Below are 280333 nucleotides of genomic sequence, written 5' to 3' on the forward strand. Positions count from 1 at the left end.
TTATACTTCTACTCCACTACATTTCAGAGTGAAATATTGTACTTTTTAATCTGTTTACTTGACAGATTAGGATTTTTCATTAAAATACATGTGAATAACTGTTCATTCGTTATTTCACAAAAAAGGCAGAAAAGTCCAAAAATTACTGTAAATTTGTGTAACAGAATTCCCCCCCCCCCTTTCTTTCCTCACAATCTCCCAGATTTATCTTGTGACCTTTGAGAGGGGGCTGGACCCCTATGTTGGGGACCACTGGACTAAACTGAACTACCTAACTGTTGAGTTAAAAGCTCCACGTTGACCAGCTACAGCATTGAAATGCTACTTACTCTCTGTATTAATAATCTAATGATGTCATATATAATAATGTATTAGTCACAGGGGCCATTTTTCTACAGAACAAGTAAAAATATATTTTTACTATATTTGGCTGGTAATACTTGAGTGTTTTGTTTTAATGTACTGTTATTTACTCAATTAAAGGAATACTTCTTCCACCACTAGTTTTGGAAAGTTTTATGTCATGTCTTATGGTCAATAAAGCGGTATTTGAAGGATTTACAATATTGCAGCTTTAGCTCTCTCGAAATGATAATAGAGGTATTACTGAGGAGGAGCATGGAAAGAATCTTATTTTTGTTGACTAATGTCCTTCTCAGGTGCTGCCATAAGTACTGATTTAGGGATCCAGTAAAGTATAGAGGGAACATGTATTTATTGCAAAGCTATATAAAGATGTTTGTCAGTGAGTCTGTTGCTTTATCACTGACCAGAGTTGCTCTCAGAACATGGGAACAAAACAGACTCACATCCACACAGGTAAGCTGCAGGGCTTTTTATTACAAATGGACATATTCACAACTTAACAGTGAATCTTTTCATTTTAAAGACAGTTTGCACTTTAGGATGCAGATCAGTTTTATTAAATTTCATGAGGTAAAACTGTAGATTCTGATGTTTCTGGGTTTATAATGTGTTGCCTTTTTAGGATTGTTAAGTAAACACTATTGTGAGAAGTTTCACTACAGCTTTAAGACCTACAGAGCTGAATTAAAGCAATTAAATCATTTGAACTCTCAGGCTGCCTTTTACATGCAGCAACACTGTAGAGTTTTGGTAGTGATCCATTAATTATCACTGCACGACACCTCATTTATCTTTTTACACTCATTTCCTCATTAGGGCTTAAGTTGTTTGATGCTTTCTTTTCTCTCTGAAATTTAGCAACCAGCTAGAAGATTAATGACCAGGACTGTTGCTCTTAGACAGTTTTCCTTTTCAGCATAGCCTTCTCAAATGAGTTTTTTTTTTACAGAGGTCCATAAGAAAACTGTTCAGCAACTCAATTGTCGCAATAAATATAATGTTATTAACATTTTTATAGTAGACAGATACAGTCTCGTTTAATTTACAATTCATTTAAAGGAATACATTATCAAATTCATTCTAGAGGGGCTGAAATGTTTCATTTCGTGCTGTTATGTAGCTAAAATGATATGTTTTGGACTTGGCCGATGTTTTCAAAGGAAGATACAGACAATGTAGCAATCACAAAGATGATCCTGTCACCCTGTGTAAAATGGTAACTACACAACCATTAGGATCACACAACTGTTATATTCAAATCAGCCAAACTATACAGAGCGCCATTTTTTTGTTGTTTCAACTTGTTGGTTGGTCAGAAAGTTTGACTATACTGTGATGTTCCTGTCCCTGTAGTTCAGCAGGCCAGCTTCATGCTGAGAGCCATGCTGCTCTCTCTTCTGCTGTGTGGAGTTGCATCAGACTCAGATGAGGCGGTCCTGACTGAATGGGATATCTGGAAGAACAGTCATGGCATAGCCTATGATGAAATGGTGAGACATGTCTCAAATGCAAACAGTAAGTGCACATGTACCCCGATTCATGTGAATTTTCCTTTGATGTGCTCTGTGTTGTCGTGTAGGACGATATTCAAAGGAGGGCCATCTGGGAGGAGAACAAGCGGGAGATTGAAGACAATAATCAGGGGTTTTTAATGGGGATGAGGCCATTTACTATGGCCATGAACAAATATGGAGACCTGGTAAGTTGTGTTTTAAGGGTTTTTTAAGTCAATATCAAGCTTTCAGTGGAATTAACAAACTGATCATAAGTTATAAAATCAAATATTGAGTAAATAACCCAACATGACGGAATTATTGATGATTGCAAACAGTAGAAACGTATAATCTAAATTTGTGATTATTACAGCATTATTACATTACATTAGGCCTATATTCTTTTGGTTGACACTTTTTTTCAAAGTGATTTTTTTTTCATAAAATGAAATACTCATATATTGGGAGCAGTATGGGGTTCAGTGTCATAGGAGGAGGAGATAGGAGGAGCTCAGGGATCAAACTACAAACTCTACTATTAATGGCCCACAAGCTCTTCCACCAGAGAGACCCCTGCACTCATAGAGACAATTATTTTTTTTGGTAGTTACATATTTAATTTTTAAAACAATACAGATTGTCACAATTATTCAAACAAACAGACATTGCTCATACTACTTCTGTTGTTCAGTGATTGTTCATTATGAATTACTTCATTAAGCAGATAAAGGTTTAAAATAAGGATGCTGGTGAGGTCTTAACTTCTTAAACTTCTGATCATATGAAGCTACAATCAGCTGCCAGTTAGCTTAGCTTAGCATAAAGACTAGAAACTGAGCAAAAGAGTAACAAAATCACCAAGCAAACAAGATATAACATGTTTATTAGAGAGCTTTATGTTCTGGTAGGTCAATTTTGTTGACTATGGACAGAACCAGGCTAATGGTGTTCATGCTAAGCCAAGCTAACTGCTTGCTAGTTGTAACCGCATATTTACAGACATGAGAGTCGTATTGATCTTCTTATCTAACTCTTGGTAACAAAGCGAATAAACATATGCAAACTTTTTCTTTAAATCCCATCAAAGATATAGGTAACATTAATTATTGTATAACAATGTGCTTTATGTTCTCCATATGTAGACAAGACAAGAATACCAAGTTTTGCAAGGTGCCCTGATAGATGCCCAGTTCGTGAGGAGGGGGAAGGCTGTCTCAGCCCGAAAGTTGCGTAATAACGCTAAGAAGTTTGATTCTTGGTTTGTCGACTACAGGAACATGGGTTACGTCACTGAGGTGAAAGATCAGGTAAGACACTCCAAAATTCACTTTTTGTTGGTTTTAAACAAACTGAATCACAAACACTTTCAAACGTATGTTAAAATGTCCTTCTCAGGGTTACTGTGGCTCATGCTGGGCCTTCAGCACAACAGGAGCTATAGAGGGACAAATATACAAGAGGACAGGTCAGCTTCTATCCTTGAGTGAGCAAAACCTGGTGGACTGCTCCAGATCTTACGGTACCTTCGGCTGCAACGGTGCCTGGATGGCCAACGCCTATGACTATGTGATCGGCAATGGGCTGCAGTCGACAAGCACCTACCCATACACCTCAATGGTGAGGCTCAATCTGCTGGCTCCACCTCCGTCAGAACAGTTAAAACTATTAAATATTCTGTATCTAGTCTGCTGTTAACATTCAGCTCTGTATTTCTCTCTACAGGATACCCAGCCCTGTTACTACGACAGCAGACTTGCGGTTGCCCATATCAAAGACTACAGGTTCATACCCAAAGCAGATGAGCAGGCTCTGGCTGATGCTGTGGCAACTATTGGGCCAATTACAGTAGCCATTGATGCAGATCATTCAAGCTTCCTGTTCTACAGTTCAGGTTAATTATCCTAAAATACCCACTCTATACAATTGTTATGTCAGCAATGAAATGAAGACGATGCTTTAAATTAAAATGCCATCAAGTGGCCAAAAAATCAGTTAATGCAGGTTTCAAATTTCTCTTACAGGAATATACGATGAGCCCAGCTGCAACCCCAACAATCTGAGTCACGCGGTGCTGCTGGTTGGCTACGGCTCTGAAGGAGGCCAAGACTACTGGATCATCAAAAACAGGTCAGAACAACTAAATATGAGTTCACAATATACAATATACAATACAAATATGGGTTTATAAATTAATCCATTTTCTATTATATATCACCTGTACAAGTGTTTTTTGTTTTAACACAAATTTCTTTTTTTTCTTTCTAGTTGGGGTACGAGCTGGGGTGAAGGCGGCTACATGCGAATGGTCCGGGATGGCAGAAACACTTGTGGCATTGCAAGCTATGCCTTGTACCCTATTCTGTGATTCTGACAAGATGCTTCAGAGTCGAGTGTTAATGCTATGCTTTTCCACCGCACTGCGAATGGGGCTCCAGAAAACAACATCAGTCATTGCTCACACAACCCATGACACTGTGGATAATGTTTTGAGCTAATACTCAAATCAGCCTTTTAACGTGAACACATTGCTGCTCTCAGGGATGTAGTTTACACACAAGAATCTGTGGGTAGAGATTAATTTAATCTTCAAAATGTTTTTTTGATTGTTCAAACTCACCCAATATAGAAAACTTCACCTTTAGTCAAATTTAGGCTATGTAACCTTGTACAGAGTTAATAACATATTCATCCACTTACACTTACATAAAAAGTCAGATTCATTAGCAATAAAATGCATTGTTGCATTATTTACTAGCAACACTAGTTTTGCTACTACAGCCTGTCATGTTCTGTTAGGACCAGTAGCTTATGTTGGCTAATGTTAGCTAATTTTATTAAACTTTACATAAGTATTGCTGTGTGACAGACATTACTGTCAATAAAGTCAGTTCACTGACTTTATTATTTTTCTCCAGTTGTGTTACTGCTACTACAGTAGCTTAGCATTTCAGCTGAATGCTAAACAGTAAGGGAGACTGGAGGCAATTGTAACAATTTTTGGTTTTGATGTCATTACTCAAAAACCTCTTCAACTATTTGGATACAGTTTTTACGTAGGTAACTTGTATCTTTGTACTACTTGTTAACAGACATCAAATGTTTTTACAAGCAATGTTAGAGTCACAATATTGACTGAAACACTAGAAGTCAAATGTTACATCTGCCCCCATGTGCAGGGGCAATTGTAACAACTTTGACAAGTACGAGACATCAGTTTGTCCTTTGGCAGGCAGAGAGGGATGATCACAGACCATGTGCTTAATGAGTTTCATGGTTCTGTCTCATTTCTGATTGGTGCAATTTGAGATGTTACAATTGCCTGCAGTCTCCCCTAGTTTTACTGTCACCTGTAGCCACAGTAACCACTGTTCAACAAATGTTACAGTCTACCTTTAACAAATGAGTAATATTTATTATGATATCATTCATTTACATTATGCAACCCCACTGATTGTAGAGACTATACTAAATACAGTAAATCGGGTTCCCAGCATGTACATTTTTAACAAATAACTGACTGTTAAAGGATACTGAGTGACTCAATTAGCAATGTTAGCCACTGTTTGTTTTAACTCTTCTGTTGTGATATCTTCTGACTGCAAAACTTAAATATTTTTGTTACAGTAGCACTTGTTTTACACATTAAAATATGATCCTGGTGGCCACAGTGTTTCAGGCCTTGAATCTGTTTGAGATAGAACAAATAAAATTGAACTTTGTATTTCCAATTATATAAATGTTTGTGGTATGTTGTGTGGTATTCTTGCATGTTTTTTCAACCATTCTAAAAACATTTCATCAGTTATTTTCCTCAAACTGTATTTACCCCATCGTTTGTGCATAGCATTATGTAAAGACAGTTCAAAGTTTGGATTTACGTGCTTCACTGCTTAATGTCTCAGACCACACCTCAGCGTACTTTGAACCAAACTGCAAACTAACCTACAGCTTTCTCTCACATCAAAAGCTCCAAGGTTCACTTGCTCCAGATTTTAGCTGGGAGAAGCAGCTCTCCGGACTACGGCCACTGCTTAACTCACAGGGCTCACTGAATAGCTTAAAATGCAGCGGAGTAAATTTTTGTTTTGCGGCATAGTTTGGTTGTTTTTGCTCTGCTTTGCTTCAGTTTGTCCCTCTACTCACAAACATCAGATCCATCAGATACAACACAGCAAGAAAAAGTTCTGTGATCCTTCCTTCGGCCACCAGATTGCAGGTGTTATCGGTCAGGTAATGCACCTCTTTGTGCGGTTTCCTTTCACATATTGTGGTTTTTGTATACAGTCTTTGTTTACCACCTTTTGTCAGTGAGGACTTTATGTTGCAGGCTGTGGTGCTAAACTGGGTCAAGCAAACAGATAGAGACTACTTGAAATGGTTCTCACCTTTTACCTGACCTCTTACAAAAAGTTATCTTTATTCTGATACAAGTAATAAAGTTATGTCACTATCAGGAATGACTTTCTTCTTGTCTCAGGTATAAAAAATCTTTTTATGGCATCATAAGCTGAAACATAGATACTCAAGAGTACAGTATGTATGTCCAATGGCACATGTCTTAGTATAGTATACGGCCCTTTTCAACATGCACTCTCTTCGATGCGTATATCACCATGTGTGTTTCTCTCTCTTTGTGCCACACCTTGATTTACAACTCAGACCAGCAGAGTCTATTTTATGTGTGAACAATGCAATCAGTTAATGTGCAAGCTGCACATTAACTGATTGCATTGTAATAATGGATTCCTCCTAATCAGGTCAGTGGTGGTGGAGTACTTGCTTGTGTTTACTGTGCCACAGTCGTATGTTCAGCTCTGCTATCTGTGTCCACACACACAGAAATGCGGCTCAGGCTTCTACAGACAGTGGACTGGATCAGACAGGGGTCAGTGCGTGCCATGCAGCTGCAATGGACTCTCTAATGAGTGTGATGAGCACACAGGGATCTGTGTGGTTGGTGTTCACACACATACATACACACACACACACACACGCACACACGCACGCATGCACACACACACACACACACACACACACACACATATGGCATTTCTGAGCACATTGCAAAACCAGACACCAAAAAATTTTTGTGTTTCATCTAAATTACTCTCAGAACTGTCAGCTTGGCACCACCGGGGACCACTGTGAACGATGTAAAGAGGGTTACTATGGAAACGCATTCAACAGGGGCTGTCAAGCCTGTCCATGCCCTTCTGTATGGAACAAGTCAGTCTGTTTATTACCTACTCTGCCTCTACAGAACAGTTTTAGCTCAACCAAGTTCAACAGATTTTTTATCCTGCATCAATATGAATTTTTTCTTTCCTAGTTTTGCGTTGGCCTGTATGGACATCGGCTCAGGAGCGATTGAATGTTTGTGCAAACCAAATTATAGCGGAACCAGATGTGAGAGGTCTGTTTACTATTCAAGAAGTGACACCTAACAGTGTCATCAGTGCACCAAATCCCTACTGTCCAGTGCTCAATGCAAGGCTCATGAATTATATTAGTATGTAGGTCTGTCGTTAAAAGTGTAAAAACCTTCCTCTCTATTTCAGATGTGCATCTGGTTACTACGGCAATCCACTGGTGTATGGAGGCAACTGCAAGCCCTGCAACTGCTGGGATGGCACCTTGAACATTTGTGATTCTCTGACCGGAGGTAAATATTAATTTTCACACACATACAGGGAAATAAAGGTTCAGGTAAATATAAAAACATATCAAATCTGTTTTCCTAACATACTGAATGTCTTTATCAGTCAGTTTCCTTAAAGGTGCAGTGTGTAGAATTTAGTGGCATCTGGTGGAACAGACTTGGCAGAAATGGAATATAATATTCTTAAGTATGTTTTAATTAGTGTATGATCCCTTGAAAATAAAAATCGTTGTGTTTTTGTTATCTTAGAATGAGTCCTATATAGTGTCCTGTTCCATGTAGCCTTGCATGCTGCACTACCATTTTCTATAGTAGCCCAGAATGGACAAACCAAACACTGGCTCTAGAGAGGGCCTTTTGCGTTATCGGCATAACCGCCACTGTAGTTTCTCGTACATGTGTGGAAGGGGAGGGGGAGATGGTGGTGTATTCAGTCGGTTGCAATTTGCAACCTCACCACTAGATGCCACTAAATGCTACACACTGGTCCTTAACGTCACTAGTATTTAATATCCTTTCCCTTAAACAGAGTGCATCACATACTAGTATTTAAAATCCTTTCCCTTAAACAGAGTGCATCACATCTGGCGACAGTAGCTGTGGTGATCACGGCTATGGTGAGTTTCTGTTGAAAATTATTCTTACATTAATATATCACATGAAGAGTAACCTGTGGTTCACACTGAGAACTAACTAGATCTTGTATTTAATCTTCTTCTTGTATTTACTGACAGAATGTGACAGCTGCACTCATGCTTTACTGGTCGACTTGGAGAGGATGAACGATGTCCTGGCTCGGCTGAAGAGGCAGCTGCAGAACATTAATCATGGCTCTGACTCACTATTGAAGCTAAATAATCTGGAGGCAAACATCTCTAAAACCAAGGTACAGTTCATGAATGTATCAGTGCCACCAAGTTGTCACATTTTCTGTTACTTGCCACAATGAACTAAACTTGAAGAAATGTTTAAAAGCTATTTGTCTAAAAAAAATGATCGCAAAACCTGTTATGTCTGTAATATATCATTTCTCTATGCTCAGAGAACTTCTCAATTTCTGCTGTTTTGCAGATTTTGGTTGGGACATACAGCACTGCTGTGAAACATCTGGATCCAAAGCTTGTACAGCTGGAAGCAGATGTGAATGCTGTCGGAGTTGACTTGAGTCAACTGATTAACGAGGTACCTGGAGAAAATTTTCCTCAGTTAATCAACCTGAAACTATATCAGGAGTTTAGGAGGATAATTGCAATTGTTGATAAACAGATTTGTGAGTATAAATTATTGTTTGAATACTGCAGGTGGCATTTTTATAAAATGCTATGATACTGTATGTCAGAAAGTGACAAACCGTAAAACTCATAGCTCACAATGTCATCTAAGCCCTGCTGCTGAGTTTTATTTACAGAGACTGATTTGGACACACATGACAAGCCTTGACAATGTTTTCAAAATTATGATCAACTTTCTAGACACTTAAAACTTCATCAGATCTGGAGATTGTTGTGCAGAGTGTGAATGCAAGAAACCTGAAAGCAGAGGATCTTCTCTCTGAAGTGGAAGCTCTTCTTACAACAATACAAGGTATATCAGTTAAACAGGAATACATGCGTTTACATCGGCGTGATGTAACACCACTGTTCTGCAGGTTGGCTTTGAGATTTTCTTCAAATTTTATGGAAAGCTGTGTGAAATATCAATCTCACATGAACAGAATTAATAAAAAAACAGCTAACATTTTTGGCCAGTAGATCTTTTCTGCCTCTCGTGTCCAAGACCTTGTGAAACTTGTTCAGGAAAGTCACTTTGGTTATGTCAAAGTGAGCCTCAGCACCGGTGTTCCTGTTATTGTGTTTTGTCAGATTTGATAAAGAAGCAAACTACGGTGAAACCTGGAGATTCCGTGTCTGAAAATGACAAAGTCCGGAGGATGGAGAAGGCTCAACGCATCGTAAGGGAAATGAGAGAGAGAGGCTGCGCTGCTCAGAGAGACAAAGCTGGCAGCGAGCAAGAGGAGGCACACAAATGTGAGAGATTTTTACATAATTATTTATTGGTTGCTCTCTGGCAAAGATATTATGTTCCGAATACATATAGAATAATCAGAAATTCTTGTATTGAAGAAAAAACACACAGATGTAACACTGTTTTACAGCTAATTTGGAAGCAACCAATTTTGTACCGTCTCACGAAGGCAGGCAAATAAAAACAAAAAATCTCTTTGATTTTGAACTCCCAAACCAGGAGCTATCTATGCACTAAATTTCATCCACATTTCATTTTTAATAATCATTATCAAAATATAGATGGGAGAAAACAAACCCCCCTTATTTTCTTTGGACGAGTTTCTGAAAGCTTTTATCGATACACATTTTAAAAGTGACAAGTTGTCATAAGTTTTTCTTTAACAAATTCATGGGAAAATTTTTTTAAGGGAATAGTTCAACTTTTGTCAAATATGCTTGGTTGCTTTCTTGCAGAGTGTCCTGTGTCTGTGTACTAATTATGTAGTTACAGTCAGGAGACGGTTAGCTTAGCTTAGCATCAAGACTGGAAAAAGAAGGAAACAGTTAGGCTGGCTCAAAGTTAGAAGACTCTACCAGCACCTGTTTTTTTTAAATTAGTTTAATTTAACTCTTTTTTTCGTGAGGAGTGGACCAGCAGAGTAGGAATTTCATTGTATGGTGTAACTGCTCCTGTTTACTGTGCACACAATAATAAACTTCTTGAATCTTGAATCACCTTAAACGCCTAATAACTAACATGTTATATAAGTTATATCAGACTTGTCTAACCTGAACAAAAAAACTGTAAAAACGACATGTTGCAGTGTTACGGCAGGTTTATCTGCCTGATTTTATCTTGGCTGGGAGCAGTGACTTCCGTATGTCTCGTCTCATTGTGACTTGCCAAATAGCCAGCAGAGATTACAGTAAGCGAACAAGATATATTGTATTTATTATTGAGCTTTATAGGTGCTGGTAGGAGGATTTCATCACTTTTGGACAGAGCCAGGTTAGTTGTTTCCTTGTTTCCATTCTTTATGCTAAGCTAAGCTAACCAGGAGCTGGCTACAGCCAAGGTTCAGGAACCTTGATCATATCAGAGATAGATGGCACTGATTGGCTGATATCCAATAAATACCATATACAACACTAATATAAACATTAGTGTAACAGAGTAAATTGTCTCAACATGTGAAATCCTGAATCTGTGTGTTCTCCTCAGTACTGGACTTAATAATCATGACCATTCATATGGCAACCAACCAGGCAGCACTGAATCAGACTGCAGCCTCTCTGATGGCTTCAGACTCCTCTCTGAGGGATCTGGCTGAGCTGATGTCACACGCAGAGGATGCAGTCAACAGGACACAGGACCTTAACCTGAAGAGTGGTACTACCCTTCAACATCTGCAGGTAATGTCAAACGCGACTGTCACTGGTGGTATCATACATTTCTGATATACAAAAGAACACTTGTAGGGTCTTACTGATGGTTTCACCTCTCAATATTAATCATTTGCCAGCATCTTCAAGCTCAGGTGGAAAAAGAAAATAGCACGCTCCTTCCTGTGACTGAAATGACGAGAGACCTGCTAAAGAATATAACCGACATCTTCTTAATGCTCGAGGAAATTAAATTAGTAAGCATGCATCTTTTTCCACAATGATTCCTCCAAGTTTTGGACTGTGGAAATTGAGTTTAATGTATGTAAATTGCAGGAATTTGAAAATCATGCAGCTCAGCTAGATGGTGCCAAGCCGAAGCTCTTTAACAAGTTAAACCACATCTTCCAAATTACGACAAAGGTGGACATAACCAAGGTTGAGGAGCATGCAGAGGAGCTCAACAGACTGGCAACAGAATTTCAACAGTGAGTAACATTTCCTCATGTACTTTACTTGAGTATTTCTATTTTGTGCTACTTTCTACTTCTACTCCACTACATTTAAGAAAGAAATATTGCATTTTTTACTCTGTTACATTTATTTGATAGCTATAGTTACTGGTTACTTCTCAGATTAAGAGTTTACATAAAACATGATGATGATGAAATAAAATTCATAGTTCATGATTAAACTAGTGATTCACAACTTTTAAGAAGAAAGGTTAAAGGAAAACAGAAAATAGTGTCTATTTGAGCAGATATCTGAGTTGTTTTGTGCATAGTTCAACCAGAGGACATTTACCCTCTGGACTTCCCAGATTGTTTCATTTAAATAACAGTTCAAGCAACAAAGAGGTAAATGTATCAATTACAACAATAAATAAAAGCAAATATTAGAGAAAGGTCCAAAAAAAGAATACAAATTTATGAAGTAGTATTATGACCGCACAGATTTACCTTGTGGTCTTTGAGGGGGCCCAGCCCGTAGGTTGGGAACCACTGGACTAAAATACCTAACTTTATATAAAGTAGCTCAACCAGCTGCAACAGTGAAATGCTACTTATGTATTGATTCATCAGTATCAACACTAACAATGTCATATATAACAATACATCAGCTACAGGGGAGACTTCATACTTTCAGTACATTTCGCTGATTAGTATTTTTACTTAAGTTGGATTTTGAACGCAGGACTTTTACTTCTAATTCTTGTTTTTACATTAATATATTGGTATATCAAACAGAGTACAACAGGAAAAGATCTGAATACTTCTTCCAACAATGATGTGAAGTAGAAGAAATTTAAAAAGTGGATAGACACAGACTATATGTTGACATTAATACACCATGCTGTGTTATTACAGAGTGCTTCATAATGCCACCAACAGTACTGACCTGCACAGTGTCCTGCGTATAGGTGCTTACAACAGCATCATAAATGCCTTGGAAAAGGCAGAGATGGCAGCAAATCAGTCCAGCGAGGCTTCGGAGCAAGCCTTAAAGGTAACTCAGATACTAAAATTAATGCTGGATGAAAAAAACATAATGTTTAGTAACAGTAATGTTTATCAAAATATTAATATGATTCTGTTACTATAATTTAGGATGTGAAAGGGGGAGGTCTGGTCAACAGGGCAGAAGGACTCAAAGATAATTCGTCCCATTTACAAACAGAAGCCAACGAGACTCAGACTGACCTTAAAAGTGTGTAAAAAGCATCATTTGTAACAATTTAGATACATTATATTAAGTTTGAATGCTCAAAAATTAAGATTTTCCACTTTTTGTCTTTGAAACAGTGCTTTCACATACAGTGAATGCCCACAAAGTCCGTGTGAATAAGCAAAAGGAAAAGGGAGAATCACTGAGAATGGACATCTCAACAATCAGTGATGACCTCAAAAAGATCAAAAGAAGTTGGTGGTTAACTTGACATTTCAGATTACGCACTTTACCTGCATCACAGTAGATAATATTGTTCGTTTGATTTCAGATGACTCCGAAGTCCTTATAGAATCTGCAAAAACAGCTGCCTCTGCTTCTAACTACACTGTCAGTAATGTAACAGAAAGACTGAAGAATATCAGCCAGGAACTGGAGAGAATAACTTTCCACAATGTCAGTTTGAATGTAGATGACATATTAAATGATTCAGACCTGGCATGTAAGTATTTTAAGGTGAAAAACACCCATCGTCATAAAATAAAACACCATCTTATTCTATTATTTCTACTGATTCATTGAAAAGAACAATTTTATCATTTAATTTGTTCATTTTCTGCTTTTGTTTCAGTGGAGAGCTTAAACGCATCCTTCTCCGTGTTGAGTGACAACATCACACAAGTTGAGGCTTTCAGTAGGGAATTGTCACCTGGTGCCAACATGACAGAAACCATCAGACAAATTAAGGATTTGATAGAGGAGACAAGAACTTTTGTTAATAGGGTAAAGTATTTCATTTTAATTTGTTTCTTGCCTGCCAGCTTTGATTAAATCAAAAATTATCAAATGACTACTTGTATATTTTGCTGGTGGTGACAAACCCATGGAGACTTATCACCTGATTGCAGTTCCCCTTAGCTCTGTGGAGCCTTTTATCATCTTTTAGCTCATTGTTTTGATTATTCATCCTGCACTTTTACTGTTTTGGTTCTGCTCTCATAGGAGCAGGCATCTGTTTTTAGTGAAAAAAATCTCTGATAATCCACTGTATGTTACCTGCTCTGCAACAAACAGCAGACAGACAACTTTAGCATCTAGCTGGTGATGCATTTAGCTACTAAAGGGCCAGACATTTTCCCCCCAGGAGCTGGTTGAGACCAAAAACAGAGCTAAAAGGAGAGTGAATATTGTACTTACATTCACCTGGTGCCCCAAATAACACACTGAGAGCTAATGACTGCTAATGCTAATGATTACCCAAATGTTTGCTAACAATTCACCTTAATCAACTAGTAGTATTGTGTTCACATCTTGTTTCTGCTGCCACCCAGTATAGCATTTTTAATAGTTTTTTTTTTTCAAATCCATCTTTACAAATATACTTCGACCCTGACTGATCTTCACACAGCTCCCCTTAGCAACCACTTTCAATGGAAAGGGTCACATTGAGCTTCATCCTCCAAGAAAACCTGAAGACATAAAAGCTTTTACAGCTGTTGATCTGCTTCTCAATCTTCATCAAAACAATCATTCCAAGGCTAACCGCAGGCGAAGGCGACGCCAGGGCAAACACAAAGATGCCAACTTCTTTGTTTTCTACCTGGGCAACAAGAAAGTGAGTGACTCCTACCAAAATCATGAAAGATCTGTCTTTTAAGTAGAGAAATACAGCTGGCATACATACCTGTCAAGCACTATCAGCAGGAAGTTATTTTGAGTGACAGAATCTTTTTAAATATTTATCATTTTATCATTTATTATCTGTCATGCTTCTCTCTCATTTTTAGGCTTCTGGAGACTACATTGGGATGGCTATCAAACGCAATGTGCTGATTTGTGTCTACAAGTTGGGTGGAGTTGTCCATGAGGTGGAAACCAGTCAAATAACAACAACTACCAATGTGAAATCCTTCGACTTTGACAGGGTTATGTTTTACAGGTACTTCATACACATGATGTTGAAGTTTAAACAATGAACATGGATTTTCTACCTGAAAGTCTCTCTGGAGAAAGTACCTCACTTACCATTTCCTCCTCTGTTAAGTGTTAATTATCTCTGTGTGTCAACAATTCCTGCAGAGTTTACCAAGATGCTGAGGTTAACATTACGCAGAACTTCACATCAGAGAAGCGTGTCAGCCTCCCTCTGAAACGTAACCTTCCAAACACGATGACTGGCATTCTTGACCTGGATCCAAACAACTTAGTTTTCTACGTTGGCGGCTACCCTGAAGACTTTACTGTAACTAGTCACTGGCTATTATTTCATTATGCCTGCATATTTTCAATTTCCACACTGGTTGAAACAGAGAAAAGTGGTTTAAAGGGGCATCAAGGAAACCAAGACTTTTATCAAACAAGGCTTTATCAATCTGTATTGATAACTTGTGGGAATTGCTTGTTTTTGTGCAAACACTAAACTTGTAAACAAGCCCCCCTCTCCTTGAAAGACAATGTCATTACTGTGGAAGCCCACGTACACTAAGAAAAGAAAAAAAAGTATGAAAGGTTAGACATGATGACAAATAAAAAAATAATCATGATAAATCAAGATTTTGACTTGAGATTGGTGTTACTAAATGGTGAGATAGTAAGTCAAAATGTGGACTCAGTAAGTCACTAATTTGAGTTGGGATGGTACAATTTTGCCTTAGTATCTCAAAATTTAGTATATAATAATTATGTATTGTAATTATGTGTATTATGTTAAAATTCTAATTTTCTATGTGATAATTCTGACTCAGCTTCTTGTAATCTTGACTTAACTTCTCTTTTTACTTGATTACATAATTTTGAGTTAGCAATTCAGAATTCATTAGCTCATTATTTTGACTTAGTAAATCATAGTTTTGATTTTTATTATTTATCATGCCTAGCTTTTCATGTTCTTTTTATGGTATTAATGGGCTTCCATACGGAAGTACTCTAGTACTGTAGTTTTAACAATCAGAAAAGAACAAGAACTTTGAGAAATCATTGTACTATGGTAGAAGAACTCATCTCTGGTCTATTCTGTCCCTCATTTAGCCTCCGGCGGAGCTGCGTTACCCCAAGTACAGGGGAGCCATGAAACTCTCCTACATCAATGACAATCCTGTTTGCCTGTTCAACTACAAGCGTGCCATCAATGTGAATACAACACAGTGTGCTGTGACGTAAGCATTCAAAAAGTTGTCAATGTTGACAGAGTACTGTTATTACAATGACTAGCAATGGTCAAATAATTCTTTATCTGTTTAGGATTCCCCGGTTAAAGGTGACTGATTATTATGAGGGAACTGGTTACCGCAAGGTGTTCATGAAGATGACAGACAAGAGCATACTGTTGAAATTCCACACAAACAGCCGAGAAACAAACGCCTTGTTATTCTACATCGAAAATGAAGTATGTTTTTGAGTTAAACAAATCTGCAGAAGCATCAGTCAAAGACTTAGTGATTACAACTGATTCATTTACAAACAGATTAAAAAAAATATTATCAGCAAAAACAAAAGAGAGCTACACTGTGTGTGTCTTTGGTACTGACTGATACTGTACATGACTGATACTGTGTTTTATCTGTTACAGGAGTCTTTTTTCTATGTGTTTGTGGAGCAAGGCTTCCTGAAACTTCAAGGACAACAAGCAGGTCAAGAGCTCAGAGCTCAGAGTGCTGAAAAAGTGTCTCTATTTGTAAGATGATCTTAAAATAGTTAATTTTCCATAAGGAACATGTAGCAGTGCAAGCTGTTGGTCCGTTTAACTCAAAGTATGTTTCCTTTCTCAGGACAAAAAATTTGTAATTTATATTGCAGACAACTTTACTGTGCAATATCAACATGAGCAAAATATCCGCACAGAGCACATTCGATCAAACTATAGTAGTTTTTACATTGGGGGTCTACCAGCACAGCTCAGACAGAGGTAAACACAACAGATACATGCAGCATTCACAGCTTTGACTCATCAGATTAGTCTTTGAATGTTCTATTTATGCTTTTGGATTTCAGACATAACATCACAGCTCCACCACTGAGAGGATGTGTGGATGAAGTGAAATTAAATGGGGATATCATTAAGTACAACAGGACGATTGGTGTCAGTGATAGATGTCCACACACACTACTGGTAAACTACCAAAAAAAAAAAGATCACCAAGATGCATGGCTGCTCTCACTGCCTCAAGACATCTGTCACATTCATTAGGAAAATGTTTAAAGTAAGTTATTGAGAGAATAGCGTTTAGATGTAGGTATTTAATACTAGTGTGTTTCTGGCTCCTGTAGGGTGTTCGTGCAGCTACATTATATTCAGCTCTGTCTGTTGATTCTCTGTTTGTCCGGAACAAACAGCCGATCTCTCTGGGCTTCAGGAGCAAAGACAGACATGGTGCTATTCTCAGGAGCAGGTCTCAGGTAAACCCAGCATGTGTCAGATCCAGCTTTGAAAGAGAATCAAAAGCTAAAGATGATTCTATTATTATTCTCTGATTTTCCACAGGGCTCCACCTCTGTCAACAACTTTCAGCTGTCCCTGTCTGATGGCTATGTAGTATTTAGTAGTGATAATCATACCTTGAAGTCAGATAAAAGGTACAATGATGGGAGCTGGCACTACTTGTCTGCAGCGACGAGGCCAACAGGGTAAGATGTGTCCTCCTATTGTTGATATTTGGACCTTTTACTTGATTACAATGTGCTGGTAATTGTTGTTGTAACAAGGCTCACACTCCCATAATGTGCAATATTTTCTTCCAAACATACAACACACTACTAAACCTGTCATGATTTCTCAGGTTGGAGCTCAGCATTGATAATGTAAATGTGACTCAGGAACAATCTCCCCATATCAGACTGATGGATCATAACTTGAACGGAAAAACATTTGAAGGCTGCATCGCTAACCTTTATTCAAGGTTTGGACTCATTCGAAATCTGTTTACATCTTTTTAATGGCACAGCTGTTCTAATATTGACGATATTCGTCCTTTTATCCTACAATAACGTTAATTTATGTTTTGTAAAAATCTCTAATCTGACACAGGTCTCAGCAGGGAATTATACCTGCTGATCTAAGCTTGTCCCAAATGGGAAATGAGATCCTTGGCCTGTGCAGTCTCAATTCTCCACCACAAACTGGACATTCACCAGCACCTATGCTATTCAAACACAAACATGTAAGCACAACAAGCCATTATTTCTACAGCATCACAATAATTCACCTATTGCTTTTATAATTAAATAGTAACACAGGTAATATCTCTGCTGTGTGTCAGACTCAGGACCCAGCAGGCACCCAGTGTAGACCCCAGCAACCACACCGTGGTGGATACCAGCTCTCTGAGGCAAACAGCTGGCTCAATTACACCGTTCCACAAGAGGACCTTAATTACAGGTAATGGTAGTTATGTATAAACACTAAAATACCATACTCTCTCCTGAGGAAAGGGAACATTTATTAGTAAGCACAGTGAAATATGCCAGAAGTTTAGTGAGAATTCCTATAGAAGCCCATACTAATGTTAAGTATTGTTTTGACCTATCATTAGGCCTTGCGGTGGGTATCAGGCAGTGCTATCATAAATCCACAGAGCCCTCTGATGTATAACCCAAAACTTACGTATTAAAATGCCTTTGAGTCCTACCCACACCTTAAGCAAAGAGAAGATCCTTGGAGGCTTGACGAGGCCTCATATCTATACATTGTATCTGCCTTGGCTGACCTACAATGGCTAGCCCAAATAGCTTGACTGGCAGTTTCAGCCGAATGCCATGACCCGCTCAGTTTTCCAGCCATCATCCCTGCTTATCTAGTCCCACCAGTCTTCCAAATAGCCACTAATTGCCTTCTCTGGTATCAAAAACTTTTCCCCACAAAAATGAGGAGTGTAAAAGTAGGAGTGCAGACAAGTCTACAGGGTCATCAGATTGGGACCCTCTTTGTATTCTTAACTTGTGTTGGGCCAACACCCAGAAAGACATAGCTAAGAAAACTAACTAATATGGCCCAGCTAACGAGCCAAGCTAAGTCAACCAAAATGCTTAACACGCCAAACCAACCAACGAAGCCAACTGTTGTCATTTCTTACTATTAAACTGCCTTATTTATACTTTTTGCTTTGGTTTGCCCCTTCGCTATTGTGTCCTATAAAAACCTATTCCAAAGAAGAAAAAAATCAATTCCCGCACACACACATCACCTCTGCATTGATTTATTTTTAAAAAGTGTCAATGTTTTGGACACAAGGACCTTTCTCAAGACATGTCTGGACATGCAGGAATTGACTTTTTTCTTCTTTGGAATTGAATCTTTGAGGATTTTGATTCCCTGCACCACATGAGAGACTAAACGAGTGGTGTGTTGCCTCCTAGTCTTATAAAAACCTCCCTTCATTCTTATGTAAGTAAGTCATCCATCCATCCATCCATCCACCCATCTATTCATTCATTCATAAATAGTAAAAGAGAAAACTCACTGTTGTACTCTTGTGTGTCTCAGGCCTCACTTCTCTCTACAAGTCAAGACCAAGTCGTCCAAAGGGCTGATCCTCCACTTGTCAGGGAGAGGAGTCATCCCCCTGCTGGTTCTATACATGGCTAATGGCAAGGTCAAGATGTTCCTCGGGCAAGAGAGAATCATCTTCCACAAACAGAAGAGCAATGATGGGGAATGGCACCAAGTAATTTACCATTTGCCGCCACATTTCTGTGCCCACAACACGTACAATTGTATTGTTTCAGTCTTCTGAAGATCACAGTGATAACGACCTAAAATCTGTTTGGCTAAAGTCTTTAGGCGGAAGACTTGTGTTGACAGTTTGCTTGTGTGTGTGCAGATTGAGTTCAGTGTGGAGAGCAGTACTTTTCATCTGCTGGTTGATGGAATCCGTGTGACTGATGGTGTTTTGCCCAACAATGAGGGATCAGCTTTAGATCTGCACAACCCTGTGTATCTGGGAGGTGATCCGCTAAGGAAAATCTCACACGTCTGTATCAAACCTCATCATTGTATGACTTTTTATTTAACATCTATGTCACATCGTTTAAATTGACCATTTTCTCTTCTCCTCGTTTTCACTCAGATATATGACATTCCCACGGACAGTATTATTGGCTGTATACGGAATTTCAAAATAAATGAGGAAGCTATTGTGAAACCTAAGGCAAGCCACAAAGCTTTACCCTGCCTCGATGAGCACAATGTGACGGGGACATACTTTGGCGGCGGTCACATCATCTTAGGTTTGATGTTATATTGCATGGCTCCTGGTGTATTGTTTTATTTCCCTGTTGTCAATATATCAATTCAAGTTACAACAAGCACTGACCCCAAATCTAATGACGCATATTTCCTCTTCTAGATAATTACTTTACTGCTGGCTCTGACTTTGTGTTGGCCTTCGAGCTGCGTCCTCAACGCCTGACAGGTCTTCTTTTCCACGTTCAAAGTCACAAGGCTAGCCTTAATGTGTTCTTAATGGAGAAGAACAAGGTAACCTTTCACTCTTAGATGTTATGCATGATGCCAGCTGATCAGGCAGTGATTCAAAAGAAAAACAGCATGAAATGACCACGACAACATGCTTTGTGACTCTTCAATCTTTTACCAGGTGGGTGTCGAAGTGAATGATGGTAATAGAGCTGTTAGTGTTGAAGTGACTCCTCCTCAAAACCTCTGTGATGGAAAATTTCACATGGTTTCAGGTATGCATGCTGACATTATACAAACTTAATCATACATGAGTGGTGTGTACCTCTGAATCTTAAATTCCAGCGCTGTTGTCCCTCATCCCTCAGTGTCAAAAAAACATGAAGTTATCAAACTAACGGTGGACTCCGTGTCTGACCAGAGAAATGGCCCCTCTAAGTTGCACTCAACCAAGGGTTCACTTTACATTGGAGGTAAAGCATCAAACACTTCAAAGAATATCTTTCAAAAAAACATCAGCATTTATGAAACAACCCTAATGTGAGTCTTCTTTTTCTGCTCTCTGCTTTTCCTTGTTTGTTTCAGGGATAGCAAAGCAAAATGGAAGCCCTGTGTCCTCACCATTTGTTGGCTGCTTGCAAAATGTGAAGATTGATGATAGGCCTGTTGCATTTGAGACAGGATCCAGGGTGGTTGGCCTTGTGAGCATCAATAAATGCCCTGTAGACTGAGGACATGTAATGAATGAGTGGCTCCACAGGGTCCCTTTGGCATCATTACAAAGTCATACAGTGCAGGCAAGCCTTGTTGAAAATCACTGAACGTTTGTTAGTTTGAAATTCTTCAAGTTTCTAAAGATACCAAAAAATGTCAGAATGAATTGATGTTTACTAAGCCCTGTCTAGCTTTTCATTCTCGTATGGCACATACATGTAGTTTACTGTGATAACAATGGTAGATTTATCACTCAACATTCTAAGTAATGCTAATTTTAGCCTACACTTTGATATATTAGCATCAGTGATGAAATACTACACAGTGGATGTACTAGTTGTGAACAGGGCTTTTTAAACTTAACCTGTAACCCCACAAAACAATCTTGCATGAAATGCTGCCAGACTTGATCACACAGTGTTATCCATTCTTTATACTTTTACTCTTGTATTTTGGAGACGGTTAAAAACCGCCATCCGAACTCATAAAATACAGAATATCGCTATTATTAAAGCCCCATGGACATCTCTTCAGCATGTGGAGAAATTCACAGCTTGACAAGCCTGCCATGCCTAGTTACGGAGGCTGAACTATGATTGGACAATTTCTTTTTGGGGGAGGGGTTTAGCAAATGGTCAATTACAGAGAAATGTGCATAAAATTCTGTGCAAGACACCCAAATTTCCATTTGATGCAATGATGCAGCCATAAAACATAGACATTAGCAATATATGTTGTTAAAATGTTGAAAAATGTTTTACACACTTGGGGAATTTAGGGGAAATACTGGGGACATTAGGATTCAAGCAGTAACTAACATCTCTAAAGCGCTTTTCTAACACTGTCCAGACCTAAATTACATGAAAAACACAGAGTAAAAAAGCTTTTGATTGACCTTGTGTTAAAAATGCATATATAACGTTAGATGTTACCATAAACATGTTTGTGCCTGAGGCAGAATTTCTATTTGGCAATTATCTGATAACTTTTTAAAATGTAATTTTAAAATAAATACATTTTACTATTATCAGTCTTACATTTGAATATTATTTGATCTTACATGATGTGTTTTATTCTGCAATATTTTTTGCAAAGGACAGCATGAAAATTGTCACAAAGTCATTTTTAAGTATTCTGTGATCAACAATATAATTAAGTTACTTAGGTAATCCAGTTAAACATACTGTACACACTGACATATTACATGTGTCTGTATGACATGTTCACACAGGAAAGCTGCCTGGTAACATCTCTTCAATTATGGGACCTCAGCAGCCGAGACTGAATTATTCAAGGCCTTCTGACATCTATCATTTCTTCATACTACTGTGTATCTGCTGCATACCTGCTCTTTTCACTGACCAAACCATGCAGAGCAGAATGAAATGCAGTAAAAATACACCTGGTTTATTTTTACTTCCACCTTTGTTAATACCAAACAACAAGGCTCTTGTCTTTTAGAGACATGGGAGCCTGTAGTTTCTTCTTAATCAACAATTATCATAATCAATTTAAATCGTGGAAGAACAAAATTACTTTTCAGTTGCTCCATCACCAAATTAAAAAACACAGTTTATCACAGATTATAGGCTAAGGATGATGAGTCATATAATCGGTAACTTCTAGATGTCCCCAAAATAGAATCAAAATGGAGGCCAGTTATTGTTTCATTAATTGTAATGGGTCTTATGATGCACAGATTCTGTATATCCTTTAAATTACTGCATACAAAATAAAAATGTATTTAATTGTCATAAAAATTTAGGTAACATGACATAAAATCTGTTTGATGGGTTTGGATTTAAGATGTCCAAAAAATAACTTTAAAACAACATGCCGAGGCCTGAAGGTATTTATTAGCATCATGTGACAAATAACTATTACTATAAATAACAATTTATTTTTTAGCACAATATTAAATAGACAGTTTTCATCCCACTGCTTAACATACACAGATACATACTGTATGCATGCACACACCTACCTCATCGTACCAGCCTTACAACAGCATCAGAGCATGACATGCTCACAGTTACAACTCTTTTAATAGGAATAATATTCAATCTGCTGTTCTACTTCTGACCAAGAGATGGAGTGCTTAACCTGATGAAATGTGTTCAGTCTGTCCTACTCTACTGCCAGCGTTTTTCTCTCTGTATGTGGTAGCAGAGGAAGCTCTTATCTCTGGTGTGGCAACAATGTTGGGTTTACGTGTCACTTGACAGTAAGCCTGCATAGATTGCACAAATGTCTGTCATCTCCCTTAGAGTCATATCAGCATCTCATCATAAAGCTGCACATCATCTGTGATGGCACACAGATAATATACCTGTGACCAGGTGAAATATGATCCAAGAAGGCTGGTTTGAGTTATGGATCCTTGAGTTTGAAGGTATATGAGACACCAAACCACTGCAAAATGGTTTATAATATTAGATTTTACAACTCTGGAAATTTATCACAGCAACAATCCTCTTTCAATGCGACAATTGTAAAGTCAACTATAGAAATATGGCGTAAACATGACAAAGTAATCGACCTGGAATGTGTTCTTGCACATATTAGAGTTGCCAGTGCAGCGCCTTGACAGATGATGTAGCATTGCGTTGTGGCAAAAGTATAGCCAGGTTTAACTTTTATACCCTGTGTTTTTTTTTTACAGCCCCCTGAGTCGGGGCTCCACAGGTGAGAGTCCATCTATGTTTGCTCTGCGATATACTGATGACCTTCCCAGGTGTATCTTTCCTTGTTGAATGCGTAATGGTGAAGGCTCCAGTCTTCTGTGACCCTGAACACAATAATGAATAAAACATACACACAAGGCAACTACAATGGTTAGTCATATTAACTTGAATTATAATTAGTCTTGTCTGTCAGCTAAAAGACGTCTGACTACTTTATCATATATTACCAAGCATTTAAAGGAGAGCAACAATCAGATCAGTCTTCTGTTCAGTGAAATTGCCCTGCACTCAGCCCACCCTTTCTGCACTAAGAAAGTAATCAATAAATATTGAGCAGAGAGTGATCACAAACTGTAAGCAGCCTGAGAGAGTGATGCTGTGGGTTGTAGTCTGGTGGGGTAATATTACTCACCAGGGTGATGGCACACACCAGAACTGGTTTCAGATTTCTAATTTTCCACCTCAGGTGACTATTTTACTAACTGCAAAGGAAAAAAAAAATTAGAAATACCACCAGCACAATATGTGGTGTATGTTCAACCTGGTAAAACATCTCATTGAGATTAAAATCTCTTTTTCAAGAGAGCAGCATGAACATTGTTACAACAATAAATATACACAACATAAACATAGTAAGACAACACACTTCAAATGAGTGAACACAACATCCAGTTAATATTCAATACAAGATTATGAACAAAATCCAGTTAAGATGCATAAACAGGTATGTCTGTTAAATAATTTATAGTTTGGTCACACATTTGATGATAACAAAAATAAATGTTGTTCTGTTGTGCTTTTCTACACTGTGCGAGCTGTGTGCAGGCCAGGCTAGTAGCCAGCACAGGCTCACACCTGGTAAACACGTCATTGTTCCAGGCAGCTTAGTTTCAGTACACAGGAGATGAATATTAAACATCTTAAATCATAAATATTATACATTATGTTAGTTCAATGACAACAATCCCCTTTAACTTGTCTTATTAACTAACAACTTGTGTCCATTGCTCTACAGTATGTTTACCTTACTCATTATCTGGTCATATTAGCGTGTAACGTTAGCTAAACCTTCTATTTTTCACCATATAACAGCAAAACTGCATTTACAAAGTGTTAAAAAAAAGGAGGGGTGGGGATGTGTCTCTAATTATTTTGCCTCACAACTAGTCCCATTTGAATTTTCAACCCTTTTCATATGTCTTTCTTGTCCTTTTTGTCTAATGGATAACTGAATGTGATATATTTTATTTCCATTCTCCTCATTTGCCTTAGAAAAACCAAACAGAGTACAGAAATACTCTAATACTCTGTCTCTCTGTTCCTTTGGGTTTTCATATTTCTCTCAGACACTGAAAATGCTAACATTTCACCACAGTTTCACATTTAACTCTGGCTATTGTCCCCTGATCAGAGATTACAGCCTCCTTCAAATACATTGCTTCTAACTGCACAAGAAAGCATGAAAGATTTGAAGTAATTTACTAGCGTTACAAATCATTGGTACACATATGAAGGGTCATCTCTTAGGTGCTATATTTTGGGAAAAGAACTTATGTTTTACATGCAAAGTCAGCAATCAGGACCTTTTTTATACATTGTTTTGAAGAGCTTTGCTGCAATAACGCAACTTTAAAATCCATATTTTATAAGTGGGAGGAAAAAAGGGAATCCACTGGTTCACACTCATCTTTCTAGCCTCCAGATTGTGAGCCGGATCACGTCGTTACACAAACTATTAGCTCACATTACATTTTATTTTCAGGTTCCTCTGAAATTCTTGCATCTCTGGCATGCTTCACAGACATGGTAAAAACATACATGAATACACTTAAGTGTTTTATTTAGGTTTACAATAAAATACTTCCAATGCTTTATATGAAGACAAAACACTTTAAAATGCAATAATTTCTACATCATGTGACCTTATTACTCCCAATCAACTTGGTTAAGCTGTCTGACAGGTTGTATAATACAGTTTTGTTTTTTTGTTTTTTTTCAGATTTCCAGCAAAAATATTATCAAACCTTTTTAGAGTTCAACAGACACGATTCAGTAGATGATAAAAACATCAAATCTAGTGCTTGTCAGTTCTTAAAGTAATAAGTAAGTATAATGTTAATATAGAAAATATACTGTATGTTTTGTAAGCCTCACTTTTCAATAGGCAAAATACATGAGGAGAAATGACTGACATCCACAACAACTTCATATTAACTGAGTGCCTGTGGTTGTTGTGAGTTTAACTTGTTCAAAACGAGCAGGAGTCCAGAGGAAATGTGAATGACATGATGAGGTCACTGACGGTTGAGAGTGTAAAGTATATATACAGATATACATTTAGAGTCAAAACACTATTATGAACATTTAAAACAAGACAGACGGACACTAAAACCACCAACCCCTGTTTTATGCATCTCTCCACTGGGCTTAAAGTCCATTATGAACAGAAACAATCTGGTCTCAATGCTTTCAATATTTCAAAGCATTGTCAAACAACTTTACATTTCATAACTTTTAAATATTGATTGTTTGCTTGATGCACAGTTTTACCATCATGAAGGAGATTAAGGCCACATAGTTTAAGTAGACTGTTTGCATATTGCTTGTAGATTTTGTAGCTGTTCCATAAAAAACAAAACGCAGCTTCTCTGACAGGGAAACTGTACGGAGCAAATTTCTCTGAGCAGGAAATGTCCGTTAGTAAATGTCAGGCAGGTGGCTGTATTTCCTGTCCCAGTATCCACCAGAAAAGAGCCAGTCCTGGGAGCTGGTGTGGGGGTTTGGCCCCTGCTGAAACCACCTAAAAACACAGCAAAGACACGTCGCCAATCAGCAGGAACTCCCATCAAACCAGGATGACACGAGCAGCAAATCATAACTCATACAATTAAGGAAGGTCAGGCATGCTATATGAGGAGGTTATTGGGTAATTTGCATGGTAGTTGACAATTTTGGTTGTTTGCTTTTAATTTAAATGAACTTTGTATTGTGTTATGTTTACTGCATAAAAGCAGGGAAGGAAATTATTTGGGGAGAGGACTCTTGTGGTGTTTGTATTATTCCATCAAGTGCCACCAAGTGGAGCTGCCATGCTGGTGAAAGGGAGAGCAGATTCATGATTAATCACATCGTCTCCAAACTGTGATTCTGTGATTCGTCTATGATTCTGCTTAACAGAGGCAGGGACACAGTCAAAGATAAGATTTCATTGTAGAAAAAAAAGATGGGTTTGGGAACACAGAGAGTACATGGTCACATGATCAAATCACACATTTCAGGCACATCAGTCAGCTCTAACCTTGGGCCAAGGGCAGGACTCCTTAACATCAAAGCGAGGATGCAACGGAAAAAAAAGACAAGTACAGAGAAAATGGAGATTAAGCTTTAGTGTTTTAGAGCAACAAAGTATGAACCTGTATGGAAAGAGATGAGAAACCTGCAGCAGCGAAGACTGAAAGTAGATTTTGCCACAGTTATTGTTTCCCTGTTTCCAGTCTTTGTGCTAAGCTAAGCTAAATGTCTCCTGGTTCTAGCTATATATTTGGCATACAGACATGAGAGTGGTATCAACCTTTTCATCTAACTCTTAGCAAAAAAGCAAATAGGCGTATTTCCCAAAATGTTAAACTATTCCTTTACAGACAGAAACTGGATTAAGCCTCAATGAAAACTCCATATAAAGTAAATGTGAGTTACATGAATGCCTGTTGATGTCAGCAGATTAAACAGAGGATAATCTGAATTGACAATGTTCAATACCAAATATCAGTTATTGCTTTGTTTTACACAATAATGAAGGCTGTTGTCTTTGTATTGCCTGGCATTGGTTGGCTCTTTCAGTAAAAATAAAATCACAATTTCATTTAGTTCAATTAAAACTTCCAAATTGCATACATTGGTTGATTGCATGAAGGCCTGTTGAATAAAGCAGTTTAGAGAGGAGGACACTATGAGTCGTCCACTCTCACTAACGACCTCACCTCGTCTTCCACTCCTCATCGGATTTGGAGCGGCTTTTGCGAGAAGCTCTCTGTTTTTCCTCAAGTCTTTTTTTCTCCTCACTGGCGATGTCTATTTGAATCAGAATAAGAAGTTTTAGACTGCAGTGAGAGGTTTTTTTTTCATTTTCAGTATGTTACTAACAGTCTTTACCGATGTCACCGTTCTCCATGGCTCGTATGTCTGGTCTCAGCCTGCAGTCTGTCTGAGGAATGATTCCCTCCATCTCCTTATGCAGCTCGTTCAGCTGCATTGCAAATGATGTAAAGCTGTACATCTGCAATGAGGTGAAGATAACGTTACATTTTCAAGTATAACACAACACAGAAAACATCCTGATTTTGAAACTATGCTCTAATGAAAGCGTACAGTGTACATCAAACAGTCTGACCTGGGTAGAGTTGGCTGGTCTGGGTGCGATTCTCCACAGCAGCTGGCTGCCAGGAATCATCTCGACGGTGTCTGCAGCTGGAGAGGGAACATCCTCCTCACTGCAACCCTGAACATCAGCCGGAGTGACAAACAGACAAGTATACTTATTAATCATTATTACAGTCCATTATATTGAGTTTGTTGATGTGAAAAGTAACTAAGCACATCCTTTCAGAGGGAAATATTGTACTTTTTACTCCACTACATTTATTTGACAGCCATAGTTAGTCGTTACATTTCAATTATATTTCAAAAAGGATGATATTTTCTATCAACTCAGTCATCATGCTGCATTATTCACATCATGAATCATCATATCCCCTGATCCCCTGTCGTTTAGTATGTGATGGTTCATACCGGTTTGCTGCCTTTTTTCTCTTCTGCCCCTTTCTTGTCATTTTTTTTATGCGCCTCGAGGGCAGCAGAATCGACTACATACAGGCACTCTGTCCACTTCCCATAGAGAGCACACAGCTTCTTTTTGCTGTGGAAAAAACAAAACACATGTGCGCGCATGCGCACACACACACACACACACACACACACACACACACACACACACACACACACACACACACACACACACAAATGTCCTCAGGCACAAATGCTCAATAATGTTTTCAGTCAGTTTTAGCTACAGAGCTTTAACAGATAAAAACCTCCTGGTGCATCAGTAAAGATGGCTAACAAAAGCTGCAAAAATCAAAATAAGCACATATGACTTCACATAAATTAAACATTCTCAGTAAGAAAAAAAAAAAAAGTTTTGCAAGACTCACAGTCGCAACATCAGACCCCACACAGAGTTAACAAACAGGATTTTCTAATCTCTCTGTTTGTTATCAGCATTTTTTGTTGCTACATAGCTTCTCTTTGTCATTTTTGTGTGTTGTATATCTAAATACTGTATCTCCCTGTGTGGGGGTTAGGGTTAGGGTTATCATGTGTTGTTGCATATGTAGTGTTATTCATGTGTTCATACACACTACTTGTAGACTTGTCGAGTCATTTATGTCAAGTCACCGGCAATGTTGTGTTGTGAAACTGTTTGTCCTCCATCTCTGATGTAACTATCTGCTCTTTGTTTATTTTTCTTACTTCATCTGCCTCAGTGACATGTTTGCTGCTTTTCCTCTGTGTTGTGTGTTTTAAATATCATTTTGCACCAAAGCCACGTCCCTCAAGAGCTGGTTTTGTTAGCAATGAATTAGCAACTGGGTGAAATCTTAATTAATAATTTGCATAATGATTTGATGTTGTAATCAATTCTGCTGTCACACTTAAAGTTAGTAATGTGCTCCCAATCACCCCGGCTAACCTGTAGGTCTGATTTATAAATAAAGTATATTAAGACAACAGCTTAGTCAATCATATTTCCTCTTAAATATGGGAGAATTAAGGATGATTATGTTGAAAAAAAAGTTAAATTTGGCATCAGCCAGATAAATTAACTATATGTTGTGAAGTCTGTCATCCCAATTTACACTAAGGAAAACATATATATTCTGACACTGATGGCTTCCTAATGGTATGTTGCAATATGCAGAAAGTATTAACAGTGATGAATGATCCAGTGTTTGATATGTGAATAAATGTTGGCAGGACAGAAGTAACTTTAGTTGTTATCCAATGTCACCATAACTATTTCCTTCAGCTTTAAAGACTAAAACAGTGATTGTACCAAAGACTACTTGTTATTTATAGGAATATCAGTGGTTTGACATGTTGGGATATACACTTATATTTGCTTTCTTGCCAAGATGCAAAGAGTAAGATGAGAAAACCAATACAACTCTTGCAGACTAACCACTTATATCTGTCAGTTGTAAGCGGTTAACCGCCAGTAGTTTGTTGGCTTAGCTGTCTAGCTGCTGGCAGTAGCCTTGTAATTAATGGGCAGATATGAGAGTGATATCAATCCTTTCATCTAACTCTCAACAAGAGAGCAAACTACTCTTTTTAATAATTTCTGAACATTATGCATTGGTGTAAATTGTACCTTTTATCCAGAATATACCCTTCAACCTTGTGTAGTTCTTTGCCGAAAAGGCCACATGGTTTGAAATTCAGGCAGCACCTCTCACCAGTTCTGGGCAAAACAGGAAAAAACAGCATAACATCCTCTCACTCTCTGTTTGCTGAATCATACAAAACTTCCTCATTCAGTCTATCCATTTTCCTCTATTTGACATTTAACTTCCTCAAAGCATTTCAACATTGTCAGACTTGTTCTATTTGATTAACATGCAATGCTTTAATCTATGATCTTTATATATGTGCATTCAAACATTTTACTCACAGACTATTAAATCTATAATTAGTTGTCTTACCTGTGGTTGAATATCTCCACATTTCCATACTGTTCAATCCACAGCTGGCCCACAATTATGTTGTGAACACAACATGTAGGATTTGTCCATGTGTAGGCTTCATTGTACCTGGAGAGCAAAACAGTGACTTAAGGAGAATATAAAATGGTAATGTCTGACAAAAGTCTATAGAGCACTCATGAAGAGGATAAAAGAAGAAGGTCTTACTTGGGCAGCTCCAGCGTGATGATGCCTTTCGGCTCAGCTTCCACACTCTTGCCCCAGAACTTGAGTTTGGGGTAGATGGATCCATGAAACACGAAGTCTTGCTCCAGGCCCTCAGCATGAAAGGCGCTGACTGGAGGGTGGTGGCTCACCTGCTCTGATATGAGCCTGAAGCCCAGATCCTCTCTGGGACAACGGAGGAGACAGCAAGAATCAAAGTGGGATTGTTAGAGACAGAAAAGCACACAGTTTTGATGTATGTTTAGTCAATTCAAGTCATTATTTGAGTATATTATCAGTGTTGAACATGTGCTGTCTAAACCCACTTACCTAACCAGTTCATAGGTTTCTCCCAGAAGAGGGTTGAAGGGTTTACCTGTCCGCTCCCACTGGGAGGCCACAGCAGACACCGCAAACGCAGCCACACACTGCCAACAGCAGATAAACACACACTCCAAATCATACTCAATAAACTCAAACACAATGGCATAATCCAGATAAAATGTTACAGAGTGCAGTACCTTCATCCTGTCAATAGAGTCTGAGGAGGTGTTAGCCTGGTGGATGAGGTACGTGTGCTCCATGTACTCGGTCAGACGCTGCAAAAAGCTGAGCGGCTCATTGAAAATCACTGGCATTGTAATCTTGGAGAGTTCCTGAAAGCCAAAAGAAACAAAGAAAATATAATCTTCAAATATAAGATTAATGACTAGAAAGCTCTTGACATTCCACATAAGGATTATGGTGCTTTGAACTCTTTCATAACCTAATCTGGAAATACAGAATAGTTGAGGCTGTGCTGAGGCAAAACTGTGCTTTGAGTTAAATGACAATGTCAGCATGCTAACATGCTCACGTATGATCATGTGCGTGAACCATGTCCACTGCCTTACTATAGTATATTAGTATGCTAGCATTTGCTAATTAGCAGCTAAACACAAAGTAAGCTGAGGCTGATGAGAATGTCATTAATTTTGCAGGTGTATATAATAAAATATTGACCTGATCACAGTGTTAGATGACAAGCTAAGAGTTCACCAAAGTTATTACAATTCACCCTTGGCAGACATGAAAGTCAAATTTCATGGAAACCCATCCAATACTTGTCAAGACATTTTACTCAAAACATCAAATTTCAACTTCAGGTGGCGCTAGAGGATAAGAAAGACAAGGATTTTGACAAGGATCACAAGGATTTTGGGCTCTATGAAAATTTGTTCCCAATTTAATGGCAATCCAAGAACAATTGTTGTGACACTTAAGTTGCTAGAGTCAGGGGGTCTCCAAGATATTTAAGATTCTTAGGATCTTCTGGGGACCATGAATGTCTGTACAAAATTTCATAATCCACCTAGTAGTTGTTGACCAAAGTCAGTCTGGACCAAAGTGGTAAAACGACTCAATGATATTGCGACTCTAGAGCCAAAGTTTTTTATTAGCCGCTAATGTGGCTAATAAAAACTACATATGACCATCATTCTCACCATCCCAATGCAGTTCCTCAGGATACTCCAAATACTGAAGTCATTTCTTGAAAACATTGGTGCAGGTAAGCTGGTCCTAAAATAACACACATATTGATACAGTTATATTACCTCTAAAGGGTTTGTATGATGCACTGATTGATTGATTGATTTAATTTATTTGATGATTAAAAATGAATCTGTACAACAGTAGTTACATTCATTGAGGATTCGATGATTGACTTTGTGCTTGTGCTCTAAAAATAGTCACATTTCATTAGAATAAATATACCAGATGTATAATAGCAGCAGGCATCATCTTATTCAAGTGATTATAGTCAACAAAGCCTGTAATGTACTATGTGACATACTGGAACAAAGCCCAGAGAGACAATCAACACCAGTGTCAAAGGTAGTCTGCAGCCTCAGAATAATCCATCAGCAGCACTTATTTCTTGTAAGTCTTATAGATATGAAGGACCAGTCAGGTCAAACTATCTTTATGAGTTTTACAGAGAGGAGTTTGGATAATGTATCTTAAATCACAAGAAAATAGCATATAAGCCATGTAAAAAATAATGAGTTAATATAAAAATTACATTCATAATCCATCCAAATAGTCTGAACAGCACTTCAAAGGCTGCCTGGAGAAATTAGTCAACATTGGATCATACTGCAGACTGATTATTGCATTGCATTGTGACCTTATCAATATTTAACAACTCCAACACAGAGCTCAGTCCTTTCAATACAACTCTTTCTCTTCCCTTTACCAAGCTGGCCTTGACTCTAAATTATTCACACTGTGAAGTGTAAAGAGCTGATGGGAGCATAAAAATTAAAACAAAGATCTTTAAGAACACAGACAACTCTCAGAGCAGGTTGGGGAATATCACAGATGGATACTAGTATCAAGGATATATTACAGCAGGAAAAGAAAAGCAACAATAACAGTTGGATATAAGGAGACGGGCTCTTTGTTGGATTTGTTCATCTTTTGATGAGAGGTGGATAAAAGCACTGGGGTTCAGCGGCCCATTGAGGAAACCGTGGGGGCATACAGCACCGCTGACCTATGCTTTGTGATCCCATTGGGTTGAGTCACGTCTTTGTCGCCATGGTGATCCTCCTCCAACATGCTGGCGGGGCTGCTGCAATGGCTGCTTAACATGACAGAGCCTTCCTCGTCCTCCTCAAAGGAATGGCTGGCCACCGTCTCAAAGCCGCTCACGGAGAGCTCTGAGTCCGATTCTGATGGAGACGGACACATAGAAATGATTTTTTCAAATGTTTTCAAAGATTTATTCAAAATAAAAAGGTGAACACACCTCAGTATACTTTTTAAATTGGTAGTAGAAGAAAGGGGTAAAAATCAACTGTTAAAGTCAAATTGTGTTTATACAAAGAGGAATATAATAAAACTAACTTTACCAGTACTTGTGGATATCTTTTATAGTCTGATAGTAAAGTGTGTCAACACATGCATTGGTGCCAGACCCACAAATCAGCTGGGGTGATTTGTAACAAGAAATTGAAGAACCGAAGAATTGAAGAACAGAAATGTCAAACTAGGTTTGATAAATTAGAATTTGAAGAGCACTGACAGGTTTATTTTTCAACTGTAAAATGTCCAATTAAAAAAAAAGTACTCAAATAAAATAAAACAAATTTAAGAAATTCTTATCAAAAACGTTTGTGTATGTTATGGTTATGTAAAAAAAAAGGTTATCTGATTTTTTTAACTCTCAATTATCAATATCAGCCTCATTAATCCAGTCTCAATCAGGCTCTAATAACAATACAATAACAGCTCAGTAACTGAACAATCATTATCATATTCATGATGTGTTTCATATTCATTAAAGAAGAACAAAAAGAATATTACACTTCTGCTTTTTTAGAATTACATTAAAATGTTATTTGATTTTATTTATATGAAGTATCCTAAATAAGATTTCATAAATACTTTCTTCTTTTTTTAGTTATGTTCTGATTGACGAAAAAACATTCACAATCATGCTCAGCAACAATGAATGCAGATGTCCCATCCAGTTTCCATTTATTCAGCCCTGACAGGTTAACTTCTTTTCATCAAAGGTGCAAAGACATAAGCATCAAATTAGATAAAAGGTTTTGTTGCTACCAATAAGGTTTAAATATAAAGAGATAAAAATAAGCACAAATTCCTGCAAAGTTTTCTGTTTTGTAGCCTTTTTTGATCATCCAGGCCCATTTTTAATGTCACTACACCATGCAGGTCTTTCACACCAAAAACACTCAATCACGTTGAAAAGGCTTCAAGTTATTTCAGCACAACCAGGCAACACTTGAGCTTACGTCACGCTTGAGGAGCGGCAAAAACATACCAAAGACATTCACCAGCGGGAAAAAGTATTCCAGCGTCCTAGAGGTGAATGACAGAGCACCGAGTGTGAGTGGGAGCTTGTCACAGAATCTCCTGCAATCTCCTGTGCGTGTTTGATAACTTGTCAACTCACCAGACACGGCGTCGTGGAACTCATCCTCGCTGAGGGCACTTCGCGGTGAAGATCCTTTGACGACGGATTGCTCAAGTTCGTGGTGCTCCGTGGCGAGAGTCTGCAGTGCTTCGGAGAGGATCTTATTCTTCTCTACCTCCAGCTCCAATTTCAGACTGCGCACCTGAGCTCGCCACACATAAACACAAACACACACACACACAAACACACACACACACACACACACACACACACACACACACACACACAAAAACAGACTAATCACTCATAGAAACATACAAACCAACATGAATTCTATCTTAAACATTTGATAACCACTAACTGAAGACAAATATGTGAACTCATGATTAAAATTTTATTCCAACTCTGACTGTAAACAGTAGAAAACTGTGCGTGACTATCAGACCAGCTGTGATGGCAGTGGGTCTGCAAATAAGAAGCATGTTGACTGACTGATCCTCCCCTCTGCACTGTCCTCTCATTATCTGACCCACAGAGAGAGAGGGAGAGAGAGAGCTGGAGCTGAGAGGTATGAGCCATGTTTATCTGTAATGGAGGACAGCTGCCTTGACGCTGCCGTCTCAAATGACCTGCTGGAGAACTTGATTCCCGAGGAGGTGAGGCGATCAAATGACGGTAATGCACACAGATATAAACCATTAGCCAAACCTCCCTTTTAGACAAGACATTAGTGTTGATAATATAAGGATGTGCTCATTTTTCAGCTGCACCTTTCCGAAAAATCTTACTCCACCGTTTCCATTGATAGTCAGACTAGCGTGATGATGTGTAAACACAAAGTTAGAGCCCACAAAGGACACAGTGTTTTACTTTTAACTGTCAAAGAAACAAGATAGGGAGAATTGATGGTAAATTATCATCCATAAGATGGTAACCAGGACCTGAGCAGGCAAGGTGAAGAGAGGAGAAAGTGCTGTATAATGACACACTACGTATCACTCACCATCACAGCACTATACTGAACTTGACAGAGGAAATTCCTGCTGCTTGACCCCTCCACAGGTGGTGCAAAAGTGCAAAGCAGTGCTGCAGGAGCTGCAAGTGATTGAGTATCTTTCCTTTGCAGGAAAATGAACACAGGCCCCGCTGCTTCATTCAGAGATACTGTGCGTATGTTCCAGTTATTCCTATTGAGTTCAGGCCTATTCATGGGGAGCTCTGAGATTCTGTGCAGCCTTTTATCGCATGCTGAGCGTTCAAGGCCCAAGACAGGTGTAAACCCTGAAAGCGCTGGACTGCCTGTTAAACTGAGAACATTCAAATGGTTTCCGGCAGCCTCTGGGCGCACCAGCAGCGCTGTCTCTTCTAAAGATCACAGAGAAATTCAACTCTTGTGTTTATGAGATGGAGCGTGTGTTAGTGAGCGGGAGTGGGAGGAAAAAACAAGACAGCATGACTGAGACTGATACTTTTTGCCAACAGCAACTGATTTTTTTATCATTCTGGTTAAGGCTTCGGGCTCTTACTATTCACTGGACGTCCATGTTAGTATGCAGATCTGTTGTTTTAGATGCAGGAAATGACAGACGTCGGGCAGAATGGCATGTATGAAAAGAATTAATCTGTGCATTATCATGTGAAGGTGAACACACCTAGATTTACATGTTCAACAACTCAAGTGTGCATTCAAACACCGTGGTTCATCAAAAGCAGCAGCACTGCTACGCATCAATTTAAACAATCAGCAGGGAGTAGACTGACTATCTGTTTCAGCAAGTGAAGCAAATTAATAATTTTTTGGCCATTATGCTTAATAAAAATTTTAAAGGGCACTCTTACTCTTAGATCTTTAGTGTTGGTATGCTAAATTTCACGTCATAGCCTTCAAAATTGAGATTATAATTATGATAATGATGAAAATCAGATATGCCCTCTTTGATATAACCAGTCAATTTCATGCATCATCAGTGCATGTTGCTCTAAATTTAGCTGCAGCAAACACAGACTTATTCAGACAATTGTTAGTTTATCAGCCTGTCAAGGATTTGATGTAGAGCTGGTTAAACCAAAGTGAGGAACTTGTCAGGGGACCGGAAAGTCTTACGCAGGAACATTTATTGAAGCTCGATCGAGGAGAACAGAGTTACAGTATGAGTGAAACACTGTGCAATGCCACTTAATACTGCAGTCTACTTCTAGACAAGAGTATTTAAACCCCTCACCAAATCCTTCCCCTTACTACCTCCAAATAAAGTTATTTTTCACACATCTATGCCTTTATTGGTTATTGAACTATAAACAAGACACTATGCTGACTAACGTTAACTGAAGTCACATAGTCTGTACATAGGTCACTTGCTATTGATTCTATGAGGAGACCAGTCTGTGCAAAGCACAGCATATCTCCACCTGACCTTGGTTGCCATAGGATACAGCCAGCCTTATTAAGACAGCTGCTTACTCCAGCCATCCTCAGTAGACAGAGAGATGAACCGCTCTGAAATAGACAGGTCATGATCTACTGCTCCCAGGATAGAAAATGACCAGAAAACGACCTGGGGAACACAAATATTTCCCCCACACAGGCCTTCACACAAACCATCTCCCTACATTTCCTGTTCCCTGTTGAATGTCTCCAACTCTGGGTTTCCTTCAATCCCACTGTGCTTACACACAAAGAACGAATCCACATACAGTATGTACGGATAATTCAGCACTAGAACTGTAATGATTAGTTGATCGACAGAATTAATCAGCAACAATTTTGATAATTGGATAATCATTTTAGCCATTTTTAAGAAAAAATGTTAAATATTCGGTGGTTGTGGCTTCTCAAATGTGAGAATCTGAAACTTTTCTGTGTCGTACATAGTAAACTGAATATCTTTGGATTTTGGACTGTAGATCAGACAATACAAGACATTTGAAGACATCACCTTGAGTTTTAAGAAATTATAATGGCATTAATTAATAATAATAAATAAAAATATTTGTTAGTTTCAGCCCTAAAAAGCAGTGGCAAACAATATATACCATGAGACGATATACATCTGTCTACTATCAAGAGATTTTTCCATACTGTTCACACCGTGATAGCTATTGAGTGCATTCCAGGGTCAGTATCCATCTGAAATACTACAATCTTTAGGTTTAAAAGCCATTCATGAGTTTACACACAGTGACAAGCAACACATTCTCAGGTAGGCACAAGCTTCATCATTGAACTCTGGAAACAGACTTCATTATGTGAAGCCCCTCAAGTGAATCGCCATGTAAACACTGTGTTTGGTTAAGTGCTATATAAATAAAGTTTTATATTATTACAGCATTGCTGTACAAGGTTGGCACTTATTGTGAACTATCAGTGGTGCCATCATTTTTTTACCCTGGAGGGATGTAATCTGTCTACTGAATCCTGCTATTATAATCAAATCCATTGAATCACATACAAAGAAAACCCATCTGACAGCTTGTAATCACTGCACTCAACTGAGCTGCTCTCATAAGGAGGTGTGAATAGTGTTGACATTTTCTTATGAAATGTGTTTTGTTTTTACATATCAATCTAAAAAAACCCCACCACTATATATCTGAAGGGTCACAGACAGTAAAGATCCTGTTGATTACGGTATTTCTTGTCTGCATTTTTAGAAGAGGTTAGTTCATCCAAATCACAAAAGAACCAATCTTCTTACTTGGTCCTTGTCGTAGCTACAGAGGCCACGCAGGCAGTTACACTAGAAAAACTCAACATTAATGTGTCTCAGCAGAAACAAAGTCCTCTAGAGCTTTTAAAATGTTGTTGAAATCCCAATAAAATCCCATTCATCTCTATTGTTTTGGGTTGGCAGCAGAAGTTTCAGAGGTGAATCTCTCCAAATAATACCAAAACATACGTTTTTATGATTTAGGTGAACTGACATATCAATCTATGAAACTATAATATACGTAACTATAATATATATTCTGATAATCAATAGCAGAACAGACAAAAACCTGACACAGAGCTGCCAATTGGCGTTCAAACAGACACAAATGTGTCCAGGGGAAGATGACACTTACCCCTTCCTGTCTGGACAAGAGGCTCAGACAGACACTGAGGCTGGAACTGGTCTTGCTGGACAAGTCACCGATTTCCTGCATTTTCTCCAGTATGGTGGACGGAAACCCTGGAGGAACAGACATATTAACAGGAGACCATTTGCTCGAAACAGTGAGTGACATGAAAAAGTCAAATGAGCTGATTAAGAAGCAGAAGGGACATATTGAAGCTAATGCAAAATTCATGTTGTTGTGTTTTTCTCCTCTGTGCTCTCAGAAAAGCTACAAGCACAGCAAACCTCAGATGACAGAAACAGATGGTGCAGACTCTTAATTAGGAGGATTTTTAATCTGCTTGATGATGCTTGTAATTTTAATCATGAGATTTACATTTCCACTCTTGAATGGTTTATATTAGGTATATTACAATATAAAATAAAATGTAATGCTTTTACTTTCTGATAGCCCGTCATTTTTCAGCATGGACAGGAAAGCTGCCACCTCCTTCTCCAGTTTCTTCTGGCTGGCCTCTGCTGCCTGGTTTCAGAGAGATAAGAGGAGACCGCTGATAAACAAAAACAACACAGGGTGGGAGGACCGGGGGATTCCAAATCCAGTGATAACACTAAAGATCATTATGCTGAAATGCTAATTATGGATTTCTTTGTTTAAAGCCACCTGTAGTGAATCTGTTAGTTCCCCTAGTGACATCACTTCCTCTTCCTCCTCCTCCTCGCTGCCCTGCTCTTGGGAGCAGTAGTGTGTGCTGTAGGCTGAGTGCTCCTCCAGTGCGTCCAGCCATGCCTGGAAGACAATAACAGATTTTTCTTTAGTTCATGATGAAAACCAAACGTGTTACTGATTTGTTTACCAGATCATGACCTTGGAATTCTAAGGTTTATCTACGATTTGACTGATTTTGACATATTGAGGTTTAAAGTTTTCACATCCTCAACAGAAATTAGCTATCAACTAAATCATAACCAAAAGCAATTATCTTGTAAAAATTTGACTATTAAGTCTTTCTTTGTTTTAAAACATAAAATTGATGTATTCATTATTATGACTTCTGATAAAAGACTTGGGAACAGACAACAATTTAGCTAACATGTTTTAAATGTAGACGTGAAAGCATTAAGATTAACATCACAGATTTTCAGAGACAGATTTGAACTGACAATATGCTTCATACATTTTTACCAACATACTAACAATGCAATTCAAAACATTGAAAAACCCCAAAACAGTTTTGCTTCTAATGTGCTGATATTTTTCCTTGCAACTCACAGCTAGAAACCTGATGTTATCTCAGATTACGACATATTAAAATTTGGCCTTTATTGCTTCTCTAAAGTACTTGTGGTAAATAGAGTCACTGCTGAACAAACGTTGTCTAATTAACCTTAGCAAGCTAGCTGTGTAGCATGTAAGCTAATGGGAAAAATCAGCTTTTCACTAAGTTCACACAACTTTAGACTGAGCAAAATTTCATGATCTTCTGAGCTCCCTTTTTTTTGGGCACTGATTTGTGTTTTGCAGGTGAAACCTTACAGAATGAAACCCAAAAGTAGAGAGAAAATAGAGATACAACATTTACTTTTCAAAATATTGAGGGCCATTAATGCTTTCAGTAGTTAATAATTTTCCAAAGAATAGCGTCAGATGAATAAAAAAAGGCAGACAGAAAAGTCAGCTCTAAGGTCACAAGATAACAAATTGATCTTTTAGAAGAGTTTCTGAGACTACATTTAGAGGAGAAATTACATACTTGTCTCGTTGTCTCTGGGTCATTTTTAGGTGATACTTTGAAGTGATGCACACTGTCATCGAAGCACTTTAGGGTAAAAAAGCAGTTATCTTTGGCTCGGATCTGGAAATGAGAACATAAAAAACATTCCCTTGTGCAAAAGTTGTACTCACACAAATTCAACAAAGAAGTTAAAAAACAGATGGACAGTAATTCTTAAATCTTGGCTTACCAAACAGTGAGCGTGTGTGAGGGACTTACAGCCTTGCCTACTGACATTGGCAGCTGCATCAGACCTTCATATGAGAGATAAAGATAGGTGATAGTTTCCTGAGGTTTTTTCTTTTGATGGCTGAAAGCTTATTCTTGAAGACAGATGACACATTTTCAGTACAGTATATCCTTAGAAATAGAAGAGTCCTTCTTCTATTCTTAACTCGTTTATCTGTCACCTCCAGCACCTTAGGGCGCAGTACTTCCATTTATCTGTTGCTAAGATTTTGACATTTCTGATTCAATGAGCACAGCCAAAGATAGAGGTGCCACCTACTGTTTTGAGTACCAGGACAAAACCCCGTCTTGAAGGACGACCCAGTAGGAGCGCCAGCCAAAGAATCTGGAGCTCTGTGGGATGATGTGCAAGAGAAGAATCAGCTGTCTGATTTTCAGTGATTTCTATTATTGTTCAGTCTTTTCTGATTTTTATGGAGGCTGAGAGAAAGCACGGAAACTTGAGAAAACACAGCAAATTGGAAACATATTCACCAATTTGACAACTCTTGTGCTGCATTTAGAGACACATTGCAAAAATAGAAAAGCTGCAAATGACACACGGGAGCGGAGCTATGTGTGGGTTTGACTGACTGGCTCAGCAGGTAGTAAAAATGAAGTCAATTTTTAGGGTGTCCCAATGCTGTAATCATATCAAATGGAAGCTGCCATAAGCTGCAAGTCTCTGACTTTTAAATAGCACACATATCAATATCCAAGTGGCAATTATATCTGGGAGTTTCATATTTTTCTGAAATCTCAGATATTCGACTTGATCTAAGTAATACAGGAACGTCTGAATTGCAAAGGCATTACATCAGCCAAAGTCTCTCTCTCATTCAAGGTAATTCACTCCTAATTTAATGCTAATTTCATGCACAAAAACTGCATCACTACATCATACAACCATAGGTCATTCAGTGTAGAAATGACATTTGTTGTTAAAAACAATAGTTATCACCAGCTTTAGCTAGCCAGTAGTATGAATGTCAACAAATCCAAATCCGACTCAGAAGCAAATGTAGCTATATTCCTCTTTCTTTGTGCAGACATTTTGACATGAGCACTGGTGTAACTAATAACATTAATGAAACTTATTAGTTACAACAACTGTTCTCACTATGACAAGTCAAATGTGTGCTATGACAAAACACCACAGATCACTAAAGAATAATCTGTACAAACGGTTCAGTATGTTTAACAGTTTGTACAAATTATTCTTCACTCTTGACTTTTTGCACAATAGCCCTCCTGCAGTATCTCAGTGAAGCCTGTAGTAACATGCGTTGTTGATGTGACATCCTCATTGTGCTGCCTGAGATCATGTTGCAGGTCACTGACACATCATTGTCCCAATGTTTATTGAATAATTAAACTTAATAATTAAATTACCTAATGAACAAGGCCTGAGACAAACAACAAAAAGAAAGTAATTAAGCTAACATGCAATATTAAATGTGATAACAAATGTCCTAATTAAACATGGAAAGGCCCTCAAAATTAGCCATACTGTACAATAACAACAAATTCATTCATTCATTCCATTTATTGTATCCCATTCTTTAAAGGACATGGCTGGCAATTTTCTATATTTCTACAAATCTCATATGCAGACCCAAATGAAAAATAAATTGATCCTATGAGTATTGTATGTGTATCCAAAGACCTCCATTATTGTCCAAAAACTTCTATGTTATTCCTTTGTGCCAAGACCTCTGTTGTCTAAAAACTATTAAAAACACGTCAGTGAGCCACAGCGCCGCACTGGGTAACATGTTCTTCCTCCACAAACATTACGGCCATGTAGTTTTGATTAGAAACGGCTCTAAAGATGAATAACAGCGACCACGTTCTCAGTCTTGAGTAGTTCCTTGTAAGGCAGACAGTGCTGACACTGCTTTCCTACCTTGTTGTGCACAATTTCTTGACTTTCTTCTGAAGTTCTTTGAGAAATTTACAATACAAGATGTTGTTGAAGCACAACAAGATAGCAAAGCACAGCTCTGTTTACGAGCTTTGCTAGCTTGTTGTGCTACATATCACAACATCACAACCTCTTGACTTACGGCTCATTGACGTGTTTTTATCAACTTTTGAGAATCAAAGAAAATTGCCAGTCATATCCTTTAATGTAACATACAATACAATACGCAGCCTCAATAATTATTTACTTTAAATGTTAAAGTTTTATGGCTTTAAATTAATCAATTAGTCAATTGACAGAAAAATAATCTGCAACTATTTTTAATCGACCAACTAAACAACCATTTTGCTTATTTTAGCCGGCAGAACACACCGCTGATCGACAGCCAATGCTATAACCACACTATATGCTGTTGAATGTATTGCAGTGTGTTTGAGTTTGTTTGAGTTTTCTGTATTTGCAGCAGACTTTCTAAATCCAATATATGAGTTGTTAAATTGTTGAGTATAATTTCTCCATTTGCTCGTATTTTCTCAATTTATGATGAATTGGGCTCTGTCAGCCACCATAGATAATGATTCCCAGACTTTACCTTCCAGAGTAATCCCTCATACTTCTTGACATGGCGGGTCATACCCTGCAAAGGACACAGATGAGGAACATGGAGAAAGTAAAGAAACAAATCATAGAACAAATCAAGATAACTTTAGGAAGCCGACTCTCAGCTGGGCACTCACTCGATGAACGTTGCTTTCGAGCGCCTGCTTCATTGCTGTATCACTGGCCAGGTCAAACACTGTCTGGCCTGTGAGTTACAAGACACACAAGACAAGAGGAGCTTTAGCACAACAGAATACACATATATAGGACAGAAATACTGCTTGAATGAAGGTTTTTTAAAGGCTAATGACAACTGTTATAAATATCAAAGTTTACGTCTGAGCCAGCCCCATCTTGTGCCTCTCATGTAATCATTGTTTTTAATTACATTTGAGTCCAAGAAATAACCAGGAAAAAATAATCAGAAGTTAAACTTTGTAAATTGCTGCAGAAATGCAGCATTACTCATTTATTTGCTATTTTTATTTGGGCGAAGGAATGGAGACGGACATTGTGAAGTGTGTTAAAATTGTCTTTAACTCGTCACCAGAGGGAATATAGTTTGGTACCAGCAGCAAGACTTGAGAATGGTGGAAATGTATGGTTTGTTAAGGAATGTGTTATTCTACGTCTTTCTTGCTGATCATCCTATTAAAAAACCTAAAACCAAGGATGTGTCTCTTAATACTTTCAAACTTCCCTACCCCAAACCTGTTTGTTCCTACTGAAGACGCAAATCTTCAAAACTAGGTCACAAATGTGTACTTTAATATTTAAAATTGGCACATTATTTTCACAAAACAGATGGCAATGGTAGTTTTTCGAAACATTACTCAAAGGAGGAGGAGTAAATAGTGTATTTATTGGGCACTATTTTCATACACTAATTTACTGAGTATTCTCTGTATGCGGGATTGACTATCATTGGGAATATGCTTTAAAGACTGGAGTCATTCATGACTGCCAGCTCTGGCTGTCAGGTCTTACCATTCTTGTTCTTGATGTTGGGGCTGGCTCCGCTCTTGATCAGCTTCAGGGCAGACTGCCTCTGGCCTCGATAGGCTGCGCAGTGCAGCGGGGTGTTACCCAGCAGATCTGTGCAGTTTATATCTGGAGGCTTCTTCCTGCTGAGCTACAGCAGACACACAGGACAAAGAACAGATGGGTTGGCTGGGCCCCAAATGTTCTGCAGGTCTTTCTTATACTGTGAACAACTGAAGCAAAACTCTTTGATTTCTCACTCTTTGTAAAAGATCTGGAGTAGTTAAGGCTGCAATGACCTTCCAAAACTTTACTGCCAGTGTTTATTTTGTATGTTTGAAGACTGTTTTTTCAGAGCTTTTCCAAATGACATTTGTTGTCACTGAGATTCAATAGGTGTGGTCTACTGTAGACTTGTCTGGACTTGTGAATATGTGAAGATAATTGAGAGTATAACTGTGAGTTCAGGTACAAATAAACTGAATGTAACACTCAAACACTTATTTTCCCCAGCACAGTCATTCTACATTATTATTGGTCAAAATGTGACATTAAAGTACATGTTTGACAACATAACTCCATATGTTTGGAGCATTAAAGATAGATATCAGTGTCTGGCACTAACCAGCTGAGTTAGAGTTGAAAGGTCTCCTTCTCGTGCAGCTTCCAGAAGCTGCTCCTCCAGCTTCCTCTCCTCTGTTCTCTCAGCCGCTGGTTTCAGTGAGAGGATGGGATTTTATGCGAAAAAATGTTGGACGATTTTAAAATGTATACATTATACATAAAACTTGTATGAATAAATATTAAAATGGAGACAAATATGTGTTTGCATGATATTTCTTAGATGACAACATGGCTTTCTCACCTTCTAACATGCTTCTGATCTCTGCATTTTGAGTGACATCTTTGGGAATCTGTGCTGTCCCATTGATGACAGTAGCACATGCATCATAGTGCAGCAGCAGCATGACAACCTCCTGATCAATACGTGATTGATTGATTGATTGATTGATTTATTGATTGACTGAATGGATGAATAAATACATGCACAAAATCATACTATCAACAAAAAGAAGAGAAGAGTAGAAGGAAACAGAGTCTGAATGGAAAATTCATGACGCATTGAGGTACCTTTCTTCCTGTGAAGGCCGCTTTGTGCAGCGGTGTATCTCCGATGTTATTGGGCAAGTTGACATCTGCCCCTGCCTGGAGGTGTGTAACAAAACACAAATACGTTCCACATGCATCCTACAGTGTGACTGGATTTAAAAATCTTCATGTTTTCAAGAAAAGAAACCTTACCTTAAGCAATTCCTCCACTACGTCTTTGTGTCCAAAATAACAGGCCAAGTGAAGAGGCGTCCATCCCAGGTTAGACTTACTCTTACCTGAGAAAACAATACATATTGCATTACACAGAGACAATATGACTGATAATATTCCCATGTGTTAATCACCTACCTTTGCAGTTGATGTTAATTTGCATCTCTTCCCTGATCTTGGACATGAGGAGCCTCTGAATCCCCGGCAGATCTCCATTCCTGGCACAGTGCAGGAACTGCTCCTCTGGCTCCAGCTCCTCCATGGACCCCTGTAGATGAGCACAATACAGAAAGAAGCTTTTTATCTCTGTCTTTCAAATGTAATCAAAAAGCTTTCAAAGGGATGTGTGCAATTAATCTCTGAAAAGAAACCTGAGCGCATTTGTTGTTCTCAACAGGCAACATTTGAGTTCTTTGTAAGAAAACCTTGCAAGCAAAACACTGATGCAGAAGCAAAAACATGTATCCCAGTTAAAGTCGCGTTCCAGTGATGTTTGTTTATCAGTCCCATAAAGTGAGGGCACTCACTTAATGACATCACTATGACATCATCAGGGTTATTTTCTCCTCCGGAGCCACAGAGGACATTATACCGTACAGCTCGTCACAGAGTAAACTGAACTTTATGTGTAAAATCAGTGGTGTGGCCCTTTAATGTGACTCATTGAACCTTTATAGGCTCATATTGCTGAATCACGACATCATCTCTCATTGTTTGGGACACATGTGGAAAAAGTCACAAGTTTCCTTTGTCACATAGTAAATCAAAACAACTGTCAAAGGGAAGAAGGAGGAAATTAGAATTATTACAAAAGACAGCAGTCACCAGACCAGCCTTACAGGAAGGACACAAGTCCTCCCTTTCCCCTTTATACAGCCTGAGCCCACATGACGTTCTATGTTTGCAATCAAAACGTTGGTATGTGGAGGCAAAAAAAGAGAAAGCGTGCTTTATGCAACGCTCTGGAATGTCACATGGCTATAGGAAGGATTAATGAACCACATCGACAAGAGAGGACAAATCTGACGCTGCCACTTTGACGTCTGCGAGGCGTTGAGAAGAAAGACTTTACTGACACTCAAACAGGTTTTACTTGGGAGTGAAAAGCATGTGACAATAACGGTTACTCAGCCTGTCTTTGTACTACTGCACAGTATGTGTCAATCTCAGTTAAACACTTCCAAAAAATCCCTCTGCATACTGTAACTATACTGTATGTTGTAACAGAAAAAACAGGATACACGCAGCTTTCTTTTATGTTTCCATAATGAATATTGAAAATCCCTTTTTAATTTGTATTTTATTCATTTATTATGATGTTCAATCTGATATCTTGCCTTAATGTTTCTCTCTGTTACTGTATTTTTAGAGCTAGACAGATTAATCATAGAGGCAAATGTAGTGGTTGATATTGACGTATTGCTTAAATATTGATATTGGCATATCTGTCAGCCAATAAGCCAAATATATGATTGTTTTTCATTCAGAAACAGTGTGTTTGTTACATAGTTTGTCCACCAAAGAGCTCTGACGTGTTTATTTTTCAACTGTAAAACATCTCGCTCAGTACATACAGTATGATGGTCACAATTCTTTATTAGCCAAATTTAAGGGATTCTATATAAGTTGTTTGTCAACATCTACTGTATACACTATTCTTGAGTATATTCCTTTTTAGAGCTGAAACAATTAGTAGCTTAATCATTTAATTAATTATTCTATTGTTCAATTGTCAGGAAATGAATCAGCAACTGCTTTGATAATAACCATTTAAGGAATTATTCAAGCCAAACTAAAAAAACATTCTCTTGTTTCAGTTTCTCTATTGTAAGGATGTGCTCGTTTGCCTCGTCATGTGATAGAAAATTGATGGTCTGATAAAACAAGCTGATTGAAGAAGTCACGTTGGGCCTCAGGAAGTTGTAACGTGCGTTTTTCATTGTTTCCTGACATTCTATAGACTGAACGATTAATGGACCAGTCAAGAAAACAATTGGCAGAGACGTTCCACCTCTAAACTTCCAAAATGGTTTCAATGAAATAACAGTTTGACATCATTTTCAAAAAAGCAAAGATTGGAGAAAAGTCAAAAAAGAATGAATACAAATTAGTGTGGCAGAACTGTTTCTTCTTCTTCTCTATCCCATTACTCATTTCATGACCCCTCAGATTGGTCTGGTCACCCTTAGAAGGGGGCCCGACCCCTAGGTTGGGAACCACTGAACTAAACCACCTAACAGTATATGAATTAGATTTAATTCAACTTAGGTCCACCTCGACCAACGAAAACAGTAAATCCTGTTTACGCATCGATCCATCAGTATTAACACTAATAATGTAACATCATACAGAAGCTGTATTTTTACTTCTGATAGCACTTCTGTACGTCTATTTCAGTGCAATTTTGAATATAATAGAGTACTTTTACATTGATGTATTGGTACTTTTGCTTTAGTGAAGCTGTCCTGTAACTTTTAAACAATTGTAAACATGATAAACATGATGATGAATGTTCCCATAACAGTGTGGAAACATGAATTAATTAAACACAACTAACATGATGTGCTGTCAAGCCCAAACTGTTCACAGTTGTAGGTTAAATCTGTGATACCAGGTTCCTGCCTGGAGCAGCTGTGACCAGGTGACATTACACAGGCTGATGTGCCATTAGAATAATAGAGCAGCAGCAGCAGCTAATGATCAGCACACAGTGACAAACAGTTACACTTACTGCTTCAACAGACCAGTCCTGAGAGGTCAGACCCCGCAGCAGCAGCAGCAGCAGCAGCAATAGTGTGTAGAGCTGCTCTCACACAGGCCCTCTGTGAAGCTGCATGTGATGTTTTAAGCCCCTCTGAGCCGTTTCCTGCTGCTCTGCTGCAGCACAGACACCGCGGCGCATCAACCGACACATCAAACCGTCACACACGCACGCACACACTTACTTACACTCTCACACACATACACATACACACCCGATATATAGTCCTCCATCTACGTTACGTTGATCGATGGCGAAATACAGCTGTGTCTGTGACACCCTCTCTCTCACACACACCTCTGTTTTTTGTTTACACTGACGTCAGCTGATCGCACACAGCGGAACTCGTCAGAGTGGTTCCTTTCAAAATAAAAGCTCAACCCGTTATCTTAAACGAGGAATTTAAAAAAAAAATCCAATCTACTACTACTACTACTACTACTACTACTACTACTATTACTACTACTACTACTACTACTACTACTACTACTACTACTAATAATAATAATAATAGGCTAATAATAATAATAATAATTTTAATTTATAGACCACTTTTCTAATCCCACATGCGTTACAAAGTGCTTCACACAAGGCGATCGCAAAACAAGCAGATCATAAAAAACGATTATATTTCATATATGTAATATGTATTATATATTACACATTATCTGCAATCGCAGCACACAGATATGGATATATATTGCTTATAGTTTCTTTATGCTTCTATCAGCGCTTTAGTTGAATGAAAACCGGAAACCACGCGCACCCAGCTACTTTGCCCTGGAAGCAGTTTACACATCCACACTTACAGGCTGCTTGTTCACTTGCAGTTCAAGTGCTACAAGTCTTATGAGCTCTCTGACTAACTGTCATATTTTCAATAGCTCACACCTGACGTTGAGATGAATACATGGCCGACATCATAAATCCGGAATATGGAGGAGATCTGCAGTGTCAAGTAAGCTGTCTTTAATTTCACAGTCATATACAGTCAAGACAACCTGGCAAGTTGTGCCAAGTGTCTGTTTTGCTGTAGTATATTGATGTGGCCTGCAGAGAGCGTATAAGCATAATAGAAACTGTTGACAGAAGCACCAGAGGTCCAACAGTAGACAGTCTAACGATGGTTTAATATTGAGCTCAGATGTCACTGAGAATAAATACTGGCAGGCTGAGAAATCCCACAGCACCAGCGTTTCAACAAAACATGTTTTTTCTGTAACTGTTGAAAAACACAAGGGAGGGATGATTAAAATGCACATGAAAGAGCAACATGCAATTGTGCACAGATCATACAATAAAGATGAACACACACACACACACACACACACACACACACACATACGAACACTACAGGTTGCTCCCAAGGTGTCTGGATTCATTAACACCTCGGCTATGCATGTGATGTTTGAAGCTCAGCAGGTGCTGCACAGTGCACAGAGGCCACACATTAACATACTGTGCCACCAAAACAGCATGCATATAAGACTAAAGGTTGACACAAATTAACACCGTCACAAGCAAACATAATTAATCTTGTAGTTTTATGTTCTGACGCTGATCTTAATTTTTACTCAGTTTTGTGCGTCTCATGTATTTACATGACACTCCAGTCACAGAGCCAATGCTGTCACATCTCTTGTGATTACAAGTTTCTGAATTGTGGCGTTCACGTCTACGTCAAATTCGTAGTTACACTTGATAAACAAGAATTTTTCTGAAAGCTCAGATATATCCAGCTTGGTACTATAAAAGTGCCTGAAAAGTAACTCATGTCAGTCAAAGATCTTCATTTAATTTAATTAATTCCAAACTTAATGGATTTGGTGTTTGGTCAATGCACAGTATTTTAATTTTCATACAACCCTTTTGATGACATGAACACTCACAAGTTGTTAACATTGGATCTTTCCCAGCTCTACCACCAATCCCATTAGTGTCAGATTCTCTGAAAAAAGTATAACTGATGATATTTAAAAAGTGTCAAAATCAAAATGTACCACTGTTCTGAAGGTATTTCAATAATCCTCAAAGAGTTTTCTAACCATCTAGATGAAAAACATGCCCTCTGTTGGTTTAAAAAAAAAAAAAAAAAAGATTTTTTAACTAATTTCACAAGTTGCAACTATATTTCCTAATCTAAGTAGCTGGAAATGACATATTTCCTTGCTTTTGTATGACATGTATGAAAATATAAACAAGTTAAGCTACGAAAATATAAAATAATACAATGAAACTTCTCTTGACAAACAGGCAAGAATCTGATTTGTTATGCATTTTTTCATCCATTCTGGGAATACCTGTCAGGGGAGTTATAAGTTAAAGACATTTTGGGAAATACACGTATTCACTTTCTTGCCGAGAATTAAATGAGGAGATTGATACTACTCTCGTGTCTGTACAGTAAATATGAAGCAGCCAGTTAGCTTAGTTTAGCACAAAGACTGTCCAAAGATAACAATATTCGCCTATCAGCGCTTCCAGAGCTCACTAATTAACATGTCATATCTCATTTGTTTGTCAATAAGCATATTTCCTACAATTTTAAATAATGATAATTTTTAATATTATTTTAAACAATCCTTTTGGGTTTTTCAAAGATCACCAGGTATTTATTTTTCAGAATATCAAATGCTTACCTCTGTGGTTCAAATGTAATGGCAACACATGGGAGGCACAAACTGGGGCTAGTTGTAGTTCAATATTGTTTGCTTTTGATGTGTCTGTGCAGTTGGATTTTGACTACATAATTTAAAAAGACATTAGGTTAGAGTTTGAAGTCTTCAGTACATCAGTGGTGTAAATGCTGAATATGATTGATGTTTTTTGCTTTGTTATTGTGTCCTCTCATTTAGATTGAAGAGGTGGAGGCTCTGTCTTCCATATATGGTGATGAATGGTGTGTTATCGATGAAGCATCTAGAATATTTTGCATCAAAATATCAAACGACATGGAGGAACCAAAGCTGACGGCATGTTTGCAGGTAGAGAAAATACACCTTATATATGATTCACACGTTTCTGCCTTTGCAGTTTGTTTATAATTCAGTTCATGATTTTTCTGTATTGATCAGATAATTCTCCCACTTGATTATCCAAGCACAGCCCCTCCAATCTACCAGATCAAGTAAGTCTATTTGCCTTTCAAATTTAATCTTGAGGCGATCTGCTGAGTTGATAAAACAACATCCCACTCAAAAGCCCACTCCCCGTCCTACTCAGTAACCCTCTGTTTGTTCTCGCCTTTTGTAGTGCAGCCTGGTTGCGAGGCCCCGAGAGGGCCAGATTGGCAAACAGCCTGGAAGACCTCTATGTGTGAGTGCCTCTCATAATTTCTGACTTAACGAGGTGGTGCTGTAGAGTGATATTGGTCACAACAAAAGCTTTTCACAATTGTTTCCAGGAACAGTGCAATCTTTCTGTAGATCTGTGTCTGTTGGAGAATCCACTCTCATACAGAAATGTTTCAATCTTAACAGGGAGCATGCAGGGGAGAGCATCCTCTACCTGTGGGTGGAAAAAATTAGAGAATTCCTCGTGGAGAAATCCCAGAGCTCAGAAACAGGTGAGGTGTGAAAAATGAAATTCAGCCTTGAGGGCCACACTTCAATTTGCTATTCATAATGACCTGAAATGACACTTGATAAGACAGAAGAGCTAACTTTATAGCACGCCAAGAGCATGCATTTTCATTCTTTCTGTTGACCATTTCATCCTTCTTAATGAGAAGGATGAAACCTGTCTTAAGCTGACTTTTTAATGTTTCCATATGATTCATTTTAAAACAAAAAGACTGTAAAAGAATTTGGGGCACATAATGGCTACATGTATGATGTAATGCCGAAAGACTGAGGCTAAAGCTACATATCGCAGATAAAAGGTCAGCATCCTCACCAGCTGAGGACCCATGTAGAGTAGAAACGAAGATGCCACATTGTTTGTGTGTTGCAGGGTAGAGCTATAGGGCTCTAGCTATAGTAGTATAGTACAGTAAATAAAAATGCAATGAATAACTTATTAGTTTGGCAAACAACACTATTTAAGGCAGGTTTGTCTGGAGTGTAAACTTCCCTAACCCAATAAAGAGCAGGAGCTGTTTTCATTACTCTAATATAGTAGTGTCTTGGTTCCCACAGGGTGGATGTTCTGGTCCTGAACAGGTATTTTTCAAATGTATGCTGTAACCTCACAAAATACATTATTAACTAATGACATGCCCCTTGCCTTTGGAAATAACACCATGTAGCTAGTTAGCCGGGCATGCTAACGTTCGCAGCTTAGGTTCAAGCCGATACTGTAAACACACGGTTTAATCCACTCTTCCCACTTTTGTTCTTGTCTTTAAAGGCCTAGTGTCGCTCTTGTTAGAACCAAATGCACACCGCTTCAACATGTGAGGAAATCCAAAGCTTGACAGGTCTGCTGTGCCTAGTAACGGTTGCTAAGCTATGATTGCACAATCTCTGTCCGTGGGCAGGGTTTTAGCAAATGGTCATTCCCGCACTTTCTAAGAAGCTCGAGTGCATGATAACATCCATGCACATTAAAACCTCGGCTCTGATAAAGCCCACATTTAGATTAATTAGATTAGTTAGATATTTTTAATATAAATAAATAGGTCCAGGTGAATCTACTTCCCTTTTTGAAGTCTCATCTAATGGTGTCTTCTTTCTAAACTCTTGCTAAGATGCTCCTCCATTAGTAATACAACTATCTGTTGTGGCCTCAAGCTGCGATAAGATGAGCACAAAGGCCTGTAGCGGCATTAAAAAAACCCTTCTGTGTCTGCATTGAATGAAGATGGATATCTATGTAATGCCTTCTGTTACCTTGGCAGATTCTTTTGAAGTGTAGAAAGAGTAAAAGAAACCTAAATGAAAGATTTCCAACAAGTGTCACCCTGAATCCGGTTTTCTGGGGAGTCTGGTCTGCCTTGTTTATCTGTGGCCGAGTCCAGCAGTATCTATTATCGAGGCAGATGGTCTCTTTTCAGCAACAAGCTAGAAAAATATTAAGGGTCTGCCCCATTATTGTGTGGCATAAGTCGCCCTCTCTCTGTGATTCATGTGGTAATAAGTATAACTGCACTTTAGCCCAGAGAAGCATGATTGATGGCTTATTCCCCATCATTCAAATGGCAGGAACATGGTGGAGAGAGAAAGAGACTGTGTGTGTGTGTGTGTGTGTGGGAGGAGGGGGGTGATAAGGCCGAAGATGCACATTTCACAGAAAAGGAAATGAAAACGGAGTGAATATGACAGAGAGGATGTGAAAAGTAAAGACAAATAATGGGCCTGATGATGAAGTTTGGTTGAATGAAACCAGGCAGAAAGCAAAAGATGAAAAAATATCAGAGACCAAATGGTTTTTTCACCTACTGTAAATATGAAGTCCCATTTTTCTTGCTTTTAATGAATTTTGGCAGCATATGTGGCTCTATTTGTGTGTGTCTGTATGCATGCATAGAATAAACACATTGTCACAGCATGCTTGTTAGATTTCCTGTTTTTATCGTGGTCATATAAGATTTAGCAGGGTCTTTTTTTCTTACATATGAAGAACATTCAAAGATAAAACTGGCAGTAATCTGTATTTTTCTCATTGTCAAAGAATATCATTAAAAACCCAAACCAACAATGAATTAATCCTACTAACAAGTATTGCCTCTATATCAAGAATACCTCTGTCATAACGCTCCATTGTTGTCCAAAACAGTTAAAAACACATCAGTGAGCCACACTGTTGCCCTGGGTGACACGTTCCTTTATCACAGTTAACACTTTATTTTAACTCCCACATACACCCTCCTGCTGCTCTAAATACTCACTAAAAGCACCAAATTCACGACTGAAAGTTGTCCTCAATAAATGCAATTTCCCCCTGTCTGATTGAAGTTTGACAAAAACTACAGTGCCCAGCTGTTTTAGGGAATTATTCAGCCTTTCTATAAGAGTAAAAGTACAAAATAAAGATTTATGTCTTCAGTAGGAATGAATGCATTTGGGAGCTACAGAGCTTTCTTACTCTATATTTCTACATACTGGCTTTCCACAATGATATTTGTACATATGTTGACCAATGAGCAACAAAACTATTACAATCATCCTGCAGGAATATACATGAGGTCACCATCACATGGTTTGTCCAGCTGTCAGTCCACTTTATACCACAAGGTTCATGATACATACATAGAATATCAGATGACTTTTCAGCAGTTCAGAAGTTGTGCAATTCCTCTTTCACTGCTGAGTCTGTCTAGAGTGTGCTTGGTTGTAAAGAACTTTAAATTTTTTTAAAAAAAGGGCCACACACATAAACTAAATACACAACAATAATACTACAACACATTCTTATAAATGCCAGTAAGCATTCATTTGGTGATTTGGAGTTCAAAAGACATCCAAAACAACGTGGAACTGAGCAACAGATTTGTTGGGATTAACTGGCAGAGTAAAAAAAAACCAAATTAATGTCACTCAGCTCTTCTTTGAAAATTCAAACCTTTCTCAATAATTAATGACACTGTACCAAGTCAAATTTGCAGGATTCTTGTTAAAAATGATATCAGCTTCTTCATAAGTCCCAAAAATCCAGCATCAGTCAGGCTCTAGTAATTGGTGTCATCCATTATGAATAGTCTGTCTTGGTTTGTTAGGTTATGAAACCATTTCAGTGTCAGTGTCATGAAAGGGTAATTTAGTAATAAGTGGCTCAATAGGTGTCATTTTAATGACAAGCTGCCCAGCCTGCAGACAACACAATGAAGACCTTTACAGGTGGCAGGAATGGGTTGGGAAAAAAAACAACAAGCTTTTCTTTAACAAGACACTGTTTCTTACATGACCTGCCTCAGTGGATCAACCAGAAAAGGTGAACATCACTGCTGAGGAGGAAGTGGATGATGATGAAGACATGCAAGACTTCAGGAATCTCAAACTGAACACAGAGAACGCACATCTCTTCATGGATCATGCAAATGGTACAGCCGACTCAATTAGCCACACACTCTGGAGTGATCAAAATTAAACATGGTCATTATAAATTTGATCTTGCCGATGAAGTGATGTGTACTGTAACATTTTGTCTTGTAGATGAAGAGATGCCTCCAATAAAACATGGAAATACCATCACAGACCGACGCAGTACCTTCCAGCCTCACTTAGCACCTGTGGTGACTCCAAGACAGGTACAGCACATGTTTTTCATAATTTCTTCACATTACTGCACAACACAAAAAACAAACTATTGTTCATATTTATGACATTTTCTATTGAAAAATTAAACATTGCCTTATTTGTCAAAGACAAACAAATGAAATGAGTTTCAGTAGAAAATTCTTGAAGAGGATATAAATGTGTTAATTCATGCAGCAACATCACAGACTGAAACATCATGTGACTGGCATGATGGCTTTCTGGTAACAGACCAGTTAGTCTTAAACGCGTCCACCCGCTGTGAAGTGCTATTTGGACAAAAATATTTACAAATGCTGCCATCCTCCAGAAAGCAGATGCAGTGACACCCGTATAGTATTTACATATTTTCTTGGAATGGTCTGGAAGTGTTCTTTTATTTATTTTATTTATTTATTTATGACAGCTTTATTGAAACAAGTATACAACAAGTTTACAGCACCTTGTGTATACAGTCCGTAATCACAAACATACCAGGGGGACTCAAAAAAAAGAAATAGTTCAATAAATATCTTGTAAATCGTACAGTGGTTAGAGCGGCGAAAAATGAGAAATACTCTCTCAGTGTTTGATTTGTCCGTTCTTGGCTACTGAAGAAACATGGCGGTGCAACATGGTGGGCTCTGTGGAAGAGGACCCACTCCCTATGTAGATATAAAGGGCTCATTCTAAGATAACGAAAACACAACCATTCTTATTTGCAGGTGATTATACACTAATTGAAACACACTTATGGATATTAATTCCGTTTCTGCCAAGTTCAGTCTACTAGATGCCACCAAATTCTACACACTGTACCTTTAACAATTCGGATTTGTGCAAATTAATCAAATCGAACTGTGAGTGGAGACTCCTGTCATATTCAGTGAATCCAAACAATACAATTTTCCAAAGTAAAAAAACTGAGAGTAGATCTGCAATGAATTGTGACAATTTACTCTACAGTTTGGGAAGCTGTGGCTCAGGAGGTAGAGCGGGTTGTTCACTAATCAGAAGATTGGCGGTTCAATCCCCAGCTCCTCCAGTCCACATGTCAAAGTGTCTTTGGGCAAGATACTGAACCCCAAATTGCTCCTGAAGGGTGGGTGTGTGTGTGTGTGTGTGTGTGTGTGTGTGTGTGTGTGTGTGTGTGTGTGTGTGTGTGTGTGTGTGTGTGTGTGTGTGTGTGTGTGTGTGTGTGTGTGTGTATGTGTGTGTGTGTGTGAGAATGTCCTGATGAGCAGGTTGGCATCTTGCATGGCAGCCTCTGCCATCAGTGTATGAATGTGTGTGAATGGGTGAATGTCTGCATGTAGTGTAAAGTGCTTTGAGTAGTCAGGAGACTAGAAAGGTGCTATATAAATGCAGTTCATTTACCATTTTGTTTTGTATGGGAGCAAGACCAAAATAAATGTAGCAGCACTTCTCTGAGCTCCCCACAAAAGGTAGAGCTTACATCAATGTCTTTCTTGAGATTCTGTAAATAATGATTAGTTGGATAAAAAAGGATATTTCTTTGATTTTGTTAATTAAAAAAACTTAAGCGGCAACAGCCAAAATCTTTCCTAACAAATATCTCCAACAAATTTGGACCAATATGATAAGGCAGAGGGTACCTATGATGTCTTGTTGAAAAGGTTGATGGATTGCCTCATTTTTATTCTTAGTTTCTTTAAAATCAGTGGTAACTGTGTATTAAACAGTTCAGATCATTCAATTTGACATTCCATAATAATCCAAGTTAACAACCCAGCCTAACTAGTTAGCTGACAAGCTAGGTAGCATGTGCAGCCTAGGTGAAGTTTGTTACTGTCTGACATTAACAGTAAACTATTGCTGTAATGTGCATTACTCAGACAGCATAATTTTCAACCTAACTTGGTTTTGACTCCCTTTTCTTACACAGACAGGATTTTCAGTACAAATGCAGTTTATATATAACGCTGTGCTGAAGCACCTAGAGCACAGGGTAAAATCCTTGTCTCAGCAGTTTTCATAAACAATAGAGCAGATGTATGACATGCAAGGTGAAGTGAGGAATATGTCATGATAATCATTGTTCTGCCTGTTGTGTGTTGCAGGTTAAAATGGTCCTGGAGAAGCTGTACGAAAACAAGAAGATTGCTAGTGCCACACATAACATTTATGCATACAGGTCGGTGATATCAGCTATATACTGTGTGCATGTAGTGTCACAGTGCATACAGTGTATACTATAAATATAAATATATATATATATATATATATATAAGCTATGAAAAAGGGCACAATAAAGCAAAAAACTGAAGGCTTTCTAACAGTATAGTGTATAATATAACACAGTATTGTGTATGTGTTTGCTGACACGTGCTTGCCTGTGTGTGCAGTTTTGTTTTTTTTTGCGTGGTTTAATGAAGTCAATGTTGAGCTGCTGATACACTGCCTGGGTGATCATTACTCACAGGGAGGAGATGTTGACATTTAAACCACATAAAAAAAAAAAAAAACTTTTATGTTGAAGAGGCTGCCATAGTCACAATATCATTCTCTGACAAAACTGTTTTAATCCTCTTCCACCTAATGCCAAGCTGTTGTGATTCTGTCTGTTGCAGAATTTATTGTGAGGACAAGCACAGCTTCCTACAGGACTGTGAAGACGATGGCGAGACAGCAGCAGGGGGAAGATTACTCCATTTACTGCAGGTTATCATTTCACTCAGAAAATACTGACCTTGACTCATGAGTCTTTCAGCTGCATACCAAGCAGTATGTCGTACTTGTTAAAAATGCAAAAGGAGCTGATAAAGTAGTCAGTAGAGTGTTCAGAATTGATATTATAACCACATTATCACATTTTCTTGTTTTATCCAACTTTCTTTTGGCTTCTGCCAATTGTTGTCTGCTCTAAGCTGCCTTGTTCAGTTTCACAGTCTGCACAATTTGGTATCTGGTGTGTAATTGTTTGAGTAAGGAGCTTTCCACAGACTCCCACAGTACACTACTTAAAATGTTTTGTGTGGTAGTTCAGTATCCTGTATACCTTATATAATAATAATAAGTATTTCATGATATGTTCCCTATAAACAACACAAAGTATATGTGTGTGATATGTGAAAAATACAAGTTTACTGGCCCTCAAAAAGATGTAAGTAACTCTTAATGAAGATGCCAGATGGTTTGAAAATGGACAGGCTACTGCACCATCAGTTCTGAGAAAAGCTACAGTATTACACCATCAAGGCTCAATAGTCTCTGTTTCAGTAGACATGGGAACATTTAATAAAAGGTGTGAATATTGTATTATATACATAATTTATTTGTAGGACATCATGATGTAGGGCTGCAACAAGCAATTATTTTCATTGTTGACTGAGCTAAATTCATTTTCTGATTCAATTTATGAATTGTTTATCCTATAAAATTACAGAAATTTGAGTGAATGAAAGTGAATAAGCCTAAATACCTATGCTATAGCCATGCTGTGTGACAATGTATAGCACTTAGGTACAGCAATGCTTAGAAATGAATACTAAGATCAGAAAATGCTAACGTGCGGATGTTTAGCAGATATAATGCTTACTATGTTCACCATCTTAGTTTAGCGCATGCTAACATTGGCTAATCAGTGCACAACACAAAGTACAGCTGAGGCTGATGGGAAAATGAATTCCTCCTGAGGGGAACATGAATGTTTGTACCAAATTTCATGGCAAACCATGACAGTCCATTTCAAACCACTAATGTCAACCTCATAGAGGAGAAGAGAAAAAGTCAGGACATCACCAAAGTCAGTAGGATACATCGTCTGGGGACCATCAATGTACAAAATGATGTGCCAATGCACTCAATTGATGTTAACATATTTCAGTCTGAACCAAACTGATGGGCCATCTGCTAGACTGAGATTGCCATTCATAGCCAAACCACTAGCGTTGCTAAAAAAAATGTCATGTCATGATGTAGGGGTATAATCCTTGATTATTTTAGTAGTTTGTTAAACTGGCAAATTTCCTAGATCCTGAGATGACATCTTCAAATAGAATTCAAGCAGGTTTAAGGATTTGAGGAGTGTGACTGGATTGTATCGATGTCCGCTCCAAATAAACCTTTGAGAAAAAAGAAATGAATGAAAATAATATCATTATATCATGAAAACACCACCAGAAATCAAAACAGTTCATGGTTTGATGTTGATTTTAACACTTCATGTTTAATAATTATCAGAACTATTAGTACTTCATTAGACAGGTTATTTTATTCATTTATTTTAGCTTATTAGGGATGATTATATTGTCTATTATATCTCATGAATCAGTACCACAATGTGAATATTGCTCTGCCTGCAATCAGAGCCTTTTAGACATTTACTGTATTTTGGTAAGTGTACTTGAGAAAATTATAACTACACAGAGATGAAGCCTGCACGGTTCTACAAGGGGAAATGGCAGCATTAATAAGACCCACACTGCTAGTATTTACATAATTTATAAATTTCCACCCAGTCCCTCTCCAGGGAAATTTGGTCCCATGACAGTAATTTCACACAAGTATTAATCTTTTCATTTCTCATATCAACAAGGCACTTGTCACTGCGCGTGTTGTCAGATGGCACTATGATTCACACATACACACCCACATCACGCTAAAATGTGCAATTGTCCACACACTTTTTGTTTCCCCGTAATATTGAATGAAGGCCAGTGACAAGACAAAAAGTTTCTTCTGATTAGAGCTCAGTGTTGACTTATGGTAGTTCTGTCATACTCATTACCAGGGAGCACTGAGTTGTGTCAAGCTTTTCCAGATGAGATCCATGACTCTTGTCAAAGTTCATACTCATTTATAAGATGACAGCAGCCATCTATGCCAGTGTGACATTTAGAGAAATAAATCAGTGTGAAGTAGTGCATTGGATTATTGGTGTGTATGTCAGAAACTGTGACCCTCTGCACATGATTCAAATGAATCAAGCTGTCTTTGACTAGCAGAGTTCCCTCTGAAAACCATATAAAAAACATATCACTCAGCTCAGACAGTTTTGGCTTCAATTTTCTTAGCTTATCTTTTAGGTATTCGAAAAAAAGGCAAAAAAAATTTACATTATATGTTTTTTTTCTGGGAACCTCAGCTCCCTAAAACAATTCCTTGCCATTCCATTTGCATATTTCACTACAAGTCTTCACATTAAAGCTGCTCTAATCAATATTCTTATATTAAAAATGAGTCAAATGACTTATGTGTAATGTTAAAGGAGTTGCTTGTAGTGATGAACCCACAGAGAGTAACTCAACCCTGCAGTTCCCCACAGCTCTACTGAGCAATTTAGTGTCATTCAGCTCATTGTTTTGGTTTTATGGATGGCAACTTTACTGATTTGATTCACTCTCACAGCTCTCATCAGTGTCTTTTACACATGCAGGCCAGTATTTTCAGCTAAAAAAAACCCAACAACCTAAAGACCCATTGTACACTGCCAGCCCAGCAACAAATGGCAGAAAGCAACGTCAGCAACTACCTAATTAGCCAGAAATATCTGGCAGCTAAAGAGCCTGATATTTCCCTCATGAGTTGGTTGAGACCAAAGACAGAGCTAAAAGGGAGGTGAATATTGGACTTTCATTAGTAGGGTGATGAGAAATACTACTCCAAAGGAATGCTAATGTTGCTCTACGTTTAAATAGCCAACTGTTTGCTAACACGTTTGCCATATCATCTTAGAAGGTGATAATTTGTCATTTCTACAGCTTGTTTCCGCTGCCCCTGTGTGCCCAAAAAATCAATTATCGGAGGTTTAAGTTACTTTTTATCAGTTTCGGACCATATGAAAATCTCTGCTTCCTAAGACAACCAGTAAACAAAGTCATTAGTTAAAACAGGGAAATGTAAACTCATCAACTTCCTTTCATATGTGCCTTTCTTAACTCACATGGACAGATTCAAAGATGCACTATCAGGTCACTTCCAGCAGCTGACTGACCTTCTGTAACTGGAGGGATGGCATCAGGTCCTCTGTCCCTCTGTTCATCCTTTTGAGCTACTGATTAATCTTCTGCTTGTAACATTCTCAGCATACTGAGCAATTTACATGAAGAGCTTTCTCCTTAATCTATTCTTCTCTAATCTCATTTTGCTCCACAACCCTTTCTTCCCACTTCCTCATTTAGATTTGTGCTTTCTGCCAGTGAAGATGGAAGTGTGAGATGATGAATAAAAGAAGGATTTGACTGATAGTGTCAACTGCCAGATGTGGAGGGATCCCCTCAAATGACAGACTGCACTGTTTGTGTGTGTTGCGGTGCAGAGCCAAATTCTCCTCTTCATATCAAAATGACAGTCTGCCATTTCGGGGAATTTGCTTATTTGCTATACATTTGGAGAATAGTGTCAATTTAATCTCTCTTCAGTAGAGGTTGGTGGAGGACATGTTAGCTTAGCTTAGCACAGTGAAGACAGGCAATACAACTACCCATTGTTAAAAGTAAAAATCCGTTCCAATAAATCTAAATTCAGTGCACATTATGTCTTGTTACCTCGCAAACCAGTCAACAGCTCATCAAAATCACCTGGATTTTGCTTTGAGGACAGGAATTCTGAGCAATCACTGTTGTTGCTCAAGAAATAGCTTCAAAGCTTAAGATAAGGACTTGTTAAACAACATTGTTTTACATGTGTTGAATACACACATACATGTTTTAACCATAAACACATCACTGGGCATGATCTTTTAAGTTGATATGGTGAACAGTTTCTTATTTACATATCCAGCAGATATGGAGCAACAATTCAGCCACTAGATCTAGCACTATAGCACCGACATCTCAGACCAAAACAAATGTGTGTCATTTACTCAATAAAGTTGGAAAAAAAAGAAAGCCGACAATTCATGAAACTCACATCAAACTGTCAAACTAGGCAGTGCTGATCATATATGGATCAAGATTCATTCACTGCTCAGATCACCATTACTCCACTATATCTTTACATAGCAAGTAATTGCTTGCTGTAATCCAGTGAGGCTCAGTGTCATTTATTGGACTTTTAATGGTTTTATGGTTCCCCTTTTTTAACAGATTTTTTTTATTGCTATGGGAATATAGTTTTATATTTATTTGAGTTTATATTTATGGTTTTATTTTATGTTATTTTGTGGGTATTTATATCTTTTGTAAACAATGTTGGCTGACTATGATTTGAGCACGGTGATTTCCGAGATTTTACAAATTAATAAATTGAACCTTGAACCTTTAGTTTATGTGCTAACCATAGCTAAACAGGTCCCGGAGCTACATATTGAACTCACAAAGATGAAAGTGAAATTAATCTTCTCATCTATTTGACAGCAGATAGTCAAATGTCCACACATTTTGGACTGACACCTGATGCCAAAATACAGCTAATGGAGATTAATTCACTGTGTCACTGGTGTGAAACATTTGTCTGCCAGAGAGGGGTGTTTGTGTCACAGTTTTCAACCTGTATGTCTAACAGTAATTCCTCTGACTTCATCCTGTCTCTCTCTTTGTATGTGCAATATGTTTTTCTGTATTTGTCTCATGCCCCTCTATCTCTGATTCACACTCACTTCACAAATACCCTGTGTTTTTCTCTCACTACAGATTCTGGATGTGCGTAATGTCATGGTGGTCGTGTCTCGATGGTATGGTGGTATTTTATTGGGTCCTGACCGCTTCAAACACATCAACAACTGTGCTAGAAACATCCTGGTGGAGGAAGGATACACTGCCACGGTGAGATGCTTGCTTGGCATTTCTCAGATATCTCTGTCATCTTCCACTGACACATCAGTCAATTTTGACTTTGCTGTCAGTTTTCTGATGCTGGAAACCACCTGATATCTTGTAGTTTAATTGACGTTACACCCTGATGTTCCTCCAATTATCTGAAAACAAATAGACAGAATTTTTTTGGAAACAGAGACCCCTTTCAACACTGTGATGCAATATACTATATAGTTGCAGGTTATAATGAGACATAGATTTATTATAATAATATAGAGTGTCTGTTCACCTTGCTTTGTGTTTCCACAGTAACTCCTTTATAGCTGTCACATTAGGCATATTGGTTCATTTGAAGTGTTTGGTTGCCACATGTTCTGGAGATCAAACACTTTCTCCTCGCTTTCGCCTGCCTGAAGTTAAGTCCAGTCTGCTTTGAAGTTGTCTTTGTGTTCAGCAAAGTTATTCAATTGATGACATGATTTATGTTTGAGCTGTCTCCATACATAGATTAAAGGTACGGCGAACCAACTCTTACAAGTATCCTTCTTCAAAACCCCAACAACTCACTGTAAAAAATGCACTGCACTTGATTTCTTCCCTATCCTCACAGCAAAGCCTCCATTTCGCCTATACTTCAAGCCTGGACTCTGTGACAACTAATTAGAGGACACTACCCGTGGATGTAGGATTTAAAACCTTTCATGTTCATAAAGTGCTTTAGATATTAACAATAACAGTTTAAAATCTATTCTAAAATGAACAGCTTAGTTTTAGTTGGCTTGGGCCATCTGAAGCCTGTCTAAATCTTTTTGACAGATCAAAAGAGGATTGCAATAATCCAGACCTGATATATATCTACAGTAAATGTGATAAATGAAAGCATGTAGGTTAGTTACATTGTCATTAAGGCAGACTAAATCTCTGTTTTTTGTTACCATTGAATATTTGAATTATCTGAATATAGACCAGAATGGGCAGTAACTGTTGCATGATGTACTGAGGGCCAATATTTGGTCAGAGTTTACCTGTAGGACCAGGCAGTCCTGCAGAGCCCGTAGTCAGTAAGCATTATCTGAGGGCATAAGTGGGTGTTTTGGTGTCTGATAAGCCTTCAAATTCATGGATCTATTACTCAAACTGGACTTCCAGGACTGCATTTCATGTGTCACCGGTACCTGAAGCAACACCGCCCACCAACAGAGCCCCTTGCACTGTTTTAATGCTGCTCTAATGTCAGCATGCTCACAACAACAATGCATACTGATGTTTAGCAGGTATAATGTTTATCAGCTGAGGGTGATGGGAATGTCATTAGGTCTGTGGGTATTTACTGTAGTCATAAACCAAAGTACTGCAAATTTTGGCATGCTGGTGGCGCCTGATGAAAAAGATCACAGAAGTTACTTCAGTTCTTCCTGAAGGAAATATGCATGTCTGAACCAAATTTCTTTGCAATCTATCCAATAGTTTACAAATTCACAAAGATTTTAAACAAATATCCACCAGCTGATGGCGCTAAAGGAAGCGTCAAGATTTCATCCTCTAGGGACCATGAATGTCAACAAAATTTGTAAAAAGTAATTTGTTTTGGCAATGTATATGCCTTTATTGGACAGCTGACAGTGGCGAGATGACAGAAAATGAAGGGAGAGAGGGGGGGGGAAGCATTTCAGGCTCGACAAAAGTGGTGGACCAAACAACCCACATAGCCATTCCTAGAGTAATGCCTTATGAAGTATGGCTTATGAAATGACAATAGCGGCTAATAACACTGCCAAGACTCTTGGCAAGAGAAAGCAATTACACAGAAATAAAACAGGACCCAGAATTGACCTTTGAGGTACACCAATTTAATATTCATCTGTGAAGAAACACAGAACTTTCTGTTGTCTATATAATAAACAAAAAACTTCAGGTCCTTCAGGTCAGTTCTAGAAATGTCACAGTTCCTCAGCCTGTCAATCAATATGTGATGGTTGGTTGTATTAAAAGCTGTGCATTGCTTATCAACAATTTCTTCCAGTATTTTTTAGGTGAAGAGTAAATTGGAAATAACTGAAGGAGAACAGAGAGAGAACAATTTTGCCATAGGTTAATCCAAAATTAGATAAATCCTCTGACTACTTGGATTGGGTTTAAGAGGAAAATAGACTACAGCAAAGAAAACAGGAGCTGAGCCACTAGTTTTACACCTCAGGACCTCACAAAAGGAAAGGTTGCTGCCACTTACTATACGGCATGCGAGTTCCTTATTAAAAACAGTAACAAGCTACTTCTTGTTACCTCAAACTGCTGAGAAACTCCAATCTGAAAAGGGGAGGCAAAACTTTTATGGCGATAGTGAGTACAAACAAAGAAGATAATCGGAGAGTGACTGGCTTACAGCCCCAATACAAACACCGTATGAGGTTATGAAGAGGCTGCGTGAATCCACATTTTCTTTGAACATTTGTCACTGTGCTGTATGTAACAGCATCATCATTCATGCTTGCTTTTTGTTCAGACAAGCTGTTAAAATGTCGGGAGATCTACACGTTGGCAGCCTGGATTGTCAGAGCAATAATTAGTTCAGGATGTTTTATAAGAGTACTTAAGAATACAATGTTTGGTTTGATGCAATTGTTGGAACACATTAAAATAGTATGGTGTTTGCCAATCAGTACAGTGTACATTTTGCACATTTCACTAAGGCAGGGAAACAGCAGGAGTCCAGACAAAAGTGTCTGTCAAAAATTGAGTAATGATCCGGCAAACAGCACTCAAATATTGAGCTTGGAGAAAGCTTTGGCACCGTTAAGTGGAGTGCTAATGTAAGGTAATCATTAGTCTGTTCATTCTCTAATCTGTCCCTCTTATTTCACAGGATGAGGCCACCAAACCAGGAGGGAAGACCAAAAAGCCAAAAAGCAAGAAGACAAAATGAATTTCAAAAGAAAACTTTTATTTTTTTAAACATGTTTTCACATCTTTGCTGCTGAATTCAGTGAAAATGACATTTGTAGATGATTCAGATGAATGGAGGGAGTCAAGCAGGGGTTGTTTCAATTAAAAATAATTTATTGAAAATAACTAGTATTAAAATGTCTTTTAGAAATTTTGAATTGTTATTTTAGCTGATCACTTTAACTCTGCAATTTATATTTTTGACTGATAAGCCTTGAAATGAAATGTTCAGAGTTTTCATTAAAGCAATCAAACCATGGGATTTGTTCGGAAAATATGATTCTGACATCAGCAAAAACTCATACCAGGATAATTGACCCATTTTATTAGAAAGCAACATAATCATTACACATTTGAAATGATGATTTTGTTCACGAGAAACCAAAAGCATGACCATATTTTTTCACTGTTCATTTTAAATTATAATGCTCCATTTGGTCTTGATGTGGACACACTCCTTTTAAGTGTTAATTCAGCTCTCAGCAAAATCTGAATGAAGTTCATACACAATTTATTCAGCATTTCCAAGAATTATGATCAGACATGACTGCTCAACAAAAGGAAGTTCACCGAGTTTCACTGATGCAAACACTCTCACATACAATTCATGTCTGTTTTCCCCAATGCAATGGGTGCATTTGACATCCACTTAAAGCCTGCTAAATATTCAACTTCTTGCAGCTGCGTGTTCTCTCAGAGCACATTGGTTCCTGAGGGGTTTTTCCCCCACCTCTCCGTTTTGGTGTCACTTGATCCCTGGGAAGACACGGTCTGGATATTAACCACTCTTGGGGCTGGCATTAAGCAGCGGAGGACTGCTTTCTAAAAATATCCCGGGCTCATCTGTGCGCTTGGGAGTTTGGTTTTCACTGGCTCATCCCAACTACTGTGAGGTAAAAAAAAAAAAAAAGTTGACTTTTATCTGTGTTCAGTATCTTGTGTCAATGGAATGAAACTGATAACCTGATCCAAGAAGGACATTTCATTTAAATGGTAACTGGCTCACAATATGCTGAGATTCCTGAAATTTCCTCTCTGCCCGTGTACAAAGCTGCCTGTTCATTTCAGCCATTGAGAATAATTACAACTAATTCACTTAGCTGAGCAATTTTTCTCCCTGAAAAGCTGTCATCATGCTGAACTCATCATCTCAGCCCTTAATCATATTTTTAGAGGCTTGTGAAGAGCTCATGGAGCTAAATTCATACCCATGGCTGAGGAGGATGATTAACCTACTTGAGAAATTTCAAATTTCGTCCCTGCACTTGTTCCTGCTGTTAATGTGACAACACACCTTGGGAGAACTTTGATGTAGCCTTGATCAAATTTGATTGCTATTTCATGGTTGGCAGCAATAATCCTATAATAATGAATAAAAATATCCTTTCAATGCCTGCTCAAAGTGTTCAGTATATAAAAAATAAAAGAGTAAGAGGTAATTGAATAAAAACATGAAGTGTGAAATATGATATTAATGAACCAATCAATTGTAAAATAATTTAAAGATCCCCTACAGACACATGTAAGGTATATTAAAATACTCTGATTTGAGTCACAATTTGAGTCTAATATGGCTTTAATCACAAAAAAAGCTAATTGACCTAATTAGCATAATTAAAATGACATCTACTCATTCTCCTTAATGTAATGTAAGTATTGTTCATTTCAAAAGTTTAACTGCTGGACACAAGGTGTCTAGTTCTAATTCATTGCACTGGAGGTTTCAAGTTTCTACCTCACCCTTGTTTAAATTGCATGCGAGACAACGATTGGCTCAAAACTAGTTGTGATGTCACGAATCATGCTCGTAAGTACACGCCTCAAGCACTTTAAGGTAAACAGAGAGAAACTTTCCACTTTCAGCAGATGAATATGGGAACAGACTTCAGTGTCAAACTCTGCACTTACATCATTCTACACAGTGAAGCTCAAACATTCAACTGATCGGATGGAGGAGTCAGGTCAGTGTCAACAGCAGCAGCTAAATGCTTAATTAAGTTACCTCAGCAGCACTTTAATGCTGGGAGGCAGGGGGCAAGTGTTTGGGGAAAAGACCATTATGAAATCAAAACATAATTTAGCATTAGGGCATTTTGAAGTGAATATTCCTATGATGAAATAAAAAAGGAACTCTAATAAAACTGTTAGATAAAATACCATTTCATAATGAGTTGAGTTTTAATATAACTTAATACGATATAATAATGACTTACTTATTTAATGTTGAACAGCTTTGGGCTCCATGTATTATCACCCTTGACATTTCATTTTTCAAACAGAACTCTGTGTTCATCAGGATCAGGACACTGACAGCCTCGCAGCTTTTCTAAAATTAAACTAACTTTCCATATTGTAACAGGAAAAGAAGATGGTATTTCTTTTTCCATGTCTTCAGGCTTTATCGAGTGGATTTATCAGGACTTTGACCTCTGAATCACTAACTGAATCACTGGTGTATTAATAAATATCTATCTGAATCACTGAACTGGATGTGCTGTAGTTGTAAACATCTATCTGAATCACTGAACTGGATGTGGTGTAGATGTAAACACCTGTCTGCTAGTGAAAGCCTCCTTGCAGACATCCTGCTGCCAGCCGCTCAGTTCACTCCATCTCAGTCTGCTTCATGCGTCTGGACCACTTCAGCTTTTGATTGCAGAGTTCAGCCTTTGATCAGGTGCTGGTTGGACAAAGAAGCTCAACGTCAAGAGAACAGATATCACCCGAGAAAGATCGGAAGTTGTATTGCCTTCAAAATAAAAGCGTAAGCGACGCTTTGTCTCCCGGAAAACAAACACACACTCAGGACATTTTAAACTGATTTAGTATATTTTGGGTGGTTTTGATCTGATGAACAACTGACCCACTGAAGAGAGATTTGCACAAGCTTGTAGCATTTCAGCTGTCTTTTGTATTATAGCTGCCTTTAAGTCAGCATGCCAGCTTTAAGTACCAGATGTTCCATGATGTTATATGTTGAGAAAACACTGCATTTCAATACCCAACTATTGCTTCTTGAATGCGTACTTGTCATTTTTTGTAACCTTGGTTACTCTCAAAAATGTTGCAATAAGACGTTTATGTTGAAAATATGACCGGATGTTGTGCCTTTTGTCTATTCTGGTGGTCTTGACAGCTATGGCAAAAGCATCTGTGCGCTCGCGGTAGGCACAGATCCAGCAGCCAGAGGAGAGAGTACCCAGAGGACCTACAATTATTGTTATTAAAAATTAAGCTTTAATTGAAATTCATGTCCCTCCAGATCACTGAACTATTCTAAGGGGGGAAAATGGAAGATCTGGGGAAAGTGTTTTCATTTAATCACAGGTCTTCAGTCATGTTTGACACCTTGGTAAAGTGGAGCGGATCGTTTGGGCGCGCAATTGGACTTGTTCGGGGTTTCTGTGCGTGACATGAGAAAGGTCTACAATGATTTTGGCATTAAATTAACTATGGGGGCACATATCCTGGAGTCCAACTCCAGCGGCAACTTGACTCCTGCTGTGTCTGAGGCTGGGACTGTCCTCCCGGGCTACCTGGTGGTGATCTTATCAGTGCTCATGGTGACTCTGGTGGTCGTGGTGGTGGCTGGAAACGCGCTGGTCATTATGGCTTTCATTGTGGATAAAACCCTGAGAAACCAAAGCAACTACTTCTTTCTGAACCTGGCTATATCTGATTTTCTCGTGGGTGAGTTGGTGCCTCTCTTCGTCTTCTCCTTGGTCCCCCCCCCCCCCCCCCCGTCAGTTCGCTCCAATGTGTCTCTTCAAGTCTTTTGTTCCTCCCCATGAATGAGTGTGTCATATTGGCGAGTTCAGGGTGATCTCATCGTCCTTTTTGGTTCATTCATGCGTTATATTTACCATGGAGTAGCCTGTTGTATATTTTTTTGTATATTTTTGTATTTGTTGCATCCCTTTAAAACAGATAACAGGTTGCAATTCATTTTTGTGAGGCATTCACAGCCCTTTTATTGTGCTGCTCTTATCTGCAGCATTAGATAAATTACACTCTTCTCTTAAATGAAACAATCACTTCTCTTATTTCTAAAATGTCTTTCATTTAACCCTGACCCACTGCAGAGGGTTGGAGTTTTTTTTTCCCATCACAATTAACCAAGTGGTCTCACATCTCCACTGAGATGTGGAGAGGTGTGAATGTTAATCCTGTAGTATTGGATGGGGGTTGAATTATCATGCAGTGTGTGTGTGTGTGTGCCTGTTCCAGGTGCCTTCTGCATCCCAGTGTACATCCCGTACAACCTGACAGGCCGCTGGATGCTTGGTAAGGGTCTCTGCAAGGTGTGGCTGGTCGTGGACTACCTGCTCTGCACTGCCTCAGTCTTCAACATTGTCCTCATTAGTTATGACCGTTTCCTGTCAGTCACAAGAGCAGTAAGTACGGGCTGTAGAGGTGCTCATTACCACACACACACACACACATAACTGACCCTACCAGAGTCAATACTAAAAGGTGTCACTCCTTGGAGCAGCTTGCTCTGCAGAGAAAAGTAATTTACATTCACAGCTTTATTCCCCTACAAGGGTGTCTGGCTTTAATCTATAATTTTGTCCAAACAGTTTCAACGCAGAGCTTGAAACATCGGGTCACTCCACTGATTTCACACGTAAAGGTCATGTACCCTAACTGTGACAACAGCAGTGCGTTGTACAACAGTTGTACGATGTCTTTGTGACTCTGGAGGAACTTTTTAAAGTTTGAATAAAATAACCCCTGATGATGTCGTCATCATTTTGACAGTAAACCTGCATTACAAACTGGAGGTGTAGGGTTTGGGAAGAAGTGGGTGTTCAGGAGGCATGGAGAGTCTAATGAAGGATGCTATTGTGTTGCATTATGGGAATTGTAGGACCCAGCGTTTTTTGGAGCTTGACTCAGAGCAGAGACTAAAATCACAAATATCTCGGCCTCTGCTGCTTCGATTGGATCATTCTTTTTAAAATTCTGTCTCTAGCAAGTCTGTCAACTTTGGATGTGAAATACTAAACTGCTGGAGGAGCCCTTTAAACCATAACAAAAACAACCAAGATATTTATTGCCCCTATTAGCTTCATCAGTGTAAAACCAGATATTTTCTTCATGGTTAGTCATCAGTTATAAAAAATCTCCCAGACAACATTCTTGCTTGATAGGCATAAAACTGAGATGTTTCCATGTGAATGTTTTTTATGATGCAGCAGCCTGTGTTATTTTTAATTTACTAAATTTGTGAGACGCCGCTTTTGCAGAAAATGAATTTGATTTAGCTGCTTACTAAACAGTGTATGCTAATAGGTCACAACTCTTTGCTTGTGGCTGTTTTTATCTTGTTTCGTAACAATTGTTACATCCTAGTGGCTTAGTTTAAAACCTAATTTATTTATTTGATTTCTACCTACAGAAAGCACGATTTCTATAATTTACAATTTAATTTACCTTTGCTTTTGTGATGAGCACTTGAGATTGAGGAATGAATCAATTATTACCACCGTGAAGTGGCTCTATTTCATTATTTATTGACTCAGAAAAGGGGATTTTTAAATTCGCTCTTTAACCAGAGTCACATTAGCAGCATCAGTGTCTCACAGCTGTCACAACTGCAGAGAGACATTAGATGGTTTGAGGCAAAGAAAAAGAGGAAAAAACAACAACAAAAAGGGATTGTGATAAATGGAGGAGTTCTGCTGAATGAAAGAGTTTAGACTGAGAAGAGGTGATGTGAAAATGGAGCGAGCGCGAAGGGAATGAGCGATGGGTGCTGATGAGGGAGGAGTGGATCTGGAGAAACCAGATGTCTCTTTCACACTCTTGTATTGCATCAGTGAATGTGGCTCTCAGCCTTACATTCCCCCTCTCTCTTTGGCTTCAGTGACACACTGTGGAATAAGAGCCTGATGAGTAGGTTTTATTTACAGTGTCACTCTGCTGCTCTGTGGCAGCACAATACAAACAGGGGCTCATTAGAACAAACCACTCAGAGCAGAAGCAAGTGCGTTTGTCAGCCAGTTAATATGCAAGCAGCTGTTGCTGTTTGAAATGTAACAAATTGTGTTATTTTATGGCAGAATTTGTTTCCTTTTTAACTGTGCATAGTGCTTTGTTCATAGTGCCTCTCTTTTGACACAGGTGAAATACAGAGCGCAGAGAAACATGACCCGCCAGGCTGTGTTCAAGATGGTGGCAGTGTGGGCGTTGGCCTTCCTCCTCTATGGCCCCGCCATCATCTTCTGGGAGACGATTGTTGGTGTGAGTGTTGTCCCGGCCCACGAGTGCTATGCCGAGTTTTATTTCACCTGGTACTTCCTGCTCAGTGCTTCTACCTTTGAGTTCTTCACTCCGTTTGTGTCTGTGGCCTTCTTCAACCTCAGCATCTACCTGAACATCCATCGGAGGAACAAGAGCGGGAACACCGGTGCCGAGGACAATGCCAAGATGCAGAGGAACAGTAAGATGTACAGAGAAGGAGGAGGAGGTGGCTGGTCTGTGTTTTTTGTCAAGACTCGGAAGGTGTCGTCCAGCGAGCCTACTGCTATCTCTGCAGTTATCGAGGATGATGACGACATCCTGTCCCCGTCTTCCAGCGGGGACCCTAACAACAGTCACATATTCACGCAGAGGGAGAAGTTTTCTCCCAGCAGAAACAACTCCAGGCTGTTTCAGCCCACGGCCTCCTGCATGGCACCTGGCCGCAGAACACAGGGGTCTCGTCTTTCCCGAGACAAAAAGATTGCCAAATCTTTGGCCATTATTGTCTGCATTTTTGGGATTTGCTGGGCCCCTTACACTCTACTAATGATTATCCGTGCTGCCTGCAGCGGTAAATGTGTGGCGAACTACTGGTACGAGATGACATTCTGGCTTCTGTGGTTGAACTCTGCCATCAACCCGTTCTTGTACCCACTCTGCCACAGCAGCTTTCGAAGGGCTTTCTCAAAGATATTGTGTCCTAAAAGACAATCAATCCAGCCTCAGATTGAGGCTCAGTCTTGTTAGATGAACTCAGTATCACTTCCACGCTTGATGAATGCAGAAACTGTTGTGGGTCAAACACTATTAAAATTCATTTACTGTTCTTCCATATAAAATAAGAGAAATGCTTACATTAGTGTGAGTTCTGTGAGGATTGTCACTACATATTTGACAGCAATACAACAGTGTTACAAAGTCATGAACAGTGTGCAAGAAAGGAAACTGTATTCTTAATGACAGGGTAAAGCAGTAGACTCTTAAAGCACCTTTACAATACAATTGCCCTTGATTAAAGCACCCCCAAGAGCCAATGTCAGATTTTTCAAATGATGTACATCTTAATTTCAAAATGTAAGCTAACCTTCACAGACAATCTTTCTAAGTAGGACAGGAAGGAGTGACGCGGCTCCAGGCTTTCTCACCACTGAGTTCTTTATGTGCGGAAAGCTGTGAAATGATGACAGATAGAAGGTGATTACCATAATTTAGTCTAAGATATTATATGAGAACTACAGCACACCAAGTTGTTAAATTATGGCCTGTGTGGATGAAAGCACAGCGGAGGGAGACAACAACTTCAGGTTCTTCACAGGGCTGTTGTGATGGGAAAACCTTTCAACTCCTATTTAGTTCAAATTGATGTGAACGAAGGATTTCATGGTCTTTTACAGTTTTATAAAGTTTCATAATCTCATTTTTGCATAAAACCCTTTCACCTCAGAGTTTCACATAGCTGTTCATTTTTAAAAGAAAGTAAGGCCTTTTATTGGAAATTCTCGATTAGGAATAACCCCTTGAGATGTTCCATCTCTCCTTTTGCATGTCTTCAAAATGATACTTTTCAAGCTTTTCATCATGCAGCAATAGGTTGTGATGTCCTCAAAGTTAAAAGCACCTGAAAAGAAGAGAATGACCTGCATTTGTTTACTGACTACTGAGTGTACTTTTATCACAGTAATGTTTTATATCATTTTATCTGAAAAGTGGTGTAAAGGTAGGGGAAATCAGCTGTAACCTGCCAACACTGAATCTGCACTACACTTTAAAGACGTGTTTTTGTTGATGCTCCAAATGTACAACACTATGAAATGAGGACAAACTTTTGTACAATAATATCTATGCCAACTAGATTGTTGTGTTCTTAAAATGCAGTATTTATTCAAAGACTTGACTGGTTTCTACCACCCAAACTACTACTTGACTACTTTGTATCTTGGCTATGAATGTGTGTTGGTGTGAAGTAGCCAAAGAAAGAATAAAAAGAAGACTGACTACAATTATGTAAGCTTTGCAATCGTACATGTTATTGGTAAAATGTGGACCAGTTCAATATTTTGGGAAATATATCTATTCACTTCCTTGCCAAGAGTTAGATGAGGAGGTTGATGTATCCACGCAAATTGAATGTTTAAACTTGAGCAGGCTTTGTGAATCTACCAGCTCCATAAACGCACAGAGACGAAAGCAAAAGGAAAAGGAAAGTAAAGAACTAGAGTCATAGGCTCACTCCCATACACTCACTTGTGTCTGTTTTTACTTGCCAGTGTTACAGTTGGTACACTGGCTGTTGGTGAATTTCATTTCTGTCTGAACACATCTTACAGCTAATTCATCAACACGTTATATCTTATTTGTTTGTGCCTCTAGAAAGTCACATTGCTGGGCCTGTCATCTGGCACATAATACCCTGTAAAACTACAAATTGTCATTTTTACACTTGTTAGGATGAAACAAATACAATATACACACAATATACTTCTAATATACTATCAATTATTGAGCTTTAAAGGGGCGGGTAGATGGATTTTGTTTCTTTTGGATAGAGCCGTCCTAGCTGATCCACCTTTTGTCCAGTCTTTACGCTGAGTCAAGCTAACTGGCTGTTAGCTGTAGCTTCATATTTAGCATAAAATCATGAGTGGTATGAAGCTTCTCATCCAACACAAGAAAGCAAATAAGCATATATGCCTAAATGTCAAACTATTGCTGTGAGTGTTTTGTGAGAGGTTAAAGGTTTGTAATACTTTCTGGTCTCTGTGATAAGACAGGACAAGATAAGGCTGACATGAGCCAGCTCAGGCATGAGTGGGTGGAGAGGAATCTTGTTGTGCGTGTGAACGGAAGCTGTGGTGTGTTTATGATGCACACACCTAACAAATTTCTGATGAGCTCAGAAATACTCACATAAAAATATAAAAAAAGTTCCTTAGCTCAGTTCCCTACAGCTCAGATCATCACAAAAGACTTAACACTGCAGTGAAAGTGAGGAGTTCTTATTTTGAAGAATGCTGTCAAGCTTTTATTATATGATAACAAGCACATGATAAGTGACAGAACTTTAGGGCTTTGACCTTTGTTACATATTTCCTGCACAGACGAACAGAAACAAAATATATCAGAATGCATCCTTAGGGATTGAAGACTGCCAGGAAACAACAGTATCACTCTGTCCTGTGGGACTTATGGGACATTTTACTTGAGAGAAAAAACAGACCCTTTGGAGATTGTCGAACCATGGGACACACATACTGTGGCAACCAATTCATGGTGTTGAAAAGAAAGTCTAACTTGATGATGCTCAGCACCATAATGTAACCGTGCCCCCCCCGTGGCTATCCTTGAGTGGGCCCTTGATAAAAATATTTTGATTTTTTTAAGGCCGGGGGGGGGGGGGGGGGGGCGTTGAGGCACAAATTAACACAGCAGAGCGAGTAAAGGTGCTGAGCCTGCGTCTGTTAAGATACAGGACCTGTCCATGGTCTTGCACATTTGACTCCTCCCCATTACACATTGTTGCGGAGTGCAGGATTTAATAATCAAATACTCAATACTACTTACAGAACTGTACTGTGAGGAAAGAACAAGCTTTTCCTACGTCACGGTAAAAAAAAAAAAAAACATAGTTGTTTTACAGGCAGGGGCTGCGGGGGTATACTTTACGGCCCAAATGATGCTGGCTTCTACTTTGCCGTCTTCCAGTCAACAAACTCAACAACATGTCTTGAGTGTCATGTATTCCAATAAATACTCCTACAGAAACAGCGATGGAGCATGCAGTGTGTGTAAACTGTTTAGATGGTGAGTTCATAGGTCCAGGACTGTGCCATTTTTAATACAGGAACGGATGCGGAAGATCAGTATCTTTCAACGCATTTAGTGATTTCTTTCAGCAGACGACAACTTTGGAAAGATTTTCCATTTTTACTCCTGACTGTGGATACAACAAACCACATTAAGTGGTTTTTGTTTTAAGAAAGTTAGCTGTCCCTTCTCTTCTAACACCATCCAGAATTCTTTTTGTCTCGTCTTGAGGATAAATACATGTAGATTTATGTGGTCTATGCAGTGGTGTTGTTCTCCCACTGACCTCATTTAATAATAGTGTTTTTATGCGTCGGTTACTGTAAGTGTTGATACACATTTTCTGCCTGTAAAACCGCAGCTGAGAGGTGAAAATGCTTTTTCCTAAACAGATCCAAAGATCTGAGACACATGAGACATGACCGTCATGTGTGCCTCTCAAATCTATCTCAACTGAAATAGACTTCTGGGTGGAGGAGTGCAAGTGGCTTCTCCCCCCCCCCAAAAAAAAAACGGTGACAAAGTCAATTTGGAGACATTTCTTAAAAGGTCAGCAGAGGATGAGTTGAATAGACTGTAGTTTAGGTAACCTGTGCAGAGACACAGGTGGACTTACAAATAGAAAACAAATTGCTCAGCGCCAGGATTGGCATTGTCTCTGTGCGCTGTGGGAGACCTAAGAACCAATATCTACAGCCTTTCAAAAAGAAAATTGGAAGCAGTTCACATCCATCTGGTTCATGTTTGAATGGCTTTGGGATACAAATATGGTGACAGTAATATAATTGTTATTGAACCAAATATCTTGTGAGCACAGAACACAGATGAGATCTCCAGCTCAGGACTGGAGGGTGAAAACACAGAACTCTGGCTTTTTTTGAGCAGATTGATTGTTCGAGAGATGGACAACATGTGTTTGATAAGCTACAGGAAAACACAAGTCATTTGTAAAAACAAAAGAAAAAGAACACTGTATATTTTGCTGGAAATGCTTTTGAAAGTAGTGTGCTACATTGCTCGCTTTCTTTACTTTACTCCGATATGGAACAATATTCACAGTCACAATAGATGAGCTATTTTGGAAAGAACTGGCAATGCAATCCAGCTGAGAGTAAGATTAATGCTCAGACTGTTCAAGGTTTGTCCAAGAAAAAATCCAAATCCAAAAAAAATCATTGCAATCAGGGTATGAACAATGCAAGGAGTTGATTTTCCATTTATTTCCTACTGTACACTCTACCAAACCAGAGACAGCAGGAGTTATGAACAAAGACGCAACCTGGCAGCTGCTGATGATGCTGTTATCAACTCTTTAACAAGGATCCACACAGCAGGGAATAATGCTTTCTATAGTGATGTAGTTTCTAAAGACTCAGAAATCTGATGAAAAACAGTGAATAAACAGCATCCTGCAGTTCACTGAGGTCAATGTGAAACAGGCTCCACGCACAGACCCAAAACATCACAGACTGCTCTGCCAGAGTTCTCAATTGAACTGTGCCCTAAACATGATAATTGCCTACAGAGAAACACTCCACAAAATCCTCTTCCCACGAGGTCAATCAAACATGACTTTTTCCTTCATTAATTTCCGAATTGCGCCGTATATGTTTCCGTTTAATTTGTCATTTACTGCAAACTAATTATCCAATTTGGGCCAGCAATGTCTTGAATTCTAATGAGTTAAATAATAGTTCATAACTTTCAACTACGTACTGACAGATACTGTTATGTAAAAGTCTTCCAGCCATGTGCTCCTCTGCTTATCAGTGAAGTGGTGTCAGGGTGAGTGACAGCCAATGAACTGACACAGACAGGAAATGTCCTACTTTACTGAGTTTATGTCACTGGTTTGCAGTTTCTAGGAAACAGTTGTTACAGATCATGAACCTCACTTGTCATTGTTAAGACTAAGGTTGTTTTGAACCCAAAAGCAGACACGGAAACAGAAAGGAATGGATAAGATGGGATGGTTTTAATGAGTAAATTGGATGTGAAGGGAAGAAGGGGGGGGGGCTGGCGATGGCAAGGGGCAGACAGGCTGTAGGGGAGTTGTATGGTGGAGCTTGGCTGGTGGCTGGGTGAATATGGTGTGGTGTGGCTGAAGAGTGGGCAGTGTAGAAAGCGATGACGCAGTGGACGAGCTGGCACTGGAGACCTGGACACAGGAGAAGTTGGATTAGTAAGTTGCACAAGGAGATCACGAGAAAATAACGTAAGTAGTAAGAATACTGAGCGGCCCAGAGAGAGAGTAGCTACCACTGAGCTGACTGGACAATCCGGTGATGAGTGGAAGGGGAGATGGAGTACTTGAGCTGTGAGTACATGAGCTGATTGCAGACAGGTGTGGAGGTGAACCAGGTGCCCAGTCAGGGAAGCCATTCCCAAGACATACACACACACACACACACACACACAAACAGACAGGGGAGACACAGGGGCCCTGACAGTCATTATATGACCACTGACAACAAATAATGAATAATGTTGTCATTATTTTAAAACAATGCCAACAGTCTACAGCCATGGTAGCGGCCCTGTGAGGCTGTACCCAGGCACAACGGTGCTTTGAGCTAAATGCTTACATCAACATGCTAACAAAATAATCCAAGATGGTGAACGTGTTAAACATTATACCAACTCAGCATTGGCATGTTAGCACGCTGAGGAACAAAGTACAGCTGAGACTGCTGGGAATGTCATTAAAGGAGTTGGCTGGTGAAATGATCTGCAAACATGTATTGTGTGCATATCCAAAGCCAGATATATCTTACCTCTCTGCGCTGCAGACCTTCGTTGTTGTCCAAAAACTGTTAAAAACACATCAATGAGACAAACTGTTGTCCCAGAGATTATGGTCACGTTAGTTTGTTTAAAAATTGTTCCAAAGACTAATAACAGCAATCAGGTTTTCACCGTTAAGTGAGTAGTTCTGTGTGCGGCAGACACCACTTCATTTAAAGTGCTACACATCAAGACCTGCGACTAGGTGTGACTCATTGACATGTTTTGAATTGTTTTTTTGGACAACAACAGAAGTCTACGACACAAAGGAATAAGATATATCAGGCTTTGGATACAAACACAAAACTTAAGTTGATCAATTCATTGTTGGTTTGGCTCTGCGCATGAGATTTGTTGACAATAAGAAAAATATAGAAAATAACCAGCCTTAACCTTTAGGTATTTAGTCATAAAGTATTGGACAAAATTAGATTTTGACGAGATGATGGTGCTAGCTGAAAGTTAAGGGATCACCAAAGTGGTTATAATTCATCCTGTGGAGGACACAAATGCATGTCCATCCAATAACTGTTGAGATATTTCACTCAAAGCCACAAATATCAATCTCACAGTGGATCTAGAGGTGAATCAGGGGATCACCAAAGATTAGGATTTATCCTCTGGGAATCATTAATGTCAAATTTCATGGTGATCCTTCAAATAGTTCTTGAGAAACGGTATGTCAGTCTGGACCAAAGTGGTGGACCAACAGACCAACTGCCATGGCCATCCATAGAGCCAGGCCGCTAGCATGGCTAAAAATAAGAAACAATACCAACGACTGTGAACTGTAACATAGGTATTTTCTAGCTTAAAGTTATGCTAGTTCATGCCGATCCAATGTTTCCCCTTTAACTATTTAATATATTGTTTTTATATTTCCAGTCAGATGACCTTTTCTGGTTATTAATTTCTTTTTGTATTGGAGAAGCCTGTCTGTAGTAAGATAAAGTTATCTGGAGAAAAGTCAGACTGATGCAAAATAATTGCATTAAGGCTTTCAGTGTGCCAGGATAGACGAGTACTAGATGTTCCTGACAAGAAATCTTTTTAATTTAAATGAATGAAAGTTGAGAATCCTTGAAAGATGCAAGACAAAGTGATTGAAGGGTGAGCTGAGATAACAAATACCTGGAGTGATTTTTTTTTTTTTTTTTAATTACGTGTATTTATCCACAAAATGTCATGTTCCCTTTTGGCAGCATCCAGATTATACAGTTTGACACATTCTCACCTTTAGGAGTTGCAGTGCTTCAGTGAGGGGAGGAGAGTTTTTTTTTTTTTTTTTTTTTTTTTTAGCCAAACAATTTAAAATGCCTCCTGGCTGCTGCATCAGGAACTACTACATGTTGCTTAACAAAGAGGTTTTCTAAAGTGCTACAGAGCAAAGGGTCTAAACTTCACAAGTTATTAAGGTGTACCTCAATTCACCGAGCCGGTACCATCTCCAGAAACATTACTAAGTCCAAAAAATTAGTCTTTCCACCTCTGTCATCTCAGATTGTCAGAGTTTGCAACACCTGAGATTTTTTACTTCATTGAAAGTCATTTTTCCAGGGGATAAGGTTCAATGCACATAACGCTCTCTGTTCTCTGTTTCACCGAGATCCTATTCCCAAACTCCCGAACTGTCCAGGGCCACAGATACATGAATAATAAAATAATGAGCATGATCAGGTTGCCAAGCAGTGGATTTGACAAACAAAGCCTGAAGCTATAATATCACTTGTGATTTCTATGGCATTAATAATGCATTTCCTTCCAGTTGTCCCGTTCAAGACCGAAGATAATGTGTAGAGCTTTGGCACAAAGTCTGCTGTATCCAGCCAAAAACATAGAGTTGACATCTTGATCTGACAACCTGTTATTTTTTTTAATCGTGCAGATTGTGTCTATAAACCGTCAGCCTTCTGTTCCACTTGATTACAATCTGAGCCATACTGTATGTTTGCTGCTCCCCAGGGTGCCACCAATTACACTCAGTAGATACTGCAAATACTCTCAGTTTGTAGTTTAACATTTATACAAGCAATACAGATTTTCTGATCTATCATTTTATCATTTTTAAGGTCATATTTAAGACAGGTGATCTGTGTGCAGTTTCAGAATGACCAGAAGGGACGTGAAGATCAGTGATATTGAAATACCAGACATGAATTGATTTTATTATCTTGAATTGTTGTTTATCTTAAATAGCCTACTTTTCAAATAGGTCTATAGCAGTTATTTTGTTTTCATCCATCATGCTGTTGCTGCTAACCTTTGTCCTCCCTTTTTATCACTCTGTAGTATATTTTGACTCTGTAAATATCATATAAGTGCAATAAAGTTTGTTATTATTATGACAATCACGGCTAATTAAAGTCAAAGGTCAACTGAAAAGTAAACCTGGATCCAACAGAAGCTATGACAACCATTACAGTTAGATATCACTACCAGTGTTGGAATACATATATTGTGTGTTGTGAATATGTATCATAAGTTGATCTATTGTATGTATTATCTATAAATAAAAAAACCTCTCAGTGCAGTGCAGTGAGTGTGATGAATTGCGTCACACAGAGCGTCTTCAAAGCCTTTAACAACTTTCCTCTACAGATATGAAGAGAGGATTCAGGAAACTTCGGAAGCAGCGTGATGTTTCTGTGCCCTACATTAACTTATCACGTCTGCCATTCAGGTGTCACTTCTCGTTCACTGACTCACTGTCACTTGTCACTCACTGACTCACTGATGCAACCTGATTACTTTTGACCTCGTTTTGTATATTAATTCAGCACTCTGAGGGGAGCAGCCAGAAAAAGAAAAAAAGAAAAAAACGCACACAGCTCATCTGGATGAGTATACAGAAAAACGAATTTGCCCGGCATACATACACAAATGCCATTTAGGGTGATGACGCACCTATTTCCCCCCAACCTGGCATCTGTCCTGGGAAGCCATACACCTGCTCTGACAGTGGAGCATGTCATGTTCACACACATCAGGAGCACAGCAGTCTTCTGATTGTCAGGTTTCATATTTAGATTTCATGCTCATCTGAACACGAACAACACACATTTTCATTTTGCACAGCACGGTATTTTTTTGTTTTGTTGATTTATTATCTTGATGGTCTGCCATGTGTTTCTAAATTAGCAATTAAGTTGGCTTATGACCATTTCTAGATGAATACAGCCATTTAGATCAGACTTAAAGGCACAATTTTAGTTATTCAAGTTATTGGGCTTTTTTGTCCAATTTATTTAATCAAAGGGTCTATTATCAATATTTTTATATAAACAACAGATTGCATGACTGCTTACCTTATTACTTATATGACAGTTTGTTTGTAGTGATGAACCCACTGAAATGTATTACTTTTTCTCTCGCCTCTACAGAGTAAAACTCGCCGTTTTACTCATTGTATTGGTTTTCTGGCCTGCAGCTTTTCTGTTTTGGTTCACTCTCACCGCTGTTGTAGAACCATTCTCAGACGCAGCACGTAGCTGTTTTCATGCTACTATAAACCCTATGAAGCTTCTTGCTCAGCACCAAACAGCAGACAGACACAGTTAGTGAGGGGACTGCCCATTAGTCCGAAGGCCCATTATTCCGAAACTCCAGTAGTTTGAAAAATGTCCCATTGGACCAAAAGCCCATTAGTCCAATTGTCCGTTATCTCAAAAACAAACACTCGTTGCTCCAAAAATACACACTCTAGAGTTGTTGGAGTTCAGGGACTGCTGGCCCTGTCCACTGGCCCTGTCCACTACCCCCCCCCCCCCCCTTACGACAGCGGACGCACGCCACTGTGTGTTTACGGTTGGGTTTAGGGTTTGGGTTTGCACGTCAAAACACACTAAGATATTAAGGGCAAAAAACTCCAAGGAGAATGTGTGTTTTTGGAGCAATGGGCCTTCAGAGCAGTGGGCTTTTGTTTTTGGGATAACGGGCCATCGGACTAATGGGCTTTCAGTGCCAATGCCATGGCACCATTAGCAACTAGCTGGTGAACAAAGTGGAGCCTTCAGCAACCAAAGAGCAAGATATTTTCTTTAGGAGTTGGTGGAAACCAGAGAAGAGCTAAAGAAAGAGGGAACATTGTTGAACATATTCAAATATTCAAATATTCAGCAATAAAAGGGGAAGGATCATTTTTCATTTCATATATATAGATATATTTTTTTATACGGTCCTGAGTTCCAGATGAGTCACCAAACAAATGAAAATGTTTTACAGGAAGAGAAAAAACAAGGATTTTGACATAAAAAATACTCAAAAATGATTTTAGGACACATATTTGGCATATAGAAACAACACAGGGACAAAGGATTAGAATTGGAAAAATGTCTTTAAACAAAAAAAAAGAAGACACATTTGCTGTCCTTCAGTCGGCTGAGAGACTCTTAGCCTGAAGTGTTCTTTTTCAGCTTGTTTTGAATCATTATAAACTGAGGACTAGGCCTAGACCTTATTGACTGCTGTGTGAGTGTCTGCCACTAAAAAACAAAACCCTTTCGCTGACATCGGCCATTATGAAGCTGCAGTCTCTTCACATCAGCCAGGCATTGACAATATTTAGCCTAGATATTCAGAACAAAGTCATGTTTGGCTTCAGGTTACATAGATACAGAAAGATTCTTTCAAAGCAGCTAAATATGATGGACACATAGGTAGTTTCAACCCTTCTCCTGTCCTCTGTGAAATACTGATAGATGTATATTCTGTGCACGTTGCTCAATATTGCAGCAGTCTTTACCTCAGCCTGCAGAAATCCCATATCCCCAGAACACACAAGCACCTATACTTTCACACATGTGCTCATTTCACACACAATCTGCAGGGACTTCATTTCTGGTAGAATTTAATAATGTTTAAAATGACCAACAGTGGTTGGCTGCTGACAGCCACTGCCAGCCTCGACACAAGAAACATCCTTTGCTCTCTCAGTGCCACCTGTGTTAAAAAAAAAAACAACAACAGAAAAGCATCTAGTCTTGTACAACACCCAAAGGAGTGTTACACATATCTTAAATACAAGCACCTCTGAAGTTTTCCTGCTTTTCCCACACACACGACTCGCTGTGACTTCAGCATTTCGTCTTGTCTCTTGGTATGAGGTGTCACATCAAGTGCAATGCGTTTAACACACAGCGGGGCCTGTAGAGAGCTAGTAAATTTCTGCTCAGAGTTATGTGTTGTAACTGAAATGAAGGAACCAGCTGAGCAAGCAGATGCTTCCGCTGACACAACATCTGCCATAAACTGGAATGTGGGAGTCCCAACGCAAGTAGTCTTCAAAAGACTAAAATGTCAAAAAACAACAGAATAGCATGAAGAAAAAAACCATAATCCCTCAAGGGGTTGTATTGATTTCAGAGCCAGCCAGGTGAAGCATATCTGCGCTTCTATGTGTGCAAACATTTTATCAGTAAAGAGCATACTGCGATATCGATGGGTGTTTATCCCCCACATCCTGGCACAAACATCATCAAGCCGAGAATTTGAAACGACTGCAGTATGTGTCTCATTTCCCATGATTTACGTTGGCTTGACTGTGTATTAAATCAGTGTTATTTATTGTCCAGGCCAGGGAATCTATTACAATATCAGTTTGACCTTTTCCTATTTTCAGAAGATTCTGCTGTGATAATGTCAACATTGTCCAGCTCACAGAGAAGCAGATTTTTTACATTCTGGTTTTGAAGGTCTGTATCTCAGTCTGCCATTCACAATTCTTAGCCTGGGGTGTCCATAGTATGATATGAATTGCACAGTGTTACTGGGAATAACCATCTGTAGGCGCCGTAAGACCACAAACATACAGGATATCCCAAATGCAAATGAGGCTAATATACAAAAGATTGAAAATATTAACAAATTGTTGAGAGAGCCATGTTCATAAATCCTTACATAATCGGCTTACACACACTTTATTTTAATTTCACTGTCAGATCAAATCAGAGGAATCCAAGGTTCAACACAGCTCTGATATTGCAGCATCCATAGCCGACAGAAACCTCTCTCCATCTTGCTTCGTAACAAATCTTTCAACACATCTTCATGCGGTGTAGGAGAGGAAGATATCTTTTCTCTTCATATTATTTGGTAAATATTTATTTCAAGCTTTGAGGAATAACTGAACAAAATCAGAAATCATTTCACTTTCTGTGATGTGTATTACAAGCCAGCAGCTATAAACCTTTTCAGTGACTCCATGTGTGTTGGATAAGCTGCCAGGAGGAGAGACATCCACCTTTTCTTTAACTGTGACACATTCAATTTCTGCAAATGCTTTGTGGATCCATCCATCTCCACCTTAACTTGTAATCCGGCGTGCAGTGGTTTTCCTAGACAGCGCAGACATTCATAAGGTTAATGCTGTCTGTGCAAGACAAAGTGCTACTGTTACACAAAGAAAAGTGGCTGTGACATAACTAAATCACTCAGGAGAAACATCAGACATGAAGATTTGCTTGGTGGCACAAAAAAAACCTGATGCACACAATATATCAGAATTCTCTGACATTTCATAGACTAAACAATTTATCAAAAAATGATTGGCAGATTAATCGATAATGAAAATAATAGTAACAATAAGCCCTCAATATTTTTTTTAATATAAATAGAAAAACATGTTTTGAAACTCTTTTTATATAATGCATTTGGAGTTTCCTCTAAGCTCTTGTGAAGAAAATACAAAGTCATATTCACACTCACTTGACATCTAATTGCAAGGCTCATGTGAATTTTGTCACCCATAAAACTTGTCAAGAAAAGGTTGAGAAACTGTTCAAAAGAGACACAATCACCAGCAGATTATTCACACACAACTACACCATCTCTTGGGCTCAGTATCAAAGGAGTCAGCTATTGTGAGCGTTTTGTATTATGTAACAAAGGGAAAACTCTGCTTCCTGAAGTTGCAGAAACAACAATTCAAAACTGAAATTCATTATGTAAAACACCAAACTCAAATGCAAGTCTCCACAGAGGTACCCACTCACATTAATCAGCACACAACCCATCAGCACACATAGTACAACTATGAGTGTCAGACATGAGAGCTTAATTACCTCTGCTCAAGAGAGGTGCCTGCCTCGAGGACTACTCAGCAGATTTCACTGACATTTCCTGGAAGATTAGGCCAGAGACCAAGAACTAAATAGTTGTTGGGGTGGACAGCGCCACCTTGTGGGCATTAATGAAGCACTTTATGTTATTGCTGACCTTGTTCTTTTTTGGAAACTCTTGCCAGAAGTTCCATCCAAGCGTCACCAAATTTGGTATCTGAATGACCCCATTTGTTTTGTTTTCTCCATACATTTTTCTGTGACTGCTTGTCAAATTCATGTGGCCTCTTTGGCATATGACGCCCATAATTCTTGAATGCACAATTATTACCACCTTAAGTAGACGTGTACAAACACATTCCTTATAATCCTGTATAATGTAAGCATGATTCATCTATGGGTGGCACTACAGCAAGATAATTTTAAATGGCTATAATTTAGTGGTCATGACACTAACTATTCATCCCTGTACAAAGCAGGGATTAAACAGGGTTAGGTTAAAACCAACGTCATGTAAAGTATATTTGACACAGATCCAGATGCACATTAAAAACATCTAGGCATTGTCTTAATTGAAATAACAAATTTAGAGGTCTTTGCAGCCTTGTTGAAAACATTAAATCTCTAAGGGCTTTTAGTTTAATGATAAGCAGCACATTAGCTTTTACCTTTGAAACATCTATATTCTAATTTCTTGCTTCTTTTCTTGTGTCGCCCACATTCTGCTTGGCCATCAGAAGTGAAATACTGGTGACCCATATTAACAGAGCACATTCAGTCAGGATTTGAGACGTTATATAATTTGGCAGGAGTACCTGAAAAATATAACACACAAGAAAACAACTGGTGCTTCGCTCTATAGTGGTAAGGTTTTTCAGCAGACTCAGCCCCATTTTCTATTCCCAAGAAGATCCTATAAAGAGTCTCTAATAACATGGCTATTATCCAGCTCCAGTGACTTTCTCTATATACCGTACAGCCCTATAAGCCCTCACACATGCAGAAATTTTACTGTACGAATTGTGCCCTGTTAGGAAGCACTGAGCAACCAGCACTTCTCAGAACAGAAACTGTATCTGAGAAGTGTTGATTAAACTTTATGATTGTTTGTGTTGGTTTTGTTTTGTGTTGGTGTTACTACTATATGTACATACATTAAGTGACATGAATTTTAGACATTCATTTTAATATAATGCAGTCCAAAGCAACACCACCACAAAGAACACTCAAAATATTGATTTAACACACCTAAAGTAGTCTAAACAAAAACAAAACATTTTGAATAATGTTTTATCCCATTCTGCATGAACAGATGTAAAATAAAGTGAACTTTCCCTGCATGCATGGTTTGGTTTGTTGAGTTGACATGTTATATCTGCAGGTTACATATAACAGGATGAACGCTCCCTTTTGCTGGAAGGTTAATCGAGCACCTTTTTTTTCCTGGCCACTGGCAATGACATGAATCATATCCACCATAAATCCTTCAGCAGAAGGATATAACACATATAATGCTTTATACACCTCACAAAGCACCAGGGACAAAAAGTAATGTTAGACAGTGTATGAAAAAAGGTTCAAAGCACTTTATCTGAGAAAAAAAAACATTATGGTTATGACCACTGAAACTCTTCCAGTTTGACCACTTGTATTTATTGCATGGCTAGTGAACAGCTAGTGAAATACATTGTCCAGGTGTTTCTGTACATCTGATTCATGGCAGACATCTTTATTTGTGAAACACAGGTGTAATAACGTTACCTATTGCTGCGTTCCATTTAAGGTGATGCACTATCAGGTCCCTGGTTGTGTACATGCTGGCACCTAAATGGGACAGTCATCATTAATGTCAATGATTACATCTGTGCTTTTCCACCATATGAACGTCCATTGTGAGCAAGGTCAACTTTTTTATGTATGTATTTTTATGTATGTATGTGTGCTTAGAAGAGTGTTGAGTAAGACTGATGAAAGTATTTTTCTTTATACAACCACATGGACAGTTGGCATACACTGCAAACCCCTTCATTTCATTTATGCATATAACAGTTTTTGAAATCTACTCACTGTGCTCCAGATGTTAACACCCCATTGGCGACAATACACACACCAGCATACCAAAGAAGATTAGCTGTAGATGTTAATATCTATGAAGAGTGTGGGGTGGCAAGGTGGAGTGATTAATTGGGCTTTTACCTTCGCTGTTGGGCCTTATGATGTGTTTTTGAAAAGAGGGGACTTGGGAAGTTTCCCACTGCGGAGCAGCAAAATAAATTTTAACACCACTCAAACATTACTAGTCAGAAACTCCAACAGTGTCATGAATAAAAAAGATCCTGTGCCTTGGCTCATTGCCACTCCTGCAGTCTGAATTTGCAAAAGCCTCTGTCTTTGTGAGATTAAAGTAGGTAAATAAAATACAAAATGCTTGAGGAGACTGGATGCCATGTGGAGACACTGTTATTATTCTGAATTTATGTTACATAAAGATAACAAGAATCACCTGTCCATTGCGGCATGTTATCTGTTGAAATTTCCATCCCATTATGGATAATGGTGAGAATGCCTGATCCCCTGCATCCTAAACAATTTGTGTCTCACCATTTAGTCTCATAAATTTGGTAAGGGTTGGGATGACTTAGTATTTTCCATAATATTGGACAGTTCCTTGAAGTTAATGTATCTAAGGGTACAGTTCCCTTAAATTGTGTCCACGTTTTCCTCACTTGCATCTTAAGTCCCTCCCACTAAAGATGCAAGGAAAAGATGCAAGGAGGGAGGAAACGAGGAAATACGTTTTTAGAGAAATGAGACGTCCTTTCCTCTGAAGTGTCATGCTGTCAGTTGGCTTTAACAGCTGTAGCAACTTTTGATGGAGTTTTGTCTGTACACAAGTGTGCTGTCCTAATAGTAATAAAGGCTCACAGTTATCACTGCCGGAGCAGCTGTTTTCTCTCTGCACCTGCTACCTGTTTGATAAACACCTGCACATGAATAAAAACCTGCATTCTGTATTTATACTGTCCTACTCAGATGCACATGAACCATTTTTACTGGCAGAAGGAGTTTATATTATTTATTCATTTTAATTTAGTCCGACTGTGAATTCATTATTTAGAAAAATATGATTAGGGTTTCTTTTGAACACAGGAAATTAGGCTGAATGTTTCAGGGAAAATTATGTAACTCATATCAAACCCAACACTCAGGAATTTTCATGCCTCACATGTGACTGAATGGAAATGATGATAAATAATGTAAAATATAAATGTATTCAAAAAGTGCTTTTTGCTGACAGACAGACTCTCCCTGACTTTAATTTTATCCATAATAAAAGTTAATGGGAAAAATTACAGATCATGAAAAGAAAAATATTTCTAATAAATGAAGAAAGTTGTTTGTGGTTCTTTTGTTGATCAGACTGACAATTAACAGATTTTTAACTAGAGTAGATGATGAATCAGAAAAATAAAATATAGGGAGTGGTACACTTGTGTTGAATCTGTAATCTGTTTCCACCAAGTGGGTAGGTCGGGTTCTGGAAAGTGAATCCAATGTGGAAATGACTTAAACCTGCATTCTCTCTAATGGCCATCAGGGGGCGACTCCACTGGCTCGAAAAAGAAGTCTGATTGTATGGAAGTTTATGAGAAAATTACCCTACCTGTCACTTGATTTATTACCCGAGTAAGCATTTTCCTAATGAGTTTATGGTCTCAATCGCCAGTTTCAAGTCTTCAATACAGTATGATGTTCATTTTGTAAATTATGGTCCCATTTAGAATGAAATAGATAATAAAGCAGGGTATGCTTTAGAGCGTGGCTACGTTTTGATTGACAAGTCACCACCATAGCAACAATGTTGGTTAGGTAACGTAACCGTGGTATAACCTCAGATTCACAGAGTATAGGTATACTCGTAGCCGTTGCTATTTCAGTGTGTTTTCAGTTCATGAAAGTTAACTGTAACATTTTGGTCACCTAAAAAGTCTTGTTCAGCATTTGGTTGTACTCAAAGACCCTCTAAGGAGTCAGAGTTTTGTCCAGTAAGTACATTTTGTTTTAATGGTTTTAGGCCTGTTTTTCGCTAGTGAAAATTAGCATTAGCATTATCACAGATAACCATAGACTGTAAATGCACTGTGCTAACCAAACTAGCAGCGAGCAGCTAGCATAAGGCCCTATTCAGACCAAATCAGGCGGTGCAGTGAAAATGCCAGTCCTTCCATTCATTTGAAAGGGGGTAGGTGCGTTTAGCCTTTGGCCACAGCGGCGGCCTATGGTGAGAAAATTGATCCAGAGTCAACTTTTGGAGAACCACAACCCAACGTAACGGTGATCACAGCCGGCGATCAGACTGATCAGAGCTACACAACCCCGCCATGAGGGAGTAAAAAGACGTATCTAGGAGGCGCAGAGGACATTTATCTTGGTTTGATAATGTTAAAAGTAATTTTAGGCTTTGCTGTCTGCTTCCCGACTCATTTTTAAAGAAGACAAGAGAAAGGGAAAAAGAGGGAGAGCAGCTGTGGTTGAGCAAGCTAGAGAGTGAATGAAGAGAGTTGTGGCCAAACGTGTAATTACGTCACATGATGTTATTGGGCCCAAAAAGACTTCCCCCATAGACTTACATGTAGAAAGCAAATCTGTTAATCAGCGAATACATTTTTTTGAGCGTCACAGCCCCCATGAAATGACTTGTTTCACAATCAGAATTTGATCCACTCGGGCCCATCACACGTTGAAAGGTCTAGAAGAGCTGCACAATTGAATCGTTTTATCCCCATTCATGTTAGCTGGAGGGTTAAACTGGAAGTTAGCAGTCTTGGCCGGTGTAAGTCTCTAGTGAACATGTTCTAAGGGCACATTGGGCCCATAGAGCGTGTGCAGTATGTTTTCATCTGGGTAATTTCTCCACAATGGGAAGTGGCTTTTTGGCAACTTTCATAGGAATGAATGGGCCCTGCCTCCAATGCTGTATCCAGTTCTCTTTATACATCCATGCTTCAAAACGGGAGTCCACAAACCAGTGGGTGACATCATGGTGGCTATGTCCATTATTTTTTTACAGTCTATGGTTTTCACTCAGCGATGTTGTGATGTGTCAGATCAGTCTGATCAGCTGCAACATCCACTGATATTCAATAAGGGGGCATTTTGGCGACTGAAAGACTTCAGGAAGGCTATTCTCGTGTATCCTCGCTCCTCAGAGCAGAAATAAGAACTTTGAGACGGCCTTCAAGATGGCCAACCGGAACGATTTCTGGGTCAAGCGAGGATCAAGGAGCGAGGACTGATCAAATAAGGGAATTGGGATGCACCTTAAGTATTATGAAAATGCGCTGTACCTCTGTATCACTGTATCACTGCACTGTATTTGTACCTTAATCAATGTCATGTAAGCTCAAAAATCCAACTCTTTTTTGGGCTGTTTTAATGATGTTAGATGAGTGGGAAATAGGAAAATCTGAGTTTGAATTTCCTCAGTTCCCATATATCATGAATGCAGCATGAGATTCCTTTTGTCAGCCATGTGTTTCAAATGAAAAAGTCATCCAGTAAAAAACATTAACATTAACTTTACAGTATTACCTTATCTTCTACACTTTCAACACACAAATTATAGGAAGGGTTTTAAAAGACAGCAGACAGCCAAAACAAAACATGTCCACCTGACAGCTGTGACAACAGCTAAACTGCCGTCAAGCATACAGAGGCACTCTTATTAGCCAATTAAAACAGGAGCTAAGGAGCTAACTTGATATGACTATGGGTGCATCTCAATTCCCTTATTAGGTCAATCTCTGCTCCTTGGTCCTCGCTTGACCCGGAAGCCGTTCCAGCCCAGCATCATTAAGGCCGTCCCAAAGCTCTTATTTCTGTTCTGAAGAGCCATGAGCGAGGATACATGAGAGCAGCCTTCCTGAAGTCTTTTACCGGCTGACACATCCCCTTATTGGCTATCGGTTATTGATTGGACGCTGCAGCTGATTGCTCATCACAACATCACTGCATTTTTTACCGGAGTGGACATACAGATTCAACTCAAGTGTATTATCCCAGATTTTATATTTTATTTGTTTTCTGATTCACCATCTAGTTAAAAACAGGATATGTGTTAATTATGACCAACAAAAGAACCATAAACAACTTTCTTCATTTATTAGATTTTTTCTTTTCGCAATCTTTTATTTCCTCATTAACCTTCATCATGGATAAAGTTATATTCAGACAGAGGAGGAGATTGTGTCTGTCAGCAAGAAACACTTTCTAAACATTTATATTTGACTTTGCCATAATTTATGGTAAATCGGGTTGAAAATCCCTGAGCGTTGGGTTTGTTGTGAGTTATATAATTTCTACTTTAAACATTTCGCTAATAAATAATTTCCAGTGTTTATAAGTTAATAAATAAATAATAAATAATTAATTTACAATCAAATATCAATAAATACAGACACAAATAATTAATAAATATAAACTCATTCTGTCAGTAGAAATGGTTTATATGCATCTGAGCAGGTCACATTACACAGTATAAATACAGAATGCAGGTTTTTATTCATGTGCAGGTGTTTATCAAACAGGTAACTGGCTGCAGAGAGAAAACAGCTGCTCTGGCAATGATAACTGTGAGCCTTTATTAGTATAAGGACAGTGTATATATGTGGTTACAAACTCCATCAAAAGTCTCTACAATGTTAAAGCTGACTGACAGCTATCCAGCTCCATCCACTTTACTATATGACACACCCACTTTACTACAAAACACACTCCCTAACCCCCTAAACATCTCACTGCTCCTGCCTAAACCCAACTAAGCGGGTGTGTCATGTAGTAAAGTGGGTGCGAGTCCACAGATAGACATACTTGCTCATTTCTCTAAAAACGTTCTCCTTGTTTCCTCTCTCCTCGCATCTTTTCCTTGCATCTTTATTGGGAGGGACTAAAGATGCAAAGAAAAGATGCAAGTTAGAGAAACGTGGACGCAATTAAGGGAATTGAGAGGGAATTGAAATCCCACTAACAAAAGCTTGCTACACAAGAACTGGCTGTGTTTTTACTTTTAGATAAACTTGAAGTTTATGCAAGGTAAGTATAGACTGGACGTAGCCAAAATATATCCCAGCTGTAAAGTTACATTACACAAATAACCAACACTACTACTGCTCAGATAGATTAAGTTCACCAACTAACTTTAATACTCACAACACTTCACTTACCCTGAGGCAGATATGATAATTTTCCTATTGGTAAAGGTGGTTCTTCAGCTCCATAGGGCTTTCACCCACTTTGCTCACCATTTGCGTCTTCTCTGGTGGCTCACTATGCTTGGCATCCAGTAAAATAATATCTCATCCCTTGTCCCAGAGCCTTTTGAACACCCTACCACCACACAAACCTTTTTTACAAAATATTTTAACTGCTGGAGGCTCTTATCTCTGTGGTATCCAACTGACTGGATACCAACATCAGAAACAAACTGTAGAGATGCCAGATTATATCAATAAGTCACCAGACTCCAGGATACGTGTATCAGTTGTGTTTTATTGATGCAGAGCATTTACAGCATTTTTTACATATTTAAATAAAATATTTTGTACTGTCAGCACATGGCAATGTAAACAAAATAAATATATAGCATTTATAAATACAAATCATAATTTCAATATAACTTCACAAAAGCACACATCTTGCATTAAAGCTGCCACACTGTCCAACATCTGCAGTTACTGTGGGACTCAGGAATAGGAATCACTGCACCCTACACACCAGTATACTGTACAGCCTTGTCATAAAATTCTCCAAATTAAACTATAAAGGAATTTATTGCAAACTAATACTGGTTTTCATAAAATACAAAAAGTTCTGTCCATTCTGAGGTAAAGACTTACAAATCCTGTATTTTTCCTAGATGTTTGATGATTAGTTTTCTCTCTGTGGTGATTAGTCATTTCGAAATTTTCATGTAAAATAAAGCTGCACTGCAGTGTCATAACTTTGTATATATAAATACTAGTTCCACATATAAATTATATGGAAAAAGACAGAAATTCTGTCTGTGTCTATATGGAGGAAATGACTCTCAACATTCAGAGTCAAAGTTCCTTTGTTTTTGAATCACTGTAGAGCACCGTTGCTATTTTTCTGTATAGTGATGTCGGTCACACCATGCACCTGTGTGAGCTGCTTGCAGTCCAGTGAAGCCAGTAATTTCCTCGGCCCAGGCAGGGTGGGGACAAAGTGCTCAGTCAGAGACACGGAGGCACGGCTGCCAATATCTCTGAGGGTAGGACAGGAAATGACAATGGCCGTTACAAAAGAGAAAGATAGACAAGGGAGTTTAAAAAAAAACTACCACAATATAAACTATTTTTCTCCTCACCCATAATTAATCTTTCGAGCAGTTAGAAGGCCCAGTCCTTCCACGTGGAACATCACTGCTTTCAGCACCTGTGGTAGTGGGTTAGTGAATGTAATCTCTACTGCCATCTTCTCCCCAACCACAGCCTTCCCGATGGGCTGTGTGAGAGAAAAAGAAAGAAGAAAGAAAACATTGTTAGATCTGAAATGATATTTTAATCTTCTTACCACTAACATTTTCCCTGTGAGCTGTTTGGCTTACTTTTATGATGAGGTCTGGGGTCCTGAGTCGGAAACTGAACTGAGTGGCCAAGACCTGCTGTGTTTCTTTGACCCTGCCTGACAGTGTCAGCATCAGGGCAGCCTGGTCCACCAGTTCGTCTTTGTAGTCTTTGTACTCCAGGGTCCACTCCAAAATATTTACTGTAGATAGGAGATGGCAAATAAGTATATTAAAAGCAACAATACAAACTAAAAACATGTCTGATAGCAACAGTACTCCTTTCCTCAGCAAACCCCATAGTATATTGTGTTAGATAGTGAGCTTTGATGAGCTGGCTATGTGTGCCTTTTGAAAAAAAGATTCTTCATCTTTACTGTAAATTTTAAGTATTTTCTGATATTAAGGTTGTGTGCTGATTCATAGAGTCACAGACTTCAAAATTTAGGATATATACAGCTTCATAGTATTGTGTTTAAATGGAAAACAGGCAACAATTTTTTTGTCATTTGCACATTTTAGCTTCAAAGGAAATACAATCACAGCTTGTGAGAAAAACATGTTCATGCTGCTAAAAGAATAAAAGTCTTTCTGTTAACACCTGTATAATGAAAAAAACAAGAAAGTCTACAGTTATGCTAGTGTCTCTGTGAGGCTGTATTTAGGAAAAGCTGAGCTTTGAGCCAAATGCTAAAGTATCATGTTTACTATGTTAACCATCTTAATTTAGGGTTAACATGCTAACAATTTGCCAATTGCCACTACACACAAAATACTAAGGCAGATGGGAATGCTGGGATGGGAATGATGGGAATGATATCTGCACCTAATTTCATAGCACTCCATCCAATAGTTGTTGAGATGTTTCAGTCTGGATGAAAGAGGTGGACATTCCAACTACCCAACAGACCGATATTGTTATCCATAAAGCCAAGTGTAGCCAAAAACAACCCAACACATACATGTTCTCCCTGAAATTCCACCATAAAAGCTCCACTCACCCTCATTGGGCAGCAAGTCCACATCTGTCTTGTCCCTAATAACAGTGGCCTTGTGGACACCGGTGTAGTACATGACCGCTGCTTGGCTGTGCAACATGACTTTACGATTCTCTGAGCTGCTGTTTCGCAATGTGATGGTCAGCTCTGCATCTCTTCCCATTTTAGGACCTTCACCATCCATGGTCACTTCTACAGAGACATCCTCTGCTATGGGAGAGGAATAGGCATCTGACTTGGAGCCATAGCGACATGCTGTTTCCACAGCAATGCGTTCCTCCTCTGTGCCTGAAAATCACAAGAAATGTGGAGCTAATTAAGCATACCCTGAAAGCCTGTGATGTCCTTTAAGTGAGCATGTCAGTGTCTGCACTTAGTTTGATGATACCTTCAGGGTATTTGTAAAGGTGTGTGATATCACTGCGCTCATCAGAGCCAACAGCTTTGGTGCTGATGGAGTAGCCCACAGCCTTTTTCTCACTGAAGATTTGAGTGAAGGTCCCATCCAGGTTCCTCTGCCAGTAGATTTTGTCACTGTTCACCTGAAGATGCACAGAGGGAAAGGGTGAGAAAGGGAGTTAAAAAATGAAGCTCTGATCAGATGGGAGACGTCGCGCATCTTTTGATGTGTGCCATATGGCTCATTATTAGTACACAGTGCATGCATAATCTTTCAACACTAAACAACTAGAGGCTCAGTTGGTCACTCTTGTGGGTCACAAATGTGAGGAAAGTGTATTTTAGCGAGTTTTGTTTGTTGCATAGGTCTTGGGATTCACACAGCTTCATGGAAGTGTAATACTGCATTGCTGCAGTGCTCTTTTAAGGTAAATTACAGATTTCACAAACCTCAGCAAACACAAACGGAGCGTCGTGTTTGAGGTACACTTGACCATTGCGGACAGCAGTAAGAGAAGCAGGGCCACAGCGGAAGGTGCCTTGGCTGGTCTCCTGAGGAGTGGCGTCAACAGCTTGCCAGCCTCCCATGCCTGGAGGCAAGTCTGGACGAGCCATCCAGCAGTCGTTCCACACGTGGAAGTTCCTTAAGGAGAAGAGTTGAAAGTCAGGCTTAATAAACTAGAGAGTGATGCATGTTATGATGAGTAAAAATGTATTACGTAAAGCAGCATTATAGTACACACCAGATAGAGTCTGCATTGAGATGAGCTAAAGGATCCAGGTTCTCGTCGAAGTAGATATCCGTTGTCAAGGAGACGTCTGTGTCATGGGCTGAGCTGAAGTTGGTCACAGTTCGACCAGGAATACCCAAACACCGTAAAACTGCAAAGAAGATTCAGTGAGTAGGCATCTAGGGTCAATATTTGTGAGACATTTTCTTGTTACAGACCTATACAAGCACATACAAAAAAAACCAAAAAAAAAAACACAATCAACTAACCTGTAGTGAATATGCCAGCAAAAACCCAGCACTGGCCATACTTAACGGGGGTGCCATTGTTTTTATGGTATTCCTTCAGGATTTCTACACTTCCACTCCAAACTGTTGGAGAAGTTCCACTTGAATAATCTCCTGACCAGTTTCCCATCACAACACCAAAGTCATCAAGGGAGTTGATCTGGATGAATGAAGAAGAAAGAATGTTTTTTCAATATACTTCTGAGTTTGAAGCTTCAGAAGGAGTGAGACCTCCTTTCCCATGTGTTTAAAGTGTGTGCAAACAGATTTTAACAACACTGGGAGCAGTTCTTTGAGGCGCAGTCATACTGTCATACATGTTAACATGCTCACAATGGCAATGCTAACATGATGTGATGATGATGTTAAGAAGGTACAATATTTACCATGTTCATCTTAGTGTGGTGTGCTTGCATGCTAACATTTGCTAACTAGTACCGCTGAGACTGATGGGAATTAATCATTAGCTTTGCAGATGTTTGGTCATAAACCAAAGTATTGGAAATTTTAAGTAAATTACATTTTGATCTGATGATGGCGCTAAATGAAAAGTTAGGGGATCACCAAAGTTATTATTATTCATACTATGTGGGATGTCTGAACCAAATTTCATGCCAGTCCATCCAATAGTTGTGGAAATATTTCACCTAAAATTACAAATGTCAAACTCATGATGGTGCTTGAAGAAAAATCATTAGGAGTCATCCTCTGGGAATCATGGAAATTTTTGCCAAATTTCATGACACACCATCTTATGGTTGTCAATACATTTCACTAAAAGCCATAAATGTCCACCTCATGGCGGGTCTAAAGAAACCAAAGTGGTGGACCAACTGACTGACAGACTGGCTGTCAGACTGACATTGCCAACCCTATACCCATGCCGCTACCATGGCTAAAAATGGCATGATTTTGCCAGTACAGCATATTTAAGCATGGCTAAGTTACATTTATCAAAATGTACAATTTGTGTCAGTGCTCAAAAAAGGGGAAAAATCCCTTGTCAATCCCACTGTGGCAATTTTAAACACCTTAGTGATGAATTTGAATGCAGCATCCATTGAAATGAGCATCGACCCATGAACAGTTGCACAAAGCAGTTATGTCTGTAGGGTTAGGTTAGATCTGGATGTTACAGTTGTACTGCTGAACCACTGTCATGATGTGTGGCAACTTATCATGGCTAAAGCTAGTTCAACATGGTACTGACTGAATAGGGGTTTCTCTTGAAATATGTATGTAAGACAATCAGTTACTGCACTCCTAATATTCATTATGAACAGTTTGCAAAGTCTTACCATGGCTGAGATGACTCTCACAACATTAATCGGGTCTCCCCAACCAGATGGAGGAGTCCCACTCTTTTCCAGGAGAAAGAGGCAAGCAGCAAGAATCCCATCATCAAACTGAAACCAAGACAGACAAGACAGAGAAAGCCAGTGGGTTACTGCTGCTCAACAAACTCTGATGTGGGAAGTTCACACAACCTACTCACCTGTCCATAGTTCCATGTCCTCACTCCAATTTGATCCTTGGTGCCATAGTAGATTCGCCCGACATCGTTCAGGACATACTCCTTCCTCTCATCTTCTTCATCCATGAACACTGTGTCATCTGACAGAGAGCAAGTAAAAACAACTTTAAAATTGAAAATAATGTGAAATCAGCTTGAACAGTGGATGAACATGAATTCTACAGCAGGGGCTCTGACACACTGACATAAGTTTCAACTTTTCATTTATCTTGCTTCTTTCTACAATTGTGTCTGCAGTATGTCTCTAGTTTCAAGAAACAAGATGTGACAAAAGTCCTGCAGCAAATATCCATTTGGTAATGTTTTATTCAAGACTTTATCAGGCCTGTCACAGTCTGTGAACAAATATCCTATAAATGTTTTATTATATTCATTGTTTAGGCTTGTCCTGATGTCTTACACTATTTTTTCAGAAATGGAGGTCAAACACTGTTGTTTAACAACATTGCATGCCCTTAAAAATAACCACAGAGTTGAATGAACTCTCCAACCCCCCCCCCCCCCCCCCCAAAAAAAAATTTTTGTATTGTACTAAATCAACCAGAGATATCAACCTTACATGTGTCTTAGGTGGTTAAATTGTGCAGCTAAGGAAGTCACAATTTCTCCTTGTGTTTTATCCCGTGTTTACCTTCACACCAGGGGTTGAACAGCATGTGGATGTCATTAGCAGGGTCATGCGTGGAAGTGGCCTGGCCATTCGGGCAAGTTGTTTCCACTATGAGTTGATATCGACCGATGACTGCTGTAGGTGGAGAATTGACTGACAGCTTTATCCTTTTGTCCTTCTGTTCCACAATGGCAGCCTCCCAGCGATCGTCCTCCAAGTCTTCCACCAAAGGGACAATAACATGGGTTCCTTTTGACACTGTTGGCAGGAGCCCTGAGAAGATGAAGAGAGACACACATTGCACATCACACATGTCATATCATGCTCAAACGCTGGCACACAGTTTAATTACTGTGTGTTTTTTTTCTTTTTCCCACATTTCACCCTGTCAACAGTGTCATTCATCCCTGCTCAATTTAAGCCACACCTGCATTCCTATCTTGTGGTAGGTTTCAATAAACAGAAACCAAATACAAAGAATCCATCATATACTGTCCTGGCAACACGTACACATGCATGTCATGACAGAATTTAATTTCAGTGTATCTGCACTATAAAAGTAATCTTTGCTTCTGCAGCAGTTTGCTCCTCAGCTTCAATGTTACTGCACTGCCTGTCATGAACTATACTGATGACTTCTATTGATGGCTTCTGCATACTAGGTATAAAGAGAGACCACCAAAATCTTTAATGAGAGCCAACAAAATAGTCTATTCAGTTCCAACATTGCATACAGCTTGTTTGGAAATGCTCCATTTTGCAGGAATACTGAGCTTTCCTCCCAAAGTGACTATGGAAAACTACAGCCCTCCCTGGTTTTTACTGTCTACCCTCAGTGGGTGTGACCTTGTCTTTGTTTGCTGTGTTTACAAATGCCTTAACAGAACCAAGTCACTCAATGCAATTTCAGCACCAGATGTTCTCTTTTTTATCAGATTCAGTCATGGTCAGAGGCACTGCTGAACGTAGTAGAAACCTGAAATGAAAGACATGACCATTGTGAACAGAACCATATGAGCCACTGCATTACTACACTAAGCAAGAAACTGAAAAATTGCAGGGACCCACCAGGGCAACAGGCATGAGGAACAGACTGACAGCGAAGCAGTGCTTAACACCACTAGCTTGAGTGACAAAATCATTAGCATGGACAATAAAGACCGTGCCAAATGGAGCCCACAGTGCTGTCTACTGAGCCACTATGCAGCAGTGTCTACTGTCACTGCCAGGTCTAAATTCCCCAGCTATCAACACTTTGACAAGGTCTATGATATTTACTGTTCACAGAGGTAAAGCCATCAAGAACACTGGGCTGAGTCACAGTTAGACAAGAAGATTGTTTGTTATTTAGTGAATATACAATTACAGTCAAGAAGTTACTACTCCTGGCCAACCAATTTTCCAGCACATAATTAACGATTTACACTTTGCTTTTAGTATCGATTAAACAAACAAGATATGATGTGTTGATGAGTGAGATTTAGTACTGCTGTTTTTTTTTTTGTTTGTTTGTTTGACAGAGCCAGACTTGCTGTCCCCACTATTTCCAGTCTTTTTGCTATACTCAAGAAAGTAAATAAGTATATTTACAAAAATGTCAAACTAGTCCAACTGAAATCATATTTAGTCATCCCCTGATGTTAGCGGTGTCGTTTCATCTGCTTGTTTGTTTGGTGGCTTGTTCAACAAGCTAAGGTGCAGGACAAGATGTGTGTTCGTGTTTGTAAATTAGATAAGAGGGAGACTTCACAAGGAATGCTAATGTGGGTTGTTATTCAGAGTCATTGTGACCATCTGCCTATGACAGTGCAGTGACGTTACTGCTTTATTCAAATATCATTTGAAATTAAGTGATTGACTTGATTGGCAATTTGATGATTTAATGCAAAAATAGAAAGCCCCATAATAAGATCCAAAAATATACATTTTTATCCCTTTTGGTTTCTGATATTTTTCTCAAAGGCAAACACAGGACATGTGATTCACAGAACAGATGTGTATGCTGTGCAGACAAAAACACAGTTTAAATCCAGTTGGACCATAATATTTTGGACACTCAATGAACTTTTATACAACCCCAAAGCCCAAATGTCAACTTCGCCCACAACGTATCTCATAATCTAAGAGGCACATTGCCATGAAATTAGCTGAATACGTTCAGGCTCCCAGGGGTGACAAACCAATTTGATTCTAATGACATCAAGGCCTTTCATCTACTGCATCCTCAAGAAAAACTTTACCTTTTCAGCCCTGCAACAGGTAAGACTCTAAGAATAGCAAAATTGTCAGAGTGCAGTTCAATTTGACCCACACTTTCATTCTGTGAGGTGTTATGAAAATTGCAGCCTCTCTGAGCCATTAGCAGGACTTTGAAACGCACCGCAAACCACAAAACCAAAGCGTTCAACTATCACTGACTTCCACTTGAATTTTAAAAACAACAGTATTGTTTTAGATTGAACTGTGATTAGCTTCTCACGTCTCAGAATACAGTGTTTCATCTGAGTACATGCTATCGTATGCATGGTTGAAAACTGTTTAAACTGAAATATGAGAAAAAAAATGGGCCTTACTTTTTAAATAGTTTGTTTTGAAGTGAAATAGAGTGGTGGCAAGATTTTTAAAAGCTGAAAAACTGTCATTATTTGCAGCTGCTACTGCCTTCCTGCTTATTGTTGTTGTGACAGATGGCTTTTTTAAAATTATGGGATGATTATTCATGATCAGTATTGTTATTTTTATTTTTTTTATACCACATTGCTGCCTTAATAGGTTGGAAAAATATAAAATCTGGCATTATCTGGGAGTCAGTCAATTCTACCTCATGGCTTCTTTCTTTATTTTTTCTCCCAAAGAAACAACATAAAGTATAATTTGAAAAAAAAAGGTACTAGTATTATTTTGGCCAGCCTATTTGCAGAATAGCAACTGTTCATTTAACCATCTACATTTCCTCAGTATTAACATATGGGTAAAATTGTCATTCCTAATATGGTTGCACAGCCTTTCTGTAAAAGAGACATTGTAATTATTCTCTTCAAGCCTCACTTGTTATCCCATGCAGCTATAATTGTAGGATCTATATTGGTCTTTGTCCTCTCTGCCTTACAGTGTTCAACACAATGAGAGCAGGAGCAGAGGCAGACATGAAAACAGGTAAACAGGTGGCGGGCTGAGGCTCAGACAGTTGGTAGCAACAGCACCGATGGTGAATTGTCAGTAGGATTTTTAGTTAGAGCAGGACTGAGGACTTGGCATCTGTAAAACACTCTCCCTGGAGCATAGCAACCAGAACTGTTACCATAGCAATAGTAACCAAAAACCTTCTCTCTCTCTCTCCATCCCGATCTATCTATAAATCTTTTTACACATAAATGCAATAAGATGTATATATTCACATATATTCCACACACATGATCTGTCAAATTAATTGCACAAGACATGAGAGTAAAATCAAAACTTCTTGCTGGTACATTGTTTCCTCCCACAGCCCTCAACCCATCACCTTCCTCTGACTTTCCAGCAAAAAGACAACTCTTTAATTACCATGTGCAGCTCTGCATAAGGTTTCTTAGAGGAGCAGAAAGGGAGTGTACTGGATTATATCTATCCAGTTTCACACCTGGCCTTTTAGGATTAGAGGAAATTCATGTTGGAAATTCATATAAATTGAATTAGTAATCATAAGCATGTCTATTGCCTATGGAGTCAATTTTGTTGCTGTGAAAGTCTCTATGTAAGACTATTCTGAGGATATGAAACCATGACATGAAACTTTTGGCATATATAGGTGAACTCTTGTGTTCAGATTCTGTGTTTCGCTGATTAGTAAGCACTACACAGTTTCTGTCAAGGACACTGACTGACCTGTTTTAAGTTCAAGGTGAAGTTTGTCAGTGTTGGGGTCAAAAGGTCGAGACAGTGTAATCCACATCAGGAAATTCTGCCCTCTGCGGATAATAAAATCATCACTCTGGTAGAGATTTGTGTGATGCTCCAAACGGTTCTGCCCCAATTTACTTTTCATCAGGTCTATTGATCGCACCTTGAGGAGGAGTTCTGCGAAAACAAAGATAAGAGAGAATGAAATCTATATTATGGCTGGCATTGATTTTGTTTGATACAATAAATAATGCAATTGTGAGCACTTCTAAGATGCCAGTTATACCATCAAGCTCGCTATCACCAGTCACAGGCTTCTCGCCGTCTGTCCCTTCCTCCTTGTCCACATCATCAATCCCTGTAACCAGAGTGTCTGTGATGTCATCGTCATTTGGCTTCGGGCAGCAGCACGGGCAGACCTTGCGCAGCCACTGACGACACGCGTTTTCTTTCTGAACGTTGTTTTCTTCTGGTTCTTCCTTTTCCTCCTCTGTGTCCTCCCCAATACCAAAAAGAGTGACAGTAGGAAACCGACCCACTGAAGACCTGTCTCTGATTGAACGCGTCTCTACAGGCATCCTGAGAAAACGACAAACACAATGAGGAAATCTATGATGAACAAGGGTTATTTAGAAGATAATTGTCATTGGGTGTGCGCTGGTTTTCTAAAAGGCAACACCATATTTATACATGCAGCTCAAAAGCAAGTCTTCCTAAGAAAGGTTTGACTCCTAAGACTACTGTGTATCTTTTTCCTTTGTTAGATGTTCAACACACTTCTGATTCCTCAAAAACCGACACATTTGATTAAAGTTAATCTATTGAACTCCAGTTACTTTAAAAGAGGAAACAATGGAAGAAAAGGCTTTTCCTCAACGGTTCAGCTTAGTTGAGCAGCACTTTTAATCAACACACCATCCAGACATGAGCTGACAACCACATCACTGATGGATGCTACACAAAAACACGCTTTAATTAGTTTTTGTTATTGGCTGTTATTTGCCCCCTCCTGAAACCTCAAAACTGCAACAATGCCTCTGTTCTTTTTTTAGAAACCCCTCTAGAGATCTTCCTTTAAAATAGATTCCCATGTGCTAATACGGATTAATACGGATTAATACGGATATTTTGATGATGCAACCTACTACAAAGAGGAGTTGATCATGTCTGATATACATGAACAATATTTTTCTTGCATTTCCAAGAAAACACTGTTAGAATTGTTCATTTGATTTGCTAATATTGCTGCTGAGCAGAGATTAAATCATACAACTATCCTGAATAGTTCATTTTAGAGCTGTGCACATATCCCTCCTTTCACCCCTCATAGCCTGAAGCTGGAAGGCTGTTCTGACTCTGTGATATCATCAGGACACATCTGGAGCTGATTCACTGATGCTGAATTACAATCTGATTTATGAGTCAGTGAAAGCATCCAGGAGGTTTTTCTGGGTAGTTGAGCATGTGCTATGATTTACAATTGTACTGTGAAACATATATTTTTTGTGTGTAAAAGCTCATAACACCAGGCTTTGTCACCTCTCAGCAACAAAGGTTTGAGTCACATTTCTGGCTGAACCTTGCTTCATCTCACTCTGATTTAACGTGCATCTTTCTAGTAGTTGTTCCACCCTTCAAGAAATGCTGTAACTAATGAAAGCCTCTCCCACACACTTTACATTCCTCAGTAGCAGTGACCATTACACAGTGACCAAACAGGTTCAGATGAAACAATAGCAAGACTGACAATTACTTCACACCTTATTCATATGCCAATGAAGTTGAGACAGTGAGTACAATAAATCACAGTCAGACACTGTAGTAGGAGAGGGAGTGGCTCCTCTGAGCTCATGATTGTGCGTCACATTGCTAATGACAGACAAGGCTTAAAACAGCTTGACAAAACAGTTTGCATAAGAAAATCCATAACCTGATAAACATGCTGACTACTGTCATGTGTGCATTAGATGATGACTTCAAATAGTTTATTTTCTGAACAGGAAAGTGAACAGTAAAGTAACACAGTTGAGTGAAGGCTATATTTTACTCTCTACAGTACCAGTCAAACGTTTGGACACATCTTCCCATTCACTTGAATGAGAAAGTCCATGTTTTTAACTGGTACTGTACATTCACCAAAACAGAGGAAACAATATTAGCAGCTTATGTATTTAGGCACAGTGGTGCTTTTGAGCTTAGTTAAATGCTAATGTATTTATGCTCACGATGACAATGCTAATTTGCTGACCTTTAGCAGGTATAATGTTTACCATGTTAACCATCTTAGATTGGCATGTTAGCATGCTAACATTCACTAATTAGCATTAAACACAGAGTAATGGAGGATGACAAGTTATTAGCTTTAGAGGTGTTCATCAACTAGTGTACTGGACAAAATGAAAAGTTGATGTAGTTTATCCTAGGGGTACATGAATTTCTTTACTAAATTTCTTTCCATGCCAATAGCTGTCAAGATATTTCATTCAAAACTGTTCGCCTCATGGTAGTGCTAGAGAAAATGTCAGAGGATCACCAAAGTCATTAGGATATATCCTCTGGGGTAGGGGTGGACTTTACCATAAGGCAAGGTAGTCAACAGCCCCCAACTAAAATGACCCTATACAGTTGTAGATTTATTATGATGCTTAGATGTGAAAAATATTGAATAATGCTACTATTCTAACTCATTGTAGCCCAAAATAATTTACAAAAGGCCCCCAAAGTACTTCAGAGGAAAACATTGTATCACTACATTTACCTGACAGATAAATGTTACTGGTTACATTGCAGATTCAGATTTTACTCACAAAATATAACAAATAAAATATGATGCATTATTATTGATTAAACTATCCAGCATTATATAAGAATTAAAAGCTCCATCTTGAACACAAGATAAGTAAATGTATGTATACTGTGCTAATAACTTTCACTCAAGTAAAAATTTAAATGCAGGGCTTTTACTTTTGCAGTCTTTTTACTGTGCAGTATTAATAGTTTTACTTAAAGGGCCAGTGTGTAGGCTTTAGTGGCATCTAGCAGTGAGGTTGTAGATTGCAACCAACTGAATACAACTCCACCTCCCCCTCCCCTTCCAATCCTGAAGGAGAAACTACGGTAGCTGTGAAACTCGCAAAAAATGCGAAAGGCCCTCTCTGGAGGCAGTGTTTGGTTTGTCTGTTCTGGGCTACTGTAGAAACATGGTTGTGCAACATGGTGGCCCCCTCAGAAGAGGACCTGCTCCCTATGTAGATATAAAGGACTCATTCTAAGGTAACGAAAACACAACAATACTTATTTTCAGGTGATTATATGCTAATTAAAACATACTTTTTGTCATGAATGATTATGTCTTTTTTTAAAAATGTTTAAAAGATTTTTAGCTGTGTTTCCTCTCTTTTAATGTAATGCTCTACCTCTCATTTTTCTTGTTTGCCTCCTTTTATTCTAGGCATGTATTCCTGTTAAATGTTCTCAATCTTTTTTTTATACATCTTTTTAATGTGAAGCACTTTGAGCTGCATTTTGTATGAAAGGTGCTATACAAATAAAGTTTATTATTATTATCATTAGTATCATTACTTATGAATATTATATTCCATTTCTGCCAAGTCCATTCCGATAGATGCCACTAAACTCTACACACTGCACCTTTAAGAAAAAAGTACCAACATTCATACCAACATTCACAGTTAGAGAAAGTGTAAAACTAAAGCAAGACAGAGTCTGCCGGGGGTCCCCAAATTACTAAATCCGCCCCTGCTCTGAGGACCATGAATGTCTGTACAAAATTTCATGGCAATACGTCCCAACAGTTGTTGAGAACTTTCAGTCTGGACCAAAGTGGTGGACCGCCTGACCGTCATTGGCACGCACAGAGCCATGCTGCTAGCATAGTTTAAATCTGTTCATCTAAATGTAGCTCTATCTCAAAACTTACATATTTTCATCTGCAAATTAACACACCAGCTATAGCTGGGAAGCCTCATTGGGTTGTGAATGATCACTGCAGGGTGGGCCCTCACAAACTGTTAGTCCAATTTATCCCTCCAAGGGTGGTTGAGGAGAAGGATTGCATGGAATGATGCTCCATATGGTCGGGATTACACTCTGCCTGCAAACAGCACTGGCCCGCCCTATTCACTGAATACGCAATTGCGTAGGGCTCCAAAAATCCTTTTTTTTTAATGAAGAAAGTTGCTGGGAAACATAAAGCCAGTCAATGGCTGTGACAGTACAGGGGGCCCCCTCCTCAATGGATAGATCATGTCAAGCCAGTCAACATCTCTCTGACCTAGGGGCCCCATGTCAATCATGTCAGTAGATGGATATTATTGGCACAGGTGCTGCAGCAACTGTCCAGTCGATTATTATGCTGCTAAAGTACGATATGCAAGTATTCCTTTGGTGTTGCCAAAAAAAAAAAAATGAAGAAAACAAAGACAGAGAGCAGAAGTCAGGATTCAGGTATATGTCATTGAGTCATTCATTGCAAATGAAGGAACTGTTACCAATATTCTTTAACAATTAACAGGCGAATATTAGCCAATTCTTTTGATCAACATCTATTGAATGAATGCATGTTTACTACAAATGTGTGTTTTGTGTACTAATGTCATGCAAGGATTATGCTCATTTTATAGATTGCAGGAATGTTCTTGCTACATTGTGGTAGTACAATCAAATGGTTGTCATGTTGTCCTCATAAAACAAATAATAGGTTTATATAGTTACATATATAGCTAAACTCTACATATAATTTATAATTTTATTTCATAGTTCTCCCAAAGAAAATCTTGCCCAAGGCCTCCTGTTGTCTAGAGCCGGGCCTGCCCACAAAGTATCTCAAACCAAGAAAAGAGACCTGCCAACACAGATCAACAAAACTCTTTGCTGCTACATCCAATAAATAAAACATAAATGTTTGCACTGCACTGTAACTAACACAGTAAGACTGTTTGACACTGTATGAATGATAAGATGCCTGACAGCTGAACCTGCTATGAGATGAAATTCTTATCACTTGATCATCTGCTGTGTTACATCCCAACTATTTAGAGCAGACTTTTGCTGACTCCTGTGGCACATGTCTGGGTGTCCAACATGCTGTTTGAGCCCACATACAGATTAATGTGTCATACACACAGGTATAGAAAATTTGGCGAACGAACGTCTCAAAATCTCCCAAATGTCAAATGAATGTTCGCTCCCATGACGTCAGCACCAGATACAACATACTTGTGTGCTATTCATCACTGTTGGATATTTTCCTCTAGGAGGGTGATGATCCAGTAACCATCCCTCAGCTACACTCATGACCCATTAGCCTTGGGGAGAAAATACAAACCGAGAAACAAAGGGGCCTTCACTAGTTTATGTTGGAAAAGGCATAGACAGCACAAACACTCTGAATTTGACCCTACACAAGTAATGCAAATGTTTTGCATGATTACATTGATTTGTTACACACAATTAGACATTAGCTAATGTTGCAGGAAGTCATATGATATAAAATATTACAGATTTATCTAAAGAAAGGCTCCCCAGGAACCTCTTCCACTCCACTTTAATGGGGTTAAAAACTAAAAATATACTCTATAGTTGTCCCATGCAGTTGTGAGTGAATCCATTCTGGAAACATATCAACATTAAAACCTTTTGTAACAGAGTTAATCATACAAGAAATGACAGTCGCTGAAATTCCTAGATTATTATTTGTATAATCCTGACATGACAGTAAGGCTTAAATAAAAATATTTAAATAAAGTGAAATACTTTTGAAAGTGCTCTGTTTAGGAGAAAAGTTTCAATGCAAATGAATGTGAGCATGGCTACATATAGTTAACAATGTCATACACAATATCATAAATCAATGGTGTAGTTATCAGGTTATTAATAGATAGACTTGCATGTCAAACAGCTAATTCACACTTACTCAGTTCAATAGCAGAAGAAATGTGACAATGCCGACTGCAAGAAGAAATCTTCTGTTCGATGTGTCTTTGTGTTTTTCACGGATGAGCTACAAGTTCAGACCTCCTTTAAATACTTGTGAGCTAAGACAGAGAAGGCACGCCCTCCTGCTGCACAGACAGTAGGTGGGTCAGATATTTTCTCTAACAACAACAACTGAAATCATTTAGCGAGCTAGGGTAGCATTTAAATTTCACAATAAAATATGACAATTTGACTAATAATAACAAAAGTAGGTTAGTTGTTTCATTGTCAGCTTCTCTATATACCATCTTAAATGCAAATCCTTTCACTGCCCCTCCACTTCTTTTCACTATTTCTCATTTTTAAGTTTACATTTAGTTCATATTAAGCAGCAGATTTGTGATATTTATGATCTTTCTATTGACCATCTATCTATTAAGTGTAAACTCTTCATGATTATAGAAGGGCGTGGAGAAAATAGTAATCATAATAAGGCTTGATACTGAAGCCGTAATAGTAATAATAATTGTTGATATTATTATAATTATTAGTTAATTATAATTACAAAAAATTAATAGTTAATATTGGAATCCAATTCTCTGGGCTCTTAGGCTTGGGTCCTGTCCAAGTCATGAATTCCAGTTTTCATTCATTCATTCATTATTCATTAAACTTTAGATTACATCAGACTCCTACGTTCATTTATAAAGGATCACAAAGTAATTCTCACAAGGCAACAGGATCAGTATATCTGGTTGGTCTAGGTTACTTTCTCTTCTATTTTTTTGTTGCTGTTTTTTGCTTTCTTTTGACAGGTAGAGAAAGTTTAAAAATACAATATACAGTACAAGTGGGGAAAAGACTGCTAGTAAATTCCTATAAAGAAAAAAATAATAGACCTTTTTCACAGCAGACATTTTGACTGTTCTATGCAAGTGTCCCAGTAAGTCATGACAGTTTGACAATGAACCAGCAGGAACTAGGAAACTCAAGCAGCATGATGAAATTGTGGAAGCCATCATTAATTTGATTTATTCCCACCTTTACTTTTCTTACTGTGACATGTCAAAATGTCTTGCGTGGAATGAGCCCATCATTCAGTGTCACTTTGTGGTGGAATTTAATGACAGGTGGCTCACCCTCTGTGTGGGAGGTCCACACCTTGCTCTTAGAAAGGTCTGGCTCACTGGAAGAGAACGTGTCTGTCTACTTTTGTTTAATAATTTGATAGATATTGCATGCGCTGGATGATTGAATCATCTGAGTTATCCACACGGACTGGTTGGGTCGGTTTTTCACTGAGTTTCTTAACTGTGTTACAGGTTAACCCCAAACAAAAGCAACCTAATTCTATTGCATAATAGTCTCCGTAGGAATTGCTAAGACACATTTCTTGAAATTATGCTCCATTTCCCAAAGGTCTAAACACAAATGTTTAACTGCACACTCAGCCTCACAAACTTCAAACTCCCATGTCAAAAACAAACTCCCCACTCAAAACCATGTAATCTCACATCTAAACCAAACTTTGCCCTCAGACATTATACAAAAACCATCAAATACACACACACACACTATAAAACAGCCATTACACACTGGTGAGATCCATTCAAAACACTACTGTAAAAACCTGTTACTGCAATGAATATTGGTGCTTATAGTTTTCCCCCAGAACAACCTGTTTACATGATGAACACAAAATAAAGACACATGTATACATTTTCAACATTTTTAATTCCTCAATGTACCTTAGTAAAATAAATTGAAACTGAGTGAAAAGGTAAATGTATTGTAAAAATATGCAACTGATAAAGAACGTGGAATACAGTTAAATAATTTCCATGTATTTACCAACATAAACCAATGGAGAGAAAAAAACAGTTTGTACATAAAGAAAGAAAGAACTGTAATATGATTTGGGAGTGAATCCTATTCTTGCATTGCTCTGTTTACTACTGTATGTTGAACTGATGTGGTTTTTTATTTTTGGTAAAACAACCCCCAGCAGCATGCCTTTTTTAAAAATAATTGTGTGTGTGTCTGTACTATAGTTTTTTTTGTAAAAAATCAACAGTCTTTGTTGTAATGACATTCCTAATGAAAACCATCATGAATACAGTGTATTTTTCACTTCAAATCAAGAGACATTCATGCAGTTTAGTGACATTTGTTCTCAACCCACAAGAAAGAGCTACATGTGCTGCTTTTGTCACACCCTGCCTGGACTTTGTGTGTTCTTTGGGGTCTCCTGAGGGGTGTACTACGAAGCAAGTTCAACATACCCAGGCTTTCTTTGTGTGAGCTGGCTCAACAAACCCTAAACTCGCGATCAGAGATAAGTGGTATCACAACGGTGATATGAACTTTCTTTGTTAACCCAGGCTTTCTGCTTCAGGCTATGTGCCCGTCCCCATAAAGGGGGGCGTTTGGCGCATCATTTGACTCTTTTTCTGCACACAATGGACAGATCGTGGGCCGCTAACTTCAGTCAGGAGGAACAGATCATTATAACGGAGAGCTATGAATAATATAGATACATTACATTTACACATTAAAAAGCAACGCTGTTGCTGCAAATAAGGCGAGAGAGGAATGCTGGCAGAAAATTGCTGATGCAAATTCATTCATTAAAAAACGAATTCATTAATTTATTAATTACGTAGCCAGGTTAAAAGAGAGACACCTTCGTGACATTGAAAACCCTGGCTTTAGGCTGCTTTGCAGTTCTGTTTAGTCCTTCCGGTCATATGGGTCTTGTTATATTTGGGTTTAGACTGTCTTTTGTTGTTTAGCCTGGTGTGTTGTATAATTTAGTTTAGGTTCACGATGGTTCTTGGACAGGTTGGTGTGGGTTGTATATAGTGGATTGTGTTTTCTAGGTTATGGTTTTGTTACTGTTTCCCTTGTGTGTTCATGTACTCCTCTTCACCTGCCCTGCTTCACCCTCGTTAGCCCTGCTCTGCCCTGTCTTCCCCACACCTGCCCTGTATCAGTCTCGTTAGCCCTGCCCTGCTTCCTGTGTTTCCCTCAGCCAATCACTCCCAGCCTGCCCTTGTGTCTCGTCACCTGTTTCCCATTCCCTGATTAGTTTAGTCTGTATTTAAGGTCTGGTTTTGAGTTGAGTCTTTGTTGGATCATTCGTTTTGTTTCGTCTACTAGTTCTGTTCAGCTCTGTTTGCCTGTTCATGACAATCCACGCTTAAAGGAGATTTTTTTTCATCAAATCTGCACTCTGGCCTCTGCGTTTGGGTCCACTCCTGCTTCCCCAACCTGACAGCTTTACTCTGGACCAGTTGTAACATTCTATTACCTGATGAAATACTGGACCAAACCACTGAACAGTAATTCAGGTGATAGTTTATTGTGTCAGATATTTTACACATCACTTAATTACAAACAAACTGTTTCCCATTTTAGTTACTGCTCTCTGTATGTGTTTGTGCCATGATCATTTTTTTCTATAACTCCCAAAGGTTTGGCCTCTACAACCAGCTTTACTAACATGTGATTTATACTCAGCTTTGGTTTTGAACATAAAGACTAGTTTGTTCCTATTACAACACTGGTTGTTTTACACACACTCAAAATAGATTAATTTACTGTTAATCCAATCTACAACTAACTACAACTGAGGTTCACAACTGTGGTTTTGACAGAAATGTCTCAACAACTTGGATGGGCTGTCATGAAATTTGGTACAAACAGTAATAATCCATTCAATTCCAAATTTTGATTTGTCCAATAAAATGGCTGCATGTACATAGCAATTTACCTTTTTTTTCAGCTATTCACACACAGAGGAGGTGGGCATCAAACCACCAACCGTGTGATTACTAGATAACCTGCTCGACCTCCTGAGCCACAACCAATACTTTGGTTTATGACCAAATACCTGTGACCACTTTGACTACTGCTAATAAGCAAATGTAAGCATGCAATCACATATAAACATTATACTGTACATACTAAACATCAGAATGTTAACAAATGCTGTGTGAGCATACTGTTACTGTTAGTATGTAGCTGGCAGCACTACCACACCTAGGTAAAGTCTCTAGGCTAGAACAGCTTGTTTTCCTAAATCTGAGTTTATATTTAATGATTAAATGACTTTTTTTCATATTTTTTCCTTGTGTATTGTGAACTGAAAGATGTGGCATTTTGCAAATTCAATGTCGTTTTAATTTGTTTTGGTTAGACACTCCCAGAACCACACCAATTAAAATGTCATGACATCAATCTTCAACGGTTGCGAAGTTGATCCCATGAAAAAAATCAAACAAATGAACAAAGACAGTGATGTCAATAGAGGCGTAGCGTGGTGACACACTCCTAGTGGCCCTGGCACACCTCTGAAACCGACTTGTGATGGCTTGGGGATTAACGCACATTCAGGAAAGCTTATACATGTAAAATTAATTATTCTTTCGCCATAGAAAAAACACACAAGACGGTTCTTGGAAGGCAGTGACACAATGTGTGCTGTTTTATTACTGGATCTGTGACTTACTGTGCAACAGTATTGTGTCATATATTAAATGTTTACACAACCTTTAAAAAAAATGTGTGTGGAAACTATGCAATATGCTCTGATCATCAGTTAGAAGCTTTTCTTCAAATTCAACCGTTTTAAAGCTTATAGAAGCAATAAGCCAGCATTACTGCACGCCAATCCATATACAGTCAATTTTCTCCATTATCAGGGTTTCAGCATGCATTTGAGTGTGTTGTATTATGAAACATCCGTACGCACACAGATGAAATGCAACATTGGTTATTACGCAGTCACACACACATAATTCTGGATTTTTTGTTGAGGGTGTTAGAGAGGTCTCTGACATATGCTGTGAGGCATCATGCATCAGACCCTCGGGGGTCGGTGTGATTGACATTCTCCCAAACAAGTGGAACAAACGGAGTCACAAGACACTTGGAAAAACACCCAATTGCTCTTTCACAAACAAACACGCCCAAGAGTGTGAGGTACAACCGAATGACGGGACAATGGTGGCAGAGATTTCTGCCCTCCATCTGATCAGAGCAGGAGGTCTGTGACTGAGGGGAGCAGCTCGGCTAATTGCGACTCGATGTTGGCGGTCTGAGTGACAGGGTTGCCACGGAGATCGAGGCGTTTCAGCTTGGGGCAGGAGGCCAGCGGCTGAAGATCTGCCAGTGTAGATATTTCTGCGCATTTGGGTTAATGAAAAAGCCTTCACGTGGTCTGTGGTAAAATTAGTAGGAATGAAAAGAAAGGCGACATGCCACACACATTCAGTGCTCCTGACACTGGTGCAAAAGTAAGATCCACTTGTTAAATATTACACTGGGATATTAATTTATTTTTCTAAATATAAAACTTAGGCCAAACAAAAGACATGCATACACTACAACTGTAATTCAACATTCATTATAGAAAAACCCCTCGACTATATCGTCAGGGTCATAACCTGCAAACCTCATTAATCCCTGTCAAGTGTATCAGGGAAAGTGAAGCGTGAAGGGGAAGCAGTCTGCAGTGATGATGTGTTGTTAAGTGTCTCTTCCCTTCTTAATGATGCTGTTTGCTCTGTGAAATTGCAGCGCTGATTTTATTTACTTAATCGCTAAATTTAGTTTCAGGTAAAAACAAATTATTCATGCACTGAGCTGAAAAGGCTTGTTACTGCTGCAATTTCCAAACTCTGTAAACACCACCCTTTGTGTATAGTGTGTCTTTTACATCACATTCTTCACACATCGACAGCTGCTCGCACTCTTTACCGGGGTTGTTTTGCAGCATTGAGCCCTGCGCACTCAGAGCTGATTCACACATTTCTTGAGTCACTAGTACACTGTGAGAGGAGTGTAGAGATAAAAGCAAAATGGAACCCTATGACACTGGTGCGAGAGGATTAACACAGATCCAGAACAGGATGTTCTCTGTCAAACAAAGTTGAATATAAATCATGAATATAAATATTTGATTTAAGGATACTGTTGTTCTTCAAGAGGACCTCCTCCAGTTTGGGAAGGTGATACACTCCTTCCAGGTTTTCTATGCAGTTGTTATCAGCCTCCAAGACCTGCAAGCAGATAGAAGTTTTTTTTTTTTTTTTTGTTTTTTTTTTAAATGGAACACACTGCAGAAAAAAGGTAATCATTTTGTATCATTCCTGCTGTAATCTACCAACTGAGGCACACACAAAATAAGAAGAGAATCACTGTCCAGATAGGACAGATAATTTGATTTGAATAGCAACTTTATCACCTCCAGGCACTGCAACATGGCAAAGTGAGGAGGAAGCCGCTGCAGCTTATTGGAGGACAGATTGATGTGGGTAACCAATAGCAGCTGGTCCAGGTGGCATAAAGTGGTCAGGTTCTGTTAGAAAAGAAGTGCAGAAATGACTTCTCAGATTGGCAGACTGGATTTCAATTGACCAAATAGGATTTTGTGTCATTATTCTGAACCAACCTTGTCAGAAATACTGAAGACGCGTACTTCAGCGTACTCCATTTTCAGAATAGTGTTTTCAATCATAAACTTGCTGCACAGGTCACTGTAATAGGCAGAGCGCATGGAATCCACTTCCTGAGGGAGAAAATGAGTTTAGTCAAAGATAAAAAATATGCCTATATTGTGTGCAAATACATTTTATAGTCAATGCCACAGACACAGACATGTAAATAGTTGGTAGTGACCTTGAGTGTTTGGAAATGAGCAAGTGTCTCCTTTTCATATCCCAGGGGGTCTAGTGCCCTCATCAGGAGGATAATGGTCAGTAAGCACCCTGTCAAGACAATGAGAGTGGTTCAGTGGCTGCATGAAAACAGCAGCAGCAACAAAAGCAAACCTCTTTCTGAGGTGTTATAATACAAGAAGTCGACTATTCAGCTCTGTGAGACTCGAGGACACGTGGTTGTAGTAAATTTTAATGCACTTACACTTATTAAGTGGCTCCAGTTCTTGTAGCTGGTTACATGATTGTAACTCAGACTGTAACACTGAGGTCTTCTCTACTGAGAGTTCACTCCTATAGAGAAAGAGCACAATCCATTCTTATGCGTTAAAAAAACAACAACAACAACAACAACAACAACAACAACAACAAAAAATAAGACATGCCGCCAAAACTGTACCTGAAAAGTTCCTGATCAGTGGCAGAGTCGCGACACCAACTCTCGCTTCGACCTGTGGAAGTGAAAAACCCCACAGTTGAAGCTTGAGGAAATAAAGATGTGTCATTCAGACCCCAAGAGAACTCAGCATGTAAAGAAACACAACATGTATCACCTGTATACAGAGCACAGTCTCTATGAGTGTGTTTTTCAGTCCAGTGCACAGTCAGATTGTGCTCATTTGTGATGTCGCTGGTCGTTCCAGGAGGAAGGTCACAGATCTGAGCCAGTGTTAAGATTAAGAAAGAACGAAATGAGGATGATTTATTTCACAAGTAAGGAGGAGTTCAAATCCAGACTAAACTGGCCACCTTTAACTAAAGTACAAAACCCACCTAGGCACACAGCATGAATGTGCATATCAAGTCCATGACTCATTTCCAGTGTCAGTACAGCAAACTGTAAGAGCTGTGGACAGTATGACTAAAAAATGTAAATCTATGAAAAACAGTCCTTTAGAAAAACTAGCCTTTAGCAAGTTGAAAGCTACAAAAAAAGCTAATAAATGGACCTTGAGTTGGGATTGTTTAGAGAATTCCAGATATCAATCATTTTTAAATATAAACTATCTTTGGAATTAAACCACTCAAAACCATGATTTGCTTGTTCCCTCCGTTAGAGGCTCAGCCTGTGAGGTCAGATACTCAGCAGCACTCATGGAGCTGAGGGGAGTTCCCTGTCTTACTGAAGGACACTTCAGAGAAACTGGATTCCTCATAAAATGCATCTATTTTAGCAGTCTTACTGACTAAACTCGGTGTCCTCTGTTAGTCTGGCATCGAGCCTCTCAGTTCATTTTCAATTTCTGAGGGGAGTTATCGACGCGCGCAGACCAAAATGCCTCTGGACACAATTGGACAGACCTACAACCAATCAGATCAACGAAACATGTAGCAATGTAACACTGAGCGACGTAACCCTCTATAGTCCTCTGTACAGTCATCGGATCAAACTCGCCCCATATTAGATAAATGGTTGTTATTGGCCCGACCCGGGTCAGGTCGGCTGGAAATCTGTCTGAACGGGAGGGTGGCCAGACGCATCTGCCAGAGCAAATAAAACATGAGCTTGCAGATTTGTCTGGTTCCCAGCCTAGTCCTTTGTGTCACGTTGTCCTGACATAACTACAAAAAAATGGTACACTTCTATGATGGAGGTAACAACATTCCATTCCAGTAGACTGATTACAGTCTATGGTGGTGACACACTTTCTCTTTATGCACACACCATAACGTCTTATCAGCATGTGGTATGTGAAGAATGATGAGAACAAAATGTTAAACCAGTATTGTGTTCAATCAGCAGCACACGGTGACAGTCAACATTACTGTCTGTGGCAATTTTGTGTCATAAAAGAAAAGGATACCCAGACAGGGCTGTGTTTAAAGCGAGGATGGACACTCCTCCACTCCACTCTCTGGGGCTGACCGTCGAGCACCAGCATCAACCCAACCGACTGCGCCTGTCAGAAGCGACACAAGAAGGAAGGTTGCTGAGTCAACAAAGTGCACCATAATGATATAAGATAAAGAAAAAGGAAGCTTTTTCTCATAAGGACAAGTGAAGATACTCACATTGACAGGCCTAGAGAAGGCAACAGCCACTCTCTCCTCATCCCGACTGACGTACACGCAGCTTATCATCTCTTCACGTTCCGCTGTAAGAAAGAGAGAGGTTTGTGCAAACTAGTGTAATAAATGAAAATAAATGAAATATTTGCATGCTCATAAACTATGTATGTACTTTCACACATATTTGAACATACAGACAGCACTACACATATACATACCTCTGCCTAGCAACCAACGATAGTAGAACCAAGCGCTCTGGTCGTTGGGGTCGGTGAAGAAAGCATTTTGTACAAGCTCATATTCTGGAAATAAAACAAGAGAAACAGTTGAATGTTAAGTGTAAACGATTTCAAATTACACAAAAGATATCATTTGCAGAACACAACAGTACAGTTTACAGTAGAGGGTGACACAGGAGTGGATTTTCACTCCTGTCCCATCCCACTCCTATAAAAATAGTTCTGTCCCTTCCCAATCCCATGACAGAGTAAAATAAAATTCCTGTCTCGTCCCAATCCCGGAAGAATGACTCCTGTCCCATCCTGTTCCCGCAGGAATCCCACAGGAATCCTGCAGGAATCCCGTGATCCACAGGATTCCCGAAAAAATAGCTGCAACCAACCAACAACCAGCCACCATCGCAGACAGGAGAGAATGAAATCGACAACAATAAAACTAGCATTATGTTCAAAATAAAGAAAATAGCATTTATTTTATTTATTTATTAATTCATATTAGAACTGCATATAATTTATATATAAAAACTGACCTATTGTTAATATGATTCCTGTCCCGCCCGCTCCCATTGACTTTTTTTTCCTGTACCGTCCCAGTCACGTGATGAATAGTGAAATTGACTCCTATCCCGGGGGAATCCCACAGGAATCAGCCACATTTTACAGCACTTGTTAAGGCTCAGACTGCCCCCTGTCTGTTGCTTTTGTGTATTGCTGACTAGACAACCTCGCCATTCACGGGCTGAGTCACTGAGTTTACCTTTCAGTAGCTGCTCCTCACAGACGCGATGGGAGTGGGTTTGCGGAGAAGGTGGAGGGGAGGACTGGGGAGGCTTATGGCAAGGCGAGGGAGGTTCAGGGGACTCCGGGTGGAGCAGTGGCAGTAGGGTGCTACGGTAATGCCAGCTGGAGTAGTTGGAAAAATTGGAGCCAATAAGACAATCAGTAAACCCCAACTCCTGATCCACGGGCACGCCAGACATCTTCACTACCATCCGGCGATAATCCCAGCAGTGAACTGGTCGAGATAAGAGAATATGGTGTGAGATATGGATGGAAATGGTGCGTTGGCATGCCAAAGTATAAAAAATACAGAATTATCCAAATCCTCTACAATTCTTAAGTCTCAACATCCTACTTCTACTCCTTTACTCACAGTTGCGGTCGTCCAGGCTGAGGCAGCGATCACACAGGCTCAGCTCTCGAGCCCAGTCCGGTCGAGGCAAGCGGGCCGAGACCCAACCTCGATGGTGCCAGCTGCCGTAGGACTTGGGATTCATCTTCAGGCAAGACTCCAGAAATGATAGCTCAGCCTCGTAAATCTTTTGCACTTCGTCTTGGTCTCTGAAGCGGATATCGAGAAACAGAAATGTTATTCCCCTGTCATATCTCAGATAATTTACCATTCAAAAACTGTTGTGTTATGAATCTACACGTGACAAAATAATTGGTAATTATCTAACTTCACGGTCTCCAGGTGCATTAGGATCTCTCTTCTGTAGTTCCAGAGGGTTGCAAAGTCAGGATTGGATGATAGCAACTGCTGGGTCAACTGGAGGGCCTCATCATCCCAAATACCCTGCTTCCTCTGTCAAACAGAACAAAGCAGGAGTGTGACACAAATGCACAGAGCAGCAGACAGGCACACAAGAAGGACATGAGTGAAATTAAGTAGCTAACAAATCTGAAACTGTTAAATAAGCACTGGTCAGTTAAACTATTCATTAAGTACCAACATTTCAGTTAAATACTGTACTTTAGCTGTCATACAGCTTAGAGACTGCCATTTAAAGAATAATGCTGGTGTTATTCTATATTCTTCTAGTCTGTGTCTTAATACTTTCAGCCCCGAGCCCATTTGTTCCTGCTGAAGACATACATCTTTAAAAATAGGTCAAAGGTGTGTGGATTTAATTTAAAAAATAATTCCCTAAAACTGCTGGACATCATTACTCAAACAGGAGGAAATGTTCCATTTCCAAAATCCCTTTGTTGGGGACTATTTTCAGCTGAAGATTTGGTAGTGCTAGTGAGTATTTGCAGTATCAGAATGGTGTATATGGGATTGAACATAAATAAATCACAGTGCCCATGTTCATGGTAATGAAGGAACATGTGTAACAGCGATGTATTTTTGGAGTAGTTTGCACAGACAATACATAGACAATACTTGTTAGTAGGATAAAGTCATAATTGGCTTTGGTCTTTTTATGGGATTTATTGACAACAAGAGGAACACAGTACATTATCAGCCAGATCCTTTAAAGTGTATGGTGAAATGTGTTTGTCTAAAGGACCTTAGCAAAACAGGCATCCCGTGCAGCCACATATATCTTCAGTTTCTTCTCCCGCTCCTTTCTTTTCTCTTCCTCCTGCTGGGCGGTGGTTTTAATCTTTACTCTGCCGTGCTGTGAAAGGGCGAAAAGAAGGGTTAGTACAGTAAGTACACTTCACTTTGCTGTTAGTAGATTATTGTAAATAATTGATTATTCCATGCACAATATGTATCTGCATCTGTATGAATGCAGTGAATTAGGCTACATTTCAATAGAAAATGATTACATGATGAATCTCTTACCATCCTTTATGTTTGTGAAGGAGACTTTCCCAAAATAAACCTGCATATAATAGCACATGAAGGGTGTTATTCAGTGTTAGGCCTGCGTAACGTGTTTATGACATAGAGAGCTGTCAGACTGGCACAAAAAGTTATGACAATTCAATATTATGAGCCCTGACGGTAGCTAATTACCAGTGTTTACGTATTCAGCCCTCATTTAAGTTAAAACATCTAACACATCACAGTCTGAAGTTAGCTCGCTAATTAGCTCCGTTGTCAGTAAACAACACTGGGCTCATTCAGTCCATTCAAACCAGCACAGAACAGTCACCTCCGATACGACATATATTTACATTACAGAGAAGCACTAACATTGCATTACGTATCCCCTGAAATACATACCTGTTTGGTTAGTTGGCTTCTTTTATGTTTTTCAGTATGCTGTTTGATTTGTCATGTCACCATCAAGATTTCTAACGACTACAATTTTTGTTACTTCCGTCTTATGAAAATGACGTCAGAGAGAACAACGGTGTGTGGCCGTTTGTGGGTCTCTGGTGGCGAAAACAGCAAACAGCAGTGCAGAAACATTAAACTCACCATAGTTTGGAGTTAAATGAACATTTATTTTTAAAAGCGGCTCGTAGTGGAGGTGTTAAATACTGTTTGAAGTCCACGAAAAGCCCGGAGAGGCTGGAAATTACAAGACAGGGACACACATCCGCTTAGGAACCTCGGTAAGAGTAAAATTTAAAGAAAGAAGTTTGTCGAAGTTGAAGATTTATTTTGATACACAGAACAATTTACTGTGAATTTCAGAGATATAGTGCACATAAATACTTATTATTTATTAATTAAATCATGTACAGTTTGCTCAAATAGTTTAATCTTGGCAAAATGGTTTGGTCTTGGTTTGCAAAATGTTCTGTAAACCTACAGAAACAAAATGTATGTATAATATAGTGTAGCCTATATGTTTGTGTGTTCACACTAGAACTTAACGGATAAATTTGCTGACTCGATATTAACTTATCACAAATATATCGGCATGTATTTTGGATTGATAAATTTAAAAAAAATGCAGTACAGAAAGCCAAGTGTATTTTGAAGGTAGTTTCAAAACAGTTACATTGTTTTTCCACCGGTGACGACAAATGCTGAAGAAACAAATCGAAAGAATATTCATCAAAAGGTTTTTTAAGTCATGTGTCTATGTAAAACAAACAAACAAACAAACAAACAAACAAACAAACATTGGCCAATATATAGTCGTCCAACTTTTTTGAACTCTCAAATAATGCCCAAAAAATTGCAGTACCAGTCAGGTCTTGTGCAAAAACACCAAAAAGTGAAGAAAAAAATTCAAATCTCAGCAGCACATCTTTGTTCATAATGACAGGAGTATGTAAAGTTTGTTCCTTAAGCCTGCAGAGTGGATAGAAAGTTAGAAAGTAGGTCATGGAAACTGTTCACAGCAGGGACCTGTGGATGATCGAGGCATCGTATGAGGAAAACAACCCTGCTTTGTATTTTTTAAATGTAAGTTTTTTGCGAACAAGCCTCTGAGTGCATTGTATTGCACCCCCAAGAAGTAAAATAAACATTACATCTCCCTTTGTAACCAAATTATATTCTTTATAAATCTGTGCTTGGAAACAGATTTATGTATTGATTTGTAAGAGGAATACATCTGACATCAACATGAGCTTTCAGAGGTGTATACATGTCTCTTTTGTTGAATACAACAAAACAACAGTCAGGTGCCTATATGAACACTGAAAGAGGTTTTCCTCATTGTAATCATTCCTCCTGTTCATACTGGCTATTAAAAGATCCCCTTCAAATGTGCTTTCAGTGTAAGTGATGGGGACCAAAATCCACAGTGTGTCCATACAGTCCTTTTGTGCAAAAATGCAATTAAAAGTTGATCTGAAGCTTATATGAGGCTTCAGTAGTCCGAGTTAGTCATATCAAGTGGATATCTGCCACATTAACAGTCAAATTCCCTCTTTGTGTTTCCTCAGACAGTGTTTCCCTGTTGAGCTGCGATAGAAATATAGTAAAAAAAAGAGGGACATCTGGGTATAAAGTCAGTTGCCATATGAAAAATACATTTAAGCTGAAGACAAAACAGACAAATGCAGTATCCAGGCTCCAAAAGCTTTTAAAATAAAAAAAACATTGTACTTTTATTAATTAAGATGAAATATTTTTTTAATTGTGGAACCATTTACAATCGACAAGTCATACATTATTTTCATAAGTAATAATAAATACATTAGTTTTTAGTGCTATAACAGAAGTAGAAACAGAAGTACAGAAGTAGAAGAAGCAGGGCCTGGCTCCATCTAATAAAGTCCCATGACATACTCAACTGATATTTTAATTTCAAAAAGCAAAGAAGTTGTAGTTTTTGTATCACTGAGCCTGACTCCACACCTCATGTGACCTTTTACTAGTTTAGTGAGGTGGAGTTTATTCTTTGTGGAAAACTCCAAAGGTTGAATTGCAAAGATTCAATCTTTCCTTTTGAAAAAGGAAAATAAAATACATTATGTGATACACTTTATCATCACAGTGGGGAAATACTTTACTCTCACATGAATACAAATCCAGTGAGCTGCTTCCAGACTGTCTTCCCTTCACCCTGCATTACTATCTGTGGTATATAAAATAAAGCACATCAAATAACAGCCATGGGATTAAAAACACAAAACCAATATATATTATAAACCCTCCATTAAAAACATGTTAGGTACAATATAACTGTACCTAACATGACTGAAGGACTTGCCTGACACAGTTGATAAGCTTAATGAAACAATATAAGCTTAATAAAAGCAGTATTGGATTCCAATACATTGTACAAATGTTCATAATCAATACTCTTTCACTTCCGCACCAAGATTTATCCTCCAGGTCCAGAGATCAAACTGACTCAGCCTTACATTCATAAGCTCTGTTCTCCAACTTTACTGCCCCCTTATATTATGATTTCATGATATTGATTCTTCCATTATGTTTAATTTAGGCCTACCCTGAGTGCAAATTCTGCCCTGCTACAATGCATTTTTATTACATACACTTCTGTTGAGATGATTCATTCAGCAATATCAGCTTCCCTGTCGCAGTCAAACTCATCGTGTGATCGCACAGATCTGTATCCTGAGGAGTTGATGGTCAGCTCATTCTCTACATTTGTGCCGATCTGAAGTGTGGACAGCCAACCCAGAACTCTATCAAAGTTACTGGTTGACATTTTCCTGGTTGAAGACTCAGCGATGGATGGTGCTTTACTGTCTCCGCTAACTGTGAATTAAACAAAACACAAATTGACTGTGACGTTATGCTAAGTACTATTATGAATGCTAGAGAATATAATATCATTTTTTATTTACAGCTAGGGAGCAAGATGTCCTTGCTGCTCCGAAGAAGGACTGTGGATTTCATAATTTCCTTATCCAGCTTTTCAATTTCCTGAGTCAATTTTGCATCTATGTTTTCCTCCTTCTTCCTTTGACCAATTCCCTTTGCTTTGATTTTGGCCATGTCACCAACTAGCAAAGGATAATCAAGACAAAGGATTAAAACAAAAGAATATTTATGCAATGAAAACAGCAAAAGTTTCATCCCCATCACAGCGTAATACTCACTCAGTGACTTTGGTTTGGTACTTGTCACTTGTATTCCCCTGATGTCAGCTTGCAGCTCAAGGAGTTTTTCCTTGAAGCCCATCATCAGCTCCAGCTCTCTCCTCCTGTACTCCTGCTCCAGTCGTTGCTTCAATACATGTTTGAGCTGCCGCCTCCTGATCTTCTCCTCAATCCTCAGGTGGATGTCATTCATGTCAGGGCAGAAGAGCCGGCCGCTGTTCCCTGACACCATTTCCTCTATCTTCTCAAACAGCTCGGTAACCTCACTCATATCTGTTTTCCTCATATTGTTCAGGACATGGTATCTGTTCTCACACTTGTCCACCAACCACTGGAGAGCACTGTGCTCCCTCTCAATGTGCTCCTCTATGGATCTATCTGCCAGTTTGTCTCCGCATGTGAACAGAACCATGGCATGTTTCCATACACCAGCATCAAAGAGGTTCATGTGTTCCTCCAGGGCAACCTGCTGAACTTCTCTGAACGTCATGTCCAAGGGAACAACCAGCAGAACAACGTGAACCCCTAACGGGCTCAGCGTCAAACCTCTGACAATTTCTTTGTCAATCTCTTCAGTGCAGCGGGACGGCTCCTTCCACCAGCCCGGGGTGTCGATCACTGTGATCAGTCTGCCAGCAACGTCCGCCTCCCCTATCTGACACTGCTCACTCTGACAGGTAGTGAATACTTCTTTGCGCAGGAGGTTATTACCTGTCGCACTCTTTCCAAACGTCTTTTGACCAAGCATCACAATCCTCAGCTCTTGTAACTTATTTCTGGAACCTGAGAAGAAAACAGCTGTCATTACAAGGTGAAACACACAAAATAATAAGCATTCGATTTCAAACTGTTATCCAAGCCCAGTAGCCCTGCAGTAAATAACAATTTGATAAACTTTATAATGATTGATTCAAGTTATAGTTTATGGCATTTGTTCAGTAATAAACCTACAGTTTAGAATATCAAAAGCAGCTGACACAAGTGACTCACTTGTGTCAGCTGTATATGTAAACTTCCAGTGAGTTTTCAAGGTAACATATAGGATTTAAAGAGATTAAAGAGGCCAAAAAGTTGTTGCTGAAATTTCTTACATTTCTGGTGCATCAGTCACAAATGAAGTAAAATAAGCAAAGTCTCAAAAATCCTGACTAATCCTGAAAAACACAAGATATTCAAGTACATTAAATTTGTAGCCCCTAACATTTCAGTCCTGAACTTGTGATAACAGCAAGTTTTACTAAAAGACAAACACACTTTGAGAGGCTGCTCTGTCAGAAATCCAACCACAGAGCAACTTGTACATCTGCTTGCAGCACACCCAAACAAACTGAGAGGATTCAACGCATCATGTTGTTTTGATGAAGTAGCTTACAAATTAATTTAATGTTACTGATAATATTGCAGCTATAAATAGTATCAAAAAGGACCCATACTGAATTTTTGAGGCCGATACAGATATAAATATTTGAATTTGATAAATCCAATAACAATATATCAGCATATATAAATACTGATAGATCTGTGATTAGCTAAAATCTGCTAAAATATTGTCAAATATTGTTAATATTGCCATGTTTTCAGTTGAGCTAATACTAATAAATCAGTGGTCACAAGTAGACTGTCATCAACACCAATTTAACACTGAAATGGGGTAATTACTTAATAACCCTTCACAACATGGCCTTAGAAATGTCCATCGATCACCTCTGACAGTCTCAACAAAAGCTGAACATTATGAGCTTCACCATATTGGTATTTATTGCAGGGCTGTTGTATTGTGTTGTATTTCTGTAATTATGTGGTAGCTGCTAGTGTGGAGAGTAGTGTGACAGTGCCAGGCTAATTTACTTGAGACACTAATGCTAGATGACTCTGGACCATACCTCTGAGGGTTTTTCTTTTGGCCTTAACTTGACTTTGCCTCAGTCTTGCTCCTTCTTCCACTCTTTTTCTTCTCTCCACAATGGTCAAAAGGATCTGCTCATCTGGAACAAAGTGCTCCCAACCATTTTCAGCTACAGTACCGGTGATTTTCTCTACCAGCTCTGTGATCTGAGTACCATCATCTGCATTCTTGTTATCAATGACATGATACCTGTTACCACATTGATCCACCAGAGACTGTAAGGCTTCTCCCTCGCCCTCAATGTACTCCTCTATGGTGTTTGATCCCAGCCAGTCCCCTCTGGTGAAAACTACAGTGGTGTGTCTCCACACTCCTTCTCCGAGAAGATTCATGTGTGTTGTCACTGCATCTAAGTGTTTGGCATTGAAGGATACATCTGCGTCTATCACCAACAGGAAGACGTGGGGCCCAGGGGGGCACAGGAACATGCTGCGCATTACTTCCTCTTTGATCATTTCTGGAGTGTCAAACACTGGGAAGCCTTTCCACCAACCTGGTGTGTCAACAAGAGTTATTTCAGTTTTACCCACAACACCTCTCCGGGCCACCGAGTGTGCTGTTCTTCTTCCATCCTCTTGCTCTTTGATTCCTACAATGGCGTTCCCTATGGAGGTTTTCCCAACACTTCGACTTCCCAAGAGAATCACCTGGAGTTTTGGGATGGACTTCATTTCTTCTGTTATCAGACAAAACAAAGCTTGATTAATCATAGACCTTACAATAACTCATGCAAACTACCGATGAATACAGGGAGCCTTACTTATGGTAAAGCGACTAATTAAATCATATTTAATTGGACAATGAAAACATGTAAATAAATAAATAATAATCAAATTAACAAATGGAAAAGTAAATTGGGAACAAATTGAAGTCCTCTTAATTGCCCTTTTATAACTTCAGTCAGTTATTGTATCACATCAAGTTAAATTGAATTGTCAAAATAGATTAAAAAAAGATATCTTAATTAATCTATTTTAATTAATGTATTCATAGATTATACTCACCCCTTTGATTATTTGTCAATGGTGGCTAGACTCATTTTTACTGTCCTATTGAATATCAATTACTTTTATAAACTGATTTACTTTTTTATGGATTAATTTCTTCATTTGCAAACTCTTTTATTAATCTTTCATTTCTATATTTTCCAATTGTTTGTCCCTTAATAAATTCTTAGTTGCTATCTGTAAGATTTGCCCAGGTCCTTCACATACAGTATGAAATGCTTAAATGAATAGTTTGATATTTTTAGAAACTCAGCTTATTTGCTTTCATGTCCCGAATCAGATGATAAGATCACTGTCATGCTTAGTTTAGCAGGAAGACTTGAAACATGGGGAGGTAGTGAGCCAGGTTCTTTCCAAAGGTAACAAAATCCTCCCACCAGCACCTGTAAAGCTTACTAATGTGATTTGTGTCTTTCTTTAATCCATAAAAGGAGTTATGTGCTGGACTATTTCTCGACCAGTACCAGTTGCCAGATAACCAGTAGAGACTCCAGGAAGTTACTGGTCCTGTAAAATGGCGAATTGTTGTTTTTACACTTTGTGTTTTGTACAGATTTTAAAAAATGAGATGTAACATGTTAATTAATGCGCTTCAGAGGTGCTGGTAGGAGGATTTTGTTACCGTCAGACAGTAGTAATAAAGTGTGTTGTATCGATCTTCTCATCTAACTTTCACTAAGAAAGCAAATACGGATATTTCCCAAATTGTCAAAGTATTCCTTTAAGCTGTAAACAATTATGTGAGAACATATACTACAGGAAGTGTTTGTTTGAGTTCACCCACTGTCACATTTACCTGGAATGAGTGCTTTCACTTTCTGTCTTTGCTCCTCGGCCTTCCTCCGTCTCTTTTCTGCCTTTTCAGCCACCTCTCGCTGCTTCTCTTTAATGATATAAAAAGTCTGTTCATCCAACTCGTAGTAACCACCGTTGTTGTTCCACACCATCTCATCTATCTTCTCCAGCAGCTGTGTGACCTGAGATGAGTTACTCTTCTTGTTATTAAACACGTGGTACCTGTTGTTGCACCTTTCGATTAACCACTTCAGTGCGTCTCCCTCGCTCTCGATGTGCTGCACTATCGTTTTCTCTCCAAGGAAATCCCCACAGGTGAACAGCACCATGGTGTATCTCCAAACTCGCTGCCCCAGCAGCTTCATGTGCTCCTCAACAGTCCTCCTCTGCTCCACAGAGAAAGCACAGTCAATGGGAATAACAAGGAGGAAAGCGTTTGGTCCAGGCGGACACTTTGAGGCGCTGAGTTTGAATCTTTGTTTCTCCCCCTCTGGTATCTCTGTGAGGGAGAGGGAGCTGCTCCATCCTGGAACATCAACCACAGTGAGCTTCCTCCCCTCGACCACCTCATGTCTCCCCTCACACTGAGTTGTTCGTGCTCGGCCACACTCAAACCTTTCCTTTCTAAGTATGGTGTTGCCAGACAAGCTTTTGCCAGCCCATCTCCCACCAATCAGGACGAGCCTGATCTCAGCCAGGGTGATGCCCTCTTTCTCCCCTAAAAGACAAAGGACAAAATGGCAGTTAATATTTGGACCAAATACCAGAAATGAAGACAAAATGTCATGTTTTATACAACTTTGTGAAACAGAGTCTTTGGCTTGATGATAATGCATCTTGCAGTGATCATAGAAACTTACATAAAAGGAGGTCAGTAAATTTTCTCAAACTGAGGAGGAGAATATAATCTGTCAGTTCAAGTGAGAGAATCACCGGAACTGGAGTGACAAGGTTATCACACCAGATGCCTCTGCCGCTTTAGATGACTGACAGAAGAGGGATGCTTTGGCAAACTTGTGCTGACCCTCGGGGATTATGTGGCAGAGATATTTTTATCTTTATTAATGCCTTTCATTTGAGAGACGGAGTGTGAAGAGTAACAGTAACGTGAAACAAAACCGAAAACAGTGAAACATTTTTAGAATGACCCTGAACCAAAACAAATCATTTAAAGGCAAAATGAAAAGAAGCTAAAGGGAAAAAAGATATCAGCTGAGAATGACACATCACCTCCCTCTGTCACAATGCAACTCAAACAAAACAATGGTTGACTAAAGAAAATGGGCTTGTATTCTTCTTTTTTTGTGGTATCTTTCTTTCTTTAAACTTGATGCGGTTCTATGTTTAGAGGCTGTATTTTGTGGTAGTATTACATATTATTATATTGAACGACAGGACATTATAATGAAAGAAGTTCATAGGAGTTCAGAATATTTTGTCCACCTCATTTAAATATACAGAAGAGACAAAATATTCTTATACTCATCTACACCACAAATTACAGCTTCAGAAGTTACCATAGAGTAAAATTTGCAGTGTCAACAACAAAAGACTTTTGTATTGGCTTGCAAAGCAACGTAGAGGTGTTTCTGTTTTTCTCATCTCTCATGGTTACAGGAAACTGTTGGGGTGGAGTTTACCTTTAAGGAAGGTGATTATCTTGATAACCTGATGGGAATCACATGTTCCTGATGTATTTACTGGTAAACAAGAATCAGGTCTAACTCGTTTTCTTTGGCATTGATCTACAGATTATGAGTTCAAATTCATTTTTATTGTCATGTGTATTAAAAATATAATAAAATACTTGTGCTCTGGCTCTCTCCACCTTAACACAAAAGACACATTATCCCAAAACAGCAAAAAAAACCCCACTACAGACCTGCATAGACTATGTACACAGTGCATTCTTATGTATACCTTTTAAACACAATATATAGAATACAATAACAACAATGTGAAGTGCATATGGTTGCGTCAGCTGTTCAGCAACCTGACTGCCTGTGGAAAGAAGCTACTGACCACCAGGTGGTTTGTGTGATTTGATGCTCCAGTAAAAGTTTTTAGACGGAAGGACTGAGAACAAAACATGAGCAGGGTGGTTTTGTTTTATTGACATTTAGAGATTTGTTACAATGGCACCATATGGTTAGATCTTCCACTTCCCTCCTATATCCCTCTTATCACTGTCTCTCATTAGACCAATCACTGTGGTGTCATCTGCAAATTTTATGATGCTGTTGTCAGTCGTGTACATTCTGTTGGGCTGTTGTTCTGAAAGTGGATACAGAGACTGCTAGATATCATTAAAAATCATTATTTGACCAACTTACATGTGACTTACATGAGAAATGACAATGAAAGGTAAAGTGAATGTCTACATGTCGTTGACTATTGCTGCAACAAGCTGATTTTATCCCAAAACAGATCTGCATGTTGCATGGAGCAATACATAATATGAACATTATAAACAATATATGTTAGAAAATCTAAATGTATACAATACATCTTCCATTTTTTAAATAGGACACTTAAGGTTTACATTGTTGCAGCTCAAAGCACTTTAAACTATGCAGCAACCAATTTATCTTCAACTTTACTGCTTGATTAACTCACCAAGATTGTTTTCCATTTTTCCAGTCCTCTCTTTTTGAAGCCAAGTACCAACTGAACAAACCCACTGAGGGGTCTGCAGTCAGTGTGGATGAATTCTGTCCTCAGGTAAACATATTTTAAGAAAAACAGGAACTCAGGAACATTTTACTTGACCATCCATACTGAACAGTTTCGACTGTATGCAGTGAGTCAACAAAGCAACCATAGAAAGGTATGTCAGTGGTCTAACTGGTTTACTCACATTGTTGAAGAACTGAGAGCTTGATTGAACATGTGAACTTTGTATGCTGAAGAAAATAACCCATCAACTACAGTTAATAACTTAAGTCTGCAGAGGATATCATTATTTGAAAACCTTTCTTGTTTGTGTGTTTATGCAGGGCTGAGAAAAAATCATAATAGCATTAAAGACAAAGTTCTAAGCTGAAAGCAAGTACAGTAGAAGAAACCTTAGCTTCTGTATTTCTTGCAGGAAGGTTCCAGCTCCCATGTCAACACTACTCACATTTCCTTAAGTAAATGCATTTTTTATAAGACTGAACTCTGTCTGGGTCCCTTTAGTGATGTTATTGCAGAGGGCAGCAGGTTTTCTTTCGGCATGTCTTGTTATACTGAAGCACTGCTGTATTCACTTTAATCTCTGTCCTGACCAAAGCTCTGTCACCTCTCTATGCCAAAGCATATCTTTGGGAGACCAATAATTCTCTTTAAACCTGAAAGGCATTTTCCTACACAATTTTGGCAGACTGACTGTGTCTGCATGCATAATTTAGATGGCGCTAGATCATTATATGTTCTTTGTTGAACATACTTGTCTCTGCACACTGACTTATACTACTTATTGTAAGAGTCCCTCCAGTGAAGTCCTCATAGATAAAGAAGTGCTCCCACTGACAGCCAAGATTTAGAACATGATCAGAAATTAGTAGATTTGTTTTTATCTTAAATTTGCTGCTCACCATAATGAAAAAAGGGAGAAAATAAGTCATTCTAATCAGGTTCCTTTTCAGCCTTCAAGGCAATAAAATGAGAAAAAAACTACATGGAAGCACTTAGGAATGAACTTAAAGGTCCAGAGTGTTGAATTTAGTGGGATCTAGTGGAATGGACTTGGTTTAAATGGAATATAATATTCATTAGTGTGTTTTAATTAGTGTATAATCATCTGAAAATAAGAATCGTTGTGTTTTTGTTACCTTAGAATGAGCCTAGAATGAGTGGGTCCTCTTCCATGGGGGCTGCCATGTTTCTACAGTAGCCCAGAATAGACAAACCAAACACTGGTTCTCGAGTGGGCCTTTGGCATTTTTCGCAAGTTTCGCTGCTACCATAGGTTCTCCTACACGCTTGGAATGGGAGGGGGAGGGGTATTCAGTTGGTTGCAATCTGTAACCTCACCTCTAGATGCCACTAAATTCTACAAACTGTACCTTTAATGGAAACAAAAGATATACTGCATGTGGTATGCATATGTATTTATTTTACAGTAATGCACTTCATTTAAATTAAGACAATACATTATATTCAAAGATGAGTCATACAGTGCATCATGTCATAATAATTATCCTGACAGACATACAGTATAATGAGTTTGGGTCTCTGCAAGAAATGGCATCATTTAAATCCAGATCCTAAATTAGCATCCAGTGAATTGTAAAATTATAAACTAGTCTTTCAATCAGCCAACTCAAGTGGAATAGATGACTATCTGCTTGCAGAATGTACACAGACCTCATCACTCCCCATAAGGACACCCCCTAAGTTCAGCACAGCAAAGATTGGGGAGTGACGATAATAACTGAGGAAGGTAGAAACATAGCCTACAGGTTGATGCTCAGGCTGAGTTGAGGATTATAAAAGCAAGCGATTGCAGCAATTACAAGAGTTTTCTGGTGAGCAGTGCAGCAGCAGGAATAAGCAAAGGTTGATGCAATGAGTGGAGTACGTCATGTTAGAGGCAGTACACTTAAATTATCTGCCTGAATTAACTCACAGGCTTCACTCCATTTAGTATTTTCTCAGGTGAGAAGGACTCTTTATGTGCCAGGATATAAGTGCATATCTAGCAGATTGGACATCTCCATCCAGGACAAGTCCCACTGCACTTCTGTCACATCCTGCTTGGTCGCAGGAAGCTCCATTGCTGGGAGATCCTCTTTGGAAACGGGCCAACAACTACGGGTGCAAAGCATCTGGTACCTTCACACAAATACAATCATCAGTGAACCATTAGCTCAACAATCTGCTTGGCTTGTGATCCATGCCAGGATATTTGCAGACATGCATACGTTCAAAAAGTGAGAAGTGAGCTTAAGATTTTATAGATTCTGCAACTGACCTGTAGCGACAAACTAGCCAAACAGCTAGAAGTGTGAGGAACAGAAGCACAATCCCACATGAAACTATGATCCATTTCCAGGAGCCTGATGGAAAGAACAAGTCATTTTTGTTTAGATGTGTCAGATTCAGAAACAGGGTTGTAACACAAGAGGAGGTTACAGACAGATTTAGTACAATTATATTTTACCTCTTTTTTGTTTAGGCAAGACTTTTTAAAGACTGTTTTATACTCAATGACAGCACTACACCACAGAAATATCACAAACAGAGTATTCATCAACTACAAACTTCTATGTATGTATCGCTCTGATTTTGCTCAACAGGAACAAGATAGATTTCAGTAATCAGTAACTGATTCCAAGTGATTTTAGTGCTTTGCAGTGAAAAGGCCCGTGTATTAAAACCGAGCTACATTTGGCTGAAAATCAAGGGCTTTTTAGACATGACAGTGAGATGAACTGTAGTCAGTGACTGTAGTGTCATGTGTCACATATTAAAACCTGCACATGTAGAAATCAATTCAGTGCATTAAATGTTGCTACATATCAGAGTCTGAAAAAAAACAGAATATTCCTAGCAAATGTAGCCCAAAACTACCAAACAAGGTTTAATGGGTTACATTCCTTGGTGTCACTTTCTAATAAAGCATGCTTTGGTTTTTATATCCATCAAAATAGTTTTCTTAATAACTTTTCATCAAAATCCCTCCAATGGACAGGTATGTCAGTGGACAAAAAAGCTGCAGAAAATCTGAACCAAATTCCATTTATTAACAACCTTTTAATTGTGCATCCAGACTTATTAGAAAACGAGTGATCCATGACCCAACTTTCTCACTTTCTTGTAAGATAATTGAGTCCAGAGCTTAAGAGTTAATACGTTGTTAATAAAGGGATATTGGTCTGCATGCGCTGTAACCTAGTTAGACTTATTAGAAAGTGTTATTCTCCTCTTTACTTGTAATCATTGAGTACTCCATACAAAACAAGTGAATGAATGTATTAACAACATGAAATCACAAGCTTACCCTCAGTGGATGCTGCTGTCCCATCTATTGATGTTGAGTTGCCTAAAAGACATAACAAGTTACATCTTTCAGTGATCCACTTTCACTGATGCTGAACAAAATTATCATTATTATCATTAAATGAAGGCCAGATAGCTGACCTCGATCACGTCTTACTGATAACCAGCTCTCAGGGCTCTCCATCTTTCTGCCCTCGGACACACACTTGTAGAAACCTTCGTCTGCCTTTGTCACATTCTCAATAGTCATCTTTGTTACTCTGTCTGAACTGACAGAACTGTTAGTGACAATTTCTGCACCGTTTCTGAAGAAGGTTGTTTTACTGTGGATGCCTGTCCAGTGCTGACAGTATAAGACGACTTTATCACCCTCTGATACGGGGAAGGCAGGAGACTTCAAGATGATGGAGCCATCTGTGAGACAAAATAGACATGATTAACGGACAAACTGCTTCACTATAACTCCTCGGTTCTTATATTTGTTTCAATTACATTCCTCACTGTCTGTTTGGACCATATTTTGCTTTCTTTTGTATTTTCTCTCCTAGTTTCTCCGGTGTCTTCAACACCACGATTACACAAGACTCACAGCTTACTGTGATGTTGACTGCATTGCTGCGGCCCTCAGCACCCTCACACCAGTACAATCCACTGGTTCCACTGTCAGCAGTGAAGACACATGCGTCAGACTTGTCTGCACTAACAGCCCCCCCTAGTGGTGAACACCGGTCAGTGTTAAAGTCTCCGGTCCTCGCTCTATGGCCCTCAGGAAACCGCTTCAGCATCCAGCCTGAGGAGTTAGTCTGAGACACGGGGCACTGCACAGTGAAACGCTCCCCTCTGAAGATCTGTTGGGTGCTGGGAGTCAATGTTAGTGAGGGAGGGGGCAGCTCTGGAGGTGAGAGATGGATGTAGAGAGGGAGAACAAGATAAGAACGTAAGAAGAAGACAATTAGAGACGCATCAATTGACAAATAGTTCCATATCTAATTTTTACCCATCCATCTTATAACTGTAAATGCACTGGATATTCTGTGTCTGGTTGCAGACTAATAGGTCACATGCTGCTATATATTTGTGTAAATTTGCATATAATCACACCAATATATGTTTATATTATTGCAGTAACTGTCTATTGCAGCAGAATGCAGTAGTGAGCGATGAAGAACACATTGCACTCAGTAGCACTGTTTAAAAAAGCAGAGATTGTACACTGTATACTGAGATATCAGGTACTGTACAGTGCTGCTTGACCTGTGGATAAACTTGTTTTTTTATGCTCTGCAAATCATTTTTTTTAAATTAGTAGTTATGCTTTTGTTTTAAAATGAGCCAGCATATCTATATTTAGACTCGTTTCTGAATAAGCTGCATGATATACTGTTAAAGGTACAGTAGTTATTAGATTGACCCAGAACACATTTTTGTGTTTTTGTGTGCTGTACAATAACCAAGTTAAAGAAAGACATGTGTGTGATATAGTTTGTTTATATTAGACTCAATACTTAACCAGCAAATATTGTGATAATTTTGGCTGTGGGGAGCACAGCAATCATGCTAATTAAATGCAACAATGAATAATAAATTACGTCAATAATGAATAAGTAATATATATTCTTACAGTTGCTAAACACAGCATTTAGATATTAAAAGCACTGCTTAAAATGTATAAATACTCAGTTTAATCACATAGATGATTTTTACACACTTCTGAGTGAGGGTTACAGTTAACCAGTGACCTAGAATAGGTCAGCGGTTGTCATAATTGTAAATTTTGAGGTCAATCTTATGTAACCGTAGCTGCATATGTGTTACTCAGTCATTTGTTCTGGACTACACAAAGTAACCTCTCCACCCTCATGTGTTGTCATGTGCATGTAGGAGAAACCTGATGCCACCCTGCAGAGGTTGTATCTGCTGCTGCTGCTCACCTGACACATTGAGCTTGGCCGGCTGGCTGAGGAGCACTGTGGTGGTGTTGCTGCCCCGACTCTCTGCTTGGCACCAGTAGCTGCTAGCGTCCTCCCTCGTTACTGCGGTGATGGAGTAGCTGTCACCAGAGACCAGGTGCCTGGGGTTCGGGGTCTGAGCAGAGTGTGGTTTGTGCATGAACCAGCGGTAGCGCCACACAAAACTGGAGTTTGACTCCACAGCACACTGCAACAACACGCACTCACCAAGGTAGATGTTTGACCCCAATGGCCACACAGACACACTGACCTTCAAAACCTCTGCAGGAAGACAGAAACTCTTTTTTGTCATGCTTCTGCTAAATATCCTGGAAGAGTGTGTGTATGTGTGCATGTCTTACCTTTAGATGTAGCAACTTGGAGAACAAATGCTGCCCCACCTGAAACAGAGGGAAATTATTTTACCCAAACACATTCAAAACACTCATCCCTTCATGTCCTTGTTATACCACAGCTTGTTCCTGCCACATCTATGGCATTGTAGGTATGTTATGTCAACAATCAGACGTAAAGTGTATGAACATGAGCACCACTGGCAGCTCAGATGGTTTGTTCCCTAATGGCAGCATGCCAAATAGTCAGTCATGGTCCACTGCTGATTTTGGAGCTTCTGGATTATATAACCAAGACAATATATATAACATGAATCTGTGCAGGCGGATTTAATACATCCAACAATTTGTTTCTGTAAGACAAAAACACAGTCCCTTGTTCTGCTGAGATGTTGCTATGAAAACACATGAACCATCCAAGTCACATTCTTTACATAACACACAGTCATAGTACTGCCACACACTGTGACAGAGGAGAGCTTCTTATTCCTTAATGAGACTGTTTAGACGGTTATCATCCCCATGGGAACAGAAGGAATGTACACACATTTGCTGCATTTTCCTGTCAGATACCCCCATACTGTACATACACACGTACAGTTAATGTAACATGCAGTTTTGAACATAACTCATGGACGGAATAGCCAACACAACGATTTGGCAGCCCTCTCCAAATCATTTCCATTGGCCCTTTTGAGATTCTGGCTGGTGCAGATCATTTTAATTCAGCACTGTCTGAAACTCCCAGCTGCAGGCTAACAGCCCAGTACAATTTATAACCCTGCATACTGTACCATACTGATATCTGCATCAAATAAGAGGTTACAGCTTTGGGTCTAAGTCAGCAGCGCTCTGACGGCTGAATGCAGATGCTTCTTAAAATAGCTGGACTCTGTTTTGTCCACCAGTAAAGAACTTTTTAAAAAATTAAAACACACAGATTTTTCTAAAAGTCCTCTGATAGAGGTCTGTCTGAATTCAGTCATTTAATAGTAAACAAATAGAGGCAGGTGTGTGTCAGTCAATCAGGTTTTATCTGTGATACTCACCCAGCAGTGAGGAGATAAGGATGATGTTCATTCTGTCGAGGATTGAATGCCCAAAATTAGATGACGTGCAGACACACTCCACAAAAAAAGTGTTTACAAAAAAGAGGAAGTGACAATAATATTGATTTTAAGATACCCAGGACTTAAAACGAAGTATATTTTCAGTCCAGTTTTGTTTTCCACAGCATTTCTATTTTTTAAGGCTATGAGACAGAGAATAATAGTATCTGTTCTGAGGAGTTTTGGCCAGGCTATTAGACAGCAAACACCCCAAACAGAGATGGTCATCTTGGTGGAGACATTTCCTTCCTCTGTCATCCAGTTAACAGGCGGAGCCATCAGACAGCAAAACACAGGGATGGACAGAAAGGCAGAGAGGTGAAGATCCCAAAAACTTAAGTTCATAATTTATTATCATTTCTAAACAAAACTTTTCTGTGCAAATGTGAAATTTTTTCTCTTTTGTTCTGTTACAAATAGTGATGCTGTTGTTTTTTTGTATCCTGCCAATGCTGAAATCCAGTCCTGCATTTTCCCAGTTTTATTTATACATTTCTACTTGCTCAGGCTGTTGGTTTGTCTTTTGTTATTCCTTGTTTGCTCTATGTATGTCCTACTTTCCTTTCTCATATCCAATACTCGCTGACGTTGATGCTTATTTTCTCTTTGGGGAGCAATATGTTTTATTTAATTTAATCCAATCAGTTGCAAACAGATTATGTATTTGGTAAATAAAATGAGGGAAATCTTACCCCCCAGTCAATTATTTTTTTACTACTTTTTTCTATAGGCTCTGCAAGCCCTAGAATTACTGCTAGAAAGCAAATGTTTCCCATCATAATCTGTGGTGTTTCAGTCAACTTTTCACAGCCAAGCTACAGTGTATTTTCTCTGTAATTTAAAGCACAAGTTCACAATCTTTCAAGTCTGTCTTAAAATGATAGTCAGGTGCTGAAATGAACATTGAAACAGGGTTTTCTTGCCAGAATCACTCCTCCTGTTCATACTGGCTATTAGAAGATCCCCTCATAATGCACTTACAATGTAAGTGATGGGGGCCCAAAATCCACAGTCCTCCTTCTGTGCAAAAAATGTATTTAAAAGTTTATCTGAAGCTAATATGAAGCTTCAGTCATCCAAACGAGTCAAATAAAGTAGATATCTTTCAATCTTACGGTCTTTTTAGTGCTAAAGTTCCTCTTTTTGTTACTATCAGCTCAACAGGGAAACACTGTCTGAGGAAACACAAAGAGGGAAATGCTAAATAGACTGTAAATGTGGCAGATATCCGCTTGGTATGACTAACTCAGACTACTGAAGCCTCATATAAACTTCAGAACAACTTTTAAATGCATCTTTGCACAAAATGACTGTGTGGACACACTGTGGATTTCTTCCCCCATCACTTTCATTTGAAGGGGATCTTTTAGTAGCCAGTATGAACAAGAGGAATGATTACAATGAGGAAAACCTCTTCAGTGTTCATATGGGCACCTGGCTGTTGTTTTAAGACAGACCTGAAAAACTGTGAACCTATCCTTTAAGCCTGCATGTGCTCTGTGCTTTCACAGGTAACCACGGCTGCCTCATTATCACTCAGTGATCTCCGCCTCCTCATCCCTCCCTCCACCTCCCTGTCCCTCCCTCCACCTCCCGTGGCTCCCAAATCCAGCCTCCCAACATCCATAGGGTTTCTTCCGGGAAGCGCGTCGGGCTGTCGGATGCTCTGCTGGAATGCCTGCCAGAGAGACCACCGTTTTTGTCCATTTCTGAAAGAGAGAGAGGGAGAGAGGGAGAGAGCCATTGGGGAGGAGGTGAAGAAGAGGAGGAGGGGGGTGGCCATAGGAGAGAGGAACAGACATGGCTACTAAAGAGATCGCTGCATATGGTTTCGTGAGTGTGAGCAAGGATATCACAGGTGGGTAAAGACAGCTGCTTGGTTATTTTGCTCCCTGTCTTGCTGCGGGCTGTAACCGCGGTCGCCCCCGGCGTGCGTGCGCTCAGGCTCGGGATGCTTTTCCTCCGCGCGTCTGGCGGAGGCTGCGACCGAACAGACGCATTGGATGATTGTTATGAGCTACACCTTTACATATTGTCCTAAAGCTTTCCGGGGCGCCCTTTTCCCTTCTCTGTGCATGTGAATTAGTTAATGTGCAGATGAATTATTTACAGTATGGGAGAAACATTCCTTGCTTTAAATATGCCCCTCGGGGAGGATCAGGTAATAAAAACCCCAGCCGTAGGCCAGAGAGGAAAAGGGGCGTTGTGAAGATAATGATGTGCACTCGTGGGTCTGTTAGCGTTTTGCTCCCTGTACGTTTTTTTTTTTTTAACCAACACACCTATTTAAGAGTATGTTTTTCCTCTGTAAACCGGAACCCCTGAGTGTTTTATCTTTGTTTTTCTGCAGCCATATCAGCCAGAGCGTTGTGGTGACTGTGCGCGTGCGTGCGTGCGTGCGAAAGTGAAGAGACGGGGACTGATAAAGGCAGATGTTCACCGTATCTTGCCAACAAAAAATGCACGAGCGAAACAAACCTAGTGCGACAGAATGCACAAATATTTGTTCCTTTTTTCTCAAACAGCAACAGCTTACACATGTCAAAGTCAAAGCACAGCCGCGAATTGAATATCACCGACGCTCGCGCCCGCAACGCACGCGCAAAAAGACAGAGACACACACACAGACACCCACTCCACACATGCTCAGGGTAGCAGGGACTCTGCTGCTGTGTTAATTACTCCTAATGCCTCTATTAGGCGCACTGTGATGATTAATCCAGTGGAATCCCTGCCTCTTGATTCAGTCACCTGCTGGGCACTGCACCGCCTCTTCCTGCCATGCCTGCACTTACTGATTGACAGGAGGAGCACCGGGGCCACCGGGGCCCTGGTGGCCTACAGGCCTGCACAAGGTCGTCTGAATGAGAGTTTAGTTCACACTTCTTCTCTGGATGCACTAAGATTATTGTCAGTCCAGTGTTGCCATCCGTGGCTCTCATACTGTATTCGCTCCTACAGGGGTGATCGTTATATGGCTAATAAGCATCATTATGAATAAGTTAGAAGTTATATTTTAAAGAAAAGCATTTATGTATGTTTTGGGGCGTTGGAAAGAAGATAAGCTGTTCTTTAACCTACCAACACTGAGATACTACCACAATGTACATTTGAACAGTAGTAGTAGAAGTATTCAGATTTTTTACATAAGTAAAAGTAGCAATACTACAGTATAAAAATACTGTAAATTACAGGTAAAGGACCCCCATTCTTACTTAAAGAGTTACAGTATCATCAGTAAAATGTACTTTAAGTGTCAAAAGTGAAACTGCTTTTTGTAGTTGAATGGACTCTGTCAGTGTCATGATATTATTTGATTATTATTACAGGTGCATTCATTTGTAAGCAGCATTTTAATGTTGTAGCAGGTTAAGTTGATGCTACTTTTAACTACATTATATACTGTTAAGTAATTTAATCTGTCATAATTCACCACACTTTATTAACTGATCATGTGTTTTTCATGCTAAATCTTGGTCTGCAAAGTTGTAAAAGCTGATGGAGATAAATATACTGCAGTAAAAAGTGCAATATTTCTCTCTGAAAACTGGTGGAGGAGAACTATAAAGTAGCATAAAGTAGAAATACTCAAGTAAAGAACAAGTACCTGAAAATTACATGTAATTACAGTTTTTGAGTAAATGCATTTTAAGGATAGGTTTACAATTTTTCAATTCCTAAAACAACAGTCAGGTGCCCAAATGAACATCGACACATGTGTTTCTTTCTGTAGTCATTCCTCCTGTTCATACTGACCATTAAAAGATTCCTTCATAAAGCACTTACAAAGTAAGTTATAGGGGACAAAATGTATTTAAAAGTTTATATGAAGCAAATATGAAGCTTTAGAAATAAAAAGAAAAAGATGTTTTTCTGTCCAGTGTGACTGCATCACATCCAGTGCCAAACCCCACCAGCTTAGTATTGATTTGCTCATAAACTCATCGGTTGGGCTCCTGTGCAGCCACAGTAATGGAGAGGCTGAATCATGTAATTCCTGCCAGCTACTGTACTGTGATAGTGTGTCCATACAGTGAGTTCCCACCCTATGAGTAAGACGCTTCCTCTGGCATGGCAGGCAGGTTATATACTGTATACAAGTCAGGGGTCACAGCACTGATGGTGATGCTGTTTGACAGGAACAGTTCTCGGTGAATCACAAACACCGATGCATGGATGTGTCATGTTTCTCCTGTGAGGAAGAAATGACGCTAGAGCATATTGTACACCATTTTGATGATACCACAAAATAGAATGGCTTTGTAATGGCACTGTGGTGAACTCATGAGCAAAACAGATGAGAAGTATCCTTTATGTTTCCTATTTGATCAGTGATCAATCCATGAAATCCAATCTTTCATCCCATCATCTCACTAAAGGCAATTATGTTTCAGAGCACATCCTAAAACCCTCTCAGTCTTTTTGCTCCGCTGTTTCAGGCAGATTGTATCATTTTGCATTTAAGAGGTTTGTAACTTATTTGTAATCATCAGGATATATTCAGACTTCAAGTTCATTGGATTATTATATCATTTGAAATGCCACGACAGGTCTGTTTCAAATGACAAACCTGACATATCCCTCAGTTAATAAATGAAGATGTGGATACAGGCCTGTCCACCTAAAGGTCAGCCTGGTTTGATTTGTGTGTGATCTCAACTTAGAAGATCAACGGCCTTTTTATCCCATTAACTTTGCATCATGTGTGTTTCATATTTGTGCCAACCATGATAATTGTTAGACCAGTACCTTGTAGGCTATTTCAACACTGTATGAAAACCAGTTTGCAGGGAGCATCCTGGCAGCCTCATGGTTACTATGCATGCCACACAACCGCAATGTCCCCGGTTCAATTCCTGCCAGGGACCTTTGTTGTCATACTCATCTCTCTCCTCTTATTTCCTGTCTGCCACTTCACTATCCAATAAAGGCAAAATGCGTTAAAAAAAAAGAAAACCAGGTGCAGTGACAGGTGATCCTGCACAGTGAATATTATGTCTAATTTTATGTCCATCAAAGTGATGTTATTGTTGTAGCGCAGTGCATAATTTTCAAATCAATATAGACTTCCTGTTCATTTACATTACCACCAAATGATAACGGAACATAACAAAAATGAATGCAGACATTATTTTCTCTATGATAAATTCCCTATCTCTAGCTTCCAGTCTAGTCTAGTCTCGGCAAGTTGATTTTCTTTTTCTGCACTGAAATGAGTAAAACCAGCGGCTGTCTGGAAAGTAGGAAAAACTAAATCAGAAATTTAAAACATTGCAGTATGCTTTTAAGAACCTTCAGTAATATGTTTTTTTTTATTAATGCGATAAAACATGTTAAAACACTTATATGTTCCTTTTAAGGGCCTTGTTTGTGCATATATCTCTAACATCACATATCCATATGTCATTTTTTTGATCCGCAGACAGCATCAGGAAGATTATTGATAAATCATCTATCAAGTTTGTTCGTGGCATTAAGCTTGACACCAAAAATGGCAAAACAGAGGACAGAATACTGGTAAGTTGCTGCTTTCAGTCTGCTCACTGAAGGCTGGGCTCAGCTTTAACACTGGGCTGCTGATGTAAATTAACTCCCTGATCCTGCTACATAGACAAACTGATGCATGCATCATGTATGTACAGTGTCTTTGATGTTAACTTCCACCGCAGTGTTAATGGATCTCTGTAACAACGTTGGACAGGCAGAGGAGACTGGACATCCGGCCTGAAACTCTTCATGATTTAACAGTGAGGGCGATTGTCTCGATTGTGTGGTCACTTACTAAGTGCATTACCACTGCTGCCCCTCTGCTGTTGGTGGCTTGGCAGGATGAATATTGGATTGACAGTATCAGTGGAAGCGGCTGTGGATTCCTCTGTGTCTGTGAGCCTCACTGTGGAGGCAGTAGGGGGCTGAGCAGCTCACAGCCTTTGATTCTGGGGTGCTTTCATCAGAGAATATGGGACAGAGATATGAAATCTCTATTTGAGTGAGTGAAGCTCTGCCAGCTATCTGGATACAATCTAGGGCAATCAGCTCTCACACTATGGACCAAGAACTTAGACCGGACCATGGAAGGATGGTTTTAGAATACAGCAGACATGTACATGCAAGCAGACACCTAACGCATGTTGGAGCTCATCACACAGGTAACATACATATACAGAGCAGGTTATATTGATTGAGTGCTCCTTTAAGTGCAGCGACTAAACCACATGTGTGTATAAGCAATATATACAAAAATAAAATTTCCAGTCCAACTGCCGTGAAGTCAGTGTAGTTTTTATACCGTTTAAAAGACCAGTGACTCCGGTTGCCCCTCCTGCAATCCCCTGATGAACCAATGAGCTTTCATCCCCAGCCGAGCAAGCATCGCCTTGGCAGAGCAGCGCTTCCACTCAGTGGATGCTTTAATGATTCATCGTGTTGCGAGGACGGGCAGTTAGGAGAGTTTCTGCATGTACAGCCTTTGATATTCAGACACTTTGATATGTCTATCTGCCAGAAACATCTTTTCAATAATCTCTTTCCAATCCATGTCTCATTTACTGCTTCCTCTTAAAAGCTGAACTGGGAAGCAAGAGTTCTCGCTCCTGCTGGGTCCTCCTAGAAGACGGAAAAGGAGATTGGAGTTCGATCAATCACACTCTGTTAGCGCTTTGGGGAGAGCAGAGCTTAAATGTGTTTTGTGTTCATACTGCACAGAAAAAAATTGGTTCGAAGTAAGGAGTGGTTGGGATGAGTCGAAGCTCACTTGAGGTCTTGATCGATGGTTGTGCTTCGACACTGCAGCTTCGCCAAGATACATGAATTTATCTTGATGATTTCTTACAGAGGCCTCACCCAAACTGTCAAACAAGAGAAGATTATAGTATCTGTCCTGTTGCTGCACTCCTGCATATTTTTATGCCATAATAAGCATGATGTGTGTGTGTTCTCTTTGATGTGGAATACTTTGATAAGTGTCTCTCTCCCTCTCCTGCTGCATCAGTATGATTTACTCCTATTTACTCGTACGCTCTCTCTTAACTACCACCCGTAACCCCAACTCATCACCGTAATGTGATACAATCTGGTCTTTTTAATCAACTCCTTCAGACAGTCTTTGAAGTGAAACGCAGATCCTCCTCACACCCTCTTTTACTCTCTCTCTCCCCTCTCACTCCATCTCACATGCACACTTTGAGTGACTACATTTTCAGACACCTCACTTGCCGTGTGGGTGTACATGGCTGTCAGCGTGTGGTTCTGACAGGGCTGTGTCAAGCATCTCACTCCAAAAAACACAACAGGAGTGGGCGAGCTGTAATTTAATTACTGCTTTTCGACGTACTGAGGGGGCTTTGTCTTGAGGGAGTGTTTTAGTGGGGCCATCAGAGGGAATGGAGTAAATGATTGGAAGCGACGGAGCAGAAGAGGAGAAGAAAAAGAGCAGAGGGCAGTACTAAGGGGCTGGTGGAGATCAGCGAAATGCCAAAGTGTCTCTATTCTTAGTTTGCCTTGATGGGGAGAGACACTGACTTTTTAGGGTGTGTTTCTAAAAAGAAATTGCTGCTCATGAACAAGAATCAGGGGCAGAATCAGATTCACCCAACAGCTGCATGACACAAATGTTTTCATGCTGAGAATAAGTGCGAACAGTCACACAAGTGCTGTGTGTGCTCGTTCAGATGGAGATGCACAAATAAAGTCTCGGTTTGCTTTCAAATCGTCACGTCCAAACTCACATCAAGATTGCTCTAAAACTTACCTTGCATCTTGGACTGCAGACACCAAATTAGCTGAGGTACTGTACTGAAAATGCTAATTTGGCATCCTGACCCAGCATGACCAGCATTTCTGTCTCTGGAACAGATCCTGTCACTTGAAGGGCAGAGAGGGAAAATGTGTGGTTCTTCCTTTTAAGTTCTTATATTGAAGATCCGGGGAGATGCTGAACAACCAGAATTGATTGCCTGTTGAGCCGAAAGCCCCGCTGTGTGTGTCGCAAATTAAATATATGAGCCACTTTGATGTTTGCCCACAGCAGAAGTAATGTAATGCTAATGAAATAACATCTTGTATTTGTGAGAATGTGATTAAAACGTTACAACATGCCGTCATTTTTCAGCCTGTATGGCAGTTTGTTAATCTATTAATGTCAGACAACGTGTCTCTGTCATAAAGGGCTTTTAGCTGGATCAATACATGAATATGGAAAGGACTCCTCATTTCCCTCTCATCATTACCATGGAAACTCCTGGGACTGTTTTCTCTCCATGGGGAGTGTGACTGTGCAGTGAACTTTTCCGCAATCTTGATTCAATTTGCTTTATTCTCTTTCTTTAGGTCCTCACAACATGGCGCCTCTATTTCCTGGCGCCAAAGATACCTGCTAAGGTACTTCTTACTGCTCTCTGTCTCCACTCACAGTATAAAGCTTTTTCTTCCTCAATGCCGGCTGAAACCTTAACTTTGTCGACTATATGTGTGACAACAGGTTGAAACCACATTTAACTTCTTGGAGATTCGAGCTTTGAATTCTCATCCTGAACACCAGGTGAATTTTAACACTAGTACTGAACTCTGCATGCACGCCGCTCCCTTGTTATGTCTGACTGATTGTCTGAGAAGTTGTATAACTTAGTGGTTACATTTACACTTTGGCCTTCAAGGAATGACAAAAAGCATTAAATGCATTTATCAAAATAGCCCCGAATCTGTCAACACTCTCTTATCAAGTTTCTGTCTTCTGTTGTAAATTGCTTACAGTTCCATTTTCTGTGTAGGTTATTATCGACACTGACAAGTCCAGCTTCACCCTGAGGTTTGAATCACGGGAACACCTCAATCATGTGGTCAGCCATATTAATTTCGCACTGTCTCGAATATTCAACAACTCCATTTTTGCGTAAGTGTCACATATCTGTGCAGCGTAAGATAATCAGAAACTTTAAAGAAGACTGACCTTTATTTACCCAGTAATCTAAAGATAAATGATTCCTTACAGTATGTGTTTTTCTTTCATCTTTGCAGCCCCTCCATCTGTCATTCAGACAGTGACCTTTCTGAGGGCAGCAGGAAGTATTCACCCAGCTCAGAGGCTTCAGTGGAAACCCAGAGGGCCTGTGGTAAAGGAGACATTATCATCAAATATGGGAATTTGCACACACGCATGCATGTGCACCATTTGGCACAAACAAGTGGAAGTTGGTTCGCATACTTCACAAAAGCTCTCCCAGATGTTCTTTTATTAATTTCCTCATCACACAAATAAAAGATTGATCATTTGGACAAATGTGTCTGTGTGCATTTTCCTCCCTTTTCTCCCCTCATCGCTGAAGGAAGCAGCTGTTCACATTATCTAAGATTCTTTTTTTGTTTGTTTTCTCCCCTGATTTTTCCTCCTGCCCGCCTCTCTCAGGAGGTTTCTCAGAGACCTACGCCGCTCTGTGCGACTATAATGGCATCAGCTGCAAGGAGGAAGTGCAGTGGGTAAGAGCTGTGGGACTGTGCCTGTGTCACTGTGAGTGCTTTTGAGTGTTACACACAGTGCTGTGCACAAAATGAGGGGGGTCATATACTGCAGCTAACAGGCTCATGGGGATTGTTGCTCCTAGGATGTGGACACCATCTATCACTCCCAGGACAACCGAGAGTTTAACCTGCTGGACTTCAGCCACCTGGAGAGCAGGTGAGAGAGAAAAAGAGGCATGAGTGGTCAAAAATGATTACATCCTAAATGTGTTGCCTTACTTACCTCATCTTTATCTTTTCCAGGGATTTGGCGGTGATTGTCGCATCAATGGCATACAACACCTGGTTCACTAAACTGTACTGCAAAGACTTGCGTATAGTAAGTGTAAACTTTATGTGTCGCTGTTGAGTCACTGAAGCATGAAAAAAAAGGTGAAAAGTTTAAATGTTTCCTGTTTGTGTCAGGGGTCTGAGGTCACGGAGCAGGTTCTGCATACAGTCAGCAAATCCTCCAGCCTCGAGGAGATCACTCTGGAGAATGCTGGGTTAAAATCGTGAGTTTTAATTCTGTCTTTTATGAGTCCCTCAATTTAATGAAAGTGCAATGCTAAGTCGCCCTAGTGCTTGTCTGTATTTACAACATATTGCATGTTTTTCCATACATAACTGTTGATTTTGCAGAGACTTCCCACACAAGATGTCGGCTGCTCTTTCAGAAAACCCTGCTTCTGTCATCCACTCACTCAACTTGGCCCACAATTCACTGGACAACCAAGGTAAAATGGAAAATCAGCTTCTCTTTGGTTGTTTAATTTAGCTGATCTGAGGTCCAGGGCAGAAATGTCTAAAATTTTTAATATGCAATTAATTTTCAGTTTTTTCTATTTTACAGATCAAGAGGAAAGACATAAAAACTAACAAGAACAAAAAGAGCATACACACTTAAAAGAAGAAAAAAAAAATCAAAGATATAGGGGGTTGGGATTTGGCTTCACCCCTTAGAATAAATCATTAAATGGACAAAATGATTTCTAAAAATAGTCAAAGAAAGGCCTCCAGACATCCAAAACACTTCTCAGAGTTGTCTCAGAGTTAGATTAGCAAAGCTTTTACATTTGAATGGTAAAAAGCGTCTTGTTTCAGCATGTTTTAAAACATGGTGGGTCAGATGAGTGTAATGTTTTTTTGGCTGTGACCATGCCCCACATTAATGGCTATACAATTTTTTTTTTGTTGTTGTTTCAGAACAGCCAAAGATGGCCGAGAACTATACGGTTTTATCTTTTTCTTAAGTACCCTGGAAAACCATCTCACTACTTTAATCCAATAATCATGTACAACAGGACAAAACAAAAATAAACGAGAGCGTGATTTCAGCTACTCTTACATTTTTTTCCCCAGGGTCCTGAGAAACAAATCTAATCTAAATCTAATTCTGTAACTTAATTTTTGTACTTTCTCTTGTATTCCTGCTATAGGTGTGTCCAACTTAATCCAGCAGGTGTGTCGCCTTAGCAAGGGACTGCGTCTCCTCAACCTCTCCAAGACCTCACTCACCTCCAAAGGTTTGGGCCCTCCCCACTCTAATTTCTTCTCTGCTTTCCCTTTTCAAAGTTCAGTAATGTCAAGAAAGTGTTTCCACAGTTTCCCACAGTGCATGACAGTAACTCACCAAAATCAGGTAGAAATTAGTTAATTACCCACAACTGTTTTAATTCTTAGATTGTCGGTAGGGAATCTAAAACATCCAAAGATCCAGATGATTCTCCTGCGAGGAGCTTTGTCTCACATTTTCATCCTGCTATGTCTCCATATTGACTTATGATGTCTGGTGCAGCCCCGCAGCATGCCTCCTGTTACTGTCTCATCTTACCATGTACCCAGTGGAGAATTTAAATATTACATTGAACCAGGCAGATACTGTGCACTGCTACACATTGCATCCACTGATACCTGCTGCAGATGTGTATGAATAATGTAAGCACACAAAATGTTTTGAGAGTGTTCTCTGTCTTGTAATATTTCCCCCCCTCTCTCTCGTTCCTTTTATCTGTCTGCCCCCCTCCTTCTCTCTCTCTCTCTCTCTCTCTCTCTCTCTCTCTCTCTCTCTCTCTTTCAGGAGTAGTGTCTCTCTCTCAGGCTCTGTGCTCCAGTGATGAGTACTCAAACTCCCTCCTGCACCTGGACCTGAGCAAGAACCCAGGGGTCCTCTCCGGGGAGGATGCTTCGGTCAGAAAGCACAACCCATCTGGAAACAACAAAACACACTGTTCCATTTATACACCACTTTTAATATGATGTCTCTCTTCATCTCACTTTCCATTTGCAGAACTTGTATCTCTTCTTGTCTCAGCCCAACTGCCTGGTTCATTTGGATCTGTCAGGCACAGATTGCTCTGTGGACTCAGTAAGTTTTTAATGTCTGGGGATTTTCAAGTGTTTATGTGCAATTTTAAATGTCTGTGCAACCCTCAGACCAGATTAACTGTTTCCTCCCTGTGTCTCATGCAGCTATTTGGGGCTCTTCTGAGGGGGTGTTGTGCTGATCTCTCCTTTCTGAATCTTTCCAAAAACTCCTTCTCCCACAGGTTAGTCATATCTTTAAGATTACCTAAACAATGAAGGCAGCTGCAAATCTAAATCTGGGAAGATATCCTCTTTACTTCACCTTAAAGGCTTCATCCTGCCCTCTCTCTCTCTCTTTCTGTTTGCCATTATCATCATCTCTTACTTAATGGGAAGTCAGAAATGAGCTTTGTGGGAATCACTGGAACATTGTGTTTCCTCTCTGTGGGTGTGTCTTCTGCCGTTTAAAACGAGAAGTCTCGGCACTGTCTGCATAGATAAGACTCATGAATATTTAAGCAGAGCTATCTATCATTTGACCCCACTCTTACACCAAAGCAATATTCACTCTGTTTCTCATTCTATGTCAGTGCTCTGCACCCAGCACTGCATATTTACTCATATTTACCCAGCATGTCAACAATATGACTTCAGCTCTTCTGTGTGGCCAGTCTCATCCCATCCCACTCTCTCTGTTATCTCCTCACTTCTCCAGTCTTTCATCTCAGTTTTTTTTTAATCCAATAGAAAAGTGAAGGACACGCTGCCATTGTTCCGTCAGTTCTTCAGCTCAGCCTTCAGCCTCACTCATGTCAGCCTGGCCTCTATGAAGCTGCCCCCTGATGTTCTGAGGTATCGCCTTCTTCCCTCCCTTTTATCCAAACTCTTCTGCAATGAAGGCAGACTTGATGTATATAGATATGCTCAGCTGAGCCTTTATTGCTTCCTCTCCTCGTCCTTTCTCTGTCAACCACTTCTCTTCTTGCTGAATCCGCAGGGCTGTCCTAACAGGGTTAACCTCCAATCCTCATATCAATGACCTTCATCTGGACATCAGTGGCTGTGAGGTAAGAGTTCATCTATGGCATCACGTTAGAGTTAAAAGGATGGTTTGTTTTTTCTCTTCTCATCCAGGGTATAGGAAATTCTTGGGTGCATTTTTCACGTCTCGAAATGAAGTTAAAAGAAATAGTTAAACTTTTTTATGTTTATTTCTTGGCCAGGAGAAGTCATTTCCATACATCTCCACTGGTTTGGTGATGACAAGACTTCAGGAAGCAATTTCTCCTGGTCAAGAAATAAGCTGGCACGTAATCCTGCATAAAAATGAAACTTGTTTCTACTGTTTGTTTTGTTAAAGGGATAGGGATTAAGCAAACAAAATACTAGTGAGCTTTAGAGGTGTTGGTGGACAGATTTTGCTAGGCTCGCTGTTTCCCTCTGTTTCCAGTCTTTATGCTAAACTAAGATAACCTGCTGCTAGCTGTGGCTTCATATTTAACAGATAAACATGAGTGTGCTATCAATCTTCTTGTCTAATTCTTGGCAAGAAAGTGAATGAAAGGTATCCTGAATCATGACCTTAGCCTAGCTTAACTCACCGACTGGCAAGTATTCAGATCATTTACCTAAAGCAGCTATAATCAGTATTTTATAGTAACAACTGATCAAATGATTATATGTACTGGAGAATATGTTGCTCGTAGTGATGAACCCAGAGAGAATCACCTGATTTGGCAGTTAACCTCAACTCTAAGGAACGTTTTAGCATCTTGTACTTAATTGTTTTGATTTGCAGCCCTAAACTTTACAGTTTTGGTTCACTCTCACTGCTCTCATCAGTGTACATTTCCCGCCTAGCACCACACAGCAGACAGACAAAGCTAGCGACAAGCTGGTGAACATAGTTGAGCATTGAGCAGCTAAAGAGTCAGATATTTCCCTCAAGAGTTGGTGGAGACCAAAATCAGAGCTAAGAGGAGAGTGAATATTAGCCTTACAGTAATCAGGTAAAAGTACCAAAAAAAACCCAAAAAAACAATTGAACTCAAAAGGTTACTTAAGTAGAAGTACTGGAGTATTATCAGCAAAATGTAATTAATTATTAAAAGTTCAAGTACTCATTATGCAGGTAAGTGTCACATTACATATATTATATTGGATTGATGATCACATGTTTTGTGTGTAAAATATTAAACTTTGAATTAAGTAGTAACTGATGCTGTCAGATAAATGTGATATTAAGAAATACAATATTTTGCTCTGAAACATATTGAAGTATTGTTACCGTAGCATGAATGGAATACTCCAGTAGAGCACAAGTACCTCTAAATTGTACCTAGAAACACTGTTTCAGTAAATGTATTTAGTTAAGTTCCATTACTGATGGCTGGATTCCTGTGGGATCAGTAGCATCACCTATTAAAAGTGGAGGAATTTGCTGCTTACAGCTGCTCTCTAACAGCGGAAACAGCTCTTCCAGATAATTAGGATATGTATATTTAGTTTTGTAAGCAAAAAAAACAAACAAATGCTAAGCTAACACATAGCAGAAAGTGTTTTTTCTACCACTGAGCAGAGCTGCTGCTGATCACAAGCAAGGTGAAGCTCATAAAAAAGGGGTTAATTTATCTCACTGTGGAAAATAGAACTATTCCCCAAAGAGAGAACCTAAAATGACTTTGATTCATGTCTGTGCACATGTTGGTCTTCCCCTCTGTCTCCCCCTCTCTCTGGCTGTGTCTCTCGCCTCAGCTAAGGTCTGCAGGGGCTGCTGTAATCCAGGAACTCTTCCCCAGAGTCTCCTCTATCGGCACTCTGGATATCTCAGACAATGGTACAGTGGCATGCTGCAACACATCCCTCTGTGACCTTGACTTTTTGTCCTCGGGCAACCGAGTTTTAAGTGTGCTGCTAATGGATAAAGCGTGTGTGTGTTTGTGTGTTGACAGGTCTCGATGCAGACTTGCTCACAGTCCTGCCAGCCCTCTCCAGACACCCCTCCCTCAAACACCTTCATCTCGGCAAGAACTTCAACATCAAAAACAGGTGCTGCTGGTGCTCTATGTCACACTTTACTGCAGTTATTTGTGTGTTTGCAAAAGCAAGCGTGTGCGCAGCATGTGCCAGCTTGAATAAATATATCTGTGATTTTACTTCCGTTTTCATAAGCGGCTGCCGCTCCTCGGGCAGGCAGCTTGCAAGCGGCAGGAAATGACTCGTGCCAGCTCATCCAGTCTCGTCTCTGTCTCCACGGTTTGTATCTGCAGGGTTCTGGATGAAGTCCTGCAGAAGCTGGTTCAGCTCATACAAGAGGAGGAATGTGTGAGTGATAACACAGAAAAAAAGGCATAAAAACATACTGTTAAATGCAAAATTAACAGTTTGCTGGCATTGGTTTTTACTCCATAAAATACCATTCAAATCCGAAAAGAAATGATGTTAAGTAAATAGGAAACACATCATTCGTGCATTATGTTTCACTGTAGATGTGTCTCTGTATCATGAATTATTAGTGTTTCTCTTTTACCCTTGTGGGTACAGTGTCCATATCATGAAACACACATACTGTAAATAATTCATACACACAGCATGTAAAGTCATGCGGGTGAGTAGTCACATCACTATGCAGTAAATTTCATCACCACACTTTGTTCTCTTCAGTCCCCTGTTCTTTCCCCTAACTCAATTTTATCTGTTTTTTTCATCTACCTCATTTATTCCTTTGTTGTTTGTTTCCCCCTCTACAGGCCCTGCAGACTTTGTCCCTGACTGACTCGCGCCTGCGCTCTCGGGGCACCGTGCTGGTCAACGCTCTGGGCAGCAACACCTGCCTGAGAAAAGTTGACCTGAGCGGGAACAACATGGACGACATCGGAGCCAAGATGCTGAGCAAAGCCCTGCAGATCAACACCACGCTCAGGTGAAGCTGCCAGTACACGTACATCCTGTGGGTGAATCCATGAATGACAGTATCTACTTGTCACCAGGGGGATGAGGGGAGAAATAAATGCAGTAAGGGGAAAGAAGGGATGATTTAGAGGGAGTGGATGTCTGTGTTTTCTGCAGTGTAATTAATGTTCTACAATATATGGGGGTTTGTATTCAATGCAACTCATAACTGTGTCCTGCAGGAGTGTGACATGGGATCGCAACAACACCTCCGCAGCAGGATTTCTCGATGTGGCCCGAGCACTTGAACAGTAAGAGAATTAAAACGTCATAGACAGGTATTTCATGCATGTGCGCCAGTCAGTAAATGAGAGGATACCTTATATACCTGCTGCAAGAATGGTATTTTGAGAAGTCGTGATAGAATTGCCTTCTATTTTAGGACATTCAAACACGTTGAAATTTGCAATGTGAGCCAAGCAAATTGTTGTTTTCCACTTTGCTATCTTAAATGGTCCAGACTTACCTTTAGGCTAAGGATGACATGGTTGCAAAGATCAAAGTATTACTCACTCGCCACATGGCATAGGAGGGATATTTTTGGATGAGCTCAGTCCAGTTGGGGATATTAACCTTAACTAACCCTTGAATCTGTAACCTACTTTATTTTCTCTTTGTAGTCTGTTACTTTCTCTTGCAATAACTCAACCCTTCCTGTTCTTCCTTCCTCTTCTGATCTTTCCTCCTTCAGTAATTTCACCTTGCAGTACATGCCTCTACCCGTAAGTGACATCAGCCAGGCGTACCGCAGCGCCCCAGAGAGGACAGAGCAGGCACTGACCAAGGTTGACATCAGAGACCAATCATTCTCACAGTCATTGTCAGAAATAAAAACTTAAATTCAAAAGATTCAACAAAATATGGGAGATTTGAAGAAATATCACTAGTTGGCAACAACATGTCGTTATCATGTTGTCTTGCATCTTGCATTATTTTGAACCATCATTGCATCAAGTGACTGGGATAAGAAATGAGAAGAGATTTAGGCCTAGATCTCTTTAGACAGGCAAACCATAAGTTATTGTGCGTATTGTTTTAAAGGCCCAGAAACCTATTTTCTCGATCATACTCTTACTATGAGCAATGGTGTCCTACATGGACACACACCTTTCTGCCAAAGTTAAAGCAGTTTTAGTTATACATGAGAGATTTTCTGCATTTCTTTGTGCTTTTCTCACTGGTTTGAAATGGGCGGGGCTGAGTTACAACAAGGTGATGTCACAAATTTCCGTGCACCTATCAGAGTTTAGCAACATTTGAATTAAAATTGGATGACAGTTGTGTTGTCGTTCGCCTACGTTGATCAAACCACACTGTCTGGATGAAATAGAAGAACAGAATTTTTGAGAGTTAAACTCTTAATGAATTGTAACTCAGAATGTTTATTTTCCTACACTTTATCTTTGATTAATTCATATAGTAATTAATATTTATTGTTATAGAGAATGGCATAATAATTGAAACCAAGATTTCTAGGGCTTTAAGATAGTCTTGAACAAGTGTACTTACGCACAGCAGTGCTTTGAGCTCAATGCTAACACATCTTAGTTTAGTGTGTTAGCATGCTAACATTTGCTAATTAGCACTAAACACCAAAGTTATCATTAATCATCCTATGTGATGCATGAACACATTTCATGGCAATCTATCCGACAGTTGTCAAGACATTTCAGTTTTAACCACAAAAGTAAACCTCATGGTGACGCTAAAAGAAAACTCGGGATCACGGAAACCAGTAGGCGTCACCCTCTGCGGGACATGAACGGCTGTACAAACTTGGGCCAATCCATCAAGCAGATGTCAAGATATTTCACCAAAAACTCAAAATGTCAACCTAATGGTAGCGTTAGAGGAAGAGTCCAGGGGTTACAAAAGTAATTTTGTCATCCTCTGGGGAACATGAATGTCTGTACTAAATTTGTAGAGCCATGCTTGTGGCTAAAAACATGAACCTGCCTTTAAAAGTGTCAGACAGAGAAACTGCATCCAAAAAGATAAAAGACAGAGCAGATCTGAGGCACTATTGCACCAGAGTCATTTTTATCATAAAAATCCTGCTGCTGAAGAAATCAATACAGTTTCACGCAGAGTGGTGGCACTTTCTGATTCACCAGATAAATAAATGACCTAAATATAGATAAATGATACAGCAGTGTCTTCTCTGCATCCTTTCACTTTGTTTCCGCTGCAACAACATGTCTGTTGCATCATTACTTTGTCTTTTTCTGTCTGTCCGCTCATGTTTTTGTGCTCATCATTATATTCAGACAGAGAATAACTCTGCTGCCTCTCTGGTGCGCAGATCCAGCGTTCTCTGGTGAGGAACAACCAGACCCAGCGCTTCTCTCAGAGGCAGGCTCTAAGGCTGCACCAAGGCCTGGTCACAAGCACTGCCGAACAGGTGTGTTTATGTCTGCACTTAGCCTCTGTGTATGATTGTTTTTTGCGTATATGTGCCGATAACACTCCCCTGCCTGTCTGTTTCCAAGGTGATGGAGCGCCTCTGTGTGCGTGTCCAGCAGCAGGTGTGTATTTTACGAGGTGTCGGAGAGATGGAGGAGATTCAAGCTGCTAAACAAGTGCTAAAAGAGGCCAGGAACTCCCGTGCTGTGAGTGATGTGAAATGTATTAGAATACACTGTCTGCATTACTGTCGCACAGCAATCTGAATACATTTTTTCTCTCTGATGCTCCAAGCTCTACCCTTCACTGTGTGAGTTGGCTCATGTGCTGTCTGTGGACGGGCCAGTGCGGCAGAGACTGGACTCTCTTGCTGGTGAACTCGCCAAAGCTGCAGACAAGGAGCTTCAGGTAGGTCTGATGGCATCTTTTAACAACGTGATCTGTAACAAATGACGAAGTTACTGAACAGTGGCATCCTTTGCAGGTGATTGTGGACTCAATGGTGTCTCTCTGTCGTGAGCTCTGTCCTTTATCTTCCTCTGCGGCAGAGCAATTGAGTCCAACGCTCTCATCCGTCTCGGAGCGTGTGTCCATCCCTCGCTCTGCCATTCGCACTGCCCTGATGGAAAGAGCAGCGCAGGACATTCACCGAGCCTTAGAGTAAGAGCGAGATGTAGCAGCAGAGGGTTAGATCAATAAGTCTGAATTTGATAAGTAGGTTATTGATTTGCTCTCACTTTTACCAAACCTCCTCCCGGCTGTCTCTCCCTTTCCTCTAACCCAATCTTCTGCAGAGAAGTGAAGCTGTCAGTGGTTTCCTATCTCACCAACTCCATCGTGGACCAAATCCTGCAGGAGCTCTACGCCACCCATAAGACTCTTGTAAATACAAAGTTCTTGTTGTAAAAGTTATTGTCGGTGTGAAAGAGACACAGTTAAAGTGAATGAGTGTGTGTCAAAGAGACCTAAAAAGGGCCGTCCGTCTCAGACCCGACAGGTGTCTCATCTAAAACGCTGGGAGGGGACGTGTGAAGATGGAACAGGCTGGAGGTTTAACAGACACAGAGACTCTCTGGACATCACAGATGAGGAGCTCGGCACCAGCATAGTAAGTCTGGATATACAGACAGATGTTTTTGTGGGCCTGTGAGCTTATATCAGGCTGATATCCATCTTTCAGATATTTTAACATCTCAATCGAACATCTTTCTGTCTTTTTATGTTTTCGCATACCATTGTATCATCCATTTTTTCTTTAAATTGTGATTAACTTGTTTGTTGTTTCCTGTAAAATTTTTTAAGACATAGTTGTGATGAAGGGACAAATGTGGGCCCTCAAAACAACAACTAACCACTGGTTCAGTTTAGGCAAAATTTGAAAGGATGGTGAATTTTTCCTCTGGGTTTTGGCATTTGAAATGTTACACTGACTGTCTTGACAGGAACACTACGGTTAAAGGTCAAAATTTGAAAGGCTCTAACTTCACCACTTCACCGGAGCAGTTTTAACAGCCTGGATTGATGATGTATTGTCAATTCAGTTGTGCTCTGGCCTTTAGAAGCTGATCGGCTTGACTGAAGCACAATATTGCATCGTAAGTCTGACTGACATTAAACTTGTACAGATCAATTTATCTCTACACATGGGACCCACTGGCCTTATAGTGAGGATATAAGTGAAGTTTACTGGTCTTACAAACTCCTCCCCTTCAGATTAGTTCTCAGTTTTCAGCTGTTTCCTCTTTTGCTCATTACACTAAAATGTAGCCTCTTCCTCTTACCTACAGAGGAGCTTATTTTTTTATGTTTTCACCTGCTCAAATATTCCCTATCATCAAATTGCCCCTCTAAAAATGAGAAAAAACTGAACCTGAAACTAAACCTTGGCTGAATGAACTTACCAGAGCTGGAATGAAGGAAAGCTGAGTGAATGTGAAAAAGAATAAATTGCAAATCACTGTTGAAGCACAGAGAGAGCAGCTCAATATTTACAAGAAAGCAGGTTAAACTGCAGGAATAAACTATTCCTCTGACATTATCTCAGATATCAGCTATAAGCCCAGGGCTCTTTTCAGCACAATTACTTCAGTCATTACCCCCTTATACAACTCTAGCCTTGATGTCTCCTCTAAAACCTGTGCAGAATTTAAAAATTTCATTCACCTGCATAACTCTCTATGTCACTGGGTAAGACTGCTAATTTAGATTTTTAAACCCATTTCTATCTAATATTTATTAGAAACAATCCCTCCCATGAAACTTACTCTGTATGTTCGCCAATGTGTCCTTAGACAGATTTTGGTCACTTATGTACTTTAACTTAAGTAGGATTTTTCATGCAGGATTTTTACTTGTAATGGAGTATTTTTACATAACTGTATTGGTACTTATATGTAAGTAAAGGATCTGAGTACTTATGACTAACTCAGACTGCTGAAGCCTCATATAAGCGTCAGATAAACCTTTAAAGGTGCAGTATGTAGAATTTAGAGGCATCTAGCAGAACAAACTTGGAAGAAATGGAATATAATATTCATAAGTATGTTTTAATTAGTGTATAATCACCTGAAAATAAGAATCGTTGTGCTTTTGTTAGAAATGAGTCCTTTATATCTACACAGGGAGCCAGTCCTCTTCCATGGAGCCCACCATGTTGTACCACCATGTTTCTACAGTAGCCCAGAACGGACAAACTGGACAAACGGGGGTTATAGCTACTATTATTATAACTACTTTCTGTAGCTATAATAACATAAAGTATGAGACTGAGATTAAGTAGTTAGATCCAGTTTTCCTTCACCTTCAGATTTTCTGTTATCTTTTTTTTTTATTTTTTTTTTTTTTATGCCACCTCATGACCTGGAGGAAGGAATTTACAGTCTGTGCTGTTATTAATCTGCCTTCTATATCTCAGTATATGTCTGTTAATTTCTATTTACAGTTTTTCACTTTTGATATGTACATTTTTGCTTGAAATTTGTGAGGCACTTTTTTAAAGGCTTTTAAATTGACTTGATCTGACAAAACCCCACTAACAAAAGCTCTGTTTGGCCTGAGGGAGTGCCTTTTGCTGATGTTGACTTGTTCCTGGTTTGTTTGTCTTACTCTAATACTATCCCTCAGCATCTCAATATTGTTTTTTTTTTATAATATTTTTTTCGTCCCAGGACACAATAGCCATTAAGAAGCACAGCTCAAGAACAAGACGAATACGGCCTGTCTCTACCAGGCTGAGTGAGTACTGCTGTATATCCTCTTATCCTCCTCTCTCTGCTCTTTCCCGTCTAGCTCTGACCCCATCCTATCTCTTTCAGTGCTCCATTAGTGTGTTTTCTGTTGAGTCTTTTTTCCTTTTCCCGTCTCTCCGTCTGAGAAGTCTGTTAATGGCTGTCTTAATCTGGCCTGAGCCAAGTCTGAGTCAGTATACCTCAGAGTGGTCGCCAATTGTTTTAAATTTGATGTTACACGACTTTAAAGCAGAAATGATGGCACCCTGTCTTGTCTCCTTGACTGTGCCCTCTCAGTTTCTCGGCTTCTTTCCCTCACATCCTCTATGATTCTTTCATCGCTCTTCACTGTCAGGCCTGTGTGACGATTCCAGCTCCTCTCCGCCCCCCTCTGTGCCGTCATACTCCTCACCACTATCCCGCTCTGCATCCTGGGAGGGCCTGTCAGAGCTGCCTACGCAGGGTTTGCCTCTCCATCATGTGACACGAGTTCGGCCGAGGCCTCCACGGAGGCACAAAGGAGGGCATATCCCTACTGAGACAGTAAGTAGGGTTCAATGTGGGCATCCTTTAACACAAAGTACATGAATCTATCTATCTGTCTATCTATCTACGCACAATATTCCCATTTCCTAATGTTCATGCCTGCTGGCAGTGACTGCTGTCTTTGTCAGAGGTAATCTATACAAAGTGGATGGCTGCAATTGGATTATATCATCTCGCTGAAGCCAGTGTAATCCATTTGTTTTATTGCATGCAGAGCATTTACAAATTAAACCCACTGCAAGTAAACTGACCTCTCTAACAGTCGGTGTGTCTGTGTGTGTGCAGCATTGCAGTGAAAATGGAGGAATAAGCCCTCTCGATGATGGACTGCCAGATTTCTATACTAAAAGAGTCCTCCCTGATAGGTAAGACTTCTCTTTACTGCTTAAACTTGTGCCTCTAAAGTTCTCGTCATCAGTTAAAACTGTATGTGTATCTCTCATTGCAGAACATTCCTGTATTGTGCATTTTTAGATTGAGTTCCTACTTTCCAAGCAGTGATTATTTTCCATGTATTTCTCTCGGCTTTGAAAATCAACTTACAGAGACTTCAGACATGCTTGAGATAGGTAATCCATCACAGTGAGCATTTTGTCACCTCTAAGTTATTGTTGCATGGTAACGCAACTGTGAGCAGACACCGCTTTGACAGCGCTCCTTGTTCAAGGACGTCCCAGAGACAGCAACCAATTCAAGAAGAAGAAACCGTGTTTATGTATCGTTTGTGTTCTGTGTTTTAATTTCCAATAACACACTGTCGTGAATAAAATGCTTTTCTGCATTTTCTGTTGTTCCTCTTGAATGCACCAGCAAGGAGCACTTTCTAGATAGTTGTAGCTACTTATGACAAAAGATTTAAAGGTGATGAGGTGTTGATTTTCATAGTATACTGAAATGAAAGGAAATCTGTGGTTGAAATGCAATGATGGGACATCATTCTACAAAATGTATATTTTGCTTTAGGGAAAAGTCAGCTGTGTGTCAAAGTTAGCATTAGGTGAATTACAGAAAATGAGAATATGTTATTTCAATAAGAGAATTTTTCCTCAGTCGAGATAATAATGCCTTTGTGAGTGTTTAACAAAAGGAGAAAACTTTCCCAGTGGCAAGCCAAGAAAGGCGCACAACAAAGGACATGACATGAATAGACAAATGACACTATTACAGTAAAAGCAAGCAAAAATTGTGGCTTCAATGGAAACATAATAGAGATAAAATCTCTAGATAATGCTGAAGAATGATTAAATGATCTTGCAGATAGTGACTGTTCACCTACTCACTCTCTGTGTGTCTATTTTCCAGTATTAAATTATTTTCAGATTGATATCTAGATAGCTTTAAAGGTAAAGTTGAATAAAAGGAGTGGCTGCTGTAATGATTTAAGGTTGTGTTGCACTGACCAGTGTGTTGTCTGTCTTTGAAGTAATCTCATGGCTTGTTCAGCATGTCCTGCTGGCTGCTTGTACATTCAGAGGCAGTTCTGGTTTCTTCTGCCGTCCATCATCTTTGCACAACTGAAACATAAATGTTGTCATTCTTTGATGATAAGTGGAGCTGGAGCTGGCTGTTTGGAGCATTTTGGGTTGACTTGATTGTCTGCCTGCATGTTGTTGATCAAAGGAGTTTGAGATTTGTGTGCAAGAAGGAGAAGTGTTTTTTTTTTACTTTGTCTTGCAGGTTGAAGCTGGTTTTCTTGATTGGATGTGGCTCTGGTGAAAGTCATTAGCAGCTGGTGATTTTTTTCAGTTTGTGACCAGTCTTCTCTGGAAATTGGTCCTACAGCAGTCATGTAAAGCAAACAAAATGTAAAACTAATGAGCTAAAACATGCAGAGCCTTTATTTTGACGGGGTTGAATTCAGGAACAGTGGCCACAGCTTATCAGAATAATGTTCCCTTCCACGCTCCACACTGCAGATCATCAGGTTAAGTCAGTCCTCTTAATATGATTACATTTATAATACAAAAAAGTGCACTTAAGATAAATCATTGTGTACTGAAAGGTGTAGCCTAGCAACGCTCAAATTGCCGATGTACCAGAAGCAGAGCAGACAAACATGCAGCGTGGACGGCTGTGATGAATTCAGTGACATCCTAGCAGAGATGACTCATGTGTGAACACACAAGATGATTGTACCTGACTGAACTTCATGTCTTCACACAACTTCTCTCACTTTTTTCAGTCAGCTCTCCTCTCTGCACAAAGCGCATTCACTGAGGAGGAAGAAGAGGAGAAACATGCTGGCCATCTTCGGTTTTCGTAAAAAACGCAACCAAACTCTGTCCAATCAGGCGACGGAGTCTGAAGCAGAGGTTTACGGAGACGGGTGTCACACTGTTGCCACAGCACCCACAGGGTTCGTGTATTTACGCACACACACATTCAAAGACGCCATTATTCTTCAGAAAGGTATAGCCTTGAACATACAATACAATGTCCATGTGATGCGCCAGATAACAATATGCCACATCATAAAGGACTCATTCATTTTCCCTCTACATTCTACTCATCTAAGCATCTATATCTTCATGTTTTCTGCTGGTTATCTTGTCTTGGTTCTTATAAGGACTATCAGCAGCCCTGAACTCCACAAATACTCTGACAAATATCACTCTAAATCTCCCTCATTTCTCTGTTGATATGAGGAATAGCTGATAGCTGCCAAAACGCGGGTAGGCTGATGTAGCGTGTGTACACAGATGTAGATGACAGCCGGTGGCTCCAATTCTGGATCCACCAGTCAGCCAAGTGATTATAAATGAACACGTTGCATGTCAAATACAGATTAGGATAGCAAGGAACCTGATTTTTTCCAGAAAAGTGATACTTTCTAATTACACTTTACACAAAGTTTGTTACATTTAAAACTGGAGTAAGCTACACTCTAGTTTTTTATTCTCTATTCTGAAAAATATCAGCAGACTTTGTTGCAAATGTTGCATGCAGGCTAACACTTTCATCGTCTTTCAACTTCAGGACAGCCACAGAGAATGTATACACCCTCCTTCAGCCCCCAAGGTCTGCTGCCAGAGCTGGATCTCCCGGCGAGGGGGCTGAGGGGAAGAATACTCTTGTTTTAAGTCCGCCACCCGTGCCAGGCATTCCTCATCCAGGCGTGGGAGGAAGCAAACACCCCTTTTACTCTCCCAGAGAGGTACAGTCAGCTGCTACAAGTATTCATTGTGCTGGAAGTTTGCATCAGGCACAATCACTTCTTTTGCATCTTCTCGTTGTGTTTTACAGAAATCTGAAGCGGATGCTGTGCTTGAACAGTCGATAGAGGCAGACAGGTACTGGGCAGACGACAAACAGAGGACAACAGAGGTGCTGCAGGCAGACAAGCAGTGGATGGAAGGGAGGCAGAGTGATCAACATGTAGAGAGGCAGCGGTTAGACGACAGGCTACAAGAAAGAACTTTTGGAGAGCCGAGAACAACCGACAGGCACTGGTCTGAGAGCAGACATCCGGAGAGACACATGGATAGACAGTGGACTGTTGACAGACATACCCAGCGGCAGATTGACAGAAAGATAGAAAGACAGTGGATGGGTGGCAGACAGATAGACAGGTCGTGGTCGGAGAACAAGCCGACGGACATACAGGTGGATAATCAGTGGACTGAGAGCAGACATCCAGGCAGAAAGCCAGATAGACAAGTCCAGGCGCTTCATTTGGCTCAAAGGCCGCTGCCTCCGTACCCATCAGACAGGACACCTTCGCCAAAACAGGAAACAGATCCTCTGAAAACCACAGAGGCAGCAGCTACAGACTGGCAGGACCCGCAGGGAGAGAGACACGCATGTCTGGACGCGGAAGGGTGGAGGAGCAGCACAGGAGGAGGTGCCTCTGCCGTAAGAGCTGCTCCTTGTGCATCTAAACCCGATCCTCCGCCACAAAGCAGTAAACCCAACCTGTCCAAGCTGAGGCAGAGACATCGGCTAGAAAGCTCCGACGCTCTACCAGGTACCACACTGTCATCCCTGTCAATGCGCTGCATGTTAGAAAGGAGGTTTTGACTGCAATCTTTTCCTCAGGTTGTAAACAAATCACAAACCTACTGTAAGTGACAATCACTTCTCTTTAATCTGTAGTTGCAGAGGAGGAAGGAGAAATAGAGAGGGATCCTGGAAAAATGGAAAAGCGAGAGAGGGAGAAAAGAAGAGATTCGGAAGGTCACCCTCCTCCAATCCCTGAAAAGGTGTGCAATTTACAGTCATGTTGGGTTCGGTTTGTCTCATTTGTTACAGCTAATTATCTTTTTGTGTTGATCTATAGCAAATTTGACAGTTGCCATGATTGTCTGTGATTTGTTCATGTTTCCTGTTCTGATCTGACAAACAGCCAAAGACATCCTCGTATGTGACTTATCCAAAAGAATCAGCCAATGAGAGGAACTTACCTCCTCCACCTGTGCCACCTCCTGTCAACAGGCCTGTTCATGGACTGCCAGATAGAGCTGCAAGTCAAGGTACCTGCACTGAAAATACAAATGAACCACTTAAAGCAACACATTTTGATTCAGGATATATTAATACAGAAAGAATAACATCCTTAAACTGACTATTAAAGTCACTTTGTTTGTTCAGCACTCATTCAAAAAGCAAATTACCTGGAGTTGTTCATGTTTTTGCTTTGGTGCTGGGATACAGGTGGTCAGGAATATACTGTGAATTGGTTTAATGATGGCATCACAGGATATCAAAAGTTCAATAAACAGCTCAGCCTGCAGGAAACTTTAAAGCAACAGTTTGACATTTCAGAGAAAATATGTATTCACTTTGATGAGAATATTAATAATACTCTCATGTCTGCACGGTAAATATTAAACGACTGCCAGCAGCCGTGTAGCTTAGCTTAGCATGACACCTGGAAGCAGGGAAAACAGCTTGCAAGTTAAGGTTTTATGGGGAGTTACTGTACGTTCTTGGACAAGAGCAGTGACTTCCTGGAGTGTTGTCACCTTGAGGTTGCCAGGCAACCAGCAGAGACTCCAGGAAGTCACTGCTGGTCAAGAAAATCTGGCACATAACTCCCTGTAAAACCACAAAATCTTGTTTTTATATTTCATTTGATGTACGTATTAAATAAATGAGATATAACGTGTTAATTAGTGAGTTTTAGAGGTGCTGGTAGGCAAAAGTTTTTATCTTTGGACAGAGCCAGGCTATCTAATTCCCCCTGCTTTCAGTCTTTATGCTAAGCTAAGCAGTTACTGATTGTAGCCTCATATTAAATGGACATCTAACTTTTGGCAAGAAAAAAAAAAAGTACATTTTCCACAATGTTTAACAATCCCTTTAATAACAGTAAAGGTATAATAGTAGTATACATGAATGTATCTGTGTGCACAGAGATCTTTGACTTTTGGATACATTCTGCATCACATAAGGCTCTAGTTTGTTTTTATGAGACAGTGTATTTGTAATTTAGGTTTGTAACATACATTGTTCCCCATATATACATACATACATACATACACACACACACACACACACACATATATATATATATATATATATATATATACCACATATATAGATTTTTTTTAGAATTTTTTTCAGGGTTTTTGATTTGATTTGACAGACAGTGTAGAGACAAGAAACAGAGGGGATGTGACATACAACTGGGGTTGCCTGGTGGGGAGTCAAGCCGTTGATGTTGCAGTTATGTGGTATATGCCTTGACCATTAGACCACTGGGGTGCCCCATATACAGACAGTGAATGTGTAAATATATAAATTAAAAAAAAACAACAACTCACACACACACATATATGTGTATATATATATATATATATATATATATATATATATATAAATGTGTGTATGTGAGACTTATTTAATATAAACAGTATTTTCCTCATTGGTCATTCATATGTGTTATTCAGGTGACGAAGGATTGAGACCTCAGGCGCCTGTGAAACCACAAAGGAACAGAAAGGCAATGTCTTGTGACGCAGGTATAATTAGTTCCTACACTATATATACTGTTATTATTAACCGAACAGGCTGTTGCAGTATACATGTTTTGTGTATATATATATACATATATATATGTCTATCTGTGTGTAAAGCATCTGTATCTAACTGTTCATTTGTGTTTCCTGTCCTCACTGAACTCAGGCACTGACAGGGAAAGCCCTAATAACGTTGAGAAGCCCCCAAATCGCAAACCCCCCGTGAAAAAACCTAGACTACCCCAAAACAGAAATAAGTCACTGGACTTGTCTGGTACATGTCTCTGTTTTTATTTGTGTGTGTGTGTGTGTGTGTGTGTGTGTGTGTGTGTGTGTGTGTGTGTGTGTGTGTAGCAGGTGTAAGTCAAGTTTTAATCAAACGCTTGCTTCTGTACTGTTGTGGAACATGATTATTAAATAGATATCAGTAAGAAGACGATGTCAAATACAAACATGCTAATACAGTGGATGCATTACTTTGTATTACCAGATGTTGTGAAATGTCTCTTTTAAACAGTTTATATCTTTGCGGTTCTACTTTACAGACAGCATCAACTCAGCACCTGGTCACAGCGAGTTGTTGTGATGCCCGAGAAATTCACCCGTTGCTGTCCGGCCAAAGCGTTGTCATGACAACTGTGGAGCATTTCCACCCATGAGGAAACAAAGAAAAACATATGAGGAGGGGAGAGCCAAAAGAGAAAAAGTCAAACAGCGCAACATGACAGACATCATAAAGCATCAGTCACTTGCTTCTGTTGAATCACTCACCTCCTTCATTTGTTCCTCCCTCTTCACCCTGACTGTGTTTCTGTCTTTGCTTTCCTCTCACGTGAAAACTCTATTTGTGGCTACAGTATTTTAACAGTATTTGCTACTTTAGAAAACCCAAATGATCATTGTCTTTTGTGTCAGTGGACAGGGGCTCAGGCGCTCAAGCATTGTGGCTTTGCTAGACAGAAGAAAAACGTCTTTGTTAGAATGTGATTTCTAAATCTGCAATGCATTTTTGACTGCTGATACAGTTGATTGCCTTGGTTGACACTTGAAAATGAGTTGCTTCTTATCAAATGAAACTTGATGATTTATATCCAGTTTTGCTTTCAGGAACTGAAAGGTAATATATTTTATAGAAAAAAAATAAATATTATGTATGAGCACCCTCACTGTATGAATAAAAACACTAATGGAAAAACAACAACTGCTGTTGTTGTGGCTGGATTCTTACTTATTATTATTCAAATAGGATGTGTTTCCTGTCTGTGCAGTGAGCTAAATCATATCACATTATTTTTTCAGTCACTTAAAGCAGCCATGGATAACTAATATCTTTATATTGTATATTTATAAATATGTTGCTATAGTGACAAACCCTCTGAGAAAAGACCCTTTTCACAGCAGACATTTTGACTTGTCAAAGTAGGAAAAGCGCAGGTGTAAATAACATTGACAGTGGCTCCATTCCATTCATTCTCCCAGTAAGACATGTCAATGAGTGACCATGCACAACACCAGAGCTGGAACTGGGTCACCTAAATGTAATGCAGCCATCATTAAAGGATAGGTTCACATTTTTTCAAGTGTGTCTTAAAACAACAGTCAGTTTCCCATATGCAAGTAGGTGGTGCAACATGGCGGGCTCCATGGAAGAGGACCCGCTCCCCTATGTAGATATAAAGGGTTCATTCAAAGGTAACAAAAACACAATTCTTATTTTCAGGTGATTATACACTAATTACACATAGTTAAGAATATGCCATATCTGTCAAGTCTGTTCCACTAGATGTCACTAAATTCTACACACTGCACCTATAAATTACACTAATCATTTGGTTTTAGATTGGAGAGAAATGTACTCTCCTTGTGAATAATTTGAGCAAAAGGACGCATGTAAAGTGAGAAAAGAATGGGACCTAAAATGGATCCTTATATTACATTTCTGCCAAGTCTGTTCTGCTAGATGCCACAAAATTTTACAGACTGCACCTTTAAAGGTTTATCTGAAGCTTATATGAAGCTTCAGCAGTCTGAGTTAGTCATATCAAGTGGTGAAAGAAGAACTCAGATCCTTTAATTACGTACTCATACAGTAATGTAAAAATACTCCGTTACAAGTAAAAGTCCTGCATTAAAAATCCTACTTAGGTAAAAGTACACAAGTATTATCAGCAAAATGTAGTTAGTTGTGTAAAAGTAGTGGTTTGGTCCCTCTGAGTGATATATTATTATATATGACATCATTAGATTATTAATACTGAAGCATCAGTGTTAGAGCAGCATGTTACTGTTGTAGCTGCTGGAGGTGGAGCTAGTTTCAACTACTTTATATACATTTAGTCCAGTGCTTCCCAACCTAGGGGTTGGGACCCTCCAGGGTCACCAGATAAATCTGAGGGGTTGTGAAATGATTAATGGGAGAGGAAAGAAGAAAAAACAAAGTTCTGATACACAAATCTGTTTTCAGTTTTTGGACTTTTTCTCTAATCTTTGATTTTTGGTGAAACTTTGGATCATTTGAACATTTATTGAAATGAAACCATGTGAGAAGTTTAGAGGGAAAAATCACTATTTGGAGGAGCTGTTAACAACTCATAGACATCTGAAATGTGACCCCGATTACACACTGCTTTTTGTAAGACGTCAAAAGCCAAAAAGGTTGGAAACCACTGGTTTCATCAACAATGTGTTGTATTTTAAAAGCTTGTTATATAATCCATCGTGTCAAATCTTCATCTGAAAAGTAACTAAAGCTGTCAAATAAATGTAGTGGAGTAGAAAGTACAATATTTCCCTCTGAAATGTAGTGGAGTGGGAGTATAAAGTAGCATCAAACGGAAATAATCAAGTAAAGTACAAGAACCTCAAAAAGTACAGCACTTGAGTAAATGTACATAGTTACTTTCCACCACTGGTCATATCAAGTGAATATCTGCCACATTTACAGTCCTTTTTAGCATCAAATTCCCTCTTTGTGTTTCCTCGGGCAGTGTTTCCCTGTTGAGCTGCGGTGGAAGTTTAGTAACAAAAAGAGGGACTTTGGCACTAAAAAGATTGTAACATTGAAAGATATCTACTTGATTTGACTCATTTGGATGGCTGAAGCATCTTATTTGCTTCAGATAAACTTTTAAATACATTTTTGCACTGTTTTTTTTTTTTTTTTGACTATGGATTTTGTCCCCCATCACTTACATTGTAATTATTTGTGCATTATGAGGGATCTTCTAATAGTCAGTGTGAACGGGAGGAATGATTATTGCAAGAAAAACCTGTTTCAATGTTCTTTTGGGCTCCTGACTGTTGTTTTAAGACAGACTTGAAAAATTATGAACTCATATTTTACAGTTATTAATTCCACCTGTGCTTTTCTTGCTTTGACAGTTTAAATGTCTGCTGTGAAAAGGGTCTTTTGGTTCCCTCTCACCACTCTCATAGCATCACTTTGGGCCACACTAGGCAGCTGTTTTCCATGAAAACACTCTAAAATCCTCCTGCATCAAACGTGCTGAAGAGCTAACCCCACATATTTCCCTTGAGAGTTGGTGGAGAGCAAAAACAGAGCTAAAACAAGAATGAATATTAGTTACATTTATCAAGTGGACTCAAACACGACTCCAAATAAATGATAACATTGTTGCTGGATGTGTAAGTAGGCAGCTGTTTGCTATAAGTTTGCTATAAAAGGTACAGCATGTTTTATTTCAGGCTTGTTTGCAAAAAAATCTATAACTGCAGATGTCTCAACATTAATACACCTGGTAACTTGAAAACTGCAAATAGCATGACTATAATTATTGATAATTGGTGAAATTACCTATAATTAATTCACTATCATCATAAAAAGTGGAATCATTAAAATGAGCAGCTTATAACTAAAGCTTTATAGTCTAACAGCAACAAGCATCCAAGTGACTTGTTTGATTTTCCTGATCACAGGTGGATGCTAAATTTACTTCCTGACTTCAGAAATGCCCCCTTCGGTTGGCATGGCAACCTCATACATTCAGAAGTCAAAGAATATGAAACAGCAGGGGGCGACTGATCCCTACAAATGAGGCAGCCACTCAGAGAAAACACACAGAGCAGCAGCCTTGCAGGTTGTCATTAGCAACCGTGCCGTGACCTTTCTTCTAAAGATGCTGTAATGAGTCAGATACGAGTTAGAAGACTGCCATAGAGTGAGGAAATATTTGCAGTTTGCTGGAATGGAGAGTAAAGAGGCTGTTTTTCCCACTAAGTCAGTGATTTTTAATGAGCAAACAGCCTCTGGGGAAATACTAAGGAGGTTCTTCCGATGACTGAGACTAATTGCTGTGTTCACTAAATGTTACACATGTGGATTTTGCACAGTTGTAAATGGTGTCTGCCTCAGTGTTCTGATGCTAGCAGCTTGGAGACAAAGATGAGGGAGATACTGTATGTATAGACACTTTAATTGATCTGTTTAATCAGTAGGCCTGCATATCCCTGTGAATTAATCACTGCAGTTCTGCAGATAGAATATAATTTAATATCCTGTCCTGTATTCACTCTTGAACAGACGACCCAGTCGCTCTGTGTGAGGAATGAGCAAGTCTGTCCTGAAGCAATTTAACATCTCAAATGTTGATTTATGGCAAGAATAGAGACAGCCTATTGTCAGTCTTTGGAACAATGACTTCATAGCAGCACAGTGAAATACAATCTAGTGTCGGTTTGAACTTTTACTCCCACTCCGCCTCAAATGTAATGTGAAATCCACAGCGGTGAGTCCTCAAATGTAATAATATTCCCCAAAATTAATGTGCACACTGAGGAATAGTCAAGGGTGCATATGCAGACTTTGCTGTGATATAAGTTTTAACCCTTTAATCTGTTAAAAAAATGACAATTTCTTTCTTTCTTTTTTTTCTTCTCTTTTTTTTTTTTTTTTTTACATTTTTCAAGCATATTTTTTTTAGCTAAACATAATCAAGCTTCACATCCATACTGTTATATCTATTTAGATCAGGGTGTGCCACAGTGCAACCGGTGTTTGTTGGCTTCCAGCAATTAAGGACTAAGTCCGCCTGGATTTTTTCCCCTAGCATTTTTGACCAAAACATAATATTCTGTTCCATAATCACACTGATCTAAAAGTTTCTAAACTCAAGTAACCCAAAGAATTATTTCCTTCAATATTCGCCTGCAATCTCACACCTGAAATCTGAAGCGAAATACATTACAGAGTGTCATTCTGCTGTTATCGTGGCTATATGGCCCCATATTCTTTACAGCTGATGTGAGGACACATCACATCACACACGAGGCGCCCGAACACATCCTACTCTTCTCATCATTCTTCTGCTGTTACCAAGCAACATGATCGTATAAAGGCCGAGGGAAGAGAGGAGCCAGAGAGAGAACATGTGTGGGTAGAGGAGAAAGATGCGCGAAAATAAAAAGGGTGCAGGCAGTAATGTGCAAGATTGTGCTCACACAATAACCCCCCCCACCATAAAAATCCTCTCCTCTTCCTCCCGGGTTGAAGAGGGGTTCCATCGTGTGTGAGAAAAGGCCTTCACGACTTGTGAGGCCAGGTTCAGCTCATGTTTTAAAATCGCAGGACTCAGTTTGAAAACTACTCACTTCTACATCCAGTAAGCCCACTAAAAAGTTCCTGTTATAACTACTTTTCCTGAATGGAGTTGCTTGACGTCTTCCTCCACGCTGTCGGAACATTATCAGACATGTGGAAGTCTGTTTGCGTGTGGCTCCTCACAGCAGGCCAGCTGGATGTTACTGGTGCCACAGCAGTTACATGGGAAATGACTCATGAAAGCAGACAATGATAAGATGCAGTGTAATTTAATGTAATTACAGCCATGTCTACAAAAGGTCATAAGTGAGCTGTTCGGCTTGGTCGTCATGGGAACCGTCTCCCTAATGGATGACAGGGACCGCTGTCTTTGGAGTCACCTTATGGTCCAGCAGCCTGTTTGTTACAGCATCAGTCACAGGTGTGTGGCAGATAATTAACATGTACACTGGCCTGCACAGCAACTGGTAACAGCTAATCAGGATTATGTCTTTATGTTATGTAATTACAGGCAGAAGAAAGTGTACCTTCTTTAATTCTTAAAAATATGAATACATAGAAAATGTACATGAATACATTCAAGAATTATATAACTTATGGAGTTAAATGTGATGATATGTGTTATTTTGTGATATTGAGAAAGTTTTGAAGAAACTCTAGAGGTGACTGGGTATTTTCCATTGTTGGCCCTAAACTGTGGAATAGTTTGCCTCTCATTATTAGATCTTCCCCTCCTTTGATGTTCTTTCCTTTAGCCTTTTAATAATCATCATGAAGACATAACTGGTGACACACTTTTCTCCGGGCAATGCTGTATCCAAATTGTATTTTTTCTTCCCACATTTTCTTTTGATCCTCATAATTACATTATGGCTGAGTTTTTATTTGATTGTAATTTAAATGTGTTATGAATAAAATGACTTGACATTGTCACAAAAATAACAACATAAACACAAAATCTCAATAAATAAATAATAATATATTAAAATACATTTTGTGTAAAGTGTGAAATATAAAATAAACAATCCTTAAGTCCTTCCATAAGTATTTTTTTTAAATTACATTTGCTCAATTACAAATATTATATAAATATAATATATATAATATAAATATATTATAATATGTACAGTAGTTTGTATTGACTACAGTTCAAAATAATGTATTTAAAAACATAACTAGAGAAGCATTCACTGAAGAAAACGTGTGTGATTGCTGCTGATCGGCTTTATAATCACAAGAAAAATTTAATTTTAGTCATACATGCAACGAGAGTGAGTGGGAGTTCAACTAGTTACATTTAAAACACTGAACAGTTTTTCTCCTGTGTGCATTTTAATGTTGCAGCTACACTTAATACTGAGGTTTGCTGAATTACTATTAATATCTGGATTTAATTTTTTTTACTTTATATTTATTTGCATTTTTTCTCCCAAATGTACATATTGTTGAAAATTTCTGAAAACATTCTCTGAACATTTAATTGTTAAATCTGAAGCGTCGATCAATTTGACTCATTACAAACTCAAAATACAGTATTTGTTTGGTTGTGTTTGTTTGCTGCAGTAAGAATTACAGTAAAACATCATAATCCTGCAAGAGGATGAAGGACAGGAGAAGAATCAGAGCAACTTCATGTACAGTATATGGGGAAAGAAGGAGGGGCGGAGGGGTGGGGGGGGGGCGTGGAGAGGGGGGCTGAATTAACAGATTTAGTGTCATCTCTCAGTCTGGGAGAGGAGCCAAAGTATCGACCACCTTAATCCGTTCATCCCTCTCTTCCTCCTCATCCTCCCCAACCTCCGCCTCTGTCTACAGTTTGTCTTTCTGTCTGCTGCCACCCCCTGATTTTCCACCTCTGTTCATCTGTGTGCTTTTTTTTTTTGTTGTTGTTCTTGTCTATTCAGATTAAAGTCGTCTAATGCTTTATGTTTGTTTGTATGTGTCAGTGTTGATGTGAGGCTGCGCTCATGGACGCTTTTAAGCTGTCTGTCTAGATTTAGAGCCTCCTAGCAACAGACTCATTACAGCTGTTGCTGCACATGAATTATACACACAGATGAGGGGTGATGATGTGTTGTCATCTGTGTGTGATTTGTGAGCAAATTAAGCGTTTATTTGGATGGATATTCATTAAAGATGCTGTAAGTGATTTATTTAATCAATACAATGGCACATAAATTGATCATTATGTGCATGAACATCAGTAAGTGCCTCAGAAATGATAGGTATCATTTCTCCAAACCTTTATAGCCCGTTTCATGTGCAAACTGTATAACTAGAAGTGATTTGATCGTGATATGTGTGTCCATTGATCTGACATGAGTGAGGATAGACAGTTGAGGCCGGGGTGGGTGAGGTAATAGCAGGGGTACTCACAGCTTATGTCTACATTACAGACGGTTTATGAAGGCATGGGTATCCGTTAATCTGACACTAGTTTCAGGGAGAGAATCAGCACTAATCCCATGACTAGCCTGATAAGTCCACTCACAACAAGACCCCACGTGTGCACAACACCAGTAAACACACACAAACACAAACAAGCGTGCGCACGTCACAGGAGACACAAGTTATACGGTCTGGAATGAAAATCAATAAAAGACAGGAATTAGTTTAAGAGGTATGAAATGTGTAATCTTGTAGCTACACAAGCTCAAAGTCAAACCTTAAATGGGCAATTTAAATCTTAACAGTTGAAGTGATGGATTAGATGCCTGTTTCAAAAACACTGAGATTAGAGGCGGCGAGGAGAAGGGGGAGCAAGGAGGTTAAATGATAAACAATGTTCCTCGAGGCAGAGTGGATCTAAGATATTTGACTCAACTGGTTTTTACTAGAGATGAAAAGTATAAAACAGTATGTGTCTGAATGTATTTGATCCTAATGAACACTTCACAGCATGCTCCATTAGTTTACCGTCTAAATCATAGTTGCATTCAATGAAAAGGCAAAGAAATCATACAGCCACGAGGCGTCCTGCTGATGTTACTGCAATGTTTCAAGTAAGTGAAGGAAAAACACATCTAAGAATTTGACTAGAATTGAATGCACAGTGGGAATATATATGCAAATGCCTCAAAGGATTTTTAAGGAATAGTTCAACATTTTGGGAAATATGTTTATTTGCTGTCTTGTCCTTAAACCATGAGGCTAGCCAAGAAACCGTTAGCTAAACTTAGAGAGCAGGGGGAAACAGGTGGCCTAAATTTGTCCAAAAGTTTAGAAAAAAAATCAGTTTATAAGCACTTGCAAAGCTCATCAAAAAGTGTGTGGTACACACACATCCAAAAAAACTTCAAAACAGGTGCTGGAAACAAGATATAAAGGAAAAAGAAAGTCTGCACACTGAAGCTCCCTTTTTCTGAGTGCAGTTTAATGGGACATCCACAAGTGACATTTCGAGCTACATGCTTTTCTTCAGACAGACATGTAGCTCAAAACGTCACTTGTCCCATTAAACTGCACTTAGAAAAAGGGAGCTACAGTGTGGGGACTTTCTTTTTCCGTTATACACTTCTAAAGCTGACAAATACATTTTTTATGTGTTAATTAATTTTAATTTAATTTTTTATTTTTGTACCTGGACAGAGCCAGGCTAGCTCCTGCTTCATGTCTTTATGCTAATCTAAGCTAACGTCTCCTTGCTGTATATTCATATTTAATGCACACATATGAGAGTGGTGTCTCATCTAACTCTCAGCAAGAAAGCGAATGAGCATGTTTCCCAAATGTCAAATTATTCCTTTAACTGTATAACATAAGCAGAATTACAAATGTTCTAAAAAGAAAAAGCAGATATTTTTTAGCTGTGAGAGAGGAGTCTTTGGGCATTTTTGTCTTTATTAGATAGTTCACAACATTGCCAGAGAGTGCTGATTGAGGTTTTCTATCAGCGCTTTGACATGTGAGTGTTTATAGAAACACGAGACGACTAATCGAGCTCCAAAGGAGCTAAATAACTCATGTCTAAACCACAGGAGCAAGTTACATATCATATTAAACAGTCTTGAAATACAATGAATGCTTAGCATATACAGATCATGTCCAGCGTGTACAATGTTTATATATTGTACAGAAAGCATACAGAGGCTGATAAATGCTAAGTGACACGTAACCTAATATGACTCATCTTTGCAACCGTGCTTGCAGTTGTATTTTACCTCAAGGTTCAAAGTTCAACAAAATTACTCATTATGAACTCTTTTCATCAAAACTACTTTCAAATAGTCTCAATAATATCATTTGCAGTGTGTCCTGTGGTTTATCCAGGGTATGTTGCTGCTGAATGTTTTTGAATTTTCAGTGCTTTGAACACCACAAATGCCATTTCACGTCTATCGTGTTGGGATTGTGACATCTTGGAGGTGGTTATATCCAAACCTTGACAAACAAAACTATCTGCATGGCTAGATACCACATGAGGCAAGGAAGAAAATATATTTGTTTTTTGTAATTTGGGTGAACTGACCCTTTAACATCCTCTGCCTTGAAGTGTTTGCATTATTTTTTCTAACCCTTATTATTACTCAAGCCTTTTCAGCTGATTAGACGACTTAAATCAAACCATGAAAACATTTTTTTTTGTTTTGGTTTAGGCCTAATTATGAGGGGCAACCATATATGTTTTCTCACCACACTGTTAATAGCGTGTGTGTGTGTGTGTGTGTGCGTGTGTGTGTAGAGAGTGAAGGAGACAGATCCTCAGAGCGAGGGAGGGAGGGGGCCCCTTGTGAGGTGAGACGTGTAAGCCTGCTGCTTGTAGCAGAGTTAGTTGGGATTAGGACATGTATCTGTGGGATAAGGCCCGAGTTAGTGGGACCCTACAGGCCTCCACCTCACACCATCTGTCCAAACAGTTCCAGGCCTGTCCTCAACTCTGTCACTCTCTCATTCCCTCTGTCCTGTCTGTCAATATTTTCTGTTTTACCACTACCTATACTTCCGTAACAATTCTTCTTTTTTCCTTAACCCCCCCCTACCCCCCCTCACCTCTGCTTGTAGCTCAGCTTGAGATTCTCCCACTGCAGCAGCTCCTGTTTCATGACCCCAGTTAGTCTTTAGAGCCTTTCAGAGGATAAAAGCTGAAGGATATCGACCCGGGTTAACAGGGTGACAGAGGGGTCAGCTTCCCATTCAGGGGGTTACGGGCTCTGATGGGAGATAGCTCAAGCTTAAAGGGTCAGTTGACCCAAAATACCAAAACATATTTTATCACTTACCTTGCCTGGTATTCAGTTGTGCAGATAGTTCCAGTTTTATCTGCTCTCTCTAAGATTTCTCCTGCAACATCAGTTCTTTTTTGTGTTGTTCAAAAAAATATTGAAAAATGACTTTTGAAAACTGGATAATTCACAGACCTCACTGACCAATTAACATTTTTTCTGTCCAATACAGCATATATATCTGCTCTGTAAATCACTTGTCCTGTGTTCTTTGAGAAAAAATCAGAAACCACAAGGGAGAAATTCATATTTTAAAGTCTTTGATTTCATGATTGTGCCCCCTAGTACATTATTTCAGTTATTTTGATGCAGCAAATCAAATCTTGTATAAAGCAATAAAGTGATGTGATAGGCAGAGCAGACGGTCACACTGCTGATAGCATCCTACTACACAACACAAGAGCTGCAGACTCTGAACAACAATCAACATTAGCTTTACTGCTAAAAGTCTCCTTCTTATCTAACTTACAAGCATCAACACACATCTTGTCCTGTGTCTTAGCTTCTTGAACAAGCCACCAAACGTTCACCGGTAAAAAAGTGCAGTGCTAACGTCAGTTAGCAGGTGAGATAACTAATTAGCTGCTCAGCTGCAGCATTTTAAACAGCATGTAAACATGCATGTTACTTTGGTCACGTTACATGCTGGTTTGGTCATTGCTCTTCGAAATCTCTGTTAGCAAAACTGTCCATGACTTGCAGCTACAGCAGCTTGTTTACTGTGTCTCTGTTCTGTGCGGTATAACACCAGTAGCCTGCCAGCTAATGTCAATCAAACAGACCTCTGCTGCGCCCCTCCATCTGGCTGAGACAAAAAAAGCATTTCTATATCCCCAAAGACCCTTTCTCATAAGAATACATAAAACATGTTGGCATTATTTTTGACTGCAAAGACAGATCATTAAATGTGATTTCTTGGACTTTTTATACTTTCTTTTCCTCAATAAAGCTGCTGACACTGAACTCTGGAGGAAGAATAGTTTGACATCTTGTGAGAATATTAATACCACTCTGATATTTTTTTGTTAAATATGAAGTTACAGCCAGGAGACAGTTAGCTTAGCTTAGCATAAAGACTGGAAACGGTTCATCTGGCTTTTTTCAAAGGTTAAAAAAAATCCACTCTCTGGCACCTCTAAAGCCACTAATTAGTTATATCTCGTTAGATCAATCCATACAAAACGACTAGACTCCAGGAAGTAAGAGAGCAAATGTGCTTTCCCAAAATGCCTCACTATTCCTTTAAAACACAGCTGGCAGCCACTTCTAAAACGTCCAAAAATGTTTGTCAGTGTTTCTATTGAGAAATAGTGTGTACATCAGCAAAGAGAATTTGGGTGAAGGATTATATGTACATCCACTACAACATTTACTAACACTACTACCTCTACCCATTATGTTAATCACAGTGTTGGATCCCGTAAAAAGCTAATTACTTAAATATACCTCTGGAAATAAGGATGCAAAGCTACAGTGAACAGTCTTGAGCTGTAAATGGAAAACGCTTCACCTGAATGTGAGGTGCGTTGAGATGCTGCAGGATGTGTGTGGTTGCAGATGCAGGAGGGGTGGTGGTGTGTTTGGCATGAAGTATGAGGTAAGTTCCTCTGTGTTTCCCCCTCTCTTTGTCCCTCACCCTCACGGGAGGCCCTGTTGGTTTAGCTGCTAAGCTTCCCCCGGAAACACAAATGATGGAGAGATAGAGAGGTTAAAATAGAGAAAGAGAGGAAGAGAAACTGAAAGAAGGGAGTAGAAACTGTTTTAAGGTTTAAAAAAATGTGGTATTGTCTCTTGAACAGTTGTCAGATTTGATTTGTCCTCAATATGTTGCTGAGTTGTTGAAAATGTCCCAAAATTAAGGAAAAGAGTAAAATCCTGTTTGTGAGTCTTGTGCGGTTTGCATGAGTCAGCGTGTCTGGTTGTCTTAAAGGTTTGGTTTACTGTCCAAATCAGATTTGCGAAGGCACTATTAACTCACTGATTCCTTAACGAGACACTATTAAGACACAGAGAGACTCCGGATTAACAAGTTTAGCTTTTAAGGAGCATTGAGAAATGCTTGTTGTGCATTTCTCCGCTCGGTGGACTTAAATGGGTTGGAAAAAACAGAATTAATTGACAGATTTTGAGCCTAATTGTAAGAGGCAGAGTGGTGTGGAGACACAGGGGGTGCTAATATGTAAGAGCAAAAACAAAGCCCTTTGTGGAAATATTGAAGTCTTTAAGACAGCGCCTCTCTCAAGTCTTTCTTTTCTACATTTTGGAAATTTAGCAGCTGAAAGTTTCACTGCAGACAAAATGCTAAGTTATGTAGACCGCTATTTTACATTACTGTTTCAACATTGAACTTAATAATATTTGATGTTACTGAGATTCAGATGCCAAAACTACATCCCAGACCACAGACTTTTATGACTTACAGTTACACTGTGTTAAATGGTTTATTAGATAAATATGCACCTTTGTTTGAGAATATGAAACTCTAATTATTATCTGCATTGCATTATTATCAAATCCTGAGCCATCTAAGGATCATGGTGTGGAGATCCAGACCTTTATTTTTTTTTCACTGATATTGTAAACACATGGTGCAGCTCACTAAATAAAATTGTGTTTAATCAAATTACCACAAATTAATTGAAAAACAGTAAACCCAAGACCAAGTGTATTAAAGCAGAGTTTCAAGCAATATGCAACTGCATTTTTTTTTTTATCTTAACAAAATTCGATAAGGATTTTTAAAAAAATCATTGACTAAATTTGACCTGGGAGAACCTAGCAGACCCCGCTGTGGTGCACCATCCTCAGATTCTTGTCAAAGTCACTGTTTCATGGTCCAAAACTTTCACAACTTTCCAAATTGTTTCATTTGAACATGTCACATGGGCACAGTGCTCTTCCCCTTTGACTTCACCTTCAAACGGTTTCAAAAAGAGAATAAATGTGAATAAAGATATAAGCATTTCTTACCTTCTAGGAGCCTTGTTTTTTTCAGGTAAATGTTTTTATCTATATATTCTGTACCTCTGGGATGAATGGCGAATTTTGTTCCAGATCTTTATTGCTCTTTCATTGCAATGAAATATTCAAATCCAAGACTCTTTCTAGAGGCACTACGTCAAATGAAAGACTCCGCATGTGGTGTGTGTCATTTTATACACATTTCCCACTACTACAGCCAATATATTTGTATGTTTGTGGACATATCTTGAGTATTGACTAGAATTTGAATATAATTTTGGGGTTAAAGAGGTTAAAAGGTGACATTTAACCGACTTTGCAGAGTGATAAAGCCCTGAATCAAGCTGCTCTTTTCTGCATCACATCCTGATCAATTGACAGACTCAGTTCAGTAACTGAGAGTGTCCACTGTGAGGCAGTGCAGAGTCAACAGTCCAACTTGAGTCAACACAACAAGACTTTTTTACTCAGCGATGACTGACTAAACCTTAATTTGTGACCGACTCTCAGTTGTCATCATGACTTGTTGTGTATATGAGTGAGTGTGCACATGTACATGGCCTGCAGTTTTACATCATTTGACGAGGGGTGAAACACCTGATGTGTGTGGCAGTCCTGGTGTGTGTGTGTGTGTGTGTGTATGTATGTTTGTGCATGAAAAAAGTGTGAAATAGTTTTATCTTTTATACGATGGAAAAGTGCAGCATCAGAGGGAGAGAGAGGGGAGTTTGTAGGTGTGTGTGTGTGTGTGTGTGTGTGGGGAGAGAGGGAGCGAGAGAGAAACACACAGATACAAGGAAACAGAGAGACAAAACGCAGAGAAGTCAAATATAAAAGTATAGTGAAACAGAAATAAAGAGAGACATGCAGACGTGGAGTGAGAAAAACAGATAGAGGGAGAGAGAGAGAGAGAGAGAGAGAGAGACATTGCCAGAGAGTGGGAACATGCCTGTGAACCACGAGAGAGGGATATGGGGGGGTGGGGAGGGGAGGAGGGGATTGTTGCAAACAGGGATTTGCAGCAGAGGGGAAAGAAAGAAAGGGGGCAGTGGCACTCAGTGACAGAGTGCTATACACACTCACATGCGCACACACACACTCTCTGTTTCCTCTGTGTCTCTCTCCAAACGTGTCAGTCAACCAGTCAGTCGATTATTTTTGTGTGTGTGTGTTGGGGGGGGGATGTTGAAAAGAGCTCGAAACCATCCTTCATCTCTATGACCGACGGTAAGTTCATCTCATTCACTTTGACTGTTTCTCCCTCTGACATGTCTCATGTCTCTCATGTCAGGCCTTTATCGCTGCCTGTGTTCATTCTACTTTTTTCTCTCATGTGTGTGAGTGTGTGTGTGTGTGTGTGTGTGTGTGTCGCTCTTTTTGGCTGGCTTTTTGCCGTGACTCTGGTCCAGAGCCAGATTGAGGCCTCCATGGAGCCCTGTCAATGTTTGCTTTCTTTTACAATCCATTTTGAACCACAGGGGGCAAAACTAATGAGCTGCGCAGCAAAGGCACTAGTCAAAGGTGGATTTTTAATTAGATGTTCATTTTTATAGTGGTAACTATTATATTTGAAGGCCTATAATTAGTGTTATTGGAGGAAATAGCTTTGCTCCTCTACATCTTTCTCTGATGTAGTTACCACTTGATCTTATTGAAACTATTGAACTTTTTCTTTTATATTCTGAGACAAACTCAATCTTTTCAGTTTGTTTGACTGTGTATGAATGTTTTGACTTGTTTGATGAATGTTTAGCTCGTCACATTGTCAGTTATCTATCATGAAAACAGAATAAGTTATACCTTCTTCATATCATAACTTTACTGTACATAAAATCTTTTAAACTTATATCTGAGTTGACAAGGTAAAATAAAAGGAAATTGTAACATTCTAATACATAACGTGTATCAGGTTCAACTGAAAATGAACTTTTTTTCTCCCATCCGGGTGTATAAAAGTGTGTTTCGATTCTTTCAGAAAGTCTTGGGCTCTGGATTAAAGTCTGAACCTGTTGATAATTGGATTTGGTCTGTGAGACTTGTGGATCTTTCTGTCAAAAATGATTAAGCCCTCTGAATTCTTGCGCTTTGGTCAGTTATGTGTTCAGTAGACAGATCTTTCTAGACATATTACGTTATATATCTATTGTGGGTGACTGCATTAGAGCAATAACCTGCAATCATTTTTACATAGAGATGAAAACAGCACTGGAAATGAGGCCGTCCTTTTTGTTATATAGATAAACAAAACATTTTTTTCACATGAAGAACTACATTGTTCAAAGTTAGTACTGTAATTCCTTTCAGATATGACAGGCAATGTAAGGATTATATTTTGTAACTTTTATACCATGAAACGACAGAAAACACACTTGCATAGTTAACATAACATTACATGCATATTACAAATGATTAAGTATGTGGTAAAAGTTTAGTTGACCCAAGGAGTCCTGATTTGTTTGGTCACAAACGTTTGCATGTGCAAGCGAAGATGCACGTGTACTGTACGTGAGCGCTTATAGTCCTATACGTGTGTGAGTAAGATGGTGGGAAGGGGGGATGTGTGTTGCAGATTAATGTCTTATTATAACACACAAACAGGCCTGCCACATAGACTCACAGTCTGAATTCAACAAAGTCAGATTGACCTTGGTGTCAGGGCATTTATAGTACATTCATCTTTAAAACTACATTTAAGAAGATTGTGACATACCACAGCAAAAAGACCTCAGACGTCTACAAACTAGAGATCTTGAACTGCTTTTGATTTGTGAGAGCATTTTTGTATCATAATACATACAATGACACAATCTTATGATCTTGTTTAACAAATATTCAGAATAATGAATGGGTACCACTTTCTAAAGGGGTTCATAAGCTTAGTTAATGACTATTAATGGCTAATAAATCCTTTACTAATGCTTTATAGATCATTTATAAGCTATTCATAAAAGCAAATTTCAGGTTGTAGAAAATTCTCCTCCAGCATGAAACTTGCTTTGTGTTTTCAGCTAGTTCTGTAATTCATTAAGACATGCCCTTAAATGGACTTAATACTGGAACTGCAACGATTAGTTGATTAGTTGCCAACTATTAAATTAATCTTTTTTTAAGGAAAACATATCCAAACTCTCTGATTCCAGCTTCTCATATGTGAATATTTTCTGGTTTCTTGCAGCTCTACTTAAAGGACCAGTGTGTAGGATTTAGTGGCATCTAGTGGTGAGGTTGCAGATTGCAACCCCCCCCTTCCAAGCATGTAGGAGAACCTACGGTGGCCACAAAACTCACAAAAAATGCAAAAGGCCCTCTCTAGAGCCAGTGTTTGGTTTGTCCGTTCTAGGCTACTTTAAAAACATGGCGGTGCAACATGGAACCGTGGAAGAGGACCAAGCCCCCAGGAATAGCGCCTAGCTTTCAAGCCAATTTGACATAGTGGCCAAACTGTGTAATTGCAATGTCACATGACTCTATTGCGCCCAAAAATACTTTTTCCCATAGACTTATATTGTGAAAGGGACATCTGTAAATCAGCAGATACATTTTTTTGAGTGTCAAAACCGCCATGAAATGACTCATTTCACCATAAGAAGTTGATCCATTCAGTCTGATAACATTTGGAAAGTCTAGAAGAGCCACACGATTGAATTGTTTTATCCCCATTCAAGTTAGCTGAAGGGCTAAACCGGAAGCAGCCGGCTTGGTCAGCAGAAGTTGCTAGTGCTCTATGGGCCCCACAGATGCAGAAACTATATGGAAGAAGTTGAACTTCTTTGGCTTCATGCGCCACTGAGCAACTTTCATAGGAATGAACGGGGCCCCGCCTCTAATGCTGTATCCATTTCTCTTTATACAGCCATGAAGAGGATCCAATCCCTATGTAGATATAAAGAACTCATTCTAACAAAAACACAGTTCTTAGTTTCATGGGATTATACACTAATGATAACATACTTATGAATGTTATATTCCATTTTTGCCAATATTGACAATAGATCCCCCTAAATCTTACACACTGGCCCTTTAGTACATTAACTTAATAAGTTCATCATTGATGGATGTATTTTGGTGGTGGAGCAGTCCATTTAAGTGGAAATTTCTGATGAATTTTTATATGAATGTCATGCTGGAGGAGGATTTTCTACCACAACATCTATAAGGTATTAGTGAATGATAAATAAAACCAATAACTACAACTTATAAACCTCTTATAAAGGGTGTCTTATTAGAAAGTGGTACCAAACAAACTTTTTGATAGATTTATACCTGAAAAACTTACACCACTCCTTTCCTTTTTGTATCTCAAACTCTATCTTTTCTTTTCCGTCTTTCCCTCAAGACAAGGGAGACAGACACAAGGACACAGGGACGTACAGTTTCTCACAGAGGAAACTCACCAGTCAGTCTACTTCCTGACTTCACCACTGCTGCTGTCTATGAGCTGCACTGAGGCAGAGGAGTGGACTGTCCAACAATCCTGACACACAGAGAAACCCTGTTGAAGCTCCCACTGGCAGCAGCAGTAGCAGCAGACACCATGTCCTCTCCTTCCCTCCCCATGCCCTCTCTCCCCCCGAGCCCCCTGGCCATGGAGTACTTAAACGACTTTGATCTCCTCAAGTTTGAGGTGAAATCAGACACTCCTCCGCTCCCTGCTCAATGTTCATATCCCAAATCTGGCCTCCCCCAGGACCCCTCCAGCTCCCCATACACCAGCCACCCTCCGCAGGACTCCAGTTTGAGCTCCAGCCCTTACAACTCGCTGCCACCCTCACCAACGCTCAGCGACGCCCACCCACCACCCTCGGGCTCGTCCTCCCTGTCTTCGTCCTCCTCCTCTATCTCCTTCCCCTTGTCCATCTCCAACAGCTTCACCTCTGGCATCAGCTCCGGCTCTCAGGGGAACATGGAGGGCAGCCCGGTCCACGGTGGGCCGCAGGGTCCCACCCCAGCCTCGCTGGAGGATCTGATCTGGCTGGCGGCGCTGCAGCAACAGTTTGGAGGTGAAGCAACGGGGCCCGCCACTTTGCTGGGAGCCTTAGGAGGGGTGCCAGAGAGAGGGGACAGAGAGAGGGGGCCGGTCAATGGCTTCCTGGGCTGTGAGGATGCTGTGGAGGCTTTGCTGAACTCGGCTGCTGCGGCTGTCAGCTCACAGGTAACAATCTGTTGTCTCTACACTATGTTAAGATTATGAGTCTTATATCTTTTATAGTGATTTTTAAAGAATGTTGAGTTGACTTTTTCTCTTTTCCTCTTTACTGCCTCTTCATCTTCAGTTTCCGGGTCTTTCTCAGAGTTCGAGCAGCAACCTGGGAGACTCCAGCAGCGACAGCGGAGGCGACATCTCCTGCGCCAAGGGGACAGACATGTGCCATCGCCCGCTCGTCTTCCTCTCATCCGCCCCTCCCTCGCTCCCCAACGCCGCCCCCACCTCAGCTCCCTACCCACAACCCCTCAGCCCTCAGGGCCGCCTTCATCACCACCATCATCACCAGCACCACCTGCACCACCCCATGCATGGCAACCATCATCACCATCACCACCCACAAGTCAATCAGGTACACAGGGCAACCACCTATGTATTATAAGAGAGAGGCAGGTGCTTAGTGACGCACAGGACATTTTAGGAGGTGGAGGAAGTGAGGAAACAGTGTAGCATGAGAGCTGAGAGGGATCGTGCAGTGAAGGATTAGGATTAGGACATTAGAACATGGTTATTAATGTCTGTGTCTATCTGAAGTATCACCTCAAGTATCGGCCTCTGTATGGCAACAATAAGTGATGTTAAATCTCTTGTCTTTGAGGGCACAAAGTCTTGCTTTCACATTAAAAAAAGACATATTTTCATTCATTTATGAATCTTTGGAGTCCTGCTATCAGCTGCTACTGTTCTTTTGCAATTTTAGATAACTCTGTATTTCAAAGTACTTCAATCAGCGTTCCAAAATAAACTTTTAACATTTTTGCAAACAAAGTCTTAATCTTTAAATGAATTACATGAATAACTATGTAAAAACTAACACTTTAAATAACCAAACATGCTCCCCCAAGTACCAATAAAACCCAGTCTTTAATGCTCTCTAGGACATCTATTCTGGATATAATTTTAATTGGTATACAAACTTTGCAGTTTGTGTTCTGGTTGATCAGGATGCCTGTATAGATCTCTCGGTGCGGTATATAGAGCACAGTGTGAGCTTATGATTATATCTGCTATTATTGCTGTGCGTAATCCTGATAACTGTCACCCACACTTAGTCAGATTACATGACAGATTATGGACATGTGGTGCCGAAATGTGCCCCCTGACAGACAGACACGCACACATTATGACACATCACATGTATACCACTTTTATATATTTCAGTCTGTTCCAAACCCTCCCTCGCATGTATATCACACTCATCTCACTGTATACATTCCAACCACTGCCAGCATGTGTCTTGTTGCCAATTAACACTGAGGAACAGCATATTCTCTGTGTGTTTTCTCCATCTGTCAGCAGTGCGGGGTGAACGAGCGCTTCTCTGATGAGCAGCTGGTGAGCCTTTCAGTGCGGGAGCTGAACCGGCACCTGCGCGGTGTGAGCAAAGATGAGGTGGTGCGCTTGAAGCAGAAACGGCGCACGCTAAAGAACCGTGGCTATGCCCAGTCCTGCCGCTACAAGCGCTTACAGCACCGCCACGCTCTGGAGTCTGAGAAACATGTGCTCACACAACAGGTACACACATACAGACACACACACACACATCCTTGCATTCATGACTCTCACTGACAAGCTTGATATTTCCTCTTAGGCACATATTAGCCTTATCCTTCACCAGTCTTAATCCTTAATCTTATATCAAGCCTTGATTAGAAATTCTGACCCTGAAATAGCTCCTAAAGGAGAAACATCCAGTGTCTGACATCCTGACAGTCATAAGTCCCCTCAAAAACCTCAAATCTTTATAGTTTATTTGCACTCTGCACTGTGGCTCAGAAAATTCCAAAAAAATCAAATTTCTTTTCCCTCCGCAGTTGGAACAGCTACAGTGTGAGCTGACTCGGGTGCTGAGGGAGAGAGACGCCTACAAGGCTCGCTACGAGAAGCTCCTCAGCACGAACCACAGCACAGGCGAAGCCCCACCGACCCGCACCAGCAACCCACCTTCCCCGCCCCCTGACTACTTCCTCTGAGTTTAACCCACAGCGGGAATGGAGGGAGAAAAAAAAAACAGAAGAATGAGAAACAAGACCAGCCAACATGGAGCAATCAATGATGAGTAATCAGACTTGAGGAAGAAAACATGGATTTGTGTATGTGTGTGTGTGTGTGTGTGTGTGTGTGTGCGTGTGTGCGTGTGTGTGTGTGTGTGTGTGTGTGTGTGTGTGTGTGTGTGCGTGTGTGCGCGTGTGTGCATGTGTGTGTGTGTTTTTGTGTGTGTGCGCAAGACAGTGAAAGTGAAAGAGAGACGTTGGCAGGCAGTTTTGGGGCTATACAACTGTGAAATCCACCCCTGGGTGATTAAAGGGGTATTGACTGTTAATTGATAGTTAGACTCAGCTCTAGGCTGCTTCATGGACTCAGTTTTACTTCACTGTGAATGATAGTTGCACAAAAACTGGCTGAGAGAACTCCTCCAGATCTTTTTGCTTGTGATATCAGTGCAACAGTGGACAAAAATGCTTTATCTTGCAATAGCACTATCTATAGTCCCTGACACTGCTGAGCATATTGTCTATGCAATATTTTATAGCTGATATAGCTGCAATGTACTCTCCAAATGAGTGGTTGAGGCTCAAAATGTAGTTTTGTTTTTTTTATAATAAGCTGCTAAAGCTGCAGAGGTCTGAGTAGTGCAGTGGTGCTGGATGTGGAGTGGTATGGGCTTGGATAAAGTATCCACGGCATGCAGTTGTATTTGCCAGCTAATATTTCACAGTTGCCTACCAAAGTGTTTCAGCTCACCAAGACTTGTTATTCTTTGTAAAATGAATAATCCTAGATTAAAGAATGTACAAGGATACCTTTCATGGGAATCTTCCAGTGATTGTGCTAAATGACTAGTGGGGAATTGCTCTTGTGTTTTAGCAAAGAAATCTACGTTTTGCTAGCTGGAAATGGCAACTTTCAGCCATGGACGGTGGCAGAAAAGACTTGCTGTTTGCTCTCAACTATGGGTTTTTAACATGCAAAGAAAAGGTGCTGGTGGTGTGCTTAACTGAAGCAACTGTATATGGTGAAAGAGACAAAGAAACCCACCGCAGCAGGCGGAAAGAGTGTGGCATGATTTGTGTGGTTGTGTCCAGTTCTCCAGACTAGAGAGGCTATTTTTGGGCAGATTGAACACCTCTGTAACAGGGACGATCACCATATTAATGCAACATGCGGCACCACAGAGCTGGTCACTGTGGACTCGGGTACTGTGGGCAACGGACGCAACAGAAAATGAACGGTGCAGGGATAAAAATGCAAAAAAATCTCTTCATGGAGACACCTTCTTAACTGTCCCATGAAATCATTGCCAGGGTTCATGCATTAGAGCTATTTATTTTGTTTGGGTGTAGGTTAAATAAATTGTTCTTTTATTTATTCACTTATTTATTCAGTATTTATTCATTGTTTATTTATGTACTGATTCTAATTTTACTTTACTGGTTTTATTCCATTAGCGTGTATTTTTACTTTCCTACAGTTTATTATTTTATCCAATTGTGAATTAGAATTAACATTATTACAAAAATGATGGCCATTATCAAGGTTTCCTGCTCCTATTGTAGTGTGGTTTCATATGCATATGAAATAAACAAAGTACTTTACCACCCCCTGGCATGCTGTGGTGTGTTTTTGTGCACCTTGCACACAGGTTTTAACCTCACCTCCTTTCCATTCAGCCCTCTGAGCATCTCCCACTTTCAGTCTTCCGCAGGCCTTTTCTCTCCAGCTCGCCCTGCAGCCCCATGGCCTGCTCCATCCCTCTCTTTATCTCTGTCCCTCTATAGTGAGGCAGTGACCCTGGGTGTGCGCTGTTTGGGATGACCTCATCTTCAGCTCTACCTCCCTCTCTGTGTCTCTCGCTCTCTCTCTGGCCTGTATAATAGGAGCAGGATTAGGGCTATAATAGCACCCTGGCTGCTCACTGCCGGAGTCTATTGTGGCTTTGTGTGGGAGGGGCGCACCACCGCTCCGCACCGCTCATGGCCACACTTACATTCTGACAGAAAACATGCCCAAATACTTGGATCAGGGACTAGAAATGACTTGATTCAATGATATCTAAATGAGTCATTCAAGGAAAAGGTCATGTGTGTTTTCAGCAGGACACATGGGAGAAGAGAAGACTGGCAGACTGGGTGTAGGTAGGTGGCCCTTACCTACCAAAGGAACACCCAAATGACATATTTTAAATATAAATCCCCGAAGGACACACACACACTCTCACACTCTCTCACACACACAAACACACACACACACACACACACACACACACACACACACACACACACACGCAAAGCCAATGAGTGAAGACAACTCTTGTGTTATGCTGCCCCCCAGCGGCCGGCCCTCACATCGCCTCCATCTTCCAGGGGTCAATGAGCACTTCGTGACACTGAGCATCTTTCCACTGCTGCCTCCCTGCCTCCATCACACTCTGCTCCACTCGCATCACTGAGCAGCGGGCACCTGCAGCAAACACTTAAAACGCGCGAGTCCACTGGTAGAGTTGGTTTCACATCTCTCCTCTGCAGAAAATCCAAATCTGGAGAACAGCAGTTACGCGGCAAGTCAGTGAGTCATAGTCAGTTTGGAGAGCCAGTGATGAATGACGGTGCTGACTGCAGGACTGGACCTGGGCCGTAACCTGAGGCGATAGAGTGAGAGTGATAGTAGTAGTAGTAGAGAGAGAGAGAAAAAGAGAGAGAGAGAGAGAGAGAGAGGCACAAATTGAAGGGGGAGAGGGTGTAAATAGTGCGCGAGGGAGGGCAGAGAGAAAGAAAGAGAGAACGTGCTTACTTTCGCTGCAGAGAGCCGCGTTACAGGTGAGGGATCATACCGGGCTGCACGGGGCTGGAGTTCATGAAGTGAGTGGGTTGGGGAAGGGGTGAGGAAAGCTGGGGTGAGTGGGTGGGTAGGGAGGGGGTTGCTCTGTGTCTTTTGGGAGTCCTCATCCAAATCGCTTGATTTCAGTTTGCAGATGCCGACAGATGTGCCCGAAGACGGACTCAACGATGAGGAGAAAGCGACCAATAAGGTAAGGATGCGCGAGCTCGGGGGCCAAAAACTGCTCCAATATATCCAGCGTTCAATTAGCTCAGGTTTGGGGCAAAGTGGTGGTGATGTGATGATGTTTGATATAACTGTCAGTTGAATGGAGGGGATTATTGAACTGACAGCGTGCCAGTTTTCCTCAGGGTGTGTGTGTGTGTGTGTGAGTGAGTGTGTTTTAGGTAGGTGGTGGTTCAGGGAGGGGTGTCCTGCATTACAAAATACTAGCAGATTATAAACCAGTTTGTCATTTTCATCACTAAACCAACTTTTGACTGACTGGAGGAGTATATATAATAATGTATCAAATGACTGTGATGTGTAGTTTGAAAGATGTTGCTCACAATGTTGATTAACCCATCAAGAACTGTCACCTCACTGCAATTCCCTTCAGCTCTACAGAGTATATTTTTAGCCTCTTTTAGCTAATTATTTTGCTTAACTGTTTTGCTCTCTAAGACTTTTTAAAAAACACAGTAGGCTACCTACGCACAACTAAACAATATTCAAAGTTAATTTCCCTCAGGAGTTGATGGAGACCAAAAACTGAGCTAAAAGAGAGTGTATATTGGACTAACATCGACTTGAGACAGGCACAGAATGAATGAAAGACATTATTGAGTTGCATTATGAGAACTGACTCATGCTAGGGACTAAAAGTAAGGATATCTCAGCCTCTGCTGCTCTGAGTTATTTTTAAAATTTAGCTCTTGCCCCTAACTTCATTGAACTACATCATAAAACACTTGAGTATCTCTTAAATTCACAACATGTCATAATGCAGATCAAACTTGAATTTTACCTTGTGTAGTAATATGTGAGAAACGCCATATCTGAATAGAGGGTGGCTTTTAGTGTTACGTAATCAGGGGACATATGTTCCATCTATGCTCCTCTCTCCTTCAGTGTGACAGTATGATTCTGCCCAGCACCCCGACTGTTCGCAGAGGAAGCACTCCTCTGCCAATAAAGCACCAGCTCAGACGGGAAGAGGCCGTCCATGATGACTGCGATTGGACATCAGGTGCAGCAGGACCTTCTGCTTCACCAATCAGCTTCAGCCCAGCCTTGGATGACAGTCTGATGGTGGCAGTGGAGGGCAGAATTGACGGGCCCTTGAAAATTGCCCTGCTGGGGCAGAACGGCGTGGGGAAGTCTTCTCTGGCCATCGCCCTCGCAGGGGAAATGGACAGGACTGCGTCTGTGGATTCTGATGGTATAAAGCTGTTTGTCTGACAGGATTTGTGCAGAGCAGTGTAATTCAGTGGAGAGGTGACCTGTAATGTGTGCTGTGCAGCAGGTAAATAAATCACAGCACCCATCTCCCATATGAAACCTAACTGCTGCTCTCCCTGTCCTTAGGGGAGGGTTATGTGCGCACAGTCACTGTGGATGACGAGGACAGCACCATCATTATCTATGACAACTGGAGACAGGTGAGGCAAACAACACTTCACCGTTCCCACACTCCTTGCTCCCTGCTCTCTCATTAGGCCACTGAGCCCTCTCTGCAGCTGTATACAGTGCGCTCAGCTGCTTATTCACACTTCAGTGATATATATATATATATATATTTATATACTGTACATATATATAATATATATATCTGTTCTTTTCAGAGGTCCTCAGGGCTGCTGAATCCTTGGACTGTTTTAAGAAGCTCAAAATGTACCTTTTCAGTCTGGATTTTTTACTGACTTTTCTTGCCGCATTCATTTGGTGTTCTGCATATGAAACACTTTGTGTGCTGCACAGAATAATGGTGTGTTGTATCAGGAGATAAGCCTGCGAAATGATATCTGGGTTTCTAGCTGAGTGCACATAGTAAAGAAGTCTGATAGCATCCATCCATCCACGGGAACTTGTGTGTATCCCTGACAATGTACTAATCTGAAAACAAGGAATGCAGTACTCCAGATACAGGCACAAATTATACAGCATGAAGACTATGACTAAAGGAAAATTATGTTTTAAACATGATAAAAAATATCAATAAAAGTGAACAAAAAGGAAAATCAAAGGAACTAGAGCACATAAATGGATGTATACTGTGTATGTAGCATATTGTAGAGGTGCAAATGAATTCATACTGTGTATCTGGAGCATGTTGCATTGTCTATTGTACTTGAAGGCACTATGACAAAACTGATGCCAAGCTCAGAGAAATGCTGTGGCAAAAAGGGGAGAATAAACCTGCTGCATCTGCATCTAGTTGACTGAGGAAAGCTCATTATCAGGTTGTTTGGCACGCTTTTTCCTCTTTTCCCTCGAGTGCAGTTCAGATGCATCTATGTGTGGATGTGTGTGTGTGTGTGTGTGTGTGTGTGTGAGAGAGAGAGAGAAAGAGAGAGAGAGAGAGAGAGAGATCTGCCCACAGAGCAGATGTGCAAAATTACTGCATTACTGGTTCTGATTTAGGTGGAAGTGTGGAAACACCAAGTACACACCTTCATGAGTCGTGACACAATCTGTGTTTTTTGTGAGGATCTGTATGTGTTACTCTTTGTATTATGAGTTATATTTGTTGTGAGAGACACTGTAATGTTGGGCTTACAAGGAATTTGCTTATGTAATTGCAGTGTTACGACCTGCCTCTGTTATTAGGGTGCAGAAGTTGCTTTTGGTCTGCGCTCAGTTTTAGATTTAATACAAATTAAAAGTCGATGGACCACGACAGCTCTAACAAAGACAGGCTGAGGTTTAGCCGGTTATCTTTGAGGAGTTCACTCAGGCATATTTATTTTTGTCTCTCTCTTGCTTGGAGATGATGAGTCTATGTGTGTCGCTAGGAATTTATGAAGTGTTGTAGTTGGTGCCTTGTACAGTAGTAATTTCACACTAAACCACAGGGGATTTCAGAAAGAGCACTCAATTGTTTGTTGTTTCTCCAGGCAGCACTTCCACTGCACATATTTACTGTATGAGCGCAGCAGAAAGTGAAAGGTTTCTGCTGAGTCTTAAGAGTCAGTTCTGAGAGATTTTAATACCATGCAGTGTTAACAAGTAGATTTGAAATAAAGGTTTTGACTTGACTGACACTCATTTGACATTTGACTACTATACAAGGTGTTCCAGTGTGTTTTAACTCAGGTAAAGCCAACGTAAAGATACAGTTTCCTTTCACTCCTCCCTTCCTCCACCACCTCACAGCACTATAACATACTGTGTGTCTTCCTCTGTCTGTCCCTCAGGACCTGTCGGCTCTGCAGTGTGAGGTGTGCGTTCTGGTGTTTTCAGTGACTGACAGGCGTAGTTTCCATCGCACCGCTCAGCTCCGACTTCTCCTGAGAGAGACCCAGCCGCAAACTCCCATCATCCTCGTCGGCAACAAGAGTGACCTAGTTCGCTCCCGTGAAGTCACCGCTCAAGGTACAATAAAAATCCATTTTTACCTCCAACGTGTTGATCTTTTCTTCGCTTGTTTTATTGTTTCCTTCCTTCTGTTGTAGCTTTTATCCTCACGGTTGGTGTTGACATTTTCTGCCCCTAATCTCTGTCAGTAAACACTAACGTGGGGTGAAATGTGTGAAAATATAAATGTCAGCGCTTCAGCTTCATCGCATTGTGGGAGTATGAAGGGAGTCACAATTACAGTTAGAGCAGGAGAGCATTCACTGTGGGTGCGCTGCTTGGCCACATTCATGCAGTTTTACAGCATGGAGGCTCTGAAACTATCCAACATACTATTAAACTATATTATATATGGCATACCTCCAAACTTAGAGTAGTTTGCAATGTTTACAGCTCACGATATTTGGCTAGAAGCTCACTCAAGTGAAACTAAAGTGAAATATTGGCAGTTTGTCGTGGTGTTTTTGGACATCAAACTGATGTAGCATCCTCTGCACTGACTGGTAAACAAAACCCCACACATCTTCTGTTTTAAAGTTGTAGCACTTCAAAATTTAAAGATCAATACATCTGGCACTTTCTAAAAGTTTAAAGCATGGCTACTATATTGCAAGGTGTTGCTGGTCTTTTGCCCATTCTGAACAATAAGGTCTCAGTTTTTGGCTTATTGATTAAAATCATGTCTTGTTTAAAGTCCCCCTCCACTAAAAAATGTATTTTGCTTGTTACTTCAGTTGGATGTTTGGCTTCAAGTCAGATTTAAGAAGAGCACATAGAGAAACTTCCCCCCCTCTCTTTAACCTTAAAGCCCTGACACCTGCCTTTATTCATTGCTGGTATCTCTTCCCTCAGAGGCCATGTCCAGCGCCGCCCTCTTCAACTGTCTGTATCTTGAGATCTCTGCCTCTCTGGATCACCGCACCCCAGAGCTCCTTGAGTGTGCTGTGCGGCTAGCCAGAGGTCAGCCTCCGTGGCCTCCGGGGAGCAGCGCAGAGGACATGAGCGGAGGAGGCCGAAGTGAAAGCATCACCTCCCGTGCCAAACGCTTCCTGTCCAACCTGGTGCCCCGGTACCCACGAGAGCGAGAAGCGGGCAAGTTCCTGAGGCAGAAGTCCCGCTCGTGCCACGACCTGGGGGCGCTGTGATCGGCGCCGCGGGGAGATTAATGGTTAGATTGTTAACAGGGATAGAAGGAAGTGATACCAACAAGTGAGAGAGAGTGAGTAACATTGCAAATAGTGGACAAGAGGAGGAGGTGTGAATGTGAAGGTGCCAGAATGATGGCAGGACAATGTTGAGAGTGATCATCATGTGGATTCAGCAGCGAAAATAACAAGGCAGTGATGATGTTTATCCATAGGATGATATAGAAATTTTGTACACATGACGAAGCAAAGAAGAAAAGAATATAAAATACTATTGTAGAACATATGTAAATAAACTGTAGTAGTGACTGCCACCCTCATAGCTTTGACAGCTAAATAAATTGCTTTTTTGAGTCTTGAGAAAGTCACTGTGTGTTTGCCTCGGCTTCTGTTATCACACCAGTTGTCACATTTTGCTTATTACAACAAAAAGGAAAGCGGTAATGATGTTTGACCACAGTGCAAGCACAGGATGTCATGACCACACACATTCATAACTCATTAGCGGGTTAGACTTTCCTGATGATTCATATTATGTTCATTTATTCTCAGATATTGTGGTATCCATGGTGACAGTAAGCAGGAAAATTCTGAAAGGCCAGTGAAGAAGGGAGTTTAAAAAAAGATAAAAACTGGACCTTCAGAGCTCAGCAAAGCAATAAGGGAAAGGAGCAGCAAAAAAAAAAAACATAGGCAGATTATTGTATATAGAGTGATTGTTGCCATGTTACGGTTGTCAAGGAGACCTGCTGAGACATACACATTATGTCCATCTCATCTCTGTGGCTAAACTAATACTCTTCATGCTGCATGTTGACTTAGAGATAGGGAGGCTGATTTTCATGCAGTGAAATGCATTTTTAAGCATAAAATTCCTCTCAAAATTAAATGCAGAGGATTTTTGTCTATCAGCTTCTCTGCACTCATCTGTACCCTCAGCACTTCCATCCTCCCACTTCCACCCACACGTGAACAAAGATTTAGCACATCACAGGTCGTTATTCCCATCATTTGTTATCAAAGGGAGAGCTGTGCTATAATAGATGTAAAAAATAAAATGGTGGCATGAGATTCTGACTCATTCTCTTGGCTGCAAACTACTGGAACAGATTGAAAGGGTTTGGGATTTTGGATTGTCAATATGGGTTGCAGGCTCCCTCTTGTGGCTGAGTTGAGGTCCCACAACTGAGAAATTAATAATACATAGACACGGTGGTCGTACTAGAGCAGGGGGTGCTGCAAGGACACTGAGTTCACTGAAAAAGAGCTATGATTGTGGTGTGAAACTCTAAGACTGTGCAGTTAGTGACACTAGTGTAAAGACTTGGAACATAAATGTACAAAGGCTAATAGGACTAAATTAATCAAATTCGAGATGTAAAATTTGGTGAAACAAGTAGCAGTCATATTTGGCTAAACTTGTCAGCAGTATCTCAACTCAAATCCTATTAACCATGATAAAATCACAGGCTGAGCACTAGTCAGAAAAACTCACTGTGGCCCAAGTCAAAGTTCAAATTCCTCCAATTCTACTCCTTCTCCCACAAACTTTTTGACCAGCCAAAGAAATGCAAGTTTGCTTTCTTTAATCCAACAATGTAATGAATGTAAAGTCCTTAGATCAGTCGATTGAAAACCTCAAATAGATACAATAGAAGAGACATGACTTTGATACTGGTTAGCTTATTTTCCTTTTAGGGAAGCTTATAAAACAGCAAGATTTAATTTCATTAGCGTATAAACAGAAGCTCGATCTCTGGCAAATATGTAGAAACAGAGGCTGAAAATTGTTGAAAGTGTTCCTTTCATACTTTTAAAGACACCGATAAAGTGTTACTCCTCAGATAAGCAAAAAAGACTCTTAACTGAAACTATCATTTTGAAAACTTGTGTAAAAATAAACAGGATTAAACAACCACAGAAGCATTTCATTAAGAAGCTTTTAATAAATTCTTTTTTTAATGGAATGATTTAAGTGTGTGAAAAAGGAAATGTTGATTGAATCTACTGTTAGTGGGGGTTTCATGGTAAACAAAGACATGGCAAGACAGACAGTGGAGCCCTAAAAAGACCACTCTCGGCTCAAACGGGTCTTGAGCCACTTCAGAGGCTGCAGGCCTGTAGCTTCTTATCAGCCACCTTCAGAGACACCCAGGTGTTGAGCATGGAGGCCCTCAGTTTGCACCACACCAGGTGATCAGTCAGCCCGAAGATCTGTGCGGCAAACTGAGCAGCGGCCTCAGGGGAGAGGATTGTTGAGCAGCCAAGACCTGAATGGGGGAAACAAAGAAAGGCTCAATTAGTACAATAAATAAATAAACTTGCATGTGAATAACAATTTAAGACTTAAACAGAAAGAGATTCGCTTACCGCTTGGCATGCGAAGGGATGACCAGACATCTTGTGCACCCCAGTCTGGAGTGAGAGGTGGGCAGTTGATGACGGGGTAAGCCGTATTTCCAGACATCACAGGACCGAGGCCGTTACTTCTGCCGGCCACAGCCACAAACACAGTGGGTACACTGTCACCTGAGGAACAGCAAATAGATATAACGACAGATATCAAAATCCACTTCCTCAGAAAAGAAAGAAGAAAAAGGAGCCAGACTTATGTTAGAATGAACGCTCACCTTCGTATTCTGCTTTAATGCGGAGTGTCTCATCTGGACCTTTGTGTGCCGAGGTAACTCTCAGAACACATGGAATCCCGTAGGAGGTGCAAGCCTTCCTGATTTTCTCACAGTGGGCCATGTCCGAGGTGGAGCCCATCAAAACGACCACCCTGCCATTGGCCTGAGACTCCAGCAGCAGCTACAGACAACAAAGCGCTCATTAGGTCCATGCAGATCATAGTTAATTGTCCTCTAAAAAAGGTATGTTTAGAATGTAAAAATAATTTATTATGTAAAGAGAAGAGTTTAAGAATTGAGTTTTCAAAGTGATAAAACTGGAATGCAACAAACTTCAGATAACTAGTTTACAATGAACTATCAGTCAGTTGATTAAAAGCAAACAAATGCTAAAAGCCTGCCCTGATAACACAGAGCAGATTGGGGGAAAAAGGGTTCAGTGTACCTTGACCCTCTCAGAGACCCACTCAAAGTTCCTCTTCACCATTTGCATCGCCTCAGGGGTTACTTCTTTAAGGTCTCGGTACACCTAGTAAAAAAGGGAAAAAAGTTATTTTCAGCCTTTAGATTAATCTTTGAAAGTATTAAAATGAAAAAAAAAAAATCACTGACCTGCTTATCTTTTTGCTGGCTTCGATCTCCGGCAGGCCACAGCCTCCATGAGTCGTTGTCGATCACATCAGCGAGGACAATCTCTTGAGTCTTCACATTCACACCAAACTCAATCTATGACGAAAGGAAGATAATCTCTTTATGTCGGGTACCAGCTGTGAGCGCTCCGTAGAAAAGTGGTCACACGAGGGTGCTGATGTAGCCAGCAGGGGGCAGCGCTGCACCACATACCTTCATGTCCACCAGTGTGCAGTTCTGAGTGGCCCAGGCCTTCTCCAGAATCTCAAAGATGGCCACAGTGCTGCGATTCATGATGTCTACCTCACACTGGCCGATAGTGAGCCCAGCCAGACAGAACTTGGCCTCCAGCAGCTGCTCCTCCGACCACTGGGGATCGTTGTTGGCATCATCCTAAAAATGAGAAAGATTAATTGGATCATTTTGGATTTGACGCTGGCTCACTTCTGAGTCAACTTACAGCTCTTAGACTGTAAACACAGAAGAGGAGAGGCCTGAGACTCACTTTAAAGAACATCTCCATCTTCAGGGGGGAGAAGCGGTAGCCTTCTTTGACTCCTGGGTTCCTCTTGAGGAAGGATCCAGTTGCCACTCTCCGACATACCCACTCAATGGGAATCATCTCACAGTGGGCTGCAATGAATGCTGTGTCCGAGTGCTGCTTCACAAAGGCAGTCTTAATGCCTAGAAAACAAGATAGATGTTAAAGGAGTCTCAGAATCTCCCATAGCCCCCCCTTAATGGTGGGGGTGATGTTGCTGGTCACGTTCTGGTAAATTATAAAGCGACAAAGTTTCAAGTCACAAGACAGCCATTATCACAGCTTGGCTGACTCACACCACGCTCGTGAGTAGCATAAGGGTCACAGTTACCCAATTACATTTAAATTAATGCAAGGTGGGGAGTCATTTTGGAACCTGGGCCTTTATTTTGGACCCAACGTCAAACTACACATGACCACGTAACTGCAGCTTTGTCAGTTCTGTGCATGAATGCAAAAGGTTAGTTGAAAAACGTTTGTCATTAAGTGCAAGGATCACGCCATGCAAACTTAAACTGCACTAGAATTAGATTAACTGTGTCTGTAGTCCCAGGGCAGGAAATATTAAATGCATAAACAAGTAAGTTAATTTTAAAAAAACAAAAATTGGCAATTCAAGTATGTCAAGTTGAGCAATGAATTGAACTGCCCCCCCCCCCCCCCCCCCCCCGCATTTCCTGACTTTTATGAACCAAACAATTAAAAGATCATAGTAGTTGCATCCCTAGTTTCAAACAATCATTCAACTGGCTGTAACAGAAAAGGTAAATAGACCAAAGATTGTCTCTCGTCCTGAATAAAACAGTCACCTCTCTGAACTCCTTATCTTGCACACTTGGGTTAAAAGTAGAGATGATGAAACCACAAAAATTCCCTAGGGATTCATTGATTGAAAAAAGGTGTGTGTGTGTGTGTGTGTGTGTGTGTGTGTGTGTGTGTTGGGGGTGGAGGTGGGGTAAGTTATTAAATCAAAGCTTGAAATACCTTAATTCTACAGTCGTTGTACCTGTTTGGCTTTCGTGTGCTGTATGAAAGTTTCTGTGCATGTGGGAAAGTTGTCTCAGGGTTATGACACACCGGCAGCAGCCCACACATTACCTGACGGATTAACTGTAAAAACTTTGAATGAGTCCTCACCAGATTCCTGGAGCAGCTTGAACACGCAGCTCGTGGTTTTGTTGGCGATAGCAGCCTTGCCCTCCATCTGGTCTTTCCTCACGGCATTCCCAGCGGTGATCTGGTCTTTGGATTGGACCAGGACCAGTCCGGGCTGGTCCACGAGCTCGAAAATCTGCTTCGTCTTTCCCTCATTCAGCTTCTGGCCGACTTTCAACTCTGAAACATACAAGAAGAAAACACCTCAGAATAAACGCTGCACGTTAGACGCACACGCTCTAAAGTATGAATTAATGTGCTGTACTGTACCTGGTGTGGACGCCATTGTTTTCTTTGACAGCCTGCAGCTCTGAAAGACAACACAGAAAACGGGAGTACTCAACTTTGAATAGTTGTTGTGTGAAGAGGCAGCAGGAGGCGTGCGGGCAGAAGAAGAGGGAAGTCGGCAGTGTCTTACGTGCCCTGATAACCAATCACATCCCTAAAATGATTGAGATAACCAATCACAGCAGCGCATTGGTGACCACGTGGGGGTGAGGGTCAGGAGATGCTCAAGCACCAAATATTTTGCATGACGACGAACTTTTTTGTGGTTTCATCAACTAAAGTTGCCCCCATTGAGGTTTGAAGATTGATTTATCAAAAAGCTTTTTCGACAGAAAAATAGTTGGCTGCTTGACCGAATCGATTAATTTGATTTACTGATCAGTTATCCACCTCATCTAAAAAATACCACGTTTGTTCAGCTAATTCAATAAGTTTGACTACATGTGTTTTGATCGATTTGTGTGATAACAGGTACGGTGGCCTGTTAGGTTAAAGCCCCTTTTTGGTCACAAAGTTGTTTTTTACGATTACATGCTGACTTCAACGATGTCAGCTGAGTTTATATAGTTTTAACAAGCCACGTTGTGTCGGAATCAACGTTGTGTGGCACGTGCTCGGTCAACACTATCAGTGCGTGAACAGGCACGCACGCACGCGCTCATTGCTCAAGGAAGCAGACAGGAGACGGTCCCGCCGGGGAGAACCGGAGAGACAGCGGCGAGATGGAGTTCGAGGAGTCCGGTATCGGGGAAGAGTGCGGGGTTTTCGGCTGCGTGGCTGCCGGAGAGTGGCCCACACAGCTGGAGGTGGCTCAAGTCCTGACTCTGGGACTTGTGGCGTTACAGCACAGGTAGGTAACAGAAAGGTGTGTGTGCGCGCATATTTTAAACATGACTGTTACTCCCCCCCAGTAACGGACAAAGCTACTTTTAATAGCTAACGTTAATTTCAATGACACATGCAAAACAAAGAAAAAGAAAGTTAAAGTGTTGTAGGTTTTTTGTTTGTTTGTTTGTATTTTGGAGTAAACAGCGACACTCACGTCATACATAGTTTGCGTGTCTGATTAAATGTGACAAAATTGGTTTGTTAAACGCGTGACTCGAGGCATTGTTTTTTTTCAGCACTGTGCTGAGAAAATAATGTTACACATGTTGAATTAAAGCCACAAAGGAGTCACATGAACGTGGTAAAATAAATCGCCAGACAGTAAGGATGCTGCAGTGTTTTCCCCCAGAGGAGCCATGACAAATGTCAACAAGCAACAGTCTCACTCTCAAATATTCAAGTATTCAAATATTCAAACATATCCTCAAGGCAAAAATAGGCTGTAAAATGTAGTTTACATTGTTTTTTCCCCCAGCACAGCACCATCATATCTTTTCTGGACATTACAGGCTTTTATGACTAATGACAAGTTTGCTTTAGTTGTGTAACATTTTGTCACATGTGATTAAGATTACCTGTCTCCCAGGAGATGGATTAGGGGAGGCCATTGAACACACTGAACTGATCTTTATTATCGGGATGTGTTCCTGCTCTTCTTTACACTGGGCTTTCATGTTATCAGCACAGTTGGGGCCAGTGACCAGTTTTTTTTTTACTGGTATCTGGAGTGTGGTGTCTGAAAATAAGAACAAAGGCAGGTTTAAATGCAGTGTTCTTAAACCACCTGGATGCTGTGATTTGTGAAATTAATCCTAATACAACATTTTAGATCTTAAAGGATGAGCAGAGTTTCTTTTTCTGGTCTCAGAATCTAGTTCATGAGTTCTTCGTTTCGTTAGCAGTTGTAATTTGCCCTTATCCATAATTTCATTAAGAGGCTCCATGTCAAATCATGGGACTGAGTGCACTGAATTAGAAATTACAAAGGCTTCAGTCAATTGTGGACGTCATGTGACACACAAAGTAATTACAGAAGGAGGCACATTTCAGACCTTGATCCACAGCTTTCCTCTTCATTCCTCTGTTTGCTGATAGAGTATCTGCATTTTCTGCTGTAGTTTCAGAAGAGCCTGCAAACAACATACAACATGAAAGAGTTACAAGACAAAGATAACTGGTCTTTTTTTTCAGAATTCAGATGCTATTTAAACGAAGCGGAGACAGACGGACTTATAGAATCTTCAAACAAGCCTAGTTTATCAGTTTTACTACAGTATTATGACACTAACTTGAAATTTCTCAAGACTCAAGGTTTAAGAGGTATCCAGCCATGCAGATTAAGTCTGCAGCTAATGATTATTTTCATTACTTTGTAGATAGTTTGTTTTTAAGTGGAGGTTTAGAAATATGGGTGTGTTAGATGTCTGCCTCCACCCCACTACAGTGAAGGCGAATTTAAAAAATACTGTCTTTACAGAAACAATCGTAACCTTGTTGCTCAGGATAATCCACATTTTCTACAGAGCAAATATTCCCTATGGAAGCTGTTCACAGGGAGCGTCTGTGAGGATTTTTTTTTTTTTTTTTTTTGTAAATTGGGTGAATCAACCCCTTTTAAAAGTTTTACTTTGTTGATGTTTGGAAAATCGTAAATTGGATTAAAGTGATGTGACATTTTAATTTTGTACGTGTGAGTTGAGGAGATTAGAGATGTAAAGTCAAAACAAAGCTTGAATGTTTTTGGCTGCTGTAAATATCTGGTCCTGTTTGACTTTGGTAATTAATAGTAGAAAGCTAAATGTGAATTACTTTCATCAAACACTAGATATAAACAAATCATGTTATTGGGCTCACTCATTAATCTGTGCTCTTGATCCAAGCGGTGCCCGTTGCCTGGATGCAGCCTTGGTTCTTCATCGTTTGGTGTAGCATCGAGGCTTATAGACGAGACAGAATCAGAACTACATGTTCTCTCCTCCATCGCGTCCGCCATCGTCGACACTGTGTTTGACTTTGTCAGAATGACATCTGCATGATCGTTCTCCTCGCAGTCCTCCAGCATCGTAAGTCCGCCTGAATCTGCTTGGTGGTTTGCAGGTGAGCCATTAGTTGCGTGATTCATAATGGCATCCACCTCATCGTAGAACCTCATAAGGCGTCTTGGGTCAGTTTCATCAGTCTTTCCCCTTTGGAGGGACCGGTAAAGGTACTTGAGGTTTTTGTACTTGGTGTGGCACTGTTTCCAGTCACGTTCAATGCCTTGCTGCATTAACCTGTTAGAGATCTGGACAAAGATGTCTCTCTTTCTGGTCGAGCTCTCCAACTGCCTGCACACACGCTCATCAGACCAGACCTGAATCAGTGCTCGAACCTCCTGGTCACTCCAGTTTCGACCTGTGTCTGACACAGTGACCACGTGGAACTGGTCAGAGCAGGATGGATCTGTGGGTGTTAGATGGGCGCCTGAAGTGAAGAAAAGTAGAGTAAGAAAAGAGAAGATGACACACTGTAAACTGTACAGCTTATTTATTTTTGCATACCTGTTCCTCTCCATTTTGCTTCCATGTCGCCATCCATATCGTAATCATCACTAGTGTCATCTGAAAATAAAATTATTAGTAGATAATTTGATCTTTTTAGCATTTTTTAATCATAACTACTAGAACCAGGCAGACTGCATGCATACATACCATCATCAATTTCTATGACAACCTCATTTTCTGAAGCTGTCTGTGCTGTGTTGCCTGCTGGTGTTTGCAGCCTCCCAGCTCCCATTTCTCCATCATACAACCTCCTCTGCATCTCTAGAGTCCCATTTTCCAGTCCACGGTCCAGCAGAATGGCTTCCACCTCATCAAAGAACTTCATGTACTTCCCGGGGCCTCCCGCTACGCTGCCTCCAGCAGCGTGAGCGCTCTTGGCGGTCTTGTAGTCATATTTTAAGTTCTTGTATTTTGTTCGACATTGTTTCCAGTTACGTATCACCCCAAAGTTTCTCTGCATCTGACGGGCCATCTCTTGGAAGATGGACTTGTTGCGTAGCGTGCACTTCAAGCGCTCTCGAATATGCCGGTCAGCCCAGATGCACAACAGTGCTCGTACCTCATCATCTGTCCAGTGGCGGCCCCCCTCTTCAGCCACACTTGAAGTGTAAGGAAGAGCCAGATGGATTCGACTCTTGATTCCTGTACACACAAGCACACAAAGTGTTGTTTTTCTCTTGATTTTTCAAAAATTCAATCAAAAGTTTTAATTTAATCTGAGTTTTTAGACATTTACAATATTAAGAGCACGTTAGTTTTCAATGTCAGTTTGAGGCTAAAAATAGTTTAACTGACATGCTTGTTTATCCTCTAATCTGTTAGTTTTTATCTAAATACTAAAATGTGTTGAGCATTGTCATATTGTGATCATCAGCGCTACAGTTGGGGTTGAACCTACATTTACCTTCCTGCATTGAGATTGTGACTGAGGAAGGGTAGATTCCTCTTTGATTACCCACATCTTCCACCTCTTCCTCCCAGCCCTCCACCGGCCTTCCATCCACTCCTGGGCTGTAGTTTGCTGATGGGCCTGCTGCTTCAGGCTTCCTGCTCTTAAGTCCCAGGCTCCTGCACTTGGCCTGACACTCCCACCAGCTGCGCACAACACTAAGCCTCCTCAGACGCTCTGAGATCAACTCAAATGTGGTTCTGCTCTCAGCTACATGCTGAGCTCCCACCTCGTCCCACACAGACATGAGAGCCAGCACCTCTGCCTCCCCCCATTGCCTCTCCACCGAGCCTTTTTCCTCTACCACCTCCCTATCACCTCCTCTTTGTCTCTCTGCTCCTCTCTCCATGTTTGAGCTGACCTGGAAACGCTTTCTTTTCCCCAACCCGTCTGTCTCTGCTGCCCGGTTCCCTAGGCAACCAGGCGGTTAAGCCTGAAAGCAACGCCTCCATGCAGAAAAGCAGCCTCACCACTGGCTTAAGCTGTGTGGTGAGGGGGCGGGATCAACTGTAATCCGAGAAGCAGCTTGGTAAATAGGCTGAAACTGCAGCAAGACGACTCTCCGGGTATAGCAGCTCCACAGCTGAAAAGCAGACGCTTTTTGGTTTTTTTCAGCTTCCCATTCCTGCCTCATTTTGCCCTTATCAAACTAGTTTAGTTCGCCTCAAGCATTTACAGTTGAAAAAGTTTATTCATGTTCAGTCTTGTAGAAAGAGGACTGAGGGATCAGAAATGATAAAACTCACTTCCCACTGATATATTTAAACTGTTTCCACGTGATTGTTTGTGTCTACTCAGGGGTCAGGAAAGTGCTGGGATTGTCACAAGTAATGGAGCCAGTCCACCAACATATGCAAGCCACAAGGTAACAGTAAATCATGAGCAGAAGCCCTTTATAAGAATAGAAACGTGTCAAAAACACATTTTTCAGCTACAGCTGCTTTTCATTAATGTGCACCATACATAAAGGCTTTTCATTATTACAGTCACACAAACACACAGTTTGACTCAATTACAGTTAACATGATAATGGTTGTTGAGGGTTCTGCTGGTGTGTTATAAACATTCAGATTGTGACCTGGTTTCCACTTCACAACATGATAGCTGCATGTTGTTGTTTTTTTGTGCTGACTGTGCAACTGAAAACATCTCACATTCCTCCATTTTTTAATTTTTTTTTTAGGGGATGGGATTAGTGAGCACTGCTTTCTCACCCGAGGGTCTTCTGAAGCTGCGCCATGGTAACCTTGGTATTTGTCACACACGCTATTCAACTACTGGGATCTCGGAGCTGCAGAACTGCCAGCCCTTTGTGGTGGATACACTTCATGGCAAGATTGCTGTAGCACACAATGGAGAGTTAGTTAATGCTCATGCCTTGCGGAAAAAGGTGATCACGGCCTTCTGCTAATCTAGATTTATTAATGTAGTCGGTATTTATGCTCATGAGTGTAATAACTTGTTCTCTAGGACGTAAACAAACACATGCAAGGAAAATGATGCATAAAATTACGCTCTCTTGTATTCATAGTGAGGCAATCATTGTAAATGTGCCATGCAGGTAATGCGCCATGGTGTAGGCCTGTCCACCAGCTCAGACAGTGAACTCATCACCCAGCTGCTGGCGTTTACTCCACCTATGGAGGAGATAGATGCACCAGACTGGGTTGCCAGGTCAGTGTAATGATGTAACGCTGCGTATAATATTAATTATTTTTTACACAATATTTAAATAATTGCTTTTTTTTTAATTGTAGAATTAAAAATCTGATGACCGAGACCCCTACATCGTACTCTCTGTTGGTGATGTTCAAGGATGTTGTCTATGCTGTGCGTGACCCTTATGGAAATCGGCCCCTCTGCATCGGACGTGTTGTTCCCATCTCTAAACTGCACAGTTCAGGTATTCAAAGCATGTTTTTAATGTGACCTTCACATCAGACATGTTTGTCCTTAAAAGACTCTTCTGCTACTGATAAAGAAGAGGCCTCACGGCAGCCCAGACTTTTTTTTTTTGGTATCACAGGCTGGCCTTTGATTTCATCAGAGGTCAGATGTGTAAGCTGGCAGATGATTAACTTCATTCTTTGTCCCTTGGTCAGGTGCTGGAGAGGAGGACACTGAGGGCTGGGTTGTGTCATCAGAGTCCTGCAGCTTTCAGTCTATTGGTGCCAAGTAAGTTTTTAACGCTGATGCAACTGCAATTTACTGGAAGTGCTGTGGGTTATGACACTTCCTTGTGTCCTCCTTGATTCTCAGGTATTACAGGGAGGTCCTACCAGGAGAGATAGTCCAGATATCAAAACATGGCGTCAAGTCTCTGAGTGTTGTCCCTCGCCCTGAGGGAGACCTCCCCGCCTTCTGCATATTCGAATATGTTTACTTTGCCAGACCGGATTCTATTTTTGAAGGTATTAATATTTATTATGGATAACACTAATTTTTTAACAAAATGGCAGACTTGAAGAATTGTTGAAATACTTTTCTGTACTGCAGGACAGATGGTCTATACTGTCAGGCAGCGCTGTGGTCGGCAGTTAGCCATCGAGGCTCCAACAGATGCAGACGTGGTCAGCACTGTGCCAGAGTCTGCAACCCCTGCTGCCCTGGGCTATGCTCAGCAGGTCTGTCTACACTGACTCTGACAAGAAATGCTGTAATACATCCACCTCCTGATGGCCTCTGTCCTCACAAGCTTTCCTCCTTTTGTCCTCCTCTCACAGTCTGGGCTGCCATACATAGAGGTTTTGTGTAAGAACCGCTATGTGGGGAGAACATTTATTCAACCAAATACCCGCTTAAGGCAGCTAGGAGTTGCCAAGAAGTTTGGGGCACTGACGGACAACTTTGCAGGGAAACGAGTGGTACTAATTGATGACTCCATCGTCCGAGGCAACACCATCTCCCCCATTATAAAACTGCTGAAGGAAGCTGGTGCAACAGAGGTTTGTTGACTAGAGCTCGAACAATTATTGTCATTGATGTTGCATACTATTTCATATGTGGTGGCCTGATTGAACAAATCTTATTACACAGATAAAGACTAGAAAACTAAGTCTAGGTTGTTTTCCTGTGCTGTAAAAGATTTGTTTGTGTCAGTACCATAAATTAAGAGCTTAGAGGTTTTCTATGATTTTCTAATAAATCAGTTAACTCAGAAAAATATTAAGTCTGTGAATACACATTTATGCTAAAAATATTCTAGATTGACCAGAGTGCCAGACGAGTGAAGTTTGATTTAATTGGCCACTGCACTTGTTGCTTGTTGCTAACAGTATTTCTTTCTTAACAGGTCCATATCAGAGTTGCCTCTCCACCTATCAGGTTTCCTTGCTACATGGGCATCAACATTCCAACTAAGGAGGAGCTCATTGCTAACAAGCCAGAGTTTCAGGACATTGCTGGATACATTGGTAAGAGTTTATAGTACATAATACTGACAGTGTGGCCTAGCCTGCTTTCAGAGTTTCTGACAAAACACACACATCAAGGCAAAATGATTAAGTTAAGTAGTGCATCTTATTTATTTTTAAAGGCCTTATTGTGATCTTGTTGTCTATTATCAATTAACACCTCAACTGTTGTATATACTGTAGGTGCTGACAGTGTTCAGTATCTGACTGTGGAGGGGCTGGTGTCGGCTGTCCAGGAGGGAATCGCCTCCCTCCAGGAGAAAGACACGGTGATCAGCTCCACTAACAAGTCCAACAAGAGAGTGGGCCACTGCACTGCCTGTCTGACTGGGAAATATCCAGTGGAGCTGGAGTGGTAACTGCTGTACCTACGCCGAGGCCAAGCAGCAACAGCACTGGATTTACTGCAAACTCCCACAGCTGTTACATGTTAATCAAAAATTGTCGGTAAACTGGAAAAGCAGTGGGCAGATATCTCAATACTGCTATCTGGGACACTAAGTGATGTATTGAATACACAACTGCAGCTATACTTCTATAGAGGGTTTACAATCCTGCTCAGATCCTTAAACAGCAGTTTAAAATGTTGCGTTTACTGACCTCCAGTGGTTGCAGTGATGTAATGTGTACTTGTGGGGTGTTCACTAACCCTGAGGTGACTCCAGGTGCAACAGAGCACCTTTGACCACAAAACACTTTTTTTTTTTTGTTGCATTTCTTGTGAATGTTACCATGTAAAGGCATTTTCAGAAATCTTTAGTTTCACATTCCCAGCCTTGACAAACACAAGCATTAGATGGTTCGCCATGTCAAAAATGCGCACAAGCCTAGTGACCAAAAAGAGAAATTGTCTTTATTTTCTTATCAATTTTACTTTGACATTTTCCTAAAATTAACCACTCTGCTCTTTTGTTGTGGTTTTGACTGTTGGATATTTTGTTTTCTTAACTTTAAACATTAAATGCATATAATGGAAAAGAATAAAAACACAATAAACAGGTTGACTGCACTAGAATAAGTACTCTTAGTGGATTTTTTTCCCCCCAGAAAAATCATTTTCACATTGACATAAAATTTTAGTTTAATAATTATCAGATATTACAAGACATAGACATGAAGCTGCATTAACTTCAGTAATGATTATGAACCACAGCACAAAAAGTCTAAAATACAGTTGGTCAACATACACAAGTATAAAACACAGCACTCTAAACAAATAGATGCTTCAATAATACATGGGAAAAAAATCCAAATAGAAACACTAACTGAATGGTAAAAACAACCACTGACAGATGTAAGATGTGTCAATGTAATAACATACTGATACAAGTCTATCATTCAGATCAATTGTATTACATATTAAATGTCTTAACAGTTGCTTTATAGTTTAGTAAATTAACTTCCTGAGGTCAAACTGTACCAGCTGAGTAATAAATGCATGCTTTCAGTGTCATTTGTTTGGTTTTCGTGTGGCCTTCACTATCCACTTTTCACCAATATTTGGGTTGAAAACATCCCACTGACGACAGTTACATGACAATTGTTTTCCACACTGGTACTTGTTGAAGGACATCTGGGGGCAGGCTTTTCCATAACAGATATAATTCCTGTTGTGTTCACCACCATTTTCTGCACATATTGGGGAAAGAAGGGTGATTACAAGAGCACTGAAATGCTAGAAACAAAATCCTGTACATAGGTATCCATAGAAACATAATTACCTGCGGAAGTAGCCAGCTGCCATTTTGCTCTCAAGTGAACCTCCTGTTAAATGAAATATAGGGAATCAGTGATTATAGGATTCAACACTTGTGTAAACTACTTAATCTAACAGTGGTCATAAATAAGGTGTGCTACAGCATAACAGTCTTTTATAAAGGATGTTTACCCAGGCCAGAAAATTCAGGCATGCCCTGAGACATCCAGGCAACGTGATGTGCATCTGCTGAGGGCTGCTGGGTGAGCTGGGTCAGCATCTCTTTGCCATGGCGTTTGGAACCTGGGGAGTACGTACAGTACCTATCTCTGGAGCGTTTGGACTGGGGATGGCAGCCCCAGTCCAATTCTCTGTGGCGTTTCCTTAAAATGGAGCGGTGGGGCGACAGTGCGAGAGCTGCCAGAGCTGAGGAAGAGTGTCCTCTGCTGGCATCAGAGCTTCTTGCACACATTCGGCAGGGAGGGCCATTAAAGTGGGATGATTTACTCTGGCAGACAAACTTGTGGTAGAGTTTAGCGAAGTCATCGTCAAGCTCTTTTTGGGAGTACAAGACACAGCTCCTTGGCAAGGAGGAGTCTAAGGACAGGTGCCGCCGGACCTTGTGACGACCTGCTGCTGTGACTGACAGAGGTGAGTGCAGCTGTGACTGGAAGGAATGATGGGACTCTCGGGTGTGAAGCGTCCTCAGTGGCATATCAGGCTTTTTTGGAGGGGAGGACAGAAACATTGCCATTGATCTGGACTTCACAGACTCTCTGGAATAGCTTACAGAATCTGATTTTGGGCTTCTGGAAAAGGCATGAGGTGGAGGTGATCTACCGAGGTCTTCTCTGATCATCATCCTTGCTTTTAAGGGACTTTGCCTGACTGGGGAGCCATAGACATCAGATCTCTCTTTAACACCAGTGGTTTCTGATGCATATGTGGAGCAGCAAGCAGTCTTAGCTGAGTGTGCAGAAAGAGGAAGCCTTTTTAATCTAGGCGACAGATCCAAGGATGCTTTTGCAGAGGGATAGTGAGGTTGTGAACTGACAGTGGAAAATGAGGGCTGTGCTCCCTGCTGTGAGAAAGACGGAGGGGAGGGTTGATTCACAGTGAAGGTCTGATTCAGTGAGCTCCTTCTTGGTTCAGAAGTCTCAGGGAGACAAGAGAAGTCCATCACCAGGATAGGCTGGTGCTGCTCTCTTCTTGGTGTTCCTCTATCCCTCCTAGGAGACTGCCGCTGTGTGTGCCAATCCTGCACGCTGGTTACTTTATGTAATGGAGACAGAGGAGCAGTTTCAGCCCCTCTGCTGGACATTCCTGGGAATTTCCTTTTCAAAGGGCTGTAGAAGGTCTCCTCAAGCAGGGTCTCACTGGTCATCTTTCTTGGTTTGCTTTTGGTGTTCATCAGTGTGATATTGAAGGTGTTGTTGAAGTTGCTTCTGTTTGACAGCCGTCGCCATCTGCGGTATCTCCTGAGCACCGAGTCGGCAGCATCGGAGACATGCTGCCGATGCCAGGCCCTCCCTATTTGAGTGATCATGCTGGGGTAGAGCTCCACCAAAGAGCTGCCTTGATTTCTCAGGGACATTTCCAGTCCCTCATCTTCATCCTCGGGCTGGAGCTCTGTTTCAGACACACTTCTCTGACTCTCCTCCAATGAGCTCACAGTCAGCTGAGTACCGTCACTTCTCGACATTCCTGTGGGACGCAAACGGGGAAAAGACATAAAATAAAAATAAAACTTTCCACATTTCAATGTCTGCCATAACTCATCTTGCCGAGTTGGGTGTAAAAAGTCTTGTTCTTACCATCATCCTCCATAGAAAATTGGCTGGTGGAAACACGACTCTCATCGGTTTCACTATCTTGATGTGTGAAGTCCAACTGATGAACATAAATCATCATTAATTTAAGATATACTAGACATTCATGACAGGACTGTTGAAATAAAAATCACATACACTTACCTGAGAGTCTCTTGTTACATCTTGTGCTGTGGTAGAAGAAATATCAAAGTTATCAGATGAAATATGCAGCACAGTTAACGCAATCATCTCTGTAAATTGTTACTCTTGTTGTAGGTGATGGATACCTACCTCTTAATGACTCCTCTCTCAAATCTGTCAGGCTCTGAGGAGAAATAAGTGCAGGATTATAATGACTATACTAATGCATTCACTTGTTTAAAAGTCACAGAGGATAAGCTGATCAAAACTGCTCTTTCACTCATGTCATAGTATTTTGTGTCACATGTGGCTGTGGACTATGTTCAGAGCGACCCAAACCTTTGATTCCAGCTTGCTCATCTTCATTTTTGACAGCTTCATGTAGTGATCCATTGCTTCATCATGCAAGGAGTCAAGACAGACAAGACACACAATAAGACCAGGTTACATGACGACTGCTAAACTGCAAGTGTGAAAGCAAACCACAGACTTTTAAGGCAAATACAAATTTAAACCAAATATACTCAGACAACCTATAAAGTATTTAGTAATAATCTTTGAGTAGTATTTATGCCCCCCATACATCCACACAGCTGCAGTGAAGTCATCAGTCAATAGGCTCATTTGAGATGAGCCAGGCTTATGCAGAATTGATCACTGGCGATCACAGTGCAATGCATGCTGGTTAGATTTTTGTCCAACTTGATCCCTACTTGCTCTGATGTCATGCACACATGGGCAACGATAACTTCATAAGATCAAGATGGCTGCAGTTTTTAGAGGCAGGCACCGCAGCTGCTCTCCACTGACAGCAAGGATCAGGGCATGATGGGAAACGCCTGGTTGTCACTTGATCAAAGAGCGGATTGGCTCAGGTGTTGGATCAACAACATGACGTTTTATAGAAACTCTTCATTTTTTGATTGACTGTAAAGACTTTGATTTTATTAGTCTGAAACTATACGATGAATTCATATGTGTTGATGACAACTTCTATCAGGCAAAGAAACAGAAAACAGTCAGTAACCAAATATTACAGATTGATCATTATTTAATTCTTGTAAGCATTATGAAATGAAATAGCAAGTGTGACATGAATATTCTTCTTCTCTGTACAAGTGTGAGGCCCTGACAGTCTAAATATTTGACAAATAAAGGATATAATGTCTATTTCTGCTCCTGTTCTCTTGCATTTGGAGTATTGATTGGCGTTTTACTTTAACTTATGTTTATTTATGTGTTTGCACATTACAAAATACATTTTTACTGCAATATTTGAAGATTTGATAGAATGAGATGTAAATGCGTTTGACAAGTCCGCTGATTTATGGTTAGCATGCCTGCTATCGGTTGAATTTCTACGATAAAATAACAATAATATTGGGGAATAAATGCTGTTTTGATTTTCACAAGGTACCAGATTATTTTTAATGTCCTATCACGCAGAACATCGTTAAAACAAATAGTCAGTGACTGAGTACCTACAAGCTAAAGTAGATTTAGATAACATTTAGATAACATTTTTTTAAATCGGGATCAGATCTAACAGGGTGTAAATATTTCTGTGACTTTGTGTCACTACCTCCCGCTGCTGCCTGATCCCGTCCACTTTCCAGGCGAGGCGCTGTTCATCTCAAACGAGCCTATTGTTACAGCAGCAATTTATTACACTAAAACACTGCCCAGAAACGATGTTATAATAGCTTTGCAGTTAACTTACTTTGCATGTCAGTTGCGTTGAGATCCACCTCCATCGCCCCGTCCTGATATTGCAACTTTGAATACTGTTGGAAATAATTGCAAAGGTTTTTTTTTTAGCAAACTCCATTTCTTACGAGTCTTTGAGGTAAATTCAGTCAGCTAACGTTCATGCTAACGCTGCGAGAGTCCGACAGTTACATCAACACACCTTGTCTATGATCCGCTCCAGCGCCCTTTTGTAGTTAAGACCGTTTTCATCCAGTTGTGCCTTTAAACCAACGTCCATTTTGCCTATAAAATACGTTTTCTTGATATTGATAGATGGTGAAAAGTAACAGGCTAGTTGAGAAAACAGTAATGGCGCCTTCAGGTTCAAAAATCCTGCTTCCGCAAAACGAGCAAGATCATTGGACACGGGGCGTGTGGTGCCTTCACGGATAATAGGAAATCATGAATATTAAATCGCGCTTTGAAAAACAAAAAGCAAACTGTTGCGTTTTAAGTAGTATGGTTACTCATATGTAGCAAAGATAAAGTGGAGTGAATGTTTACTTATGTGTCCACTTCTGCGTAACGATATTTGGTTGATAGATAGTTGAAGCATCAACACACATCCACGCATGTTATAAAGGCAGAGTTTGATACTTTGGCATGAACGCGCTCAAGATGACGTACATTTGCATGCCATGCGTCATCTGCACTCGACAAACGTGATCCTAGCTCCGTCATATCACATGGACTGGGTATAAAATATAAACAAAGCATCCTTTACGTGAACCGAATAACATATGCATTAAAATGAGCATGGGTGGAGGATTAGCAGGTGGTCAGTGAACTCATCATCAGCATGGCTGCTGGGACGCTGCAGGATCTTGTAGCCGCCGCCGCCTCTCTACACGCTCACCGGGCAGCTGTGGTATATGATGATGGGTCAGTTTCGGGGAGTCCAGTGTCTCTGCGGTACAGAGATCTGTCTGAACTTGCCGGTGAACTGTCTCATATTCTGCGGGACAACTGCTCTTTGCACAACGGCGTGATCGGCCTGTATTGTAGTGATGACTTGTTCACACCTGTCTGGATTTTGGGGTGAGTCTACTGTTGTTACTGAAGGTTTAGCACTTATTGTCAAAACATAATGTGTATGTCAGTGTGTGGGCTAGACAAGTTTGAATTACCATGCTATGAGAAATGACTGAAGCTCAAGTCTGCTTCTGATTCGAGGTGAAGAGAAACATAAATAATGATACTTAGAGGCTGATTCTCCGTTTTTTCAACACTTGTGAAAAAAGTGATTTCAGATTTGTGAAACCTCTATCTTATGAAAACAGAAAAAAGGGCAATTTCACAGCTTTTTCCTCATCCAGACTACGTCAGACCAGGTCCAGATAAAAAAAAAAAACCCCACTATATTTAGACTTGCCAATCTTAATAATAATAATCTAGTACAAGTTTGATGAGTCTAGGTATAGTTGTTTTTTAACTTGACCTGGTCTAATGTGGTCTGGGTAGGGAAAAAAACAACAAAATAAAGGTTTCACACAGATCTAGAAAATTTGACATGGGGTGGCAAGAGGTTTTGGCAGGGTTGACATGTGATCCCCAAATAAAAATAATACCATTCTGTAGGTAAATGGGTTAACAAAAAGATCCATTAATATATTTTATATTTATTCTTACATTGTGTTATTTTGATACACACATTCTTAATGATGGACAACAGGAACAAGATACCAACATTCATCCAAAACACTGTGCAGCTCTTACTGGCTTTGCACTAACCATCAAGTCATGTTCAACCAGTTTTTTAAGACAGCTAAAGGTGACAGTTGTGAAAAACATTTCACAAACATATCTAATATCAATACTGAGTTTTCTTGCTGAAAAAGCTGGAAATATCACCACTTTTGCCCTTCCTTTTCATTTTTGGTCTGCACTGCACGGGAGTCCAACTACTCTGACCTACAGTAGTCAAGATGTGAGAGGATCTTTTGGTTAAAAGTCATGTATTACATTACACTGTAGGAGTATGTAGTTAATAAATTACAATAAAACAATCAAGTCAATCAGATTTAACACTGAGAGATATTTAGACTAATTAATCCCCTCATGGCTAATATATTCAGTCTGACAGTCAAGAAGGCAGCAGCCTGTGTGTGTTTCGACTCTGTGCTGTATCTTACTATGTTAGGAGGGCAGTTATGTATTTGTTAATCAAACAAAAATAATAGATCTCCTAGCAATGATGTTCAGTTATTAGGCTACAGTCTCCACAACTCACTCCCTAAATGTGATGGATTCAAACATAGCTTAAAGGTGCAGTGTGTAGAGTTTATTCATTCATTCCCATGAAAGTTGCTCAGTGGGGTGTGAAGCCAAAAAAGCCACTTCTCATTGTAAAGAAATACCTGGATGAAGACATACTGCACATGCTCTATGGGCCCAATGCATCCATAGAGCATGCTCAGTAGAGACTTCCGCTGGCCGAGACTGCTAACTTTCAATTTAGCTCTGTGGCTAACTTGAATGGGGATAAAACGATTCAATCAATGGATGGATCAACTCCTGATAGTGAAATGAGTCATTATGTGGGAGTTGTGATGCTTAAAAAAATGATCTGCTTACTTACAGACGTCTCTTTTACAATGTAAGTCTATGGGAAAAAGTCTTTTTGGGCCCAATAGCATCACATGACGTTGTAATTAGGGTAAACATCCCTATTAAGTCCACGAACCATATAAGCCCACTTGCAACTTCTGAGTCAAATTTTTTTTTAAAAACACATCATAATTTTTTGCTGTTTGATGTTTCTTCCCATGAAACTGCTTGTTACATAAATGACACTTTTTATTGTAAGTCAATCAGATTTGTCAATATTGAGTTATCGAAGCATATGTGTGACATGTGCCTGCTTCCCAAAAGAAGTTGCAAGAAAACTTTGGTGATTTTGGTATCCTGAGAACATAACATTTTTTGCATATTTCTACTCCTACTTTTGGTAAATACTCAATTGTTATTTTAAGAGATTATTGATTTGAATAAGACATATGTTAGAATATTACTTGAATCAGAAATATTGTTTCTTTTGAAATCAAAATATGAGTTTTAGCAAGCAAGCAAACAGACCACATGCTGCATCAATACAGTAGCTGCATAGTATGGTTCATTGCAATGACATATAGCATGATAAGTCTATATAGTTTACATTTTTGTGTGCAGTTTACATTATTATACTGTTAAATAGATAATAAATGTGTATGTTTATCTTTATTTATTTTTTAATTAACATTTTTATCTGGTGGGCTTAAGGGGATGCTTCCCAAAAAATCCCACTGTTTGGGGTGGATATAAATGAGTATAACTAATTATTTCTCAGCATGATCAATTAATATTCTTTATGTTATGTTAGCCCACCATGTATAGATTTATTTCATATAGGTATTTTTTTTTAATGTCATGTGCATAGAATAAAATATTCTGTCTTTTAACCATAAATTCACTGATGTTCCCTTTAAGCCCACCTGCTCCCATTAAGCCTACTTGACTGTGTTTTAATGGGGATTTTGTCCCTTTTGACTTTTGAACCATTTTCCTCCCTAATTTTAACCTCACTTCATGAATCAGCTCAATAAATCAGATAATTACTACCCATATTTAAATATCACTGACATTAAATAGGTCAATTCATTCTGGACAGCCCTATATTCTATCCTAACATAAGCAATATTTTTCTGATCTTTACTTTTCAGATAAGTTTTAGTTTAAGATGAGATAATGAGCTTCAAGATGTTATGACTTATGTCTCCTCACAATGAACTGTATGTTTTAATGTTACCCCACAATGAACTGAATGGTTTTAAAATGTGTTCTTACAATGTTTTCAAACCATTAGCCTAAATGTGATTAACATTTGAAAATCAGTTAAATTTATTGTTTAATTGTAAATCCTGAAATTGACTCATTTACCATCCCTTGAACATTAGTATTGAATTATTTTCTTTCAGTCAGTTGGTGTTCAGAAATCTTCATAAAAACATCTTCGTACTTTCAACCAGCATTTATCAACAAATTATAAAGTGGGCTTATTTGGAACACCCATGGGTTTAAAGGGTACGTTAGGTACCCATTAACCCCATGCCGGACTTTTGACATATTTTGACAAATTAAACAATAATAACAAACTGGAATAAATGAATTATTGACACTTCAAATGAGAGATTAGACTTTCATTTTAACAAAAATGTTCTCACTTAAATTGGGGCATTATATATGAAAAATGTCTGAAAAGCGGATTCGGTGGGCTTAAAAGGGATGTTTACCTACACGGTTTGGCCACTAGCCCGGCGCTGTTCCTGGGGGCTTGCTATTAATACATCTGTCACTGCAGGATTTGAGCGGATCCACCATCTTGGACAGCCAAGTATGGCAACACCACTTGGACAAACCACATGTTTTTTTCGTTTGTTTGTTTGTTTATTGTTTATTTTATAGAACACACATACATTAACAGTTTGTTCACATAGATTGTAAAAAAAAATATGGACGTAGAGCGGTTTTGAAGCTCACTGCGGGTGGCTCCAGCCATAGCCATTTTCGCAGCGCCTGATGCCGCCTCACTCCCAGCTAATCTGAAATGGGCAAAGAGGTGGAGCTGAAGTGGGCTGAATGAAGCCTGGTTACTGAAACAAGCGACCTAGCGGCTAGCGACCTGTCACTCAAAGAGGCCAGTCCCTTAATTATACATAATTTTACGGCTTAATAACATTTAAACGGGTTAGTTATAAAAAAAATTTTTTTTTAAAAATATCCTCTGTACAGTTGTCATGAAAGGGAAAATTAGCTACAGAGACCAAAACTGTTTTTTGTACCAGGCTGTAAACATGTTTATTTCTGCTGTAAAGTTGGACATTTTAACATGGAGGTCTATGGGGATTGACGCACTTTTAGAGCCAGTCTCAAGTGGCCATTCAAGGAACTGCAGTTTTTGGCACTTCCGCATTGGCTTCATTTTTCAGCCACGGAGGTTTCCGCTTCTTTGTACACACAAAACTGTCCACACCAGGGCTATGTAAGCAAAGTTTACAAGAAAAGAAAAAAAAACAAAAAGTATTTAGAAAAAGTAATACAAATTCAAAATAATTTATCATCGGTTCATAAGAAATTTATCAACAACACAGTTAGTTTTTAATTTCCTTATTATTCTTAAGGCCTCTTATTGTGGTACATTGATGCAGTTCGTGATAAAAAATGTCCAAAATTTGGTTTGAATTCTGCCCATCTCTTCTTGTGAATGTGGAATTTTCCCAATAATAAAATTAAGTGTACAAAAAAATTACCTTTTTCCTTCTCATTACCTTCAAAACATATAAAAATGTCTTTATCCTGAAATCGGATTGTTTGCCCAGTTTTCCTTCTTATATAATGCTGAACATCCACCCAAAATATTCTGGTATACACACAGTGACAAAACCAATGACAGATTGTTTTTTCTTCAATCCAAAGAAATTGCAAGAACACTCAATATTAATTCTAAATCTCTCTAATGTCCTTTTTGCTGGATATATTTGATGCAAAATTTAAAAGAAAATCTCTTGAACTTCATTAATAAGACTAAATTTGTCCCATGCTAGCCAAATTTTCTGCCAAATAATTTCTCCATAAAGCGAAGCCCAAAAGAATCCTCCTGGGGGCAGAGTTACAGCTTGTATGTAATTCCTGATGTATTTATTGGAGCATTTATTCTTGGTAATGTCAACTTCTCCAAAGAATATACCACTATTGAATGGATCGTAACTGATAACCTGAATTCAGAGAGGAATTCACTATGCGTTAATAACTGCCCATCAGCATTAACAAGTCATTTAACCAATACAGTGATTTATTTTTATATTGAATATTCTTGTTATTCCAAATGTAGTAATTAGTTGGTGAAAAATTATGTTTGAAAATCGGTTTCCAGGACAGCAGAGCTTGTTCATGAAAATTTGGTAACTTTACAGGTAACGTATCAATTTTGTAATCACATTTCAGCAGAAATTAAACTCCACCCATTCAACTAAATACATATTTAGGGAAGGTATTCCAAATGTTGTCTTTTTCTTAGACAAACCAGACACATGTTGTTCCTATAGGATCTGAGTGTCAGCCGTGGATTTTACGAACGTTTTTCACAGCATATGAGTTATTATATAAAAGTGTTTGGTGTTTGACAATATCTGACACTTTTAAGCAGGAATTGTTTAAGAAATATATTCAGAAATATGGGGAAACTTCCCTCACATTTGCAGCATTTTCAATTTACCTTTTTACTCCATAATTCCAAATTCTGTCTGTATACATTAAATAGATACTTTATGCAGTGTAGCACAAACGTATTCAGTTCTCTGAAGGCTAATAAGATGACACCTACGCAGATGCACCTGTGTGATCTTTTAATGCAGTTTTAAGTACCAGACAATTATATTTCTGCACATACATTTGTCTATCAGAAATAGAAAGAAGAGTTTGCCCTGACAATTTTTAATTGTACTCTAGATGTTTATAAGTAAAAAGGTACTGTTGTTGATGAGAAATTATATGACTGGAAAATATAAACTCCAAACTCATAATTCCAGAGTTATATCCTGACCCCAAATTGTGATATACGTCCAGTAATTAATGGGTTAAAGAGGATTATTTAGTAAAAAGATCAACATTTAACTGTATTTAAACTGCAAAACCAAGACAATAGAAACAAAACAGTATAAACATCTGAAAATATAGACACAGTTTCCAAAAGTTTTTTCCAATAAATAAGCAATGATGTGTTTAATGTTTTTAATGTCATTTTCCATGATGTGAAAACATTGAACTGTATTGAAAAATATATACAAAAAAATGTATACTTTTCATGTATTTAATGAGAAGAAATTAAATGGGTGTTTATGTGTGTGTATGTGCGTGGATATACGTGCACACATACACACACATACACACACACACACGCACACACACACACACACACATACACAGACACATACAGACATAATAGGAATTAGGAAATGCATAAATATATGAAATGCATGCATTTCATATATTTATGCATTTAATGAGAGGAAAAGGGTAAACGGGAGATTAGGGGTGAGGGTTAATAGTAGGTGGTGTGGTGGTGGGAGAGAGGTGCAGGGTGGAGAGCTCCAGTTTATTTGAATAACTGGCGGAATCTTTTCCACAGAGATTTCTTCTTGCTTTTCTTGGGCTCTTGTTCTTCTATCTTGATCTCATCTGTCTGCTTCTCCAGGTCAGACAGATCAGTCAAGCCACCGCTGGCTCCCTCCCTCACCTCGGGGGTCTTGTCACTGAGAGACTCCAGTAGAAGGGACTTTTCCTCCTTCCACTGGCGCCTCTCGTTCTCGAGGTCCTCTTTAGCCTGCTTGAGTGCTGCCAACAAACGGGAGGTCTCATCCTGCTGTTTGGCCAGGAGATGGGACCTGTCCTCCTCCCACTGGTTTGTTTTGTGTTGCAGGTCCTTGTTTGTCTGGACCAAGGTAGCCTCCATTCTAAATGTTAACTCCATGTTTTGGGCCAAGACCATTTCCATCTCTCCCTGCTCTTTCTTCTCAGCCTCCAGAGCGTTCTCTAACTGCCTAATTTTATTAGACGCTTCACTGTTGGCCTGCCTCTCTTTTGATAGCTGAGCCTTTAGAAATCCTTGCTGGAGGTTTGCCTCTGTTGTTTGGCTCTTCAGCAATTGTTTCCATTGCACTACCTCTTTTAGCAGGACTTCTTTCTCCTTTGCCAGTTTAGAGATCTGCTCCTCCTTCTCTTCTCCGATCCTCTGAAGCTCAAGCTCAGGGATCTGGAGCAGAGCCTGGTTGGTCTGCTCACAGTAAACCTCCACACTGGTTTTCTGGACAGGACATGCAGGCAGTTGTCCTGCTGTCACAGTGAACCCTAGATCAGCAAATAATTTGGTTAATGTGGTTGGATGTGGCTCCTGAGGAGCTGCTGCAGGCTCTGGCTGTTGGAGGGCTGTGGCAGGCACTGGCTCCTGAGGAGTTGTTTCAGGCTCTGGCTCTTGGAGGGCTGTGGCAGGCACTGGCTCCTGAGGAGTTGTTTCAGGCTCTGGCTCTTGGAGGGCTGTGGCAGGCTCTGGCTCCTGAGGAGCTGTTGCAGGCTTTGGCTCTTGGAGGGCTGTGGCAGGCTCTGGCTCCTGAGGAGCTGTTGCAGGCACTGGCTCCTGAGGAGTTGTTTTAGGCTCTGGCTCTTGGAGGGCTGTGACAGGCTCTGGCTCCTGAGAAGCTGTGACAGGCTCTGACTCCTCAGGTGGTGTTGCAGGCTCTGACTCTTGAGAAGCTGTGACAGGCTCTGGCTCCTGAGGAGCTGTGACAGGCTCTGGCTCTTGGGGAGCTGTGACAGGCTCTGGCTCCTGAGGAGCTGTGACAGGCTTTGGCTCCTCAGGTGATGTTGCAGGCTCTGGCTCTTGGGGAGCTGTGACAGGCTCTGGCTCCTGAGGAGCTGTTGCAGGCTCTGGCTCTTGGGGAGCTGTGACAGGCTCTGGCTCTTGGGGAGCTGTGACAGGCTCTGGCACCTGAGGAGCTGTGACAGATTCTGGCTCTTCAGGTGATGTTGCAGACTCTGGCTCTTGGGGAGCTGTGACAGGCTCTGGCTCCTGAGGAGCTGTTGCAGGCTCTGGCTCTTGGGGAGCTGTGACAGGCTCTGGCTCTTGGGGAGCTGTGACAGGCTCTGGCACCTGAGGAGCTGTGACAGATTCTGGCTCTTCAGGTGATGTTGCAGACTCTGGCTCTTGGGGAGCTGTGACAGGCTCTGGCTCTTGGGGAGCTGTGACAGGCTCTGCCTCCTCAGGTGATTTGGCAGGCTGTGACTCTGGAGCTGTGGTTGGTAACTCTGGCTCCTGTCTCATCTGACCCTGCCTGAAATGTCGTCTCGGCAGGGCAGGGTAATCAGCTTTGTTATGTACCTGGCAGTACACCAGGTTGCTCCCCTCTTGGAGGTTTTTCTTCCATGGGTTTACCGGTTGAGGTTTTTCTTTCTTTTCCTCCACCACCGGTTGAGGTTTCTCCCTTTCCTCTTGGTCCTTTTTGATGGCCCGGTCTTCAGTCTTGACAGACTTTTTTTCTGGGCTGAGGGGAGCACCACCCTGATTGGAGGTACGCGGGATATGTTTGATGATCCTCTTGTTCCTGCCTTTCCTGCTTTTTTTGTTTCCACTTGTCTCCATCTTGAGATCGTTTCTGGACGCACTGGTTCACAGTAAGTGTTCACAGCAAGTGTTCACAGCAAGTGTTCACAGTAAGTGTTCACAGCAAGTGTTCACAGAAAGATGTCTGTGTCTCACTGCTGGAGGTCTGAGATGTAGAGTTGAGATTACTTTGTGACATGAACAGTTTTTATGATGCAATAAAAGCCTCATTTGCATAAAGCATTCTAGAATTTTTTTCAATCTAAAAGTAAATAAATAAATGTATAAATAATTATTTATTTATTTTTAATTATTTAATTATTTTTAAAAAATCCAGAATGCTGTGAATATGTGTGTGTGTTTGTGTGTGTGTGTGGGGATACAAACACACACACAAACACACACACAAGAAACACTTCTTACTCTGACCCTTTTACTTTTACACTTTTCTCTCATAAATACATCAAAAGTATACATGTTTTTTGTATATTTTTTCAATACAGTTCAAAATTTCACAGTATGGAAAATGACATTAAAAATTGGGGAAAAAAACCTTTGAAAACTGTGTTTATATTTGTAGATATATTATATTTGTAGTTTATACTGTTTTGTTTCTATTTTCTTGGTTTCACAGTTTAAATACAGTTTTTACTAAATAATACTCTTTAACCAATTAATTACTGGACATATATCACAATTGGGGTCAGGATATAACTCTGGAATTATGAGTTTGGAGTTTATATTTTCCAGTCATATAATTTCTCATCAACAACAATACCTTTTACTTATAAACATCTAGAGCACAATTAAAATTTGTCTTTTTTGACTCTTCTTTCTATATCTGATAGACGAATGCCTGTGCAGAAATATAATTGTATGGAACTTAAAACTGCATTAAAAGATTACACAAGTACATCTGCATAGGTGTCCTCTTTTTAGCTTTCAGAGAGTTGAATACGTTTGTGCTACACTGCATAAAGTATCTATTTAATATATACAGACAGAATTTGGAATTATGGAGTAAAACGTTAAATTGGAAATGCTGCAAATGTGAGGGAAGTTTCCTCATATTTCTAAATATATTTCTTAAATAATTCCTGCTTAATAGTGTCTGATGTTGTCAGCAGATATTGTCAACAGCTTTCAAACTTCTCACACAGAACAGCTTTTCCACCAGTGTCACATGACCTAGTCAGGAAGTGTTGGATGGTGTAACAACACTGGGGAATATCATGTAAGCAATATAATTCCACTTGCTAAATATAAATATTCCCCTGTATTTGAAGTCATTAAAAATCATTATCAAAGACATACAGTATTTCCTTTTTTTGATTATATTGGAGAAGCAGAAAACGACAAGTGATTAAACGGACAGTAACATATTGGCATCAGGCGCTGCGAAGATGGCAACAGCTGGAGCTGCCCACTTTGAGCTTCAAAACTGCTCTATGTCCATATTTTTTACAGTCTATGTGTACAAACTGCTAATGTATATGTGTTCTATAAAATAAACATTAAAAAAACAAACAAACAAATGAAAAAAAACATGTGGTTTGTCGAAGTGGTGTTGCCATACCTAGCTGTCCAAGATGGCGGACCCGCACATGCATACACAGGTATGTGCAGAACAGATCGAGCAGTTGGTACGGATTGGGTAGTGACAAGTGGGTCCTCTTCCACAGAGGCTGCCATGTTGCACCGCCATATTTCTACAGTAGCCCAGGACGGACAAACCAAACACTGACTCTAGAGAGGACCTTTTGCATTTTGTGTGAACTTCGCAGCCACCGTAGGTTCCCCTATACGCTTGGAAGGGGAGGGAGACGGGTATTCAGTTGGTTGCAATCTGAAACCTCACCGCTAGATGCGGCTAAATCCTACACACTGGTCCTTTAACATTGCAACGGTGCCATGCAGCTTTTGATATCTACTAAAATCAAGGCTCAGAATGACAAAGGCTCTTCCAAATCACGTCTTGTGATGAACGCTGTTTTAGCTAGCAACTTAACCTTTGGCTAACGTTATGATTATGGACATGCTCTCATTATTGAATCAAGTTTAGGATACAGTAATTACATTCACTACTAATTTAACTTTGAGTTAAAGTGGTTTGGCTGGTTAAACTTCACACAGAAAACCTCTGACTTGACATCACCTCCAGATGCTGCAGCTGTCAGTCTGTTGTGTTGTTCTGACTCTGCGACTGTGTGTCTGTGCATGTTTGGAGCAGTGTCATACTGACAGTTTCCATGGACCAAAGTGAGCATTATTTATCATGGATTTTATTTCTATTTCTTGCTTATTTCAGTGCTTTAGACACCTTAAGAACATTGTGGTGACTGAAAAATACATTTATCTTAAAAAACCTAGGGGGGCAAGACCTACAGTAGTCAGCTGCCCCTCTTGCCCCCCCTCTAGATCCGCCCCTGGTTTCACAAATCTGAAACTGTGTTTTAATGAGTCACTGGAGTCTCCTTGTTAATCTAGTCCAGATTTGACAAGTCTAAGTACAGTGGTTTTTGAACTGGACCTTGTCTGATGTGATCTGGATGGGAAGAAGCTGTGAAATCGCCCTTTTCTCAGTTTTCATAAGCAAAATAGAGGTTTCACAAATCTGAAATCACTTTTCCACAAGTCTAAGTGGTGAAAAAAGGGAGAATCAGCCGCTATTGTTATGCATGTTTCCCTTAACTCAACTTTTCCCTTAACCCCGGATCGGAATCAGCAAATTGGAAGCTTACTTCAGCGTCATAAATTATCTTATTGTCTTAATTGTCTTATTATGTTATAATGTATTATTACATGACAGATAATAATTTATTGCGTTGTTGTGTGTGTGCGTGTTGTGTGTCAGCATCCTGCAGTTACCTGCTGCCTATGTCCCTCTGGACCCAGATGCTCCAGGGCTTCTCTCTGCCCGAGTCATGAACCAGTGTTGCCTCAAGTACTGTGCTGTGAAGACTGACCTCCTGCAGGTTGAATATTTCATATTTTATGAATATAAATACCACAATAATTATTTAATGTCTAACTGCAAATACAACATTTGACAGTAACATTTAAACTTATTGTGGTTATTTGATTGAGTACAACTTTATCTAGTAATATGCATAATATGGACACAAATAAACATCTTAAAATGGTATTTCATTAGCAGCATCAACATGAATTTGTGATTTGTTGAAGTCTTCCCTCTTTCTGCAAGCTAGAGGATCACAATAATATGAATAGATTTGTATTAATACGCCCATTGATTTTCTTTCCTCTTCCCATCAAGCGATTCCAGGCAGCTCTCGTCCAACACGTGACTGCAGAGGTTTGTGTTGTCTTGCCCAAGTTCAAACTAACCCTGGTACGAGTCAAACCGCTGCCGGTTGCTGACCACAAACGAGGAACAGAGCAAACCGCTGCTGATCTCTGTGCTTCAGCTGCAGAGTTAAAGGACGCTGGGCAAGGAGACTTGGCATATGTGCTACACACATCCGGAACCACAGGCCTTCCAAAGATTGTGAGGGTGCCACACAAGTGTATACTGCCCAATGTACTGCATCTGAGGTCAGTAATAATACCTTTTTCTCACTATTGCTTCATCGAGTGCGCTACATATTTAGATGCTGTTATGAACTGCACCCCTCTCTCAGCTCTTTGTTTCAGATAAGTGCAGATGATGTGGTGTTCCTGGCCTCGCCTTTAACCTTTGACCCCTCTGTGGTGGAAATTTTCCTAGCTTTATCATCCGGGGCGCAGCTCCTCATTATCCCTGCTGTGATTAAGAAAATACCCAATCGACTGGCTCAACTGCTGTTCAAGAATAACCAGACAACTGTCCTACAGGCACGAGTCCATTCATCATAGGCTGTATTTAGCTAAGAATTGCCAAGATCGTCTTTTCTGTTAGTACGATGTGTTTTTTTTTTGTGTTTCCACAGGTCACACCCACTCTGCTCGGCCGCTTCGGACATCGTATCCTAAAACAAGAAGTGTTGTCATCCGGCTCCTCACTGCGTGTGTTGGCGCTGGGTGGAGAGAGCTGCCCCTCACCGTCTCTGCTGAGCAGCTGGAGACATGAGGACAACAAAACCCACATCTACAATATCTACGGTATTACTGAGGTGTCCTGTTGGGCCTGCTGTTACAAAATCCCACAGTCTCTGCTGCAGTTTGACAACACGTGAGTATCCTCTGTTTGCCGCTGAATGTTGATTTTTAAATCATTTGCAGTAAAACATTTGATATCTTCACATCTCCATTTAACATTTCTGGCCCAGCAGCACGGTTTCCTCCGTGCCTCTCGGGACTCCTCTAATGGACACAGTGGTGGAAGTAAGAGATGAACTTGGCTGTGTTGTAACTGAGGGTGAAGGACAGGCGTTCATAGGTGGGAAAGATTTCAGTGAGTACAGTACACATGAACTAAACTGAGGTGAATAAAATCAAAGTAAATCTTTATGGTGTTTGGTAAAGGTGGAGAGGACAGGGTGTGCCTCCTGGACGATGAGGAGACTATTGTCCCCGGGATGATGAGAGCTACTGGAGACTGGGTGAGTGTTAGAGACTCACAGCTGTATTACCTGGGACGAAGAGACAGGACGATTAAACGCCATGGAAAACGGGTGAACTTGGACAGCGTGCAGCATGTAAGATGTTTTTATGTATTATGTTTTGCCAAAATATTAATAAAATTAATGATCAGTGTCATGTACAGATGCATTTATTCCATTTATTGAGAAGAAACTGAGTACATGTACATTAAAATATCAAAAGCAATAAAAAGATGGTGGTGATCTATCATAACCTGCTTTTGTCACATAAAAATTGTGTATGTCACAATGTCATTTTTCAGGAATAAAAAAAAAACTGCTTTGTTTTATCTTATCTAAGGCCTTTTTTGAGAAAAGCGAATTCAATGCTTTTAAGGCTTTTCAGGACCTGCAGATACTCTGACATCTTGAGGTTGAAAGTTCATACTTGACCCTTGGGCACAGCAGTTGGCAAGCAATCTGTTCAGGACTTTTTGATCTTATCACATGATCTTCCTCAGCAAATTAAACTGCTGTTGAAATTTTAACCTCAAGTTTTAAAACAACATGGACCTTTAATCTACCTTCCTTGACAACTGAGCAAACTCCATCTGCTGAGAAAGAACATGTGTTACAATTAAAAGCTCAAGAATGGACCTTGTGGTGAGATTTGTTTGTACATCTTGCTCTTCGCTTTCAAAAGACATCAACCAGAACAGAGGCAGCAAAGGATGATCATCTAGCATGTTTTGTATGTTTGCTGACCTTGTGGATGACAGAAGTATTCCTGTTTATTCCTCCTCCTCCAGCTCATAATGAGTCTGCCTCAGGTGGAGGCCTGTGCTGTGAGTCTGTATGAAGGCTCGCGACTGCTCGCCTTTGTTGTGACGTCCACATCTGGAGACCAGAAGGCTGCTTCTCCTCTCCCACCTGCACAGCAGCATGCAGAACAAACACCCCTGGCCTCTGCTGAGTGTCAGGAGGACGATGAACGCCACGGGGTGGAGACAGGCGGCGCAGACGGAGATCTGAGCGGACTTATTCTGAACCAGCTGTCTCTGCTGCTACCTTCTTACAGCGTTCCAGACACGCTGGTGCTGATCCCGGCCTTATCCCTGACTCCTCATGGTGAGCATCGGACACGCATGAGGAAAAACGGCAGCATTTTAGGGATTCTAATGGTGTGTTTTTGTCTTTTGTTTTTTGACAGGAAAAGTAGACATGCAGGCACTTATGAAAATCTATCAAAGACAGAGAGAGTGTTTAGAGTCTGATTCTCCACGGGGAGATGTTGCCAAACTCAAGCAAACTCTTCAATCTTTGTGGCAGGTATGGCGTGTTTTTCACAACTTCTAAAATAATTAATTGTCAACACGTGCACACTCAACATTTTGAACCACCAATCAACAGGATACTCTAGGTCTTGCTGAAAATGCAACTATTGGTGAGGAATCCAACTTCCTGTTCAGTGGAGGAGATTCTCTGAAGGCGCTGCGCCTCTGTGAAGACATCCTCACTGCTACAGGAGCGACCTCACCTCAACTTTTGGAGGTCGTACTCGACGGGACCTTCTCTGACGTTCTGCGTCACGTTGCCAGAGTAACACTGATGCTGCCAGTCAAGACCAGCCCGTCATCAGCGTCTGAGGCCAAGAAACGACAGGCTGATGCTCCCTCTGTGGCGCTAGAGAAGAGAAAACGTAAAGACTCTATAGCAGCAGACAGGCCTCAAGGGGGAGCAGATTACTTTGACATTCAGGCTGTTAAAGTTATAAGAAGAGCCGGTGAGGTGACAGAAATCAGAAATACAGAGATGAATAAAAGCTTGCAGGCTGATGCACTCGGAGAAAAGTGTGCGAGTAAGAAGAGCAGTGATGTTAAGTCCACAGCTCTGGGACTCAGTCTTAGCTGGTCCTCAGACACAGGTCGATGTGTGGACGCCTCCCCGGTGCTTTTAGTACATGAAGGAGCAGACGATGGTAAAACAACAGCGTTCATCGGTTCACACTCTCACAGGATGCAGGCTTTAGACCTGGACTCTGGGAGCCTTCTGTGGGAGCGAGTTCTCGGGGACAGAATCGAGGCCTCGGCTGCCGTGTCTCAGTGTGGACGCCTCGTGGTTATAGGTCAGTATCAGCTCTCTGAATATCTTGTTGAAATATTTTTGTTCAAGTTACTTTCTTTTAGGATAACTTTTGGATGCACCAAACTTGCTGACTCAACAACCCATTTACTTAACTATTCTCTCAATATTATTATTATTTATTTATTTTCATTTTATTTATGTATTTATTAATTATTTTATTTACTGACTGGTTTGCATACTTATTTATCTATCTTCTGTCAAGTTCCAATTCCCAAAACCAAAAGATAGCTCTGCATGATGGGACCATCTCATAGGGCCTATTCTCCATTTAACCCCCCTTCAAATAGAAAGATGCTCCTCAGACCCTTCCTGTAGGGGCGGGGGGCTGTTCTAGAGGGTATCTGACCTGCAACAGGCCAGCAACCTCCTACGGGTCTGGAAGTGGCAGGAGAGAGCAATAAAAGCAAGGAAGGGGGAGGAGGAGTGAAAGGGGAGTATGGACAGACAAGCAAACAAACTATAAAAAGAAGTGGTTGGATAGGAGTGGAGAGGGGGAGAGAAAAATAAAAAATTTCTGTCCTGACTCATCCTGGTTTCACCCTGGTGCCTCTTCGTCCCTGGGACCCAACCAGACATCCCCCCCGACAACACTGCAGCTTTCTTCTTTTTTTTTTCTTTCTCTCTTCTCTTTTGTCTTCCCATTATATCCTTACATACATACACACACCGCATGTATCTGGTATTAAGCCTAAATTTTATTTATTTTAATTTTTTATCATTTTGTTCATGTTATTGTTTTGTTTGGGTTACTGTCTGGTTCTCTTTGCTTCTTCTGTTTGTACTGTACTTTGTCATATGTGTTTTCATGTTAATTACTTATCCTGCCCTCAGTTTGTGTTAATCACATATTTTGCACTAAATAAAGGAAAAAAAAAGGTTAACTTTAGGATTGTTCCAGGTTGCTACGATGGCTGTGTGTACTTCTTGTGCTCTGCTTCTGGAGAAACACAGTGGATGTTTGAGACGGGAGACGCAGTGAAGAGCTGTCCCACTGTAGATCCCCTCACAGGTCTGGTGATAGTGGGATCACATGATGGGCATGTTTACGCCCTGAACCCAAAGGTGAGTGTGTTTGACATGAAGAGATACCTGGGTGTAACGACTCCGAAAACTCAAAGATCTGAATGTACATTTAGTGGTGTAACCAGTCAACAAGTTCAATACTGCCAAAACCAAGACCATATGACTTTAATTTCTACTTTTATTTAGGTAAAACTTTGGAATAAAATAAGTGTTTAGAGTAGTTTGTAAGCTCTGAAACGAATCTTAGCACAATGGAAGTTACGCTTGATTTGACTCACCACCAATCAAAGGCCTTATATATTAAAGAATGCACCATGATGCATCAGTTTTTACACAATAAAGTATGGAAAATCTATCCAAGTATAACGCATAAAATAGTGAGAATTTGTGGTATAAAGAGGCAGCAAGTGTTAAGTCACCTCTTCCACACGATTATCCATATTCTCGTGGCCTGGGTGTATTGTGTAATAGATGCTTTGATGTAAATGAGCAGATAAATGTGACTGATAGAGATGCATCAAGGTTAATGTGTGTGTGTTTTTTTTTTTAGGTTCAGCAGTGTGTTTGGAGGCATCACTGTGGAGGCGGAGCTGTGTTTTCCTCTCCATACCTCAACGCCTCCCTCAGACAGCTATACGTGGCATCACTGGGAGGTCATCTGCTCTGTCTCAATGCTGTCAGTGAAGAAAATAAACATTTGACATCAGTTTTGTTTTTTTATAAGGGATCAAACATGACCACGGTACTGTCTGATTTGTGTTTTTTGTCCTTTGGTTTGTCCCAGGATACTGGAGAGGTCCTGTGGTCTTACTGTAGAGACGTCCCATTCTTCTCATCGCCAAACGGCTCCTCTGGTAATGTGGTGATCGGCTCAGTGGATGGAAACATCTGCTGCTTCAGCAATACGGGGAAATTGGTGAGAAGCAAAACAAGCACTATGTACTGTATTACAGAATTTCATTTTTATTTAAAACAGACTTTAAACAGTAAATGCTGCCCTTACAAACAGTAAAACACTAAATCACATGCTCAGTCCTTACAATACAGACACCTCATATTAGCACAATGCTTATCATGAAGTGTGTAGATCACTGAATTAATGCAAAAAGGTGCAAACATTTTTCTTTGTTTTACTCACTGAAAAGGAGAACAAAAATAAAGAGAAATGCTGCCTCATTCCTTTTGATTTTTTTCACAATGTTGCATTTGTGTCTATTACAGTAGTGTAAATAGTGGTTTATTATTATATGCTTTCTAGTTTACTGGACTTTAGATGATTAAACTTAAAAGTGACGGGAAACTGTTGAGGTTTGATGTCTTAAATTGAAAAAAAAGTATAATCTTGAGGAAGGTATTATACTATTGTATACTCTGACTTAATTATAATTGCTTACTGTTTGACAGCATTATTTGATGATGATTTCATTAAAAAATACAACAATGACCAAAATTCAGTGATAAACATACAAATAGTTTGGATGGTGTTATAAGCCTTTGGCGTTATATATTACCTAATTTGATACAAGTGTTGCTATGTGAGATTTTGAGGCCAATATTAGGAGCATTTTGTATTAAGACTTTTACCAACTGAAACTCTGTTCTGAAAATTAAGTCAAATTGGAAAACACTTCAGTGTGCGACTCTTGTTTCTCTGCAGCTCTGGCAGTTTCTGACTAAGGGACCCGTCTTTTCCTCTCCGTGTGTCACACCAGACCAGCAGAAGGTCCTGTGTGGATCACATGACGGTTGCCTGTACTGTCTGAACTGTGCCGATGGCTCTTTGCTTTGGACTTTCCAGACTTCAGGGAAGGTGTACGCCAGTGCATGTGTGTTTGACGGCTCGGCTGTGGGCAGGAGGGGGATTCTTGTGGGCCTGGCCTCCACAGACAGCACAGTCTGGATCCTGGATGTTCAAGATGGACAAATGCTGGCCTCGTTTACTCTTCCCGGAGAGCTGTTTTCATCCCCGGTGGTGTGGGAACAGTCTCTTGTAGTCGGGTGCCGCAATGATTATGTATATTGTTTAAAGCTGACTGTCAAAGAAGAAACGTAGAAAGATGAAATGTATTTTTGCACTAATTTTACAATAAACACTGCTGGCTTTTCTGTGTCAGAGCAGAGAGGGTGCTTTGGGAAATAAGTTTTTAATTAAAGTTCCGGGTTTAAGATCTGAAACTAGAACAGGGAAATAATGAGTCCATCAGGTTCAGACATCAGTATTTAATTTACATTATTCATAACATTTTGTATCTCTTAAGAATTTTCTCATGAATATCTCTAAGTGGGACAAAAAAGTGCAAATAATACCAAACTTTTTTTTTTTTTGTTACATATAACACTGCGTACACTACACTATTGTGCACGACCATAGTTAGAAACAGAATGACAAAGTGACTTGGGCCTCTTTCTGACCAAAGCTCTGTTAACGCCTTTGACTTACATACAGTACATACTTACATACATACAGATCATTAAGTGAGTGGCAGGAAATGAGAATGCTGGAGTTTTGTTTTTTGTTTTTGTTTTTTTCATTGAGGAAATGCTTACGTTATGTAAGATCGTATCACATTTACGAGGAAGTAATGGCATAAGCCTACAAACACAAGTGTGTTACAGGAATTGTATGTTACAGCAAGCAGGAAGTGTCTGTCTCCATAAGCAAAGCAAAAATCTAAGTTAGGCCATCACACAGCCGTGAGTGTAATGTGCAAGTTCACTGTAAATGCCCAGTAACACTTGTGGTCTTCAGTGCTGTGTTTAGGTGCACCCACCATGTGTGAACATGTTGCTTTACAAACAGATTCTGGTTACTTCTTAATGGCAAATTGTTCAATAGCTTCTTAGAAAGCTATCACAGTCGTCACGGACACAGTGAGCATTGTTATGCTAAGGTTTCGAGTATGAGTTAAAAAAAAAGGAAAAAAAAGGCTTCTTTTGTACATGACAAACAAGGCTCAGAGAAGAGATATACAGTATCATTTCAACATGGATAAATCCATTCCTTCACATAAATAATACCAACGAGGGAATACGGTAAAGAAGACGACTTAAACACTTCCATCAGCTGTCACAAAGCAGATTCAACAGGGTCATGTCGAGTTATTGTTTCTGGTAGCCCTTAAAATGCGATTCAGACAGTTACCCTCTGTTGATTAAACACTGTCATATGTCAAAACTTCATCTCTCTGATACAGAAGTGTCTCACCTCATATTGTGTTTAGTGAATTATTTATTTACAATCACGGTGACACAGTTGGCTACAAAATCAAAAAAATTGGGGTTGGCTATTGCAATAGCCAGCCATGGTTGTGATTGGCTGCTGAGGACTCTGCAGTCCCTGACTGCGACATGTTCATCATATCTGTGTCTTCTTGGGACATATATTTTGTGTGTTTGTATACAGAATGCGCATGCTCGCAACAATTGTTTACATATATCTGTGCAATTGTATTGGAGTATTTGAATGCGAAGCGCACTTTAACATGATAATAGTACCAGCCAGTGAAGGGTTAGAGTTACGAAGTGATGGAGGGCTCTACTTGTTTCACAGTCAGGAGGGTTTTCATGGTGAGTGATGAGATCTGGAGTTTGGGAGGGGAGGACAGGTGAAACTGACTCGGGGGGGTGCTTCAGAGTCTGTGGGCAGTGTGCAGTCTTGATGCAGGCCAGAGCCCATTGTGGAGCTGGGGTTTGGGGGAGTTGGGGGGGTGGGGGGGGGCTGTTGGGGGTGTTATTTGATGATCTGAGGACAGTCGCTCCAGGCTTTGGCCTTTCGTTTGGCCAAGGCCAGCCAGGCTGGCTCTGTAGACACCTGTGGAGAGTCACTGGAGGGGAAGCGCTTTGACACTTCCTTGACAGCAGGTGGCGATGGTGTAGAGTCTGCAATCTCAACTGAAACACCAAATCAAGGACAACATTTAGTTACAACTCTATCCTTTACACTGAGTAGCCTTTTTATACTCATTTTACGTAAGTTTAAAGTCCCCCTCTAATCAAAAGTGTGTTTTGATTTTTATTACTTCAGTTGGATGTTTGAGCTTCACTGTGCAGAATGATGTATGTACAGTTTGACACTAGAAGGCTGTTTTCACATTTATCTGCTTAAGGGGGAAATTTTCTCTTTAAGACATGTAGAGTTAAAGACATGTAGCGTACTAGCAGGATTTCTGACATCACAACTGGTTTGGAGCCAATCCTGGTTCAGTAGTGTGATGTGGAAACATGAAGCCTCCAGTGCACACACACTGAGAATGAACTTTACACTGAAGTAGCCATCTTACACCCAGCAGTTGAAGTGAAAAATATTTGCATATTCATAGATTATGTAACTTTCAATGATTTTTAATGAGGAAACTGAACCATTTTTGTGTAAAACAAAACTTACCTGAAAGAAATGAGCATAGTATTTTTATATGTTTTATATTTATAGGAGCTCATTTAGAAAATCGATTTAGCTTGTATTATATGAGGAACTTCTAATTAAGGCTGCAACTAACAATTATTTTCATTATCAATTAATCTTCTATTTATTTTTTTGATAAGTCATTGGTCTATAAAACACCAGTAGGAAATGCCCAACACAATTTCCTGGAGCGAAAGATGATGTCATCATATATCTTGTTTTGTCTGACCAACAGTCCAAAACCCCCAAATATTCAATTTACTATTATGTTAGACAAACAAAAGCAGCAAATTCTCACATTTAAGAACTTGGAACCATCAAACGTTTGCTATTTTTATTAGAAACATGACCCTAATGATTAATTGATTATCAAAATTAGTTGTTGATTAATTTTCCATTGACTATTATTGAAATATTTGAGTTAAATATTCTGTGATTATCTAGCCTATATATTGTCATAAAGTAGTGAAAAATGTCTAATTTTAGTAAAAGTGGCATCTTCAGATTGTTTCTTTTGTCTGACCAACAGTCCAAAAAGAAAAGCAGCAAATCCTCACATCTGAGAAGCTGGAACCAGTAGTTTGGCATTTTTACTTGATAAATGACTTAAATGATTCATCAATTATCAAAGACTAATCTTGGCTGCGCTGTTGTACATGCAGGTTCTTACCAGTGACAGAGCTGGGTAAAGTGTTGGCTTTTTTCAGGTGTTCTCGGCGCTCAAATCGTCCCAGGAGGCTGTCGGGTCTCTTGGGTTCCTCTGGTGTCTGAGGTTTAGAACTGGGACTGGTGCTCCCACTTCCTTTGCTTTCTGTGGGGCTAACCTGCAAAAGAGATTTGCGATTGCTTGAGAAGAAGAAGACTATGTGCAATCAAGAGAAATATTAGAAAAGTGGGTAAAGAGTCAATCTAGAGCACATACGCTGTCTCTGTCTTTTGCTTGTTTTTCTGCCAGTTTGGCCTCTCTGTGGCTACGGCGGTCCTCTCGGTTCTGCTGCTGCTCCCTGAAGCCCTTCTGCTTCTGCAGTGCCAGTGTGATCCATAACGGCCCAGCTTCCTTCTCCTGAACCTTTGTGCTGTCCAGTGAGTGCCTACTCTGTAGTGACGGTTTTTCTGCGGGGGAACACATGCATATTGGTAAACTGCTATAGCAGTGTATGGAGATATTAGAGCCTGTACAAGTGAGTATTGGTACCAATACCAAAAATATACTATTTTCCATACCATGCTTTGAGAAATATAACAATATTTTTTAAGTCCCCCACCACCCAAAAATGTGTTTTTGTTTTTATTGTTCCTTCAGCTGAATGTTTGAGCTTCTCTGTGCAGAATGATGTATGTGCAGAGTTTGACACTAGAAGACTGTTTTCACATTCATCTGCTGAAAGTGGAAAGTTTCTCTGTGCTCACTGAAAATCCGATTTTAAGGGTTGAGCCTATGAGCATGATTTGTGACATCACAACTAGTTTGGAGCCAATCCTGGTCCACTATGCAACTTACACAAGTGTGATGTGAAAACTTGAAATCTTCAGTGCGCAAAAACTGAGAATGGACTTCATAATAAAGTATAAAACATCTTTTGAAATGAAAATACATTTGCATATTCATTGATTCTGGAAATTTTTTAATGAGGGAGAAGGAGTAGATGTCATTTTAAGGATTTTAACAAGATAAGTGAACAATAATTCGTGTCTGATATGGTTTTTACCAGGACTGCCAAATCTCATACATTGACCATGAGACTCATGCAATTGACACTTTTCACATGCTTTCACACCACACTTCCATTTTCTCATGCAGTGAAAAACAAATTCATAACTGATAACAGTGCAGCATGGAAAGACGACACTGACAGCGCACGGACAGATAAGACAGAGCAGCACAGAGCAACAGCAGCACTGTGCAGCAGCGAGTTATTCAGACCATCAAGGGAAAGTGAGGAATATACACAGATCTGTTACTGTATATTGTAATGTATCCCTATGCATACTGCTCAGAGTAATCTCAGTCAGCAGCTCTTCTGGCAGCAGCACAGCATCTCTTCCTCTCCTCTTGCACTGTGCACATGCAGGTAGGAGTGAGAGTTACCAAGGTTAACAGGTGGCTGTTTTTTGACTTAAACCAAGACGTAAGGTGGTGTAGAAATGCAGGAAATTTGTTTTAAATTACAATTTGTTTCTGGGGGAGGACCCCCAGAACCTCCCCCTAATGATGTATCTTTCTAAATTTGCTCCCCCATTTTAAAACATAACCAGGCATCCATAGACCTGAGAGACTGAAATGGGGAATGTCAGATGATGGGAGCAACTTGATGAGGAACATAGATCTTTCTTATCCTATGTTTTGAAGAAAAATATGTGTAATACCTGGAGTGAATATCAAAAATGCTATCCAATAAACACAAATTAGCAAAAAGAAAAAGTCTTACGAACCAAGTGTTGGTTCGTAAGGTCAGAGAGAGGTCAAGTGAGTCAATTTACCATGAATAATGCTCATTTATTATGAACAGCTTGGAGTGAGATTTGTTCCCAGGGGAAGTCAAAAGTTGGCAGCCCTGTTTTTACACAAAAAAAGTTCAAAGTAGAGTGTTTTATATAAATCTTAAAACATGTCTGGAGGGGATCTTTAACAAAACCCTTTTTTAAATTTGCAAATGAAGCCAACTTTATAGTGGATTTTGTTAAGCCAGCTGTTTCCTGTCTCCGGTCTTTATGCTAAGCTAAGTTAACAGCTGCTGGCTGTAGCTGTATTTTTACAGAACAGACAGAAGAGTGGTATCGATCTTCTCATCTAACTTTGGCAAGAAAGCCAAGAAACGTATTCCTCAAAATGTCAAACTTTTTCTTTAAGCCATGCAGAGACCATTGACTGTATATAAATATGGACATGTGTCTCCACTTTCTACCGCTACGCAAAAGTGAAGCCAAAATATCTCCTTTCCGGGAGCTGCCATCTTGCTTTTGTGATGCCATTTGAAGCCAGAGCTAATTGGAGCAAATAACTAATTAAAAACAAACAACAAAACATTTTTATCAGAAAAATGAGCCCTTGGACAAACATCAGGGTGATAAGATCTACCTAAAATGATAGAATCTATCTTTGGGAAAAGTTAATTTGACGTGAACTTTCATGTTTTAGTTTGGCTCATGACCCATCCACTAACATGGAGGGGGCCAGATTTATGACCTATACTGCAACCAGCCACCAAGGGGCAATCACAATGTTTTGGCTTCACTTTTGGGGAGCTGTCATGACGTCCATCTCTATATACAATCAATGGTAGAGACACAACAAGACCTTAATTTCCTGATCCGCACTAACAACACAGTGCCTGATCAAAGTGACACTGACCTCTCTTGATGATATCTGTCTTTCTGTCCACCTTCTCTCTCCAGGGGATGTTAATGGAGGGGAAGAAGGATCTTTTCTCTTTCGGCTCCTCTTCCCCTTGGATCTGGCCATGGCTGCTCCTCTGCAACTGGGCCACTGCTGATGGTTCCTCGCTCCTGTTCGTCTGCTCCTGGCTGGGGGAATCTGCGCCCCCAGTTCTCTGAACCATGGCATCACTGGGAGTGCCATGAACCACTTTAGGTAACGGCGATGGGGGAGGTGTCGGAACTGCTCCAGTAGGTTTGGGTGATGTGGTTGGTCTTCGGTAGAGCGGTGGCTTTGAAAGCACCTTCTCACCTTCACTGTGTGCAGTCGGGCTGGCAGACTTGCCTGATTTAGCCCGAGGGATGGCGGGGGAGGCAGATGCATGTATGTACTTGCCGACCACACCGTCTTTCTGAGGCGATGCAGGACTTGATTTGTCAGAAAAGACAGAGGAAGCATCAGAGTCTGGCTCCATGGGGGTGAGAGGTGAAGGGACACCATCAAAGCTGTCCCCTGCACTGTAGCGTTTCTTCCTTTTCTCTGTGGACTGTTCATTGTGAAAGCGGAGGGAGTAGTTGGTCCTCCTCAGCTTAATGCCAAAAGGTGAGGGCTTATCCTCACTTCCTGGGCCCTGCTCCTCTCCCTCCTCTCTGCTTTCAGACACCTCTGTCTCACTGTGACCTCTGCTCTTCATCTCTGGCCCCTCGGGTTTGGCTCCAGGGCTGGGAACTAGGAAAGAAGGGAGGTCTTTGGCAAACATACACTCCTCTGACCCTCTTTCTACGATGCGGACAGTTTTACTCGTCCTGTTTTGAGGTTTACTGGTTGGAGCTGGCGAGGATGCAGTGGGGCTATCAGACGGAGGAGTTTCCTCTCCTGCTTCTTTGTCGTCTGCAGTGAACACCTCAGAGTTTCTGTTTGAATCTCCAAACTTCTTCTTTGCAGGGGTGATGGAGAACTTGGCGTTGGCTGACATTGTCTTCCTGAGGTTCGTGTGGGAAAACGGAGGCTGTTCTTCACTGCTGGGCTGAGGCTGGCTTCTGCTCGGTTCTGGGTACTCGTCATACTTCCCCTCCTCTACTCCCTTGAATATCTTCGATCTGATACTAGCCCACTCTGCCAGGACGGCAGCACTGGACTGGTCTGTAGAGAGCGAGGACTCATTGAGTGATTTGGTTTTGCCAGACTTGCGGTCTGGTGAAGTCTTGCTCTTGGTTGGCGGTGTTCCCTGGGCCTTTTTATCCTCTCCCAGACCCAGCAGAGACTTGCAAGCGGTATCTTTGATCTGGTCCAAATTGACAGCTGTCCCACAGAGCTGGGCACCTGTCACCAGGATGGCTGTGTGGGGGACATATGGAGATGTTGGCAGGTTGGGGGAGTCTGGTCCTTCAGAGGAGGAGGCCTTAGCGCCTTCTCTCTGATCAGCTACAGCACCGTTCTGGTGGCTGGAAGTCGGCGTAACAGGTGTCAGGTTGACCTTCTGGAACAAAATCTGGTTTTCTCCAGAGGAAACTTTGAAAGAGAAAGGCCTCTGTCTCTCCTCCATCTCTCTCCAGCGCAGCTCCTCAGCTCTCCTCTGCCTCTCCTGTGGATCTGAGCTGCCATCCGGATTCTCTAAAGACAGCCTCTTTTGCTCCTCTTCTTCCTCCTTTCTCATTCTCTCCTCTGCTTCCATTTTTTTCTTTTCTTCAATCTCTTGCAACCTCTGCTTTTCTGCTTCCTCCTTTTCCTTCCTTTCCTCTTCCTCTCTTAGCCTCTCCAAACGTAGACGCTCAGCCTCAAGCTCCTCCTGCCTTCTCGCTTCCTCTTCCTCCTCCTCCCGCTTCTTTCTCTCCTCATCTTTTCTCCTCTGCTCTTCCAGTCGTCTCATCTCCTCCTCCTCCTCCTCCCGCTGTCGGCGCTCCTGCTCTTCTCGCATCCTCTTTTCCTCTTCCTCTTTCCACATCTGCTCTTCCTCCTCTCGCCGCCTCCTTTCTTCCTCTTCCCTGATCCTTCTCTCCTCTTCCTCCCTGCTCCTTCTCTCTGCCTCCTCCCGAATCCTTCTTTCTTCCTCCTCTTTACGGATGCGCTCCTCCTCCTGCTGTTTACGACACCTCTCCTCCTCCAGTTCACGCAACCTCAGCTCCTCTGCCCTCTTCCTTCTCTCCTCTTCCTCCTGTCTGAACCTCTGTTCCTCCAGCTTCCTCTTTGTTTCTTGTATTTCCTCCTCATGGAGTCTCTGTTTCTTCAAGCTTTCAAGGGACTCAACCCATTCAACAGATGTCCTGTGCTGATCGTCTGTGGAGACGCCTGCTGCCTCAAGATCCTCTAGCAGCACACCAGGAATAGATACCTCTTGGAGATCCTGGGGAAGTGGAAGTATGATTATTTTTTTCTTAACCACAACAAAGGTTGGGAAATCTCACAGATTGAGTCAACAATATGCTAAGATCCTACAATCTGACTATAGCTCTGGCTCACCTGTGTAAACCGCCGGTGCTTGCGGGAAACCCTCTGATTTTTTGGTTTGACAGACAATTTATGCTTGGCGGCAGTGTTGTCTAAGCGAGGAACAGACTGCGGGACAGCATCCAGGTTGATAGACTCGATCGTACCAGTAGGTGGAAGAACTCGTTTGGACCTCAAGGACTTCATTGGGGTGGTGTGCAGTCCTGCTTGTTGGGTCTCCTGGACCTGCTTTTGTTCCAATAACAAAGCATTTACTTACTGATACACATCTCAGTCTCACTACTTTCAAAACTAAACCAAATTGTCACCAGTATAAGTTAACAAGTGTTACCTTTGGCTCTGTTTTTGCTGGCTCGACTTCTACCTGCGCCATCACCTTCAGAGGGCTCCGGGGAACCTCTTCCTCGTCTGAACTACCCTCATCTCCCTCACTTCTCCTCAGAGAGGGAGGCTTCTGGCCGAACTTTATACCTTGTGCTATCTGCCTCTGTGATCAACAATAAAGGTTGCATGTTAATTCTGTATATAGACAGAAGAGAGCTGATCTGAGTGCACATTGCATTAAGGCCTACCTGCAGATTCCTAACTTTATCAGACACGTTTTCCTGGGACATGGTGTGATCTGGACTGGGCTCCGTTGCCGGCTCCTCCGGAATAAAGATACTGTCGTGTGAGAGAGCTCGAGATCCGATGGGACTGAACTCTCTGCAGAATAACAAGAGCGTCTTCAGTGTAGCAACATGTCATTACTGTCAGTCATTCATTCATTTATCATGCGCAGGGCTGTAGTATCGCTCCCTAAGTCATTTTACACAAAGAAATGAATGACCTCTTTACACACCAGTAGTTTCCGCACATTGATTGAAGGCTCAAATCATGTTGATCCTTTTATGAGGTGTATTTGAACAGGGCCTCACCCTTTTCTCAACAGATTGCGTAACCACAACTTGCAGTGTTTATGAGAGGCTATTTTAGCACTTTCATTTTTCTGAGAGGTATGAATGGATACCCAAAGAGAAAACAAAAAAGAATTTGATAAGAAGCAAAGTTGTTTCTTGGATAAAATTGGTTTAAGAAGATATAAAAGGTCACTATCTGAATGAAAGTGATAAGAAATTTTCAAACTTCCTGTAGATACAAAAAATTATTGATAAGACATGGTTGCAGCTTTTATTAGTGACAATAAAAATCGCACGTGGAAAAGCTCAGTTATAAAAAAATATGTGTAAATATGAAATTCGACCTATGTTCTTACCTCAGATTTTGATTGGGCTCCTCATTGTCAGATACAACTCCATTGCACACTTCCCCAGTAGAAAAACTCGCCTTTAGCTCTGCTCCATCAAAGCCCACTTTCGTCTCACGCTTCTTCTTCTTCCCAAACAGTCTTCTGAAGGGCTGGAATTTGCCCTGTCGCCTTCTCTCTGTTGGCAAAGATAATAGATGATAACCACGACTACTTGCAATCAGATCTTCAATCTTTGTATCTCGCCCTCAAGCGAGTTACAAGCAGCACAGTGCCTATGGGTGTGTCTTTGTGTGTCTGCATGTTAGGTAGTGAAATGGAATTGATTGAATGAACAGAAAATAAATCAAAATAGCAGATGGAATAAGAAGAAAACCTTGGCTCTTTGGTTCATACTTACTCATATATACAGGAAGTGGAAAAGACAAACACCACGCATAAAAACGGAGCACCCACAGCCATAGCAGCTTTAGAAATATGGTGATCAAATCCTTGAATTACTGACTAAAAATAAGCAAGTCCATGATTGGTTCTGAGAGAAAGGACAGCAGTGAAAACCCACCATGACCCTCATGGCTTAAGGAGTTCCTGTGAAATGTGTGACTCACATCATGTTTGTCCTGCAGTATTTGAGCAACACTTCAATAGATAACAACTTTCCAAGTTATACATGTGTATTATCTGATGCAAAACCAAAGGGAGTATGTTTTTTTAAAGATTTTTTTTTGAAGAGCAGACAGAAAACAAGGGGAGAGAGAGGGGGTTATGACATGCAACAAAGGTCCCAAGCCAGAATCCAACCAGGGACATGTGGTTATATGGCATGGACTGTAAACATTAGGCAACCAGGGTGCCAGGAGTACTCTTTTATTGCTACTTACAGGTACATATCACAGCAAATCACTCTGGCAACCTCTCTGATCTGTTGGTCAGTGAGATAACTCCATCTGAGTTAAATTATTACAAACTGTTTTATGAAGAGCAACATGCTACCAAATATTTAAAAAGTATGTTGACAATTAACTTGCGTAGTAAAACAAAAGTTGTAAAAAGCCATTTTCAGATAATTGCTGGTTCAAGGATGTACTGAGTTCATGGCTGCACAACAGTGCCTTGAATGAAACTGGTTGATATCTTTATTTCTTCATTATCCCTCATACCAGAAAGTTATAAACTCTTATACATAAGCTAAACTTTCCCATGTGCAAAAGCCTCAGGATCCCAAAGAAAATGTAAACAGATATCTCTTTACTTCATTTCAAAATGTAATAGTGAACATTTCTGCTTTGTCTGCCTGTGTAAGTCCGGCAGCATGTTTTGTTTTTGTCTGTGTATTTATTTGTGTGTCTGAGTACTTGTGGAGGTCCACTGGATGACCAAAGTGGGTGAGGTTACAGAGCTACAAAGTTACTCTACACCACTGTGCAGACAGGCGTTCTCAGGGCTCTGTGGGTATCCCTTTCAGAGCTATAAGTAGCAACTGGTGTGGGATTTCACTTCGCATGCTGCTCACTATACCAGAGGCATCATGGGAAATGATACAGTAAACTCATTTCCCCACTTAGATCCTTGACTCTGAAGTTCAAGTTTTGTATATGAGTTTATATTGAGCAATTTAATATAAAAACTGGCAAAGTTGTGAATTTATGATTTATTTGCTGTCTTTGATTGACTGAGTACACAATTTGTTTATATAAGATAGGACAATGCCCAGGTTTAATTAAAATGGAATGCTTTTATCCTTAGAGTCTGAGTAGCACAGCAAACAATCAATAGAAGTCAATTACCTCTACGAAGACTACATTATCAGTCTTAACCATATCTGTGATGTCGTCTGGGCATCTCACTAAACCAAAACTGTCCACAATGTACTCATATACTTATGACAAATGTGACAGATGCCACAACCACAGTTGCAGTTAAACTTCAATCATTAGACAGAATTTCACTTTGTTGGAAATCTCCTATGCCTCCATCTTCCTCTTTATGCCTTGAAGATGTAGTTTTATTTTAATTAAATTGGAGAAAATTACATTTTTAAATGGTAATGCTTCTCAACTAATTTTAAGAAATAGTTACCATATATTTTCTTTGCTAAACAAACAACCTGCTGATCTGCTGATTATTCTCTTGATTAATAGATTAGTCCTTTGCTTAAATGTCAGGAAGAAAATTTCAGAAAGTATTAGGAAGTGCCCATTTCAAGTTGATTACTATGTCCTACAGTCTACAACCCAAAGATATTCAGCCCATGATCATATGGGACAAGAAAGGGTGGTTTATCTTTACATTTGAGTGACTGGAACTAAGGAATATTTGGCATTTTCTTCTTGAGAAATGGCTTTGCTTTGTTTTCTTTTCATTTTGCTGTTAGTGTCTTGTCCTCCTTTTCTTTTCATTTTTGTCAATTTTTATTTTGGACTGGGATGTTTTGATCAGGATGGAGATACTATAAAATTGGGTTAGATATAAATCTGTGAGTCTTATGTGGGAATGAAATTACTTAAGTGGCAGGAAAATGAGAGCGAAAAAGGGGAGAAGTCTTTATGGAATTGTTTTTTGTATCTCTTTCAATAAAATATGTTGAAAAAAATATTAAGAGTCTGTGCATGTTGAGTCTGGGATTTGAGGGACTTTATCAGTAGCTTTGCTTATCACTTGACAATCACATTAAAAACAAATCTGCCTTTTGTTTTCATAGATTTATGTGTTTACATAGAGCACTGATGAAATTGATGACACGCTCACTACTCTGTCAGACCCACTCTGTCTGTCAGAGCAGCAAATGATATTATGCTGTGACGCTGATGTTTTGTTTCCCTGCAGCATGCTCTCCCAGCATCAGAGCCCGTCCAGTGTTTCTACTCTGTTACAAAGCCCATAATGCACTGCCGTGGGCATGCTCACACACTCATGCGTGAAACGTGAAAGGACACTTTTTTCAGTAGTGTAGACGATTCAGCTGCAGCAGCAGCAGCAGCAGCAGCAGCAGGACTCCACTCCCAACCTAACACTAGGGTTAACTCTTGCTTCCTGTATGTTTGTAGTTCATTGTGGTTTCACCCTGGTCCTCTACAGTCAGACCCCTGCTGGTTTTTCATTCTAGCCATCTGATCAGGAAATATTTCACATCTGGTAAAGGCAAATGAACTAGCTGGGGGAGGGGAAAACCAGCGGGAGTGTGGCTCCTAAGAATTGCTTTTGAATTCTACTTATTGCACAAATCAAAGGTAAAATGCAGACAATGCAGCAGCTCACAACTCTAATAACAATACAGTCAGCAAGGTAACATTTAGGGTGTTGTGGAGTAAATTAATGGATTTTCTATGTCATTAAATAAACAATTCAACATTTAAGGAAATGCAGAGAATTAGAAGAGAAGATCTGTCCAGTAAATATAAAGCCAGCAGCCAGTTAGCCTAGCTTAGCATAAAGACTGGCTATTTCTTGGCTTTGAGTTATTGTTTTTACACTTTGGTTTTGTACAGATTTGTAGCTGTTGGACAGAGTGAGGCTAGCTCTTCCCACCTGTCTCCAGTCTTTCTGCTAAGCTAAGTTAACCAACTGCTGGCTGTAGCTTTATATTTAACAAACAGATATGAGAGTGGTATCAATTCCCTCATCTACTTCTCCTCCAGAAAGCAAATTCACACATTTCCTTAAATGTTGGACTATTCCTTTAACACTGAACTTTAGGCCTTTATCTACTGAATGCTGTCTCTTGCAATTCCTGGACACAAATGGGGCTTCTTGACATTTTGATATTAACGTGTTGTTTTTCTTTTCTTTACACTATTGATCAAAATCAATGCTACATAGGTTCATCATGGACCCTGATGAAATGCTATCTAAAAACTGTTTAAAGGGATAAAATAGAGGTTAGTGAAGTAGAGAAGTTAGAAATGTGGACACAGCAAACCACTAGCAAATCTAAAGGCTTCTGTAAATCTCTTCTATCATTTCAAACCCATCACCACACCATGCAGTTCTTAAAGAGACAGTGAAAAAAAAGAGCATTACACTGAGGCTAACAGAGGTCATGTCATCCTCATGATGTTATCACTGACTCTGTTTTAAGCACTGTCTCTTTAAGATGTATCTAAAAGCACTCATTTTTTTCCTATTTACCTTGGCCTTTGGATTCGGTTACCTCTAAATGCATGTCATGCTTAGTTTCCGTGGCGTCTGTTGCCATGGTCACGGCACACCTTGGCTGCGGTGAGAGAAGAGGGAAGTGAGCATGGGGACGATGCTTTAGTGCAGGTTTAAAAGGAGCAAGTGTGAGCTTTTAATGGAGGGAAGAGAGGGGAGCAGCCCAGACTGAGAGGAGACAAACATGAGAGATCAGGAGAGGGGCGCTGAACATTTACTGTGCTCGAGCTGAGCTGCAGTTTCACTTTCACGTCTTGCTTTTTATTTTGCTCTCCATCACCTCTAGCTTTATCATCAAAAAGCTCAGCTTTGGTAGCTCTTGATGAACTGCTTGTCTGGGGCACAATAAAGCCTGTGATGTTTTAAAATCAAAATGTGCCCTCTGAGGCCACTCTGTTGTGGCTTGTTGGTGTAGAAATAGTGATGTTAAAAAGTCAGCAGTACATCTGAAACAACTAGTGGTTGGGGGATGCAGGTAGTACTGAAATTAAAGACAAAAAAAAAAAAATCCACTTCTTTTATAGCAGCTGAGCTGATTATGTTCACTCTCCGTTTGATGACCCTTGGCTCAGTCCAATGATTAGAGATCTTCCATACAGATACAGCAGGAATAATCACAATAATCAAACCATGAACCACCTTTTATTTGCATCTCATAAACCGACAGGAACCAACAAACCACAGGCGGCTTCCTGAACCCTGGACCCACGCGTCCTCCACTCAACACCTGTCTGCAGCATGGCCGAGCCAGAGGTTTTCTGATGTACTGCGGAAATGTGTGTTGTGTAAAACCACAAGCATCCGGGCCGGCGGTCGAATACCACAGAGTGTGAGACAGTACTGAGAGAGCCGGAGAGAAGCCCGCTGTCTCCAGTGGGATCAGCATGTCGTGGGCTTCCTTCCTGAGGGTGACAAAGCCGGACAGACTCTCTCAGAAATGTCTCGCCCAGAAAGGCTCTTTGTCCTGTCTGACTCCAGCCAGCACAGAACAAGGAGCAAACAAGCATGTTTGGTAGTAGGAGTGTGTGAACAGACAGTGTGTGTGGCAAAGAGAGAGACTGTATGTGGTTTTGTCTGCTGGCCTGAAGAGAGATTTTGTAGACGCTCTTTTTTTTTTTATTGTTTGTCTGTTTGTTTACATGTGTTGACTTTTCTTGGCTGCCACTGCTAATGTTAAGCAAATGTCTGTGTGCTATGAAGCCTGTGTATGACTTGTATTTGTGTTTATTGTTGTGCGAGTGTTTGTAGGCCTACTGCTGCAGACGACAGACTTGGGGAGCAGAGCTAGAGATGGGATGAGAGAAGCACAAGGAGCAGCCATGTGCTCTACAGAAGCAGAAAAATGCCTTTGACAAGTATACAGCTGCATCATAGTATGGCGGTGGCATAACACGATGCCGCGTTGCAGCGCTTTCGAACGACCCAGCAGCTCAACATCACTTAATGGTGACACAACTCTGCACCAGAGCGGGCGAGACAACCACCGGAGTCCGATGGCATGGCTTTAGTGTTGTAGCAGCGTGGCGTCGGCTAACTGCCATAACCTTACAGCACAAGTAGCTTGCTGACAAAGCAGACAGACGAACGTGGTGGAGCCGTGGAACAGTTTACCTATTTCAGATGCACAGCTCGAGATAGCTGCGCACCACTGCAGTAAAACCTTAGGGAACATCGATCTGCCCATTTTGCACAAAGCTTGTTTTACCCAGATGAACGTCTCCGCTGCCTCCGCTGTGGGAGGAAATGGTGAAATAAATACAGAACAGAGACACAACAGCAGGTTTAGGTTTGTTAGTTTGTTGTGAGGAACATGAGTGTGGCATGGAGGGTGACATGGGGAGAGGTGGGTGAGGAAGCACGTCTGAGTAGTAAACTCAGGATGGGTGTGGTGACAAGGACAAAAACTATGTATCTATAGTGCAAAACATAAGTTTTCACCATCACTGATAGTAGTTTTGGGCCCAGTACACACAACTCTCCAAATCTCATTCTTTAACATTCTCTGAAGTTTGGGCAGCCTTTGGTTTCTATGGCAACATATTTGCCAGAGCAGACAAACGCAACACAGAATCAACTCACATACCAGACTCTTATCACTACAAACAGACTGAAATAGTTCACTTGGCACACACCTGCATATATACACAAACACTGTGGTTCCTGATGTGGTTGTTTTAACAGCAGCTGTAAAGTGCCAGGTCATATGCACTAGGAAAATGAGGGAGTATCCAAGTGCACTTGTGATGTTTGTATACCCAGCACACACTATATGCAAAAGAGATGGGTAATTTATGCAAAATTTATATCAGAGGTATGTGGTGAATAATCATTATCCCCCTAACCAGTCACATTACTGCTGCAAAAACTGAGAGTAAACTAAGTCATGTACATGAAGGCATCATCTGATCATTCCTCGCACTAATCCAGTTTACATGACAAGAGTTCCTTTCTAAAAAAGATAATTAGGCTTTCAAATACTGCAATTTTAAATGCAATTCTGCTTTCACAGACAAGTAGGCCTTCATGCCTGGTAACCCAGTGTTTTTAGATGAGAATATGAAGAGAGAATTTGCAGGGGGGGGGAGAAGTTCACTGTGAACTGTGTGTGTTCAGTGTGTCCCCAGGATGTCACTATCTCCTACATCTGATGGTTTGTGACACAAACGGAGAAAAAAAGTAGAGCAGAGCACTATGATGTGCACAGAGGCACAGAATTTGTCTGGTAATTGTGCAGCAGCCGTGTGTTGATGGCTTTCATACAGAGTATGAGCAGTTGTGGATGACAGATGCTGGAAAGAAGCATCCACTGATAAAATGGATAATACCCCAATAAACTATTATTTTGATGATAATCTGAGTGTATTAAGTGTCTCTATTCAAAATGTTCATTCACATTATTTAGCATTATTATTCTATAGCTGCACATTTCCATCATGCATTTCACTTGCATTTGCTGATGGAATCACAAAATCATCAGCTGAGTGATGTTATGCAGAAACAGACTGTGGGCCTGTTTCACCACCTCTTCCTCATTTTCACATATTCATCTAAACAAAACAAACTCCATGACCCATGCACATAGGACATGCAAAATTTATCTGCAATTTGTGAACATTAGCAAGTGACGCTACCACCATTTGCACGCTGTGTGTAAGCAGTGCTTGCTAATAGCTTTTGTCAAACGGGCCTCTGGTCCATAAACATTTATCTCCAACACAGTTTTCACCAAAATACCAACATAATGTATCTCCATGTTCTACCTCTGTTTTGTGTAACTCCTATCCTCTCTCACCTTTGTGCCATATGCATTATACAGAGCACAAAGATATCAGAAATAAGAGCAAACTGCATTTAAAATGTGACATGTGGTGATGCTGTCTGTGCCAATGCTCATGCCCCAATGAAAACAGAGTCCCATGTGTTTAGCATGTCTGACCCAATCCTACGTCAACTTCAGTGAGAGCTGAGGCATAGTGTGGTAACAAAATTACACTAGGTCTGTTAGGCTGTACTTAAGCACAGCTAAATGCTGATTTTAAGGGTATAAAGGATTTAAGTTTTCTAAGTAGGTGTTTAGAATGCTAACATTTGCTAATTAGCACTAAACACAAAGTCAAGCTGAGGCTGAATTCACAAGTATTTGGTCATAAACCAAAGTATTGGGCAAATTGAACTTATGAATTCAAGTTACACATGAAAGTGTACCAAAATTCATGGCAATCCATCCCATAGTTGTTGAGCCTCATGGTGGCGCTAGTGGAAAAGTCAGGGGATCATCAAAGTCAGTAGGATTCATCCTCTGGGGAACATGAATGACTGAACAAAATTTCATGGTAATCCATCCAATAATTCGAGATATTTCAGACTGGACCGAAGAGGTGGACCGACCGACAGACAAACATTGTGATCACTGGAGCCATGCTGCTTGTGTGGCTAAAAAGCTGATTAGAGGTACTAAATGCCAGTATAGCTACCAGTACACTACTGGATAAAATAGTCCAACAGGCCAGCAATAAATAAACACTGCCTTAATGAATTACATAATGTTAATTTTTTTCAGACATGATGCTGTAAGGTAGTGGTATTTACCCACTCACTAGATGTCCAAAGGGTGCATGTGAAGAAACAAAGGACTTCAGAGTGACACGCAACATGTATCACATGACCATGATTATATTTTCCACACCAACCAATGGTTAACTAACAATGCTCAAGTGTGCAAACAACAACAGAGAGGCTTTCATCTCACGACTGAGCATCACAAACACAAACACTGGGACTTGTGCTATTCACAGCTGACATAGTAATATTGATACACTTCATCAGTCATCATAAACAACATGAACAGTGGTTTCACACACAGAATGCCAGTGACGCTGAAAGAACGAACCCAAATTACAGTAAAAGTCAAACTATAAGATCTACACGCTGCTCTAAAGGGCAACTGTTATTAATTTCTGTATGAGAATGCCTTCTTACCGTCTTGCAGTGTCTCTGTGAGCGAGGGTATCTATGAGTGTGTGTCCGTTCCACCTGCCTGCTGTTACTGTGGATCTAGGGCATTACCTGGAGTCAGGTGTCAGATGCAATGAAGGCTTAGCTGTGTGTGTGTGTGTGTGTGTGTGTATGCGTGTATGTGTGTGAGTGTGGGCGAACAGAAAAGTGACAGAGTGAACGTCCCTTGATATTCTCATATTGATGAAAATTTGATTGCCCTTCCAAGGCACGGTCACGTACCGTGGAACGAGAACTCGTGTCAGTGTGGGTGCATGAGTGCAGATGCGTGTTGGAGTGGAGCGCATGTACAGTCAGCCGGTCCAAGGGGAGAAGGCGTGTCGGTGGGGATCGGGGTAGTGAGAGCGCTGAGCGGGGAGAGATGGGCGTTCTGACTGTGTCTGTTAGTGCTGCTGTGCTGAGGAGGCACAAAGTGACACTTTGTTTTCAAGCCAGATAGCCAGTGCAGGAGAACAGAGTGGCATTCATCTTTTTCAACTGGCTGATGCACACAAAGGCTTTCATTGTGGTTTAACAGTAACCATGTATGCACATGTGTGATTATAATGGTTTGTAATGTGTTGCACCACAATTCCTTAATAATGTTACGGTCACGAATGGTTGTTTTTTATGGTAAAAATAATTTCTAAACGGAAAACTACAGCCGCGTTCGGTAGCCTCAATACCAGAAGACTAAATAAAATCCTGATTTTATGGTTGTATTAGTCTAATCTGGAATCATGATGACATCAATGTGGTGTTAGTGTGTGTAAAAAAGGCCGGCTCCCTCACACTCACACAGTTTTTGCAGGATCACACTGCAGTTACACAGGGATATGGTAATGATGGGGCTTTACCAACCTGGATGCATTGGATATATTACAGCTGCAGAGCACTTCAAAGTCAGACTGCTCTCTGACCGACTCTGTGCATAAATAGAAACCCCCAGTAAAGCAGCACACACATGCTCTCACACACAGGTATTTACATCCACATGCATGCACACACACACACACACACACACTCACACAGCACAAGCAGAGAGTCTTGATGACTCCACTGTAAAGCAGTACAGACACCATGATCAACCGCCATCAGTGATACAGAAGCTGCCACCACACTTGACATGCACTAAACCAGTCATTCATAATATTCATGGAAATGTGAGCATAGAATAAACGCCTGAATACTTTTTATATATCATACAAATCAGGACTGCAGTAAAAGATGAAAATATATCAATGCATTTATTGATGTTTCATATGCTAATGGATGATAGGGATGACCTAAAGCTACATAGTCTCTGGGAATTGCTTGACATCCTCCTGATCAGATTCTTTATACATGTTATCAGTTTATCTATAATTGTGTCATCCTGTTTGTTCATGCTGGATTTCTATAATTGTGTTATCTGGTCTATTCTGTACACACAACATCTGTTGCACATCTGTGTGTCCTGGCAGGGGGATCCCTCCTCTGTTGCTCTTCCTGAGGTTTCTTCCATTTTTCCCTGTTAAAGGTTGTTTTTTAGGGAGTTTTTCCTTATTTAAACTGAGAGTCTAAGGATAGAAGGTGTTGTATTGCTGTGCAGATTGTAAAGCCTCTTGAGGCAAATTTTTGATATTGATCTATACAAATAAAATGGACTTGACTTGACCCTGTGACAATGTATCATAATCATCAGTTTGATTCTAAATTTCCTTGTTATTCTGGATATACACTGACATTTTTGAAACAACCTAAATGCCTCATACATGTCAGTGAAACAATAGTTTATTAATATTAATAATAGACTACACACTGAATGGTATATTCATTGTAGAGTTGATGATAACTTGCGCAACACAGGACTGAATAATGAGGACAGACCTCATAAGAAAATGAGTGTTAGACTGTTATTACAAATGTAAATGTGCTTTAGACAAGGACAGCCCTGATACTAACACTGACAACACACAGTTTATACATTACTGTACATACTACTGATAATCTTAAAAAAATAATGATTGACTTATAAAGAGCTTTGCATAGCATTGACCAAATCACCAGTATCATCCATTTACTCAGTTATGGTACCGAGGTAAAATTTTGAAATACCAGGACCTGAGTAATACAGTTTTACAGAGAACATTACAGTACATCTGCATTTAAGAACACAGTTTTTACATAAAAAGCATGCAGGAAGGTCAGGAGATGTGATGCACTGTGATAAAATACTTAACTACATGTGTGGACTCAGACCATCCACAAGAATACACTCTGATTAGGATCACAGAATAAGTGCTTGCTTTTTTTGTACTGTAATACAACAAGGTAAGTATTTCCAGTTGTATTCATTCCACTACTGGTTATGCATATTCAAAATAGCACTTTGACGTGTTACTAGGAGGCGAGTCTATGTTTATCTAACATGCAGCTACATGACTGCAAATTGACATAACCACACAGAAAACATTGAGTCAGACTTTCTTTGTATGCGTCGCAGCGATTAAATTCAGATCTGTCGCTACAGTTTTATCTGAGGTCATAAGGTGATGTATGACTCAGGTAAAATGGATGCTGTTTGGCACTGTAAAGGCACTCCACAGATGTCTCTGAGAAAATGTTCATTAGTCACCATTTGGGTGGTGATGACAAGATAACTTAGTGAAATCACTGCTCTATACACCTGAGACTCTTCAGGCTGGATATTAAACTGATGGTTGCAGTGTTTTATTCAGCATGATTCTTGTATCAGGATGGTGAGCTAGTCTTTACTATAACAGGTCTTTCCATAAGCTCTCCTCTGCAAAACACAGAGCTGAATGGCACATGTGGTTTAATGTATCATAACTCAGCCATCAGTGCATATATTTATTGAACTATACATAACCACTACAATGTACACTTGTCAGTCAATCAGGTGCTGAAGCAGCCAAGCACAAAACAGACCAGTTTACACAGAGCAGCACCATAAATCCAGCACCAGCAGCCTGTAAATTCATTGCTGGCAAAGTGCCATCTACTCTCCCTGCCTCTCTGTGTCTCAGCACCAGAGACCACTGACGATGACAGTAATGCAGCATTGATTTAAACGCCTTTAAATGACGCGTAGAAAAATAGATCCACAATTTCATTTTTGCGCACATGTAGGGCCGCGCCATATGGCCTGTGCACGGGATTCCAGCTGACTGAAACCCCACTGACATTTCAAAGGCTGTATTGTCTATGGTTTTTGGAGAAAGACGCGGATTGAATGTACTACATCAGCGCAGATCTACAGCACGGATCAATACGTAACCGTTAATAGCAGATTAGCGGATGCGCGCCGCACAGGGATTACAGTCTATTAATTGCAGACTAAAAGGCGCTCGGAGAACAAAGAATCTGGCCTTTGCTTTTCTCACATACTGTCAAAGATGACATCCAAATGACATTTAATTGGTTAGTATTATTTTCGGATTAAAAACAAATAACGATACATTACAATTTGGCCTGTTGACACCGGCGTTTGCGCATTTCAAGTCGGATCAAATTGTGAGTCCCAGCCCATTTACAGCGCACACACACACACACACACACACACACATACACACACACACATCTGCGAAGGATGGAGCAGAAGATCTGTGCAGGTCAATGAGGAATGAGAGGTGGGATGCAGTGACAAGGTCATCAGCGCCGTGAAAATGGAAAACATTCACCATAAACACCAATATCATGTTAGAAAAGAGAAAAAAATCCCACCACCTTATTTTAAACGCGATTCCTCCTTCCGATCTGTGCTGAGGTAGCCCACGGCAGGCAGCTGCGACCCTTTTGTGTTGCTGATGCTGCGGGTGCCCGACAGGGAGACGCACGCACGCACTCACGCACGCACAGACAGCTCCGCACAGCTGCACGCGTGCGAGATGGAGATGGGAGGGTGTGGCTGCAAGAGAAAGGGCGAGCGGCGACAGGCAGGCAGGCAGTCACACGGTGCAGCCCCAACATATGAGCCTCCTGTCACGATGCCAGCACGTTACTATCACGTAAGCTCGTGATTTTCAGAAGCAATTAAAGAAATGAAGAGCTGAATGGAAACGATTTAACCGCCCAGAAGAAAAAACACCGTGTTCTCCTGAAGGTGTTCATCCTACTGGGATGTATGACAGTGGGTTACTGTATGGGGAGTGAAGTCACCTAATCGTGATTGGTGTGGGTCTTTGTCATTCTATTTTGTGTTTATGATCTATAGTTATATTGTTTCAGTTGATATTATACTGTATGGCAGGATATAAGTAGGATATTTACTGATTCATACACACAGTTGTGTTGACCTGTCTTGTGTAAAAGAGACACCAAAGTTCAGTTCAGTTGAAAGCCACAATAAAATGAAAATATTTGTTTAAATTAGCAATTATAAGCCTAGCTACAGTAGAATAGTAGACTCACTTTAGTCCAGTCTGTCTTCATCTTTCAGGGATACTTATGCAGTTCTGCAATAAAATGTTATAACAAAAAAAACAACAACCCAACATATACAGTTGTCTTTGTTTAATTTACCTGGCATGAAAGGGGTGTAATGAACATGGTCACCATGTGTTAAGATCTGATGATAACATATTATCAGTATTTAATATTTATTTATCAGTATATTATTCCAAAATAATCTGTCTAATAACTGTCTACTCTCAAAATATTAACCAAGAAATATGTTTGAACCTATCAGCCATGTTTTACAGGCAAAACAAGACACTATTTTCATTTTCATCAAGCGCCCTTTTTAACTCTGAAGAGACTTTGACATGACAATATTTAAAACATTATTACAGATTACATGCTGATGTGGACAAGCTATCAGTTACAGGAGGTGTGTAATTAATTAGTATTAGAATCTGTCTGTTCTCCATGTTTATGGTAATAAGCTTTGCAAACTCAATGAATGGGCTAAATATGCAGCTCTAAATGTAGCTACTGTTGGGTTGGTGTAATCTACATCTATAGATTGATAATTAGCTGTTAATAGTTACAGGGCTGGTATTTGCATCCATAAATAATAAAATTAAACAAAACATGTCACACTGCTGTACATCTACATTTTCCATTCACCTTTAATATATTTATGTGTTTGTTAAAGATTGTGTAGGTCTTATGCTTGGCTTCTGGGTAGAGATGGACCTCCTAATCATCAGGTTAGGTTGGAGCTAATTTAGTTCAGTCACATTAAGACGGTTGCTCTGCTCTTTTCTGATGATGTCATCTTTCTTGCTTAATCAGACAGTTATCTCAGGGCTGTAGACAGGACTTTAGAAATACTGAGGACTATAGTGTAAATCTATGCATTTTAATGAATTGTGAGAGTAACAATAATAACTAAAATAATGTCAGTGCCAACACATAGATGAAAATTGGACTATTTTGAAATTACTCTTTTTCAGTCCAGTCTCTTATTGCATTGAAATCACTTTCACTGTCATACAAATTGAGCAGAGGAGCACAACTGCAGTTCAGGTTTTGCCCTAAATTACCTGACAAGTGTTTTAACGCTCACTACTCAAGTTCATCCAAACAATAAGCCATAATCTAAAAGTTAAACATGGCATGACAGTGAAAAATGAGTGTATAAAATATAGTAGAACAGCGAGAGAAGCTTCAGCTTAATAAAGATATATGACTGTCAAGGCCAGGACCCCCTGAACCCAACCGCACTTTTAGAGTAGGCGATAACAGTGTGATAAAGATAAGATAAAGAAAGTGTTACTGAAGCAAAGTAGGCTGACCGTTTATTTATAGCTGCTGCTGAGCAGTATAAGTTTATCATAATGTATTAGCCAGTTTCACACCGTGAATATTTTTGCCACTGAAAATGTCAGAGCAGAAACTCTTAATTGATTCTGTGCGCAAGTTTGGACATGTCACGTGTTGAAAGCATATAGGTTAATAGTTTGTGAGCTCAGATCTGGAACTTCTTCTGTTCATGTGGTGTAACTCATTGTTAATTGTTTTGAGTGTGTAGGTCAGGCGGAATACAGTCAGCTATAGCCACGTCTATCATTCATGTCATTGACCAATCTTGCTTCTAAAGGTAGGCTATATAACCGTTGTTCTTTGTTATTATTATCTAGGAGGATTCGTATCATCTATATTACCAGTACCATATTGGTGAGGACAGCCACGTGTGCTTTGAAAGTGCAACCTGTTTTCAAACAGTGATGACTCATCTTGTAGTAAGTGTTGCGTGAATGTAGGTTCCAGCGCCCTCACCCATGAAGTGAATAGAATGACAGGACCATACTATATATACATATACATGTATGTCATATAATGTAATAAACTGTTCAGCCTTGCTGGTGAGATGATGCCAACCTTTGTTCACAACACACCATACAACTAAGTAGTTTTAGCAATACGTCACGCTAATTAAACATTTTAAGAAATATATATATTCAAAAATTTAAAAAGACCCCAAAACAATACTGAGGACATGACCTTGGTGTCCTCAGTGGCAGCTACAGGTCTGATCTCAGGTAACTCACTAAAGTCATTTGGAGCTAAGTGGGATGTGGTTCAGTCACTACCAGGAAAAATGTGGGGAGGAGAGAGCAACTGCTCCAAATAGAGAGGTTCAGGTAATTACTAAAGACAGTAAAAACATAGGATATACTGTTAATTATGTGCCATGACTGCACTGATTAAGGTTTGAATCAAAGTATTGTGGTAAAATCTGTGAGCTCATCATTGACTGGATGGATGGAACTGAGTCAACCTGTCTGAAGGATATTAGAACTATACATGACTGCATTGTGACTAAAAATTCTCTAACATCACTTGTGTACCTTTACAGACTCTGAAATAGCAGGAGGCACTGCTCTCCAATCCACATTCTGTGGCATACACAATTCCCAACATCTTACAAATTAACTAAAATACTGGAGACCAGTACTGTGCACTCAAAGCTCATAAAGCTATACAGTACTGTACAGTAATATGGAAGGTTAGGACAAGGTGAAAATCTTCGAGGATCCTCCTGGGGAAAACCTGAGGCACAGGACACAGTAGATAAACTACATCTCCCAGCTGGCCCGGGGCACTCCAGGATCCCTCAGGAGGACGAGGGTGTTCACAGCACCTCCTCCTGCATGACTCTGTTGTAAGCACGATGTTGACATACATAGGCCAAAATCTTCCTATATGAAAAAAGACATATCTTTTATTGCTATCTGAATTAGCTGCACATTCCTCCTTGGAGTTACAACATAGTCATACATTCTGTCATTGTGTTACTTATGAATTAAATTACAGTGAAAATAAATTAGTCCCCTTATTGTCGGGGACCCCCTCAAGGACCCCTGGGGGTCCCCGGACCCCACTTTGAGAACCACTGTCTTAGACTGCATCAAGGAAGATTTTATTTTGAAAATGTTAAACGGACATCCCCTTTACTCTAATGAGCTTGACATTAGCTTCCTCAGTTGAAAATGTCCAGTTAGAGGAATCTTGATGAGGGTCAAATACTTCTGTTAAACACACTCCAAGCTTATTATTGGATGTAGTTTTCTCACTGTGGACATTTTCTTTGATAGAAAGAACTTATAACATGTTCCTGAGAAGGGTTTTATTTTGACAGTTCACACAGGAATCGCTATTTTTAAGCTGGCGGACTTCTAAAGTCAACTATGGGTACGTGGTAGGTACCCAGCGGGTTTTTTTCCTTCACGTAGTGGTAAACTGATAGGTGTTGAACAGCCAAGCCGGAGACAAAGCATGCTTCCTCGCAGGCAGGACTCCGCCATGAAAAGGGCCGCAGGAGGACGCAGCGGCTCGGTTATAAACTTCAGGACCACGGTGAACTCGGGCTCAGGCCGCCGCAGCTCCGCCGTGCTGCCGTCGGTGCTGACGTTCCTGGTCATCGTAGCCTCCGGAGGCCTGCTGCTCATGATAGAGAAAGGAATGCTGAACAGCATGGAGACGCCTCCACCCCGGGGTGACGGCAAGCGGCTGGGTTTCATCCGCCAGGCTGGTAAGCACAGTCCGGCTGCTGCGGACGTGGAGTACCAGGTACGCAACGCACCCCTCGTGACTTGCAGTATTTCACAATAGATTTGTCATAATTAGTGTAAAGACTTGAGAAACATTAGTCAATGATGTATGAGTTGGGTAAAAACTCATTAGTCATCACGTTCTCATTAAAAACCCATATATGAACATCACTCAGCTTCATTTTATGATCATTAACACACTTTAAAGGCTTAAAAGTTGGATCAAATGGCAGCTGAGTGGTCCACTGCAACCCCTCATTGTAAATGCACAAGGCTGAATGAAGTGTGTATATTGGTTATGTCTTTCTGCTCACTTTAAAAGGGGAACTCCAGCAATTTAGTATTATACTTTCATAAAGTTTTGGAACTCACAGAAGACTGATAAAACAAAGAATGGTCAAAATCCAATAAACAGAAGCAAAGATATCCAGATCTTTAGTCCCCGATATGGATCACTTCTCAAAAACAGTGGATCCTACACTTCCCACAATGCAACTCATTGCCCGGTAAAAACCCACAAACTCCTCACTTCCAGTTTTTATGCAGGTGTTCTGTTATAAAGTTTGTAATCTCCAAACCCATGCTGAGATAACCCCAATGACATCACTATGACATCATCAGGGCTACTGGATGCAATACTAAGAATAATAAAATTAGTGGAAAGCCCCTTTAATGCCCCCCACACTCCTTTTCTTGTCACTTTCAGATCCTCCAAGAGATCCGTAACCGGACCATCAGGACCATGTGCAGCCAAAAGAACATGCCCCACAGCATTTGGACCCTGAGCCCCCTGCAGAGGAAGACGCTGCTGCAGCACATCCTGGTGAACGACAAATACCACTTCCTCTACTGCTACGTCCCCAAGGTGGCCTGCTCCAACTGGAAGAGGGTTCTGAAGGTCCTGAGCGGAGCCCTGGAGAACGTGGACGTCAACATCAAGATGGACCACCGTAGCGACCTGCTGTTTCTGTCCTCTCTGAAGCCCGAGGAGATCCGCTACCGCCTCAAGCACTACTTTAAGTTCATGTTTGTGCGCGAGCCCATGGAGCGCCTGCTTTCTGCGTACAGGAACAAGTTTGGAGAGATCGAGTCCTACCAGAAGAAGTATGGCGTGGAGATCATAAAACGGTACAGAAAGGGCCACGCCAAGGACACATCGCTTACTGGAGACGATGTGACGTTTGCTGAGTTTGTCCGTTACTTGCTGGACGAGGATGTGGAGCGTATGAATGAGCACTGGATGCCAGTGTACAACTTATGCCAACCATGTGCTGTGTCCTATGACTTTATTGGCTCCTATGAGCACCTTGAAAGTGACGCAGAGTTTGTGCTCCAACACATCGGGGCACCTCCTTACGTTCACTTCCCAGAGAGGCAAACGTGGTACAAGCCGGTCACCTCAGAGACTTTACACTATTATCTATGCAGCTTACCACAGAAGCTACTGAGGGAACTCCTGCCCAAGTATATTTTAGACTTTTCCCTCTTCACTTATCCCCTCCCCAACACAACCACTGAATACTGCCGGCATTAAATGTTTTATAGTATTAGAGATTATTTTTATAGAGAATCATTTGTACTACTTTTCTTCCTGGGGAACAAACAGTATTTTGATAGCTGTTACACATTTTTACTTGAGATGTCCTCACATCATCGCAAAAATGCTGATTGTTGGAAGAGATGGAGACTGACTGCAAAACCACTAAAGCTTGAAATCAGCTGCAAAGTAAAAAGATGTTACTGAAATGTAAATCATGTTGTCGTCCAACTTCAATACGTTCCTGTTAGGCACTGTTACTGTAAATGAACCGATTCAGTATATAAGGATGGAAATGTTAACACGGTTGTAAGATCAAACTTTGTATTTTGCTTATTTCTTCATCCAGATATGAGAGAAGGTAAAGGGTTAACCGCTTCAGCGGGCATTCAGTGGTTTAGCAGGCTTAAACGCACCATGTACTCAGCGAGAGGTTTTAAATCAAGCTTGTGTTTTCTTTGTATGTCACAGCCTCTTATTCCCATCTTTCCTATAACCCTCTACTATTTACCATTGAATAAAACACAAGTTATAAAGGTGATGTGTAAACTAACATGATGTACATGACTGCAGTTTCATTTTGTTTGTTTGTAAAATAATTTAATAACTTAAACATCATTTAAAAACATGAATATTGAGCATAATACACATAACCACAGTGCTGAACGAATACTTCTCTTGCTACATGTATGAGGTTATAGTTGCTGAGGACCAAATTCATTTCAGAAAACACCAACTCATTCTCGAAGCTGAATCCTAATCTTATCAATGACTGTATAATGTACAGAGAGGACACTTTGCATTCAGTTAAATATCAACAGCTTTAGTTAAGAACCAGGCATGATTTCATGCTCAGTGCCTCAGGACGGGAAAATAAAGTGGCACTGGGGAATGCTATAGGCAGGGACTTCTAAGCATTAATACCGAAGCTTACGCAGGCGTTCTGAATCCATATCCAGACTCAAGACGTCAAGCTTCTAGTGGTTTCCGACTCACTCATCAGCGCCTTCATTTGTCGTTAATCCTTGAAGCTCACACTTCTGTAAAGAGAGAGATTTTAAATTTGTGGTGAAGCAAGGAGGAATTGTTAAAAATGATCAAAGCTCAAAAAAATAGATAAATAAATCAAAAACAATGAGCATTAAAAATAGCTTTAACAATTTCATGTCCACAAGCCTTACTTGTCTGCTGACTTGTCAGTGGAGCGGTCAAGAGATCGGAGGATGGAGCGTTCAGGGGAGATGTGATGAGGACTGTGAGAGACACTGAGGGGTGACGAGCTCCGCAGGGATGAGAATGACAAACCTTGTCTGCGCATCTCCTGAACTGCCCTTTCACTGTGATCAGAGCGATAATGAGACAAGGTCAAAATCTACTTTTTTAACCTCCACTGTGCTGTTACAATATTGTAACTGCAACATGTATTAAAGCCTTTTAAGTGCTTATAGAATTACTGTAGTAGTAATACTTAAGACAACACTTGTTATCCTTTATAAAACAAAAAAGACAGAAATCACTAGTTCAGCTTCACCAGTGTGAATATTTGTTGGTTTTCTTAAACCTTTATGATCAGAGGTTAAATATATTAAATCTACTTTGTATTACATGTTGGTTGCACCTGAAAAATATCTCTCTTTTGGAGAAAGATTGAAAATTCAGCATCAATACAGATCAAATGATTAGTCAATGAATTGATTAATTGATATCATTTAAGTCATTTTTCAAGAAAAAAATCCAACTGTTCTCTGGCTGCAGTGTCATTGTGAGGATGAATATCTTTGGGTTGTGAACTGTTGGTCAGACAAAACAAGACATCTAAAGAGACTCTGGGAAACTGAAATGGACAATTTACACTTTTCTCACATTTACTTTCAAAACTATTAATTCATCAGGAAAATAATCCACAAATTAATCTGTCAGATAAGCGTCAGTGTAGAGACCCAACAGTCGTTTAGCTCACCGTTCAAAGCGCTCAGTGGTCAACTGTCTTTTCAGAACGTCCATCTCTGTCTGCAGCTGTGACACTTTGCCACGGAGGTTGGACACATCCCTTGCATGCTCCGCACTGGGTTTATATATATATATATATATATATATATATATATATATATATATATATATATATATATATATATATATATGAAGACACACAAATCATAATCAACAATTTTTAAAAATAACATTTAATTCACAGTTTGAACCAGCAAGCTGAACTGGATTTGTCGTACGTTTTGCTGTCAGCCAGGGTGAGCCTGTCACGTAGGACCTTCAGCTCTGACTCTTTCTCGCTGGCTGTCAGGTGGGTTTGGAACTCCTTGTGGCGATTGGTGGAGAGTAACGTCTCGAGGTTCCGGACAGTCAACCTCTCACTGGCCAGTTGCTTCTTTAGTAGCTCTGCCTCTGACTGAACGTCTTCCAGTTCTCCTGTGACCTAAACAACATGCAGATATATTTACAGGAAGCACAAATATTCCAAGATATATAACGGCAGCTGGTGCTGCAATGTGCACGCTCAGTGGAACGCAAGCCGGTTCACAGCTAAGATAAGAAACGGTTTGTTTAAAAAACTTCAAAACAACAGCAGCAGGCTTTACCCTCTCTAGGTCCATGCTCTTGGAGGTGAGCTGGCGTGCAGCGAGTTCCTTGCCAGAGTCCAATTTGACGCAGAGCTCCCTGACAGAAGCCAGATCAGAGAGCAGGTTGGCCTTCTCCTCCTGTGCTTTGTGTAGCTCCTCCTCTAGTCGGGACATCCCACGAACCAGAGATGAAACTTGGGCCTCATAAGCCTGCAGGGCCTGCATATGCTTGGGAAAGAGTCAAGTGAAAGGTTCTTTTATATAACACTGGTATAAAGACTGACATCTCGCACAACAATCTTATGACATACTTATTCTAGCAGCTTTCTAGTTGTGAATGTATGTCTCACCTGCTGGATCTCTCTCTCCTGGTGGCTGACAGTATCACGGAGGTGCCTGCGTTCGGAGTCAGAAGAGAGCAGCTCCAGGCGGATTGAGTTGTTGAGGCCTTCAGCCTGCTGCAGCTTCTGCTCCCGATCCTCCATCTCAGAGTGGGTCATTCGGAAGCGCTCCAGCAAGTCTCTGTTCTCCTGCTCCTGTGGGTCAACACCTCACAGTTAGGTGGCAGAGTAAGTGAGACTAAATGATACTTATCTGATGTCCAGGCACGTCTGATTTATCTAATGTTGACTATAGAGAGTACATCGCAGTTTTCTCTTGCCTTTGTGGCCATCAGTTTCTCTATTCTGGACACTTCAGAGATGTAAGAGTGGACCCTCAACTTCAGCTCGTCCTTCTCATGCAAAGCCTCTTCCATCTCCACATGTACAGCCTGGACAAACACAAGAGAAGCTGGTATTATTTCCTTCATTTTAAGTTTACATATCTTTTGTATGCAAACAGGAACGACAAAAAGTGTCAATGAGACAGAAGAAAAACACGCAGCGACCAGTTAGTACTGACTGTAAGGTTTATTACTAACTTGGTTCTCTCTGGTCATGGTGGCCAGGTCGTCTTGCAGCCTCCTGTTCTCTCTGACTGTGATTTCTTTGTCTCTCCGGAGTCCGGCCAGCTCTTCCTGAGAGGCGTCCAGCTGCCTCCTCAGGCTGGTTATCTCCCTCTCACGGCTGTTTAACGCCCCCTGCAGCTGACTGTAAGGATCACATGTTAACGTCACAACATGGCAACGGTGATATCAGCATATTAAAAAGAAAGGTTGGTTTCTAGTTTTAGAATTGCTTGTGTGAGACTTTAAAAAATAACGAGACAAAGATACTTACGCTAGTGAGTTATCCATGTTTGTGACTGTGAGTCTCACATCTTCAATAGTCTTTTCCTGGGTAAATGCCAAAATATGTTTTATTGGTGCCCCATCAAGCTCTTAAAGTAAATTATTAATAAAAGCTTGTTATCAAGATGAGAGTCCAGATTAACTCTGACATTAACACATCTAATGAGTTCACTAATGATCAGAACATTCAATAATAACTGTTAGAGATGGCTACCTTCTTGTATAGCTCCTCCTGGAGAACAACTAGCTTTTCAGTCTTTTCATCCACCTCATCCTGCAGGGCATCTTTCTCTCTATCCAGGGCAGAGATAGACTTCTGAAGAACAGCCACTTCCTCCTTGTGCTTGGAACCCTGCTGACTCAGTTCCCCTGTCAGACAAATCAGAGAAATTGAGCAAACAACCAACCAAACACAGAAATAAAAAAAACCCCCAAAAACCTGAAGTGAAACAATACACAACCGACTGCAGCAGTCCATCCTGAACCTGCTAAAACTCTCAAATATTCACCTATTCTCTCCTCCAGTTTGTCAATCTGCTCATGAGCAGCCAGCAGCTCATTCATCTTCACAGACAGTCTGTGCTGGGTGTCAGACAGTGACTGCTCCATCTGCTCCTGTAGCAACCTAGAGACACACAGGGAATAATACATCAGCCTCCTGTAACGAAAACCCCCTAACTGCAGCAGTAAGTGAAAAAAAGAGAGAACAGATGACATATTAAAACACAATGCCATTATGAAGAGTAGTGAGAAGAAACTGATATACTTCTACCAAACTCTATATCAAATTTTAGACTGCGTGTTACCATCATATTTTGTATCTTATGTAAAACCCTTTTTGCAGCAGAAAGATGCCATCGCTCCATTCTTATAGAAAAGTCCTGCTGTGCATGTGGATAAAGGTGATACAGTACATGACAAATCATTGATTAAAAACACAAACCTCAGAGCATTAGACTCTGCCCTCTGCTGGGCCGTCTCCTCTACATTCTGAACCAGCGCAACAGACCGAACCTTCAGCTCCTGCTCCACTGCCTCCCTGCCCTCCTTCAACAGACACACCTGTGATCGCAGGTCCAGTTTCTCCCGCTCCAACTACACCCCCAAAAACACACGATGTATGAAGACAAATGATGCAGCAACAGCAAAACTATTTAAGACCAAAATTACAGTAGTGAACATTACATAATAATTGTGTATTGGCACATTAGACTTCAGATTTATGAAAATAATCATCAGGCTTACGCTCTTAACGGCATCCTCCAGGTCAAGAATCCTCCTTTCCTCTTCTTGTCTGTCTGTGAGAGCTGAAGTCTGAGAAACCTGCAAAATGTTTGAATCCAGTCCAAGTTATACAAATAATATGTCAAAGATTTGCCAACTTGTCTCTGAGCAGTTTAAAAGTTAACAAATTCATTCATTTCTGTGAGGGACCATGACGATGCACTGGACTCTTGTACCATGACAGGTGTTACTCTGGGACGAACCTTTAATCTCTCCATCAGTGTGTCTCTTTCAATAGTCATCTGCTGGATTTGGATTTCTGCCCGTTTGATCTCCTCTTTCAGTTCCAAGATGTCAGCTGACATATCTGTGCTAGGGCAAAGCTTTAAGTCCTCTTGCGCCTTAATGAACAAGAGCATTTGGTCTTTACAAGTGTAATATAAATCATTTCAAGTGCATGGCAAGTACTACTTGTTCCTAAAACTCACCTGTGTAAAGAGGGCTTTGAACTGGTCTTTCTCAGCACTGAGGGCTTTCACTTTGTTCTGGATGTCCTCCATGTGCTGCTCAAAGTCCAACAGAGCAGCCTTCAGCTCATCTCTTTCCTTCACTAAACGAACCAGTTCTGACTCTGCAACACCTCCCTGAAAATTTGAGGCCGTTATAAACTTTTTGCATTAGTTTTATGACAAATGACCTGTGACGCTATTAAAAAATATCAACCGTCTTTTACCCTGATGACTTTGGACACAGGACTCCTGCCCCTGCCTGGACTGCGACTGGGGCTGGGGCTTAAGTCCAGGCTGCCAGCCCCTCTGGTTCTTCTGTAGCGTTCAGCCTCCTGGCGATAGTAATCCCTCTCCTCCTCCAGACTCTTGACGAATGCATCCAGACGCGATGGTGAGCGTTCCCTTCCACAAACACCATGTTTAGCCCGCATGGTCTCCAACTCCAGCACCAAGGTTTTGTCTAGGAAATAGCACCTTATTGATCAGTGACACATTAAGAATATTTGGTGAATCTTTGGTTTCATCAGTTCAGGTATAACAAACTGCTGCTTACCAGCTGCCATCATTTTCTCCATTTTGTCCTGCAGCCTGATTTTCTCTTCTTCTAGGAAATTCACCAGTCCCTCCATTTTCTCATTCTGCTCTTTGAGCTCCACCAGCTGGTCTCTAAGACGGTCTTTTTCAAAGTCACTTTCAGACTGCTCCTAAATGACCAAATCACAAGAGTTAGAATGAAATACTCAAACTTTTCCTGAAGTAAAACGTCAACTGTGAAAGCTTCTGGCAACTCGGTTGGATTAATATCATTCATTATTGTTTAGCAGGAAAAAAGAGACAAGAGGAAGGTGACAGCTGTGACTGCTCTACATCACTGATTTGACTGATCTCATCTTTCAGAGCAACTTAAACACACATAGTTTGGCAAAAATATTTCGTTGGTATTTTACATATCTAAACATTTAACTGTATTTATGATATGAGTTACAGAGAAGAAAACGTCTTGTCACTGCTGACTTTTCAATATTTTTCAACAGATTAGCTTAATCCAGTGTAACATTATAAAGTAGGAAGATTTTTGGGAAAGAATATATAGTATATACAGTACATACTCTTCTTATTGTTGTAATAACATCCTCCAGGTCTTCAATGATTTTCTGCTGCCTTTCAATTTCGTTCTGTTGAGAGAACAGATTTCACTTTTGAGGTTTGTTTCTGTTGCTCCAATTTTCATATCATGATATTCTCCCTGCCTTCACATATTCTCACTTTAGTTTCTTGCAGTTCCATGTCAGCTGTTTCCAGCACCCGCTCCTTGTCCATCTCCAGCTGCTTCGCAAGGTCATCTATGTGCGTCAGCTCTTCACACAGTTCCAGGTTCTTTAAAGACAGATTGGCCACTTCGGTGGAGGCATCCTTCTTCTTCTGCTGCAGTCCCTCTACCTTCTGCTCCAGAGTCCTGTTGGTCTCCTGCAGGTACTCAATCTGTGTAACACGAAGCAACAGTTAACACTTAATAGACAGGAAGGTGGGTAACAACCACACAGACCAAGTTCACCTCTCTGTTAAAGAATCTCACAGCATCTGATATTTAATACACCACATATATATTCATACATCATGATATGCTTGCCTGAAGGTTAAGATGAGCGATCAGTTTCTCGTTGCTGACGTTCTGAGCCTCGAGGGAAATGACATTATGAGGTCGTCCTCCTTGAAGTACACGATTCAGACGCTCAATCTCTTTGTCCCTCTTCTCCACCTAAAAGAAACGTTTAAAAAACAATTCAAGTAAGATTTCATCACCTCTATCACAAGATTTAAAGTCTAAATTTTCTACTAAACTTACTTACCTGAGTATTTAAGTGTTTTATACATTCTTGAGAATTTTCCAGGTCTAAATTCACTTTTATGATATCTTCCTGTAGCTCAAGAATCCTATAAATTAAAATGACAGTGGGACAGTGAGTCAAACACTGTCGCTGAACACATAATGCAAATGTAAGCATCTACAATCAACACATTCACCAAGCAACTACCACTTCAATCAATAATACAGTCGAGCTGTCACATAGGAACCAAACCTTCCGTCTGCCAGCTGCAGTAGGTCAGCAATATAAGGATCATCAGGCTGGGACACAGGATAAGCCGATGTAGAGGAAGGAGGTATGAGATCATCAATCTGCATTCTCTGACGTCTGAAAGGAATACTGCGCTTTTTTCCTCCTGTGAAAGTGTTTGAGAGGTAAGGAAGAGATTGAGATTTGACTTTTAATTGCTCTTTAAACGCTAAAGAAGAACTGATCTGTATTTCTCTAGCGACAACATTTTAAAACAAAATGAACTTTCATTGTGCTGTTAAAGAGCTTAGACCCCTGGCATTACCTGGTGTCTGCACCACAGCCTGCATGTTCTTCTCCTGCAGCTGTTGGATGCGCTCAGCTTTAGCTTTGCTATCCTTCTCCAGGCAACGAACCTTGTGCACATACTGATTGTTTAAAAACTTCAGGTCAGATGACTCATGGTCCAGTTTTCTGATGTAGGTCTTGAGCTCTGAAACCAGATAGGATTGTGTGGGGTTATCAAATGTGAATCATGGATGTGGGGAAAGACTACCTGGATGATGATGATCACAGTGTACCTCTGGTGACACGGTCCTTGTCCTCCTTCAGCTTCAGAAGCTCAAGGTGCAGATCGTTGTTCTCCCTGACCAGCCGGGCATTCTCTGTCCTGTATGGCTCCAAGAGGGCATCAAAGTTTTGACTTTCTTTCTCAATCTTCCCTGCTGACAGTTTGGCATTGCGCAGGCTTTCAGTTGTGTGGACCAGATCACTGTAACACAGAGGATGATATGTCAGTATTACATCTGATCAACTGTGATGATGACAGACTTTAAGGGAATAAGGGCAACAGGTGCACAAGGGATAAAGGTTTCACCTGAACAGTTTCTCCACTAGTGGCAGTGACTCTATCCCCAGTGGCTGTCGGTAGCCCAGCTGATCCAGACGCTTCCTCAAATTGACGAATTTCCTCTCTGCGCTGCTGTTCATGGTGATGTGGCGCTGAAGTTACCACAGCAACATCAGCAACGTTAGTGAGATATCTGTAATAATGTGAAACAAACGTTGACTTTCATGGTTCAAACTAAACGCTGCGTTAAGACAGGAATGTGAAGTTACAGTTAACTAGTCAGTTATGTGATGTTAGCCGGCTAACGTTAAGCTGCTAACTTCATTGTGTCTGACGTTAGTTAGCTATCAGGCTGACTGCTTGTAAGTAACAACAAGTAGCATTAGCCGGCTAGTAAGCAGCGTTTGACTACTGTTAAGTAAGTTACAGTTAGTTAGTCAGTTAACTAGCGTTAACATTACTTTAATCTCAGGTTTGTCTCAACTTACCTCTTTTCGGGGAGACACTGCTTTGCTGACAGCTAACTCGACTAACGCCAACGTAACGCCAGTATAGTTAGCTCTACATCACCGATATAAATGTCTTTTTTGGAGCAGTTGATCGCACTGAACCCATTATAGCAGGTCACGTTGCTTCAGGATTAAGTTAGATAATCAACAGCCCTTGAATTAACATGTTTCCGCGGTAAAGTGGTTTGAAAAGAGCGCCGACGGTCTCCGGCTTGGATTCGTCGCCATGGAAGTGTGGAGCATCTGCGGCGGCTTGTTTCATGAACCGGCGTTGTCCGCGCAGAAGGCGGAGGGGCGGGGCTGCCACAGAGGTGAGCTCAATCATAAAAACATATCTATGAGCTCAACAGTAAAATAAATACGCATAATGCAACACAGATCTAGATGGGTTGGCAACTGCAAATTTATTATATACATGTGGCATAAAGAAATGACGAAAATATAACATAAACAATTAACTATGTAGAGCAGAGTATTGCATCTCAAAGAAACAGGCACACACAAAATACATCACTGTCCTCTGCACAGATCCCTTTCATTAAAATATTCACACACACACTCATACACAGAGAAAGACAGAGAGATGAATTGTTTCTTTGTCCAAAAAGCAATACAGAGTAGTTTGTGAGTAGCTACAGTATGTTCAGCCAGTGAGAGGAAGTAGTGAATCACTGTTTAACAGTGTGTAGCAGCAAGACTAATGAGACTGAGCAATGCTGGAGAAGTACTCCAACATATCTTGAATGGTAAACTCCATGGTGATTCCAGATCCAGGATAGCATCTGCCGATCAAATCTTCAAAGTGCTTGTACTGACGGATGAACTCGTCTTGCATGGAGTGCCACACCACCTGGTGGAGTAAATCAGAAAGTGCAAACATTTACAAAAAAGAGGAGGAAATGTGTCACCACTGACCAGCTAAGCAGTTTCAAACCAACCCAGTCTCACCTGTAGCAGACTCTCCTCTTCACACAGATGTTTGTCCACTTTTTTGTAAAGGTTGTCAAGTCCCTTTTTCACCTCTTTGCCAGGGTACTCTTTGATAACTTTGCGCAGTTCTTGTTTGTTGAAGGCCAGCTGGTAGCTCACCTCCTCCTCACGAACACCCTGGGCTACACGGGCCTCAACTCCCTCAAAGAAATGCTGCCAGGGAGAAACAAATACAACTCTGGTCTCATTAAATGGTCTTCCATGTCGAATAAAATGACTTAATTTGGTGATAACTGCAAATGACTGAGTCTTACATTGAGTTTTTCTAGAGGCTGGCCCAGAGAGTTGATTACATAGGACTGCAGATGGTCTGTGTATTTGTGCTTGGCCTCTCGCCTCTCTGCGTCGAGGCAGGAGATCTTTAGACGTGACAGTGTGGAAAAGATGTGGTGGAAATTCTCCATCATCACAACGTCCCGTGGCGTCTTCTGGCTTTCATTAGCTACTTTCTCCACTGGAAAGACAATCAACATTCAGAACTTTGTTTCTGGGCATCACATAAATAACACTTGATCTACATCCAATCAGAGGTTGATTTTGGCTGCCATGTTGTGTCTCACCGTTCATGAAGACAGCCCTGATGAGTTTGACATAAGCTTTATCCAGGTCACCTCGGCGCTCTGCGTTACGGAAGATTGTTTCAGCCAGTTCAGCAAACTCCTCGAACCCAGTAACAAAGGGCAGGATACCAACTTTGCTTTTCTTAGAAATCTTCACTTCCTCCATCTGTCTGATCTGGCCAGACTGTGAGAAAAAAAAAAAAAAAGACAGATATTATTAATTCATCACAAAATATGTGAAAGCACATCCAACTGGAACATGCGAATCTTAATTTTAGGCACAAAAAACAGAAAAAAAAAAGCCAGAAGACTAGAATTGTCCTCATCCATAATGTGGACTCTACTCACGATGCATTTGTCAAAGTTCCTCTTCACAGTGACCAGCACATTTCCTAAAGTAGTGCTGAGGTAAGAGGCCGGGTCAACGTTCTCAGCTGTCCAAACATGGTGACTCATCTTCACCAGCATGTAGAGAGAGTTGAAGCTGTCAATCTTGTCACCCAAAGCAATGAGGCTGTTGAGCTCCGTCTCGATGCTCTGGAAGATTTTGTTCATCATCAACCGCACCATGTCTTTCCTTTAGGCGAGAGAAGAGGGGAACAAGACAGAAAGTTGTGGAAAAAGGGAGAAAAAGGAGAAAAAAAAAAAAGAAAAATGCTTCTGGCCGGGAGGATGGGTGATATTCGCAGCAGAACCGTTAGATAAAGATGTGCAACTACTCACTCTGATGACAGGGAGTGTCTGTGTTCTGCCTGGGGAGGCATTCTCGATGGCATGCTGCCATCTAATTCCTCTGTTTCTGGCTGATTGGACAACAAACATAAAACATGACAAATCTGACTTGTAAGTGAACACATGCCAGCGTCTGTTATTGCTTTATTATTATATTATTTCAGAAGAGAAAAATGTTCCAATTTCAGGAGCCATCACATATGACTGCAGCAAAGTGAGGCAAAGTGAAGTCACATTATTCTTTTGGATTAGTTCCTCGACAATTTCCTATGCTACAAAAGACTACACATCAGTAGGTGACATGCTGTATGGTCCTGCTGTAGCAGCTATTTCTAGTTTGTGAACAGAGATTCACCTGAGCCAGAGGGGGTGTAACTGTTGGGTGCTGCTGCAGCTTAAAGAACTTGCTGATGAAGTCTTGTTCTGCAAGACACAGAGGCTCCAGCTCACTGAGAACCTGCTCGAATATCTGAAAAAATAAACAGTGTTGATTTAATCTCTCCATAAAGAGTAACAACTTTATTTCCACACCACATCTGATGGTGTGATTAAATCTGTGCATCTCTGGCAGTGTCACCTTGTCAAACTTGGTCCTATCAGCCACGTCTAGGTCGGAGGCTGACATGTTGCCCATGTCCAGCAGTGAGGAGGACTGGGAACGCCGGCTGTTGGAGCCCTGCACTGTAAGCTTGTTCAGGCTTGAGGTAGAGCCTGTTAGCTTCCCAGAGCTGCCATGAAGGCCTAAGCACAACAAATGCAGCGTTATTCAATGAGTTTAGTGAGAATTAGCATAAATCTGTAGAACGTCATTCAACCCACAGGCTTATATAAGTCAATTATGACAGCGTTCAAAAAATTAAGTAGTCAACTCATCGGAAATTAATTGGATACTTATGCTGTTGATTTAGCACAAACCAACCAGATACATTTAAGGGTAAGAGATTTGCAGAGCTTAAATTGGTTATGTTTCGGGTAGCGAAGGGCTTTGGAGCACAGGATTGTTTCTAGTGCAGTTATGTAAGGCACAGTGGTAAGAAGCAGAGTGGGTAATTGATTGTGGAATTGCTCCATCCACACGTCATACTTACTTTCGGTTTCCTGTTTGAGTGCACTCTCTTTCCGCGGAAGTGTGGCTGCAGCCAGTTAGAAAGGCAGGCATCAAAGACAGAGACAGGTTAGGCTTAAAACATGCAGCATGGCAGCGGTGAGGCTAGATGTTAGATGTACAAAGTTACATATGCTGACGTGCACTGCAGTGGGCTCAGGTGTGCTTGTAGCTCGGACAGACCTTTGGAAAACAAATTCTTTTTTTGTTTTGTTTTCTGAAGGAAAAGCTAATACAGGATGCAGAAAGCAGAGTTCTATAATTCTGACAAAACCGAAGCTCAACCAAGAGTCCTGTTCAGATTTTAAATATTTAAAGACCCCCTTTTTGAGTGAAGGGGGACTTTAAATGAGTAGAGAATATAGCATGTAAGTCCTTATACAAAGGGGAAGAAGAGACATCATCATAACAAGGTAAAACAAGAAGCAGGACTTTCACACTTGGGAAGCACATATTAATTAGGAGACAATCTCTTTAGGAACAAGTGAGGTGCAGAAACCGCTGTGAAGGATTTAGGCCTTGTTCTTGTACTTATACATGAAGAATACTTTAGGTTCTCTGTCATCATGCAGTATAAGTAATTGGACAAAATAAAGTAGAGATGCAGTAAGATTCAATTTGCCTCAGCAAACATTAACATTAATAAAAACTACAAACATCTGAGTGAACTACACATTACAAAAAAGGAAACCAAAGACAAAAGCAAATGTTACTAAAACTCCCGATCAAACATGATAGGCAGAAGACAAACATGCTCCATATCTGTGAACCATTGCTCTTACCAAACTTGCCCTTCGCCTCCTTGGTTGTGCCCGCCATCTTTATCTTGGCTACCTCAAAGAAGTCTTTGATTTCTCGTTCATACAGTCTGCTCATATAGTCAACATAGGTCTGAAAAAGAGCGATAAGTATTTATGTTTCTAGGTCTAGAACAACAGAAGTGAGGATTTTCTAACCAGGTTTTGCTAAAATCACACAGAAACATTTTATAACTAACATTACTCTCTTTGGCAAACTAGAGAAAACATTGAAGACCTTTGTGGATGAAATTCAAGACTTTTAAGTACTTTCTAAGGCTCTTTTTTAAAGAAACCTAAATCAGTGACACTGACCCTTGAGAGGCCCTCGTACTTCTCCCTGTGGGTGTTCTTCAGCCACTCCATCAGCTTGGCGTAGCGCAGTAGGTCCCTGTGGAGGGGGCTGTGTTTGGGCAAGGTCAGCTCAGCTGTGTGCTGGGACAAGGTGGAGCTCTGGTCATGGCCCTGAATGACAGAGTGAGAGGAGACAATTAGAAATATATATAAATATGTATGTTAATATATTTTAAAACTGTATAGATAAGCCTAATATAAATCCCCATTCCGTCTTTTTGTAAACACACCACACACGAGGAAAATTTACCTTGCTTCCTATCACAAACGCTTGTGGATAGGATGACCACATTACCTCAAATTATCATGAAACCGCATGTGTCCAAGGTAAACACTCAGAGATATCTGTAACTCCAAATTCCAACGCTTCTTCAGCTCCGCTTACAGACAAGCTTACTGAAAAGCTGAACTCTTACTGGCATACCGATGTTCTCCTCACTTCCCCTCTGTGTTAGCTTGTTCAGTCTCTACTGGGTGTGCTACAAGACACATGCACGCAGGATAGACAGGCACAGGATTTCATGATATGAGACCATTAGCAACAAAGCCATGTTAGCACCCAAACATAAAAAGCCCGTAGCTGAGTGCAGACAGTTGGCGAAGGAGGAGAAAGATGGAAGGAGCCTCTTCAGCTTTGAGATCAGATGACAGACGTTAAGTAGTTAGAAACATATCCCATGCAATAAATAATGTGCTGTGGTGGAAGGCCTGGGTTGTCTGAGGTGATGACATGTATGTTGGGGGTGAGTCATGAGAGGTCAAACATTAGCAAAGAGGGGGCACGTGTGGGGGTTGCTGTGAGGGTACTCACTGGAAGTGACAGACAGGAGGACCTATAGAACTGAGGGATGGTCATTTTGAAGTGACTGAAGTGGTTGAACTGACACAGAGACAGAGAGCAGAGTGGGATGATTCAAAGTGAGCAACACAGAGAGTCAAGAACAGAGGGGACACAACTGGAAGGAAACGACACAAGGAAGCCCAGGAGGTAAACAGGAAGTCCGTGAAGGGGGAGGGAAAGAGAAAGAGAGAGAGAGAGAGAGAGAGAGCCTGGAAAAGAACAGGAGAGGCTGCAGCTTTCTATGGTGCAGCAGGCTCACAATGCCAAAGTGCAGGGACAAAACGAGGTCTGACTCTTAAATCCTTCCTGATCCCTGTCCTTTCCAGACTGTTAGTTATGTAAAATTCAGTTATATATATGTGCCAGAAATTAAGAAAAACATCTTCATCTAAGGACCCACACAGTCAAACTTTTTTTGTAGCCTCTAACTAGCACAAGCTAACAACTACAACATAATTGAACCATAAAGTTTTATAAATATCATGTCTGTTGTCGATTCAATTCAGCTAAAGTACAGCTAAAGCATTAAAAGATTGCAGATTAATTACTTTTATGACATTTATTGCACTACTGACCAGTTATCTTTGTGTCAGATTTTATTTCTATACATTTTATAATCAAAAAAAGACCGAAAGACAACAACAGAAAGTCAACAAAATCCAACCTAAAAAGATATTCTTGAATAATCTACCACCTGAAACTGCCACTTAGACGGTAGACTACTGCGACTTTCAAACTATGTCTTGTGTAATAATAGTGAGCCTGTTACCTGGTGAACAAACACATTGTTGAGGTGATTGGTGAGGCGGCGAGCGAACGTATCTCTCAGCTCAGTGAATAGGTGCTGCTGCTGTTTCACAGCCGCCAGCTTATCATGGCCTACGGAAGGAAATCACATCATGTAGGCACTTATAGGCTGGAGAAAATCATCAAGCAGCATTTGTATCTTATATATCTACTTATATACACACCGGGGTTATTTCGCTATTTCTTGAATTTTCTCATTACCACACTAAGACAACCAACTGATTTGACTGCGTGTGTGTGAACCAACCTGGTCGGAGGGCCACGTTCATGCACTGCAGAAGAGCTTCAGAAGCGTTGATGCAGGCCTCAATACCTTTAGGGGAGGTCAGGTCTCCCTCCTGCAAGGCTCTGATGTGTCCCTTTGACAAATCCATGTAGTTCTACATGGAAAAAGACACAATCATCGAGCAAAGTCAAAAATGAAGCACTAAAATTAGTATTCTTCTTCTGTTGGATTCTGGGAGGAGGACAGCAGATTTCAAAGGCACGTTTGCTAAACTCAACCCCAGGTTTAAAAGCTAATCTGCATTTAAATGTTATTTTTAAAAGTGAAGATGGAAAATTCTTTTTTCTTTGAGTCCTTATGTAATGGTACTTAATTCAGTGAAAATAGAAAGGATTTTAAAAAGTGTTCCTGACCACTAAGAACTGGATCTCATCCAGCAGTTTGCCGTTGTTGGTGTTGCTGATCTGGATGAGCCGGTTGCTCTGTGAGATCTGGTCCATCTGCTCCTTGACGCTCTGCAGCATCTCCTCATAGCTGCTCAGCTTCCCCTCAATGGTGTCCACCTCAGACAGCGCCTCATCCAGCAGCTGCATCAGGATGTTGACCTGCTTCTCTGACGCCATGATGGACTGGATATTGGCCTTAAAGTAAGACAAGATAGAGACGGTATTAATATGTGTTGTGCTGTTTTAAGACAGGGTTGGCATCAAGCTTAAAAAACAAAAAAAAAGAAACACACAGTAGCAGAACATTGTCTTTAAAAACTAACGAAAATATTTTATAATTTTGTGTTGCAGTTGCTTCACTCACCCCATCTAGAACCTGCAGCTCCTTGGAGAGCTGCTCTGCGAAAGCCTCAGCGTTGGAGATGGCGTACTCGCACACCTCCATCATGCTCTCGATGTCCTGCTCTTCACGGGTGCTCAGCTCCTGATAGTCATCGAGAGCGTCCTCATCGCCCCCGGCAACACTCTGGCTCTCTCCACTCGGCACAGATTCTATTCCCCCATGAAAAGAGACGGAAATGGTATGTGCAAGATGTGAACACAAATACAAAGTTCAGTTCAAGACACATTCTGGTATCTTCAAACAAGATTCCTACAGACAACTACAGACATAAACACATTCAGTGATAAGGGGAGGGCATTTTTTCACTGATTTGAATTAAGAGATGTTTTTTTTTTTTTACAAGGGCATAAACTATTTCAGAATATTGAGGTCATAAAAACATCCTGACTAGATTATAAAATTGCACACATTTACCATCAGTTACTCATTTACCTTTGCAATTCAAACTACAGGTTGTGTAACGCCATAACACCAAAAACAACCTTTGGAAGTGGCGAGAGTAAAATAAATATAGGAATCATGTCTACATTTTATCAGGTAAATGTACTTCTCTGTATTTGTTCTGGCTGTTTATCAAGTGTTTAAATAACTACTTGACCACTTTAAAACAAATGAAAGTACAAGAAGTGAACTAACGACTGTACTTGACTTTGCTCAGGAACAAATATGGGCGACAAGTTTGGGTCAACTTATATACAGAATACATAAATGAACACATGTCAGTAAATAATCCTATGAATTAATGTGAGTGAAGAGTGAAGTAAAAACATGACCTAAATGTGTGTTATGATTATTTGAAAAACAAAAATGAATCATGCCCATCCTTATTTAGTGACAAATTCAAACAGCAGCAGCTTTAAGGGGGTGAGAGTCTCTAATGAGAATGGTGGTTTGAAGTCATGAGATAACAATGGAGAGGAGTGAGGGGGGGGGGGGAAGTTAAGTCCTACCAACCTTCCGCTTTAGGAAGTTCTGGCCAGAGAAAGTTTAAAGAGAGAAAAGTGAGAATAAAGAAGAATTTAACACAGAAAGCCATACCAGACGAGGTTGAATACTTTAAAACATGCTATTAATAAATCAAAGAAACCAGCACTGATTCTCATTTCTGGGCTCAATTAGATTGACAAGACCAAAACACACTAAGGTCAACACTGTTGGTTTAAGACAACACGCCTTTAAACAAATACACTCAAATCATGACAAGAGGTAAGAGGGTTTCCGCACCTTCCAGCAGCTGAGAACTGACATTCACAAACTCCACCTTCTTCCTCAAGTAACGTTGATTCAGCTTCCAAATGCAGGAGATGAAGGAATTTTTTTCTGCTGTACTGCTGGCCAGCCACCGGTATACCTTCTCAAAGTGAAGGTCAAATTCTGGATTTTCCTGAGGCAGAAGAGTAAAACATAAAGAGTATCAGCACCGAATGAGGGAGAAACAACATAGTTATAGAGGGGGGCTACATGAAAAAGATAAAAGAAATGCATCAACATTTACAAATCCACATTAGGTCAGCTCTACATCTATCCACAGTACTTCTCTGACCTTGCTTGCATCTTTGGCATCCACTTCTGTCAGATCTCGGAGCTCCCAGGTCTGCTGTCGTTTGTAGAAGTCGCCTTTGTCAGATTTCTTCACCTTAACAACTTTCACTTGCACGGGTCTCTCTGTGGTGACTGGAATAAGAAAGCAGATTACTTCTGAAGCACTTACATGCTATCAACAAATCATTTACAGCCGGTTCTGGTGGTTATTACCCACTCACCCGTTGCACACAAGAAGCAGTTCTTCTTTTTCTTCCCCGCCTTGCAGACATTAACGATGCCCAGGAGACGCTCGTCATTGGGTGTGAAGATGTCCCTCTGGAGAGCGTGCTTGATGGCTGTCATGGTGGGATGCTGTCATACAGAACATAGCAGATAATAATATTTATTATTAGAGGGATACAAAACCGTTATACATGGATAAACACTGGCTATGAAGATTTATTAACTACATTTTTTGCCTAAATTGTGTCTTATTTACCAAAGCCATTTTAAACAAATAATCTACATGATGTTACTGTCATATTTGGTATCAATTGCACTCAGCAAAGAGTCTCTGGAGAGACTAGTTCATGACATGTTGGAAGATATTTTCAAAGACTTTCTTCACACATCTAACAGCAGCTGTGTGACTGTGAATACTCTCTTCTAGCGGCAACTAGCTTACAGGATATCAGAGGCTGCTGACTTTCACTTTACAGCAGAATGACCAAAGAAAGTATTTAAAACACGTTTATAAAGTCAGCTAATGGTGTCGGCTGCTGCAGCACTTAAATGGCAAGAGGCCCTTCGTAAAAGAAATGTCTTCATCACAACAGCTCACTGACGTCCTCTCTGATAGCTGCTAGCTTCAGACAGCTAACGTTATCTCCTGCTGACTCAATAACGTTAGTTTACACGGAACCACGGATCTATTACTGCAAGATAACCAACTTAAGCGCTATGTTTTTTTTAAATCAAAATCTACTCTATCTATATTTTAACAGAGGTACAAATCATAAGGAGCGAATACCTTGTTTTTATTGAGTCCACCAAGCCTTTGAGAAGCACCGCCCTCTCACTTCCTGGTTCGGGGAGGCGGAGCTGTCATGTGACAGCGTCAGTGTCAACATCCGCTATCCACCATCCGGTGGTAACCACTGACGGAATTTAAAGAAACTGTACATAAATTATAACAAAGTTGACTGTATTTAAATACAGTCGCTGGTCGTAACCCTAGATTTGCAAAAATTTGCGAAACTCTTGCGAGATTTGTAAGAAATTTAAACCCACACCACGTTTCAAGTGATCATTTTAATCCAAACCGTGACATTGTGTGTATATTTTTGGGCCTGTAATGTTACTCCAAAAAATGTTGCTTTTTTCATTTCTGAGACGTGTTCAGGTTCAGCTGATGTGTCCAACAGGACAACAGATTTACCAACAGGCAAAAATCCAGAGCCCCAGACTCCCAAAGTTCTCAATTTTGTCCTTTTTCCCTCTGTTTTCTTTGTTCTCGTGTTTACTCCTGGTTTCTGTCATTGATGTTCATTGTTATCAGAATCTGTTCATTAGCCAAGTATGCAAGCAAAGAATGTGTTTTTGCCCCCACAAATGCAACACAGAATAATAAAAAGTAATAATAATAATGAAATAAACAAAGTAGTAATAAAATTGAATGAACATTTGAAATTTTAAAATCTGTTTACAGAATGGAATAATAATAGTTTTGAAATGGGATACATTGACATATCGACTGTACAAAGGAAATATGGACTGTGCTATGGACAAAGAAATGAAGCGTATGAAATATATGAAGAATTGCAAAAGAGCAAAAATTAAATGTGATGTGCAATAAATAATTAAATGATGTATTATGTAACAGTGGAGGTTGAATGCAATGTACAATGTTAAGTCCAGTTTGAGAAAATATATGAAAGTGACCAGTGCAGATTAAAAGAGGGATGTGAAGTGTGAAGTCCACTTTGATAACAGTACAATTAAGTTAGAAGAAGCTGTTCCTGTGTCTGCTGTTGGAGTTTTTTATTGATCTCAGTCTTTTTCCTGAGAGAGGAAGTTCAAAGAGTCTGTGTCCAGTGTGGGATGATCTTGCTTGCTCGCTGCCTGGCCCTGTAGGAGTGCAGCTTATCAGTGGGGGAGTTTGCAGCTGATGAGCGAATGATGAGCTGCAGCCTTTGAATGTCTTGTTTGGTTGCTGCGCTGTACCAAACAGTGATGGTCTCTCAGAAAAGTGATCCTATTGAGAACGCTATATACACTAGAAATAAGCAAAAAATAGAAAAAAAACATGGGAGTAAAATACCATGGCTGCCATTCGCAGAATCATCTTGATGATTCTTGTCAAAATTCATAAAACTCTGATCGTAAAAAAAAATCTAGTTTCAGGACCTTCATTATTACAGCTAATATGTTCTTACATTGCGCATATTCCTAAATTAATTTGTGTTTAATTAAATGACCACACAGCCAGTCTGTGGCCATGCAAGTAGTATTCTAGCATGGAAAAGCCATTCAATACAAAGCCTTAGTGTCACTGGGTCTCTATAACATCTCCATACACTCCTCATGATGTAGTTATTTTTAAAAATTTGCAAAACGAAAGTAAATATACAAAGTATAGGCTACTGCATGAACTGTAGATTGTCCTGCTCCTACGTTCCATTTAGGGACAGTTTTCAGATGTTAACTGTGAGTCAAAAGCACAGAGGGAGGAAAGACAGGTTCGGTTAGGGCCTCAAAATCATGACATTGATTTCACGCATTTGATCAGAATGAGCTTACTTACAAGCTGATTACTACAAAGAAGGCTGTGAGGTAGACAGACAGAAGGAAGAAAGTCAGTCAGTTGAACTTTAACCTTGTGACAGCAATATGTAGTCCCAACAGTACAACATGATCTCAGAATTTACTGAATTTACTTTACCCCCATTAATACTAATATTTTCAAAAAATGATTAGTATCATAGAGTTTACAAGCTTATAAACGTCATATTAATTGGACAGGTGTTGTAGCTGCGTTGGTGCATCATGTCAGTTAGGACCTTTAAAGTTGGATAATCATATTTATTATTGAATAAAGTAGAAGATAAACATGTCATTTAAATAAGAACATATTTTCATGTGGAAGATTCTTATAAAACTACATCAATATAACATTTTTATAAAAATAGATTACCGTCCATTAGTTATTTTGGGCTTTTTTCATTTTTAAGATGCAGAACTACTGCAGACTTGGAGTGTTAAAGGGATTAAATATAAGCACAAATGTGAAATATAACTAGTGAATATTATGTAAATGCAAGTAAGTAAGTTAGCTGACTGTTAACCGCAAACAAATGTGCTAAAGGAGATAAAGTGGCTGTAGTCTCTGTTGTAAGATACATTCGGTAACTAAAGTCGGTTTTGTCATTATTATTGTTGTAAACAGAGTTCATGACGATATATATGCTTTTGAGTTGATAGGTTTTTACATTTCTAGCCTCTAAAATATGTCATCACTTGCTGGACCACCCTTTGAGACGATGTCTACAAATGTCATTCAGGACAGCAGGTGGCATTGTTTATCCACGTAATAGTTATAATATCTTCAAATACCATGTTTCGAATTTGTTGTATTCTTACACTTTTTTTTTTTTTTTTTACATTAATGTCTGTTTGTTGTCAGTGCTGCTGTAACGTATGAGTGTTGCTCATATGATGAGTCAACACAGTGAGTCAGACATCTGATAGAACAGAAAGCAGAGGATTAAGTGATTTGCAGACACTGCCTTGAGGAACAATGTCTGTGTTGAAGTTATTGTGCAGAGACAACGCTGGATTTCCCAGCTGGTGAATGTGTCAGCAATGCTTAAATTCATGGTTTACTGCTGGCTGTGACATTAGATCCCAAATATGGCACAGTAACAGAAATACTTAAAAAATGGTATGAAGTATGTGTTTATATCTCCATTTTCATCAGTCATCATGCAACATAAACTCCTGCAATCATTTTGCAGGTCTCTGCAGTGTCTTTTGCTGTCATGTTTGTGTCTTTGTCATCATGAATGTCCCTGGACATTATTCTCTTTCCTCCAGTGGTGGGAGAAGATGAACGTTTTGTGATAACATATGTTGTAGCTCATGGATATTATATGTTGCACAGACATACTGTAGTGAGCTGCCTCCTGCAATATTCATTTAAAGAGTTATTGTTTTAATATGGAAATAAACAAAGGACATTATTATATTTTGCCTTCTGCGAAAATGGTGGAGTTTACAGTAAGTCTGATGACTGTAAGTCTTTTTGAGATATTGCCATGAGAGTCACACACACAGAAATAATAAAAGAAAATAAAACAGAAATAAAGACAACTCCCAATGCATGCTGCAAACAACATTCAGCATAATCTAGTGTTATCATTGAGAAGTACAAAATACGACTGATA

General features: G+C 40.1%; 21 protein-coding genes and 2 long non-coding RNA genes across 42 annotated transcripts; 10 read left to right on the plus strand and 13 right to left on the minus strand.

Annotated features, from left to right (window-relative positions):
• The first annotated feature begins 776 nt into the window (after positions 1-776).
• On the plus strand, positions 777-5554 carry cts12 (cathepsin 12). The gene is made up of 8 exons (XM_044361614.1): positions 777-819; positions 1720-1856; positions 1946-2065; positions 3002-3166; positions 3255-3476; positions 3582-3750; positions 3881-3986; positions 4125-5554. The coding sequence occupies exons 1-8, from the start codon at positions 789-791 to the stop codon at positions 4222-4224; spliced, it is 1050 nt and encodes a 349-aa protein (XP_044217549.1). The 5' UTR covers positions 777-788; the 3' UTR covers positions 4225-5554.
• Positions 5555-5860: 306 nt separating this feature from the next.
• lama3 (laminin, alpha 3) lies at positions 5861-21669 on the plus strand. The gene is made up of 38 exons (XM_044360567.1): positions 5861-6089; positions 6699-6812; positions 6973-7085; positions 7189-7272; positions 7418-7521; positions 8091-8135; positions 8253-8404; positions 8590-8700; positions 8991-9102; positions 9381-9545; positions 10747-10937; positions 11048-11164; positions 11244-11395; positions 12275-12413; positions 12515-12614; positions 12710-12826; positions 12904-13074; positions 13204-13355; positions 13981-14187; positions 14360-14511; positions 14652-14814; positions 15600-15727; positions 15813-15957; positions 16141-16245; positions 16340-16476; positions 16563-16680; positions 16839-16967; positions 17053-17195; positions 17348-17467; positions 17596-17728; positions 17828-17946; positions 19051-19231; positions 19388-19537; positions 19634-19793; positions 19913-20043; positions 20162-20255; positions 20349-20453; positions 20566-21669. The coding sequence occupies exons 1-38, from the start codon at positions 5922-5924 to the stop codon at positions 20709-20711; spliced, it is 5073 nt and encodes a 1690-aa protein (XP_044216502.1). The 5' UTR covers positions 5861-5921; the 3' UTR covers positions 20712-21669.
• Positions 21670-24840: 3171 nt separating this feature from the next.
• On the minus strand, positions 24841-48247 carry osbpl1a (oxysterol binding protein-like 1A). 4 transcript variants are annotated; one of them, XM_044361424.1, is made up of 29 exons: positions 47883-48247; positions 45290-45419; positions 45131-45216; positions 44960-45034; positions 44694-44805; positions 44454-44539; positions 43835-43979; positions 42985-43052; positions 42840-42884; positions 40604-40677; positions 40286-40349; positions 40075-40176; positions 38985-39110; positions 38762-38843; positions 38328-38434; positions 34305-34467; positions 32880-33057; positions 31828-31903; positions 30865-30999; positions 30674-30771; positions 30347-30529; positions 30140-30247; positions 29809-29898; positions 28167-28293; positions 27769-27876; positions 27531-27654; positions 27359-27449; positions 26677-26697; positions 24841-26178 (listed from the first exon to the last, which is right to left on the minus strand). In XM_044361424.1, the coding sequence occupies exons 2-29, from the start codon at positions 45411-45413 to the stop codon at positions 26076-26078; spliced, it is 2901 nt and encodes a 966-aa protein (XP_044217359.1). In that variant the 5' UTR covers positions 45414-45419; positions 47883-48247; the 3' UTR covers positions 24841-26075. The 4 variants fall into 4 exon arrangements, with proteins under 4 accessions (XP_044217359.1, XP_044217360.1, XP_044217361.1 ...); XM_044361425.1 differs by having other exon boundaries at positions 48127-48243; XM_044361426.1 differs by lacking the exon at positions 26677-26697.
• Positions 48248-48677: 430 nt separating this feature from the next.
• Positions 48678-66004, plus strand: impact (impact RWD domain protein). The gene is made up of 11 exons (XM_044361429.1): positions 48678-48870; positions 50768-50896; positions 50987-51039; positions 51165-51227; positions 51392-51477; positions 54766-54891; positions 55004-55098; positions 57166-57239; positions 57676-57766; positions 62680-62811; positions 65666-66004. Exons 1-11 carry the CDS (start codon positions 48823-48825, stop codon positions 65723-65725), a joined length of 957 nt encoding a protein of 318 aa, XP_044217364.1. The 5' UTR covers positions 48678-48822; the 3' UTR covers positions 65726-66004.
• Positions 66005-68922: 2918 nt separating this feature from the next.
• Positions 68923-73991, plus strand: LOC122988975 (histamine H3 receptor). Its single transcript, XM_044361653.1, has 3 exons — positions 68923-69435; positions 69973-70139; positions 71872-73991. Exons 1-3 carry the CDS (start codon positions 69159-69161, stop codon positions 72736-72738), a joined length of 1311 nt encoding a protein of 436 aa, XP_044217588.1. The 5' UTR covers positions 68923-69158; the 3' UTR covers positions 72739-73991.
• Positions 73992-77773: 3782 nt separating this feature from the next.
• Positions 77774-78610, minus strand: LOC122989664. The gene is made up of 3 exons (XR_006405133.1): positions 78570-78610; positions 78055-78125; positions 77774-77953 (listed from the first exon to the last, which is right to left on the minus strand). It is a non-coding gene; the product is annotated as an uncharacterized LOC122989664 (long non-coding RNA).
• Positions 78611-84662: 6052 nt separating this feature from the next.
• Positions 84663-85686, minus strand: LOC122989614. The gene is made up of 2 exons (XR_006405117.1): positions 85638-85686; positions 84663-84911 (listed from the first exon to the last, which is right to left on the minus strand). It is a non-coding gene; the product is annotated as an uncharacterized LOC122989614 (long non-coding RNA).
• Positions 85687-93240: 7554 nt separating this feature from the next.
• LOC122988958 (protein-glutamine gamma-glutamyltransferase K-like) lies at positions 93241-103367 on the minus strand. The gene is made up of 13 exons (XM_044361637.1): positions 102946-103367; positions 102645-102836; positions 98799-99050; positions 98129-98247; positions 97932-98039; positions 96616-96793; positions 96359-96497; positions 96066-96258; positions 95605-95758; positions 95220-95504; positions 94261-94421; positions 94021-94157; positions 93241-93918 (listed from the first exon to the last, which is right to left on the minus strand). The coding sequence occupies exons 1-13, from the start codon at positions 103235-103237 to the stop codon at positions 93756-93758; spliced, it is 2373 nt and encodes a 790-aa protein (XP_044217572.1). The 5' UTR covers positions 103238-103367; the 3' UTR covers positions 93241-93755.
• Positions 103368-113050: 9683 nt separating this feature from the next.
• On the minus strand, positions 113051-120621 carry rabggta (Rab geranylgeranyltransferase subunit alpha). The gene is made up of 17 exons (XM_044360932.1): positions 120524-120621; positions 120140-120179; positions 119859-119969; positions 119025-119149; positions 118718-118905; positions 118322-118579; positions 117544-117627; positions 117329-117411; positions 117121-117216; positions 115870-115975; positions 115716-115767; positions 115521-115609; positions 115278-115366; positions 115051-115167; positions 114844-114957; positions 114571-114658; positions 113051-113780 (listed from the first exon to the last, which is right to left on the minus strand). Exons 2-17 carry the CDS (start codon positions 120140-120142, stop codon positions 113632-113634), a joined length of 1752 nt encoding a protein of 583 aa, XP_044216867.1. The 5' UTR covers positions 120143-120179; positions 120524-120621; the 3' UTR covers positions 113051-113631.
• A 2287-nt stretch (positions 120622-122908) lies between these two features.
• On the minus strand, positions 122909-130107 carry LOC122988555 (GTPase IMAP family member 8-like). The gene is made up of 4 exons (XM_044360934.1): positions 127484-130107; positions 125658-126356; positions 123520-124557; positions 122909-123430 (listed from the first exon to the last, which is right to left on the minus strand). The coding sequence occupies exons 1-4, from the start codon at positions 128316-128318 to the stop codon at positions 123222-123224; spliced, it is 2781 nt and encodes a 926-aa protein (XP_044216869.1). The 5' UTR covers positions 128319-130107; the 3' UTR covers positions 122909-123221.
• A 1451-nt stretch (positions 130108-131558) lies between these two features.
• On the minus strand, positions 131559-136880 carry LOC122988554 (Fc receptor-like protein 6). The gene is made up of 8 exons (XM_044360933.1): positions 136816-136880; positions 135776-135814; positions 135396-135695; positions 134054-134356; positions 133606-133878; positions 133466-133507; positions 132437-132521; positions 131559-132297 (listed from the first exon to the last, which is right to left on the minus strand). The coding sequence occupies exons 1-8, from the start codon at positions 136844-136846 to the stop codon at positions 132135-132137; spliced, it is 1236 nt and encodes a 411-aa protein (XP_044216868.1). The 5' UTR covers positions 136847-136880; the 3' UTR covers positions 131559-132134.
• LOC122988552 (capping protein, Arp2/3 and myosin-I linker protein 3-like) lies at positions 134272-165948 on the plus strand. 3 transcript variants are annotated; one of them, XM_044360929.1, is made up of 43 exons: positions 134272-134362; positions 135346-135531; positions 137138-137193; positions 138387-138733; positions 142298-142392; positions 145204-145254; positions 145355-145414; positions 145644-145765; positions 145891-145985; positions 146279-146349; positions 146475-146548; positions 146635-146710; positions 146797-146885; positions 147013-147107; positions 147810-147896; positions 148451-148560; positions 148661-148738; positions 148843-148919; positions 149425-149529; positions 149675-149744; positions 151432-151513; positions 151629-151725; positions 151947-152001; positions 152427-152599; positions 152811-152879; positions 153320-153413; positions 154931-155029; positions 155118-155237; positions 155326-155439; positions 155516-155691; positions 155826-155913; positions 156020-156139; positions 158199-158265; positions 158614-158801; positions 159090-159169; positions 160987-161160; positions 161781-161958; positions 162048-162768; positions 162897-163003; positions 163147-163273; positions 164693-164764; positions 164928-165035; positions 165307-165948. In XM_044360929.1, the coding sequence occupies exons 4-43, from the start codon at positions 138676-138678 to the stop codon at positions 165345-165347; spliced, it is 4563 nt and encodes a 1520-aa protein (XP_044216864.1). In that variant the 5' UTR covers positions 134272-134362; positions 135346-135531; positions 137138-137193; positions 138387-138675; the 3' UTR covers positions 165348-165948. The 3 variants fall into 3 exon arrangements, with proteins under 3 accessions (XP_044216864.1, XP_044216865.1, XP_044216866.1); XM_044360930.1 differs by lacking the exons at positions 134272-134362; positions 135346-135531 and adding an exon at positions 135569-135645; XM_044360931.1 differs by lacking the exons at positions 134272-134362; positions 135346-135531; positions 160987-161160; ... (5 more) ...; positions 164928-165035; positions 165307-165948 and adding an exon at positions 159350-160567 and having other exon boundaries at positions 137109-137193.
• Positions 165949-172562: 6614 nt separating this feature from the next.
• Positions 172563-187303, plus strand: nrl (neural retina leucine zipper). 3 transcript variants are annotated; one of them, XM_044360490.1, is made up of 5 exons: positions 172563-173320; positions 182838-183653; positions 183775-184056; positions 185004-185219; positions 185519-187303. In XM_044360490.1, exons 2-5 carry the CDS (start codon positions 183036-183038, stop codon positions 185675-185677), a joined length of 1275 nt encoding a protein of 424 aa, XP_044216425.1. In that variant the 5' UTR covers positions 172563-173320; positions 182838-183035; the 3' UTR covers positions 185678-187303. The 3 variants fall into 3 exon arrangements, with proteins under 3 accessions (XP_044216425.1, XP_044216424.1, XP_044216426.1); XM_044360489.1 differs by lacking the exon at positions 172563-173320 and adding an exon at positions 179574-179728; XM_044360491.1 differs by lacking the exon at positions 172563-173320 and having other exon boundaries at positions 182482-183653.
• A 713-nt stretch (positions 187304-188016) lies between these two features.
• Positions 188017-193603, plus strand: LOC122988972 (GTP-binding protein REM 2-like). 3 transcript variants are annotated; one of them, XM_044361649.1, is made up of 6 exons: positions 188017-188563; positions 188670-188733; positions 189654-189963; positions 190110-190183; positions 191939-192116; positions 192951-193603. In XM_044361649.1, the coding sequence occupies exons 1-6, from the start codon at positions 188559-188561 to the stop codon at positions 193241-193243; spliced, it is 924 nt and encodes a 307-aa protein (XP_044217584.1). In that variant the 5' UTR covers positions 188017-188558; the 3' UTR covers positions 193244-193603. The 3 variants fall into 3 exon arrangements, with proteins under 3 accessions (XP_044217584.1, XP_044217586.1, XP_044217585.1); XM_044361651.1 differs by having other exon boundaries at positions 188018-188356; XM_044361650.1 differs by having other exon boundaries at positions 188019-188521.
• Positions 193604-194812: 1209 nt separating this feature from the next.
• On the minus strand, positions 194813-203231 carry paics (phosphoribosylaminoimidazole carboxylase, phosphoribosylaminoimidazole succinocarboxamide synthetase). Its single transcript, XM_044361794.1, has 16 exons — positions 202823-203231; positions 202066-202560; positions 201916-201975; positions 201230-201838; positions 200428-200505; positions 199925-200111; positions 199174-199264; positions 198470-198641; positions 198182-198379; positions 197009-197187; positions 196717-196896; positions 196486-196599; positions 196319-196402; positions 195874-196054; positions 195614-195772; positions 194813-195513 (listed from the first exon to the last, which is right to left on the minus strand). Exons 1-16 carry the CDS (start codon positions 203214-203216, stop codon positions 195347-195349), a joined length of 3348 nt encoding a protein of 1115 aa, XP_044217729.1. The 5' UTR covers positions 203217-203231; the 3' UTR covers positions 194813-195346.
• An 86-nt stretch (positions 203232-203317) lies between these two features.
• ppat (phosphoribosyl pyrophosphate amidotransferase) lies at positions 203318-206639 on the plus strand. The gene is made up of 11 exons (XM_044361795.1): positions 203318-203376; positions 203666-203732; positions 204051-204257; positions 204429-204541; positions 204625-204770; positions 204970-205042; positions 205127-205278; positions 205364-205491; positions 205591-205812; positions 206160-206280; positions 206464-206639. The coding sequence occupies exons 1-11, from the start codon at positions 203318-203320 to the stop codon at positions 206637-206639; spliced, it is 1464 nt and encodes a 487-aa protein (XP_044217730.1).
• Positions 206640-207111: 472 nt separating this feature from the next.
• On the minus strand, positions 207112-212012 carry si:dkeyp-117h8.4 (uncharacterized protein LOC572032 homolog). Its single transcript, XM_044362641.1, has 9 exons — positions 211838-212012; positions 211649-211712; positions 210268-210323; positions 210079-210112; positions 209950-209975; positions 209791-209866; positions 208169-209680; positions 208002-208044; positions 207112-207909 (listed from the first exon to the last, which is right to left on the minus strand). Exons 1-9 carry the CDS (start codon positions 211913-211915, stop codon positions 207897-207899), a joined length of 1902 nt encoding a protein of 633 aa, XP_044218576.1. The 5' UTR covers positions 211916-212012; the 3' UTR covers positions 207112-207896.
• A 326-nt stretch (positions 212013-212338) lies between these two features.
• Positions 212339-231401, plus strand: aasdh (aminoadipate-semialdehyde dehydrogenase). 3 transcript variants are annotated; one of them, XM_044362635.1, is made up of 14 exons: positions 212339-212715; positions 223662-223782; positions 224085-224362; positions 224449-224641; positions 224737-224978; positions 225076-225185; positions 225272-225444; positions 226137-226455; positions 226538-226656; positions 226738-227452; positions 228371-228534; positions 229046-229171; positions 229280-229411; positions 230153-231401. In XM_044362635.1, the coding sequence occupies exons 1-14, from the start codon at positions 212477-212479 to the stop codon at positions 230546-230548; spliced, it is 3327 nt and encodes a 1108-aa protein (XP_044218570.1). In that variant the 5' UTR covers positions 212339-212476; the 3' UTR covers positions 230549-231401. The 3 variants fall into 3 exon arrangements, with proteins under 3 accessions (XP_044218570.1, XP_044218571.1, XP_044218572.1); XM_044362636.1 differs by having other exon boundaries at positions 225079-225185; XM_044362637.1 differs by lacking the exon at positions 212339-212715 and adding an exon at positions 222339-222423.
• LOC122989633 (coiled-coil domain-containing protein 86-like) lies at positions 218639-221018 on the minus strand. The gene is made up of 2 exons (XM_044362642.1): positions 220358-221018; positions 218639-220033 (listed from the first exon to the last, which is right to left on the minus strand). Exons 1-2 carry the CDS (start codon positions 220844-220846, stop codon positions 218807-218809), a joined length of 1716 nt encoding a protein of 571 aa, XP_044218577.1. The 5' UTR covers positions 220847-221018; the 3' UTR covers positions 218639-218806.
• Positions 230701-253062, minus strand: cracd (capping protein inhibiting regulator of actin dynamics). 2 transcript variants are annotated; one of them, XM_044362640.1, is made up of 9 exons: positions 252343-253062; positions 239977-240145; positions 239294-239426; positions 239053-239208; positions 238734-238946; positions 236250-238617; positions 233820-234010; positions 233568-233721; positions 230701-232386 (listed from the first exon to the last, which is right to left on the minus strand). In XM_044362640.1, the coding sequence occupies exons 3-9, from the start codon at positions 239333-239335 to the stop codon at positions 232226-232228; spliced, it is 3285 nt and encodes a 1094-aa protein (XP_044218575.1). In that variant the 5' UTR covers positions 239336-239426; positions 239977-240145; positions 252343-253062; the 3' UTR covers positions 230701-232225. The 2 variants fall into 2 exon arrangements, with proteins under 2 accessions (XP_044218575.1, XP_044218574.1); XM_044362639.1 differs by having other exon boundaries at positions 238734-238949.
• A 2903-nt stretch (positions 253063-255965) lies between these two features.
• On the plus strand, positions 255966-258703 carry chst14 (carbohydrate (N-acetylgalactosamine 4-0) sulfotransferase 14). Its single transcript, XM_044360819.1, has 2 exons — positions 255966-256632; positions 257320-258703. The coding sequence occupies exons 1-2, from the start codon at positions 256339-256341 to the stop codon at positions 258145-258147; spliced, it is 1122 nt and encodes a 373-aa protein (XP_044216754.1). The 5' UTR covers positions 255966-256338; the 3' UTR covers positions 258148-258703.
• Positions 258704-258723: 20 nt separating this feature from the next.
• Positions 258724-267379, minus strand: cep135 (centrosomal protein 135). Of its 3 annotated transcripts, none has more exons than XM_044360812.1 (26): positions 267086-267379; positions 266625-266790; positions 266329-266519; positions 266073-266240; positions 265772-265913; positions 265541-265625; positions 265321-265449; positions 264957-265172; positions 264800-264865; positions 264244-264394; positions 263915-264150; positions 263670-263825; positions 263445-263582; positions 263203-263280; positions 262901-263052; positions 262467-262582; positions 262172-262326; positions 261947-262002; positions 261649-261817; positions 261388-261498; positions 261077-261262; positions 260745-260945; positions 260379-260581; positions 260111-260215; positions 259332-259487; positions 258724-259190 (listed from the first exon to the last, which is right to left on the minus strand). In XM_044360812.1, the coding sequence occupies exons 2-26, from the start codon at positions 266735-266737 to the stop codon at positions 259169-259171; spliced, it is 3501 nt and encodes a 1166-aa protein (XP_044216747.1). In that variant the 5' UTR covers positions 266738-266790; positions 267086-267379; the 3' UTR covers positions 258724-259168. The 3 variants fall into 3 exon arrangements, with proteins under 3 accessions (XP_044216747.1, XP_044216746.1, XP_044216745.1); XM_044360811.1 differs by having other exon boundaries at positions 260745-260954; positions 266625-266749; positions 267086-267378; XM_044360810.1 differs by having other exon boundaries at positions 260745-260954; positions 267086-267378.
• Positions 267380-267489: 110 nt separating this feature from the next.
• On the minus strand, positions 267490-277024 carry exoc1 (exocyst complex component 1). 6 transcript variants are annotated; one of them, XM_044360813.1, is made up of 21 exons: positions 276922-277024; positions 276131-276263; positions 275911-276041; positions 275592-275751; positions 275322-275339; positions 274329-274516; positions 273932-274159; positions 273540-273672; positions 273255-273364; positions 272456-272524; positions 271606-271755; positions 271276-271384; positions 270477-270521; positions 269966-270129; positions 269744-269857; positions 269380-269459; positions 269005-269233; positions 268657-268840; positions 268351-268550; positions 268055-268249; positions 267490-267956 (listed from the first exon to the last, which is right to left on the minus strand). In XM_044360813.1, exons 2-21 carry the CDS (start codon positions 276252-276254, stop codon positions 267804-267806), a joined length of 2784 nt encoding a protein of 927 aa, XP_044216748.1. In that variant the 5' UTR covers positions 276255-276263; positions 276922-277024; the 3' UTR covers positions 267490-267803. The 6 variants fall into 6 exon arrangements, with proteins under 6 accessions (XP_044216748.1, XP_044216749.1, XP_044216751.1 ...); XM_044360814.1 differs by lacking the exon at positions 275322-275339; XM_044360816.1 differs by lacking the exon at positions 272456-272524.
• Between the last annotated feature and the right edge of the window lie 3309 nt (positions 277025-280333).

The sequence above is a fragment of the Thunnus albacares genome, chromosome 9 (genome assembly GCF_914725855.1).
Source record: "Thunnus albacares chromosome 9, fThuAlb1.1, whole genome shotgun sequence".
In the NCBI taxonomy this organism is placed as follows: Eukaryota; Metazoa; Chordata; class Actinopteri; order Scombriformes; family Scombridae; genus Thunnus; species Thunnus albacares.

What these genes read in the sequence shown, in the direction of transcription:
- cts12 (XM_044361614.1), top strand. Translation starts at nt 789, where the DNA reads ATGGGAACAAAACAGACTCACATCCACACAG. An exon ending in TCACTGAGGTGAAAGATCAG is followed by an intron (nt 3,167 to 3,254) that starts GTAAGACACTCC and finishes TGTCCTTCTCAG; the next exon opens with GGTTACTGTGGCTCATGCTG. An exon ending in CTTCCTGTTCTACAGTTCAG is followed by an intron (nt 3,751 to 3,880) that starts GTTAATTATCCT and finishes TTTCTCTTACAG; the next exon opens with GAATATACGATGAGCCCAGC.
- lama3 (XM_044360567.1), top strand. Translation starts at nt 5,922, where the DNA reads ATGCAGCGGAGTAAATTTTTGTTTTGCGGCATAGTTTGGTTGTTTTTG. An exon ending in TTGTGATTCTCTGACCGGAG is followed by an intron (nt 7,522 to 8,090) that starts GTAAATATTAAT and finishes TCCCTTAAACAG; the next exon opens with AGTGCATCACATCTGGCGAC. An exon ending in CCTCAAAAAGATCAAAAGAA is followed by an intron (nt 12,827 to 12,903) that starts GTTGGTGGTTAA and finishes GTTTGATTTCAG; the next exon opens with ATGACTCCGAAGTCCTTATA.
- osbpl1a (XM_044361424.1), bottom strand. Translation starts at nt 45,413, where the DNA reads ATGGAGGAGCTGGAGCCAGAGGAGCAGTTCCTGCACTGTGCCAGGAAT. An exon ending in TCGAAAGCAACGTTCATCGA is followed by an intron (nt 42,885 to 42,984) that starts GTGAGTGCCCAG and finishes TGTCCTTTGCAG; the next exon opens with GGTATGACCCGCCATGTCAA. An exon ending in GACCAGCCAACTCTACCCAG is followed by an intron (nt 27,655 to 27,768) that starts GTCAGACTGTTT and finishes ACCTCATTGCAG; the next exon opens with ATGTACAGCTTTACATCATT.
- impact (XM_044361429.1), top strand. Translation starts at nt 48,823, where the DNA reads ATGGCCGACATCATAAATCCGGAATATGGAGGAGATCTGCAGTGTCAA. An exon ending in AGCCTGGAAGACCTCTATGT is followed by an intron (nt 51,228 to 51,391) that starts GTGAGTGCCTCT and finishes CAATCTTAACAG; the next exon opens with GGAGCATGCAGGGGAGAGCA. An exon ending in ATCCCAGAGCTCAGAAACAG is followed by an intron (nt 51,478 to 54,765) that starts GTGAGGTGTGAA and finishes GACCTGCCTCAG; the next exon opens with TGGATCAACCAGAAAAGGTG.
- LOC122988975 (XM_044361653.1), top strand. Translation starts at nt 69,159, where the DNA reads ATGAGAAAGGTCTACAATGATTTTGGCATTAAATTAACTATGGGGGCA. An exon ending in TATATCTGATTTTCTCGTGG is followed by an intron (nt 69,436 to 69,972) that starts GTGAGTTGGTGC and finishes TGCCTGTTCCAG; the next exon opens with GTGCCTTCTGCATCCCAGTG. An exon ending in TCCTGTCAGTCACAAGAGCA is followed by an intron (nt 70,140 to 71,871) that starts GTAAGTACGGGC and finishes CTTTTGACACAG; the next exon opens with GTGAAATACAGAGCGCAGAG.
- LOC122988958 (XM_044361637.1), bottom strand. Translation starts at nt 103,237, where the DNA reads ATGCCTGTAGAGACGCGTTCAATCAGAGACAGGTCTTCAGTGGGTCGG. An exon ending in CTCAATGCAGACTCTATCTG is followed by an intron (nt 96,259 to 96,358) that starts GTGTGTACTATA and finishes CTTCTCCTTAAG; the next exon opens with GAACTTCCACGTGTGGAACG. An exon ending in CTCCGTTTGTGTTTGCTGAG is followed by an intron (nt 95,759 to 96,065) that starts GTTTGTGAAATC and finishes GTGCATCTTCAG; the next exon opens with GTGAACAGTGACAAAATCTA.
- rabggta (XM_044360932.1), bottom strand. An exon ending in CAGCCTGGACGACCGCAACT is followed by an intron (nt 118,580 to 118,717) that starts GTGAGTAAAGGA and finishes TATCTCGACCAG; the next exon opens with TTCACTGCTGGGATTATCGC. An exon ending in CCTTCTCTAGGCCTGTCAAT is followed by an intron (nt 117,217 to 117,328) that starts GTGAGTATCTTC and finishes CGCTTCTGACAG; the next exon opens with GCGCAGTCGGTTGGGTTGAT.
- LOC122988555 (XM_044360934.1), bottom strand. Translation starts at nt 128,318, where the DNA reads ATGCATTATCATCAAGCCAAAGACTCTGTTTCACAAAGTTGTATAAAA. An exon ending in AGTGAAAGCACTCATTCCAG is followed by an intron (nt 126,357 to 127,483) that starts GTAAATGTGACA and finishes GTCTGATAACAG; the next exon opens with AAGAAATGAAGTCCATCCCA. An exon ending in GGACATCTTGCTCCCTAGCT is followed by an intron (nt 123,431 to 123,519) that starts GTAAATAAAAAA and finishes TTTAATTCACAG; the next exon opens with TTAGCGGAGACAGTAAAGCA.
- LOC122988554 (XM_044360933.1), bottom strand. Translation starts at nt 136,846, where the DNA reads ATGAACATCATCCTTATCTCCTCACTGCTGG. An exon ending in CCAAGTTGCTACATCTAAAG is followed by an intron (nt 135,696 to 135,775) that starts GTAAGACATGCA and finishes GTCTTCCTGCAG; the next exon opens with AGGTTTTGAAGGTCAGTGTG. An exon ending in AGTCAACATCACAGTAAGCT is followed by an intron (nt 133,879 to 134,053) that starts GTGAGTCTTGTG and finishes TTTGTCTCACAG; the next exon opens with ATGGCTCCATCATCTTGAAG.
- LOC122988552 (XM_044360929.1), top strand. Translation starts at nt 138,676, where the DNA reads ATGGCTACTAAAGAGATCGCTGCATATGGTTTCGTGAGTGTGAGCAAG. An exon ending in CGCCAAAGATACCTGCTAAG is followed by an intron (nt 145,255 to 145,354) that starts GTACTTCTTACT and finishes GTGTGACAACAG; the next exon opens with GTTGAAACCACATTTAACTT. An exon ending in TAAGTCACTGGACTTGTCTG is followed by an intron (nt 165,036 to 165,306) that starts GTACATGTCTCT and finishes TCTACTTTACAG; the next exon opens with ACAGCATCAACTCAGCACCT.
- nrl (XM_044360490.1), top strand. Translation starts at nt 183,036, where the DNA reads ATGTCCTCTCCTTCCCTCCCCATGCCCTCTCTCCCCCCGAGCCCCCTG. An exon ending in CTGCGGCTGTCAGCTCACAG is followed by an intron (nt 183,654 to 183,774) that starts GTAACAATCTGT and finishes CTTCATCTTCAG; the next exon opens with TTTCCGGGTCTTTCTCAGAG. An exon ending in ACCACCCACAAGTCAATCAG is followed by an intron (nt 184,057 to 185,003) that starts GTACACAGGGCA and finishes ATCTGTCAGCAG; the next exon opens with TGCGGGGTGAACGAGCGCTT.
- LOC122988972 (XM_044361649.1), top strand. An exon ending in TGCGTCTGTGGATTCTGATG is followed by an intron (nt 189,964 to 190,109) that starts GTATAAAGCTGT and finishes CCCTGTCCTTAG; the next exon opens with GGGAGGGTTATGTGCGCACA. An exon ending in CCGTGAAGTCACCGCTCAAG is followed by an intron (nt 192,117 to 192,950) that starts GTACAATAAAAA and finishes CTCTTCCCTCAG; the next exon opens with AGGCCATGTCCAGCGCCGCC.
- paics (XM_044361794.1), bottom strand. Translation starts at nt 203,216, where the DNA reads ATGGAGAGAGGAGCAGAGAGACAAAGAGGAGGTGATAGGGAGGTGGTA. An exon ending in CAAGCTGCTCCAGGAATCTG is followed by an intron (nt 197,188 to 198,181) that starts GTGAGGACTCAT and finishes CTTGTTTTCTAG; the next exon opens with GCATTAAGACTGCCTTTGTG. An exon ending in GCACACTGGTGGACATGAAG is followed by an intron (nt 196,600 to 196,716) that starts GTATGTGGTGCA and finishes CTTTCGTCATAG; the next exon opens with ATTGAGTTTGGTGTGAATGT.
- ppat (XM_044361795.1), top strand. Translation starts at nt 203,318, where the DNA reads ATGCAGAAAAGCAGCCTCACCACTGGCTTAAGCTGTGTGGTGAGGGGG. An exon ending in ACCGGATTCTATTTTTGAAG is followed by an intron (nt 205,279 to 205,363) that starts GTATTAATATTT and finishes TCTGTACTGCAG; the next exon opens with GACAGATGGTCTATACTGTC. An exon ending in CCCTGGGCTATGCTCAGCAG is followed by an intron (nt 205,492 to 205,590) that starts GTCTGTCTACAC and finishes CTCCTCTCACAG; the next exon opens with TCTGGGCTGCCATACATAGA.
- si:dkeyp-117h8.4 (XM_044362641.1), bottom strand. Translation starts at nt 211,915, where the DNA reads ATGGACGTTGGTTTAAAGGCACAACTGGATGAAAACGGTCTTAACTAC. An exon ending in ATGTAACAAGAGACTCTCAG is followed by an intron (nt 209,867 to 209,949) that starts GTAAGTGTATGT and finishes TATGTTCATCAG; the next exon opens with TTGGACTTCACACATCAAGA. An exon ending in ATTTTCTATGGAGGATGATG is followed by an intron (nt 209,681 to 209,790) that starts GTAAGAACAAGA and finishes TGCGTCCCACAG; the next exon opens with GAATGTCGAGAAGTGACGGT.
- aasdh (XM_044362635.1), top strand. Translation starts at nt 212,477, where the DNA reads ATGGCTGCTGGGACGCTGCAGGATCTTGTAGCCGCCGCCGCCTCTCTA. An exon ending in TGAAGGACAGGCGTTCATAG is followed by an intron (nt 225,186 to 225,271) that starts GTGGGAAAGATT and finishes TGTTTGGTAAAG; the next exon opens with GTGGAGAGGACAGGGTGTGC. An exon ending in ATCTGCTCTGTCTCAATGCT is followed by an intron (nt 229,172 to 229,279) that starts GTCAGTGAAGAA and finishes GGTTTGTCCCAG; the next exon opens with GATACTGGAGAGGTCCTGTG.
- LOC122989633 (XM_044362642.1), bottom strand. Translation starts at nt 220,846, where the DNA reads ATGGAGACAAGTGGAAACAAAAAAAGCAGGAAAGGCAGGAACAAGAGG. An exon ending in AATCTGTCACAGCTCCTCAG is followed by an intron (nt 220,034 to 220,357) that starts GTGCCAGAGCCT and finishes ACAGCTCCTCAG; the next exon opens with GAGCCAGAGCCTGTCACAGC.
- cracd (XM_044362639.1), bottom strand. Translation starts at nt 239,335, where the DNA reads ATGTCCCAGGAAAACGTGTCTGATAAAGTTAGGAATCTGCAG. An exon ending in ATAAAGTTAGGAATCTGCAG is followed by an intron (nt 239,209 to 239,293) that starts GTAGGCCTTAAT and finishes TGTTGATCACAG; the next exon opens with AGGCAGATAGCACAAGGTAT. An exon ending in AGCACCGGCGGTTTACACAG is followed by an intron (nt 238,618 to 238,733) that starts GTGAGCCAGAGC and finishes CCACTTCCCCAG; the next exon opens with GATCTCCAAGAGGTATCTAT.
- chst14 (XM_044360819.1), top strand. Translation starts at nt 256,339, where the DNA reads ATGCTTCCTCGCAGGCAGGACTCCGCCATGAAAAGGGCCGCAGGAGGA. An exon ending in CTGCGGACGTGGAGTACCAG is followed by an intron (nt 256,633 to 257,319) that starts GTACGCAACGCA and finishes TGTCACTTTCAG; the next exon opens with ATCCTCCAAGAGATCCGTAA.
- cep135 (XM_044360811.1), bottom strand. Translation starts at nt 266,737, where the DNA reads ATGAACAGCAGCGCAGAGAGGAAATTCGTCAATTTGAGGAAGCGTCTG. An exon ending in AGAGCATGGACCTAGAGAGG is followed by an intron (nt 260,582 to 260,744) that starts GTAAAGCCTGCT and finishes CATGTTGTTTAG; the next exon opens with GTCACAGGAGAACTGGAAGA. An exon ending in ACCCTGGCTGACAGCAAAAC is followed by an intron (nt 260,216 to 260,378) that starts GTACGACAAATC and finishes ATATAAACCCAG; the next exon opens with TGCGGAGCATGCAAGGGATG.
- exoc1 (XM_044360813.1), bottom strand. Translation starts at nt 276,254, where the DNA reads ATGACAGCCATCAAGCACGCTCTCCAGAGGGACATCTTCACACCCAAT. An exon ending in ACAATGTGTTTGTTCACCAG is followed by an intron (nt 272,525 to 273,254) that starts GTAACAGGCTCA and finishes TCTCTGTGTCAG; the next exon opens with TTCAACCACTTCAGTCACTT. An exon ending in AGTACGAGGGCCTCTCAAGG is followed by an intron (nt 271,385 to 271,605) that starts GTCAGTGTCACT and finishes GCTCTTTTTCAG; the next exon opens with ACCTATGTTGACTATATGAG.